The 284,054-nt window shown below is 37.4% G+C and overlaps 9 protein-coding genes across 13 annotated transcripts; 7 read left to right on the top strand and 2 right to left on the bottom strand.

The window, feature by feature from the left end:
- Window positions 1-341: 341 nt before the first annotated feature.
- CTDP1 (CTD phosphatase subunit 1) lies at window positions 342-44,556 on the top strand. The gene is made up of 13 exons (XM_070942441.1): window positions 342-735; window positions 5,062-5,145; window positions 7,013-7,106; window positions 8,012-8,140; window positions 8,650-8,800; window positions 26,959-27,049; window positions 29,071-29,237; window positions 30,900-31,973; window positions 32,362-32,503; window positions 35,062-35,292; window positions 36,552-36,711; window positions 38,018-38,187; window positions 43,715-44,556. The coding sequence occupies exons 1-13, from the start codon at window positions 431-433 to the stop codon at window positions 43,854-43,856; spliced, it is 2,940 nt and encodes a 979-aa protein (XP_070798542.1). The 5' UTR covers window positions 342-430; the 3' UTR covers window positions 43,857-44,556.
- A 73,531-nt stretch (window positions 44,557-118,087) lies between these two features.
- KCNG2 (potassium voltage-gated channel modifier subfamily G member 2) lies at window positions 118,088-134,631 on the top strand. Its single transcript, XM_070942442.1, has 2 exons — window positions 118,088-118,846; window positions 133,819-134,631. Exons 1-2 carry the CDS (start codon window positions 118,088-118,090, stop codon window positions 134,629-134,631), a joined length of 1,572 nt encoding a protein of 523 aa, XP_070798543.1.
- Window positions 134,632-140,520: 5,889 nt separating this feature from the next.
- On the bottom strand, window positions 140,521-205,690 carry SLC66A2 (solute carrier family 66 member 2). The gene is made up of 5 exons (XM_070942443.1): window positions 205,460-205,690; window positions 195,466-195,599; window positions 192,588-192,641; window positions 167,872-168,088; window positions 140,521-144,015 (listed from the first exon to the last, which is right to left on the bottom strand). The coding sequence occupies exons 1-5, from the start codon at window positions 205,687-205,689 to the stop codon at window positions 143,808-143,810; spliced, it is 843 nt and encodes a 280-aa protein (XP_070798544.1). The 5' UTR covers window position 205,690; the 3' UTR covers window positions 140,521-143,807.
- A 7,817-nt stretch (window positions 205,691-213,507) lies between these two features.
- On the top strand, window positions 213,508-220,180 carry HSBP1L1 (heat shock factor binding protein 1 like 1). Of its 2 annotated transcripts, XM_070942445.1 has the most exons (5): window positions 213,508-213,713; window positions 215,121-215,187; window positions 216,177-216,273; window positions 216,946-216,990; window positions 219,189-220,180. In XM_070942445.1, the coding sequence occupies exons 1-4, from the start codon at window positions 213,669-213,671 to the stop codon at window positions 216,980-216,982; spliced, it is 246 nt and encodes an 81-aa protein (XP_070798546.1). In that variant the 5' UTR covers window positions 213,508-213,668; the 3' UTR covers window positions 216,983-216,990; window positions 219,189-220,180. The 2 variants fall into 2 exon arrangements, with proteins under 2 accessions (XP_070798546.1, XP_070798545.1); XM_070942444.1 differs by lacking the exon at window positions 219,189-220,180 and having other exon boundaries at window positions 216,946-217,078.
- Window positions 220,181-221,462: 1,282 nt separating this feature from the next.
- On the bottom strand, window positions 221,463-231,221 carry TXNL4A (thioredoxin like 4A). 2 transcript variants are annotated; one of them, XM_070940657.1, is made up of 4 exons: window positions 231,121-231,221; window positions 228,977-229,150; window positions 223,521-223,624; window positions 221,463-221,819 (listed from the first exon to the last, which is right to left on the bottom strand). In XM_070940657.1, the coding sequence occupies exons 2-4, from the start codon at window positions 229,127-229,129 to the stop codon at window positions 221,648-221,650; spliced, it is 429 nt and encodes a 142-aa protein (XP_070796758.1). In that variant the 5' UTR covers window positions 229,130-229,150; window positions 231,121-231,221; the 3' UTR covers window positions 221,463-221,647. The 2 variants fall into 2 exon arrangements, with proteins under 2 accessions (XP_070796758.1, XP_070796759.1); XM_070940658.1 differs by lacking the exons at window positions 228,977-229,150; window positions 231,121-231,221 and adding exons at window positions 225,468-225,550; window positions 226,912-228,749.
- Window positions 231,222-231,695: 474 nt separating this feature from the next.
- Window positions 231,696-242,974, top strand: LOC139315937 (probable 2-ketogluconate reductase). Of its 3 annotated transcripts, XM_070942447.1 has the most exons (7): window positions 231,696-231,783; window positions 232,737-232,893; window positions 236,904-237,282; window positions 239,387-239,558; window positions 241,032-241,210; window positions 241,372-241,468; window positions 242,588-242,974. In XM_070942447.1, the coding sequence occupies exons 2-7, from the start codon at window positions 232,756-232,758 to the stop codon at window positions 242,742-242,744; spliced, it is 1,122 nt and encodes a 373-aa protein (XP_070798548.1). In that variant the 5' UTR covers window positions 231,696-231,783; window positions 232,737-232,755; the 3' UTR covers window positions 242,745-242,974. The 3 variants fall into 3 exon arrangements, with proteins under 3 accessions (XP_070798548.1, XP_070798549.1, XP_070798550.1); XM_070942448.1 differs by lacking the exon at window positions 232,737-232,893 and having other exon boundaries at window positions 231,698-231,783; XM_070942449.1 differs by lacking the exons at window positions 231,696-231,783; window positions 232,737-232,893 and adding an exon at window positions 234,745-234,923.
- Window positions 242,975-245,657: 2,683 nt separating this feature from the next.
- On the top strand, window positions 245,658-252,429 carry LOC139315938 (glyoxylate/hydroxypyruvate reductase B-like). The gene is made up of 5 exons (XM_070942450.1): window positions 245,658-245,973; window positions 247,403-247,574; window positions 248,312-248,490; window positions 250,373-250,469; window positions 252,065-252,429. The coding sequence occupies exons 1-5, from the start codon at window positions 245,700-245,702 to the stop codon at window positions 252,216-252,218; spliced, it is 876 nt and encodes a 291-aa protein (XP_070798551.1). The 5' UTR covers window positions 245,658-245,699; the 3' UTR covers window positions 252,219-252,429.
- A 2,678-nt stretch (window positions 252,430-255,107) lies between these two features.
- On the top strand, window positions 255,108-265,834 carry RBFA (ribosome binding factor A). Its single transcript, XM_070942452.1, has 7 exons — window positions 255,108-255,330; window positions 256,815-256,857; window positions 258,089-258,265; window positions 260,637-260,749; window positions 261,867-261,951; window positions 264,474-264,550; window positions 265,235-265,834. Exons 1-7 carry the CDS (start codon window positions 255,125-255,127, stop codon window positions 265,590-265,592), a joined length of 1,059 nt encoding a protein of 352 aa, XP_070798553.1. The 5' UTR covers window positions 255,108-255,124; the 3' UTR covers window positions 265,593-265,834.
- A 4,856-nt stretch (window positions 265,835-270,690) lies between these two features.
- LOC139315940 (nuclear transport factor 2-like) lies at window positions 270,691-275,727 on the top strand. Its single transcript, XM_070942453.1, has 5 exons — window positions 270,691-270,738; window positions 273,497-273,604; window positions 274,899-274,970; window positions 275,167-275,265; window positions 275,614-275,727. The coding sequence occupies exons 1-5, from the start codon at window positions 270,691-270,693 to the stop codon at window positions 275,725-275,727; spliced, it is 441 nt and encodes a 146-aa protein (XP_070798554.1).
- The last annotated feature ends 8,327 nt before the right edge of the window (window positions 275,728-284,054 follow it).

Raw genomic sequence — 284,054 nt, forward strand, 5'->3', positions numbered from 1 at the left:
GGGGCGGGCAAGTACAGTAAGCGCGCACATGCGTCACCGCGGAGGCTAGCAAGGCATGAAAGAAGGAAAACGAGGCGTGGCTCAAACGGCTACGTCAGAGTTGGGAACGAAACAAGAGCCTGTTCGGTTGAGCTCGCTCCTCGACTTGCTCGAATTTAGCGCCTGTCCCTTTAAGCTTGTCCGGGCGCGAGAAAAGGCTGTCTCGCGCCTGCGCATCGGAATATTGACCTCGCGCTCGTTTGGCGCTGCTCGTGACTACTTCTTGTTGTTATTTTTTTTTTTCTGAAGGTGGTAGTTGGGTGTGGGGGAGGGTAAAAAATAACGTTTTGCGTTCGATTCTTCCAATTCAACCGATAGAGGCGCCGCCGTTGCCATAGCGACCTGCCCTTCGACAGGCCCGGCCTGGGACGAAGCCCCAGTGGCCGAGGCCATGGAGGAACCCGGGGCAACCGCCTCGGTCTGTGGAGACGCCGCCGACGCCGCGTCTGAAGTGACAGAAATCCTCGTTCCTGGCCCGCAGCCGCTGCGGCTGCTCGAATGGAAAGTAACGACCGGAGCGGCCGTGAAAATCGGCTCGGTCTTGGCCGTCTGCGTGCCTATCCAAATCCCAGCGCGGCCGGGCGCGTCGCTTATCGAGCCTGGCCTGCAACGGGCGGCCGAGCGAAAGGTCAAAGCCGAGCGCCCGGGAATCGTACGAGAGCTGCGCGCCCAGCCGGGACAGGTCATTCCGCCGGGGTAAGGAAAGGGCGACGACGACGACGACGACAATCTGAGCGGGTGGGCCGATCTCTGAGGGCGCCGCCTCTGACCCGTGGGATCCGAATCCCTCAAGTTTCGGCTTTCGGGCTGGGGGGGGGGGGTTTCCTGGAGAGATGGCGGCGGGGCTAGTCGGCTCTCTTGCTCGCTCTGCTTGTCCCTCAAACGCGGTGAAAGACGAGGAGGTTGGGGAAAGCGCGCGAGGGGGCAGGCCGTCCCTTCCCCGCCCTCTAGCGCTGCGGCGCCGGTGACAGCCGAGGCCCCGCTCCTTTTCTTTCTTCCCTCCCCGGTCGCAATCCGACGCCGCCGTCGTGAGGGGAGGCTTTTGCAGGCCTAGGTTGCCGGCGAACTGGCCGAGGCGATGGGTCCCCAAGTCTGCCAACCTGCCTCAGAGCCTATATAAGCACCTGACGCTGCGTGAAGTGGGGGGGGAGGGGCGGGATCCTGCGGGCAGCGCAAGAAAAAGCCGCAGTCTGCATCTTATGAGAGGGCGCTCGATGAATTGGACTTTTCTTTTTATTAAGTCTCTTGGATTTCCCCCTCCCCTTTTAGTGGGGAAGTGGGAGGAGTGACTAATTGAAGCCAAAGCCTAACAATTCGGAAAGATGAAAGTAAAATCGAGGACTCAAACCCTGCCCCTTTATCAATTTTCCTTGTGTTTACATTTTGATTATGTATCGGGGATGACTCTGAGCTTTCATTCAATGCCATTTCTGTAACTCTATTAAGGGAGATGGTATAAGAAGCCCATATAGACAGACACTGGCAAGTCATTTGCAGATAACTTGAATTACTTAGAAAAATGGATGATTGCCATTAATTCTTAATCTTTTTCCGTGACAGTAGTGGGTGATCATTTCTGATGCCCTGGTAGATTTTAATAAGTTAATGTTTTATGCCCATCTGATTAAATCAAAAGACTTAGAAATAATTATACTGGCTAACTAGAGATTACAATATGTTTCAAAGATTTTCAGATTTTAAGATGTGCAAGTTCTATTAAGTTGCACAACTGCTTTCTAGATCCAGTGGTTTCAGAGGAAGAGTACGCTGAACAGTGTGAAATACCAATTTTTATTTATTTATTATACTATATTCATTTGCAATGCCAAATCATCCTATTCTCAGAAAACTTTCAGAATAGCACCCATTACTTAGATACATTCAGAGAGAAAGATGACAGAATGCAGCTAACATATATTGCAAATAAACAGTATTGCAGAAAACTGATTTTTTTAACAATAAATAAAATTATTGACTTTAATTTATAATGACTTTTCAGTGAGAAGTCATTCCTTAATGGAAAAATTTTCTTCAAAAATGCTTCCAGTGCAGAGAATTGATTTAATTAAATATAACTTCATGAGAAATAATATTCATAAACCTCAGTATATGGTTGGAACTCTAAAACTCAAAATCAGTATTTTTATTTACTTTTGAATTATACCTAGAAAGAAGTTTATATTTTTCTTCCTAGTATTTATCCCTCAAGTGCAGGGTTTTGTTGATCTACTGGTTGTGACCGGAATTGACCAACCAGTTTGTCACCTAAGCCTGACATTGTGGGCAGTGACTAGTCCAAAGTCACCCAGCCAGCTTTCATGCCTAAGGTGATACTAAAACACACTCTCTCCTGGTTTCTAGCTTGGTACCTTAACCACCCAGACCAAATCGGCTGTTGTAGTCTAGATTAGAAACTAGTCCACAGGAAGTGTACCTCAATAATCCTAAAGCAAAGATAAATATGTTACATATGCATTTTCCTAAGGAAGGATTAAATTAGTATGCTGTTTTGCATTGCATTCTCATAATCAAAACTGGAATGAAAAGTATTCTTGAGTACAGCCATGTCGTTAATATTGAATATGATTGCATCCAGAAGTTGCCAAATGTCATTTGATTGATTACCGCTCCCTACCTACAAACAACATATTTAGTACAGCAACTAAAGTGGATAATAATAGATAAATTGAGGTTCTGAAATCCAAGTTGTTCCAAACAGTAGAAATTTTATTTTTATTTTTATTTTTTTATTTTTTTTGTACATTTGAAAGAGCAGGCAGATTTCTGCAGAAGGATAGCTTTCCCTGTTACATTTGCCTTCTAGAATTACATATTAAATGCTTGATTCTTGATATTTTATGGACATGTGTGATTTCCCTGGCTATTTTTAATGAAAGATATAGTAATTTTCTTGCTATCTATCTTACTAATAAGCTGTGAAAATTACTAGTGCTTTTTTACCTTTGTTTTAATCGAGGAAGGTATTATTGACTGGAGTTAGGGACAGGTGTTTTTATAAAATAGGAACAGTTACAGCAGGACTCTTGTTCAACCACGAGTTCTCCTTAAATCTTGTCTAACTTCAATTTCATCTTATTAATCTTAGGTGTCATATTACTGAATTATGCCGTAGCATTGGCTTTGACTGTTACACCCAGATTAAATTAAATGCAACTGATAGTTGTATTGAATATGACTGGCATGCCCTTGGATATTTACTTTCTTGCAGTTCCATTTAATGGTTTAAAGAAGCTATTCATTTGTTTGAATATTTCAGGGTTTCAAAGTGGGGAGAGAATGGGCCTGTATTAGCAACTCCATCCTTTCCTCTTTCCTCCCTTTATGCGTTCAGCTGGAGATCTGAAGAAAAATGAAACAAAATGAAAAATGAACTCCTATTGGCTTCATTAGAAATACAACTTTCTATGCAATCCAGATTCTGAAGAAAGCAAAGTTTTTGATCATACTGACACTCTACTCTTATTTCAAACCAAAACAAGTATAATTCCCTTTTACCTGAAACTATGGGAATGAGTTTTTCCCATAGTTTTCAGATTGTAGTTTTTCTATTTGTTCTAGTAAAACAATTGAAAATGTTGTGGGTATTTTGCTTCCAGGGACATTTTTGTCAAGAATCTTTTATATATATAAATATGAAGAGCCATATCATGAAGAAATATAAAACTGAAATAATTTTTCTTTACTTGGATAATTAAGTAAACAGCACATTAGAAGTAGAGGAAATTCAGCTTTATTCTCCCATGATATTAATGGTGTTGGAGCAAGTGTCAGCCACCCTTTCTACATTTGGAATTTTTCCCAGAATTTCTATAACTCATTAAAGATTTCTAAATTCTCGGGATTTTGGTAGTTTTAAAAAAATATTTTTTAATGTTGGAAGTTATAAACAGAGTTTGGGGTGTTTCATATTTGTAATGTAAATGGTGTATTTGCAGACCAGCCATTTTGACATTAAAATACTATCTACAAAGATGTCATAAAAAATAAATTCATTTGCCCTTAGAAGATTGTATGGAATAAAAATGCTGGTAACAATTTATACAAAAAGAAAACAACCCTTGAAACCTTGTACCCTGAGGTGAGACTATGTGATGTTATTGTATAATATATGATCTATTTATTTTCCCTACTATATGGTTTGTGCCACTGTGTGTGGCAGTTTAAATACTTAATCAATTTTATAACACTAGCTTGTAAAAAGAATTGTCACAGGGTTGTGGCAGTGTTGACTCTAGTAATCCTGTGAAATTCTCATATACTACTTTGTTCACAGTTGTACACAAGTAATGTTTGCTTATTATGGAATCGGTAATGAAGTCCAGGCTGATGTGTATCTTATTCTAGTATCTCTTAATCTATGTTCATGGAACATCAGTATTCACCTGATATTTGAAGGAAATCTGTAAGCTGGCCCTAAGAATCTAAGTTTTGTGGATCTTGGATCCATGTAATTTAATTCATCATCAAAAAGCTAGTGAAAGTTTAACCAACAATTTCTTCAAGATATTTTTGTGACAGTGGATTTTTAATACTCACTTCAGCCAAATTCATATACCAAAATAAGCTGAATATTATGAAGACGTGTTTAAAAATCTTCTAAATATTGATAATCAGTAATCACATATTCAACTGCATATGCCCTATTAAAATTTATTCTGATTATAGTCTTTATTTACCCCATATAAAGACTATATTCAAAATCTCCATATAAGGGGAAAATAAAATAATAAGAATATTATTACTGAAGCTGTTCATAGCTGTTCCTCATTCATAATCAGTCATAGAGGTCCCTTGTTTGAAAAATCATATTTTGTTGGTTGAAACATTAAAGAAATATTTCTTGTGTAAAATAAGATAGCATGTAAACATAAATAATATACATTATGTATTTAGTATCTTGTTTACAGAGATTGGATATAATTTACTCAACTTAGTTTTGATGGAAATTGAAATTTGATCAAGTCATTTTTTTCTTAAATCAGATTCTTTATTGCTTTTCAGAGGTGTACTGCTAAGGCTAGAAGCATGTAGCCATCCTGTTGTTATGAAAGGTTTATGTGCAGAATGTGGTCAAGATTTGACACAGTAAGTACTATTATATGGAGCTGGATTTCTCTTAATTATATAGGACTAAAATTGAGGATTACAGAGTCCTTGACTTATGACCAGAATTGAGCCCAAAATTTCTGCTGCTAAGTAAAATATTTGTTAAGTGAGTTTTGCCCTATTTTATGACCTTTCTTGCCACAGTTAAATGAATCACTGCAGTTGTTTGGTTAGTAACACAATTGTTAAGTGAGTCTGGTTTCCTCATTGACTTTGCTTGTTAGAAGGTTACAAAAGGTGATCACATGTCTTCAGAACATTGCAACTATCATAAATCTGAGACATTTGAATTTTGATCACGTGACCATGGGGATGTGGCAATGGTCATAAGTGTCAAAAATATTCATAACTCACTTTTTGGTGCCGTTGTAACTTCAAATGGTTACTAAATGAACTAATAATTTGAAGATAATTTGTAGTAGAAAATTCAGTGTGGATTTAAAAGTTGGTATAGGTAGTCCTCGACTTACAACAATTCATTTAGTGACCGTTCAAAGTTACAACGGCACTAAAAAAAGTGACTTCTGACTGTTTTTCACACTTACAACCATTGCAACATCCCCACGGGCATGTGAGCAAAATTCAGGTACTTAGCAACTGACTCATTTATGTCGATTGCAGTGTCCTGGGGTCATGGGATCACCTTTTGCAACAATCTGACAAGCAGAGTGAATGGGGAAGCCAGATTCCCTTAACAACCTTGTTACTAACTGAATAGCTGCAGTGAATCACTTAACAACTATGGCAAGAAAGGTTGTAAAATGGGGCAAAATTCACTTAACAAATATCTCAGCAACAGAAATTTTGGGCTCAATTGTTGTAACTTGAGGATTACCTATACATAAAACCATAGTATATTGTGTAAAAATGAAAAATAGTCATACTATGGAATATATATTAGTTGCTTATCATATATGAATATAACAGTATAGAACCAGATTGATCACAATTACTTTTTACTGAGAGATTCTTTGCCATGCCCACCCATATAAATGTATTCATTTTTCAGTATTCAGTTAGTAGAAGAATGTTCTTGACCTTCATTTTAGCACTCCCTGCAAAGTAAGCTAATCAGAAAAGCATTTGATCAAAACTCAACCAGGTATTTAGTATCCTAGTCACTTTCTCCTCAAAGGGAGAGAGAAATTGGACAGTCCTTCCTTATTGAGAGCTAGTGAAGAGCAAATCAAAGGAAATGAAGCTGGGGAGGCAGCAGTGAAATTGATGTTATTTCTCCCAGTAGCACCTCAAGTCCCCCCGAAGCACGTGGCATATCCAGTCCAAATCTTGATCTTTAATGAGACTGTCCAAAATAGATTTTAAAGTTGTATAATATACAAAAAGAGCCAGAAATCCCATTTTGGAAAAGACCTTGCGTTTATTGCCTATTCTTTGAATAACCCTTGAGTGCTTGAAGTATGCTGTTTTTCAGGTTTCAAAGTATAATAATTTTTTTACGTTTTTTAAAAAAATCGTGCCTTTATTGTTTTTATAAATAACTCAAGGTGGTGAACATTCCTAATATTCCTTCCTCCTGTTTTCCCCACAACAGCCCTGTGAGGTGAGTTGTGCTGGGAGAGCCTGACTAGCCCAAAGTTACCCAACTGGATTTCATGCCTAAGGCAGGACTAGAACTCACAGTTTCTTGGATGGGGATGTGTGTGTGTTATGATGTTATCTGGCAATTAAGCACAGTGTTTACTTGTGTACACCAACGACTACTTGACACATAAAATGTATGAGATGGTTGTGAAAATTCATAGCACAGTAAGTTGGTTGGCCCTTTACCTTTTGACAGTTTATCAATTCATTTAATATTCTGTGTTCCCTTTCCTTCAATTATTAGGTTACAAAGCAAGAATGGAAAACAAAACATGCCCGTTTCCACAGCAACTGTATCAATGGTTCATAGTGTCCCAGAATTGATGGTTAGCTCCGAGGCAAGTATACTGTTCCTCCTTTGTTTTTAGGAGAAGTCCAGAATTCAGCAAATTTCATTAGAGATATTTCTTCATAATACATATGGTGTCCATCTTAGCCAGTATTGGAACTGAAAGCAATTTAATTTCAGAAACCTTTCATGAGCTATTAAAAAAAAACAGCTTTTGATTATGGAACAGTTGCCTATTTTAAATGTCAGTATTAAATAGAAAGATGGCATATAAATCATGTAAATTCCCAAAACAGGAAAATGGTCTTCTGCTGTACTGTCTGTTACCCATGTTTATTATATGTATGTTCCCTTTTGGGGGGAAAAATACACTAATCATATTCTGATCCTATCTTTTCTCATTGTACTTGGTGGGACATAATTGTGGGACTTATCTCTGAGGTGTTACATCTATACTTTACACATTCAGCTTAATATGCTAAGTTTGGAATATAGTATCCATCCCTAGCATATGTTTTCAAGAATGGTAATAAAAAATGTTTAACTATATTTTGTAAAGTTTTTTTTTTCATTTAAATGAAGCATTATACATAGTATGACTAGTTATTTATGCATCAATGGAATAACAAATAAGCAGAATTTAGTTGTACACTATTCTTTCTCACAGTACAAAACAATTATGTAGGAAAACATTCTGTTCTACTTCTTCACATGCATCTGCTACTTACTGTGAATAAAAATAAAACCATATTGCTAGAAAATTTCATAATTAAAATGTTAGTATAATCTATTTTGAATAAATAGGTAGGTTTTAACAGGCTTGACCCTGAAACACTGCTACTCTCAGAATTCTAAGTTCCTCATTACAATTGAAAAATAAATAGAAATATATTTCTCCTCTTGAGCCTATGGTGTTTGCGTTTGTATTTAATATAATATATATATTTATTTTAGCAAGCTGAACAGTTGGGAAGAGAAGATCAGGAAAGGCTACGCCGAAATCGAAAACTTGTGCTGATGGTAGATTTGGATCAGACATTGATTCATACCACAGAGCAACACTGTCCACAGATGTCTAACAGAGTAAAGCAACTTTATTAATTACTACTTATATAATAAGTATAAAATCATTTTAAATAATACTTTAAAGTGAAACTGTTTTGTATAAAGTAATTTTTTTAAATGGCCATGATGGAGGGATGTATATCGCATATATACATAGATAACAGAGAGTGTACCAAAGTTTGACTCCATAAAAGTTTTATTATATAAATTACATTAAATGTTCAAATAAGTTGCCATTTTCTTCTAAACATTTTCTTACTCATTTGATGCATGACTATTGAACTTAGCAGAATAGTAGAATAGTAGAATACTATAGTTTTCTACAGTAGTGTAGTAGTAGTAGTGTGTTGTAATTTCTATTTGGGAGGGACATCATATTGTGATTTGTCTGGAGCCTGACCTAATTTCTTTGGAATCCAGCCATGGTTTTCTTTTGGAGCATGCAGATTTTTCCTCATTATTCATATGTTATCCATACATATGACATAATGTCTTAAGGTCTTACTGTGGATCTTTCTCTCCCTCAGGGAATATTTCATTATCAGTTAGGTCGAGGTGAACCTATGCTCCATACACGATTGCGACCTCATTGTAAAGAATTCCTAGAAAAAATTGCTAAGTTGTATGAGCTGCATGTTTTCACATTTGGGAGCCGGCTTTATGCACATACTATTGCTGGTAAGTAGTACTCTGCATTGATAGATATTCCATACTTCTAAGGCTATTTTCCAATAAGTTTCAAATCTATGTGCATCGAAACCTTAATTATAATGCTCCTGAAACCTAAAAGTATTTCAGTTATGTACTCATTTCTGACAATCCTATACAGGTAGCCCTTGCTTAATGATCCCAATTGGGACCAAAAATTTCTGTTACTCAGCTATGCAGTTGTTAGGCAAAACATCACATGACTACATCACTTAGCAATAGCAATTCCAGTAGTCCAGGTTCTTGTCATTAGACTTCTCTTGCTCTGCTCACCTCCACTTCAACTCCCCCTACCACTATACCCCCTCATACCTTTGCCTTTTGTGGCCACGCAGCATACTACTGCCATTATTTATTCCTGCAGCCCTCCACCGCCTCCCTCCCCCCCCCATTGACCTTTACCATCTTCTTCTATTATTGACGAGGTGCACCTGGTCAAGACAGCTGCTGGCCCTTTGCGAGGTCAGCAGGAGGAGGAAGAAGACTGGAGGTGACACAGGGGAAACAGGAATAGGCAGTGGAATGCAGGGTGGCCAAACAAGGCAGAGATGGAAGGGAGTTAGGGGTGTGGATGAGTGGGGAGTTCAAGCACACATTGTGGCAGTAAATATGGATGGCTGCCAAGCACCTGAATTTTGATCAGCTGATTATGGGGATGCTGCAATAGCCATAATGTCAAGCATTAGCTATAACTACTGTACTTTTCGGAGTATAAGCCACACTTCTCTCTCCCCCCCCCCCCCCAAAAAAAGAGGGTGGAAATGTTGGTGCATCTTATACACCGAATACAGCCATTTTTGGCCTCCCAAAGCCCCGCCCTTTGTGTCCCGTTTATTGCAAAAACGGGGCACACAGGTTTTGGGAGTCCTGCAGAGTGCTCCTGTGGGCCGGGGAGAGCAAAAACGCCCCTGTTTTTGTGAAAAATGCACCCGTTTTTCACAAAAACAGGGCGCACAGAGGTTTGGGAGGCTGCAGAGTGCTCCTGGGGGCCAGGGAGGGCAAAACCCTTTTTTTTTCTTGGTTACCTCTTCGAAATCTTGGTATGTCTTATACATTGGTGCGTCTTATAGTCTGAAAAATACAGTATTATTCGTTTAGCACTGTTACAACTTCAAGCGATTACTGAACAGATAGTCACTAAGTGAGGGCTACCTGAATTGGAAATAATTAACATTAGAATGTTTGAAGTTAAATATTCATCCCTTATATAAAACATTTAGCTACCTAAAGAGGAATAAGAATTATAAATATTTCAACAAAAAGTAGTGCATTGTTTGAACCAGTTGTAGTACTGTGTCTCGTGATTAAAATTCAGTGTTGGAATTTTAATCCTATTTTGATCCAGCATTTTTAAAATTCTATTGACATTTCTGAATTTTCTGAAAATGTGAAAAAACAGTAATTAAGGATATCTATAGTTAAATGACCAGCTGTGTATTCTACATATCCTTGTTTTTGAATTAATTTCAGCTTTATCTGATGATCACTCATTCTATAAACAATAGCTAAATAGAATCCTGAATTAATAGATGAAGGTGAATGTATGTTTCATTCTTTTATAGTATAAAACAGCTCATTCTCATTCCAAAGTTAGCCTTATTGAGTAAATTATGAATAACCACTAGTAAGGATTGTGAGGAAAATATAGAATGTATGTATATTTAATAATTAATTAATTCTGCTAATTGCTTTAATAATATACTCTACAACTATTCTCTTATACTGTTGTTATTTATCCATATATTCAAGAATTAACAGTGTTTATTTCGCAGTTTGATTGAGTCACCTGATAAATTGCTTAAATAAATAAGGGTATTAAAACAAATTGTTTTAATTTGATATTTTCTAGCTCAGGAATCTACAGAAGTAGAGTTACCTTGGGTTTTTTTCTTTTATTTTTCCTGGTTTTCAAATACTGACAAAATTTATCCAGCTAAAAATGCAAAGATTTTTATTAGTCTGCATGTAAATATTGTTGCATGGGAACATTTGTTGTATACAATAGGTAAACCTGGAATGGGTAATTTGTGATGTTTGGCCCTGTGCTGACATTTCAGCTCTGAGAGCTGTTCTCAGATTAGGTGGAACTAAAATTTTCAGCCTATTTTTGCATATATATGTTTTTAGGTTTGGGCAGGATGGAAAAGGACCAGAACCTTGCAGAGTTTACTTCTTGAAAAGCTTGAAAAGTGTAAAAAAAGAATCAAGCTGATTTTTTGCAATTGGAGATTGAATGGTATGCAATCCCATCCCCATCCATAACATAAATAAATTGGGCTAAAAATGTCAGCAGTCTCCATTCCAGTGTTATCATAGTGTCTTTAACTATGATCCTACTGCTCCCAGGACAGGGCAGAAGGACAGACTGAAAAAGTTTTCTTAGCCATACTATAAACAAATACGATTATAAGAAAAAGAATAGAATAGGCCATTTGTTGTTTTCTTAAACCAATATTCTGAATTAATAAGTAGAAAAAAGTAATCATGTTTCTTTCTTCTCCAGTCAATTCGGTATTATTGGATATGTTTACCCCTACAAATCCCATTTAGATCAGATAAAATCTTGTGCCAAATTTTTTAAATGCTATTATTAGTTTCAGGATAATTATTTTTTGTTTATGTATAAATAGTATTGACAATATTATATTATTGTAAGCTCTGCCAATTGATTTGAAAACCATGTTTCAGAAGAAAATCAGATTGTTTATTTATATACAAATCTGTCTGGCCCATAATGAACCATGGGTTCATTTAACAACCATGCCATTTGCTTAATGACCACATTATTCACTTTATGACTGCCAACATTCGCAAAAATGGATTGTAAAATTGGTTCAGTCACGTGATGATCCACTTTACAACCATCAGAACTTATGAGTATAATTGCCAGGCTCAGGTATGGACTACCTGTATGTTTTATTTGCTTATGAAGCTTTTACCCATTTTCTTACCTTTCATATTAAGCCTGTTAATGTCTGTATGATTCTCTGCTAAATATACTATTTTTTAGAATCCTAATGCTATCAAGTTGAAAGAGGCCATTTGAAGCTTTGATTAGTTCTCAACGCAGAGATCCAAATTCAGCATCAGCAACAAATACTTCACAAACACTTCCACTGAAGAAGGAAGTCTGTCATGTTTGTAAATTGATTCCACTATGGAACTGCTGTTTTTAGTATTTTTTTCTAACATTCATTTGGGATCTGTCTAGTAATGTAAATGCATTGTTCCTAGGCATATTCTAGAATGAAACATGTTTTGATTTTCCTTCTGACATGGTTTCACAAGAATGCTGTTGTACATCTCCCTAATCTTCCTTCTCTTCGGGCTAATTATATCCAGCTCATCCAGTTTTTTCATATGATTTAGTTATAGTTTTTCATCTTCTGTAACAGTTTTCCTACTTGGAATCTGTTTCAGTGAAGCCAGACTGGACCCAGTGCTGAAGGTGATTACTTTCTATGTCTTGTAACCTGTATTTATGTTGATTCATTTGCCTCTTTCCTGACCTTATCACACTAATCAGTTATTATTCTAAGATCTTTTTCATAGGTTCTGTTATCAAGCCAGGTATCTCCTATCCTGTTCCTGTGTATTTAATTTTTAAAACTTTTTAAAAAAGTTTCTACTTCATTAAATTTCATTGTTAGTTTCAGCATATTTCTCTAACCTATCAGGATTCCTTTAAATTTTGTTTGCATATTATAAAAATAACCAATCCAATTTTGTGCTATCTGCAGATTTGATAAACATTCTTTCAGCTTTTTTATCCAAAAAAAGAGGACTAGGATTGAGCCCTGTGGCATCTGTCAGTTTCTTCAGTTTCATGAAAAGCCATTGATGAGCACCCTATGAATCCAATTTTTGAGCCAACCAGATACCTACTTGTCCTATCAGTCAGCCCACACAGAATTGCCAAAGAGAATGTCATGGGGTGTTTCGTCAAATATTTTATACAAATAGTCCTCTGTTATTGATGGTAACTGGGAATTTCCATTGCTAAGTAATGTGGTTGTCAAACTCAATGTCACATAACTGCACCATTTAGGCATAGCAATTACAGAATAAGTGCAATTTCATGTGGTTCTCATTTGCAACCTCCTGCCAGCTTCCCTTCTTCTTTGCTTGTCAGGAGTCGTCAGTGAAGGTCGCAAAGCATGTGACTGTGGAACACTGCAAAGTTGTAATTATGAGGCAACCCCCAACCACCTGAATCATAATCTCCTAACTGGAGAGACATTGACTATAACTTCAGAGTCAGTTGTAAGTACCACTTGTTCAGCACTATTGTAACTTTGAACAGCCGTTGAATGAGTGGTCACTAAGTGAGGACCATCTGGACTGAAATGAAGATACATTATATGTGTATGAGATAAGGGTAATCTGACAAGACCTGTCTGGTAAAGCCTTGCAGACTTTTACTAATTAACTACAGTATTTTTAAGGGGCTTACAGATTGAGCTATTTAGGATTTGCTTATGATCAATTTTAAATCTTTCCAAGTATCTATGCCACTCAGGCTGGCATCTCTCACTCAGCCAACCATCCTCATTCCTTTCTCATTCCTACTTCCAATTCTATCTTTTTTAGCTTAAAGCTTTAATTGAAGTTTTATTCTCATCAAGACAAACAGAAATCTTCCACACTTTTCTCTTATCCCAGATTGTCCAGACTGTCATACCATAGAACTTTTATTTTATCCCAGATTGTCCAGCCTGTCGTACCATGGAACTTCTCAGTATATTAAGGCTGCTGATGGTAATTGGATAAGTGTTTCAGGCCTTCAGATCTGCCGGAGCTTCCAAGAAGGATTCATGGGTATTGCTGGAGCCTAGCCCCACCACTCACATTCTCACTTGGGACCTAGGGCCAGCAATTTGGCCTTCTCCAAGTGACCATTCAGTTTCTTCATTGTTCTCCCAGTAATCAGATACAGTACAAAATATCTGGTTAATAAGATCCAACAGAACAGAATAACAGAGTTGGAAAGTACTAAGTCTGAGTGGTACACAATTATTCACCAGAAGTGTTCTGAAAAAATACAATTTCACTACCTTCTGAAAGTGTTCCAGAATATATCTGCCGTTAGTTTTCAATAATGCTTCCTGGCTTCAGCCCTTCTTAGCTCCTGAAATTTAAGTACTCCAGGCAGCTTCTGAGAAGATTTTGGCTTGACTGCTGGGGATAATTTTGAAGATAGCTATAGTGTAGTGCAACCATTCTTTGAGCATTAGTAGGCCATCCCTAGGTCTAATGAGCCTTCTGTGCATGTCACTTAATCAGGATGTATAATGTCTGTCAAAAAGCAATGTTGATTAAAAACACCTCTCTTCCAAACCATCAGCTCTTACAACATCTTTGTAATCTACGGAGTTCATGGTTTTTGATCAATACTACCACGAACCAAGTACTATCCCTCTATCCCAGGGCTGGGCAATTGATTTTCTAGGGGAACTGTTATGGAAGGCCAAATCAATGTAACCCGATTTGATGTCTTCAAACTCCATCACCTCAACTCCTCAGATTGCTTCAGGCAAAGGGTGAGTACCACACAGACACAGAAAAGTACTTTCTGTCATCAGCCAACTGAAGGAGCGCATAGTGATTGCACAGAGCCAGATCTGACTTGGTGGCTTCTCCTGCCCCCTGCAGCTTGCTTATTTATATTTAATTTCTGATTGACCCACGTGGTCTGGACAGGAACAGCCAGAGGGCTGGATGTGGCCAGGGGGCATAAAATGCCTGGGTCTGCTCTATCCTCCTGGCTCTATATCCCATGGGAACCTTATGCAGCTTGCTTTGAACTCCACCACAAACCCAAATGCAACACAGTGGGATGGCAGAAATATATATATGAATAACATTATTTTGGTAGACAGAAGAAAATATAGATGCCTTCCACTTTTGATGAAGGAATTTGGGGAAAAAATTAAAAGTAATCTGCAAGCTTTCCTTTCCTTACTTCAGATCTTTATTTTGTTTTTTTGTTTTTAGCTACACTGCATTTTTCTACTGACTTCCCTTTCATCCCCCTTCCCCCCCCCCTACCTTTTTTGTTTTGTTTTGTTTTGTTTTTTTATAAAAAGTTTTTTTTTATTTTTTAGACAAACACACATACAAACGTACAATGTATTTTCTTTCAACAGAGTATTTGGCCGGTTCACAAATTTAAACAATGTTTAGTAATTTCAATTAAATTTACAATTTCTATCTTTCCTTTTTGCCATATTTATTCCTCATCTATTTTTTAAAAAAAACAATATTACCCTTCATCCTCATCTCTAATCTTAATCAAATTCAATCTTTCCCTTCTATTCTATATTATACCCCTTCCCATTGTCATCTATTTTTATATCCATCCTCCCATTGGTTAATTGTGTAATATTACAATTGTTTAATACAAATTCAACATTTTAATATAAATCAATTAGTATATAACTATCTTTTTTGTATATTAATCAATATTAACATGAATATTCCAATTATTTCCATGCACTCCAATTTCTTACAAATCAATTAATTATATTAATAATAATAAACCAAATAATTTTCTCAATATTCCTCCAAACCACAACTTAACCATTTCTGCTTTCAACTATTTAATAATAGTATCTCAATTATTACAATTCCCTAACTAAATAGAGCTTTCCCCTTATGTTACTCATTTTCACATCTTAAACTCTCCCAATAACCCAAATAGTTTTGCCCATATAATCCTCCAAATCACAACTTAATCATTTCTATTTTCATCACAATATATAATTAAAAATATTTCAATCGTTACAATTTCCCTAATTAAATTTAAAAATATTCTAGCTGTTATCCAAGCTACAACTTAATCCTTTTTACTTTCACCACCATATACCATTAAAGGTATTTCAATTGTTACAGTTTATACTTATTCATATTTCTAAAATAAATAAATAAATAAATAAATAAAACTTATCATCTAGATTTCAAAAATACAAAGACACATATTCCAATTATTCATTTCATTTTTACAATCATGATTTCCCATTTATTTCTTATTACTATTCATATTTCAATTCTAAATATGTATAACATCTTTCTCTTTCATTTCTTTTTCTCCCTTCCCATTTTTATTTTTGCCTTTTTCTTTCTCCTTTTTTTCTTTTGTGTTTTAAAATCTTGAACTCTTTTGCCCTAAATTTCCCATTGTTTGCACCTACCTTTTTTGGTGAGGAAAAAGAAGAAACAGAAATCTGCCTCTGCCTAATTTTGCCTCCTTGCAGCAAACAGCCTGCTTTACTTTCAGTTTCTTTTTCAGCATAGCTTAATTAGCACAAGGAAAAAAAAATCTGCTCCAGCAGTTTACTTCCTTACAGCAAGCAGCAGAGCCCTCCGCAAAACAGCTGAGAGCAAATCAGCTGTGAGTTGGGAGGCGATCTAATCAACTTGTGCTAATTAACCTGTGCTGAAGCTGAACGGAACTGTTTTTTCTTGCTGTTTGCTTGCAAGGAGGTAACTGCTGCGAGGCACAGGCCAAAAGGTGGGGGGCAGTGAGTGGGCAGTGTACATTCGGTGTATAAAACACACCTAAATTTTCACCCCCCTTTCGCCATGCTGGGCTTTAAAGTTTACTATCATCTTAAAGGGTCTACCACAACTCGCCATGGCCAACTCATAGCCAACTCACCACGAGACAATTCGCCATGACCAACTTGTCACAGGACAACTCGTCTCCGGACAAGAGTTACACTAATATTGAATAAATAGTGCGATAGAATCATTAAATAAAGGATGCCAAGGGAGGGAAAACGAAATGTGAATGAAAAAAATTAAAATATTTTTTAAACTATTTTAAATAATTAAATTAAATTGTGCTGCAGCGAGTTGTCTTGCAACGAATTGGCTGTCGAGAATTGGCTATGGCGAGTTGGCATAGACCCTTTAAGATGCTAGTAAACTTCAAAGCCCAGTATGGCATAGGATTTGGATATTTGTACAACTGCCTTTTTCCAACTGCTTTTGCCCATTCCATAAAATATAAAGGGACTGGTGTGTTTGTGCTCCTGTCTATCACAGAATGTAATCTTATGTGACCTGGTACGGCTGACTTGGTAGTTGAACAGGTGCAAAAACTTCAAGTAAACTTTTACACTACAAATACCTTGGCCCAGAGTCCACTGAAGCTGGGCAATTAATAGATTAAAATAAACAACAACATAATAATGCATATGGTACAGCTACTATGAGCCGTGGTGGCGCAGTGGTTAGAATGCTGTACTGTAGGCTACTTCTGCTGACTGCTGGCTGCCAGCAGTTCGATTCTCACTGGCTCAAGCTTGACTCAGACTTCCATCCTTCCAGATTGTTGGGGGCAATATGCTGACTCTGTAAACCTCTTAGAGAGGGCTGTAAAAAATTGTGAAATGGTATATAAGTCTAACGTTATTGCTATTGATACTAAAAGGGCAAGTGCTATCTTGGCATGTTTTAATGGACATAGAGTCCAGATCAAAGGACTACTATTTAATTCTACTCTGCCTGGTCCAAACCCCTCTTGGAATATAGTTTTCCAAAAGAACAGTAACATACTGGAACAAGTTTAAAGAAAACAGTACAGGGTCTGGAAATCAAGCCCTATGAGAAACATTAAAGGATGTTGGTCATCTTTGGTCTTTAGAAGAGATGATTGAAGGGACATAATAGGCTTTAAATAGGCTTTATTATATAGTAGACAGAGTCAGCTTATTCTCTATTATCCCAGCGAGTGGGATCAAACTAATAGTTGAAAGCTACAGGAATTAGATTCAGAATAGACATCAAGAAGAGCCCCCTGATATATAGCTGTCAGTTTGTATAGCTGCCGCACCAAGTGATGAGTTGTCCTTCCCCAGAGGTCTTCAAACAGGCTAGATGGTCATCTGTTAGATGCACTGCTGGATCCTGCACTGAGAAAGAGGTTGGAACATACTCTTAAGGTTATTTCCAACTCTAGATTTTGTGATAATTTTTGAATTTTTTTCATAGATACATATATAGCAGATCATACATAATTTAAGCTCTAGATGGCAGCATTTTGCAGCTAAATGTTTATTTTTTAAATATTTTTTAAAATGTATTTAACAGATGCTGTTTTAATTTTTAAAAGTACTTTTGTTCTACATTAAAATCAAATAAGACTTTTTTCAGTTTCGATAAAAATATATTTTACATCTGTTCCTGAAGTAATGTTTCTTAAATTTTACATATATACCCAATGCTTAGAATTTGTCAGGAAAGAAACATTTCTGCTTTCAGTTTCATATCTTACAAAATTGTTGTTTTTAAGTAGCTATGGGAAATTATTTAATATGTGAGTACATATATGGAACATATACAATATGTTTATATAAACAGGGACTGCGGTAGTTTATTAGGAATCCCTTCTGAAACATATTGAATGAACTTTAATAAAGGAACATCTAGAAAAGTCGATAAAGTCAATGATAGAAAATTGATGATTAAAGATGGATAACTGAAGTATCTTCATTGTTGTTAGTCACAAAGTTGTGTCCAACCCATCGCGACCCCATGGACAATGTTCCTCCAGGCCTTCCTATTCTCTACCATCTCCCGGAGTCCATTTAGGCTCATGCCAACTGCTTCAGTGACTTCATCCAGCCACCTCATTCTTTGCCGTCCCCTTCTTATTTTGCCCTCAATCGTTTCAAGCACTAGGCTCTTCTCCAGTGAATCCTTCCTTCTCATTAGGTGGCCAAAGTATTTGAGTTTCATCTTCAGGATCATAGTCTTCATAGTAGGATGCCATAATAATCTAGAGCAGTGGTCACCACTGGTGGTCCGCAAGAAAATTTTTTGGCCCGCAGCGCACCCAGGTGAAGGAGCTGCTCCGGGATGAGCAGTGGCCAGTCCTGTGACTAGAGCTCTGGAATATGGGACTGGCCAGGCATGGTGGGGCTGTAAATCTCCGCAACTTTGCAGCGCAGCCCTCGCCGACCAGAATGAGGAAATGGTGCAAGAAGGGTGGTGGTGCAGGCAGGCCAAAGCAACGGGTGGCGAGAACCCCGGGCTGTTTCTTGCCCCTGCTATAGCTTCCTGTTGGCTGAAGCCATTAGTGGCTGTCCCCGCCCCTCACCCTCCCTTCCCAGTCAATCCTCACCTGGCAAGGGAAGGGCGGGGATGGAGATTCACTCCATATTCCAGAGCAGGAGCGAAGCTTCATCTCTTGCTGGATCTCACGGCTGTTTCTTCCAGCCCTTGTTGGTGCTCCGCACACCTCGGCTTCTCGGGGAGGTGCTTGACTTCCTCTCAGCCCCAGGATACTGGCTGGCCCATGAGATGAGAGAGAGAAAGATAATGAGACAGAGGGAGAATCAGAGAGAGAATGAGAGAGAGAGAAAGGGAGAAGAGAGAATGAAAGAATGAGAGAGAATGAGAGACAGAAAGAGAGTTAAAATGAGAGAGAGAGAGAGAGAAAGATACAGAATCAAAGAGAGAATGAAAGAAAGAGACAATGAGAGAGAAAGAGAATGAAAGAGAATGAGAAAGTGGAGAGTGAGAGGAAGGTAGATGAGAGAGAAAGGGGGAAGAGAATGAGAGAAAGAATGAGACAGAAAAAGAGAAAAAGAATCAGAATGAGAGAGAGAAAGAAAGAGACAGAATGAAAAAGAGAGAGAAAGACGGAATATGAGATAATGAGTAGGAGAGGGGGGAAGAGAGAAAGGATGAGAGAGAAAAGAAAGAGAAAGAGTGGGAGAGAAAGAGAGGAGGGAGAGTGCCTGAAGGACCCCATCACGTCACTGGGAGTCCAGGCGCTTCAGCAAGTGGCACACTGGATTCGTATTAGTGGTCTGCGGGATTTAAAATTATGAACTTGATGGTCCCTGAGGTACAAAAGGTTGGGGACCCCTGATCTAGAGAGCAGAGAAGGATATATTAAGGAAATGTCTTTGTTAAAAATATATCTGTAAAAGAATAATGTACTTGTAACCCTCCATATATTACTAAATTAGTCTCCAGGTTCCTCATTATTGACTTTGCTGATTATCTAGAATTATTGAAAGTTGTAATTCACCATAATTAAGAGGACGACAATTTTCCCTACTATACCAAATGCTAACATGCCACCTACACTAAGCAATATCAGTTTTAATTCTAATAAAAATAATTCTGCAAGCAACCACATATCTCAATAATCAGATGTTTCTTTTGGGATATACAATTTTTTTTGTCTTTCAAAGAAATACAAATACAAATACAAAGAAATATCTGCTGTAATATTTTTTAATCCCAGAAAAAGACAGTAGCAAAATATTTCAGTAAAGCTGACAAGGAGACTGTGGATTCAGTCACCAGGAGTTGAATTCTACTTTTTTTAATTAATTTTTTTAAAAATCTAAATATCTATAGGATATTGAGCGGGGTTAGATTGCTTTTTGTTTGCTTATATAATGCCTGTTTTAATATTCCAAGGCTTAGTATTGATTTATTTATATCACAAAGAACTAACAGAACTTTGTTTAAAAATTTACTATTGCACTACATTTTTTTTATTTTATTTTATTTTATTTTAAATTTATATACTGCCCTTCTCCCTGAGGACTCAGGGCGGTGTACAGCCAGAATTAAAAAACATAAAATACAAATATTAAAAACAATTAAAATATGTATAAATTTGGCCCAAAATTAAAAATACAAACCAATTAAAACATTTAAAATTTCTTCTTAAGCCAGCCCGGCTTGCTGGAAAAAGTGGGTTTTAAGGGCACGGCGGAAGGCGCTAAGGTCTTGGATTCTCCTTATCTCTAGGGGCAACTGATTCCAGAGGATAGGTGCCCCCACAGAGAAGGCCCTCCCCCTAGGGGTCACCAGCCTGCATTGATTGGCTGATGGCACCCTGAGGAGGCCCTCTCTGTGGGAGCGCACGGGACGATGGGAGGTCGTTGGTAACAGCAGGCGGTCTCGAAGATAGCTAGGCCCGATGCCATGGAGCACTTTAAAGGTGATAACCAGCACCTTGAAGCGCACCCGGAAGACCACTGGGAGCCAGTGCAGCTCGTGCAGGAGCAGTGTTACATGGGAGCGCCAAGCTGCTCCCATCACTACCCGCGCTGCTGCATTCTGGACCAGTTGGAGCCTCTGGGTGCTCTTCAAGGGGAGCCCCATGTAGAGAGCGTTGCAGTAGTCAAGGCGAGAAGTGATGAGGGCATGAGTGACTGTGCACAGGGAATCCCGATCAAGAAAGGGCCGCAACTGGCGAATCAGGTGAACCTGACAAAAGGTCCCCCTGGTTACAGCTGTCAAATGTTCCTCCAAGGACAGCTGCCTATCCAGGAGGACTCCCAGATTGCGAGCCCCTTCTGTGGGGGCCAAAGACTCTCCCCCAATAGTCAGTGATGGAGTCAACTGTCTATATCGGGATGCCGGGAGCCACAGCCACTCAGTCTTGGAAGGGTTGAGCTTGAGCCTGTTCCTCCCCATCCAGATCCGCACAGCCTCCAGGCACTGGGACATCACTTCAGGGGCATCATTGGGGTGGCCTGGGTGGAGATGTACAGCTGGGTGTCATCAGCGTACTGGTGGTATCTCACCCCAAAGCCACGGATGATCTCGCCCAGCGGCTTTACATAAATGTTGAACAGAAGGGGCGAGAGGACCGATCCTGCGGCACTCCACAGATAAGAGGCCTTGAGGTCGACCTCTGCCCCCCTGCCAACACAAACTGCAACCGGTCGGAGAGAAAGGAGGAGAACCACCGCAACACGGTGCCTCCCACCCCCAACTCTTCCAGCCAGTGCAGCATGATACCATGGTCGATGGTATCAAAAGCCGCTGAGAGATCTAACAGGACCAGAACAGAGGAGCAACCCCTGTCCCGAGCCCTCCAGAGATCATCAACCAATGCGACCAATGCCGTTTCCGTGCTGTGCCCAGACCTGAAACCCGACTGGAACGGATCTAGATAAGATGTTTCCTCCAGGAATTGTGGGAACTGTCGCGCGACCACACTCTCAACAACCTTCGCCATAAAGCGAAGGTTGGAGACAGGACGATAGTTGGCCAATATTGCCGGATCCAGGGACGGCTTCTTGAGGAGAGGCCTCACCACCGCCTCTTTCAAGGCAGCGGGAAAGTGGCCCTCACTCAGCGAAGCGTTGATAACACCCTGGAGCCAGCCTCATGTAACCTCCCGGGAAGCCAGTACCAACCAGGAGGGACACGGGTCCAGTAAACATGTGGCCGCACTAAGTCTCCCCAAAATCCTATCCACATCATCGGGAGTCACAGCGTCAAACTCCTCCCAGATAACATTCTCAAGACTATTCCTCGTCACTCTGCCCTGATCTACCCAGTCAGAGTCCAAATCCCGCCGGATCTGAGTGATTTTGTCATACAGGTATTGTCCAAAATCCTCCGCCCTGCCTTCCAAGGGATTGTATTGTTTCATCTATTTATCCCAAACACAGTTATTTATGGATGCTTTGGATTATCCATATGCATTTCATTTTCATCTTAGACATTGTTGCAAAATGAATAATATATTGTTTTTCTTGATGTATGATCAGGGCAGGGGCTTGATAATTTTCTGGTTTTATTGGTGACTTGAGCATGGAAAGAGACATTTTATAGGGATTTTGATTTTTATGACTAGGCTGTTTCAAGTGTTTGTTCTTCCGTTTATACGTTCAGTATGTTTTCAATATAGTGGATGTTGGTCTGAATTCTTCAAAGTTTCATTTTTCCATGCATAGTATTTACATATAATATACAGTTGCAAGAAAAAGTATATGAACCCCTTGGGATTACTTGGAGTTTTGCATGAATTGGTCATAAAATGTGCTCTGAACTTCATCTAAGTAACAACAGTAGAAAAACACAGTCTGCTTAAAATAATACTACACAAACATTAGATGTTGCCATGGTTTAATTGAACGTAACATGTAAGCATTCACAGTGCAGGGAGGAAAAAGTATGTGAACCTTTGGACTTAATAACTGGTTGACCCTCCTTTAGTAGCAATAATCTCAACCAAACGTTTCCTGTAGTTGCAGATCAGACCTGCACAACGATCTGGAGTAATTTTGGACCACTCCTCTTCACAAAACTGTTTCAGTGTAGCAATATTCTTGGGATGTCTGGTGTGAATCGCTCTCTTAAGGTCATGCCACAGCATTTCAATCGGGTTGAGGTCAGGACTCTGACTGGGCCACTCCAGAAGGCGTATTCGGTGCTGTTGAAGCCATTTTTTTGTTGAATTACTTGTATGCTTTGGGTCATTGTCCTGTTGCATCACCCATCCTCTGCAGAGCTTCAGTTGGCGGACAGATGGTCGTACGTTTTCCTGCAAAATGTCTTGATAAACTCTGGAATTCATTTTCCCATCAATGACAACAATCCGTCCAGGCCCTGAGGCAGCAAAGCAGCCCCAAACCATGATGCTCCCTCCGCCATGTTTTACAGTGGGGATGAGGTTTTGATGTTGGTGTGTTGTGCCTTTTTTTCTCCACACATAGTGTTGTGTGATCTTCCCAAACAACTCAATTTTGGTTTCATCTGTCCACAGTATATTTTGCCAGTAGTGCTGTGGAACATCCAGGTGCTCTTTTGCAAACTTCAAACGTGCTGCAATATTTTTTTTGGACAGCTTTTTGGCTTCCTCCGTGGTGTCCTCCCATGTACTCCATTCTTGTTTAATGTTTTCCTTATTGTAGATGTGTCAACAAAAATGTTAGCATGTGCCAGAGATTTCTGTAGGTCTTTAGCTGACACTCTAGAATTCTTCTTTACCTCATGAAGCATTCTGCGCTGTGCTCTTGCAGTCATTTTTACAGGACAACCACGCTTAGGGAGAGTAGCAACAGTGCTAAACTTTCTCCATTTGTAGACAATCTGTCTTACCGTGGACACATGAACATCAAGGCTTTTGGAGATACTTTTGTAACCCTTTCCAGCTTCATGCAAGTCAACAATTCTTGATCGTAGGTCTTCTGAGAGCTCTTTTCTGCGAGGCATGGTTCACATCAGACAGTGCTTCTTGAAACCAGTAAACCCAAAACAGGTGTGTGTTTCTAAAGGGCAGGACGGCTGTCAGCAACACATCCAATATCATCACACTGATTGGAGTCAAGGTTGGCTCACTCCTGGCTCCAATTAGCTCTTGGAGAAGTCATTAGGCTAGGGGCTCACATACTTTTCCCTCCCTGCACTGTGAATGTTTACATGTTATGTTCAATTAAACCATGGCAACATCTAATGTTTGTGTAGTATTGTTTTAAGCAGACTGTGTTTTTCTATTGTTGTGACTTAGATGAAGTTCAGAGCACATTTTATGACCAATTCATGCAAAACTCCATGTAATCCCAAGGGGATCACATACTTTTTCTTGCAACTGTACATAAAACTATGGGAGAAGTTGTCCAGTTTGGGAGTTGAGTGGCACTATTATACTAATGTACAGCTTTTGCTCTCTTTTCTATCAAAATCCAAGAATTTTCTAAATGAGACCCTATAGTAGTAGATTGGATGAGGATGAACAAGTTAGGGCTTGATCCAAATCATATAGGACTGTTTCAGATAAGTCAAAATGCAGATCAATAATAGGCATTCAACTTGCACTGAGTGGGATTATATTTATTTATTTAATATATATCCTACCTTTTTTCTTTCTTTATAAACAACTCAAGGCAGCTAACATACCTAATATTCCTTCCTCCTCTTTTCTCCACAACAACAACCCTGAGAGGTGGTTTGGGCTCAGAGACAGTGACTGGCCCCAAATCACCCAGGTGGCTTTCATGCCTAAAGTGGGACTAGAACTCATGTTCTTTCGCTTTCTAATCAGATTTCAATCAGATTGCCTCCAAAACAACCATTCACAACCTAAATGCTCTCCAGTTCTCAGCTCTTTTTGAGAAAATGTTGAGAGTTGTAGGTTAAAAGTATAGATAAAATGCAGATTGAGAATGGCTATTGTTAAAGAGCCTGAGTCATAGTTTGGATGTGCTTGTGAATTTACCCACAAACATGAAGATCCAGGGAGACCAACAGAAATGTGTTTATGCCACTGAGTCTGGCTCACCAAATATGTTCATTTTCTGGAGATGCTAAACATGATTGTTATGACATATGCTTAGAATACATATTACATGGATTTGCACTCTACATGAAAAATATTTGGTGGCACTAGCTATTCCACTGAAGTCTATTGACAAGTGCCTGTTAAAAGATATGACTGCTCAAGGTTGAATTAAAATCTAATTATATTCTATAAATTGCAGATTGAGACTAAATATCTGAATATATGCGTGTGCGCACACACATACATATATATACACACAGAAACACACACATTATCCTTTATGAGCTTGCCAGGCTTTAGGTTATTTAGGACTTTAATCCTGCCATCATTTTCTGGCTGTTTCTATATTTATAATTCTTCATAAAGGAAGGCACGACTAAATTATCTGCCCTTTCGAGCATTTGGTTTTATAGCAAATTATATAAGAGTACATTGATTGTCATTATGTTCCTTTGCTTTAAATGTACTTAAGTATGCATACATTAATTCATACAGACTAGGAAATTATAATTAAGTTCCAAAAAAGATGACATTGGGAAATAAATTTTTATTTCTATAAGTCTTGCCTTGTCTGCAGTCAGTTTTGAGAAAGCCTGTATATATATGAGGAAATGTTGGCTAAATATAAGGCTGTTAATCTAGTCAGAATTTGTTTCTTATGTAGGTACAGATATAGAAAAATAATTGACTATGTCCCGGTTTTATTTATTGAAATGTATTTTATTTTAATATATTTATGTCCTTTTGTTTTCCAAGTTAAGTGGCTTGTTTCACTTCAGTAACTATGCATTTTTCTAAAGTTTATCTGGTGATGATTCTCTTTAGCTAATCTTTTCAATTCGTTATGCCTAGGTACTGCAGGGGTCTCACAACAGGGATGATTCTACATGAATTTGCTGAAATTCTTAAGCAAACGCGGGTGAGTTAAGGTTGAATTTCTATCCTTAACTCTCACATTTTCTTGCTTTTGTGGGTTTTAAGTTACTACTTTAAGATGCAGTCCTTTTGGCCTACGTGTATCAGCTTTAATAAATGACAAGTGATATCTGGAAGTGTTTTGCTAAAAGTCTTTTAACATAGAAAATGCTGTGTAGTTGCCAATAGATTGCTCTAAGTGCATTACTTCCTAAATCACCAGTCATGTTTGAACGTGGAATTTAGACAATTATGGTCAAAACTTTAAAGTATTTTTTAAAAATATTTGCTTTAAAAAAGCAAGTTTGTATTGATTATCTCTAGAGTATAAGTATTATATAACCAGCCAAGCTGGGTATTGCCTATCTGATATATAATTTATCAGATGCTAAATATTTTACATTACTAGGCAAACAGCAAAACCAAGAGATGTATAAAATGATTTTTCCCAGATCAGAAATTCTGATAAAGGTTTGATAACTGATTTTTGTATACCACAAACTAGACAACACAATTATGATTAAAAAAAACAATACTATTACAAGGACAGCTATGCGGTATTTATACGCAAGGGTTAGAAGTATAACTTAAACCTGCAACTGCAAGAAATTTCTATTGAAACTTTTTCCTTATCTTGCCCATTTTGCTTAAGCATTACAGCACATCTTTAGTGCTTTGCCTAAAAGCACCAAAACATTTATCAACACTGAGACATGCTGTTGATAAATGAGAGACATTGTTCAATCCTGAGACTTGCAATGAAAATATATGAGTGATCAAGATGGAGTATATTCTTAATATTAACAAAATGATAGAATGTTAAAAACCAGACGTTCTGGTTTAAATTTCAAGTAAGAATGTATAAAATTATAGACCAGCTTCAAAATATTTTGCTTAATACTATTTATTCCAGCATGTTCTAATGTATTATAAATTATATACCAATTCTGGAATTAGAGATGTTGTTTTAATTTGCAGTATTATTAGTAGATAAACATATTTTGGTATTTAATAATGCATTTTATTTATATAGGAAAACCCAGATGAAAATGTATGTGTGTGTAATTTGTAGTAATCTAGAAGACAAACACATAGTATACAACAAATCCCTGCAGAAAATGTATTAATACTGGAAAAATTAATTTCAGTCTTTTTTTCCCTTTAAAAGCATTTTTGGACTCTGAAAAGAAGCTTTTTTCCCATCGAATATTGTCACGGGATGAATGTATTGATCCATATTCAAAAACTGGCAACCTTAGGTATGTATTGTGAGTAAACTGTTGTTTTGGGTATGTATTGTGAGTAAACTTTGTATATTTATTATGGAATAAATACACAAAGTTTGTTTATTTATTTATTTATTTATTTATTTATTTATTTATTTATTATTTAAATTTTATTTATTATTTAAATTTTTATACCGCCCTTCTCCTGAGGGACTCAGGGCGGTGCACAGCCAACAATAAAACACACATATACATAAAATTTAAAAACAATTTAAAATATATTAAATAATTTGGCCCCAATATTTTTTAAAAAAACTAAGACAACCATTAAAATTCATGTTTAGGCCAGCCCAGCTTGTTGGAACAATAACATCTTGAGGGCACGGCGAAAGGCGCATAGGTCAGGGATCATTCGTATCTCTGGGGACAATTCATTCCAGAGGGCAGGTGCCCCCACAGAGAAGGCTCTCCCCCTGGGGGTCGCCAGTCGACGTTGTTTGACCGACGGCACCCTGAGGAGTCCCTCTCTGTGGGAGCCTATTGGTCGGTGGGAGGCTATCAGTAGCAGAAGGCGATCTCGTAAGTACCCAGGTCCTAAGCCATGGAGTGTTTTAAAGATGTAACCAACACCTTGAATCGCACCCGGAAGACCATCAGGAGCCAGTGCAGCTCGCGCAGGAGAGCTGTTACATGGGTGCGCCGTGTCACTCCCATAATCACCCGCGCAGCCGCATTCTGGACCAGTTGAAGCCTCCGAGTGCTCTTCAAGGGGAGCCCCATGTAGAGAGCATTACAGTAGTCCAGACGGGAAATGACGAGGGCATGAGTGACCGTGCGCAAGGAGTCCCGATCCAGAAAGGGATGCAACTGGTGAATCAGGCAAACCTGATAAAAATATTGATGGAAATAGCAGATAAAAATCAATTAAATATTACAAATATTTCCTGTATTCTCAACTTATATTTCAGCTGCATGCACAAGTATTTCTGTCAACTTTGATTGAAAAAAAAGATTTGTATTAGTTAAATTGAATGCTGTGTTTGTGTCAGTATATATTAGGAAAACCATTTGCCCTAAGCTTTATTTTGTGTAGTTCTAAGTCATACTTTGGAAACAAAAATGAGTACTAATTTATATGAATGCTTAAAACATTGCTATTTTGTAGAGTACATTTTGGATTTTTTATTGTATTTTAATAATTTATGATGCTAAATATATTGTTAGGCACAAGAAATAAGGGACTAAGCCTATTCAAATGAGTATAAGTTTATTCTGTGCTAGCTCTCTACAAAAATTGAAACTACTAACAGTCAAGGCAAACTGGAGGTAGATAAGAGTCAGTGGAATTCAAAGAGGGCTGGACTTAGATTTTTTGTGTCCTGAAAGGACTCCATACTGATGATACACCAGACTCCTCCCTTGGGCTCAGCTGGTCATCCACATGTATCATGAGAATAATTCTGGTTTTGTTTGTGGTGTTTTGATTTTTTTAACTCATTTGTTAAAATTTAGCAGTGTATAACAAAATTATAATTGATGTATGTCCCATCTTTTCTCACTAAAATCTGTGCATTTTATTTAGACTGTCAGAATCTTGCCATTGCTTTTTCTTGACTGTATTTCATGAACTTCGTTTTTTGTTAACTCTGATTTTTTTGTCTTGCTGCCCCTTCCTCAGTAATTAAGCTAAAGTATCCACTAAGCAAAATCATATCTGTTTTTATCTTCATCTGAGATGAATTCCTGTACCCAGTTACTGGTTGTATCAGGGTACAATGCATACAATCCCCCCTCCCAGTTTCCCACAGTACTAAATGTGGCAGGCCTGAAGATCCAATGCCAAAGACGGCTTCTAGGCCTGAGAGATTGCTTTAGCCAACAAAGGATCATACTTGACCGGTTGGTAGTAGAACTGAATGTCAGATGAACCTAAAAAAATTAATGTTTGCTTATACATTTCTGTCAACTTGTCACAATCTACCAGTAATTATTTTAGAGTTATCTAAAAGTCAAATAAATAAATCAAATAAATTAATTTTGTTCCCTGGTTGTAGGAACTTATTTCCTTGTGGAGATTCCATGGTTTGCATTATTGATGACAGAGAAGATGTTTGGAAATTTGCACCTAATTTGATCACTGTGAAGAAATATGTATATTTTCAGGGTATAGGTGATATTAATGCACCACCTGGCTCAAGGGAAGCACAAATGAGAAAGAAAGGTAACTGTCTAATATACACGATGGCGGGAAACTATATTCTAATTTTCAATATTTGCATCATACAAAGTCAATTGCCATCATATTTATTTAAGCAGACTATTATCTAATCTAAAACAGTGTTGGAAAACCAACAATCAAATTTTTATATTATACATTACTATAATCACTTTTTAAAATGATTACAAGGTTGCTAGTAATTGATATATAGAGATGGTTTTTATTGCATGGGAAGTCATCAAATGCTGGTAAGGCAACTTACTTAACATTTATCAACTATATTTTAAAAGCTGCCTCCTTTTAAGGAAAAATCTGCATCAATATTTTAATTATACTGGAACTTTTTCAACAATATTAGAATAGATTTTTAACAAAAATAAATTGATATAGTGAGAAAGAGATGAAGTATTTTTCTGTGATATGGCCTCAGCCTGGATTCTTTTGTCATACTACTTGCAACTTTAAGAAGAGAAGTGAGAGAAAGAAAGTTGTTGTAAAAATACATAATAACTTATCTACCTAATCTATAACCAGCCAATTAATCTGGCTCAAGCAGGTGCAAATTAGGCACCTCAACTTAAAAAGGAATTAATAGCCACCGTGTTTCTCTGAGTAACTCACACATTGTGTTGAACTATAATTTATCCATAATTAATTGGCAGTGGTTTTCCTTATAGATAACAGTAAGATAAAAACTGTGATTTATAAACCACAATGGTTGGATTTATTTGTTGTGCTTAGCCACAAGCCCAATGAACACAATGCAGTGTTTGAACCCAGCCAGTGACAGTAGAACTAAATATGCCTTATTAAAAATTGAACTTAATTAAAGCAGACTGGTGAATAACAGCAGATAGAGCCAATTGCATACTTCTTATGTATGCCCCCAACTTGTGCTGTTGTATATTCATAAGCGCTCCTTACATGATGGCTGAAAAATAAGGTTGTAGTATTTTCCCTGCCTCTAATTACATGCCCAGAATGTTCTCTCTGCTGCTTATCTCTTACGAAAAGTAAGGCAAAGGAGAGCTAGTCCAGGCTATAGGTGACATTTATGAAAATGGACATCTAAATATGTAGAAACAGAAGTATACAATTATATATTTTTTTCAATGAACTCTGTCACTATGCTGAAGCACATCCCCATTTTGGTGTTATATTCTAATAGAATTCACACTATCCAGCTGGTATACTTCAGTTAAGAAAATGATATAAATGGAGTAATCTCCTTGATCTCTTTTACTCAGGGAGATAATACATTCTAATTGTATGAATTTTAAATAGAGATATAATCGTGTAGTTGAAGATGAAATAATGTGCTTTTCACTATTTTGTGAATTTAAAGTAAATTATTGTTTTTAACCTTGAATGAATTAAATCTCTGTGCAACATAAAAATATAATTGGCCTAGCTTCCTTCCCTCCCCATGGACAGGGGTAGGGAAGGGGGAATGTCATTAACTAATTTCCATGTGGGGTTGTTGTTGTTGTTGTTGTTGTTGTTGTTTTGTATTCCTTATGTGATTATTACAGAAATCATGCAGGCCCATGTTTTTTCCTTAAATAAAGATGTATTTAATTGGATAATTTATATTTTTTGGTTGACTTATTTTCTATACTTGTGTAAACTGAATTTGAATTTAATTCATATGTTTATTTAATTTAGCAAATCATTCCTCAAAATCAGTGGATGGATCTGATCCAGCAGCAGTAATAAAAGATTCTGAAGAAATAAAGAATACTGGAAATGTGGAAGAACAGAGCAATGGCATTAAGAAATCTGAAAAAGAAGTAAACGGCAATAATTCTGTCAGTAGTGAGACTTCACCATGGGATTTGAATTCTAACGATAAAGGAACAACAGACTCTTTGTGTGATTCTGATCAGATAACAAGTGTTCCTAATACAAATAATCAGATGAGTGACAAGGAATCTTGTGTATCTTCAGATCATGAAAACAGGACAGTTACAGGCAAGCAGCAGATTCAAGACAAAACAGCCAATTACTTGGACTTTGAGTTGTCTAGTGATAGTGAAAGTGATAGTGGCCTGGAAGCTAAAAAATCTTTATCCTCTTCTGCCTCAGATAGTGAAAATGAAGGGAAAAGAAGCTGGAAAAAGTCAAAGCATTCTGTGCAGGAAGAAAAGGGTGTACATCTTCTGGGAAATGATACAAATGTAGAAAAAGATGGACAGTTGAACCATTCGGGAGACTGTGCATCTTCGCTTACCGTCAATACCCATCCCAAAGCTTTGGATTTGGAAACGCATGAGGAAATTGAACAAGATAGCCTTTATAGTCTAGGAAACGGTTGTATAGACAAGAAGGAAGCTGAAACAGAGTCTCAAAATAGTGAACAATCTGGTATAACTGTAGGAGAATCTTTAGATCAGAGTATGGAGGAGGAAGAAGATGATGACACAGATCATGATGACCATTTAATATACCTTGAAGAGATTCTTGTTAGAGTGCATACAGATTATTATTCCAAGTATGATAAATATGTCAGAAAAGAAACTGATGAACTTCCAGATATACGAAAAATAGTGCCAGAACTGAAACAAAAAGTATTGTCAGATGTTACCATATTATTTAGTGGATTGTACCCTACAAATTTTCCTATAGAAAAAACACGGGAGCATTATCATGCTATTGCACTTGGAGCTAAGATTACAAAAACTCTTGTATTGAATGAAGATGACCCCAATAAGCCAACCCACCTTATTGCAGCCAGAGCAGGTAAATAGAAAATAAAATTACTTTGAATTTGAAGAATGAGTCTCCCCTGTCATGCTTTTCCTTTGTTGTACTAATTGGATCCTTCAGTAAAATTATATAGCTATGTACTTCTTTTGCATGGAGTTAAATTAAAATAATAAAGCATAATACATCTGAAAATCAATTCTGTCATCATAGCTGAGGTACAACAAACTTATTGAAGCAGGTTATAGGGATGAAACTCAGAAGGTTAGAAACTTTGAAACTGACTTGAATTCAGTACTTTTTCTATACATTATTTTAATTCTGCTAAGTTTAATGGGACTTGGGTATGTGCAAAGTGTAGCCAGAATTGACTTATCACAGAAAAATTGTTTCCCAAACATTCACATTTGGTTGTTTTAAATAGGCACAGAAAAAGTCCGGCAAGCTCAGAACTGTAAAAACCTTCAAATTGTAAATCCAGATTGGTTATGGTGCTGCTTGGAACGATGGGACAAAGTAGAGGAACAACTGTTTCCTTTGAAGGAGGATTACTTCAAAACACAAAGGTAAAAAATAATAATTGATTATATGGAGATTCTGTGGTTATGTGTGACTTGCTTGTGTTTAAAAATTAATGTCCTGCCTTCAGAAATAAAGGTATTGGAGAAAAATCTCTGAAGTTTGTAAGGGAATGTGAGAATGACCTTGAAGAAAGGAAGTGGAAAGTTTATATTTTCAGATTTGCAAGATTGATGTTAACCCTCCCAGACAGGAAGCATGACTAGATGAACTAAATCTACTTTATTGTAAGGTTACATTAACAGAATCTTGACTTAAATATATGGGGGTTCTTCAAGAAAACAGATTATAGCAATCCATTTCAGTCTGGATTCAAGATAAGTGAAATTATCTTGGTTAGGTGGGTGAGTATGGTAGGGCAGAAAAGGAGTGTAGCCCTTCTTTACATATTTGCTCTCTGTTTTTGATAGCATCCTTCATGGTATCCTTCTGTAATACCTCTGGAAGTTAGGAGCGGGGATATTGTTTTGTAGTAGTGCTCCTTCCAGAACTAGCTTCAATTGGTATTGGTATGGAAAAGAATCTAAAGTCCTCCATTATAGGGTGCTGCAAGACTCTGTTCTTTTATTCCTCTTATGTAACCTGTACATGAGCCAACAAAGAACAAGTTGCTATAAGAAGAGGCAATGTTGGGGATGTGGACATGCTAAAAGTCATTTATTGCAAGATCAGCAGGTCTTAAAGAATAGACCTTACTGAGTTAACATATGTTTCTCAGCCTTAGAAGGAAGCTCCCTTCAAGTGAGAGAATGGCTGGGAAACTAAAACAATGGGAGTCAAAGAACTTATGCAGCTTCTGGGAATGGATTATTTTTAATGGAAACTTACTTTAATGGAATCTCAGGCAAATCTGTCTAGAATGGTTACAAATAGTCCTCAATTTACAACTACAATTGAGCCCAGAATTTTGGTCATAATTTGTTGTGGACATAAGTCAGGTTACCATATGACGGGACTTAATTTTATAGTTATAAAGTTACAGTTACAACTTTATAACTATAAAAATATATTTTATATTTATATTTATAACCTATATAGTATATAATTTATAAAAACTATAATAAAGTTATAGAGTTATAAATAATTTTATATTTCTATGATGGTCATTAAGCAAGTCACCACAGTCATTAAATGAATCCAATTTTTGCTGAAAAATGGCAAAACTATTGTAAAACATGATCACATAACCATGGGATGCTGCAACCTGTTGTAAATACAAGCTGGTTGCCAACTAGCCAAAATACAATCACATAACTGTGGGGTAGAACAACAGTTGTAATTTAGAGGATCTTTTTTTGAATCTATCATGACTTCAAATGCTTATTAAGCAATTGGTTACAAGTTGAGGATACCTGTAGTTAATAAATGAGGGATTTAGAGTGGTTTGAGAATTATTGTGATTAGGCTAGGCCTACAGCCATGCTGGTATGTATATTAATCTAATAAATAGTGGTGTGAAGAATGACTAAGATGAACTTGATGGAAATAAGCAAAAGATACATATTGATCTATGGCAGCGGTGTCAAACTCACAGCCTGTGGGCCAGATGCGTCACATGCTGGCCATGCCCACATCCAGTTTAGCGAAGGAGAAAGTCGCAATATGTCACGTGACGCCATGACAGCGTGAGTTTGACACCCCTGATCTATCCAGAGCATTGGATAATTTAGCAATAGCATTCAGGCTTATATAGTGCCTCCTAGTGTTTTACAGCACTCTCTCGGTGGTTTTACAATGTAAGCATTATTTGCATATTGTCCCCAACAATCTGGATCCTCATTTTACCAATGTCGGAAGGATGGGTCAACCTTGAGCCCCATCAGGATCGAACTCCAGGCTGTGGGCAGAGTTTTGCCTGCAATACTGGACTTTAATCACTGCGCCACCATTAAATTGTTCTAGCAAGCCTCTGCCCATTCACTGATCCCACTTAGCATCTTGGAGAAAGGTTCTGTACTTGGATCTTTGACCAATAAACAAATAATAAATATTGTTTATTTGAGCAATAAACAATAATAGATTTTGTTTGATGCATTCTGATTAAAATCCAATAAATAATATTGAACTCTTATAGAAATGACTGTTATTTTTAGTTATGCTACAAGTACAGAAAACTTTGTACAAAATCAGAACATTTTATGTGCAAATGTGCAAATTTGTTCAAGTTTTCTGTATTGGTTATAGATGTAGTCAGCCTATACAGTTAATAATATGGCAGTTAAAGAAGTAGTAAATACTAGCTGAGTTTCTTTTTGTGTGTACTTTTTGTCTTTCCTTTTTTTGAATAACTTATTTGTTCGATTGAGTATTTTCTGAAATTAACCATACTCACAGTTGGTGTTTTAAAAACCTGAGATGGAAATGAAATAATTATCCATTTTGTTTTTATAGCATTTTCACATTGGTTCTTACACATATTTATACTCTCAAAATCAATTATTCTATTAAAATGCAGATTATTTTCTGTTTTTACTTTATATGTCATTTTCAAGAAGAAACAGGAAAAGCTGATTGCTAACAGTGTTTTAAATATTTAATCTAACAGAGAAAATAGTCCTGCCATGTTTCCAGATATCCCTAGTGCTTTCCAGACTGCTCTTTTTCATCCAACTCCCATTCATCCAAAGTGTCAGCCTGGGCCTGAAGTTCGACTTTATGATCCCAATACTGGAAAACTAATTAGAAAAGGATCTCAGAATTCCAACCAGTCTTCATATATTCAAGCCCCAGCTCCTCCTCTCACTTTACCAGTCCATGGGGAGCATTCTTTATTCAGGTACATAAATATATGTTTTTCCTCTTTTCTATTACATTTAACATGGAAAGATATAATTCATATATTTGTATATTTTATTCGTTCAAGAAGCGCTTTATTAGAAAACTGAAAAACAGTGCAATATCCATTTTTAATACTTAATAAAGTATTTGCAATATCTTTATAAATAATTAAAATTTCTAATTTCTGTACATCTTGTTTTCAGTTTAAAGTATGAAATTACGACTGTGAATCTGTTACATAGGATAATATAATTTCTTACTCTTTCCTGTAATTGTCAGAAAGGAAATTATAAAATTTGTGGAGAAATACAGATAAGCATTGTTATATTTTGCAGAATCTGATGAGTATTTGTGACATAATAGATGTTATTTTAAAGGTATGAGAGCTATGGCAACAGTTAATTAAAAACTTTGATGTACTTTGCTAAACTGACTTGTTTTATATTTTTAATTTTAGTAGCAAAACCTCACACTTCTAAACACAGTTTCTATTTTGATAATATTACCTGATAGAATATGTCCAAATAAAATTATAAGTACGCAAAGCACTTTTAAAATACATACATACTTTGAAGTCCTTTGTTCTGAATTCTCTGTTTGTTTTTATAAGTTCTTTCAGTGGTGGAGAGATTCCTAAACTTTTACCTTGACACTGGCAAGAGAGGAGGTGGGAAGGCATTCTAATTGATGCTTACTTTAGAATTATTTGATAGATAGAATTCTTTATTGGCCAAGTGTGATTGGACACACAAGGAATTTGTCTTTGGTGCATATGCTTTCAGTGTACATAAAGAAAAAATAAAATATATTCGTCAAGAATCATAAGATACAACACTTAGTGATAGTCATAGGATACTAATAAGCAATCAAATCATACTAGGAAACAATAAAAACAATATAAGTTGTAAAGATACAAGCAACATGGATATAGCCGTAAGTGGGAAGAGATAGGTACTAGTAAGGATGAGAAGAAGAATAGTAATGCAGTCTTAGTAGTTAATTTGACAGTGTTGTGGGAATTACCATAGTTGTTTAGCAGAGCCCTATAACGTCATTTTGAGGGTAGAAGTTGAAACAATTTATGTCAGGATGTGAGGGGTCTGTAGAACTATGACAGAGGGAATTCCAAATTGAGCAACGGGATTATTATATTTTTCCATTGTACATATTTTGAAATGGTTGTTTATATCATGCCAAAATTGGCATTTTGTTCAGTTCCAATCATAACACATTTAACAAGGAGGTCTGAATTTTCAGAGCTGTTCAACCACATCAACAGCTTTTTGATGAAGAAGAGATTCCAGCAAGTGAAAATGAGGAGCCTGGCCCATCCAGAAGGAAGCGCCAGCCAAGTATGTCTGAAACTATGCCACTCTATACTCTGTGCAAGGAGGATTTAGAAAGTATGGATAAAGAGGTAAGCTAAAATAATAGTTCATTAAGATTAAAAAATTATTAATAATGTGTAAACAGGTCATAATTTTGGCTGGGTACAATTATCTTGGACTTCCTTTTATTAATATGTCCCATGATGAGGAAATGACAGTTAAGCTCAAATATAACTTCTTTTGTTTCCATTTATTTAATAGTAGTAGTAATAATAATAATATATTTATTATGTTTATCCACTTAAATGAGTTACAACTTTTTTTGGTTGTCTTCTTAGCAAATTATTCCAAACAATGAGTAATTTGAATTTTGAACTTTAGAAAAGTGTCTTTGCCATTGTAAATTAGGGTGGAAAACATGTATAGAAATTGCAGTTTTGGCAAATGAGAGCTCATGAATATCAAAACTATTATTTAAATTAAAAAATACATATTATATGCAGCTTTGCATCAAATATGTGGAACACCAGCTGTAATATCTAAATACAAATTTTAGCCTCAGTAAATCAATCCTACATCCAGATACCTTGTAATATTCTAAAATTTATATTAGTTTTAGGTAAAGTCAAGGCCACAGAATAATGTAAAGTTTATGGATTCTCCAAAACTTTTCAGTAAGGTATAAATAATAAACCGTACAGAAAAAAGTTATAAATTGAAAAGAAAAATGGAAGCGAACTATGACTCTGTGATGAAATGTGAAAATAACACATAGATGATAGTGATGCAAATGCTGAGTTGTTTTATACCTTGTACTAATCCAAATGATTCATTCCCCATTTTTGGAAATATAAAATCCAGCGTTCTGATTCCAGAGCCTTTAGGAGTACAGAAGGTTTTCTTTTAGAATTTTCTTTGTTTCATATCTTAAACTTCATCAAGCGATATAGAAAAAGTGGATATGATTCCTTATTTAGTTTGCAAATACACATTGTTCTTTTCTGTCCCATGCTATTAATCTGTCCCATGTGAGGATTTTGAGATGATTGAAAAACCATGCATAAATAAGACCATGGGTATTTTTGTTTTGCCTACCTCTGTCCTAAAAAGTTTCATATGTTTTATTTAATTAAAGCTTTAAATGAAAAAAAATCATGTACTGCTTTGCATTGAAATTATCAATTTCTAATATTGTTGCATTAATTTCAGCTTTATATTATGGCACCTTATTTAGGGGAGAGTGGAGTTAAAAATAATAAATATGTTTCAAATCAAACGTGCAAATGTCACATTTTGAATATCCAAATTGAAAAGACATTGTTTAAAATGTGTTATTTAAATTAGTATTTTTTTTTCTGATTTTTTTTTTCACTTCCAACTAATATTCCTTCACAGGTTGATGATATTTTAGGAGAAGGTAGTGATGACAGTGACAGTGAAAAAAAGAAAACAGAAGAAAAGCAAGAACCACATAGTACTACAAAAGAGACTCTAAATATAAAAGTAGAAGAAAGGCCAGTATCAACATCATCAAGTGAAAGAAGTATGACAGGCAGTATACCCAGGTATTTATTAACATTCTTAAATAAATCCTTCAATTTACGTTTCTGGGTTTTAAACACAGAAAGCAACCAGTTAAATGGTTGCCAGTAGTTCATTAAAGCCATGGATATTTGTTTGCCTGTCTATATGGAATGTGTATATGGAAAAACATGTAGTCATCGACTTATAACCATTTGTTTAGTGATGGTTCAAAGCTACAGTGGTATCGAAAAAAGTGACTTGCAACTGGTCCTCACACTTACAGGCGTCACAGCATCCCCATGATCAAAAAATCAAAATTCATCTGTGATACATACACTGTCCTGGAGTCACGTGATCACCATTTGCAATTTTCCTAGCAGGCTTCTGACAAGCAAAGTCAACGGGAGAAGCCAGGTTCGCTTAACATCCATTGTGGTGATTTAATTGCAGCAAAAAAAAGTCATAAAATTGGACATGATTCATTTAATAATTGCCTCACTTAGCAAAGCAAATTCTTGTCCCAATTGTGTTCATAAAACTGAGGATTACCTATATATTCTTCTTAATATATTTTTGAAGGGTAAGCTATCTGAAATATGAACAGCTTATTAGGGAATTCCTAAAATATTAGCCTGCTTTCCCATTCTTCTTGAAATCTTGTATCCCTCTAAAAATGTTTATTACAAAATACCCTATAGAACAAAGGGGGTTAAACAACCAAACTTGTTTCATTAAATTAATGTTAAGACTCAACATACTTTCATGATATACTTTGCAATTATAGTTTAATAATTAATGTTTTCTGATTCTTCATGACCTGATGGACATCACTAACCATGCTCTTGATTGCTTAGCATTTTCTCCAAAAACATGTTTCCAAAATATTTTAAGATTTAGCTTCATTATAAGTGTTGTTTTCTTCTCCAGTGAATTGTATTTGGTCCAATCATCAGTGTGTTCTCCATCAGGGGTCTCTTTCTGGGAACGTAAATAGAATCATTAGATTGTATAAGCGTCTTCACCACTGCAAAAGGATTAGAATTCTTAGCATAAGGCTACAAATTGGTGTGCATAATGAGAGATTGAAGTCTGATAAAAACAGAACATTGCCTCATAAAAACATAAAGTAAATTTTCCATACAACACGATTGAGGAACAGTTCCTTAAGTACTATCTCTGCTGGCAGCAAGTAATGCATTAAAAAGATCTTTGTCAAAGAAATAGGTGAAAAAGGAAGACACATAGGGTTACCTTATCTCTTCTGTGTCAATGAGCTTTCCTTGAACCTACTACTGGATGTATCTATTTTTATTTATTTTATTTTACTTGATATCATTTAGAGGCTTCCCAACTCCAGATGATTCAATAATGCATTTTGCAGAGGCTCAACCACCATTCTTCCACCATGCCTGAGAGAACAGCCAGATTTTCACAGACTTTCCTGTGACACAGGACTAAGGTCATTAGGGAAGAAGCTGTATAGAACCTGGGCAGGGATGCTGTCCTGGAGAGCAAATGCTACAACTACATACATGTTTTCCAGAAGAACAAGTTATTAACTTCATCAAATTTGCTATCAGTTCACTTTTCTTCTATTGCTTGAAAGTTTTCATTGATCTAAGAAAGTTATAGAACACTAGCTTGTAAATGATACTGATATAATTTACTGAGCATCAGGCTTCAGAGTCTGAAACACATCACTAATAAAAAGTACTCTTAAATTGCTGTTTTACAACATAATAAATCCTATAATTATATTATATAACAGGTATAATATTGTCAAAAGATTAAATGAACACCTAATTATTACAGACATTTTATAGATATCATAGAATCAGATACTTGTTAATTGGGTGGGGGCTGCTAAAGCTTTTAGTGGTCAAAATGCTGGTGCTATGCTTCTAAATTTATTAAGCAGACTGTGATGATTTTATGAATCCATCAAATTACACATACTACATTTTATATTACTAAAACAACATGAAGCTAGATTGATAAATGTAAAGATAAAAATAGTCATTTATGATGATGACAACTATTTCTCATATTGTGTCTCATCCCAGATCTATAAATATTAAACCAGTACATTTTTTTTCAAAGTATTGCTGATAACTGATGGATAACATTGAATTTTAGTGTGCACTTCTGTTTAATCATGTTTCTCTTACTATTTTTTGATAATTTTATTTTTAAAAAATTAAAGATAAAACTAATACTAATATAAAGTAAGAAAATAAAAAGAAAGAAATCAAAGAGGAAAAATGCTAAAAGAACAATAAAGGAAGAAAAAAAATAGAAAAGAAAGAAAAAATACAAAGTGGCTTCTGATCTGCTTTACAGCAATTATAAGTACAATTATAAATTTAACTCTTATTCTTTGATTACAATATAACTATCTTAAATTATACTTTAATAAATTCATGTTTTCTGTTTTATGCAAAAAGTCCATAAGGGGTTTCCAATCAGCAATAAACATAGTCTTTTCTCTGACAAAGGAGTCAATTTAGCCATCTCAGCAATTTAACATCATCTTCACCAAATATTCCTTCATTGTGATTAGCGCCGAATCTTATTTTGTTAGTACATATGATAATCTCACTGCAGTTACATACAATAACAAAATTTATGATTTTTCCCCCAACTGTATCTATCAATTGCAAAAGAAAAAAAATCTCTGATCTCAATTGTATATTAATCTTTAAAATCCTCTGAATCTCTGTATGTATGTTAATCCCAAATTTTCTTGCTTGCTTACATATCCATGTACAGCATGATAAAATGTCCTTATTCTCCAACATAAATTTGAAGTGCCTTCATGTATTGTAGACAATTACTCTGATGATGCATACCAATAATACATCATTTTACAATGTTTATAAACATCCTTTCCATTATTAGTCTTATTGACAGGAATTCTGTATTGGCTACCTATCCCCTATTAACTGGAGGAAATTGTTTGTTCAGGCATTCATTAGGTTTTGATCCTGCAATCCCAAATCACCTTCAGTTTTGTCTCAATAAAGAAATGAATTTCAGCAGTTCATTATTTCCAGCTGTGTCTGCTTTAGAAAAAGTGGTCACCACCAGCTCTTCCATGATAATTTGGCTAAATTGCCACTATTTCTTGCAAAACCTGACCTTGAAGAGGTATCAAATTCTATTCATCAGAGGAAACATGACATCTTGTTTAGACCAGGGGTGGGTTCTACTTACCTTTACTACTGGTTTGCAACGGGAATGTGCGCACTTCTGCGCATGCACAGATCGTCAATTATGACATTGGGTGGGTGGGCAGAGCCTCCCACCGCTTTTACTACCGGTTCTAAAGAACTGGACAGAGCCGGGAGCATCCCGCCACTGAAGTAGACAGATCAATGAATTATCATGAGATAATACTGGGCAAAGCCTGGTAGCAAGAGTAGATACAAATTTGCCAAATACAAAACTAATTTTATATTCACTTTCAGAGCCTGTTTCAGTAAAAGCAATTCTAGAGTTTCATAAAGATAGATGAAGATTTTTTTTTTTCAGGAGTTGCTTGCATTATATGAAAAGCACAATGCAAATTATCTGAAGTATATTCAAGGAAAAAAATTTCAATCAATTGCCAGCTTGTGTTTCACTCCAATATACTATCTAATTGGCACAGCTGTTATTTGGATTAATTATATTTCCAGAAACTATAAAGTGATAGAAGATGCCAGTAGGCATGTATTAAGATAATCCTGGGATGTTGACAGAAAATGTGCTATTATGCGGAGTTTGCAGAAAACCTTAAATAAAATATTCTCAGAAGTCAGCAATGCGAGAGCTCTTATTGCTATTTAGGAAACCAAATCAGAATCAGTTTTTTAATTTATATTTAGATTAACAGTTAATTCACAGTAATTAAAAATCAAATTTAAATCGGTGGAGATGGCTAAGAGAATTTTGAAAATAATTAATTTCCAAAAGATATATTTCAAAGAGGCTATTCTTTAAAAGTATGGCATTAAAAATCTGGCTATGTTCAAGAATTTTTGAACTGCTGGTTTAAAAGATATTTAAATGTCATTTTATCGACACTTTGGATTGTGACTGTAACAAATATACAGGAGAACTTCCTTTAACTGCCATGTCATGGTATTTTAAAAAAAGATGGAATATAGACTTGTGAAACAGTACACCCTATGCAAAGTTTTTCTTCTTTTTTTTAAACGTGGGAAAATCAATGTTTTCTTTATTCAAACAGTATATTAATATAAAGATGTAATTCAATAAAAATATGATTCATATAAAGATGATGTAATTCAATAAAAAGTAATCATTTACTTAACTAAACTATGCCATTTCCTTCTCTGGAAAATTGAAGTTCACCCTTGTTTCACCTGGTATTGCCCCTTTGGCAGAAACAACCTCATTGTTATGTATAAGGTCCACTTCTGGTTGATCCTCAATCTCATGACCATTTGTTTCATCCTGAAGCACCCTATGATACCAGGAATAATTCATTATAGATTCTATGTTGGCCAAGACCCAGGCCCTGATGTAGCAAAGCAGCCCCAAATCATAACATTTTCACCTCTGCGCTTTACAGATAGTATAGTTTGTCCTAGTGAAATGCTGTCTTTGGTTTACACCAAACAGAACTTCTAATACTGTGGAAAAATTCTTAGTACAGTAAACCTAAGAGTATCATAGTGCCTCTTTCTGATCTTGTGACTGTGGATTTTTAGCAGAAGTATTACAGATGAAATGCATTGTGATAATATGTCAAATTCTAATTGTTCTCTTTGAGGAGAAGATTAATAAGGATTTACCCGAGCACCTTGTGATAAAAAATTGGCTGCATTCAGCTGAACTTTTGTCTTTCTTTCTTTCTTTCTTTCTTTCTTTCTTTCTTTCTTTCTTTCTTTCTTTCTTTCTTTCTTTCTTTCTTTCTTTCTTCTCTTTCTCCCCCCCCCTCTCTCTGTAGATGTAAATGTTCTGTAGAACGTAGTTAGAAAAACTGTAGGATACAATCAGCAAAATGTTGAACACATCAAACAAATACAGATATTTGCTCATACAGTCATTCTATGGAGATGAGCAGTTCCTATATATGATAAATAAAATATACGTTTTGGGGATCTGTTATTTCCCTAATGAATTTTAAAAGTACCATTCAGGTTTCAAGGTACACACACTTTCATAATTAAAAAGAATTGGTTTCTATTGAACATTTTTGAGCATTTTTCAGCTCATCTTACATCAAACTACCCTATTGCTCCTAAAGCATCTCTGAAGTTAAGCTGGGAGTTTCCTTCTGCAAAGGGGGGAAATTGAGAGCATTCCTGAAGGCAACTGAGCTCCAACTTTCTCTTCTAGGCACTTCAGTTTTCCTAAGCACGGCAGACAGAAATCTGTGTTGGACATTATCATTTTACCTACTTGTTTGGGATTTCAAGGGAAGATCTTGTATTCAGCATTCAGAGGCCTATTGCTGAAGTAACACAGAATTTCTAACAGCATTGGACTTGGCTTAGTTGATCAAAATTCTTATAATAATTGGGTTTTAATCACAATTATTGTCTGTGTTCATACCTACAGGGGTCACAAGCGAAAGCTAGCTGATGACGATGTTGCCAGTGAATCAAGTAAAGGATCGAGCAATGAAGATGAGGAGGGTAGCAGCTCAGAGGCAGATGAAATGGCAGCAGCATTGGAAGCCGAACTGAATGATTTTATGTAACTGAATTTATGGGGAAGTGAGCTTGTTATTTGAACTTTTTGCAACCACTCAAGATTTGAATGGGCAGGTATTTCCCATCACCTCCAAAAAAGGTGTATATTTTGCAAATCGCATAGGAGGTGTAATGCATTATTTTGCAAGGTCTGAAATAGATGTTTTTAAGATACTTACTAAAAGAATCTATACTTTTTTTAAAAGGAAAAGTATTAAAGAGGGATTCAGTGTGATATGCCAAAGACATAAGTTCTGTAAAACCTCCTTATACAATGGTGCAAGATTTTGAACTGAAATATTTTTTTTTTTAATTGTCATGACGGCTTTGGGAACCAAGCTTCAAAAGGAAAGATCTGAGGAATGTATTGCATGATTGAGCTAAACAGATAGCTGAGATGATTTCCTTCATTGTGAAATGTTATGGAATAAAAAAGTTTTTTTTTTTAAAAAAAAGAACATTTTATATTTGTATAGGAACTGAGAAGGCTATATGCAAGCTTTATGAATTCTGCACTTCATGTACCCACCGCTTGCGTCTAAGAGAAATGTAATAATTGTTTTGTTACTTTATGGATTAGTTGTTTCTTTAAGATTCCATTTAAATTTTAACCTCTATAATTGCAGTTTAAACACAGGCTATTCTGTGTATTACTGTACTGCCATTTAAAAAATCTTTTATTTTCTGCTGTATTTGAAGGGAATGGCTGCAAGCTAATTCTAGATAGTATTTTATTTCTTTGAAAGAAGAGATGTAAAGTTTTTTGTACATTCTATTTCATATTTGATCTACAAAACAGATTCTTTTCATTTAATAAAAGACATTTTATAAGCTGTGGTTTCAAGTCATGAATTGAAATGTTAATTTCCTAAGATGTATCTTTTCCAAGATTAGATATAATGAATTCTTAACTTTATTTTGAATGAAATCAAAGCATGTATGATAGAATTTTTTTCATGCTTGCTATCTAATCTATTGTGTTAGTTTAGCTATATCAGTTCAGACATAGAGTTCTTAATGTGTTTGAATAGATGCTTTATTTTGAGTCATTACTTTTCAAAAATCACTTGTTGAGAAGAGGGTTTTAATTTTTAATAAAACTAAAATATCAACAACAAATATCTTTGAATGATATGATTAGGAATTAATTTATAATTTAATTGTGCTTTCATACAAGTAATTTACCTAAGCGGAATGTTTGTAATCCACAATCTTGCATCCTCCAGATAAATTTCAGTTGAACCTGTCTGTTATATCTCCTTAAATAATACCATACACTTTGTTGATGTTCTGTCCAAGAGAAAGGAAAGAAAGACCTAACATAATACTATGTATTAGTAAATAGCTTTTTTTAAAGTATCTTTCTGGTTGAATAGATTGATATAAAATGTGCTAATGTCTATAAAGCAAATGCATTTTGTTGGCAAGGCAACTGTGCATGCTGCTTAGTAGTAAAATTGATCTTATTTTTAAATGAGCTAAAATTTCTTCCTTTAGTTGTAGTTAAAAAGTGGGATGTCAGCACCAATATTATAATTACTGCTTACAGTGTCCTAAAATGTTATTTATGAACTGATAAATGACACTATTCACTAGGAGCAAAAGAATAACAGAATAATAGAGTTGGAAGGGACGTTGGATGTCTTCTAGTCCAACCCCCAGTTCTAAATGTTTGTATTTGCTTTGCCATATAACGTGCAATATCTATGGAAACCTTTCTTGCTTGAATTTGCTTAAACTTCTTTTTTGCATATATACTGTTAGCTTTGCGATTGCTGCATATTTTCCATTTGTTGCTAATCAGATATTGCTGGTGCTATATCTTTTACCTTTTCATTATTTTAAATAAGAAGACCAGCTATGGCTTTCAAGTGCAGAAAAAAGCAGTATGTTGTGGAGACAGCCTTGTAGGGCATCTTGTCTAGGGAATTCCCAATCTTATGGATACACTGGTTCAAAAAATATTTAGAGCCACAAGTGTCCTGCTCCTCTCTTACGCACTCATACATATTACCGTCTTTTCTGCACATTTCTATGTGCTATGTAAATTCAGAAAAAGCTTAAGCAATATTTAAAATTATAGAGGGAAGTCAACTTTACTCCAAAGGAAAGAAAAATATGTTCGGCATATGATTAATCAGTGTTCCACACAAATATTTTTATCAATGCCAAGACAAAAGTTTTAATGAAGAAGCTGTGATTTGAAAGTCTTGTGTGTGGATTAATTACATTGCCATAAATGTGTTGTGGCAATGTGCTACAATTTTTGTTGGGGTTAAAACAGGAGCACCTAAAAAAATTACTACAAGTTCTTTCTCTCTTCTTCCCTTCCTATTTTTGCATTTGGATTCATGCCATTTCTTTAAGCACAAACATTCTGCTTGTATGTATATGTATGTATCTGCATTATATGGTCATTCAATTAACTTGAGTTATTGTTCTGGAAAATGTGTTTGACTGTCAGCTGGGGAGAGTAGTATAGCTACCCATGCCCAGTGCTTATGCAACTAAGCTACTTACCTCAGCAAATACATTTTTTAAAAAAACTCCTCTACTTCAAGTATTATTTCAGGCTGAAAATTATGCCATTTAAAGGAACTTGAAACCATCCCTCAAAGGACATGTGATAAAAAGTAGCAAAACTAACAGAGTTGAAATTCTTCTTTCCAAACATGACACAAACTCTTCTCTAAAATACTTTCTGTTGCTTGGGGTATCTTCAGGATTTCAACAAGTCAAAGTGATAGCCACAAGGGTATATATATGAACAATGCACATAAAAAAGGGTGGGGTTTCTATTGCTGGCAATGCCATCTTCTTGCCCTTCCCCCTGAAGAGACAGTTTGTATTAAAAGTATGTGTAAATCCTTAAGCTTAGCTGCATCATCCTTTGAAGATACAGCAAAAATAATTGTCTTGTTTTATGCTGCACAGCCTATGAGCTGATGTTATGTGATTTAGAGCAGGGACTGGTAGCAGTTCACAGCTCATTGGGAACCAGGCCACGTGAGCGGTGAACGAGCATGCGAAACTTTATTTGCACATGTGTGGGATTAGGTTAACACACAAAACCATCCCCAACCGCTGCTGGTCTGAGAAGCCAAAAAGGTTAGGGGCCACTGATTTAGAGAAAGGAAGTATGGCTGTAATACCAGATGAGGACCTTAACACAATTTAATTGTGGCAACGTCATTGTTCAATATACATGTACTATAGCTTGTGTTTACTTGGAAGGTTGCCAGAGATGAAGCTATTCTAGTCTGAAAAGTTTTCTTATACTGAAATGAATGGCTGTGGATGCTTTGGGGTGTCTATGGGATACAATCAGAAAAGTCAAAATGGTGGTTGTGATGGTGCAATTGAAGCCCCATCTGGTTTTTAATATGTGCGAGGGGAACCTTTACCTTTAACTAACCCATTACTTAAAGGAGAAGCTCAATAATTATTTGTGAATAATTAGGTGAAAATAGGTGAATGTTGAAACAACTTGCAGATGGCAACACAGCCCAGCTGGATGCTCCTCTGTGGACATCCTTGGGTTTGTGGCAGGGAAGAACTATTAGGAAAGGGAGCTACACTGTTCCATGGTTCGGGTGGACACTCATATCTCCTTAAATGGTCCCTCAATCTGCCCAAGCACCCGTGGTGATAGAACCAGGAACAGACTGCACCATACATACATTACATATCTGGAAGAGGAATTACTCTTCTGTGAGGAAGTGTGTACACTCTCAGCTACCAATCAAGAGAGCTGTGAAAAATAACTCCTCCCTGCACCATTAATCAGCAACCAGACTTTAGGTAACAGGTACCCCCACTAGTTAAAATTGTGACACGTGGGAAGATAAGTAAAGGGGACATGGTACCTCTTTATATATTAGTTTGCTTGTGTTACTTGAATCTTATTTAATTTTAAAGTATTAGAAAGCTTTATAGAGCCAAAATGCCATGCATGTTTGCTATTTGAAGCAGATCAGCAGTCAGATGTGAGACCAGTGCTAAAGAAGCATCGGCATTTCTGCAAGAAAGATAGGAAAAGGAAAATCGGGCTAATCAGTCTGCCCTCCCCAATGACACATGGAACTTCCCACATTTGAAAGCTGATTGTTCACCTCTTCATTTAAACTTGCTTTTTAGCTGCTGGATGCGTTGGAGAGAAGTGACCAGCTGATTCCCTGTCTCAGTTGCCCCATTAAATGTCAGAAGGTGAGGCTTACTCATCCTAACTAACTTTATCCTGTAGGGATGTGATTACATGGAAAGAAGAAGAAGCCACGAGTTCCCTAGAATGGGATAATATATATATACTATAAATAAAGTTTCAATAACATTTTCTGAATTACAACTTATAAAAAGCATGTTAATTCTAGACTACTGTATGTGAAAGCATTAACTTGGGCCAGGCCAATTAGTCTCAGATATTTGGAACTACATATCCTGTAAGTTCTGAGAGCATGCATATGATTAGGAATTGTGGGGAATTATTTTTGCCCCAATTTAGCAAACTAAGGATACACATTCTCAGATGTGAAGAAACAAAACAATGTATTGTAAATATGTAGATATCACCTGTGTAAGACTGAGCATTATATGTTGTAAAAGAAGAGAAGAGGGATGGAAGAGGGGGGAGGAGAAGGAAGAAGAAAGGAAAAGGAAAGGAAAGAAGTGGAAAGAGAAAATAGAGAAGGAGGAAGAAGAAAGGAGGAGGAGGAGGAAGGAAGAGGAGGAGGAGGAGAAGAAGAAAAGAAGAAGAAGAAGAAGAAGAAGAAGAAGAAGAAGAAGAAGAAGAAGAAGAAGAAGAAGAAGAAGAAGAAGAAGAAGAAGAAGAAGAAGAAGAAGAAGAAGAATATATATTCACTATAGTTCTTAGAAAATGCAAGCAAAATTTTTGTAAGCAATTTCTCCTCATTTTTATATTTTGGCTGCTTCTCATATTTTTACAGCTTTTAGTGCTTGTGTTATCTTGGCAAGCTTTTTTCCCTGAACTGAAATGAAACTGAGTTTGCACTGCGGATAAGGTCATGAAGCACTGCAAAGCCTGGTTTCCTTTAACTCAGAGCAGATGGCTCGCCTTTAGAGGTACCAGTAACAGAATCTGGAACCTAAAGACATTTTCCAACATGCCTTATTTTCTTTAACAGCCCTCCATAATAACAAGAATCACATGCTGTTAGAAAAAGGTGATAATGGCTAATAACAACACAAAGTTTATGCAGCACTGCAAAAGAGAACAATCGCAGTAAGGTTCTCTGAGGCTAAGCCTGTTTAGCATCCTCTGACTGATAAAAGGAAGTTGATAGTCCTGCAGGTCCTAGTAATGTATCACCTTGGAACCTAACAAGACCAGATAGCACTGAGAAGTGATTAGCTTTCTCCATTTTTCTATCAAAGGGTAGACTTGACTTTATAAATCTAGGCTGCATTTTTCATCCATTGAAATTCATAACACATTTTGAAATATACTTTTTCAGCAAGCTATGTGATAAAGAAACACGGGCAGGCCGTTCTTGAACATTATTGTGCAGTGATTTATTTGAGAACGACACTTATTGAAATGTCACTTTGAAGAATACCAATTATATTTTGTTCTTTTCTCCATAGTAGAGCTTAGCGTGGGTTTATATGTAGCAGTTATTTCTCAGCTGAAGGCCACTTATTTGACTGACTTAACTTTCAGAGAACCTCTGTATTTTTGCACTTCGCAAAATTTCATATAGAAAGATGCTTGAAACTCTTCACCATCCTTTATATTCAGCATAGGAGCAAATGGTCCAGGAAAATTATATGACACAGAACTGGATATAGCACCAAGCGTTTCTTTGCAGTTCCCACTATATCGCCAAGCTTTTGTGAAGTTCTAATTTAAACTTTAAGCTAAAATATATCAAATTTCCTCTTCAAAAAGAGACCTGCAGTTTGTAAACCATGGTTTATGTTTTGATGTGTTTACTATAGTATTTAGGGAGAGAAAGTTGGGTGGGGAATGACGCCTCCCTCCGCTGGAAAGCTGGAGCCCCTTCCCGGCCTTGGAGGTAAGGGGCGTCAGCATTCCCGGGGCTCAGCTTGGGGGGGCCAGCAGGCAGGACAGTCAGCGCAGCCATCCCTCTTATCCCTTGGCGGTACCGTCCTGCTTCCTGGCTGGCCTGGCGCACCTCTTACCCCTCAGCGGCGTCTCCATGCTGAGCTCTCCTCTGGCGCTCCTGGAACAGCCTGCCTCCCTTTTTTTTTTTTTTTTTTTTTTTGCTTTAATTTATATGCCGCCCTTATCCGGAGACTCAGGGCGGCTTACAATGCGTTAAGCAATAGCCTTCATACTTTTGTATATTTATACACAGTCAGCTTATTGCCCCCACAATCTGGGTCCTCATTTCACCTACCTTTGAAAGGATGGAAGGCTGAGTCAACCATGAGCCTGGTGAGATTTGAACTTGCAGTAATTGCAAGCAGCAGATGTTAATAACAGTGCTTTAGTCCACTGTACTACAGGCTCTTCCCTGACAGTGGCTCCTCCTTCTTTTCCTCCTGGCTGCTTCAGATCCCAGCTGGAAGTGGCAGCGTGAGAACCGCCTACACCCCATCAGCCCTCGCAGCAGCAGGAGCAGCAAGCAGGGCAGGCAGCCACCCAGCCAGCAAATGCTACCTCGTGCGCCCAAGCCAGCCAGGCGCTCCGGAGGATGCGCGTCGGTGCCATGCACTAGAGTGTTGGGCCGCGCAAGAAGCCTGCTCGGGCAGGGAGGGACAGAAGCCCCCTCCTGCCCATCCTGGCTGGTAGCTCTGCTCCCTTGCTCTTCCGGGTTCCGGCGCACTAGCCACCTGGTCTACATACGCATGGGAACACCAGAAACTGAAAGAGCAGCCGCCTGGTGTGCTTGTGTGCGCCGGAAAGATGATCTTCAGGTTTCCGGCATGCATCTGCACTGGTCAACTGGTCTTCGTGCATGCATGTGCGCCAGAAACCAGAAGACCAGGTGGCCAGCGCACATATGCACACCAGAAACCAGAAGATCATCTTCCTGGCTGCTCTTTCAGTTTCTGGCTCTCCTCCATGCAAGAAGATCAGCTGGCTAGCATGCTGGAACCCGGAAGAGCAATGGGCGACGGCTCGCATGCCTGGAGAGATGGCTCTGTGTGCCACTTCCGGCACACGTGTCATAGGTTTGACATCACAGCACTATAGTCTTCCTAGGGCAGTTGATAATGATTTTTTTTCTGTAACAGTATTCTCCTTTACCAGAAATAATTCATTATACAGTCCTCTATTAGAAGTCACACATCAAATCAGCGATTTGCAGTGTTTTCCCCTCCGGGTTTTGTGGCAACATAGTTATATCATTATCTGATAAATTTAATCAGTCTTTTAAATGGCCTTTTTAATTGTACTTAAAATTCAGGACTCAGTAAAGCATATGAATATAGGTTCAGGAATTGTTTTTCTGAAAAATAAAGATTCCCTTCTAACATTATTCATCTGGTTCTACATGTTCCTCTAGACCAGAGGTATCAAACTCACATCATCACGGCAGCATCACGTGACGTATCGGGACTTTTTCCACCTTCATTAAACTGGGCGCGGCGTGGGTGTGGCCAGCGCATGACGCATCCGGCCCATGGGCCAGGAGTTTGACAGCCCTGCTCTATACTCTCCTTGTAATTAGACCTAACTATGTCAAGGATCCAATCATTTCACAGAATGGTTGCAGCTTATGTAAACATTTGCTTGGAAAAGTTGCTTTACGGTGTTATCAAAAGGCTGTGATTCTGCTGGGCTGCAGATCTCTTTAAATATATATTTTGATTCTCCTTCCTTTTTGTAAGCTTGGTCTATCCCTCCATAGAAGGGGCTAATTTCCTGAACCACGCACTCAATTCTTCTCTTTTCCCTGGCAATGTCATGCAGACTGTAGGAGTATTATCCCACACCAGCTGGGGATAGAGGAAGTTATGCTAAACAAACACCTTCTCTTGGGTGGTGGCAACAGGAATTACACCAAGCCACTGCATCAAAGTAGAAAGTACAGCTAGATGGTGCATAGAATGAGAAGGTTTCTGGGACATGAAGTAGGAAACCTCTCAACTCTTCACTCTGTATATTCAGTCAAGCCACTACAGATATAGAGAAGAAAGCCAGAGCATGTGCCAGCAACTTAAGTGTGTAAATTTGATACTGGTGATCCTGACTTCTCCACTGAACCTATGCAGTGGTGGGTTGCCCCCGGTTCAGACCGGTTCACAAGAACCGGTAGTAAAACCAGTGGGAGCCCCATCCACCACCCTGGATGTTGTCATCAGCGATCTGCGCATGCGCAGAAGCAAGGCGCACATGCGAGCAAAGCAAGCGTGCGTGCAATCCCATTGCAAACTGGTAGTAAAGGTAAGTAGAACCCGCCCCTGAACCTAAGCCTCTATCTCCTCCTCAGAGTCAGGAGTGTAATAACAGGTTTACAAAAATACGACCAACTGACTGGATAATATCCTTGCTCATAGTTACATAAAGGAAGACAATGGGATGTTCCCAACTCCATTTCCACATAGTTGTCTTTGTCTGCTACAGTATATTGATACAAAACATAGCCACAATAACGGTTCTATGGAATATTTAGCATTCCTGATTCCCTATGGCAACAGCAGCAATAACTGTGTCCTTGATTTTTCATTTAGGGTGCTTAATAACAAAGATAGTCATTGCACACAGTCCATCACAGACATAACACCATTTCTAAAAATGTAACAAAGCTGGGTGAATAAAAGCGTTAGATTGGAAAATCAGGAGGGCCAAAAAAAAAAAAAAACCAATTCATAGGCAATCAAAAGAAAGGGATTTTTTATTGCTACAATCTGCATGTGAACACAGAAATGGATTTAGAACAATTAATGACCTGCTAGAGACCATTTTCAAGACAAAGTAAAATATTTGCCAGTGCAGTGAAAGACAAGAATGCCTGTCAAGGATGAGAGTTTTGCTTTGCAGCAGACTTTTTATTTAAAAAAAAAAACTATTGCATCCAGCTGGGCACTTAGCTCTTTAGTTAAATATACTTACAAGGCAGTAATGAACACTGCAAATTTTCTAACAGCAAATATTTTAGGAGCTAATTGGGACCTATTGTATAAAATATTAATTTATATGAAACATTTATAGTATAATGTGTTTACTTTCTTTTTTGAGTTTCTGCCCCCTTCTTAGCAGCAACTATCTGTATGATAATTAAATCACCCTTGCCTTTATTCATGTCTGCTTTAGATGCAAAAACCAATGCTGAAGGATAATGGAGACTTATAAAGCAAACACCTGGTTAGGAAACCTGTATATATGAGCCAGATCTTGGGGCCCTTCTGCCACCTAAAAATTTGCGTGCCAGATGTGTTGAGAAGATGTGTTGAATTAATCTGATCAAATTTAGAAGATTAAGGAGAATGCATAATGAAAAGCCCTCCCCTTGGGTTTTGCTGGGGGAGAAAAAAAAGATGCAATTTTGTTTATTGCTCACATATTCATGGAATACATTTTTTGGTCCAAAGCAAAATGCTGTTCTGAACTAAATGGAAGAATCAAAAAGGACTCAAACAAAAACATAGATTGAATTTATTTATTTATTTATTTATTTATTTATTTTTCATATTTGTATATCACCCTACTCCCGAAGGACTCAGGGCGGCGAACAGCCATAATAAATACAAATACATATAGAAGTTAAAAACTATTAAGAAACAGATTAAGTAATTTAGGCTCAAAGATTAAAAACATCCAAATTTATCTAAAGAGGTTTAAAACCCAATTTAAAAGCCAGTTTAAAAGCCAATTAAAAAGGGAGAGTTAGGCCAGACCAGCTTGTTGGAATTACTGTGTAGTCATTATCAATCTGTTTTGAGTGGCATAGCCAAAGCAGAAATGTTGGGCTTGGTGGCACACAAGATTGTAGGTTTCAGTTTTTAAAAATTCTAACACATGATTAAGATGGGGATTAAGGCTTGATTACATCACGAGTAGAGGTTCTCTCAGGATATCCCAGAATTGTCTTCTCATTTTGTCACATAAAATAAGGACTCCTCAGCTCAGATTCCATCAAGATATTAATGAATAGGCAAAGTTTGGATTTGTAGAGTTTCCTGGGATCTGCTCCTAGAGCCCTGTAGGTTTGGGAGCTATCAGTTTTTATTTTTCTATATGACTTACTTGTTTCTGGCTTTCAGAATCCACCTTTCCATTTAATATAAGAAAAACAAAGTTATTCAGTAAGGAACTGGGATAGAATCCTTCTTCCTGTTGTGCTCCGACACGTAACTGCTCAATACCTGGACACAGTATAGCATCCAGGAAGGCTGCACTCCAACAGTTCCTTTTGCACTTCTTATACCTCTGAATCTTGTTAACTCCAAGTCACTGAGAATGAGATCCAGAAAAGAGTTTTACTACTAATCACTCCAATTCTGGAGATCAATAGAGCTTTTAAACTCCATTGATGGTCCCTAGCCCACACTACACTCAGTACAAAATAGAAGAATTATAGTTGATATTGATATTTATTGAGTATTTTTCCCCATGTGTCCTTTTGGACATAAGCTCCTATCCCAGAATGTTAACACAAGCTCCTCTTCCAAATTAGGAAGAGCCCAGGTAGAAAAGATACAACCTTCTGTATGTTTAACCGTTTCAGTAAGAAACGATAGGACAGATCTCTCCTTATAGCTGCTGCCAATCAGAATATGTAAGATTGAGAACAATAATTTGATGTGATTTAAGATGCTGCCTGTATTCTCATCTTTCCCAGAAACTCACTGTCATTATTATCTTCATCAATAGTTGTAGATAGGGATGGGTTCTACTTACCTTTACTACTGGTTCACAATGAGGCTGCGGGCACACGCGCTCTTCTGCGCATGCACAGAAGCGTTCTGATGACGTTGGGGTCGGTGGGTGGAGCCTCCCGCCGGTTTTACTACCAGTTCTATAGAACCGGTGTGAACCGGGGGCAACCCACCACTGGTTGTAGGCTCAAGAATTTAATTGTTTACCTGTAATGGACTGTACTAAAAAAAAAAAGTTCAATCATTCAAATTTCTAAAGATTGACCTATGATAGCAATGCCTAGGCTGGAACAATGTACCTGAAAGAAACTATCACCTGCTTCTATGTTTTCTGTCCCAAATACCATCTTAGTACATCAATTTCTTTCTTTCAATAAGTGTGACATGCATGTAGGCAACTGTAAATTAATCAAGACACTTCTCTCGCCGCTTGGGAAGAAATAGCAAAATTGCTACTGCTGTTTCTATTCTGGGTGCTTCAATTCTTGAGTGCCAGAAACCATAGAAATGCTCCTGTGGATTGTATTATTACATCCCTTTTTATTTGACAAATAGCCACATTACTAAGCAAAACAGAAGCTTTGCAAGCCAGTAGCCTTATTTGTCCAAAGAATATCCTTCTTCATTAACAGTTGTCAACATCCCTTTCACAAAAAAAGGGGTAAGTAGAACACAAAAGACTAATTAGAAAGGCTAAATATTAGAAGTCAGCTATCTCTAAATATTACAATAGTTTATAGCGATTTTGAATAGAAGTCTGAATTTCCTGTATTAATCTGACCCAAAGTTTTTCTTATGTTTTTCTGATCTATGGACCAAAAATATCAGATTTGATCTGGAAACTTTTGCATTCAGAGCATTACTATGATGTAGCTCTTCAATCCCAAAAATATTTGGATGTCACAAAGTAAGCTGTAATCTTACATGCCCTCCTTTCCTTAGAGAGGGAACGACTAACCTTCTATCCAGCTTCCAGGTTGCCAGAAGTTTTGATCCAGCTGGTTTCTATAAAAAGAACACAGGTGCAGAAAGCATTTGGCAAATTACTTTGTTTATGGGCCATTTAGCTGTGGCAAGGAAATGAGAAAATTTCCCCAAAGTTTTATCAGAGCAGCCTTCTGGCTAGGGAGAACTCTAGTGCAAAATAGACTACTGTAGCCTTTGTAAATGGCTCCAGATTGGCTCCATTCACCCTCTGGATGAAATAAAAAACAGGCAGGAGCCACACAATATCCTCCACATTGAGCTTTTAAAAAACAAACTAACTAATCTTTCTGCACATGGGGACAGGTTTGAAAAAAGCTGCTTCTAAAATATGGCTCTTATTTTTAGAGCCAAAGTTAAATATATGCTTTTGTTAAGATTCAACAGTGCCTTTTGGGGACTTTGTTTTAGAAGCAACTGATGAAACAGCTTGCCCAGAAATATATAGATTCTTTTGCAGAACGTCTTAATCCACAACCGAATTAAGTCAGCCACAGTTTGGTTTGAAGGCAACTTGACTTTATGTGCTAACTTTAATTCTAATGTTTCCATTTAGAATCCTGGATTAAGTGCACATCTAACATAAGGCAATTGCCTTTTCTGAAATAATTTTTGAAAGTTTGTGCTACAGCTGTTTCTGCCCTCTCCCCCCCCCACCTTTTAAAAAGTTGTTAGCACTTCTTAGTCATAACAATTTCTTTAAATATCTGTTATTACCTGGCAAACAGCATTGTTAGGCAGTATATATCAGACCTGGAAGGATTTCCACCTCCACAAATGTTTTGTATTAACTGAATAGCAACATTTAAAAAAATAAATAAATGTGACAAATGCCTTCAAATATGAAACTTTCTGCAGAGAATTTTGTTCATATGAAAAGCATTTTCCCCTATTTGCACTGCCTATGCCATCTGGAAGATAGATTAACAGCTGGAGAATGCAAAAAATATATAATCTGTGATGGTAATTGCCTTACAGTGGATGGCCACTGCATTATTACTATTGCCATTATTCTGGGAAAACAGAATGAGAAGTCTAGTCTAACATTCCTGCATATCTAAGATCTACCGAATCTTTCCACTGTCCTCAAAAGGGGAAATCCAACTCTAAACTCCAACTCTTAGTGGAAATCATTTTTGTAACAGACTAGGAGAGGGGAATCTGCTCTCTCTGACCTGACTCATTTTAAAGAAACTGTTCAAAAGAAAAAGCAGGGAAGGAGAAAATCACATAGCAAGGCAGTTTGGTTCATTTTTACATTATGAAAGGTCAATTAAAGCAAATCAGGAATATATGCTTAATGACTGTTCAAAGTTAAGATGGACCCTTGAAAAGCTACTTATGATCCAGTTTTGAAGTTTCAACATTGCATGCACACACGTACGCACACACTCCACTTAACAACTGCTGTTATTTAATGACCATCACCAAAAAAAATCATAAAATTAGACGATATTCCGCTTTATGACCATCACAACTTACAACCGTTAATTGCCAAGCTCAGTTATGACCATAACTCAAGGACTAACTACATACAGCATGTATTCTTTATATATGTCACTTTCTATTATATGCCATTATTTTTTTGATCCCAACCTTTCACCTAGGGCAGTGATGGCTAACCTTTTTGTTGTCATGTGCCAAAAGCGGGGGGAGCGCGGAGGTGTCGCGCACATGCGTGCCCACACCCATAATTCAATGCCCCCCATGCCTCATTCCCCCACGCATGCACGCATGACCACCCACTATGCATGCACACACAACCCCCCCCCCGCACCCCGTTTTGCGCCTAGCAGGCCTTCCTGAAGCCTCCGGAGGCTGGAAACAGCCCGTTTTCAGACTTCCAGTAGGCCCAGTAGGCCCATTTTTTGCCCTCCCCAGACTCCAGAGGCTTTCTAGGAGCCTGGGGAGGGTGAAAACTGCCTCCCCTGCCCGCCTGGAGGCCCTCCGGAGGCCAAAAACGTCCTGCCAGAGCCTCCATGCGAGCCCTGTACCTACCTGGCGTCCAAAACGGCCTGCGTGGAGACTCCTGGGAGGGGAGGGATGGCGTGGGTGGGGCCAGCCGAAAATCAGCTGGGGAGCTGAGCTAGGGCAGTGGCTCACGTGCCCGCAGATATAGTTCCAGGTGCCACCTGTGGTACGCGTGCCATAGGTTTGCCATCACAGACCTAGGGAGACAATCCAAGGGTCAATAAAGGAAAAGAATTTGGTAGGAAACCTGTACTTCTATTATATTATTTAAAGGTGTCCCGAAAGAGCCAATAGCTTCATATAATAACACATTCTTTTGCATTTTGCACTCCAAAGTATGCAATCAGTGCTTTCCTTCACTGTGTCATTTTTACTTCATTGCTGCTTAGAATTCTTCCTGGAAGCTGCTTTTTGAGCAACAATAGTTCAGTACTCCATGCCACAGGCTTTTTAAAATGGATTCAGGAGCCTAGACTGAATCATTTAAATTGGCCGGCCAGTCGCCCTCTTGTTCTCAACCCACACACAATTTCCTACAGCCATTAAATAGAATATAGTTGTGTTATTAACTCAGTAGTGACAATGAAGTAGAGTTGGCCAGTGTTGTGTTAGTAATAGGCTTAATGAAGAACAAACAGTTTCTAGTGGCATCGCAAGCACTTAAAGAAAAGACATTTACTGGCAGTGGGAGAGAAATTATAAACCCCAGTAACCCTGCTTTATATGCTGTATATTTCTGTAAATAGTCGACTCTAATGTTCTAACCACTTAAATAATGGTGGGTAGGGATCTTGCTTTAATAAAACCAGAAAAAAGGCAAATAGCTGGATAGGCTGGGTATTCTAGCTAGCAACCAACTACTCCTCCATGGTCATTAAAGAGAGGACATTAACGAGTATTGTTGAATTTCAGCAGTACAAACTATTCACCCATGTCCTGACTTAATTGCGTTCTTAGTCCCCAACCAGAGTAGCAATCTCACTTTCTATACAGCAAATGGCAATTTCTGTATAGCGGCTTAATTATTATGCTTTCCCATTCAACATGAAAGCAGTGCTACTATGCACAGTGCATTCAGAAATCTTGCTATGTCTTTGGTCAGCTGGACTTCTAGATAGCCTGCTCTTAAAAACTCTAAAGAGAACGGGACACATTGTGCTACCATAATAAAAAGTTATAGTGGAGAAAAGAAATTCTGTTCAGCACTTGACAGGAAGGGGGTCTAAAAGCATATTTCTCAGTTCCCCATTTCCATTTCATTTGTGCAAGACTAATTTTATGTTCACCTCGCAGCACTGACACTAGAGAATGATTGCTTGGGGAAATTATCTTTTGAGTTGATAGGAAATGAGCGCTGACAATCAGATATCGATAATCTTTGTGCTTCGTTAAGCTTGGATGATGGCTTTCTCAATTAATTAAAAAAAAACAAGGGGCACAATATGGTCTCTCTCTCTTGGCTACACATTTTACACTTTTATTACCGTATATAGATTATTTATGATCCACAATGTCTGGGTTCATACATTAAACGTATGCTTTAGTGCAAAGTACAGACCTAGTTTGGTGTTGATTTTACTTTATAGAGCAAGCCTATGCTCTTGTAACTAACAGTGCACTCCATTAAGCTCCATAAGCACAAGATTGCCAAGAGGGGAAATATTCCAAAGTCAACACTGCTGGTTACAGCAGGGATGGGTAAGCTGATGCAATCCTACACTCATATAGCTGGAAAGGCTATTGACTAGCCTCCAGTTTTGTGCAGAAGACTAATTTAAGGCTTCCCTGAAGAAGGTCTGTTTGGTGCACAGATACATTCATTGGGAGCCTACCATTTCTGCATAAGAAAATTGTGCTGCTGTCAAACTGTTCTTATTTGAAATGGGACTTCAGCTTCCAACAATGGCACCCAGCATAGCCAATGCAAGGAATTATAAACATTTGAGTGTTCAAATTTGTTCTGAACTGGGAGTATTGAATATGATAGCATTTGAGAATGAAGTTGCTTTGACAATTATTTACAATTATTCAATTTATCTCTCTAAAATTATAATCCAAAAGAATCACCAAAAGCAATGCTATTGCATTCTTATTTCAAACTCCCTTAAGATATTATCTTTTTCTGCTTCTCATCCTGATTGTCTTTTTTTTTTTTTATTCTTTCCTATGGTATTTTCAAATTCTGATAAATAGCTCATTTAAAAACATAGGTTTATGCGGAATTATCTTCTAATTATTAGCTTTTCTTGATGAAATATGAGCTTGTTATCTCAAATGATTAACTAGACAGTTATGCCTTTCCTAGGTAAGAATACTATTGATTTAAGCATAAGGTTAAAGATATATTTATTAGAAATATTTGTTGGTCCTTCTGCAATATAGCATTAACAAGAATCCATTTTGTTAGTGCTTAACTTATTCTGTGTTAAAACATTATAAACATCAGATTAAAAACTCATTCAGATTTCTAAAACAATCCAATTAATTTTAGTCAAATATATTATTTCTTTTTAATGTACATTTACTGAGAATTTTACACAAAAGACAAATCTAAAGAGAAAAGAAAGACAATAGAAGAGATGAAAGAAAAGAAAAAATCCATAGTTATCTAATATAATCATTTCTAACCTTTTCTTCAACAGAAAAGGTTGTCTCCCCTCCTTCTTGACTCTTCCCCACATCCCTTCAATCCCTTTACTTAACTCTCATCTATTTCTATCATTAAATCCATAAACCATTTTACTTTTTTCTTGTTTCAGTAAACAATCTGTAAAAAGTTCTAAGTATTGGCAAAATTAGCTGTTGAAATTACTTATATTGTATATTATAAGACCATGTAAACTTCAAACTTCTCTAGGTCACTCAAAATATCAATTCTTTTAAAGTTATGTCAATAACCTACTACTCTTAATTATATTAAAATAATAATAGTATAATTAGTAAAATCTAGAAGAACTCTAAATTATCAAAATGTATAGGGAAGTATAAACATATGGATATTTACCTCCTCTGTTTTTTGGGGGAGGCTATTTATTTATTTATCTGGATACCCACTTCACTGAATTATGCAATCTATCATTTGGTGGAAATTATTCAGATTCACAGTATAGACCATCCACATATCCCACACCTCTAATATCACTGCAAGCATTTCTTATAAATAGTAAAGATTAATAATCAATAAAGCATTGATCAATAAATGTATTAAATGTATCCTTTCCTACTGTTGGTTAGGTATTGAATAATTTCTTAAGCGTTCTTTTATTGTACTCAGCAAGCAACCTTCAATTCCATATATGTGTAGTGCATTTCATAATTCAAATTTACTCATTTTGCTAAATCCTTTCTCTAAATCAAACGATGTGTAATTAATACTGTATCTTAGATCAATACATTCCTCAGACTTGCTGAAAAACACTATTTAATTTGTATGCTTCCTGCCCATCAACTGACAATGCACATGTTCCCAGATCTACTTTTGCCATTAAGAACAAAACGGATTGTCCACATTCAGAAATTTCTCACTCTCCTTCTATTCTTCACTAATTCTCTAAATTTTCCACAATAAACTGTCCAAATTATTTTGCTATGTATAATATGCCTGAGTAGGCCTGTCCTAAGCCAGGTATTCAAAACAGATTTTTTTTCCTAACTAAGATAGTCATCAACTATCTCCAATTTTTTTTTCATTCTGGGGTCTCCAAATTGTCCATTTACTTCTACTGTGCTTATTCTTCTCTCCTTATCTCACCTGATCGAATATACTGTAACCCTAACCCTTTACCTTTTATTCAGAATGTTGTACAATGTTTCCCAGTGCTTATCCTGCTTGTTTTATTTTTGCCTTCCACTGAAACATCATATTAAACTATCACCAAGTTTTGAAGTCCTGTTTTACAGCACCCACAACAGTTCATGCTTTCTGATATATATATATATATATATATATATATATATATATATATATATATATATATATATATATATATGTATCTTTTTTCTTTTTTCATAGGCTTTTATGTGCATATTCTTTCTAGCCAGGTTTTACCTACATAGGTAAAACCTGGCTAGAAAGAATATGCATATATATATATATATATATATATATATATATATATATATATATATATATATATATATATATATCATGCATAGATTTACCAACTCTACAGGAATGGACCATGTTCATCTATGACATTTCCCCTTTTTCCAATCCCTAGAAGATACATGCAGAATACTAACACTTTAAGGATAGCTGTTGGTGTAATTTTTACAAAATTAAATTATTTTTTTTAAGTTACATAAACAAGTGTATAGAATTATACATTTTCATATTCATCATTCTGTTCAATAACGTTTTGGGGGTAGAACAACTACTGCATATAGGAGATTTAATACATACTACCATAAGATATCACTCGAAGCCAAGATCATCAAACAAAGGCTATCATACTTTGGTCAATGCAAGATGGCTCATTTGAAAAGCAAATCATGCTGGGAGTGATCAGTGGAAAAAAGAGAAGGGGCCACCCTAATAGCTTTTGGCTGGACACTATAAAAGATGACACTGAGAATGACCATGGTGGAGCTGAAGGAGGCAATGCAAGACAGAGGGACATGGAGAGTGCTGATCCATAGAATAGCTGACAGTCGGACATGACTAAATAGCTGGTGATGATGCTGCCACTATGAGATTTTTCTTGATGCAGTTATAACATTGCATTTCTTTGCAATAAAATATTAAATAGAGATGAATAGTGTTGATGTTCCACAAGCAATTAAGCATGGGAAAAACAAAGTGAAGGAAGGCTCATAGATGAAGCCTTCCCATCACTACTGTTAATTAAGATTGGCCCTCATAAAATATCACTTCTATCACTTGTATTGTGCCAGCACTCTTTTAGCACTCAGGATGTGGTCCAAACTTTCTCTTCTATTTCTATACAACGTTTCCTTCCATTGGATCCAATCCAAAGCAATATTATCCTGTTATAGTATTTTCTACAACAGCTTTTTTGAAAGGAAAGTAAGAAGACAAAGCAGAAAAACAGACTGATGCTATTTAAGTGCCCTCTCTACCTAGCTTCTGTATGGTATTAGTTTGGACATTTTGGAACCACTCTTTGAACCTTACAATGTTATAAACAAGTAATAACAATTCTTGAATTCAGAATCAAAATCTTACCTTAAAGCACCAAAATGAGCTTCCATTTTGGTTGCTCAAGGAAAGAAGAGAGCAAGAAAGGTGAGTGTGGAAGGCTGAGAAACAGGGAGGTTTTGTGACAGGCCTCCCTATTAGCCTATAAATAGCTAAAATATGGCTGATAGGGCATATCTGAATAATCTGAGTTTGGTGGTTAGTTATTTGATGGAAGTTGACAGTTGACAGTATCTGGAGAAGCTCTCCAATTAAAATGAATAATTAAATAGAAAAAATTATCTTAGAAGTCTTATCTTGTGTAACAATACACAACTAAATTAAATGGGGTTAAGGCACAAAATACAGAGCTAATCAGTAAAATGGGATAAGTACAAAAGAATTTTTAAAAATATCTTTAGTTGAATACATTAGTTACATGTCTACTGGTATACTTTTTTTCCCACATACTGTAGCCATGATGAAATTTAACATAAAAGAAATCTCATTCTTTGGAGAAAAAGGGCTATCTTAATATACCTTATTTTATACATTAACATTCATCATATATTTACTGTGAATTGATGATAATTAAAATGTTGTAAACTGGCATTAACCATATATATTTAAGATTGTACAGCTATCTTATGAATGAATCATTTTCATTTTTCTTTCATTTTTACTTAAAGCAAAAAGCTTTCCAAGTTTTAATGAAAGTTTCAGGACAGGCTTACCTTGATTATAAACCTTCTGCAACTTTCTGATAAGGATGCCTGGAGGCAATTAAAAACAATATCAGCTCCTGAATTTTTGCTGAGATAATATTTTAAATATTTTTTGAAACTTTTGGCTAACCTAAATAGTGAAGAATCCAGAATCAGAGTTGCAGATACAGTGATACAGAAATGAGTTTAAAGGTTTATATACTTCAAAATCTGTTTGAAAAAGATGGTTCAGAGTATGTGGAGGAAAAATATAGCCCCTTTTTAAAGCAACAGAGACTCATGAAGAAACCTAAGTATAGTTATAAATATTTATTCATGGGGATTTGTATTATCAGGCTAAGAAGATAAACAGTGATGATATAAAGCTACAGCCAATGGTCTTGCAGAGAATTGAAGTAAATGGATTTCAAATTTGAATTCTCAGTCCTGCTCAGTAGACCAGAAAGGCTTGTATTAAATAATTGTGAGTTGTGTTTTGAGGTATGAATAGCAGAAGTTGCTTAGACCAACATACACAATGAGTATAATAGATATTGGAACTAACTATAGAATGTTAAAATGTAACATTTTTCTAAATGTTTAAAATCTCAATGTGACTCTGATTTTCTTTACAATAACAAAGTAATTTGCCTTCTTCCAGGATTTTTTAAAAAATCCCCTAAGTAGCCCAGAACCTTGGAATTTCCTGGTATCCCTGGGAAATCCTGACCCCCGCCCCAGGTCTGAATCTGCACTCGAGTTTCTTTTTCAATATCAACCAATTCAGCTAAGTGCTGTCCTGCCACTTTCTGACATTAGAACACAAAAGTGTTCTACAAACTGATCCGAATACATTCTGAGAAGTTTTGCAAACTACTTACCACAAAGTCAACATGGATTTCATGTGGTCTAATTTTAAACCAAAAATACTTTACTGCTGTTAAAATGGCTTTTATGTAAAACTTTAATTTTAAATAGCTCTAATTATACCATACAGAGAGAAGCTTTTAGCCAATGAGTGTTTCTAAACAGAGAAGGGTTTTAAGATGCATCTCTTTCTAAACAGAAATATTGTAAGGAAGCTTCAATTTGTTGCTTTATAAAACCTTAGCATCCAAAGTTTCCTTTTTTCTCTCTGAGATACCGAGTACTTAATCATCCATTATTCTCAATAGTACATTTTAATAGGCACTATAAAGTCTTTTATCTGGATGCATAATGAGAAAATCCCTTCCAAAGCTATTTTGTTAGCATTTAATAAGAATGCCCAGTTCAAGGCTGGCTAAATTTAAGAAGCAGGTTCCGATTGATATTAGCAACTCTTAAATAACCTTAAGATAAACAGAAATAAGCCTTTCACAGAAGCTATTTGGAAGAAGAAACTTATGAAGCACAGATACATGTTCTTGCTTCTTTGTTTCAACTTAAATAGCTAACATGAAAATAATATATACAACACAATCTGAATGGTTTCAAATGAGCCTTTCTAAGAACCATCATAATATAAAAAACCAGAAGTACTTTAAATGTAACTATTCCAAAGATGGCCATGCCTCTCTATACTAGTATTTCTCAACCTTGGCAGCTTGAAGATGTGTACTTCAACTCCCAGAATTCCCTAGCCAAGATGGCAGTTGATGTCCATACATCTTTAAGTTGCCACAGTTGAGACAAGCTGCTGTATATCCTTGTTTCTCATCCCTGCTATTCCATATGCAAATTCTGCCTCCCCACACACATACCCCAAAACACACCAAAGACAGGACTGGAAACTGATGGTTTTTAACAGCATAATCTGTATTATTGCAAATGGAAGTTGGCAGCCAAGTGTGACGATCTGACAAGAATCCAATAATGATCAAAGATAAGGTTGTTGTTTTTAATTTTTGTTCCTCACAATTATCATCAGGATACACATCAAAACCCTGATGTGGATTCTTTCCCCTCCCCCACCTCCCATCTCCTGATACAATAAAAATTCTAATGTATGCTGTGTAAGAACTGGAATGGTAAGACAGGAATCAACAGATTCCGTAAGCAGAACTGTTGTGTAAGCACAACTCAGTTGCCTCCAAAAGTCATCAGAAGACTAGCTAAGTGTACATTAACTCAGAAAAAACAAGAGGAAAAACACTATAATTTAAACCCTAGAGCATATTTAGACAGAGATTCTCTGATTTATTTCCACTGAAGGAGCAATCAACTGTTGAGTGTAAAGCTCATACTCATCTGCAATGAAGTTTCTAAGCTAGATAATTCATATCTGAGAGTTTCCTTTAAGTCTAGTCAAAGGCTGAATTATGAATTAAATGCATGGAGAATTCTAATTTACTGTTAAATTTAGGATTATATTGTGGCTGCAGATTTTTAACTGTTGGACAAGTCAACAATGCCTTACTCCGGGATCAAAATAAAGTGATAGTAATGCAGCTAACCCCTAGCAGTTGGGATGCAACTCACCACAACTAGTAGTTCCCACACTATGGCTGCCCAAAGAAACTTCAAACATATTGGAGGAGCTGTCATAATTCTCAAGTGCTAAATATCTACCTCTGTCAAATATCTTGAGAGTCCAATCAAACATTCTGCCTTCCTCACTCAGCATGAACTTGTAAGTCCCTGAGACAATCATCTGAACCTCTGTTCAATTTCTAATTAGGAGTATAAATAGAAGTTTGTACAATAAGTGGTGTGAAGAATGTCAGAAGCCACTTCTTTATATTTTTCCTTTCTTTTCTATTTTTCTTCAACTTTTTCTTTTCTTGCATTTTATTTTTTCTTTCTTTCTTTTTCTTCCTTATATTAGTTTGTGTTAGTGTTCTCGTTTAAGTAAAATTATATACAAAAAAGAAGAATAAATAGAAGCGAATAAAAAATTGACAGGAAATACAAATCTTTCATTTGTATGACTTGTAAAAACATGTTCCAGTGAAGAGTCCTTATGTTCACAATTCTGATGGAACAACTATGGCCTTTTTAAAAAAAAACATTCTACATTATCTTACAAGTCCTTTTCCATTTATCCTCTTAAAAGATCAGCATTCAGTGACAATCATGCCTCCTCATCAGAATGCTTTGGAAACCACTAATGGATTCTTTTCATAAAGTTTCTTTATACCTTCATAAACATCAATGTTTCCTTGAGGCATTTAATAATTTCCCCTTAGCTATAAACAAGGGCATTTTTGTTATATAAAATATAAATATCAGGAAGAAGGGGAATATTATACTCCATTAATATTGTGTTAACAAATGCCAGATCTATCCATTAATGTATCTAATATTTTTCTGCTGCCATGTGACCTAATGACTATTTATGTGTCATAATAAGAAGCTCTCCATTTATCATCCTGAACTTGTTAATAAGCAATTTCAGCAGATGGCCATGAGTTCCAGTAGAAAACAGAAGAAACTTCTTTCATGTTCTCGCTGTCTCCATAGTGTTCTTTTGTAACCTTCTGCTTTGTCTTTTATTTTTCTTCTAAAATAACACTCTGTCCTAATTAGAAAAATGGGCCAAGATCTGGATCATTTCAACTAACCTTTTCTGTTTTTCTCAGTGCTCTGACATTTTTTTTTGTTCCCTTTCCAAATATGGCCTTGTTTCAATCTATTTTCCTCACAAATGCTGGTACACAGCCAAAAAAGTGCCAAAAAGTGAATTATGGGCTCTTCCTCATATCTGTATTAAGGTCTGTCCTCCACTCTTGGTGTATGCAGAAAAGTCAGTGAACTCTAGCAACATTTTTAGCAGAAAGGATGATGAGTCTATCTCACCTAGGCTAGAAGAAGAACATCTCCATTTGTATAGCTTTGATGGCTCAGAGATCTTCATGATGTACCTAACTGACAGGTAGAAACTTCTTGATTTGAAGAGACGCTTTTCAAGTTATGTTAGTGGGTATCCAAGCACTTAGGTTGCACAGAACATTCAGAAAAGACATTTAATTTGATTTCAGGAACATTTTCAATAGCATTCCTCTTTAGTTGGGCAGACTTGGAAACAACAAAAAGAGAACTGTAAGGCTATTAATTCTTCCTTCCCAGGCTGTAGCTTTTTAAGGTTCCCCTATGCAATTCAGTGGGGATAGTAATATTGCCATTGGATTGCCTGGAACAGGCAATGATGCTTTGGAGATTTAAACTCTAATCAGGGTATTTGTGAAAACCAGCAATCATTAACAGATTCCTGTAAAGTTAGAGTCCTCTGAATCTATTTAACATCCCTTAAAGTTGAAACAAATACTGTAGGAAAGTGACTATTCCTAAATTAAAAATAAGTAATGATTGATTAATTATCCATTATTTTATTATTCAATAAATATGAACCATAAAGTCCCACCAAAGTCTTGCACAACATTTTAGAAAGATTTGTAAAACAAAGTCTGGAGAAAACAGAAAGGAAAATAATTAGAGGAAAAGTGTTGTTCTTAATTCATGTAACTGCTTTGTTTCTACAGTATTCTCTATGGTCATTATAGATATGAATATACAGTAAGCTATTTCAAGGCATTGGCAAGATTAATTTCCATTTTGGATGCACACAGTTGGTTTCTAAATTAGCTACTCCACTCAGCAGAAGATCTTGACAGTAACTGTAAACTATTCAGTAAAGATCTCTGCTCCTTGTTACAATAGGAGACAAAAATAAAATCCTGCAAAGATGCATCTTTCAGAAGGAGAAATTATATAAAACTGCCTACATAAGATTGCTTAGGTTAATGAAGCGTTTGCATCCAATATAGTAAAACTAAACAGAGTAATGGCCTTGTATCTTGAAATTAATATGACTATATCAAATAATGCAGGCTAATATTAACAGTACCTTCAGTTTACAGCTATTCTTTCTGGGCTGCATAAATCTCAACAACTACTTGTTAAGAGCAGAATACAAAAAAACATGGCATACTACACTAATCCAGATTTTTACAGCCAGATCTGTGGTGGGTTTCAAAAATTTTTACTACCGGTTCTGTGGGTGTGGCTTGGTGGGCGTGGCAGGGGAAAAATACTGTAAAATCTCCATTCCCTCCTCACTCCAGGGGAAGGTTACTGCAAAATCCCCATTTCCTCCCGATCAGCTAGGACTCAGGAGGCAGAGAATAGATGGGGGCAGGGCCAGTCAGAGGTGGTATTTACCGGTTCTCAGAAGTACTCAAAATTTCTGCTACCGGTTCTCCAGAATTGGTCAGAACCTGCTGAAACCCACCTCTGAGCCAGATATAATATGCCTATTCTAACCAAGGAGGAAAAAAAATAAGTTCTAAGACTTCTTTTATCCCCAAATTGAAAATCAAAAGGAGAAGGCTATAGTAATTCATGCTTACTCAGTGAGTAATTACTTTCCTTGTATTTTCTGCTATAGGAAGGCCTTTCAACACCACCACCCCTGGGGTATATTCTATGAAGTGGGCAATACCACAAAGGACTGTTTCTGAATAGCTGCTTGGTGGCAGTGCACAGGCAAAAGTATAGCCAGAATAATCTCTAATATTTTAATGATCAGGCAAATATATTGCATATGTAAATTTTCACTTGATAAGCCAAAAATAACATTAGATGATATTTATTTAATGTATCATATCTGATCTTTCCATATTGTAGTATTCTTATTATTCATATCAGTTTTCAGTTTTACTGCTATCCATGAGCAAAGATTGGTGCAACAACTATTATACAATATAGTATTACATGACACCCTGAGCTATAGCAAAGTCATAGAAGACCATGGACTGTAATCTAATATGTTTGTCCAGTGCTGGTTGGTAGATTTAAGATTTCCAGCTTCCCAGGGAATTGAGAATGATTGGTTCAAAGTCCCCTATCCAGCTTCTATCTCTAACAGAAGACTAAAACCTTGGTCTCCCTGCTCTTTAGTCCATCACTTTAACTTCTTTAACTACTGCAGCTCACACACTTTCAATGATTAGTGTAGTAATCATAAATAGCAGCTCCCCCCTCCCCAGGAATTTAGTTGGAGAAGCCCCATTACATCTTTATTCATATAAATGGAATCTCTTTTTGATGTCTATAAAGTCATCCACATTTTAACACAGTGGTAGTAATTTCTTTCTTGATGGTGTCAGTTTATTTATTTCACTTGAATGTGCCCATCTCGTCCAGTTCCTCGTTCCAGCTGTATTCTACACAGAGCTGTCTTGTGGCTTGAACATGTTGTGTTGTCTGAAATTGCCATTTCAGACAATACAACATGTTCAAACTATATAGCAAAGGCTATACAAGACCAATGTTATTAGGAAATTCCATAGAATTCCTAGAGTACTTTGTTTCCTTTGAAACACAAAGCTAGTCAGATGATGGTCAAAGGAGAAACAAAGGGATCTTAAAAGTATCAGAATTATGAACAGCATGCTCTGTGTCAGACTTAGATGTAAAGAACAAATGAAAAGAAAAGAAAGGCAATAATTTACATCATGGCAAGCCTGTAATTTGTCTGAGTCTAATGCCCTTACAATTCATTACAAATCCAGTGTGCAATCTAATTAGTGATTTGGAGATTTTTGCAATTCTTCTGAACATTGCAAAGTATATCTGTATAACATGGGTTGCATACCACAACCCTTTAGATATTCTCCCACGTCATTTACACTTATTCATTTATTTTAAATCTAGCTATTATTGAAGTACCTAGATCAGTATTTCTTGACTTTCACAACTTTAAGAAGTTAAACTTTGAGACCTCATTTCCAAGAATTTCCCAGCCTGCATGAGGAATTCTGGGAGCTGAAGTCCACACATCTTAATGTTGCTAAGGTTGAGAAACACTGGCCTCTAACATTTCAAACTTTGGGTTTACGGTCAACTGACCGAATGTTTTCCCTGTACCTACTTATTTCCTCAAATCTTACAGAGAAAAAGCATTGTGGGGAAGAACATTTGGTGACATGTAATTTGTAATGTTACAATTCTGATATTGATTTATTATCCCTTTGATAGTAAAGAGGCAGTTGTACATTCACTTCTGCCAATTCCTGGCCCAAGATATAAGCAAGAACAGCTTCCAGCATGATGTGAGCTATTACAACCAATGTTATATACTGTATGAACCTGTCAAATGAATCAAACAAAATGTTAAAAAGTTATGATATTTATGTAGTTACTTACCAAGCACATCTAAATTATATTAAAGTAACCAGAATATTTTTACAATCCCCAAGACTTGTCACAACTTTTGAGCACCCCTAATGTTTGGAAATTGAAAGTTGGAAAATTTGACACACCCTCTAAAATGTCCAATGGGAACTAGTCAACAGGGTTGATACAATCACTGTCCTAATGAGTATGGTGAGATTTAAGAATTTTATAGCTAATTTACCTGCCTCAATTTTTCCTGACTTTGTCTGATTTAAACTAAAACAGAAATGGGAATAGAAGGCTTCAGGCTGATGAAAGGGCATGGTTTATCTGGACTGATCAGAACAATACATAGGATTTTTCCCAAATCAGTTCCTGGAGTGAACTGGGTGAAGGGGATTTAAAAAAAAAACAGATGAGAGTTAGAATCTAAGCACAGCTTGTCCCAACACAATACTATATCATAACAGTCTAGGGTAAGAATTTAGTCTTTCAAGGCAAGGGTTGAAATAAATGGCCTAAATAGCCTCTTCCAACTCTATAATCCTATGAAATTAAATTTCAAAAACTGCTCTCCTGGCCCACTGCATTTTCTGTTATAAAGATGGGAAAACATTATTTGAACCTTTTTGCCTCTCTTTGATTAAACAGAACAATGTATAACATTTCAACCTGCTAGATATTTTTATCTGGCTAAATAGTCACATGCATAATGATTTGAAAAATTGCTGACATATTCTATCATTCTAGTTTAAGAATTGTTGACATGATTCCTAAAACTTGTTATGAAGTGTTGTTGCTTTCTGCTACATGCCTTTATATTATTTTTCAACGTTGAAATCCTTTTTAAAGGAAAAGAAAGAAGATGCGGCACTTCCATAGATGCTGAATTTATGCATTAGTTGTTCTCAAATAACAGCAATACTTAAAATTCCAGAAGCTGGATCTCATTTTTGGATTCTACTCATTCAGTAATGTATGATCACTCTTTCATTTTTGAGAAAATAGTATTCAGCAATAAATATATAATATAGGCATGCTTAAGAAAGTTGGATGCTTCTATGATTTTGAAAGGTTAAACATAATTCTTAATACAACTATCTCCAATGTTCTTTTTTTTTCTTCTTCCTCTCTATTTACCTGCTAATTTTATTCTGGTTATTTTATTGTGAAGTTCCTGTTTGCAATATAAACAGTTCTGTATTAAAAAATGTACTGTATTCTATTGGCTAGAACTGAATTCAAGAAACATAAATAGAATTATCATAACTGAATCATACAACCTTGGTGTAATTACTTAGGTACATTAATAGATAAAATGGAGATTTGAAAAAAAACCAAAGCTTTCCTAAATCCCAAGCAGATTAATTTTGCTAGTCCATATAAAAAAATTGATAATGAATACACATGATTTCTTAATGTGTATCTTTTTATCATTTTGAATTTACATAAAAAGAGTCTCTTTTTTTTTGTTTCTACTTAGCCACAATATGTTATATTGAAGCACTACTTTAATGTTAAAGTGTACAGAGGGTAGGATTTGCTAAACTGTATTTTATTTTTACTTGAGCTTTTTCTTGGTGTTTTATAAATGAGATCAAGTTTAATTGGAAGTTATTCTATGCTGTTTGATGTTATGGTGTACTTTAGAACAACAGGATATAAAAAATGATACCAAGCAATGCCTCTCAGCAAGGTAGCTACATGACCAGGTATTTGCCAGGCATATCCTGAAATATATTAATTTCTAAGAAACTTGAAGTGAGACTGTTTCATAAGAATTACTTGAAATAATTTACATTAATACAAAAGCAATCCATCAACTCTAGCAATTTACTCTCTTTATGTTATTGCAAAATTGTCTTTCTCTAGTCCTGAAGCTAAATACAAGCAAGAGTCTAAGCTATGCTTGAAGAGTTTAGACTATAAATTGAAAACCTTTTAGTTATATTATGCATTACTGAGGGCTGCAGACTTGTTTCTTGGTTCCATTTATTATATTAGACTATAAGGTAAGAAACGTTGTACGTGCCTTTGCTTCCTGACTATTTAGTATAACTTATATATTTAAAAGAAGAGCAATGAGATTTCCTACAGTATATATCAATTATGCTAGCAAATTGAAATGTTATACATAATTTTTTTCAATTTCTGAAATGTTTAGCAATTTAAATATTTTTCTTTCTTGCCCACTGAAGGCAGCTGTATGATAAAAACAATCTGCTATTCTTTTCATGCAGAGTTGAGAGAAACAATTATTAATAAAAATAGCCATTTTGGAATTGCACAGTTGTGTACAATACTTACATTAGATAAAATATAGAAATATTCTTCCAAAGTTAACCCGAGATGTGCTAATACACTCTAAAGTCAGCCATTATCCTCCATTTTCATGAAACAATAATCTAGCCAATAGTTTATTCCCTGACTCTGTCGATTTGGTATCATGAGTTCAGTCCAATGCTGAGACAGAGATTATATAGAGAAAAAGTATGGGTAAAATAGTGGAAGCAGATTAGTAAATCAAATGACTAGGTAACTTTGATTCTACTGGAGTTTAAAGCAAAGATCCCCAAATATTTTGGCCAACAGGCAAAGATATATAATTGCTATAACTGCTACAGAAATAGGTGGGACTTACCAATTTCGCAAAATGTCTTCTACAGCGGATGGCCAGCCATAAAATAAAAAGATAGGAGGAATATTAACATAAAACCAAAGGTACCATCCACCAGTTCATTAATGACCATGGACTCAAAGCCCTTAGACATCTTTAGGAAAATTAGGATAATGATACATTAGACTGGTCTTGAACTTTAGATTAAAAATGGATAAAGCTATTGGGAATATGAGTGTGGATTAAATCTTTCAATAAGCATGTTCACAAAAATTCTTAATCTAGTTCTACAAATGGATGGAAGTAATCTTGCCTTTATAGGTTTTGAAAAATATTTTCCCCTCTTCTGTTCTTAATTAAGATAAGTTTAACAGTAGTTTAAACATCATAGGAAAGAAAATTCATGGAAAAATAACAGATGTTATTCTGTCCTTCGTGATGGGCTGCTAAATATAATTTCTTTTCTATCAAGAGGGGGAAAAATATGCTCATGGAGGATCTCCCTGAATGGTAATTTATAGATACTAGTGACATCATCTCTATACGTGATGCTAAAGAAAAGGGGGGAAAGAGAGAGAGAGGATAATATGTTAACATATGTTGCATAAAATGTAATGGTAATATTCATTTCAGGAGAATTGGAGGCTGCTTGAGTCTCATGTAAAAGTACTACATCTCTGAAAATAATATAAATAATGTATTCTCCATTTGAACTAAAGGAAAGTAAGAGGGAAGGAAGGGAGGGAGGGAGAGAAGGAGGGAGTAATTTGTGTTCCTTTTCAACTTAGAGTACTTCACTCAACTCAACATTGTTAAAATCAGTGCAGATCTGCTTTAATCATTGTGTACAAACTTCACAAAGCAAATAATTGAGAGGAAAAATATTACTAGAACCAAAATAGCTGTTCTCTATATCATGCTTATTTTTAGCGGTAAAATGTCAGACCATAGGCCAATCAGTTTTTACTTTGCATTTTACATAACAACCAAGACACCATACCTACTCTGCTCATTATTGATGAATTTGAGCTAAGATTTCCATCCGTATACCAGGAAAATAAGCCTCTGTTCAATCTTGTGCTTGAAACAGCACTTTTGATTTTCAGCCACAGGGATTTTTTTTTTTGGCTGGTAGACTTTAAACACTGAATTATCTACAATATAAATTGAAATATTTTCTAAAACTAACATAATAGTAATTAGTCAATGTGCAATAAAGGGTACTGCCAGGTGATCATCCCAAAGTCTTCTGATTTCATAACAAATGAAATCCGCCTCGGGTAACTCATCCTGACTATTTAGATTAATAGGACATTCTGGAGGAAGCATGGTTGATTCAATTTGAATATGGAGCCCATCAAAACTCACCCTTCCTACCCTATAGATGTGCATAATGATCTCTCAGTCAATAAATACTAAGCTACCTGACATGACTGTTTTCTCTACCACTCAGTTTTGTGCTGAAAATCAAATCTTTTTCCAAAAACAAGCAAGCAAACAAGAATTGCTAGGCAGTGCAGACTACAGTGTGCAGCTGAATAGAACAAGATGCATTACAGCTGCTATTGGCACTATCTGCTGTTTGCAAAATCTCATGACTGCATTCCAATTGAAACATGGAATCTAGAACTAGAGTTCAGCAACAGCACAGACAGATTAGTGGAGGATGAGGTTAGTCTGCATCACAAGCAGCTTTAAATCCAAAACATGAGATATAATAATGTCCATAACATGAGAAATAGGTTCTATCCATGCTGGCAGGGGAATTATGGAAGTTAAAGTCTACACATCTTAAATTTCTTGAGGTTGACTGCTCTAGTCTAGTATGTAATTGTGACTGATACCTTAGTACAATGCCTTAAATCTAAAATTTAACATTTAGGCAAGACCTACTGAAATCAATTGGAGTTTATTTATTAATCATTTCTGGAAAAAAATCCTTCAATCAGGACAATCCAAAAGTTTGACTCAATGGGCCCCAGTAATGGAAGCTTGTAGACATCTTATTCACCAGTACAAATTTCAGTTGGTTTCTGCTCTTATCAGCAGACTTTTAAAAAATCCCTCCCTTAAATCACTATAAGGGAAATAATTTAGACCAGCTCAATGGGTTTTCTAAATTTTGTCTTAAATTAGTGTCTTGGCAGATGGCTGGGCAGGCTTTTCATTCTTTGAATGTACAATCATTCCTGACATAATTTTGCTCAGCATCTCTCTCACTCTCTTTGCAATATTACATTTTCTGATATCAACACAATTAATCTCAGAGGCTGGTAAGAATGGGATTAAGGAGATTTTTAAAATAAATTTTCCCTTTCAAGCATGGAGCTTTCTCACAAGGATATAGGATTCGAGCCTATAGAACTTCACATATTTTAATAACATGAAGCGTGGGCTATAGCAAGTTTAATTTGATTTTCATATATTATTAAAACTATGGAATAGTCTTCATATCTTTAAATATTTTTGTAAGTCCCAAAAGTCATAGGTTCTTGTGTGTATCAGGTAAGTATGGGTGTCAACTGCTTTGTGTCAACCTATTTTTTAGTGATTCCTGTAAGCCTGTGGTTACTGTGCAAAACAGTAAGAAATAGAATAAAAATAGTCTGGATTTTCTACATATTTTACAGGTTCAAGGAATTGGAAGATTCAAGGCACATCTTGTCTCTGTCTCTTTTTCTCTTTCATCTCTTTCCTTTTTCCTTTTTCTGTGCTGCATTTATAACTGGAAAAGTGACAATAAAGATGCGAATATTTGGGAGAGCTACAATAACCAGTAAAGTTCATAATAATCATGGCCAAGTCAGGCAGTTGGAAAATAGATAATTTATAATTGCCATATTATTGTGTTTTTTAGACAATTTATCTCCTTTTTTTCATTTTCTTATGGTAAAATAAAATAATTGAATGCTATCCTGCCGAACTTTTTAAAATAAGAGTAGAAACTATAGAATGACATTGCTCGCAATTAGCAGGATGTCATTTGCATTGAGCTTACTATGTATATAGTGTCACTAATCATTTTCAGTGTATGACCCATATAGATAGATTGCATTATAGAATGAAGTATTTATGTTATGAAGTGTTTTAATGTTTTTATTTAAACAGTACTTTTAAAATACATTAATAAAGTTACAGTAAAGAACCATAAACATATTATAATGAGATTCCCTCATTAAATGTTTTTATTGATCCCAATTGGATTAAAATGCTGAAAACCAATGATTGATCAGTTCAGTTATAGTTGGGAGATGCATTAGGAAAATATAGTAATCGGCTGAATGTTTTAACATCAGAAATATATATTTAAGCTACTTGGACAAATGATACAGGGAGAAAGACCATAGAGATTAAGCAATATATCTGATAATTATAGCATTTTATTGTATTTTTTTAAAAAGAGTGAAATCATATAAATAAGTAAAGGAATTAACTGTGTAGTGTAGTCCAATCTTCGTTATCATTTGCCTCCCATGTTTTGTGGGTGAGTGGGTTTGTTAACATGTTTAGTTTTATAGTTTTATTATGGTTTTTATATTGTTTATATTTTTTATGGGAAACCAACCAAAATTGGGCAGACATATTAATATATTAAATAAGTAAATAAGTTGGTGGGCAGATGGGCAGATCTATTAATGTTTTAAATAAGCAAGTAAATAAATTCTACACTTCTTACTACTTTAAAAACTGAAGAATACGGTAGCTTTTAAATAGAATAATAGAATAACAGAATTGGAAGGGACCTTGGAGGTTAGTCCAACCCTCTGCTCAGGCAGGAAACCCTACACCATTTCAGATAAACAATTGTCCATTCTCCTGTTAAAAAACCTCCAATGTTGGAGCACCCACAACTTCTGGAGGCAAGTTTTTTCTTTAACAATAGGCACTGCTGTGGTAGATACATTAAATATAGTTCCAACTCAGCATGCAGTTTTTCCTGTCACATTTAAGATCAAATGCAAATAGAAGGGGCAACACAAGATGATATTAAAACTATATAAAACTTGTGTCAAAGAATCACCCATTTTTTGAAAATATTATTATTTTTAACTGGCATTTTATTGCTAGCTTGCTTCCTTTTTTTCTAAAAAGAATTAATTGCATTAGAAAATAAAATGGTTAAAATATATTTTTCAAAATTCCAAAAAGAAAACAGCTATAATATAATTATTGCATGGTTGGTGGTCAGTATATACCTTTTAAATTATTCATGCTTCGTCCTGTACTACAGAAGAAGTCAAACTAAGATGCCTGCAAAGATCAGTACATACTGATGTTATTACTTGTGGCAACATGCTTGCTGGTTGGGAAATACATCAGCTAGGAAACAAGATTGAGATTAGTTGGAAGAGACAGAGTGTAGATTTAAATTCCTCCAGTGTATTTAAGTGGCCAAAAATACTCATAAAGACTGAGCAAATTCTACATTTGGATGTAGAATTTCATATGAACATCCATCCCATAAACAGAGATGGGTTATGAATTAAACATTAAACTGTGCAATTGTATGTATCGCTATTGAAATATAAGTCTGATGTTATTCAACTAGCTTTTGCCCCTGTTACATAAATATAATATATTGGCCTAGGGGGGAAATGAACCTCAGATAAAATAATAGTTCTTGAAGACTGTGCTGCCTACAAGCTAACTTGAATGAATTTTAAGTGGATAATGTCTTTTTAATTTATTGGTAGTATTAAAGGAGGAATAGATCAATCCTCCAAAATTACAAAGCAGCTATGTAACACTGATTAATATTTGAGTTCATTACATCATCATAAAATAAAAAAAATAAAATTTGGGCTCCAATTGCATAGAATTATCTGAAATAAGTTCCACTGAATTCAGTAGTGTGTGTGTGTGTTATGTGAGTACATGTGCACACACACACACACACACACACACACACACACACACACACATATATATATATATATATTGTTTAGCCAGGTTTTAGCCAGAATTGAAGCCCAGAATCGAGTGGATGTGACTCCACTGAGCTAGGGCTGTAGAAAGAAAAATCTTGGTTACGTAGGAGAAACCTGGCTAAAAGAAAAACACACATAAAACCTACGAAAAGGAAGAAAAAAGTAAGAAAATAGATATTGTACCTTTACAGGGAGGATACATGAGATATGGGTGTGGCTTACTGATGATGGCTAACGAGCCAGAAATAGATCTATATAAGTCTCTCACTAGGCAGCATAGGGCAGCATAGGGCCTGCTGGCTGCCAGGAGAAAAAAAAAAAAAGCCCAGAATCGAGTCGGATGTCTTCTGCTTGTGTTCCCTTTATTTTTTTGAGCAGTATGTGTGTGTATATATATGTGTGTGTGTGTGTGTGTGTGTGTGTGTGTGTGTGTGTGTGTGTGTGTGTGTATGTATATATATGTATGTCTTTGGTTATTCGGGTTTTCTCCCGTGTAAAATTGGAATTGTTTGGCAACGTTTCGACAAAGTCTTCAGGTTGGTGTTTTCGGCTTCGTGCTTCTAGGAGCAATGTGTGATCGCAGCTGTTTCATCCTTTTAACTGCCAATGGGGGTGTGAACTGATTGGGTGGGAGCTTGGCTGTGTTCTGATTGGGTGGAGGTGTGTTCTGATTGGTTGTGGGTTTGGCTGTGCTCTGATTGGATGGGGGGGTTGGCTGTGCTTGGATTGGATGGGGGTGTGTTCTGTTTGGTTGGGGGCTTGGTTGCACTTGGGTTAGTCTGAGTTGCAGGGGGATTTGAGCTGGTGAGCTGCGTTACTGTTGTTTGGCTTCGCGTTCATGGTCATGCCACATCTTCATGGTGGGTGTCAGTTTGTTTCATGTATGGATTGGAGGGGTTTAAAGTGGCTAATGATGCAGCTGTGGTCTGGCTTCTGGTTTGTGGTCATGCCTCATCATTGGTGTGGGTTTGAGTTTGCTTTTTGCATGGATGTGTGGTGGTGGCATCCTGTGTGGTTTTCGTGAGTGTGGGTCTGGTGTCATTCTTTGTGTTAGGGACTCGTTTGTCAATAAGGGCGGGTTTCCAAATGGCTGGTAGGCGGGAGGTATCATCTCGTTTATTCATGCTGTGTGGGCGTTTTTCTATCTCGATGGCTTCTCTGATTATTCTGTTGTTAAAGTGTTCAGTTTTGGCGATAGTTCTGGTCTTTTTAAAGTCAATTTCATGTTCTGTGGCTTTAAGGTGTTGGAGCAGGGAAGAAGTTGGTTCCTCTTTTCTGACTGAGTTCTTGTGTTCTTTAATGCGTGCATACAAATACATACACTAATTCAGAAGATCTTAAAGGATGAAGAATCTTTCAATTGAAACTGGATGCTTTTCTTCTGAGATTGATAGAAATAAATAGCTGGAAAAAGTAATGGAACTTTGTTTTTATATATGATAACTGCAGCAAGACATATGCACAAAAGTAGAAAGTTTTAGCACTACCACAATGATTGATGAAGATGATGGAACTGGCAGAGATGGTTAAATTGACTAATTAGAAAACAGACAGTATCTACATTTATTGCTGACTGGAAACTCATTTTATACTTTTGCATTAAACAGAGAAAATGATCTTAACTTAGCGAACCACAAAAATCTTGGTTCCTGCAGTCTTCTATGGAGGAGCTGCTGTCCAAAGTACTATATATATGGATAATCTCATAACCTCTCCTTTCTCTGGAAAGCTTTTGCTGGATCCATTCTTTGGTCACCATCTACATTCAAATATCATTCCTGATCCTTCAGGGATGTCTACCTTACCATGTCCTCACTGGAAGTTTTCACTTGGGTCACCTTTATGAATATGTATTTTAATACAAATTCATGATTTCAAGGAGCTTAAATTACTATTATTTCTCTATCTCATCCACCTCCACATCCTAGATGTTGTACAAAAATTTAAGAAGCTTTTCTAAAAAATTAATTAAGCAGGAAAAAAGTGAATCAGAAAAAAAGAAACCAAGGTGAACAGATGTGACCTAGAGTACTCAAATGTTTGAAAGGAGAATTGGTTTTTAGATGCAAAAGCATTCTAGTGCTGAAAAGTTTTAAGGAAAAAGAGAAGTACGTAGGTATACAATAGACTTAATTAAGGTATTGGTACATGTTGATAAAAGAGTTACAGAACCTATAAAGAAAGAGGCAAAAAGGCTATTCATAAGGAAGGAGACCAAGGAAACAATTCATTCAGGAAACTTGAATACAAAATGGAGGGCAATATCTATAATAGGAAAATTAAATACTATATTGCTAACTAAATGTTTAAAGAGTGAAAATTTGTCACCCCTCTTGGGTAGACAAGACAGAAAACATAATCAGATGAACTAAATGTACTTTATTGTAAGGCTAGATGAACATTTTGATTAGAAAATACAAACTTTCTACCTTCCACTTTTAATTACTTGATCCATTAGGGTGGGTTTTATTTTTTTTCCTGATCATTCAGTGACTGCCGGCCCCTGCCCCTTTTGTCTGATCATTTCCTAGGCACTATCTCTTCTCCCCATTCCTCAAGGTCACCCATGCATTCCATTACAAAACTGGAAGATTAAAGCTAAATGTGAATAATAATGAATATCCATAGACAGTTCAAATCAAAGCTCTACAATAGGAGAACAAAATAAAATGTATTAACTATTTCTAATTAAAGAGTTGATTTTGAAATATTACTCAGCTTCTGGCAGAACAGATGACCCTGTAAGAGTAGACGACCAGAGGTCTTCAACCTTCTCTCCTCCAAGTCCTCTGAAATTTTATACTCTGCCTTCAACTTCTAATTTCTAATTGAGATAATGGCTTGGTAGTTCCTTATGCTCCTACCATTCTTTTAAGGAGCATTACACCTGCAATTGATCCCAATGCTTGTCTGTGACAGACAAGACTCTCACATCCTAAGTTTCTGGCAATTAAAATGCTAAAATACAAAAAGAAAAATAATAGTGTAAGTTGATGGCTATGCGGTCTAGAGACATGACAAGTTGACCCATTCATTCCTTTTTTCCCTAACCTCACCAGAAATAAACAAATTTTTTATTTATGTGTGTGTGTGTAATCTCCAGTCAATTGCTTTGATATATCAAATATCTATATAGAGTTGAAAGATACGAAAATATAGTGAAATTGGATTTTGAAGAATATGGTACAGATAAACACCTTCTAGAAAGCATAGTTAAAATATTTTAAAGTATTATTATTAAGGTTAATTTCTAAGACAGAAACCATGTTGTACAATTTAAATAATCAAACAGCCAAGCCTGTTAAACATGCAGTTTCCATTCTTTGAATGGGAAAGCTCTTGTTCCTTTTTTGTCCGCCGCTAGTGTTAAAATCTAACATCCAAGTTTTTGTTCACTACAGAAGTAATTGATTGGTGTAATATCCTTGGTTGTGATTATAGCATGGGCACATAGAGTCAGAGAGATAACTGTCAACCATTGATGGAGAATCTTGGTCCTAACTCATTTAGTGGGAAAGTACAAGAAAGTACAAGTACAAGTGGATATAATTGATTGGTGCACAAAACTCACTGGCTGGCATAAAAAGAAAAAGAGCCAGTTGCACTGCACTTTTATAATGCCATTATTTCACAGTAAGGACCCTTCCTTCCTTCCTTCCTTCCTTCCTTCCTTCCTTCCTTCCTTCCTTCCGTCCATCACTGTCTCTCAATCTGGGAAGAAGATAAGGCCAAGCCACTTCCAAAAATCTTGCCAAGAAACCCACAGGGACCTTTGCATGCAGTCGCTAGAACTCAACGCCAACGCCCAAATGCATGCACGCTTAACATCCCCCCTCCCTTAAGCTCCAAGTTATTAAGATGGTTAATGTTAATTGTGGAAGGGTTTGAAGTAACAACTTGCAGTTCACTTGTCTGTTACCTATAGATTCCCCCCAGGATGGACTCTTTTATCTTGAGATTCCTTTGATGGCAGGATGCAAAAATCTAAGGAGCCAGGCCCGCTGAATTGTGTGCATGGGTTGTGAAATGAACAGAAAAGCTATTCACCCTTATGAAGTGAACGTGGGGAAAAAAGAAGAAGAATCCGGTCCGAATTAAATGTCGTGAGGGAAGAAAAGTGTTAGGTAGCTATTATCTACCTCATGCCCCAAAAGTTCAAGGTGGGCCCAAGCCATCTCCACAATACCCCGCTCTTTCGCCTCCGAGCTAGCCAAGATTTGGCGGTCCCTGAGGCGGCCCTCGACCCCTTCGCACCCAAAGGTGGGGCTCAGGTACTTCTCTGAGGCCAAAGAAAGGCGCAACCTGAGGGGGAGGGGGGAGCCAGACCGGCTGCGTTCTTCTTCTTCTTCTGGGGGTTTGGCGGCGTGAGGGGCCGCGGAAGGCGGTGCCGGAGGCGAGGCTGAGCGGGGCGGGATTCTTCCCACCCGCCTCATTTCGCGGCTGCCTGGCTGCCGGCTCTGCTGCTCGTAGCGCTCGGGAGCTTCTTTTTTGGGCGAAGCGAGCGGGGAGGAAGCGCCGCCCAGACTCCGGAGCTGAAGCATCGGGGAAGAGGGAAAGGCGCCGGAGTCTTCCCCGCGACCCCTTGCTTTCCATCCGCGGCGCCAAAGACAAACTCCGAGGTGGGTGTTGAGGCTCCCCGAGCTCTCGAGGGCGGCGGAAGGCAAGGATGAGTAGAAAACTGGAGGTGAAACAAGGGGAAAGTTTGGGTGGGGACCGCAAGTGGATCCACCTGAGCAGAAGAATCGGGGCCGTAAGAGCTGAACGGGATCGGACGAGGGTGATTACTTAGCGACTCCAACTTTTATGCACGCGTAAGCCTATTGAGCAAATTACGAGCCAGGGGAAAGTACGTTAGGAACAGGATAAGATTGCAGCGTGAAGCGTGAATTCCCTTAGCAAAACGCTCTTCCATTTGCGCTCCCGTTATGCACCTGCTTGTATGGCTGCTGTCTGTGGTGGCTGCAGAAGAGTTTGTTACCGCCTCGAGGTGGTTTTAACTTGTGGAGACTCGAACCTATGGCTTCTTCCTATAGCAACAGTTAGAAATGTGCCCGTTTCCTTGGTAAATAGGGTTGCGGGCACTTCATCCGCTTTTCTTCCATCCCTCTTCTCATGAATTCCTTCATTAAGTAAATGGCTTGCATCATTTGAACTCTCACGTCGTATTTTGGGCAAGTGTCTCTTCCCACTAATTTCCATATTCCATTAAGCAGGAGCAAAGCAAACTTCAGAAGAGCATGTCTCCTCTTAACTGTTAATTGCTGTATTTGTACTCCCACTTCGTAAAGCAGGCTATAAAAATACATCAGGGGAAAAAAGTGAAATAATTTAGTTTTCCATTTTGTTTCAAAACACCACTTCCTGTTTTATTAAACTATCTTTTAAATTGCCAGAGCAAAATATGTGCAATTATAATTGTAATATGTGGCATAGTAAGTCTATGGCACTATAATTTGGATATGGGAGTATCAATTACAGTAATATTTTGAGGCACAGAGTAAAATACCAATTAGATCCTGCTGCTGAAGTAACCAGCACTAGTCGATAACATAAAAAAATGATCCACCTTGACAGTTCTGGAAGATTATCCATATGCAAATATATTTTCCTAAACCTGTGATAGGGAAATAAATCTATATATATAGTGTAATTTAATTTATTTAATTGTGATATTAATGCTCAGTTCTAAAAATGTTTTGTCAATGGCTCTGAAATTGGTGTATTTCACTTTTTTGGAAGGATCCATAGTAGAACTGATCGTTCATATACATTTGGTTACAGCATTCCAATACTATTTTTTCTTTTTTAAATGAACCTCTTTGTATTTAATGCAATTTTATCTTAAACATATGCTAAGTAAAATGTATGAACTTTAGAACAAATCAGTAAGCAAGTTTTACTTCCTTAAATAAATAATAAGATACACAGATACTTTATATATTATATATAGTGTTTATAGATGATATTTTCAGGAAGCATAAGTTATGTTCGTTGTACTATGTACAGTGATGTAATTTAAGCTTTCATTTCTGTAGGAGATCTATTGCATACTGTGAAGTTCTTGATGCCTAATAATAAACTTTTCTTTACAATTTAAGTGATAAATAATGTCTGATCTCTTTTTAACAATAAGACCTGATGTTTATAGATGTGGAAGCATGAAAGTCAGTTTCTTATTCAGGTTCAGAATGTGTAGTATTTCATGTTTGCTATTCATAGCTGTATGGTCTTTACCAAGTCCTAATCAAGTTAAGGGAGTTTTTAACTTAAAACAGCTTCTCATGAAATAATTTATCTTATGAAACTCCTATGTAAAAAGAATTTCTGCCAGTGTCATTATAAGAACTGTCCTTAAATTTTTGTCTTTGTTTATAATATTCCTTTATCTGATACAAAATGATTGAAATTAGATTTAGTTTCAGTTCCAGAAATGAGATTAAAATTACCTGTCCAAAAAGTTGACTTCAATCAAAAAGCAGGCACTTTACTGTAATAAGACTCTTTCCTTGGATTTAAAAAAAAAAAATTATGTTGTTTTCGATTTCAGTCACACAATAATATAAAAGTATCCCAAATTTAACAAATCAATATAATTTCATTTTTAATATAGGAAAAAATATTTGCTGTAGCATGAAATAACTTTCCACTTTGAATGTCTTATTGGACTATTAAAGTAGAAAGGGTATTTAAATAATTTGTATGAAAAGCATTTGAATCTCTATGATGAAGTTGGATGCATATAAACTGGTTCCAACTCTTCCAAAGAATTTTATGGCTTAGCAGACATTTGAACCCAAATCTATTCTATATTATTCAATACTTTATCCATTATCATGCTTACCCAGTGACACAGCAATGGTATTTTGTTACAGTTATGGTTTCTAGTTCATTGCTATAGTATGCATTAAAAATATACATGCATCTATTCGGAAGAGACATCTACAAATAAAAATGCCATGAAAAGAATATCAGCATAATTCTTAGTGTAAATAAATATCAAATCATCTGGAAGTCCTAAATAATGTATCATTGATGGAAGTTGAGTTATGGGGTAAATTAATATTAGTTCATTATTTGATTTCCTACAGCCCTCTTAAACCACCAAAAACTTGTCTCAAAGATTGGGAATTATTTGGATAATGCTGTGGGCTGTTTAGGGTAGAAAAAATAGTGAAAATCGTGTCATCTTTTCATTACCTTATTCATGAATCACAATCTCTGCGGCATGTGGAACTATTCTTTCACAATATTTCATAGTCAAGCCACCAAATTCAGTGCTGTGCTGTATAACTTATAAGTACGTGTGTGTGTGTGTGTGTGTGTGTGTGTGTGTAAGATTGCACCCTTTGTATGTTACAGAGTCATATTTGATACTTAGTTGGAATAAAAAAAGCAAGCAAACACAAAGGTCACTGATCCTTGAGGTAGAATATTAATATTTTAAATGAATACATTTTATTTCTTAAAAGGGAATGTGGTTTGCAAAACAGTTCTAAAAGGATTTCACCTATGGAGCACCTCTAATAAAAATCGTAGCGACAATGAAATAGTTTCCCAGCCACAAAAGACCTTCTGAAAGAAAAGCCTTGTTCTTTCTTTAAAAAAGCTAATAATAATAATAATTATACACAACCTAAGTGAATTTATATACTGTAAATAATTACTTCTATGCCAAACAGGTCACAGACTAGCAGGAGGCATACACATTTAAAGATAGATATTTGTAGATAGTACTCAAATCAGAATCAAATTTTAATTCCACCATATGGCATAATTTTTCCAATTTGGGAACAAAACCTGCTTGCAAAATTGTTGGATATTTATCTTCCCAAAGTAGCTTAAAATTCAAATGTAAAAACACCACATTACAAACTATGGAAATAAAACTATACCATGAAGACATTCCCAGTATATGTACAAAATTTAAGTTTCTAAAAAGCTTCACTTGTTCTCTTTAAATTCAGAATTATCAACTTTGCATGGAATGAAGAGTCAGGTCCTTAACTATGAATGAGGTTGGTATGGGTACATACAATTCCTTAATTCTTACTTAGCTTTTCTCATTACTATTATTGTGTTATCAATATCTTCTTTTTGCATGTTATTCAGGTTGGGGATCCTGACTGATTATTCCAAAAAGCTCTAGCATTCATCATCATAAATGTCTCAATTTAGGGGACATTGGCTTGGAAAGGGAGCAATAAATTAAACATTCTTTGAGTGACATGCTAAAAAGTCATTCCTATTTTTTTGGCTGATCATGATAGCACGTGCAGAGGTAATTTAGGCCAAGTGCAACTGATGAAGTCAGTATTCATTGAAAATGAGCATTATTATGCCATTCACCATTGTCTCAGCACCTTGCCCACTTGTGCCTAACTATGGCATCTACATGCCTCAGCAATTTGCATATTTTTTGATATGTCTCCATGTTGTTGTCCTCCGTTTGTCTCAACCCATCAAGAAGGAGGCTGTTCAATGTTAAAAACAGTGCTTTCTTCATAAGGCAACCAACAGTTTTACCATAGACACAATCTAACATGCTTCACCAACCCTTTTTTGAGTGGCACTGTGAGATAATTTTGGGATGGGGGGATTAGACTGAGATCAAGTTAGCTCCTGTTGATCACTTTAGACTGATGCAGGTGTATCCCTTACTCTGGTCCTTGGACACTCTCTTCCAATGTTGTTCTGCTTGGAAGAGTTTGTTTTATCATACTGTACACAACAGTTGAGTTGATCCCTAATTTGAATATTCGGGTCTGCCCAATTGTTCAGTTTGCCTTTTGAACAACCATGTAGTGCTTTTTTGGGTGGGGAAAGATTTGATATGTGAGGGAGTGACATGGTAGAAAATGTTTGTACAGTCTTCCTGTTGGACCTGCCAACTATTATTTGAACTGACAATTATTTCATGATACACTTAACTATCTGATCTGGTTTACCTATCTCTGAGCAGGGGGCCTAACCCAAAGATTTGGCAGCTCAGGAATCTCCTCTTCCACTTTTCCAACCACCTCCCCAAACTTGGAACTAATTATTAGGGTGATGAGATGTACCCAGGCAGCCTCAGAAGATGGCTAAACTTATGTGTCTAGAAAACTACTAAAAGAATTGCCAGTCACTGAAATGCTGGCTGGTAAAGTTGAGGAGATAGAAAAAGGGTGCCGTAATGGAGGAATTCCCAATACAGGAAAAGAACAACTCTTCTCTGGCTATAAGGCAGAAGAGAGTCACTCTGTTCCAGGGGTGAAATCTACTTACCTTCCCTACTGGTTCGGAAGTGCACACGCCGCACGCAGGGACCCTCTGCGCATGCGCAAACCCTTCTGTGCATGTGCAGAGGGTAAAAAACAGGTTACTTCCTGGTTAAAACCAGGAAGTAACAATGGCCGGGTGGGTGGGCAGAGCCTCACGCTGCCATCGCTACCGGTTCTCTGAACCACCCGCCGCCATCGCTACCAGTTTAGCTGAACCAGTCCGAACCAGTAGCATTTCACTCCTGCTCTGTTCCTCCTGCTCACAGATGGGAGGAAAACACTCAGAATGGGGAAAACTTTCAATGTGAGGAGAATGAAGTAGAAGTTTCAGGAACACTAATTTCTAAATGTTAATTTTAGGATTTCCCAGGTAACGATAAGAGAATTGTAGTTGAGCACAAACGTTGGAGAGCGCTTGGCTTTCATATTTACTTATTTAGCATTGAATGAATTTTAAAAGGCTGATATTTTACTTTTTTTTTCCTGAAGCAGAGTTTAATTGTTTTACATCACTGTGTGTAACAGCAGGGAACTTTCTATCTCCTTGACTATTTGGACCTCCTGAAGATTGCACTGTGATATACAATGCCCTTCTTTACTTATGTTCCCTCTCCCAATCCAATAAAGCCAAACCTGTATAAAGCTCTTCAGTTCCTAATTGAGAAAACAGCATATTAGTGTTGTGGCCCGCCGGCGACCAGCAGAGCTTGCAGCAGAGTTGGACAGTGGGGAGGTTGGGGAGGAACTTGGGCCAGTCCTGGGGGCTGGGGAAAGCTCAGACGAGGGCTCTGCATCGGAGGCAGAGAGGGAGCTAGACAGCAGCAAGGCAGAGGAACAGCTGGACCCTGTTCCCAGTGTGTGCATGCGTAGAGCTGCCACACTGCAAGCTGCTTGCAAGAAGCTGTAAGAACAACTCAGAAAGCAGGGTCGACTTGGGAGTAAAGCCACACCTTGGAGGTGATTGGACCCTCCCATAGGAAATAAAAGAGGAGCGAACAGGGAGTGGGCTTTTGCAGGAAACAATTTGTTCCGTGACTCTGACAGACTCTATGCCAAGTTTTGCCTTGTACTGCGGTTGGAAACAAGTTACGTGGTAGCTTGCCAAATGACATAAGATGTGTTGAGAAATATTCCTTTGAAAAACTGTTTGGACAAACCTTGCTGACTGTGAATGAATGTAATTCACAGTCGTGTAAATAAAAGAGGTTTTGCTGGGATTAATTCCTGCCTCCTGCTTGTTAAGGGAGCCTAAGTCAGAACAATTAGAATATTCTAGGGAAGCTGAATAAGACAAAAAATGCCTGCCACAACATAACCTGGGAACTTGCTTTCTGCTAACAGTCCTGTATAACTGGTGGATGATCTCAGGTCTTAAAAGCGTTTTGGGATAGATAAACGAGATGCTCATGACAAGATGAACTGAGAAGATCTATTGGGTTTGCTTTTGATCCCAGCAGGATAAATGACCAGCCATTAAATATGAATCTCATAATTTAAGGCTTATTTTTTATTGCAGGATAATTCTCTCTAATGCACAGTTGTCTTTGTTAAGCAATTAAAGCCGCTTGCCTTAGAAGTCTGGAGTCTAGTACTTAATGACAAACAGCAATTTCTAAAGCTAAGAAGTCACTTGTGTATACTTTTAATGTGGCATAGAAGGTGGAAGAATGCTATTTTTAAACTTGCAATGTATTTTTAGCCAACGTACACTCTATTATAGTTATGGAAATAACCAATTTAATCCACTCATGTGAAGACAGAGAAAAGCTTTCAGTAGCCTCTGGCCCAGTCATGATCAGTTGTATCTTACAAGATATTTGGCTTGGTAAAGCTTTCCTAGAGCATGCTTGTCAAGGAAGAAAAAGATTGTGTAGGCAAAAAAAGCACATGGAAGAGATAGACCATAGGAAAACATATATTGGATGTACAAGGAAAGAGGGATTTTTGATGTGGGGGTTAAAATGAAATTTTAATTGGATGATTGAATGTGTTTTATGTCATTTGAATTCTAATATTCAGAATTTTTCAGCAATGGAGTTGTCAGGTATGCATAGGTTATATGGAAATTAAATGTTATATTGCAGTTTAGATAAAATATTAACAATATGAAAAATAATGAATTCAGTGTATTGTCTCCATAGTACTATAATTGTGAAGTTTGCAATTGAAAAAAATCACAACAAAAGTTTGTAATCAAAAATTCACAAATGTTTTATGGTAATGTAATTAATCAATGCACATGATTTCTACTGTAAGACTTTTCCCACAGAGGATTCCTGCCCCCCCCCCTCAATTACAGCAAAAAAAAAAAAGAGGAAATAATTGAGGACTGGAACTCAGAATCCTGATGTTTTTGGTGTTTTTGGAGCCTGGAAACAACCCATTTCAACTCAACCCTGGTAAGACTGAGTGGCTTTGGGTTTTGGAGCCTTCTGTATCTGAGGTTTTATCAACTTTGAACTGGTAACTCTGAATGGAGTCACAGTACCCTACAAACCCAGTATCCATTTTGGGGTTTTTGTTGACTTGTAACCCTTGCTCAAAGAGCATGTGACAATCATGGCCAGAAGGCCATGATTGGCCTTTCCACAGCTTCATGTTGTGTGCCCATTGTGCCCATTCCTAAATAGGGAGGCTCTATTCACAGTCGCGTATGTCCCAGTCACCTCCTGGATAGACTACTGTAAAAACTCTACATGAGGCTCCCCTTGAAAGGTATCTGCAAGGTTCAGCTGGTGCAAAATTTGGTGGTGTGGGCAGTTATGTGTGCTTGAAGTCTGCACACGTTACATCTTTGCTTCACAAACTGCATTAATGGTTACCAGAATGGTTTGCAGATGCATTCTAGATGCCGGTTTTGACCTTTAAAGGCCTGCATGGCATGGGAGCAGGTTATTTGAGAGAACACCTCTTCTCAGCCACGCGTGAGCGCCTCAGCCAACTCCAAGACTTACCGGCATATGTAAACCCGCCACAACCCTGGACACATTCCACTTGCTTCCAACCCAGCCACACTCAGGAACCTTGGCTCCAGATGCCTACAGCTTGCAACTTATCTTTCATTTTTCTTCAGCTTCTTACAGATGCGCCTAGCTGATGTGAGGCATGGGTTCTACAGACACTGTTTTGTACCATTCTGCAAGTGATTGCTATTCTATCAACCCTTTAGGAAGCTCCCTTTTCAGGAGGCATTAAAGATTGTGTAGAGTAGTTGATTTTCACTGTTATGATGTTAACCCACAGCATGTAACTAGTCATCACTGGAGTCAAGATTCAGAACTAGATGGTTCCTTAGCATCATCAACAAAGACACTTGTTACATTCTTTAGGTCTTGTATAACGTTGGTTGTAATTGTTTTTGTCTGACAGCTTGTCCTATTTTTTTAAAAAAATAATCTTTTTAATTAAAATAAGTATAACCTCTAACATCATTTATATTTACAAAAATGCTTCACAAACATTCTTAGAATAATATTTGCATGCAGCTCTATACATGATTTGGAACAATAGTTGATTTGGAACAAAAATTTGGATTTTTGCCAAGAAAAAGGCAAAGGTAATCTGGGGTGATTAAGAGCATTCTGGGGAGCTAGAGTGTGTTGTAGATAGCAATTAGTCCTCGAATTATGACCACAAGTGGGACTGTAATTTTGGTCATAAGTCATGATGGTCATAAGTTGAGGCATCCACATGACCAGACCTGATTTTTACAGCTTTTTTTACAGCAGTCATTAAGTGAATCATGTGGTTGCAAATCTGAATCCAGGTGCCCTTTTTTATTAGAAACTGGCAAAACCCTCCAGAAACCAAATTATGGTACATGACCACTGGATGTTGTAACCTGTTATAAGTGTGAGCTGGTTACCAAGGGCATGAAATGCAGTGGTCGTGCTACATTTTATAGTAGCCAGAAGTGTTTTGCAGGCTGCAAAGCACCTGTTTCAGAGGCTATTGCAACCTCGAAGGGTGATTAAATAAGCAGTTCTAATTTGGGGGCTATCTGTAATTTGTTTTCCTTCAAGTGTGTAGTTTTGCGATATGTCATATCCATTATGGAAGTCATTTTGTACGCGAATCCAAAACATGCTTTCAGAATTTCATATTTGCACATGAATCAATGTTTTGCTTTCAGCTACTCTGAAATCTTTTTGAAGTTGAAGTGAAAGTTGATCAGATTTTTTTGTTGCCTTTTGGGGAGGGGTGAATTCAATTATTTGTCATCAAGACCAACTGTCAATGAAGAAAACAAAAACTGAAGAAGAGACATTGCTTTGCATTAAACAGATTAAGTTTATAGGGTCGTAAATTTGGAGTGATGTTATATGGACATTTCTCAGTTGAGATTTTTTTTGTTTACAGTACAGTAATCAAGATGATTGCTTCTGCTGATGATTTCAAATGTTTGTTTTAGGCAGACTTTTGGCCAAATTATTGTGTCTAATAATCTAAGCAAAGTACATTAAATAATAGACATACATAATATATATCATTTTGTTGTAGAAATAGTATTGTTTTCTATCTTCTGAGCAGAGAGCCAATTTGATACCAGGCTAGAAACTGGGAGACTATGAGTTTTAGTCCTGCCTTAGATGCAAGACAGGTGGGTAACCTCAGTGTAGTCACTTTCTCTTAGTCCTAGGAAGGAGGCAGGGATAAAACCATTTCTGAAAAACATTGCCAGGAAAACTGGGGGGACCTTTAAAAAATTATTTGGACCAGATTAAAAAACATTTGAGCAAGAATTGCAGATATTCAAGCTATGTTTTGTTACAATTTTAGATAGTCTGTAGGAGTAATGCAAGTTCAATCCTAAAATAGTATTTTATTACATTAAAACTCTTCTAAGGACTGCTGAAAAGAAAGCAAAAAACAAAGCAACTACAGTATAGAAAAGTAATGAGTAGAGGGTGAGATTATTTGATCAGTCAGAGTCATGGGACAACCATCAATATATATTGCTTTTAATTGATAAACAGAATTCTCTGAAGGTGACAAGCTGGAAGGATGTATGAGACTGGCATTCAAGATTTGCATGAGTGTTAATCATATTTAATATAGTCATATTTAATAAAATATAACATATTTTCCTTCCTTGCTTTTCCTTAGCAGAATAAAGGTAAAAGATAAGAGAGGAAAGAAGAAAATGCTGAATGCCTATGAAATTATTATATTATTCAAAAGCTCAATGAGTTTTGTCAAGATTGTCAAGGGCAACATATCCAACATATCCTGTTTTATCATATAATATAAAGCACAATTTGCAATTGATAGTGTATTGTAAAATTTATAACATAAACTAGAGCCAAGTGTTTTATAAAATTTGCCAAATTCCAATTTTATGGGTCCCAGATTTTGGGGATATTTGTAATTAAGCTATTTGAAGTAAATCAGTTCAAAATGGTTGCCATATGATGTAGTGTTTTGCCTAGTTAAATATTATGGGAACAAAAGTCTTAATAGCATGTAGATAGGTAGGATTCATAATTTGCTTGTGATCATCATATTCCAGGATCTTGTCCTCCAACTCGTAAGAGAGATAGACCTTTGGGACAGCCCTTGACCTAACCTAGGGGCAATCTTCCCCCAAAATTACAAGGCCATAAATATGTTCTTGTTGGGTTCTATTGGTGTGTGATAGCAATAGCACTTAGACTTATATACTGCTTCACAGTGCTTTACAGCCCTCTCTAAACGGTTTACAGAGTCAGCATATTACCCCAACAATCTGGGTCCTCATTTTACCCACCTTGGAAGGATGGAAGGCTGAGTCAACCTTGAGCCTGGTGAGATTCCATCTGCCAAACTGCTGGCAGCCGGTGATCAGCAGAAGTAGCTTGCAGTACTGCACTCTAACCACTGCACCACCGCAGCTCTTGATGCTGCCTTTTGGAATCTGCTTTTTAAAAATTGTCTGATTTTGCTTAAGTGTTTTATACTGTGGATTAATGGGTTGTGTTGGCTCTAGATTGTGTCATTTGTATTGTGTTATGTAAACTGTTTGGAGTCCCATGACTGACTGCATTACACAAATTATATAATAAATAATGCCATTCATAAGAGTTTTATTTAGTTTACTTGGAAAATTTTCAGTATCTTTTTAATCAAAGGAGAGTGTCCTATGGGAGGAGACAGAGGTAGAGAAAGGTTCAGAAATATAGATGTATCTTCTGATAAAAGCTATTTTTTTCATTCTCTGAATTAAGAAAGAAGAATTCAGTGCCACCTAATCTTAAATTGTCAAGTTTGCTGGTTTTGCTAAAAAAAAGTCTGATCCTTACTTTTTTCTTTTTAACAACAGGCAGTTAATCATTTAAAAATTGTTTCAATCTCATCAAAAGCATTGTCAGGAGCTCTAAAATTTGTGGATGAAATCACTCTACCATAACTCAAAAAGTTTTCCTAATCTATTTAGAAATATCAGTTTTCCTTTAAAACATGATTGCTGCCATTTTATTTGTTCTCAGGAAAAAAACCAAAATAAATCTTTCAACAATAAGTAGATGAGATGGGCGGTACATAAATCTAATAAATAAAATAAAATAATAAAATAAAATAGCATGCAATTTGAAATGTGGATATTTAGAGTGATAAAGTTTATTTGTAACAATAGAAAAAATACAGGAGGTTCTCAATTTACGACCACAATTGAGCTCAGAATTTTGGTTGTAAATTATTATAGCCATTGGCTGAGAGAATCACATTTTTACGATGGGTCATTAAGTAAGTCACCATAGTTCTTGAGCAAATCATATGGTTATAAATCCAAATCCATCTTATCCAATGAGCATTTTTACCTATTTTTTCCAGGGGAAAAAAATGACAAAGTGTGATCACATGACCACAGGATGTTGCAACTGGTCGTAAATGCAAGGCAGTTGGCAAACAACCAAAATTCTATCATATGACTGCAAAAGTGGTATGGTAGTCCTAACCTTGAAGATATTTTTTGAGTCCAGTTATAAGCGAGGGATTATTTATAAATTCAGATGATCCTTGTGTATAAGTTTGCTTCATTATAGTTGCACAGACTGGAAGGAGAAAAAGTTCAGTTATTTAGAAAGATGCTAGGTTTTTTTCCCCTTAAAATACAGATTAATTTTTTCTATGAATCTTTGAAATCTCTGCTGCCTTAATCTTCATCTTCTTGGGAGTCTCCTCCTTAATTTATACTCCTAAATTAAGTAAATATTAAATCCACACTGACTAATGGTAAGGTAATTTTTTCCTTTACAGAAGCAATAGTGCAGATCATAATTGTCACATCAGACCCTCTGAATTCTCTTGACGGGCGCTAAATACAACACTCCCTGATGGAACTTCATCTTTGTCTCCAGAAACAGATTATGTTTTTAGATCCTGTTTCCTCACAACTTGTTCCTCCAAATTCTGCTCTTCTTTCTTCTGAGTCATCTGCAACAATTTCTGGTGGGTCTGCTAGTTCAGTCAGTTGCTGGCCTTCATATATGCTTTGCCTTCCAAACCAGCTCTCACTTGATTCATAGCAAACCTGGAATTCAGCTATTTAATTGGCTGCTAACATAGACTTCTTGTTATTCTTTAAGGTCATTGAAAGACCAGTGCCAGATCATCTTTGATTTCTAGGATATTTTTCCTGTGACTAAAAACCGAATGTATTCAGTCTCTGAATCTGCATACGAGCATGAGTGCAAATCTTCAGCACTGTTCATTCATATGATTAATATTTAAACTTATATTGTGTAATTCAGTTGACATCGTTCTCACAAATTTTAGAGTTTTTTTAATACTATGGTACAAAGATTAATTTTAAAGATGATAATACTGAAATTGTAGCCATTATCATGTCTTCTACCATATCAGAACAAGGATGAAATGGACTTCAGATTTTAAGAATCTGACTGATGTTTTAAGTGATGTTTTTTGCTGTCCCCAGCCTCCAGAGCCTCTAGGAGTCTCTGGAGGCTGGGGACAGCAAAAAATGTCACTTCCTGTCCAACCGGAAGTTGGGAAACCGTCCATTTCGGGCCTCGGAGGGCCTCTGAGGGAGTGGGGAAGGCTGTTTTCACTCTCCCAAATGCATAGAGAGGATCTGGAGCCAGATGAGAAAGAAAAACGGGCCTATTGGGCCATTGCGTGCCAGGAGTGGGGCGGGAGGGGGGTTGCAGGTGTGGGGCGGGGCGCATAGAATTATAAGTGTGGACGTGCGCATGCGAACCTCCCCTATCCCCCCCCTTCCTGGCACGCGATGGCAAAAAGGTTAGCCATCACTGTTCTATACAAATGTTAGCATATAGAGTATGGAGTAATATATGGAGCTTTAAACTGACCTAAGTATTTCAGAAGGCATAAATAATTTATGTAATCTTATCACTGTAAATCATTTAAGATCCTCAAATTTTATTATGTCAATAAGTAGACTGAATACTTTTAATAAGCACCGTATGTGTTTAATAAAAGATGCTTACTTAAATCTCATGGGCCACATAAAATAGTTTAAAATATAAATGCCTATTATATTACAGAACATGACTCACATTATTTTTGATTTATTGTTTATCTATTCTCTGATCTAAACTTCAGTGTATGTTTTGTAGTGTTGTGGTTTAAAAGACTGGCCATTATTAAAATTATTTTTTGAAAGTTTAATGAAAATGTATGGTACATTCATCTGAATGTTATCTGGATGCAAGGTGTGTTTTGCCATATCATTATGAGCTACAAGGAGTCTAAGTTATCTCGTAAACTCTTGTGACACAGGGTTTGGAAATTAAGAAAGTTAACTCTTTCCTTTTTTTGCCTACCAGTCAGACTTGACTCCTGAAAACGACACGGACAATTCCATGCAGCTTTCTTTGAAGCAATTTGCCTTATTCAAGGGCTGAGAGAGAGTGACTAGCCCAAAGACACTCAGCTGATTTCCATCCCTAAGGCAGAATTGGAACTTCATTCCTAATTCAGCCCCTTCACTAGTAGACTAGATTAGTTCTGCAATGTAGTTAATCCTCAGAATTATGTCATAAGTCATGCTGGTTGTTTAGTGGGTCGTCATGTGACTGATCCAATTTTACAATATTATTTTATGGCAGTTGTTAAACAAATCCATTGGTCGCAAAGGCATTTTTTGACAAAAATTTGACAAAAATTGCAGTTTCTGGCAAAAAATGTAGATCATGGACACATGACTGTGGGATGCTGCAACTAGCAATAAATGTAGACCGGTTGCCCAGTGTCCAAAATAGGAGCACCCAAATACGACCACCTGGGGAGAAGCCATCAGAACTTCAAATCTGGGTCATAAGTATCTTTTTGAGGTTCATTGTAATTTTGAATGGTCTCTAAGTTGAGGACTATCTGTAGTAATAATGGCAAAGGAAAAATGGTTTTATTTCTTCAATATTAAACACACTTCATGAAGAAAAATAGGAAAGAAAAAATAGCATATAATTTAAAGTGAGCAATAAGGATCCCATGGAAACAAAATACATAACAGTATATAGTAGGGGCAGGGCCGGATTTAGATGAAAAGAGGCCCTAGGCTATTCCACTTATGAGGCCCTTTCACCTATAGTGAAAGTGTAATTTTAATTTTGCTAACAATTTGAATGTAGGCCCCTCTTGATCTTGAGGCCCTAGGCTGAAGCCTAGTTAGCCTATAGGAAAATCCGGCCCTGAGTAGGGGTGTCAAACTCAAGGCCTGAGAGCCAGATCCAGCCCACAGGGTGCATAGATTTGGTCCGCAAGGCCACCCTGGAAACAGCGAAGGACTACCTGGGGATGGCTCTGCCAGTGAAAATGGATCTCCATTTTCATTGGCAGAGGGTTGTAGGAGGCTGTCGCAGCCGAAAACTGAGCTCGGGAGCCTGTTTTCACTGGCAGAGCACTTGGGTCACTACAAGTGCCCCCGACATGGGTGACGTCAAGCTGGCCATGCCCACCACAGCCACGCCCACCATTGCTCCCTGAGATAAAACACAACTCTGATGCGGCCCTCAGTGAAATCGAGTTTGACACCCCTGGTATATAGCAACTTCTTTTTTAATGGCAATTTTATTAAAGATTATAGCTATAATAATAACAACTAATCTAAACTGCAAAAATAAAAAGACAGTGCAGAAAAGAAAACAAGAAAGGGAAATAGAAAAGAATGAAAAAAAATTAGAACATAGTAAAGGAGAAAGAAAGAAACATAAAGAAGTGACTTCCAAACTTCATCCCAACAAATATAAACCATTTTGGTAATACCACTTTCTCATAAAATACAACAAATGATTTCTTCTACCTATATCCTAGGAGTCCCCCACTCCCAGTCTCCGGCCCAGTGCCAGGCTACAACCCTTTTGGACCCAGGTTGCAGAAGTGGTAGGTGAGCGTGTGCGTGCATGCAAAAGCATCCCTTCTCCTCCACCACGGCCACCTCTTGCCAGCCCGACGGGCCTTTTTGCTGTTTATTACCCCCCACCCAAAATTGTATTTAAAAGTTCTTAAAATTGTATTTAAAAGTTCTTTAGATAAGGTTTTAATGAAAAATTCCTAATAGCTGAAAAGCAGTCGACACGCAATTTCTGAAAGTGATTAAAAAAGAAAGTAAGAGAGTGGCATTTCAAAGGTTCCAATGTGGTTGTAGCAAGGTAGTTATTCTCTCGTCTCCCAGAGCTCTAGCTCTGCAAGAGACCACTAATTTGCAGTTACTTTGTGAGGAGCAACTGTCTGGAGCATTTGTGGGCAATCTCAAGTCCTTGTCCCATGAGGAATTATGGAACAGCATGACTACACACTGGTTTTTCATTCTATGAGGTTGTCGGTTCTGCTTTGTGCAGAGCTATCTTCACCCTGTCATTTCTTTCCTGTAAGTCTCATTAGCACCTTTTTCAATTAAGTAGAAGTAACGGTAGTAGACATGGTATATATCAACATATCAAAATAGGATTCTAAACATTTTCTGTTTTAAATGCTTGGAGTGTGTGAGAAAGTGGAAATTATAAACAGAAATGACAAAAAGAAAGGAAATCTCTTAATTTACCAAATCTTATCTAAGATACCCATTTCCAAATATAGTCTCAATGCAACTAATTTAGCTGAAGCTTTGCTCTGATTTAGTTTTAGTCTTTAATAAATAAAAATAAACTAGAAAGGCTTTTTGCTGTAACTTGCATGCTGAAGGCTTGTGTCCTTTCTATCCCATCACCCATAATTAATCTACAGCGTTGAGACCTTAAAGATTCCTCTGTTTTAGTTAATCATGCAAGATGTCCAGGAACAATAGTCATGAATAGTGTAGAACATTTATTTAATTCATGTAGTCCTTCTGAACACAGATGGTATTACTTGGAATACAGCCTGATGCAAATTTATATGACAGTCATATTATCTTCTAACCATTTACAAGAAAGAAATTAGAATTATGCTAAAACTGGTCCATTCAAAGGTTTTAATGTTGTCTTATTGTTCTGTACCATTTTTAATACATATAATTTATATAAGATCTTCTATAAGAAGGTAAGTTTTCATGAACCTTGTGAAGTCATTCTTGAAGATAGCACTGCAATTTATCCCAAGCTGATTTGCGTCTGACCCTTGTTAAACTGCAGCCACTTGTAGTTTATGAATTAAAAATAAAAGCTTTATGTGATTTTTCTTTCTCCAGTAAAAATTACATTTTAAAATCTTAAATGGTTTTTTTCTGACAAAATATCATTTCAGGGAATATAGAGGAAAGTTTTTAACATGGCTCAACAAAGACAGTTGGGACTGAACTGCTAGTAATCCCATTATCCCCAACATGGTCAAGAAGAGATGTAGAAGATGTGTGAAGACTTTTCTGACTTTCTGAAGGGCCACAGGATGCCATTTGGAAGTGCTATGATGTCATCATAGATGTCATGGCTGAATTTGATTGACCCATTTTGGGGCCTTTGGGCATGTTGACATCAGCAATGATTCTTGGGCTGCTGGAGGACCCTCACCACCAAAGAGATGATAGAGGGCTTCATTGTCAATAACTTACTTATTGTCCATCTGCTTTCCTTGCTCACGGCTCATATCTAACTTATTTTGTAGTTTGTTTTTTCATGCACAAAGAAAAAACCCTTAGAAAAACATGGATGACTGATAGTTGTTCTTAAATATGCTTTGGAAACTGTTTCCACTGCAGTCCTGGCTCCATTACAGTAAAGAATAGCTTTTCTGTCTAGAAGAGAGGGCCTGAACATATTTCTAAAACAGTATAGCAGAATTACTACATTTAAACTTAAAACAGCTGTTGTTTTCTAGAAATTGGGGAAATAAAAGAACTGTACAAGTTGCACAATTATCTGAGAGGACTTTTTAGAAAGAGAGATGGAGGTTGATTTGTGAATGTAATTTAGGTTTTGTAAGAAGACAACGAAGAAAACAGTAGGAATAGAAGAAATTTGAAAAGACAAAAACTGTTGATTTTTTAAAATTTGGTTTGGAAATCAAAAGAGAAGGGAGGAAATTTAGGAATGCAAGATAAATTCCAGCCATGATTTAAGAAATGCAAAGGAAGGAAGAATGAAAGAAAGGGGAAAAATAATAAGGATTTCTACTGAATAATTTGATGTAGTTGAAAAAAAACCCTCTGTTTTGCTACTCAATTTAATGATATTAGTAAAAAAAAAAAGTGTTACAAAATATTGATTTGGGTCCCAAATCCTTCAATTTTTTTTATTAATGGCAAGGTGAAGGGAATGTGTAATAATTTCAAGATTTTGATAGGACACCCAAAAACACTGAGAAACAAGATACTCTCTTCTTTCACCTATAGCTAGAAATTTATTATGCCTTTCTTACTTCCAGAGTAGTATCATCAGCATATTTGAGGTTCTTTTTTCTTTTAATCCATCCTTACTCATGATACATTTATGTTGAAATATCTATCAACTAATTTTGTTTACAGTTACAAGGGAGTTTATGTAATTTAGTTAACTATCTTGAGTATTATTTTCCTTCAACCATGTTTCAACTTAATAGTGGATATAGAAAGAAACTACCAGTACCAAAATTCCTGGCACAATTTTCTCTAGTGAAATCAAAGGGGATTGGAATATTCCCTTTGATATATATACATGCAGCATATAAACTTTTACTAAAGAAATAACATTAATCTCTTAATTTCCTAGAAATGACTCATCTGTGTCAGAAGAGAACACTAGTTAGAAAGGCAAAATATTTGCAGAGTAAAACTTCTTGTTTTGTAATAAATGATCAACTTTATTTGTAGGCATGGGTTCAGTCTTAGACACACTTAGAATGGGTTCAGTCTTAGACACACACTTAGACACAATTAACCCATTAAAATTAATGGGTTAATCATGATCAACTTTTTCTGTTGACTTCTGTGGGTCTAGTTCAGATATAAGTAAATTAGGATCAAAGCCATTATGTTTATTTCATTATGTAAGATTTTGCATTGCGAACATTATATTAAAGACACATTTGTCAGGTTGTCAAAAGAGAGCTAAAAATGAGCATAGGTTTCCATACTGAACAAAAAAATGCTGAGGCAATGCTACCCCATTGCATTTATGTGGAGGAACTGTAATAAGCTTGCAAAGGTGGGAGCATTAAATCTTGTTCTTCCTCTTGTGAAGTGTTCTCTAGGGAACTACACTTCATTAAGAGAAAAGGAAATTCATTCCAACTTGTTGCCTCCAAGTAAAAAAGGATGAGATAAGCACTGGACCACATTTATTACAAATAAATAATTGGACGCCGTTCTACACGAGAGAGAGCCAAGAACTATCTAGGAAGTAGATTCAAAATAATTTTGAAGAAAATAGAAAGCAGTCAGAATCAGGGAAGCTTTTTCATAGTAAGATCTGCATTCTTAATATGTATTTCCATGATTTCTGTTCCGTTTGATATTCATGGCACAATTCAATTTCTTATTTGTAAATCTATTCTCTTACTTGATTATTTTCTTCAAGTCCATTGAATTTGATGTAGCTGATGGACTGCCTACTTTTCTTTGGAAACTAAGAACCATTGGCATCTGAGAGACAGGCTGTTCTGACCCAGCTCCCCAAACACAACAAGCCCTCTGTAGTTAAATCAATGATTCCTTAATTAGGAGCGCCAGCAGCCTTGGCAAAAAGTCTCTCTCTCACAGATGTCTGCCACATCTATTCATCTCCACCCCCTGCCTTTTATTCCCAGAGCTAGGGTGGAGCTTCGCTAGCAGCGGTGGCTTTTCCATCCCAAGGATCGGCCCACAGATTTCCACTGCTCTCCTTTCCTCTGCCTTCTGTGCATCCATGCGTCAGGCACTGGACCCAGCTGTTTCTCCTCTTCCTCATCAGCCACCTCCAGACCTGAGGGCTGTTAATTCTCCATCTGAGTGCTGATGGATGCCCAGGCTCTGCCTCTGTCTTTCTCTCTGCCAGCTCCATTCTCTCTTCCCACTCATTAAAAAATATTTAGATAACACTAAAAAAAATAACATGTATTTATTTCCTAGCTAAAAAGCATGATATTTCAGAGTTTTATGAAATTGGGACTATGTAGTATTTATAAGGTTATCATTTTTAAAATCTAAATGTAAAAGGGAGATAAAAGATCTCATTTATAATATCAAAAGAATGTTACATCACAGAGTTATATATTAAGCAAATAATCAGAAACTCTTTTTATTTAGGATTCTGTTTCTAAAGTTTTTCTTGATTTTGGTTTTCTTCCATTGTATTATATTATTAAAGCTGGTGCTAAAAAAATCAAGATCGTATGTTTTCTGATAATTTTCCAAGCTTAGCACATGTGGTGGTAATTTGAAGGGGTAAGAATGAAAAACTAGAGAATAAACTTTGATAATCTGCCTTTTAGTATATCATATTAAGACTATACTAAAACTATTTTTCTGTATGAAGATATTGACTAAGTATATGACCTACTTTTTCTAAATATTTTGTTTACAATATAAGAAAAATAATGTGCCAGTTGACAGCATGCTCCAGTAAAGGATAATAATTCACACATAATTACAACATTACTTAGAAATGCTTGATTATAGTGTGCACTTTTATAATTAGTATCTGACACTTCAAAAAGCAGTGAAAATCATTTTAAAAAACCCATGCATTTCAGCATTGAAACATAAAGCTTTGAAAATATTAATGATAATAAAGGAAATGGGGAACAATGTGTTGGAGCTTAAATTTATTTTTGCCATCAAACATAAGGTTTGTAAACTTTAGGAGGTAGTAAGAATATAATGTTCCTCACATACAAAGGGTTTTTATGAGCAATGTTCTTAAATATATTGCATGCCTTTACAATCCACATAACAGTTTCATTTTTTAAGGAATTGATAGAATGATATTTGTGGGTGTCTTGGCATGTGCAATATCCCAGATGGTATCTGTGGAATGTCAAAATTATTATTTTTAATAATGACCAAAATTTCAAACATGTCTTTCAAAATATTATTTTAGTGCCCATGATAGTTTGGGCACCTATAAAGGTTGCTAATCCTTATTCTATTTATTAAATCTCAATATCATATACAGTAATTCCATAGTTAATAAGAAAACAGCCATTTTAAAGTAAAATAAAAGGCATTAAGTATATAATGAGGAACGTTTGAATTTGATTGAGGAGATGTAAAAAACATTTTTAAATTCCATGTGTGAATTTACCTAATTTTTTCAGAGGCCTTGGGTCTCATTGAAGACTTTACTTTCATAAACTTACAGTAGTATCTTGGTACTCAATTGCTTTGAAACTTATTGAATTTGGTACTCAATGCATTTTGACACAAAAATTTTGTCCCGGTACTCATTGTTTGTTTGGTACTCAATACACAAACTAGAATTTTTCAATGTCATCTGCCTTGTATCTTATCACATTGTTCCTTATTCCTTATGGGAAAAAATGTGTTTGGTACTCATTGGTACTCATCTCAATTAACAATGAGAACTGAGGTACTACTGTGTGTACAGTAAGTGAGCAACCTCTGTATTGCAGTTCTGTGCAATATTTGTTCTCTAGAACTCTCTGCTCAAGGGTGTGTGTGGGTCTTAGTACAAATAATGCTGTTTCTCTCTCAGGAAGAGAGCCTCAGTTTTAAGAAGTGTAAAGGTTCATGAGCCTTGCAGTTAGCATTCAGATAATTTTGATTTAATAAATATATATTTAAATTTATAGAAAAAAAGTGAGTTTGAGGTATTTTCAGTTTGCAGGGTTGGGAGAATAACGTACCTCTGTACCTTAAATGTGTTAAATGCATATGTCAGTAAGTTTGAAATCAACTTTCAATAATGCAGATAGTTATACCTTATGGCACAATAATTCTTAAAAATCAAACAGATTGATTACAGGTAGTCCTCGACTTACAACCATTCATTTAGTGACCATTTGAAGTTACAAAGGCACTGGGAAAAGGGACTTATGATTGTTTTTCACACTAATAACTGTTACAGCATACCTGTGGCCATGTGATCAAAATTTGGAGGCTTGACAACTGGCATGAATTTATGACTGTTGCAATGTCACAGGGTCATGTGATCCCTTTTTGTGACCTTCTGACAAACGAAGTCAAGGGGGAAGCTATATTCATTTAACAACCATGTTACTAATTTAACAACTGCAGTGATTCACTTAAGAAATGACAAGTAGGGTTAAAAATGGAGCAAAACTCAACATCTGTCAGAAATTTTAAGCTCAGTTGTGGTTGTAAGTTGAGGGCTTCCTATATGTGTCATTAAACTAGCATTGACCCTTACCACCCACATAAACAGACCTCCTCCAGGATAATCTGATCCCAACTTGACCAGCTCTGCACTCACAGCCACTTAATTAAGTCAGTCTACCTTGGTGCTAATCATCCTTTTTTTCTTTCCATCTTTCCCAGCATTGTTGTCCTTCTCAAGAGAACAGGGTTTTCACATAAAGTATCCAAAATGTAATAATTTGAGCCTGCTCGAGGATGCCTTGAAGAACTTGGATTGATTAATTCTGTGATCAGTTACTTTGCTTCTTTCGATATCCATGTTATTCACAGGAATTTTATCTATCACCAAAGTTCATTCAGTACTCTTCCAATCCTGCTTCTTGAGCTCCAGCTTGATCTGATCTTTATAGGTGTAGATGTCACACCATCTGAATATATTTTCATTGCTGCTCTACCAGTTGCTAGTCTATGACATATTTCTTGACTCTTGGTTCCCTTATTGTTGATAGTTGATTCTAAAACAAAGAAGCAGACTACTAATTCAATATATTCATTTTCAGTTTTAACACTGGTTGTTATACTTGTCATTAATATGGGGTTATCTCTATTATAAAGATTCCTTTTATCTTTCAGTATATTAATGCTTCTTACGTTCCATGATTTCCACTGTAATTCTCTCTTTGCAGCTTTACATTTTCTTATCAGTATCAATAACTAGATGTACTGAAGGTTTAATCTAGCTACTTCAGAAACATCATTAATACTCTAAAAGATCCTCAGCAGTTCCTCAGTAGTATATTGAGTGCCATCTTTCCTGAGAGGCCATCTTCAGATATTGTCAATTACTTTATTTTGCCTAACCATATGGCTTTCTTAGTAAAATACAAGAGTGGTTTATCATTGCCTTCTCCATTCAGGATGAAGTTATTTCTTTGCCAATGTCATTACAGTGATCATCTACCTTCATCATCTTCCTGCATTATAGCTAACCAATGAAAATTCCCGCTTCAGTTGGACAGCTGCGATGACCTTTATCCTTTGGGTGACCGTTTTGGGAGCATATACTCTTGAGGTACATTCCCAGCATTTTTTGTTCAGCTCCCCAGGAATATTCATCTGATGTCAGTCCTTCAAGCTAGGCCAGGTCAAGAAACAGACCCTGCGTGAACTTCTGTAATTCTATCTATTTTATTGTTATAAGGCCGTGATGGCGAACTTATGGTATGCGTGCCACAGCTGGCATGCAGAGTCCTCTCTGCAGGCACATGAGCTGTCACCCAGCTCAGCTCAACCGTGCATGCGCATGTGCGCCTCCCACTAACCAGCTGATTTTCGGGATGCGAGGGGGCAGGATGCATGTGGGAGATGTGTGTACATGCACGGGGGTCATGCATGCATGGGCGGTGCAGAGCATGGGGGTGCGGTGTGCCCCCCCAGCCCATTTTTGGGCCCAGGAGGCTGCAGGGAATCTTTCTTTCCAGATTAATTTCAGGTTTCAATAATAGCTGCTGCACATCTTCTTTAATGCTATTTCCATATTCTATCTTCACCTTGATGAGACAACATAGCAGGAAGGAGGGCCTCAGCTAAAAATAAAATATTAAAGCCTTGATGTTTTCCTAGGATAATTTTATTTATGCACTGTATTTGTGAGGATAGTATCTTAACCTCTAAACAATTCTAGAAATAGATCTGATTGAGCAATTGTGTGTTGCTCAAGGCTCCTATTTTTAGAACTCTATAAGAGCTTTCATGTTCATTCAAAACTCCTGTAACCAGTATCAGATACTGATTGGTAGATCTCCAATTTGACAGCTTAACAGTGTAAGTCCATGATGGCGAACCTATGGCACGCGTGCCACAGGTGGCACGCAGAGCCCTTTCTGCCGGCACGCCAGCCATCGCCCCAGCCCAGGTCCACCGCACATGCACGCACCTCTCATCGGCCAGCTGGTCTTCCAGTCTCTGCCACGCATGCACGGAGGCAGGCCCTTCCCCGATCTCTGCAGGTTCTACCCTCTGCAAATGCCTCTCCGTGGCAGGAAAGCAGGAGAAAGCTAGCACGCGATGGGGGGAGAAACTGCAAAGATCTGAGGAGGCACGGAAGGCAGGAGGCACTCAATCGGGGGAGAAACTTTGGAGATCGTGGAAGGCAGGAGAAAGGTAGGATTCAATGGGGGAGGAACTTTGGAGATCATGGAAGGCAGTAGAAAGCTAGGATTCGATGGGGGAGGAACTTTGGAGATTGTGGAAGGCAGTAGAAAGGTAGGATTCAATGAAGGAGGAACTTTGGAGATTGGAGAAGGCAGGAGAAAACTAGGATTCGATGGGAGAGGAACTTTGGAGATCGTGGAAGGCAGGAGGCAGCTCTTTAGCATAGCTAAAGCACAGCTCTTTAGTCAGATCTCTCCCCCCCTACAAGCATGGCTTTTTTAAACAGGGAAAGAAGACAGGCAAGAGAACGAACACCAGGAAACTTTGGAGTTGCCCGATCATCAGCCAAGCGAATTCCGGCTCTAGAGCCACCCCAAATCCCACAGCCCACAAGCAAGGCGGAAGAAGGGAAAAGCTCCTCTCTTTTCAGTTCCCCATTGGGATGGTTCCGCCAAAGGCTGCCTCCTGGTCTCGGAGCCAGTTCCCTCCTACAGTTTCAAGGCCCACCACATGATTTCCATGAACTTGAGCTGAGCAGAATTGCAGGGCCGAGCTGGGCGAATGTGGTGGCTCCTGTTTTTTCCAGCTGCTGAGTGCTCAGTGTCGGTGGCGGCAGGCGTCGGAGAAGCGCTGAGGGCAGTATACGCATCTGGGATGCCCCTTTGGGCTTTCCACTTAGGTGGTGATAGGTGCAGCCAGTCCCCGTCCACCACCTGCTCAGCCTGCAGGTCCCAGTGGGAAGGAGCCCAGGCAAGCTGTGCATTCAGATCTTCCTCGGGGGCACTTCCAGCCCCGCCATCTTGGCAGCACCATGCGCCGGGCGGGGAACAGCTGTCTCATCAGGGAACGGGCCGGTACCTAGTTGTCCTCTGGTAAGAGGTATGCCGGCCCACTTGGAAAAAGTGGGGGGGCGCATTGGGGGGGCATGCATGCGCAGTGTGGGCACATGTGTAGAAGGAGCGTGGGGGGTGTTGTACACACATGCATAAAAGGGGGCGCGCATTACATTATGGGTTCCGGTACGCGGGAGCGCTCACGCACTCAGACTTTTGGCACACAATGCCAAAAAGGTTCGCCATCACTGGTGGAAGTGTTTCATCACTTTGGTAACCTGTCATTTGATTTGTTCATTGTTTTTCAACTACTGTACTCTGTTTTATTGTACAAAACTCAAAGTCAAAAATACCTATCCGATATGTATGATTCACTACAGGATAGTACATGGTTGGTTTCTTTGCAATATAGAATAAATTGTCTGCCATATATCAAGTAAACCTTTATCATAAAACATTAGGAATTGAATTTATATAGAACACTCTTTGGGAAGAGGGAATGAAGAGGGATTTTTCCTCCTATCCAGCATCAAATATTAGGTAAAAGACAACACTTAAGACTGCATTAAAACTATGAGATATGATTTGGAAAACATATTAATGGAGTTACATTTCAGTCTTCAGAGTTTTATATTTGATTCCATCCGACAATATTTTATAGAAAATACATTCAATAATTTAATGTCTTATACGAATTTGTTCATCCCAAAAATATAAAAACACAACCATGCAGCTCAGAACGGTCCAATTGGGTGAACTATTGACTGACTTTTGGAGGACAAAGCAGAAAATTAATTGCTGGGAGAGGTAATTAAAGAGGAGCACTGTATTTTGATTTTTTTTTTTTTGTTGCACTACATTTGTTTGCTTTTTGTATCACTAAATATCACCATTATGCATGTACAGAAGCAAATTTAGTGAAATTTCATTATCATATTTAAAACAATGTAAGGCCCCGGTTAGCACAGCGTATAATTTAAAGTATGTGTTACAATAGCTGAATAATTGTAAGCTGGTGTAGGGTAGTGGTTAAAGTCAGGCGTGTCCAACTTGTGGCCCATAGGCCAGATGTGGCCCTGAATGGCTAGTAATGTTGCCCCACAAGATTGTAAACTTCTAATATTATTATGTAATTTTATATACATTATCTATATTATACATTTTATATATGGGCTAAGGCAATTCTTCTTCAATCAAAGTGGCTCAGGCAAGCCAAAAGGTTGGCCACGCATGTCTTAGACTTACGTCAATCTTTCCTTAGATATGTAAGTCAGTGGGTGGTTTTTTTATTATGTACTACCGGTATGTAGCTGGCTTCATAAAAAGCAAAGCTGAAGTTTCGAGTCTTTTCTACTCCCACTGACTTAGTTCCTATTCAGCATTAACTATTACAAATAAAACCATAATAATCACCATATCTTAGATGTATCCATCATTTTGCAGCTGACATAATGGAAATAAGGATTTTAAAAATCTGTTATATTTTATTGGGAAAAAAAGGTGAGTTTTATCTCTTTTTCTTTTGGTTAAAGTATTTGTTCCCAATGCTATGCTTGGGATTTTAATTCCTGATAGATAGATAGATAGATAGATAGATAGATAGATAGATAGATAGATAGATAGATAGATAGATAGATAGATAGATATATCAGAATTTCTTTTGTAGATGAAACTATTTGTATGAAAACTATAGCCAAAATTTATTGCATTTCACTTAAATGACTGCTCAGAATATCTAATAGGTCTATGCATATTTTGAGAATAATTTTGAAGTATTTTGAATCATGTGAGAGCACAGCTCCTCTCTACTGTACAATAAAACAGCCTATTTTTTTTCCCAATCTTCTATTCAAGCTTTAAATGCTGCTACTTAAAGATGTCCAGTAGTTAGTAATCTTATTCTTAATATAGCAGCATTTTTTAATAGAAACACATGGAAGTCTGAAAAAGCCAGGCTGTTAACGAATAGCAGAAATTTGCTGCATTTGTGCACAGCACACTATCATTTTTAATATTTACATAGTCTAATATTAAGTACATAGTTTTATTCTAAAGAAAAATTAAATCTCTGGAACCTCATTCACATGCTGTTAAATTGTAGTGCGCTTGAAAGAGGAAATTATTAAAATATGGAGAAAAATGTTAAGTATATATAAAATATAATTATCTAGATTAAGTCAAATAATTTTCACCTTGACTCCAATCTCTGGTTTTGCCTACTCTTTTGAATGGGCTCCCAGGATGCCATATGATCCTCTTATCTTCCACTACATCAGGGATTCCCAAATTGGTCAAATTTCAACGCGTCTATCTATTATTGTTATTGTTGGTTACACAGTCAGCCAAATGTTTAAACTGGATCTGGCGTTTTTATCCACCTATTGAGTCTTTCCCAGCAACCTAGATTGGGCAGACACTGATGTTTGAAGGTGTTAAAGATACCATCGTCATTGGACATAAGCTGCTCTGAGTAAAGCTGCCTTTTGGAATTGACTGATGGTGACTTCGTCAATGCCGATGGTATTCAAGTGGCACTCCAGTTATTTTGGGATTACACCTAAGGTGCCTATCACTATTGGTACTACCCTCTGTAAACACTAGTCTTTCTTCTGTTTGCAAGTTTTGGTATTTTGTGATTTTCACCAGTTCTTTCTATTCTATTCTGTTGTTCTCAGATGTCCACTATTCAGTCTTTTTTGCCTTTCTTATCAACAGTTGTGAAGTCTGGGGTACGAAGTGGCATGTGTGATCTGTATGATCTTCTTGCAGTAGCTAACTAGGTGGTCCATTGTTTCTTCGTTTGGTCTTCCTTGTAGGCCAGTTTGATATAGCTGGTATTTAGTTATTGTTGTTATTATTTGTTATACTGTTAAAATAATATTTATTAAATTATATTCATATAATAAATGTTTCGGGGTCGATGAACAATTTGCAACTTCATGAAGGAGTCAATGAACTGAAAAGTTTGGAGGAAAACACCCCCCCCTTGCTCAAGAAAGAGAATTTACAAATATGATCCCACTATAAAAAAGCACCTTTATTTAGCTCTGCTTGCTTTGACTCCTTTGTCAGTGTACAGGCAGAATACAGGTAGTCTCAACTTACAACAGTTCATTTAATGACCATTCGAAGTTACAACAGCACTGAAAAAAGTGAATTATGACAGTTTTTCACACTTATGACCCAGGGGTGGGTTCTAAAATTTTTTACTACTGGTTCTGTGAGTGTGGCTTATTTTGTGGGTGTGACTTGATGGTCATGTGACAATTATTTAGGATTTAGCCGAGGTACTGGTCTACCAGGCTTTTAACTGCTTGTAGAGCTGTACCGATTTACCCATTTATTTCTTCCAGGCACTAGTCTACTCATGTATTTTTGCAGGCACTGGTCTACTCATTTGTTTTCTTTTAACACTGATCAGCTGTAGGGCGGCCCTTTGAAGCCCCGCAGCAAGAATTTAAACAGTTTTTTTCCCTCTAGCCAGCAGCTGGGACTCAGGAGGCAGCAATAGATTGGGAGTGGGGCCAAATAAAAGGTAAGAATAACACGGGGGATCGGGGGGCGGGGGGGCAGAACTGGTTCGATGACGTCACATCATCACCGCTACCGGCTCGAGAGAACCGGGCCGAACCGGGAGGAACCCCCCACTGTTATGACCTTTGCGGCATCCCTATGGTCACATGATTTACATTGGGATGCTTGACAACTGGTTCATATTTATGACAGTTGCAGTGTCCCAGGTGTCAGTAATCCTGTTTTGAGATTTTTTGATAAGCAAAGTCAATGGGGAAGCCAGATTCATTTAACAACCATCTTACTAATTTAACTACTGTGGTGATTCACTTAACAACTGTGACAAGAATGGTTGTAAAATGGGGCAAAACTCACTTAACAAATTTCTCACTTAGCAATATAAATTCTAGGCTCAATTGTGATCATAAGTCGAGGACTATCTGTAGTTTTGGCAAAAAAAAACCCAAACAGGTTTCTTAGAGTTTAAAAAGCTAAAAACAGCTTTCAAATTCATCCTCGAAATAGGCTAGTATCCAATACTAATGATAAATCACTTCTGTGATATGACTTATACATTTGTTTTTGTTTGAAATATATCATTAATCACTGTACTGCTATGCAAATTTCTGATGCAGATGTTATGTAGATGTTCATTGGAGTCATGCACAAATCTGTGCAGAAATAAGCTCCATGGAATTCATTGTGACATTTTTTCTGGAATAAAATTGTCTTATCTTTTCATGAACTCAAATTCCCTACTGGCTTTTTATGCTCTCCTAGCCTCCATTTCATTTGCTGATCCTGCATGTGTAATTTAGTTTCAGGTTCGTGTGAATGAATATTCTGATAGAGTCAACTGGACACACTTTAAATATGGATAATTAAGTTTGCCAGGCATATTTATTTTGAGATATCTGGTTCAGGAACCGGGTACAATTCAGATTGGAGAAAGAGATATACATACTTAACAGACATATTGCAAGGAGGAAAATTCATTATTTGAAGAACAGATGAGGCTTTGGGAACAGTTTGAGACTTGCCAGTCTGTGATAACCAAATGGATAGAAGCTGTGGATAAATTATTCTAAAACCATTTCTATTTTTGAATATGATACAGGTATGAGACAACACTCTCAGATATCTGTTGAAAGGAAAATGCATGTTTGATTTTTTTGTTGTTTGAAAGAATCAAAACTTCAGATTATTTCTCCGTTGTAATAGGATTTGAAAACATAGCACCCTTTGACAGGGTGAGGAAAATAAAATCCTGACAAGTGTAAAATGTGTATGTGGTGTTTGAAACTGACACACAGTGCCTTTAATATGTCTAGATAGAAGAACAATATCTGTTGTATCTGAATTATAGTAGCCTGTGCGTTGCTTAGAAACAAAACATGTCAGTTGGTTCTCCATATTTCTGGACTTTAAAAAACCCCAAGAACTCCATTGCCATCCTTGAATATTTTTTCTTCTAATTTTCATTTATATATGATGACACTTCATAGTAGGAGGCAGGAAATTCGCATTAAATTACATTTTCAAACAGGAATGCTCACCCAATGCAGAACATGGACCATTAATAATACAAAGTTGAAAATTATCCATGCATTCTGCAAAATCATTTTGCGTTTCATAGAACTCCTGGTTCTTTTTTGAACCAAATATTTCCTTCCAAGCTCACCAGTTGATTCCCATTTCAGGGATCCTAGAGACTACTATATATAATATGCCAGTAACTAACATTTGAGGTGGATGTTAGAATGATGAACTTTTTTGCACTTGCCCAGAAATGGATACCTGAAGGGTATTCTATTATCTTTTGCTTATTAACAAGATTAAGATCATTTAAGAATGAAGTTGTGATTCTGACCCCTAGCAATTATTCTGCTGCTGTTTGAACCATGCTTTTTGGAAAGGATTCAAATGTAATTAAGACATAGCATGCTGAATTTCAGTATATGGGGAAACTAAATTAGCAATTCAAATTATGGACCCTTTAATATTATTTTACATTTTTCTTTCTAATTTTGGAATCTTGTTCCAAACTGATCATATCTCTAGGGCTTTTCTGAGCACCAATTTAGCAAGTGACCACGCAGAAACATTGGCTCAGATTGCTAACTTGTTTATGGTCTTAACATTAACATTCTCATCATCAGGCAAATGAAACATTTACTTCGACTTACGTTGATAAAAGCACATTTTTCTTATTTTGGATATTGCTAGGCCTAATGGCTATACACATGCCTGGACATGCGCGTACACAGACATTCAATGTCTTTCATTTTTTTTCCCAAGGTGACATGCATGCTTTTGCTATGTGTATGAAGAAATGGAACATTTGGGAAAGTTAGAAAAGTAAGATTGTTGTTGGATGACAATAAAAAAGAGGGATTGTAGTGACAGGAGGTAAGTCTAGGATGTTATGATTTAGAAGGAGTAGAAATGTTGGATGAGATTAAATGAAAGGTGAAGGACTAGGGGGAAATTGTTGGAAGGACTGATTAGCAAGAGGTTCACTGCAAAAAAAATATTTAGCTTATAAAATATACCAAAAGCTGAGTCAAGACTGCCTAATACTAAATGTAGTGAAAATAGATTAGTCTAGTTTTTAATCAATTGATTCTGGGTATTTTTTGTACTTATTTAATCTGTAACTGTTTATGACTCAGACATTCAATTGTCATATTCTTTTTTGAATATTTAAAGGCTTTACTGCAATCCATAGAAGTCCACAAACAAATCTGAGTAGCCTACTTTAATCTGATCTTTTTTTCCCTTGAGAAATAGTTGTCAGAAATCTCAAATCTCTTCTCTTTCTTTTTTTTTTTTTTTTAATTTGATTTATATGCCGCCCTTCTCCGAAGACTCAGGGCGGCTTACAATGTGCTCAGCAATAGCCTTCATCCTTTTGTATATTTATACAAAGTCAGCTTATTGCCCCCACAACTGGGTCCTCAATTTACCTACCTTAGAAAGGATGGAAGGCTGAGTCAACCTTGAGCCTTGGCGAGATTCGAACCCTGCAGTAATTGCAGGCAGCTGGTCTTAATAACCAGCTTAATAACAGGGTGCCTTAAACCCCTGTACTACCAAGGCTCTTAATATACCCTGTGGGACATCTAATAAAACTTCATTTATTGTGCCTCCAAATTTTAAAGTTTTATGCTCCTTTATTCCAATACTGCATTTTTTTCTCTTAAAGTACATAATATGATTCTTCTTTCTGCTGTCTGTGTTTTTTAGTCAGTACATTTATTGAATTTCCAATAGTTCATTTTGATCTAGATTAATGTTTTTTCAAACTTGGCAACTTTTAAGATGTGTGGACTCTCACAATTCCTCAGCCAGCTTGAAGTTTACACATCTTAAAGATGCCAAGTTTGAAAAATGATGATCTAAAATCAAAACACTCTTTGAGTAAATTTTCCATTTAAGTCTTCTCTACCAAACTCCAAACCACCAGTATTTTTATGCAGTTCTGTTTTTTTGCTATTTGTAAACCAGTTTCTATCTTTAACTTTGACTTCTGAATTCTCTGATATGAGATCAATTCTTGTTATTTTACTTGCATTTATTGTGCTCTTCTATTAGAAGTTATTAATTTATCACATTTATCATGTGAATGATATATGAATGTTAGGAGCTCCTTCAATAGAAGTAATCTATACTCTTCCAAGCTTTTTTTTTAATATGGTGCACAACACAACTTTTTGGATTTTTCTGAAATCTAAAAGCCTCACTCAATTTTGAAAAGTATTTTTAAATATTATATTCATTTAAAGATTTGATAGCAGTCTTTTGATCAAAATATTTTTAAGGAAGATTAAATAGATTGTTGTAACTAAACAAAATCTAGCATACGCAGTAAACCTCACAATCATTCAACCTGTGCTTGGTATTAAAGGTTAGAATGTGCTTCTTTCAGTTTTGCAGTTCTAAAACAACTTTGCTAAATTAAATATATACTATCGTTTGATTACAATATAATCCCGTACCCATGCATTTAGAGGTTAACCTGTCCAACTGAGCTATAAATCAGGAGAGAACATAACAGTTGGTAATGGTATACAATTTATTTAGGAAAATATTTTATTGATTTTAATTCAGAATATAGATTGGTTATGATCAAATGAAGTACTGTAGATCTGAAGTGGTATATTATACAATAATGGTATGTAAAAATATAGTAAACCCAATTAGAATACACAGGGGCACAAAATTTTGATTTTACTTCCTATTTATAAGCTGTTCAGAGCTTAATGGAGTCCTGAGTTGAATATAATTTTTAGGTAACTTTTTTTTATTTTAGGTCACCAATGGAACTTCAGTATTCAATTAGATCTACTAGTATTTTACCACTTTAATGTAAATTAATAAGAAGCATGACAAGGTTATAATAGAAATTACCATTACTGATTGTTGTAGTTAACAAGATATTTTGTGTGAATTCACTTGAAGTTCTAAAGAGAGTTCTTCATATTCTGCTTTATAATAAGGTTTTTAAATTTCATAATTACCTTCCAGGCTATAGTTGTTAATGATCCTAATAGCCTTATATCTGGTATTAGAAAACAGCTTCCATTGTGCTGTAGGTATTTTTAACTTTCAGTTTCAGTATCTGCTTTTTAAGCTCATGATTGGTGGCAAAGGAGACAAAATGGCATTAACACAGAGATATTTGTTCAGATGCAACAAGGAGATTGGCATGTGGAAGTCAATTTAGATGCATCCATATTGCAAGTCACAGTGAAAAGTGTTTGTGTTTGTGTGTGTATGTGAGAGAGAGTGAGAGAGAATGAGGGAATGTTGGGAAGGTGGAAAAATTACAATTGAAAGGAAAATAATACAAGAGTACGTGTAAATTAACTTTTTCTTGTTTTCCTTTTTGGCTTCATAATATTGATAGTTATTACTATTATCAAAATTTATTTAATGTATTCTTATTTTCCACTTTAGTTTGGACAAATTCAGCAGCCATACAAGGTCATCTTTCAACCAAAGATGTGCAGCTTTTGAGCTAAGAAATACATTTTTATCCTTTAGATTATGTGTGCCAGAAATTGAACCAAACTCTAAATACTAAAAATGGCCAGAAAGAAAAATGGATAGAGTCAGGACAAAGCTAAAATTGATTTAAATTCAATTAAAATGTGGTGAAATCATCTCAGTACTAATAATATGATGATTTCCATGTATTTAATCATTTTCTCTTTCTGTCAAAATTACAATTTGGTTGTATGGACACTGTAAGCTTAACATTGGCAGCCTGGAGGCTGAATTGGGTCCCCTGATTTAAATGCTTTGAAGGCCGAGGTACCTTTCTGTTCTTGAAGAAAAATAACGGAAGGGCAATTCCTGAGGTGGTAGCATCAGGTTGCTAATAGCAATAGAGCTCCCAGCAGTGGTGCAACAATTTACAGTGCCATCAAAATGATAATGTGTAAATCTGAATGGCATGTTTGTGTAATATCGTGATATCTGATAGAAATATGCAGGTTGTGTCATTTGAACGAGGACACCCTGGGCATCATTTGCCTTGCCTATGGCCATTCTTCTCATGCCCGTTGGATGAAGTAACATAGCATATTCCCGTCCAAGAATAGTAGCTAGGCATGACTGCAGCTAGTGCTTAATAAAGCTCTATATTATATGTCACTACATAAGAAAAATACACCACTGTCCTTTGGGACATCTTCCCTCCCTCAATCTTCTCTGTCAAAACCCTCAATATTTTATATGTTCATCTATATATCTGCCTGGTTAAAATACCAGTTATCCATTGTTTGGCATTCTGATAGCTGAAGTCATTAAATTGATACGATATTTACATACAGAAGTGAACTTTAGCATCACCAAGCAGAGAATGAAAAATTGTATGTACGCTAAAATAAATAAATAAAGGAATTGGTAGAATGCTGTCTTCGTTTATTCTTATTTGTACATTTTCATTCTAGGACCATAAAGAACAAATGTATACAGTTATATAAGAATATTATGATCACAAATGTAAATCCTGATATCAGACTCAGATTCTTATTTTACTTAAAATACAATAAAGACAATAATAATAATAAAAAATATATAAATAATTTTATATTTGTAAAAGTTCCAAAAAAATATATCTTTCAACTCTTCATGAGAAACTGATTTTTGGAGGTACTGAATTCATGAGAATGAAACTTTCTTGTTTTTTGCTGGAAATAATACCATTATCAGATAAATTTGGAGAATATTTTTATATATTTTGAAATAGTAGTCCAGCCATATTCTAATGGAGTACAATTCAAACTGGACCAATACTTTACTCAGAATATCTGCTACTGAAATTTAATCAAGCAATGAGCTGATTATACCCCTGGGTTTATTGATATGAATATCTTCTACACTATCAATAGTTTGGCTTGAATTTTTTAAAATTTAGCTTTAAAAATTCTAGTGAATACTACAAATTTATCATGATACATTCAAGGAATTATTGTATGATACTAAAGATAATTACAATTGAAAATTAAATGGGTTAAAAGGCTATAACAAAAAAACAGTACTTTCTTATTTTGTCCTAATAAGATTTCTTTGTTTCTATTCAATCATGTCCAGTTTTTGGAAATTGCCGGACAAGTCAGTGTAACTTTCTTGGCAATGTTTTTTAGAAGTGGTTTGCCATTTCGTCCTTCCTAGGGCTGAGAGAAAGTTACCAGCCCAATGACACCCAGCTGGCTTTGTGCCTAAAACAGGATTGGAAGTCGTGGTCATAAATAAAGGAATGCTTAAAAATGTGATCAAATTTCAGAAATAAAATTCTACATTCTATCTTCCCAGACTTAATGAATGTATGTTCCATTTTGAAAAGAAATAAGTTATTTGGTAATTTGCAATAAAAGACAAAGACATTTTACCCTGATTTATTAGGTACCTGTGGACAACCTGTTTCTCATGAAAAGTTACAGGGTTTTTTTCCCCCTTCATGGCAATTACAGAATGAAATTGAAGATGTTTATGGAAATTTATAATATATAAAATATGTGGGAATTTATTCAGGCCCATGGAGGTGTTCACATGTGATCCATCCATCCATCCAATTCCCTTCTTCCTTAGGTTGTCTGTGTAGAGAACTGTAGGGCATGTGATTGATGATACAAGGAGTCGAAGCAAAGTTTATGAGGACAAATTAACAACTCTCCACATCTTGAATGCCCTTCCCCTCATTTTAAAGTTGCTTTTCCTGTTTTGAATTTTTAACTTGTGTGACATATGTTGAAGATTCTCACTTTCAAATTTATTTAAGATTTATAGGTAAAGATGTGTTTTACATATACTTAATTATATTTGTTGGATTCCGAAATGTGAAAACTATTTTTCTAGTTGTTTTCTGTACACTGTAGGAATATCGAGGGAAACCACAAGGTTTCTTGAGAAAAATGCAATCCTAATGTAGATGATAGCATCAGAAGGGGTTTGTTTTGCCTTTATTAAAAATGCAATTTTTGACACTAATATATTCACCTTTTCTATCCTCACTAGTCAATACTCTCATTTCTTCAACTGCTCCGCCCCCTTCATGAATGTAACAAATGTATCAGGAAATGGCATTGCTGCCTGGGAATGCAGAGCCCGAATTTACTGCATACTCTTACAACAACTTGGAGACACTTTGTGATGTGCAGACAAAGAAAGGCGTCTTCTACAAAAAAGCAAAACTTCTCAGTCCTGGGGAAGACTTGTATTGTTTTGCCTGTAGGGAGGACCGAACCAGGAATGTGATAATCAATGTAGGTGGCATAAAATACAAAATTCCATGGACCACATTAGAGAATTGTCCCTTGACCAGGCTTGGAAAGTTAAAATCATGCAACAACTATGACGAAATAATGGATATATGTGATGATTATGATGTCAACTGCAATGAATTCTTTTTTGACCGCAATCCTTGTGCCTTCAGGACCATTATGACTTTTTTGACTGCTGGGAAGCTAAGGCTCCTCAGGGAAATGTGCGCTCTCTCTTTCCAAGATGAACTGGTTTACTGGGGGATAGAAGAGGAACATCTGGAGTGGTGCTGTAGAAGAAGACTACGACAGAAAGAAGAAGAGATAGCGGAGGCGGCATTGTTTGAAGAAGAAGTAGAATCTAACGAAGCACCCCTTGAAAGTGCCTTCAAGGACAGCAGCCGCTTGCATTTGTGCATGAGAAAGCTCAGGGACATGGTAGAAAATCCTCATTCAGGGATCCCAGGAAAAATATTTGCTTGCATATCGGTTTCTTTTGTTGTCATCACTGCAGTTACCCTCTGCATTAGCACCATGCCAGATCTCAGAGAAGAAGAAGTTCGGGTAAGTGCACGCTATAAAAATAATGTTTACCCAATTATAAACATTGCCAGAGACGTCTCTGTCAATATTTGCTTATTGGCTTGTCTCTGTATGTATAGATGCATATGGCAATAACATAAATTTTATCCCAAGCAGACGTTCTGATTGTGATTAGCATAATTATAATTGCTTTTCTGCGTTTAAGATGGTATTATATATTAACTCACAAATGAGGGCGTATATATGTGTCTCAGGATAATGCTGCAGGATCCAATCTGGGTCAGTCACCGGGACCAGAGGTTTTGTCTTCTGAGCTTTTGGACTCATGCTGGAGCCCATCTTCAGGGAACTTCTCTCTAGCAGAATGTGTCAAATTCCCTGAAGATGGGCTCCAGCATGAGTTTGAAAGCTCAGAAGGCAAAACCTTTGGCTCCGATAACCAATCCAGACTGGATCCTGTATATTAACTTTCTGAATTAGTTTGGACAGATATCTCAATAATTGGATTTGGGACATTGTCCAGATTCTTTTTGTCTTCTTGTATCAAAAACTTTAGCTAAATGAAGGCTGGATTTTCTTTCCAACAGAAGAAATTACAATAGGCAGAAAGAGGATTTCTTGGCCTCTGCTGTGAAGAGAGATAAAGATAAATTATCTAGGATGATGAGGGCCCTAAACCATAGCAAATTCAAAGGAAGTATTTGTGAAACTCTAATAGAATTGCAAACTGAGCAAGATTAATTTTGACTGTCTATAGTTTCATCTGATCAGCATAAAATAGTAATTAGTGTGCCATAATCCTTTTTATTATCAAGAATTTATCTCTGATCTAGTTTGAAGCTCATAGTTCATATGTAAACAGAAATCTACAACTTTGCTTTATAGTTCCATACAAATCTCTCCCTTGGGTAGAAAACTTTGTAATCATTTTTTCTTTTGTTTTGTTTTTATGAAAATTAATGATTATTTAATTATTAAATTTGTATCATGCCTTTTGCTCAAGGAATACTAGTGTTGTTATTGATGACAAACCTAGGGTTACAGTAAAGGGGTTTGAGGACATAAATGGAAAGAGCAAAATCAACTTAAAAGATTAGAAAACCTCGCCAAATTCTATAAGAGGTTTCAATATTTTTACAAAATTCTTACTTTAAATTCGGTTTAAATATTTTAGATTTTATAATGCTGTGCATAATGAAATATTGATTCTTATTAGTTATCCTGCAACATTAGGGCCTTTTTCAAAAAGTTTTAAGATTCAAGGATATTGTGAGTGCATGTTTCTTACGGAAATTCTTGAGGCTTAAATGTATACCTCTATCTTGTCTAATGGGTTTTTTCAAGGGCAATGCATTTTCTGTATATAGCATTTACTTCAGACTGTTAATATTATATCACCATATGTTGTTTATAGTTCGTAACACACCAATTCCATCCATTCTTGATAACTAGAGGCGAAAGATTTGTCACACTCTCAAAATTTAGTTTTAATAACTGTAAAACATTTAACAATGTATTTTTGTTTCTAGATAAATAAACAGAAATACAAAACCGTAGAATACGGGTAATCCTTGATTTACGACCATGCTTGAGCCCCAAATTTATATTGCTAAGTGAGTTTTACCCCATTTCACGACTTTTGTTGCCACAATTGATAAACCAGTTGTCAAGCATCCAGTTATAAATCACATTACCTTGGGGATGCTGCAGTGATCATAAAAGTGAAAAATGGTCATGTCACTTTTTTCAGTGCTGTTGTAACTGAATGGTCACTAAACGAACTATTGTAAATCAAGGACTACTTGTAGTTACCAGTTTTCTAACTAGGCCACAACAGAGAAAGATGTCTGTAACTTGAAAATAGTTCTTCATCACTGCTTTGATTATAGATAATGGACTAGGCAGCTTTATTACAGACTGGAAACTGTTTGTGGACTTTCTACGTGCTAAATATAATAAAAGATGGTTAACAGAGGAATTTGAAGATTAGTGTAATGTTTAGTTCAACCTGTTGACTGCTTTTTCATACATACATACATATATGTATTTTGTTGAGCAATATTAAATTTAATTGATTATTTTTTCATCTTTTTTTGCACACTATTTTTTGTTGCTGATATTAGGGTTGAATCAGTGGTGAAATCTGAACCAGTTTGCTACCGGTTTGCTGGCCGCGCATATGTGCTGCCCGCCAAGTACACACTGTGCGTGCATGCGCATTAGCCACCAAGCGTGCATTGCGCATGCATGCACAGTACCCACCAAATGTGCGCTGTGCGCGCATGCGCACTACACAACAAACACGCGCTGCGGGCGCGCACATGCACAGTACACACCAAAAGGAGGCTTGGGAAGGTAAGTACAATAGCGAGGTAGAGGATCAGCTGTGCCGCGCGATTTAGCTTTGCTAGAAAGCAGGATTTCCTGCTTTCTAGCAAAGCTAAACTGTGCAGCACAGCTGATTGTCAGAAATATCGGTTCGGAAGACTACTGGTTAAAAGTTAAACTACTGGTTAAAAAAAGTTAGCTTTTTTTTTTTACTACCGGTTGACATGAACCGGTAGTTTATATCAGTACCGGTTCGCCCAAACCGGAGTAAACCGGTAGCATTTCACCCCTAGGTTGAATTTATACTTTTGCTTTGTTTCATTTTGTTTGTTTTACTGTTTTGTATTTTATTTTTTATGATAAAAGAATATTTTTTTAAAAGTAAAGAAAATAGTTCTTCATCGAACAGAGTCTGTTCCGAGAAAGATGAGAACTGTTCCAAGAAGGAAAAAAAGGGTGTTTAGCAGGATGTAGCACAGAGCTAGGTAGGAGTCAAAATTTAATGAAAAATACTAATTAAATATGTTGTCTTCAAACAAGCCAAATTAATGAATAACTGTACAAACACTTGCTTAACTCAAGTAGTCTAATGGAGCAGATTTTTTTATAAAAACATTGCATGGTTATAAATTATTATATGTCTTAACATAAACTCTAATAAAATCAGTGGCTAAGATCTTTGTAAGCGTTTACTGATTCTACATAAACAGATGTGTTTTAATTCTTACTGTTGTGGCATAATGATAGATGATAGATGGATAGATAGACAGAGCTTTGATTAAACTCATAGAATTGGTCACAATATATTTTTTGTCAAAATATAGAAAAAGTACGCAAAAAAATTAATGTTAATCTCAGACACCATGGATCCAAAGGCATTCAATTATTGCTTAAAAGCATTGTAAGCCGCCCTGAGTCTCCGGAGAAGGGCAGCATGTAAATCAAACTAATAAATAATAATAAATAATAAATACAACAAAGTTTTCCTGAAAAGGCTGGGTCTGTGAGCTAAAGAGTCTTCCTGGATTGCCCCAAAAAATCCAGGACTACCTGGATTGCACCACAGCTGTATACAAGAAACACTTTACAATACTGGTGAATATACAGAGCTCAGGTGTAGGATGAGGATGGAGATTTGTTCTCCAAGCTTGTGGGTTGATTTCCAAACATTTCATTACCAGGCTAGGAAACATCTTCAGTGAAATTTAGGAAATTCCTAAACTCCGTTGAAGATGTTAGCTAGCCTGGTAACGAAACGTTCGGAAACCACCCCACAAGCTCAGAGAATGAACCTTCACCCTTAAGAAACACTTTATTCTTAGGTAATTTAGAAAAAAGGAATTACCTGAGGATGATCCATTTGTTGTGGGCAAGGCTGAAGAGTATTAACTTGATACCAGTATCTTGATCAGTTTGAAGAATTTGGGGGGGAGAAGGTTTTGTCAGAGTGATTAAATTACACAACCTGTACCTGATGATTAACAAATATTTTCCTGCTTCTTGGCCAACTTCGCTTCCTCAACTCTACAGGATTTCTTATTATTTTTCAGTTCAGAGAGCTCAGCAAAATGTGATACTAAATTCCCCTTCCTATTCCAACAACAGTTTTATAGCATGGGCATGTTCTGAATAAGTTAAATTCCATTTAATGCAGGTTGTGTAGAAGATTTTGATGCGCCTATGATGTTTTTCTCTTTCTGCTTCTTGCAATGATTAGTTTGATTTTTATTTTTATACCGTGTGAGATGGTGAGATAGACTAGAAGTAAAATAAACAACACAAAGTCTTTAAAACAGAGCACAAGAATTATGTTTTCATTCCAAGATATGGCTTGAGGATAGCTAAAAAGAAATGCACTTATAATCAAAGCATCAGAGAATGTGGTATAATAATTTTTAGACAGTCAGTGCTGTCAAGAAAACTACAAAAATATAGTTTCAGGATAAAACTGTTAGTCTTACATGGCTGATAATAAGCCATTGTCAAAATGCAATCTCCCTAAAATAACACATTAATATAATTAGTGGTAGCAACCAAATGGTGGAGATAGTTAAAATTCAACAAAGAAATGATAGGACGCTTATTAATATGCCAATGGAAAAGTAAAGCAAAATGTCATAAAGAGCCTTGAATTGTAGTGTCTATTTCTAGTCTAGTATAACTATGAAAGAGGAGCAAATCTATTTTGGCTTTGCAGATCAGTGGGAGCAATCCAATATTAAGATGATAGTAGGTGTCAAATAAAAAGAACCATTAAAAAGCTTGCAAGCAGCTTATAATCACCTGCCTGCTTCCCAAACATAGATTATTATAATAATTACAGCTAGTTTTTTGGACTCTTCCAAAGACTGCTTTACATAGTGAATATTCAATTAAATATAGTTATTACTGGTTTATGCAGATGACCTGTAGTGTAGGAAAGAAAACTAAAAAGAAATCTTTTTTAAAACATTTGAAAAGTGAGTTTTTCTGTTATATAACTTTGGCATCCTCACTCAGAATTGGCAAGATAACAAGTTAACAGCCTTGAAATCTTGTCAAATATGTAGCTCTTGAAATATTATGGCAGTTTTATTTTCGTTTGTTTTAATTCACTTTATTTTTGCATTAAACAGTTAGCTTTTAGAGAAAAAGTAGTTGTGAAGTTCTGCTGTTGTTTATTTGGTTTTAGATAGTCTTTTGTTATCAATCAATTACCAAATGTTTGTTGTTTATTTGCCACTTTTGTATGATTTCGTGCTTGGAAAGAAGTTTGATTGCTGTTCCCTCTTTTGGACAATGTCACTTTCTGTCCTTACTGATTGTTCAGACTGTCTGGAGCAATTTATTGTTACTTGCCACCTTGTCATGTTTTACTGCTGTCTTTCTCTCACAATATTCTGAGACAGTTCTTTCTTTATATTCCCCCATTTATCTTATAATAGTTTACCAATTCATTAGTCTGTATTCAGGAGATCATGCAGTTCTTTTTGTCTCTGATTAGATTCCTTTGCATGTCCTAAATTGATCCATATTTTTCCAGAACCTATTTTTTGTGTCTGGTGGCCTTAGATTATCTGATAGTATTGCAACTCACTACTACTTGTTTTCATCTGCTTTCAGTTTTTCAATCTGGTCTTGATTTACTCTTCTTTTTCCCCAGTTTTTCCATTCCTTCACCAAAATGGCCTCCCATAGTATATTAACATAGTTAGTACGTATAAGTTACCATAGTATTCTCAGATGGTTATATTTTAACACTTTCCATCACAAGCAAACTAATCCTTAGAGTATTACATTTTCAATACCATGTTTCCCCGAAAATAAGACCCTGTCTTATATTTTTTTGAACCCCAAAATAAGCGCTTGGCCTTATTTTTGGGCAGGTCTATAATTTTGGGGTGTGTGGAATAAGACGGGGCTCCTCTTGCAGTCTTACATGATTTCCAGCTCTGTCTTCCTAACCCTAAGCAGAGGAAATGGCGGAGACTGGCTGTGCATGTGTTTAAATATTTTCAGGGAGGGCTTATTTTCAGGGAGGGCTTACTTTAGTGCATGCGCTCAAAAGCCCGATTGGGCTTATTATCAGGGGATGTCTTATTTTTGGGGAAATAGGGTATTTGCTGCTAGACTGACTGCTATATTGATGCAGTCTGGGACAATTTAAGCTAGTAGTTGAAACTAGTAATTTGATAATAAAAATTTAGAAAGTTGGCTTGCCCCATCAAATTGTAGAGAGTTGTTCTACTTTCATCATAATCAACATTATCCAGTGATGACACTGAAAACAAGAAATTGGGTAAGGCAGACTGCAGATTTTAAGACTGAAAGCAAACAACAGGGCTCTCTTCTCCCATCTCATCCAGATTCTTCTTCTCCCATTATCAAACCTACTTTGCTAAAGGTGTTAGTTCCTCTCACCAATGAATGATGATGTATAAATATATTTGCCATTTATATTTATTTCTATGCTTGTTTCTTCACACGGAGCAAGTAAAGAATTATCTATTTATCTGTTTATTTATTTATTTATTTTATTTATTTTCGTCAAGCATGTATTAGATAACAGATATAAGTATAAGCCTAATTATGAATACGTGAAATGGATACGAATAAAAGGGAACATTAGGACAGGGACGGTAGGCATGCTGGTGGTCTTATGCACGCCCCTTACAGACCTCTTAGGAATGGGGTGAGGTCAACAGTAGACAGTCTAAGGGTAAAATTTTGGGGGTTTGGGGAAGAAACTAGAGTCAGGTAGTGCATTCCAGGCATTGACCACTCTGAAGTCGTATTTTCTGCAATCAAGTTTGGTGTAGTTTACCATAGGTTTGTATCTATTATGTGCTCGTGTATTGTTGTGGTTGAAGCTGAAGTATTCATTGACAGGTAGGACATGGTAGCAGATAATTTTATGTACTATGCTTAGGTGAGACCAGAGATGGGGTCAAGCACGCCATCAGTTTGGATCCCTTCACGTCCACAAGAAATCTAAGTCCAGTCCTCCTTGAATTCCATTGACTCTTATCTATCGGCTGTTTGCCTTGACTGTTAGTAGTTCATATTCTTATTTAGACATAAACTGAAATAAACTTGTACTCATTTTGACCTAACTCTGGCTCCAGATTTCCTGCGCCTGACAGTAGGACCAAAAAGAAGAAGCATGAATTTAAAATGTAGTACTTAACAAGAAAAGGTAAAAGTACTAGCTTGAGAACTTTTACTTTCTAAAATACCAACTGCCTATTTTCAATCTATTTTAGAGTATTATTTGCTCATTGGTGCTTTATAAATACATGCACTTTGGTCAGGCCATGAGAATGATGCTAGATAACCATTCGAGACTGGAAATTTGCCTTCATTTCTTAAACTAGGCATGGGCAGGAAGGAGAGATGCTGCTTTTAGAAATATTTGATCATTTATGCTAAATATGCTATGTATCATTTTATGAGCATGCATAAAATAATTGTCCTGAAGATTAAAGTATTGCTATTCAGTATGAGAGTACAAGAGTGCTTTTAATTGTGACTTTTACTGTAAGTTCTCACACTCAAAGTAATAAACTCTGAGCCAAATCATGTGAGAAAGCTCTTAACAGACCTCAGGAATACAGAACTAATGTAAACTAAAACTATTCAAAGAGATATTTACCTAATATTTTAGGCAGGTGACTATTTCCTAAGGAGTTTTGAGAAAGCTGTTACGAATTTCTGTCCTTTAAATGTGGGACTTGGACTAAAACAGCGGGTATGGGGTGGGAAATGTCTTGGCACAGAGATACAATCCAAAGCCAACACTAGGTTTAATTGCATATTTTCAATCAAAATGATTGGTTGCTGCTTAGTGAGTTGCTTGGAGCGGGTTTTTCATGAGCCAGATGACTCATTTGAAACAGACTGTATCCAAGAGAAATGTCAAACTCCTTGTTCAATGGCAGGAAACATGACCAGACATCCATCAGGAAACCCCCATTCCTCCTGCTTCAGGAGAGCAAACCCAAAGTCTTTGGTTAGCAAATGAGTAGCGTGAAATGTCCTGGACACTTTATCATTCTAAGAAAGGGGATTACAATCTATGGATGTGATTATGAATACTACAGCTATAAAAAATTGTGCAGAAGTGGTTTACAAGAGTGCATTTGTGAACCGGGTTTTTAAAATTATAATAATTTCTTCATCTTATTTTCATTTGTCCTTTAGCCTCTCAGAACAGAAATGTCATCAGAACAGAAATGTCATCAGGCATTTAATAATACGACCATACAAGCCATTTTTCACTATTGGGTCAGATATATTCTTTGCACGTTCACTATAATATGGAATCCCACCTCAGAATTGCTTTAGAAAAGCATCTATCAGTAAATGTAACGAGAAAAAAATTGAAGTTGAAGAATTGATTACAGTGTCTGAAGAATGGAATATAAAATTGATTTTAAAATCATGGCACTGACAGGGTCTGATATTTTAGCATTTGTTGACAAGGAATGGTTTATGGTGCTGGCTGGCTGGCGAGTCTAGATACCACATAGTTTTAGAAAACCACTGGCCTCTTCCAGAGATAAGAGTTAGAAGTTGCCTTTCTGGCAGCAATCCTCAGAATAACAAGGAATGAGAGCAGATGTCTTGGCTGGCCTTGTGACTCAGCCAGGCCTTCTGCCCAAAAACCCTGGAAGAACTGGAACCAGTGGGATAAAGCTGCCAGGGAAAGTATAGGCAGAAACATCAGGAATGTTTTATTTCTTTGCAGTGCTGTTTTGCTCAGCTGTGTATTAATGGTCTTTGTTCCTCTATGTCAGTGGTTCTTAACCTTCCTAATGCCGCAACCCTTTAATACAGTTCTTCATGTTGTGGTGACCCCCAACCATAAAATTATTCCTAAAACCATTGAAAATATGTGTTTTCCGATGGTCTTAGGCGACCCCTGTGAAAGGGTTGTTCGACACCCAAAGGAGTTGCGACCCACAGTTGAGAACCACTGCTCTATGTCTTTGTATGTCTGTTTGCTGTTGAATAGTTGTTAGATGCAGATAAATCTAGGAAGCAAGAACCCAGTTCCCCTTATTTTCCAAGAACCCTCTTAATTGTATTTTTGAAAAATAAAAGTCCTTAATAAAAGTTATTATACCATACCATACCATACCCCACATTATAGATACTATATTATAACATTACTAGTTACGTTATGTTATAAGTATTACAATACTTATTATTGAATATTACTATTGAATAATAACAATAATGTTGGAAGGGACCTTGGAGGTCTTCTAGTCTAACCCCTTGCCCCGGCAGGGAACCCTATATTGTTTCAGACAAATGGTTATCCAATCTCTTCTTAAAAACCTCCAGTGTTGGAGCAACTTCTGGAGGCAAGTTGTTCCATTGATTAATTGTTCTAACTCAGGAAATTTCTTCTTAGTTCAAGGTTGTTTTTCTCTTTGATTAGTTTCCATCCATTGCTCCTTGTTCTACTTTCAGATGCTTTGAAGAATAGGTTGATCTCCTTCTTCTTTCTGGCAGCCCCTTAAATATTGGAACACTGCTATCATGTCACCCCTAGTCCTCAGCCCTAGTGAGTTTGTGTGGGTTCTACTATCACACATTCCAAAGCCATATGGACATAATCCCCTATTAAAGGGAGAGACTGAACCATTTTAATAAAAGCCTAATTATGTTCTGGACTATCCAGAGTCTAAGAAAAGAGGGGGGCATTTTCCCACAAGTAGTAGCAGCATAACTACTTCCTTGGGTAAACATCTTCAGTCATTTGGGGGAACAGATGCACACAGGCAACCTGGAGTTCAGGTAAAGGGGTTAAAAGGAGTGCATCCCAGGAAGAGATGAGATAGACTTTTGCTTCTGTGTTCAGGACGATTACCTGGCTAAAGAACTGTTAATCTGTGTAGTGTATTTTAATTTTTGACTTTGAAGTGGGGGAGGGACAAAAGATAATCTTCTGGACAACCTGGATCCCCAACTCATCCACTAGATGACATTCATCATCATCATCACCAACACCATCATCATCAGTCATCTAAGGAAGTTCTATTTTCAATTGTTCCTGGAAGAGTAAAACTAGGAGGGCACCTCAGCTAAAGCATGGCCTATTCAGAAGTATAAGTACCACCACAGGAAAGCAGTACCTACAAGCCTCCAAAGCTTGTGGAATTGGAAGACTGCCAACAGTTTTTCTCTTTCAAGATAAATGAGCTGGTGAGTTTGATTCTGATTGAAGACAGTAGTGAGGGTTTCGGTAGGGAGCTATTTTCAACTTTAGAGATAATCACCAGCATCTTAAATTGCACTCAGAAGTTAATTGGAAGCCAGTGCAGGGTATAATGATATATTAATAACAGCAACTGCCAAGCAATGAGCCAGCAGCTGCATTGTGAACTAATTGACTCTGTTGGGTGGTCTTCAAGAAAAGCCTCATGTCAAGCACATTGCAGTAATCCAGACTCAGAATGATGTGTGCAGGAATTACTCTCCTGTGCCAGGTGTCGTGCCTTGGAACTGGCTTAAATAATCTGCTTTTAAAGTGCTTGAATCACAGTGTTGTAGCAGGTATGGAGGAAGCCTACAGAGTTTTGTCAACTCTTAACCTTCTTCCTACACCATTCTTACTTACACTGCATTCTGTCATAACCCAGAATGAATAGTTAATTTCTTTAAGACAAAGCTAAAAACAAGCACAACTAGCTGCCCAAAGCATTTGCAAGAGTCTTCTCCAACATCAAAGTTCAAAAGCATCAACAGACTCCTGCTTCTTTAGAGTCCAGCTTTCACTTCCTTAAAGTGTCACAGGAAAGTCATTCCCTGCATGAGTCTGATCTTTCTAGGTTCAGACACATTGCAACATCTGAATGTCTTTTCTAGTACCTTTATTTCTATTTTAGCAAATTCTAATCCAGGGGTGTCAAACTCGCAGCCAGCAGGCCAGATGTGTCACATGCTGGCCACACCCAACCCCAGTTTAGCGAAGGGGAAAAAAGTGTGATATGTTACGTGACGACAATATGTCATTGCGAGTTGGACACCCCTGTTCTAACCTATAGCATCCTTCTTTAGTGTTGGTTCCTTTAATTGTTGATATTCAATAATAATACTGATGCAGCTAAGGAAAATATAACTTGTTTCACTCATGGCCTGGTGTACTGTGAACACAACTTCATGGAGATATGTCAGGAAAAAAGATGTTGCTAGAGCATGTTTATACCAAAATCTTTGCAGTAGCAACAAGCCAAAAGACAGGGGAAATTCACTCTTTTGCCTTTCACCTTTCGTTAAGGTGCCCTCACCCCCAAAAAGAAGTTCAGGTTTGCTTCAGGAAAACCATACAGCATTGTCCTGTAAATCCTGGTAAGAGATTTTGGATTTCTTACTCTGGGTCTAACTCCCAGGATTCCCTGTTTATTATATTTTGATAATTTTGTTAGTTATTTGTTTTAATTCCAGAATAAAAGCCTTTATAGGAGAAAAGAATGATGGCTAGGAAGATATTTTACTATAGAAGTTATATAATTATGCATGGCATTGGATATTTTAATCCTTTTCTAAAATTTTAGGACTTAGAGCAAGCAATAAAATGTACTAGCTGGAGATAAAGTACTTTGCACAATGTATAATTAATGTAATTCACTACCACTGGAATCATAATTATTAGTCACACAGAGTTGTTAGTTTTGTCATTTGAAGCAATTTATGAAGAATGAGTCCCATTGGTGGCGATAACCTGTAAGAACTAAATGTGAAAGGGAAGAGGTGAAGGAAGACTACTAGCTTCTTGCTTATATAGCTAATCATATTCGAAAACCAAATGCAAGGCTAAATGGATCTTTGTTCCAATCCAAAATCTAGTTGTGCCAGCTATAAAATTATAAAATATATGAACAATGAAATGTAGAAATAATTCTGTTCTCCTTCCAAAAGAAATTGAATGTAGGTGAATTTTAAAAAGAGATGTCAGCTGCGTGTTTTCTCTCTGAATTACATGTGCTTTTCCCATGTTGCAGTTTTCTACTTGAGGCTTCTTTGTTTTTATGAATATTTTATTCATAAAATGAATGAATATTTTATTCATTCCACACCTAGAACTAGTTCTTTATGATCAGCCTATTTTATATATAATATGCATGAATGGGCCACTTAGTTCTCTGCCAAATTAACTTTGCAAATAATTTAAATCATTTAAAATAATTCCTTTCTGTAACAACTCTAACAATATTCCAATATGATCCAAAATAATGGAATGGAAATAATAAATAAATAAATAAATAAATAAATAAATAAATAAATAAATAAATAAATAAATAAATAAATAAATAAATAACTTTATTGTCATTGTACGTGTATATACAGTATACCCATACAATGAAATTCACTTAACACCTAAAGACCAGGTCCAACACACATAATAATCCCCAAACACACTCCCACCCACCACAATTCCCCACCCCTAAACCACCCAAACATCCACACAACAGACCAACTAATACTGTCCAACAGCTCATGAAATATGGTGAACTAGGTTTCACTTTTTCCATATAAGATATGTGTGGTTATCTACCAAGATAACATTCTGGCTGTTTGTGTTGTTTTTTGTTGATCTGTGACCTGACTAAAGACTTGGGCCACTGTTACTTTCCCAGATAAAAACTTAAAAACTTTTTTTTGGACTGTGAAATCTTACTCCTAGGTTTGAAAGTGAGGCTGTAAAATTCTCATCGAAAGTAACACTGTGCCTAACTGTTGCTGGCTTTTGTTAATGGGAGTGAGAAGCTAGTGGTTATTTTCCTACCTTTTTCTTCTTTGTTGTCTAATTGGGCAAAATTACCACTTCAGCTCTTGGTCTGGTTTTTAGACTGTTTTTGACCAGAATAATGAGGGGGCCTAGAATCCTGCAGAAACTTGACTATGTTTAACTGCCTCCTCCTTGCAATTCTCTCCCAGCAAATTATGTCAGTTGAGAGAACAATAACTTAGAAATGTCATATCTGCCTCCTTTCCTTTTCATTAAAATATTCCAGGTGAATCCTTCTTCTCCTTAATGTATAGAGTGATCTAAATCAGGGGTCTCCAACCTTGGCAACTTTAAGCCTGCTGGCTGGGGAATTCTGGGAGTTGAAGTCCGCCAGGCTTAAAGTTGCCACGGTTGGAGACCCCTGATCTAAATCACTGTTAGATCTTCGAGGTATTCCAGACAAGAAGATACTATCTCTATCTTTATTGTAAGGTTGCATTAATTGAATCATGCAAGTCTGAAAGACATACACACCCTTCACTTTTATGCTCCCCAAAAGCGTAATCTCCCTTCTGAGATACTTTTGCCCTCTCTCCTACTTAGGTCTCAAATTTTATCAGACCATTTTATTCTTCCTCCTGTCTCCCAAGGTCCTTCCGTATACCATTACAGCCATTCCGCAGTTCCTTGAGCAGACTTGTAGGAAATGTCTAAATCATCTGCCCCCCCCCACACACACACAAATAAAGGTGGATTTTAGGAATTCAACAAGGCAACACTCTTTTATCTTCAGAGAAAAGGAAAATGCATTGTTGGAAAATAGGGCATCAACTGTATATAATTCAGTTTAGTAGTGCGAGTTCCACTACTCATATGTCTATGGAGATTCTCAATCATGCAGGTTGTGGGAGGGGGGTGTCTCCAAACTTAATTCTGGAATAATTCTGGAAGTTGAAGTCCACAAGTCTTAAAAGTTGCCAAGTTTGGAGATTCTTTATCTAGGTCATGGTTGTCTCAAAGGTGCTTTTTTCCAAAAGGCAATTCTGAACTGAAGAAATTTCTTCTGAACTGAAGAAATGTCTTGGATGAGAAGCGAAACGTTTTCAAAGAGGAAAAGAAAATCCAGTTGCCTTTTGGGAAAAAGCACCTTTGCTACCCCATATGATAACCTATTCCCCTGCACCCAGAAATCACGTCGTCAAAATTCAGCAGCAAAAAAGCTGGTTTCCATTGGTACAATTTATGTGGTTCTTTTTGCAAAAGTAAAAATAGAAATGGAAATGTGGAAGGCAAACCTTGTTCCACCTTTAAACCCTGCGCTCTCCTCATCAAGTACATAGAATTTTAAAGAAAAAATAATTCATGTTTATTCCAATAACCTTTATTTGTTCTGTCTTCTTGCTGGGGGGGATTAACATTCAGCATAAAGAAAAGGGTAAGGGTGAACTGTAGTTATATTTGGAAGTGGAGATGAAACAACCAAATAAAAATCATTATTCGTTGTTGCTTAAGTTTTGGGCTCGTGAGTTTATTTGCAGCCTTTAAACAACAACTTTATTCAAACAGTTCTCTTATCTTTTGGAATTTTTTTAATGGCAGTTATTAATTTTAATTTAGGGGGAAATTGTTTTATAGAATAAGCTTTTTAGAAGCTTTTCCAGTATAATTGATTAATGTAGCATAGCTACTACATTAGTATTATCACTTTTATTCATTAAACATGAAATTCAGTCAACTGAACATTTAAAAATGTATCACAAATACCATTGACTGGCGCTAATGGTTGATATGGGTTGCTGCCAGCATCCTAGGTGTCAACCAAGTATCTTCTTAAAATATACAATGTTCCAAGTAGCACAATTTTTTGCAGTTCCGCTGGTGTTATTTGCAGAAAGCTGCAGTTTCTTGATGTATTTTATTATTATTATTATTATTATTATTATTATTATTATTATTATTATTATTATTATTATTATTTTGCCAGGATCAAGTCCCAGATTTAATGTGAATTTGAGATCTGGCTCTTTGGGGGAAAGAGCTAGTTTTAAACCCATTATTCATGCTGGCTGGAGGGAGTTTAAGCTCCAAAGTTGCAGCTTTAAAAAAACTGTTCTAAATGAGTTAGGCATTTATAAAAATGAAGTCAAAATAATCATTATTTTTAGAGAAATTTACTAAAAATTTTGCAAATTTGTTTGGAAAATGAGTAATTTGAACAGTTCATGTGATAAGGAGGCTATTGTCTGGGCAGGTCCATCCCATAATAAACCTGTTGCTCTCAAAGATGCCAATACATAGAAATGTGTTTAGTTTAGCTTTATATTGCAGCTTTAAATCTGTAACAGAATATAGAAGCACACAATAAAAGAGCATTTTTGGCATCTCAAAGTACTTTTTCTTTTTTTGACTGGCTTGTTAAATAACTCTTAATTTTCCACCTTCCTTGCAGGGAGAATGTTCCCAAAAGTGCCATGACATCTTTGTACTGGAAACAGTCTGTGTGGCTTGGTTTTCTTTCGAGTTCCTCTTGCGCTGTATCCAGGCGGAGAGCAAGTGTGCCTTTCTGAAGACGCCGCTCAACATTATAGACATTTTGGCCATCTTGCCTTTCTACATCTCTTTGATTGTAGATATGGCTTCTCCCAAAACCAGCAACAAGCCTGGGGGTGGGGGAGTTGGAAACAAGTACCTGGAGAGAGTGGGGCTAGTACTGCGCACCTTGCGAGCTCTTCGCATCCTCTATGTCATGCGCCTGGCAAGGCACTCCCTGGGGCTGCAGACCCTGGGACTCACTGTGCGCCGCTGTACCCGGGAATTTGGATTGCTCCTTCTTTTTCTTTGTGTCGCTATGGCACTCTTTTCGCCCCTTGTCTACTTGGCGGAAAACGAAATGGGCGCCAAGCATGAATTCACCAGTGTTCCCAGCAGTTATTGGTGGGCTGTGATATCTATGACAACCGTCGGCTATGGTGACATGGTGCCTCGCAGTATTCCAGGGCAGGTTGTGGCCCTAAGCAGTATCTTGAGCGGCATCCTACTGATGGCTTTTCCAGTCACTTCCATTTTCCACACTTTCTCGCGCTCGTACATCGAGCTTAAGGAAGAACAGCAGCGTGCTTCTAATAGGCAACCTCATGACCTGGAAGAAAGCAACAACCTTCCGCAAGACAGCAGCTCTCAGGAAGAAGACTCCTCCTCTTTGCAGGGCAGTAACGGAGCAGCAATTCCCGCTGAAATGGAACAAGGTGCTAAGAATTGCTGACACAAAGGAAATTGGAATCTTGGGGAACAGGAGATAAAAAGCGGATGGAGGGCTATTTATGTCTTAAAGTAGAGGTCTCCAAACTTGGCAACCTTAAGTCTTGTGGACTTCAACTCCCAGAATTTCCCAGCCAGCATAGGAGCAGAAGTCCACAAGTCTTAAGATTGCCAAGTTAGGAGACTCCCCTCTTAAAATAACCAAACTGCTTAAATCTCCTTTTGCAACCAGAAAGGCTGCCTTTTGAGCAACGGCTTATGTGATCCATCATAGCGCTGAAGACTGGTTGACTTTAATGTAACATCCTTTAGAATTTCAGAGACTCTCCAGCACTAGCGATGCCGCCAATTGCGCTTTTAAAGGCAATTTTCAAACTTGTTTCTGTTGTATGTATGTGGGAAGAAATAACACAGCTCACATATTTTAAAAGTATCCAGATTCAGGTAGTTCTTGTTCCATTCATTCTGCACAGAGCTAGAGAAACTAACAGATTGCCCAGCAGTAGTTTCTCCCTAGCTGTATTCATCCCTAGTGGATTCATATTGCGTGTACATCATGAAGTATGCATAGAGGTTAAAAAGGGAAATTGCTGTATGGGTATGAAGACATTTTTGAATTAATTGCGAAGCCAATCCCTGTGTTGCCCATGGTTTAAAAAGGCCTGCTTTAGTTCTTTATGCATTATTGCTACTGGCCACAGGAAGCTTTGCACTTTAGCTTAAATCAGGGGTGGGCAACTATGGCTCCTATACGACTTGTGGACTTTAACTCCCAGAATTCCTGAGCTAGCATGGTTGGCTGAGGAATTCTGGGATTTGAAGTCCGCAGCTCATAAAGGGGCCATAGTTGTCCATCCCTGGCTTAGATGGTGTTTCCTTTGCTGAGATTTAAATGTGTGTTGCTTTAAAATGATTCTAGTTGGATTTTTTTTCCCCGTATGTCTGATCCATTGGTACCAAAGCCATGATATTTTTAAAATGGAAGAAGACACTTCTGAGGCATTTATAGCTGGCTTTAAACTAAACAGCAAAAATGGGCTTTCATTTTATTCCAATAACTATCACCTGCCGTGTTAGGTTAAAAAACTGGGAAGCTTTTGCTCGTCTTTCTAAAATAATAATAATAAAGAAATTAAAGCCATCAATAATAAAAAGAATTGTATTGGCCTAGAGTTGAATATGTGACGAACTGCAGAACATCCAGTTAAGTTAGCCCTGGCCATTGCAAAGATGCACAATAAAGGAGGAAGCACAAAGCATTTGCACTTCTTAATTTCCTCTGCATTTGCAACAAAAGTTTTGTTCCATGCAGCATGTGGGATTTACAAAACGTGAGATAAAAGCTTTGGGTTTGGGTGGATTTTGACCATGCAAATCTTTTCCTCATAATTAAAAATGATTTCTCCACTATGTCGGAAACAACCGCACAAGAGTCACAATGAGCAGTATTTTTGAAGTATATTTTGCTACCAGAAGGCAGGAGCCTTTTACAGTAATTAGGAATTGTGGTGAATTCCAACTCCTGGATCTAAGTGAAAATTAAGAGCCTTACCACTTTTGAAAATAGAAGGTCTTTGTGCCGGAGGTACTAGTGGTAAGGTTGAAGTCTACTTACTCTTCCATTTGTATTGATTCTTGGTCCGCAAGATTGTGATGACGCTGGGAGTTTTATGCAGTCTTGTTTTGTGTGGCTGAGCTATATTAAACATGTCATCTGTTAGCAAGGAACATTGTAAATAAAAGCTTCTTAATTTCTATTTCCTGATTCTCATTTGTTCCAGTTTATTTTGAAAATAAGATAGGAAAATAAAATTACCTTGTGGTACGTAATCTAAAACTAGTTTTCTTTTACCTATGGAAGCCATTTCTATCACACATAATCTATTCGTCTTTCATGTGCAGCCCAAGTTCTTGTAATGTTCATTTAATATGTAGAACTGTACATAACTCACCATTTTTCACACAGAAAAGTGTTTCTGAGCTCATGCTGGAATCACAAGAACCCAGGAAAGACTGGAAAAGCTAAGCTCACACTACAATAGGAAAGCCTCATTCCTACTTTGGAAGTGCAACAAATTAACAGTATAACTTGTTCCATTTTCCTGAGGTGTACTAAAATAATGCAATTAATTTGGAACCAATATTGCTTCTACCTTCAACATAAGTTTAGCAAATAATAGGTACTTCTACAAACCATTTCAGCTCCCTATAAGTAATGTGAAACGGACCAAAGTAACCATCTTTGCTTCTGTTAATTTCAGAATTCTGAGAAGAAATGCTTTCCCTTTAGTGCCAATCAATGCTCAATCAACTACTATTTGTCCTGGAGCAAAAACAGCCCACCTATCTCTATTCTAGACAAAAAGGAAGTTATATACCTAACTTAACACTCTTCCTACATGCATTTGGCTAGTGCAACCCCCCTCCCCCCGTGTATTAAAGCCTCATTAAAAATTGTAAAGGTAGCATGATGCTCTGTACTTCTTGCAATCAAATGTATTTATCAAATTTATATAGCTGCCAATCTCACAGAAAGTGACTCTGGATGGCATAAAACAGGAGTGTCAAAACTCAAGGTCTGCAGGCTGGCTCTGACCCATGGGGTGCTTAGATCTGCCTCGTGGAACCACCCTGGAAACAGCAAAGGACTGGCCCGTGGTGCCTCTGCCAATGAAAATAGAGTTTGGGAGGGCTGTGCGTGGCCCTCCCAAGTTTTCACTGGCAGAGAATTGCAGGAAGGCATCACAACCAAAAACAGAACTCAGGAACCCATTTTCACTGGCAGAAAACACTCGGGCCACCACAGGTGCCCCCGACATGAGTGATGTCAAGCTGACCCACGCCCACCCCGCGGCCACAACCCTGACCACAACCCTGATGAAATCGAGTTTGACACCCTTGGCATAAAACAATTCAATAAAATAATATATATAAAACAATCATGACCTAAAAGCATTCTAAGTAATTGTTACAAAAACACTGAATATTATAAAAACAGAACTAAAGAAGAAAAACAATACTGGAGCCATTTCAGAAGTTCACCTGTCCCCTGGTGTCTTCAGGCCTGCTGGCACAACCAGATCTTGCGCTGCCTGCAACAGCTCCAGAGTAATGGCGCTGACCTCGGGGGAGTGGAAGTGGGAGAAGATTCCATAATACAAGTGCCACAGCAGACAGGCTCATTGCCTAGGGCTCACCAAATGTAGCTCCCTAGATGATGCAATCTACAATAGGTCTGCTCTATTAGATCTATTAGAAATCGGGAAGAGACCGTCCTTCAAATATCCCAGTCCCATGTCATGTAGGTCAATACCAGCGCCTTGGATTGGATCTGAAAACAAACGTAACAAATGCAACTTGCACAGCAGAGGTATAATGAGACTACCAGGAACATACATAACTGCTCACACTGCTGTATTTTCCACCAGCTAAAGTTTCTGGATAGTTTTCAATGGCTGCCCCATGTAGAATATATAGCAATAGTCCAACTGGGAGATCACTAGGGCATGAATGACTATGAGTAAGTCCCCTTGATCCAAGAACGGACTTAACTGGATCGTTGTATAAGACGATATACAAAGGCCCTCCTAGCTATGAGTGCTCTTTGAGCAGAAGTTGTGCATCCAGGAAGACCACAGACTGTGCACAGGGTCTGTTTGGGGCAGTGCAATCCCATCTAGCATTAGAGATGCTTCATTGTATGTTACACCAGTGGAAGGGAAAGGAGGCAATATGTAATTTTTAAGCTACAAGATGTGGAAGTCATTGTAAGGGCAATTCGTGCCATTTATTCCTCTTTGGACTGACCAGAATCTCTCCTTCCCCCCAATACACACACGGGAGTGAGGGGGAGGGGAGAGGAACCAAGCAACTTGTTCTTTGCTCCACATTAGAATGGAAAGGGGCAATAGAGCTTCTCACGTTCAATCCAATAAGTCAGATTAGCATTGCCTTTAAAGTTGCCACTAGAATGGTGGACAATCAGGAGCTCAGAGGAACACAGAGACAACAGGTACATCCAACGGAGAAGCAGATGGTTCAATGGTTACACCATTTAGTAGGAAATCAGATGGCTTAGCTTTTGAACTGTGTGCAATCTGTTAATCTGTTAATTACAGCAGGGCTGTGTATACTCCTGGCCTATGGACTAGATCCGTCACATGCTAGCCATGCCCATGCCTAGTTTAGTGAAGGGGAAAAAAGTCCTGATACATCATGTGATGCTGCCATCACATGACTTTGACACCCATACAGGGTGTTAACACTGGTTCTGAGCTGGCAGAGTCCTGATGCGTATTGCCTAATGTTATTTGGGGGTTCTGAACTGGAGCATCAGTTATCAGCAATTTGCCCAAGGACTCTTTCAATTTTGGTATCAAACTAGGAGGAGCATACCCACTGCTGGAATATGTGGAGCATTCTGCCAAAAGAATCCATAGTGCAACTGCCAGAAGCAGCACTTTTTCTGTGGTATCCAGTCTTCAAGATGGACACAATATCATTTTCATATTTTTATGTCCAAAAACAAAATACAGATAGTCCTTGACTTATGAACACAATTGAGCCCAGAATTTATGTTGTTAAGTGAAACATTTGTTAAGTGAGTTTTGTCCCATTTTGCGACCTTTCTGGCCACAGTTGCTAAGTGAATCACTGCAGGTGTTAAATTAGTAACCCAGTTGTTAAGTGAGTCTGGCTTCCCCATTGACTTTGCTTGTCAGAAGGTTGCAAAAGGTGATCACATGACCTCAAGACACTGGAACCTTCATAAATACGAGTCAGTTGCCAAGAGTCTGTATTTTAATCACATGACGATGGAATGCTGCAATGGTCGTATGAAAAACGGTCATAAGTCACTTTTTCCAGTACTGTTGTGACTTCAAACAGTCACTAAATGAATTGTTGTAAATCGAGGACTACCTGTAGATTAAAGCAGCACAATTTGACAAAAATAAGGGTAGAAAGTGTAAGGCAGCGTGCTTTAGTAGGGAGCAACTGGAACCTTCAGATTATCATACCATCATATATAGGATTGTAGAGGTGATTCACATATCACATTCTAAGGCTTGTGAAGAGATTCTGGTGCTGCAAAGAAAGACTAGATAAAAAAAATATCTTTTGAATAAATAAAACTTTTCTTGCAATTTTTTAATTAGAATTTAAAATAGTTGTTTCTATCCTACAATCCTAACAAAATTCACCATTCATTGAGTTCAGCCAATCATAAATACTTATACTGTATTCTGGGCAATAAAGTATATGAAATGTTTTAACTTACATATCAAAACCTATAAAATAGCAGTGTTTGGCTGTAATTGATGGATCAAAAGAGGTCGTCTATTGGAATAGGTCAAACATCTATTCAGAAAGTTGTTATCTAGAGGTCTGGTTCTGTGTGAATAGTGTGTAATAAGTGCATATATTAACATCTCATTTATTATTAGGTAATTGGTATCATGGAGAAATAAGCTATCTTTGTTATCAAAATGCAATATTTTAAAGTATTAAATTATTAAAACCATCAGTTTTAGAAGACTGGTTATTGAGTATAAATGAGATGCTGTGCTGGAAATGAGTATGTTACTTTTTTTCACAGTGGTGCACAATCAGTCCTGAACACAATAAATAGCCTTGTTTCAATATCAGAAACTCAATGAACTTTGTAAAGTATATGCAAGTTAACAAATGTTTTGTATGTATATGCAAGTTAACAAATATTTTCTTTTTCAAGTTCAGTATACTTTGGAGGAGAAAGTCAGGCTAACTGAACCCACATAACAGCAATATTTCTTCTGTTACATTTGAAAAGAACAAAACAAATATAGGCTTAGGCTCACAAATGAATTTGTGTATAACTTTATTTTTTTTAAAAAATCAAATTGATAGTTAATGAGTGCAATTGGATTTTTCCATACATTCAACATATAGCTAAAATATACAAAAGTTCTTTACAGGGTTTTTTTTTAGGAAATAGTTTCCTAATTACTGAGATGCTCTTTGGATACTCTTACAGATGTATCAGAGCTGCTGCTTGATGAAGAGTTTACCTGTGAGTAGGAGAAGGCTTAAGCAAGCAATGGACAACCTGTGTCCTACGGTGAAATGTGGCCTCTTAGCATCTTGAGAACTTTTGAAATTTGATGGCAAAATAGTCAGTTTCCAGGGACATGGGTTATCCATCCTCCCCGTCCCCCCCAAAAAAACTATGAGAAAATTGATTCTCCCGTCATCACTAGAAGGCATGCTGCACTTGATCAGGAGAGCGAGATTCACCATTGTCTAATTAAAGATTGGCCACTCATGGTTTAAATGAGGGGTGTCCAACCTTGGCAACTTTTGAGACTTGTGGAATTTAACTCCCAGAATTCATGATGGCAGGGGAATTCTGGGTGTTGAAGTCCACAAGTCTTAAAGTTGCCAGGGTTGGACACCCCTAGTTTAAATGTTCAAGCCATGGCAACAGAAGTTTCATGGGAAAAAAACAGGCACTTGGCTCTCTTCTATGTGACGGATAGTTATGATTCCCTGGGAATCAATTGATGTCGAGCCCAAAACTGTATGTGAGTCATGTTAAAATGGCCCTTTTCTTAAATACGTGGCTATCTGGAGTTCAGGAGTGAGTGATCCACACGGTTAAATACTGCACAAGTGCGTAAACTTCTCTGGTGACATTTGTAGTTCTGTTGTGATGTTCTAAGCCTATATTTTAATATTGACAGCAGAAGTTAAGAATCTGTGGACAGTAACTCATCTAAAAAAAAAGCAGGAGTGTGTGTGGAATACTATTAATTTTATCTTCAATAACACTTGTTTAAAAAAAGGAGGTATTTGTATATATTCAGGCTACACTAACATAATAGTTTAATCCCGTATCTCTTCTCAAAGGACACTGGGAAAGCAAAGAATATTACCCCATACAAAAATAAAACCTAGCATTGCGATTTTAATAAGTTCTGTTGTACGAGTAGAAATACAATCCTCGCTACAGCAGCACACCAGGAAAAACTAGGGTGAAAATGTATAATTTAAAAGACGACTGCCACCCTGTTCTAACCTAGTTAGAACGCTTGTGAAAAAGAGAGCAATGCAACATTCACATTCAGCCATGCCACATAAAATCAGCTTGGTAAGGTCACTTCAGGCACCAAGGAATAAGCAGCGAAGCCAATCAACAGCACAAGTCTATTCAACTACATTTCACACCAAGCCCTCATTAAAGCAGCTTTCCTGAGGTTTTATTTATTTGCCAGCCAGGCAGAGAGACCTCCACTAAAGCGATAGCCAATCAATATATTGCCTCATCCTTGTCTTGTCTCGATTATTTTTTGCTGTTTAAGGGAGGGACTGAGTTCCTGGGCATTCAGAATTGCCCTAGTGAAACACTTCTCCCTCAGATCCAAAATACAGGAGAGGACGCATAGCCAGATCAGATGTGCTAGTGGAAGGGATTAAAACAAAGCTGCTGATAGATCCCCACTCTTGCAAAGATGGGATTTTGATGTCTTCAAGTCACTCCAGATTTGAGAGAGACAGCCAGATGAAGCAAAGAGGAGATCCAGCTGAAGAGTTCTGGTCAGACTTGAATATCTTTTTTTGGATAGTTGAGGGGAATCAAGGTAACAGTTGAATCAGCATTTCATAAAATGCCCCTCCAAGTAGGATATATCTAACAACAAAAGCACATACAGTTTTATGTATTTTATGGCTAAGAGAAGAGAGTGGTTCCTGAATCACTGTAGAATGCATATATATATATATCTCATAGCTATGGAAGCAAATTTGCCTTGACAAGTTAGTCAAGGAATTTTTAAAACAATACAAGCAATGCTTTTCTTGCAGCCCAATCAAATCTCAGAATAGGCTTACATAAGTCTGGTGAACTCATTTTATAGATCCTCCAGTTTCTCTACTTTTATAAATGTGCCTCCCTAAGTGCTTTTTCATTCTCCCCTTTCAGTTACTGGCTATGGCATTGCTAAAATGAAGCAACTTTCAAAACTTTAATGGACTATGAATCGCTACCATACTTCCCCTCATTTTCAGTAGCCCCACTTCTTCCCAAACATAAAATGACATTTGGTATTAAATATTTAGAAAAATATCACACACAAAATGTTTCTTTAAAAAAAAAAGGTTGCCCTATTATCCAACGCTAAAATATTGCTCTCTCTTCTCTATCCTAGTCTAGTAAACCATCTCTTTCACAGAGAGGTTACTCAGATAATGTCTTTAGTGTAAGAAGCAGTGCTATTGTAGTTTACCTGTGCAACTTAAGAGTATAACTTTAAGAATGTCATTGTGCTCGCACTGTGAAGACAAGATTTACCATACATAACTGAAAGTGGCTTTCCCACCAAACAAAAATACAGGAACAGAATGCAAATAATGCCTAAACTAAACACTGATTTTCTTTCAAGCTTGACCTCTTTAACTATAAATCCTTTATAGATTCTGTTAGTAATTTCTCCAAGGTGTCAAAATTACTCATCCTTCTGAGCTCTCTGAAGACTTAACTGTGCATTAGTCTGTTCTGTTTGGCTGTAGTAGCATTTGTATCAAAATCACTAATCACTCTGAAGTATTTATACATCACACTGGCCCAGCAGTGTGCACATATATATATATTTAACACAGTTGCACAAAATCTATTCCTTGACATTATTCAGTAAACCATCTCTTCCTAGTATCAACTCTTACAATCTTACCAAGTTTGGCCTACCACATTTAAAAAACAACAACAGGTTCTGCACTTTCATCTAAGGAATGTAAAATATTCCAAATACATAGCCCATATGCATATAAATAGGTAAATGCTTCAGACAAAATACTCCAACTTTTATGACTGACCTTTGAAAAAATAGCATTGAGAATATTAACAACCAGCCCTTGTGATACACACATTTGTCCGTGCACAGATATTTTAAAGAACTGAGTAGAACAGAAGAACATAAAAGAAAACCTCTCACTGCAACCCCAAAGAAAACAAACCCATTTCAATAGATATCCAACCCAATGAAAGAAGAGGAAAAGTGCCAGAAGAAGTGTCCATGTAGGTATGCATCTTTGATCCTTCTATTTTTAGTTCCTCAGAAACACAGTAGGTACAAGCAGAGCGGAAGCTAAGGCTGGCTCCCAGCCTCTTCTACAAATCTCAATGAATAATCACTTGCATCCTGTGTCTTAAAGTGCCTTTGTGCTGGCTGGATGTGATGAGTGTGGAACAGGTTTCTGTGGGTAATAGCTGAAGAAGTAAACCTGCAAAAGGATGGCCATGTCTACAAAAACCTGGAGAAGTCCACACACCGAGAACTGGAATGGAGCTTGATTCAGAAGGAAATACACCGTCTTGAAGGTGTCACCGCTGGTCCACATTAGCACCATCTTTACACTTAAAAGGGAGAGAAAAACAAATCAAAAAGAGAAAAAAGCTATAATAAAAGTATCCCTGACAGATTTTTGCAATTCTGCTAATGGCAAAGCAAAGATGTCTTTTTCATGAAGAATGAAAGTATTACAATGTTTATCCAAATAACTATCAAGGCCAATAAGGGAAATGAAACAAACTACAAATCACTGTCATCAATGTTCAAATATAAAGAATAATAAAAGTTTGATCAAATGCCATTGTAATGCGGATAACATACAGGGTATAGTCTGTTCTTTTGCCAAGTAGTAAGTCACAAACCTCTGAAGTTCATCTAGATCAGGCCACCAAACTTCATATGACACACAGCCAAATATGTCTTTCAAGGCTACATTCATTTACACACACACATAATTCAGATACATCGCTTAGACTTTTTTTAAAGGTACCCACATATACAGATGTACTTAACTTTGAACCAGCTTAAAATGTGCAGTGCTGCTGGCTACAGACATGCTCACAAGTGTTCCTGAAGTCATGCAGTACTTCATATTTTATAAATGGGTGAAGGAAGTCTGACAACTTGCTGAAGGCTAAAAAGGGGATGACCTAGTTCAGACTATAATACCTTGTCTTCACGAGCGAGTTCTGGACAAGCCTTCCCCCCGCCCCATGAATAAAATCTCCTCGCTCTACTTTTGTAAACTATGTTTTAATTGGTCATGATAATAGTTCAGGATATAAAATGAGGAACACAATTTACCAGTGCTCCTCACTTTACATGAACCAAGAGGTAGGGTTCCAGCTTCAAAATAAACCAGGATATTAAACTACATTTAAAATCCTGGGATAGTTTTAGAGTGTGCATGAAAACCTGTTTGTTCTGACCAGGCAACAAATGTTGTGTTTAAGAAATCAACTGAACCATTCTAGATGAATTGTGGAACATCTTGAAATGAAAGGGGGAACGTCTTGATTGATTTGCTTAGAGATGTTTCAGGTGGGTCCTGCAGGATGAAAAGAGCAAACGTGCTCCTCTGTACCCTCTACTTTTGCATTGTTTGGGCAGCAAAGCTTCCCTGGCCTTAGCTACCACACTTGAATTCAAAAGTGGCATAACCAAAATAGACTCTCCTTTGATCCTCCCACCCAACACGTTTCTTCTCTGGTATCTTTGCTTAGCTGCTGCTGCCACCAATGACCTTGCCATCAATCTGGGGGAGGGCCTTCTCTGTGGGGGCTCCAACCCTTTGGAATGAACTGCCCCCGGAGATACGGAATATCCCTGATCTCCGTGCTTTCCGCCGTGCCCTCAAGACCCTGATGTTCCAACAGGCAGGGCTAAACATACAAACATGCAAATGATTTTTTAAATGTTATCTAATTCTGGGTTTTATTTAATTGACCAAACTAAGTAACAATTTTAATTAGCAATTTTATGATGTTTGTGTGTCTATATTTTTCTTGACTGTACACCGCCTTGAGTCCTACGGGAGAAAGGCGGTATAGAAATATAATAAATAAATAAATAATAAAATAAATAAATCTGCTGTCTTCCACCATACAACATCTATGCCAAGATCTAGCCTACTTGTTCTGGATTTATGACTAAAATGAACACTTTGGTCAGGATGTGGACCACCTGAATCTCCTTGTTCCATGCAAATCCCTTTTGAACATTTTCTGTGATTTCAAAGCTAGACACACCTTCCCGAAATGGAAAATTAAGTTAATTACCGTGTTTTCCCAAAAATAAGACCCTGTCTTATATTTTTTGAATCTAAAAATAAGCGCTTGGCCTTATTTTCAGAGAGGTCTTATTATTTTGGGGTGCATGGAGCAAGAGGGGGCTCCTCTTGCGGTCTTACCTGATTTCCAGCTCTGTCTCCCTAACGCTAACCAGAGGAAATGACAGGGACCAGCTGCGCGTGCGGTTAATTATTTTTAGGGAGGGCTTATTTTCAGGGAGGGCTTATTTTCAATCGGGGGCTTATTTTAGTGCATGTGCTCGAAAGCCAGATTGGGCTTATTACCTGGGGAGGTCTTATTTTCAGGGAAACAGGGTAGAGGTTTCCAGATTTAATGATAGCATTTAAACAAGGATGGTGCACATGGGAATCACCTTGACACAAAATCTGTCCTATGCTGCCAAATAATCAGATTTTGTGGAAACAAAGAAATAAAGCAAATATCCCAAACTATAGAATTAACTACTAAAAAAAGGAAAGAATATATAACATTATTTTCCAAGCTGTTGTTTTCTAGCTTAAAGTATAGTAATGTTTTTTTCCTGTCACATAATACTAAAATGAAAGCAATGTTAAATGGCTCTTATGATTTAAACGCTAAATGTTTTCATTAATGCATTATATATAGCAACTCAAAGGCATTGCCAGCTTTTAAGTGATTTTGTCTTACTACATTATAAATGCATAATCTTTTAAATGGAAATTATAAGGAATGCCCACTAAAAGCTTCAGAGGTGTTAGAATAACTTTAAAATACATTGTGAGTCATGTACAAAATATAACTGAAAACCATGAGCACTTCAAGTCTTATTTACAATTTATGATGTGCAGCCATGAGCATAACTGAATTCAGAAATGGTCCAGCTCTTATCCAACCACTGAAATAAGAATGAGAACCAGAGATACGGGTTAGAAAGGATAAACTTTATACTAAGACCCAAAAATGTCTTTAAAATTGACGAAAGAGAGGTGTACAATCTTCAATATTATCATTTAAGAATAAGCTTCATTATGCGATGTGGTTAGGACTTACTGAAACTTGAAGGTAGCAAAAATATGTATTGTATTTGTGAATTACCAAATTCTGCTAATTGAGACTAAAAATCTATCTTTTACAAGAGAGATGAGCTATTTACTAAGATGCTACATCCCAAGAACAATGTTCAAGTAGTTTATATAAAATATATTTTAGAGCAGGCTAAATTAATTAAACACAGATTTCCCCTAAATGAAATAAGTTCTTTTGCAATGCAACTTGATTTCAATGGGACTTGAATTCAACTAACCTCATCACATGATTCAATCCACTAGCTGTTGAAAGTTACTTATGGATAGATGCACTTCATTTGGTTCTCCTGGTAATTGATGTGGATTGGAAATAAGTATTCCAAGAATCAGCCTGCCTCTCTGGGTAAACTATCGCCAGTAATTTAGAGCCATGTTGAAATTTTCAGAAGAAAGTTTGTATCTAGCTATATCATCAGTTCACGTCAGAGATTTTCACATCAGAGGTTGTGAGGTTATCCACTATGCAAATGGATATGTCAAACTCAGCTTTGCCAATGGACATCGCAAAAAATAGAAAATATCTTGCATGGGAACCATGGTTTACACAAATGACAACAACTTTAAGGTTCCATGAAGAGATCCATTATCTAGGAAGCAATAAGTTTCAAGATGACGGTGTATGTCTATGAATTTCCCAAAGAGAGAAATGGTTGAAATTTTGGAATGTCTTCTGAGTGACTGGGAACTAAGGCAGCAATTTGTATGTGAGATCTTATTTGATTTCTGCCTAAAGAAAGATTGTTGTTCTGTCTGCCTAGAACATTTTCTCAGTGTATGTGAAACTGCAACAAGGAACACTATAGATACTAATGAAGCTTTTATACATCCATAAACATCAGGAATGTAACAGCAGGATTAAAGATAACTGTTAATGAACTGTAGTCATCTTTTAAAGAAACACAAAACTAAATAACTTAGTGCATAGTTTGGGTACCATTTCCTATGGATCCAATCCTATTATTTCACTTGAAACAGTTACAAAACTGAAAGTTGTTGTTTTTGGTTAATGACAACCCCTCTAAATAAACAAAGGAAACTGCTAACAGTTCTCTTTCTTATAACCACAAAGTTATATGTGGTTATAACTTTGTACTTACAAAGTTCTTTTATTTAAATAGAAATAAATATGTATGTATGTACGGTGTATATGTATGCATGTATGTTTGTTTTCCCCCTCCTATATTTATTTATTTATTTATTTATTTATTTTTCATATTTGTATACCGCCCTACTCCCGAAGGACTCAGGGCGGTGAACAGCCATAATAAATACAAATACATATAGAAGTTAAAAACTATTAAAAACAGATTAAGTAATTTGGCTCAAAGATTAAAACATCCAAATTTATCTAAAAGAGGTCTAAAACCCGATTTAAAAGCCAATTTAAAAGTCAATTTAAAAAGGGAGAGTTAGGCCAGACCAGCTTGTTGGAATAGAAACGTTTTCAGGGCACGACGGAAAATGCGTAAGTCTTGGATGTTTCGTAACTCCGGGGGAAGCCCGTTCCAGATGGTAGGTGCCCCCACAGAAAAGGCTCTCCCCCTGGGGGCTGTCAGTCGACATTGTTTGGCCGATGGCACCCTGAGGAGTCCCTCTCTATGGGAGCGAACTGGTCGGTGAGAGGCTATTGGTGGCAGGAGGCGGTCTCGTAAGTACCCTGGTCCTGAGCCATGGAGCGCTCTAAAGATAGTAACCAAAACCTTGAAGCGCACCCGGAAGACCACCGGGAGCCAATGCAGCTCGCGCAGGAGGGGGGTTACATGAGAGCGCCACATTGCTCCCATCACCACCCGCGCGGCCGCATTCTGGACCAGTTGGAGCCTCCGGGTGCTTCTCAAGGGGAGCCCCATGTAGAGAGCATTACAGTAATCCAGGCGTGAGGTGACAAGGGCGTGAGTGACCGTGCGTAACGAGTCCCGATCCAGAAAGGGACGCAACTGGCGAATCAGGCGAACCTGATAAAAAGTCCTCCTGGCCACGGCCGTCATATGCTCTTCTAAAGACAGCCGTGAGTCCAGGAGGATGCCCAAGTTGCGAACCCCATCTGTGGGGGCCAACGACTCGCCCCCAATAGTCAGAGATGGCGCCAACTGACTATATCGGGACGACGGAAACCACAGCCACTCGGTCTTGGATGGGTTGAGTCTGAGTTTGTTCCTCCCCATCCAGATCCGTACGGCCTCCAGGCACCGGGACATCACCTCGAGGGCATCATTGGGGTGGTCTGGGGTGGAGATGTACAGCTGGGTGTCATCAGCGTACTGATGGTACTTCACCCCAAAACCACGGATGATCTCACCCAGCGGCTTCACATAAATGTTGAATTTATGCACAAAATTTATGCACAAAAGCTTAGGACCAATATCCAAAAAGCATAAATTGTTAAGCAATGCTTTAATCTGCATCTATAGTTCTACAATATGAAGTTATTCTGACAATCCATGACGTGAACATTTCTGCTTGGTGTACGCTCCCATTTTAAGATATTATTGCCTTGTCACTGCACATCCTCCAAGCCCTCCTGCTTCAAAATAAAGGAACTTTTACATATGCCTAAGGAAATTAAGGTAACTTTCTACAATCAGAAAGAACTGGAAAAAAATATGTGGCTTTCTGCAAAGGCTGAACAGCTGCTCGGGCTCACTCTTACTTCTGAGGGACAGAAGAGGGAAATAAACAGACAGAAAGCCCCAACTTGCAGGAAGCGAGAAGCAACACACAATCTGTCTGGAAGCAAGAAAGAAAGCCAAATGCGCGGACAGATAGGAATTTTATTACACAAAGATTATTTTCCCTATTTTGAGCAGCTGCTCTGCAAAAGTCTCTTCCTCTCCATTAATTTTTTTTTAAAAAGGAGATATATAGCAGGGTTGTAATTCTGTGAAAAAAAATCCAAAAGTGTTTTGAGGATTAAAAATATGCTAAGAAGGGTCTGTGTTCTGGGCTAGCCAAGTTCATGTCACATTTTCTTCCCCCCGCCCCAAAAGACATGACACTAATGTAACTTGGAAATCCATGGACCAACCTGAAATAGGATTATGTCCAAAAAGCTACCAAGTGAATTTTATTAATCATTCATGAAACACAGAGTATATAAATAGTGAAATGAAAGATAAAAATAAAGGCTAAATTGTACATGTGTGCAACACTACCATTTAGTGGCCAAACAATTCCAAAGTGTAGAAGCAAAAATAATGCTTGAACAACATTGAAGACAAATGGAAAACAGATTCACAAACCACAGGCGGCGCCTGTGCCAGGGGTCATAGTGTCAAAAAAAGTCAATATGGCAGCTGTATCGCAATCAAAGCACTGCCCTTTATTCACAGGCATTGTGTCGCACATAACAAAAAGGCACGGCTTTCTTTGTGCGTTTGCAAAAACCATCTTGCTTTCTTGACCCTGCCCTGCAGAGACACAAACAGAAGTTTCTAACAGCGCTGTTAAACAAAAACCTAAGTAAAGTACGCAAATATTATATGAACACTCAGAACTACATTTTCAAAGCAGTCTAACTTGTACAGGTAGTCCTTAATGTACAACCACAATTTTGAGCCCAAAATTTCTGTTGTTAAGTAAGACATTTACGCATGGTCACTCACGCCCTTGTCACCTCCCGGCTGGACTACTGTAATGCTCTCTACACGGGGCTCCCCTTGAAGAGCACTCGGGGGCTCCAACTGGTCCAGAATGCGGCTGCGCGGGTGGTTATGGGCGCAACTCGTTGCGCCCATGTAACACCCCTCCTGCGCAAGCTGCACTGGCTCCCAGTGGTCTTCTGGGTGCAATTCAAGGTGTTGGTTACCACCTTTAAAGCGCTCCATGGCATAGGACCAGGGTATTTACAGGACCGCCTTCTGCCACCAATAACCTCTCACTGACCAGTTCGCTCCCACAGAGAGGGACTCCTCAGGGTGCCGTCGGCCAAATTATGCCAGCTGGCGACACCCAGGAGAAGAGCCTTCTCAGTGGGAGCTCCTGCCCTTTGGAACGAACTGCCTCCAGAAATACGTACAATCTCTGACCTGTGGGTTTTTCGCTGTGCCCTCAAGACCTTACTGTTCCGACAGGCGGGGCTGTCTATTTAAGTAGTTTTTAAATTGGAGTTTTAACTTGGGGTTTTAAATTTTGGCCGAAACTGTTTAATTGATTTTAATTACTTTTTAATGATGATGTCTGTATATTTATGTTTTTAAATTGGCTGTACCCCCTCCCCCCGAGTCCTTCAGGAGAAGGGCGGTATATAAATAAAATTAACATTAACATTAACATTTGTCAGTTGAATTTTGTCCCATTTTACAACCTTTCTTGCCTCACTTGTTAAGTGAATCACTGCAGTTGTTCAATTAATAGCCTGGTTGTTAAGTGAATGTGGCTTCCCCATTGACTTTGCTTGTCAAAAGGTCACAAAAGGTGATCACATGACCTTGGGACACAGCAACCTTCATAAACTTGAACCAGCTGCCAAGCATCTGAATTTTGATCACATGATCATGGGGATGCTGGAAAGATTGTAACTGAAAACGGTCATAAGTCACTTTTTTCCATTGTAACTTTGTAACCGTTGTAACTTTGAACAGTCACTAAAAGAATTGCTGTAAGTCAAGGACTACCTGTAGCATATGTACTAATGCAATGCACACTTTGGAGATGGTTTGAAAGAATGGCTGATTTTAATCACCCTGTCATTTTTCTTTGCTGCTGTTTTAAGGAGTCAGCCCTTTAAATGTGAAAGCAGGCTTGTATAGTTTAGAAGCCAGAAAACGACAGCTTTCTTCAGCAAAGAACTTGATAAGTTCAAAATCAGTTTTTCTATTCTTTTTTAAGAATGCAAGCCCTAATATACCCCAATCACAACACTGTGATCTTCCCATGATAGCTAATGTTTCTATTACGAGCACATTTTCTGCAAATCTTCTAAGAACCATCACCTAAATGACCCAGATTTAGGAGGGTGGGGGGGTGGGAGGGGCAGAGTGTCATCCAAAACCAGGGGTGCCAATTAGGAAATGCTGCTGGCTCCAGGATGATCAGGAAAACAAATCCGTATTAGGCAGAAATCAGATCTATAAAATACTAAACATACTGCAATATGGCTAGTTAAAATAGCAAGAGGCTCAAGGGGAGCATCCAATTTTGTGACAATACACAAGCCAGAGCAAACAAAAGAAGCAGTAGCTAGATTGGAAGAAATGCTATTGCCAGAGGCTCAAGCAACAAAAATAGCATTTCCATGCGATGTAACTCACTCCCGTGATATCCAATGTCAAACCTGCCCCTCTAATATAAGTGCCTTATAGCGGAGCATTTAAAAGTTTCAACACGGAAGGCATAAAGAGCAATCCAGTTATGCAATGCAGAGGATTTTAACAACAGTAATTATATGCAAAACAGGAAAGAATATTACAGGTAGTCCTTGACTTACAATCAGTCAGTTATGACGGACCCAAAAAAGGGGACTAATGACCCGAATCTGAAGTTCTGACATTCCCCTCCCTAATAGTCACATGACCACACAATGGACACTCAACAACATTACCACCTTCATGGTCATTTGCAGCACCTCAAGTTCACTTGAATGTGTTTTACAAGTTTTGCCTAAAATTGGCACTTCCTTCCAATTTATGGCAAAATTGAACCATAGTGAACAATGGATTTACATAATGACTGCGCCATTTGTCTTAACAACTGCAGCATTCGCTTTATGACTGCTCCAAAAAAGCTTGTAAAATCAGGTTGCTCACATGACCGACCTGTTTTTAACAATCATTATAACTTGTGATCATAATGGGCAGGTTTCATTACGGTCATAAGTCAAGGATTACTTGTATTTTGTACTACAAAAGATGGTTTGTAGCCTGCGACTCTGCTCTGATGGTTTTTCTAGATTTTCAGGTGCTGGCAATGACAAGAAGCTTCTGCATACAACATCAGCCACAAGGCTGAATGTCCATGATTAAGTCAACCTGATTTGGCAATAATTAACCCTTCCAGAGCAGATTAGTAATTAATTGAGCTTACTATAGTAAAACGTAGCCTGAGGCCCCAAGAGGCGAAGCAAAATTGGGTGATTTGGGACCAGTCACCACCTCACAGCCCACTTCACCTCACAGGGTTATTGTGGGGAAAATAGGAGGAGGAAGGTGTGTTGGATATGTTAGCCACCTTGAGTTATTTTTAAAAATAATAAAGGCAGGAAATGAATGGATGGATGGGTGAATGAATGAATGAATATGCATGTATGTATGTATGTATGTATGTATGTATGTATGTACATACGTCTCTCAGGACACCAGAAAAATGAAAATTATTTGCCATCTATTTTAAAAAGTAATACAATATTAAAACCCATCAAACAACTGAGAGAAATAGTACTGACAGGGAACATATCGATTTTAATTTTTAGTGCAGTAAATATGGATAAATTTAAGACATGCAAACAAAAGCTCTTTTGGGGTCCTCCATAATTTTTTTAAAGTGGTAAGGGATCCTTACAGGAAAATAAGTTTTAAAAACATTGCTACACCACTATAGTGCTATATTGGTTGACTCTGTATCTAAAAAGGTTAAATCATGGCAACTGGGCCAAAGCTTGTTAATCTGAGTCGTTTCATTACTCTCCAAGTAACTTCATCAGTCAAAAATAAAAAAAATTAAAAATTAGAGAGGGAGTCAGAGAATGATTGGAATGTACTAACTCTTGCCACACCTAATATTTCTCCCCAAAATGTATTTCAATATGTTAATGAAGACTCAATCCATCCAGGCCAAAAGTTTGAAAGGTTAAGATAGAAGATGGGTATATTCCCCAACACCGTTGGCCAACCCGATTCTCTCTTCAGGTTTTACTTCAAAGTCCTCTTCAAGCCAAGATACCTTTCTGAGGCCCAACATATGTGAAGGATACCTATTTAGATCTCTGCTCCGTCTACTTGCAGAAAGGTTATTTTATTTATCATGTAACAGAGCTACAAACTCTTGACTGTTTCAGAAAAGTGTCTGCCCTGGAGGCCATCTTTAACTTTGGATCTTCAGGGCTGACAATAAGATTACCCATTGCACCACCCACACAGCCCATTCTGTAAACTTCATGACAAATTCAGAACACATTTTACAGGGAAAACTTTTTTAAAAAATCAAGAAGTTAAGATGTAAAGTTAAGCAAAAATAAATGTTTCTAACTCAGATTTCTAAGACTAGGATAATGGTAACTACTTTTTCAATATAAACTGTGAAATTAACCATTTCAAAACATACATGATTCTTTCATCATTATCTCCTTTTCTCTCACGCACAATCTCTTTCTCCCTCAGGTGGGTCATTAAAAACAGCGTGGGTAATATCTAACTGTGGAAAGTAATCTTTTATTAGTCTCCCTCCTGAACATTTTAGTCCGTTATAAGATTCCCAGCAGAAATGTCTCCATTATTAGACTTATCTGTCTATGATCTGAAACTGCTTAGGCCACGTTCCGCTCCAGAACAAGGATTTTTGTTGTTAATTCCTCAACTTTTTGCTTAGCTATTTCTTGATGTTTCCTAGGGGTCCTTTCTGAAAAATAGAGAAACACACAAGGCAGAGAATAGATCCCAGAGGTATACAGTAATTTCTCTTTAAAAGTCCAGTAAGTATACCACATGCCTGTTCATACTTTTTTTTATTAGGAAAAAAAGAAGTTGTTTCTGTGGTGCAGTTTAACAAGAACGTAATCAAATCACAGAAACGCCCGTTTTCTGGCAACAAGCTATCAGCCTTGTTAACCACAAAATTACATTTTGCAGGATCTTAGATTACTTCAAACATGTGCTCTAAAAATAGGTCAATGCCTCCACTACCTAAACTACAGTAAAATTTCAGAAAAGGAAAATGGGAGGGTGATAGTGGGATGGCTGCCTCCAAAAAAACAGATATCTGAAAACTGGAGTTAATACTGTTAATTTCATCCTTCTGGAAAAATACAGATAATCCTGGCTTACCGTCCACTCATTTAGCGACCGTTTGAAGTAGCAACCGCACTAAACTAGTGGTACTTACAACTGGTCCTTGGAGTTCTGGTTATCACAACATCCTTACAGGAATGTGGTCACAACTAAGCACTTGGAAACTGGTTCACAAGAGAGTTGCAACATCCCAAGGTCAACTGATCACCAGTCCTCTGCTGGCTTCTCACAAAAAAAGTCACTGGGGAAGCCAGCAGGGAAGATTACCTTGGTAAGTCCCCCCACTGGCCTTCCTGAACATACACCCTACCACACCACATCCACACCTGGCCTTCCATCTGTGCATCTTGTCATGCTAACCAACCCCCCCCCCCAGCCTTCCTGCACATGTGCTGCATCCCCTTCCTTGGCCTCTCTCCACCTCCCCCAATTTATGCAGGGCCTGCACTGGCCCTCCCAGGTCCTCTCATGTTATCCCTAAACTCTTTGTTAGGACTCCTGCTGCTTACCACTTAAGAACAAGTTAGGATTAAAACAGCAACCAGACTGCTGGGATTTGTCATTACTAAACAATGCTGTCACATGACATCATGCTTTATGACTGCATTGCTTAGGGATGACAATACTGGTCCCAATTGCCATTCCCACCTGGGGACTACCTATAACACTTTAAAATATTCAGAGTAGAGTTGTGTAATCATCTAACTCAGTGGCTCCCAAACTTTTGGGCACCATGGACTGGTTTTGTAGAGAAAGGTTTTTCTGTGGGCCGGCAGGGGCGTGGTTTCACGTGCTGCTTGCATACTGTGGATGGGGCTTTGCTTGTTTGCATGGACCGGTTTCTGGGATGCTGTGGACCAGTACTGGTACACAGACTGGGGCTTGGGGACCCCTGATCTAACTCAGCAACTGTTGTGGTCCACCAGCAGCCTGCGGACCTGGCAGCGGAGTCGGACAGTGAGGAGGCTGGGGAGGACAATGGGCCAGTCCTGGAGTCAGGGGAAGGCCTGGACGAGGGATCTACGTCGGAGGCAGAGATGGGGCCAGGGCGATGTGTGGACTCCGGAGCCTCCAGAGGCGGACAGCAGAGAGGCAGAGGAACAAGAGGAACCTGTTCCTAATGCACACATACGAAGAGCTGCCAGAAGGCAAGAGCAGCTGAAGAAAAAAGGACAACTAGGGAATAAGGCCAGAAGATGATTGGCCGCTCCCATAAGGCTTAAAAGAGCAGCAACGAGCCGTTGGATTCTTTGTAGAAAAGCAACATTGATTCCCGTGCTTCTTGTCAGGGTCTCTTGAACTTTGTGGGGGTTTTGCCAAGAAAAGCTTTTGGCAGGCTGCCAAAGACATCAAAGGTTGATGATAAGGCCGACGGACTGGTTATTAAAAATTTTGTTTTGGACTAAGCTGAGAACGAATTAATTCTCAGCTGTTTTAATAAAATAAGTTTGTTGAGGACTGAATTGTATTTGGTAATCACTACTTGGGCCTTGGTCACAACAGCAACTCCTAATCCTTTGGACACCGGGGACCATTTCCATAGAGGGCAGTTTTTCTGTGGACTTGGGGGGGACGTGTTTTGCACACTGCCTGGACCCTATGCGCATGCAGATGGGGCTTTGCTCTCTTGCAGGGCCGGGTTCCAGGTGGGATGTGGACCAGTGCTAGTCCACAGCCCAGGGGTTGGGAACCCGATCTAACTGAAGGGGGCACTTTAGACTCTCATTGAAGGTTGCAGATCCAATAATTACATAAATGGGGAAAAGCATTTATTACACCTCGTTTATTTACCAGGAATAAGCTGCCTCACTGTGAGGTGAAATCTCCTTCCTTGGAAGAATTAAAAGTGATTTAGACAATAGAAATCTGACCAAATGTCAAGGGGACAGATGTGATGCCCCCTCTCCTAGATTAGCATCCCAACTCTAGTCTGTGTGTGCAAAGAGGGCATTAGGAAGCAGTGCTGCTCCATTCCTTGCAATATTGAAAAAAAATAACTGAGATCTTTGCACTGTTGACAATGATGTATTGAGGTATAGCAGAAAACTGTTCCTCTGAATTCTGTGCGCATTGAACAATTTCACCAGGAAGCTGCTTTGGCACAAGCACCAATTTGTCTATCAACTTATCTTATTCTGCCGCATTCAAAATCAATTTTACATTCAATCCACACAATTTATGCAGCAGAGAATAAAGTCCCTGTTACAGACATAATTCTTACACTGTAAACACTGCAGTCAAAAAAACCTTGCTCCAAATAGTAATGGTGAATTTTTTTAAAATGCAATTCTGATTATTTAATAATGCAGCTTTCACATTTCATAAATCTGCCCTAATTTTCCCAACATTTGGCTTCCCAACAATTGGGAGCCCTGCTGAATAGAATGGATGTCCTTCAGAGAACACATTTCAGGGGATTGAAAATTTACTTGTATAGCAAACAGAACGAAGAGTCATTTATCTCTCTATCAAATTTATATAGTTGCCCATCTCACCATAGGCATTGGGCAACACACAACAAACTAATAAAACCACATCTAAAAATTAACAAATATAGAAATATATATAAAGATCAATATTGTGTGTGTGTTTGTGTGTGCGTGTATGTATATGTGTATATATATATCAAGGTCTAATAACACAACCAGATTTTTCAGGTGAATTAAACCAAGTTCGATTCCAGATGAGGTTATATGCAATTGCCAAAGTGTTTTGGCCTTACCTATTGCTGAGAATTTTTCCAACTTTCCAGTCTAATACACAGGCCTGGTATTTGCCTGGTGGCTTCCCATCCTCCACAAAACTGTGATTCAACCCAGTTTAGTTTTTTAGTTTAATCAAGATCAGTTAGATGCTTCTAAAAAGAAACTCCATCATACAGAAGTAGGGATAGATAACATTGCAACATAAAACGCCCCCACCAAAGATCAGGTTATTTATGCCAGGGGTCCCTAACCCTCGGCTACAGCCAACTACCGGGCCACAGGCTGTTCAAAACCAAGCCACCAAAGTGGCCACCTGCATGCAAGCATGTGCGCATAGCTCCATTTATGCAAGCAGCAGGTGCATGTATCTACCACTTGTGCAAAGGGAGCTACACGTACACTTACCCACCGCTTGTGTAGAACCATCTTCCTCTCCCCACACCAGTCCGCAAAGCCGGAAAGGTTGGAGACTGCTGATTTATGCAATTCTCCTGTTGGTATAGATGAGAATGCACACTAAATCCACATTTCTGTCACTTCAACCAGGATACAGGATAACAGAAACAGCAGACATTGCAGAAGAACAACTGATGAAGTATATAAAGAAACCAAGTAATCAAAAATAAATAAATAAATAAACCAGATAGGAAAATTTATGTCCTAAGAGTTGATGAGTACAGCGATATCCAGAATGGGTTTGTGTATTAACAAAGGAACCTATTTTTTTCCCTGAAAGAAGTGATATGTCAAGAAAATACATACGCTACTAAATTAAGCAGAAATGAAAATTGAACAACAGTTGAAAGAATTTCAAGTGCCTCGTGTGCCGCTTGTTCACAAACAATGCTGTAAATTATGGAATCTGAGAAGAAATATAAAACAAAGTGAAGAAGTCCCCAAACTGGGGGTGAACAGTTGAATGTTCCCTTAATGTCCTTCTTAGCAAAAGATTCAGTGCTCCAGAAGTAAAGGCTAATGAACCAGCTTTGCCAAGTATTTTTGTAATAACCACTTTATTCTCTCCACAAGTTCTCCAATGGAATATGATAATGGAATATTTGGAGTGCTGGCCAATTCTGATAGCCGAGCCTGAACTTAGCAATGAAGAAATAACTGGATCTGTTAGGGCCAAAGTTCTTAATGTGGTTTTCAAAAGAAATATTCAATCTTTAATCACTATTCCCAAGTCTTTTTCAGTTGTCTTGAACAACATGCAGAGATAACTTTTATTTATTATGCTGCCGAAACCTGAGAAAAAACAAAAGTGTCCTTCAAAAGAAAGATGGCCAAGGACATGTAGACCATAGACACTAAGAAAGAATGAAACCAGTTACCATCTGTTGCTCATTTTCTTAGCAATATTTTCAATACTTTCTATTCAGTCGATCTTTATCTGCTGATGAAACAGGAACCGATTACAAAACGGGCACCCATTCTTCCAAGTGCTGGCTATAACAAGATACCAATAGTAACTCATGTCAAAGCAAAAGGTTCAGAAAATACAGATATATGCTGGTGATTTATTTTACCTATTTTTGCAGAGAAAAAAGCCAAATAAAGATATAGCATAGGAAAAAAAATAACCAATGACAAAAACAAAAACGTGGCATTGTTTGTATCACGCATAGAGACACAAATATATGTGAAATCTTAAGCAGAAATAACAAGTCAAGGTCAACTTTTCTTGGAAAAATGCTGGTGTGGTTAGCCACTGCCTTGCTCCAAGACTTTGCATCTTCCCAATCTAGTCTATAGACTGGATGGATGGATAGATGGATGGATGGATGGATGGATGGATGGTGGACTGACATAGATAATGCATGGATACTTGGATGGATATCCAACTCTCAACAATTCTGGGTGGCATACCCCAATCAATTATTAGTTACTTACTCTGAGATCAGCTCAGAAATCACCAAGATCAGTGTTCAATATTCAACACTGAATATTTAAGAAATATTAGGAAAAGTATACAAATGAACAAGACACTTCACCCAAAAAAAACCATTGAAGATGTTATTTAGTCTGGTAATGAAACATCCGGGAGCTAAGCAGCAAGCTCGGAGGACAAATCTCTTGCCTAAATCTAATCCAAGCTACAAATATTCTCTACAATTAGGAAAAGTCTTACTAATATAACCAATGAATGATGACCAGATTTATGTAAATTCTCTGCCTAATCAAGTGGTAGCACTTGGTCAGCCTAGTAGGACTGAAACCTAAGGAGGGTATGGTCTGGTTAGCATTTGGACAGAAAATGACCACAAGATATCATAGCTGCAGGTTAGACTGGGGAGTCAGAAAACATCCCAGAAGAAATCAACAGCAAGCTAACTCTGTGGCACTGCATGAAAATGGCACAGGGGTAACTTGCTTTTACCTTTCATGTGGAATTCAACTAAGTTCTTTGCTGTGTCAATTTTTGCAGCCAAAGTAATTAGTTGCACTTTTAAATCATACCGCTCCAATGAAAGATGCACTGCTTCAAATCCTCATTATGAATTGGATTACTGTATTACCCTAATAACTTTAGAAGAATCTGAGTAATAAAAAATATACATTCAGATACTCTCATTCAACAAACAAGAATAGAATTGTATTGCCCAATGTGTAAATCATGATTTAAATAGTTTAACTATTAAATAATTTTTCACTAAAATGAATTTAATTGATATCAAATTGAACCTGTTTTATTATGAAATTATGCTGTTTTTCTTATTTAGCTATGCGTAGGACTATTTTTATATGACTTTATTCAGGAATATGTCTTTACCATATATGACAGTTTAGATGATCATAAAGAGCAGATTTGTATCTACTCTAAAATTAAGGACAGGAGGGAAAATGTATGAAAATTAAAGAATTTGGTGTGAATGCAACCAAAAATTCAGGAAGGTATTGATGCAACCCATTCCCAAACTTCTAATTATCAGTTTTATGAAAAGAGTTACTTTAAAAAAAAAAGAATTACCTTTTTACTCTTTTAAAATCTGAGTCTGTCCAACTTGCACCTAAAAATATGGAATTCCTGAATGAGCAGGTAATAAGAGTCTCTTTTGAGACCAATCCTGGGATCACTGGACAACACTTAGGAGTTCTAAATTCAAAGCTCATTCCGGCATGCCGATGTGCAACCCCTCGGAATAGGAATTTCTTATGTCACTTTGCAGCAATCTGTCTGGCGTTTCAGCAGCACTGATAATCTCAAGAGCCAGCAAGATGTCCAGTCCCATCTATCAGAAAAATCAGTTAACTGGGACTGAGAAAGAAAGAAAGAAGAGCTCCAATGTTATTTTGGGAACTCTGGTATGAAGCAGAAATTGTATCCCCGAGTAAATGGATGACCTAATACAAGAGGTTTGTTTCAGCTAACTTTGGGACAGGAGCAGAGATGTCATGCCTGACTCTTTAGCAACCTACCATAGAGAAAGACGATCCTGGGTCACATCCACTAAGCAAATACAGCATCATCTTGGAATGTGTTCATGGCTGATAGAATTAGCTTTTTAATAAAATTAAGGACAGATTTGTGTAACTGAAAACTACCAAGAATCTCACAGACATCTGCCACAGCAGTTAAATACTTAAATCAAATTTAACAATGGGCATATGGGCTTTCCTTTTCAGGAGGTTCCTGAGGCAGTCATAAAATTAGCAGCTCTTCATATAGGATGAAACCCACATGCTAGGGACTCCTCAGAAGAAATCTTGTTTCAAGCATCATAAAGGGTGCTACAAGAATTCTGACCCTCAGTTGTGTTACTTATATATGTTATTTATATTTCAGACAATGCAGCTTTCCTACCCACACTGCGTTGAGCGCATGTGGTTCTGCTGTTAGAAATGGAAGCTATAGATCGGGGGTCCCCAACCCTGGGCCGTGAGCCACTTCTGAGCCTTGAGCCGTTCGAAAATGGGCTGTGGAAGTGGTGGGCGAGTGCGCATGCTCCAAGTGAGCAGCGCACCTGACTGCCACGTGCGCAAATGAAGCTGCACACACGCACACTTGCCTGCCATTTGCACAGAACCATCCCCTCGCCCCCCACCACCGGTCCGCAACCGCAAAAAGGTTGGGGAACTCTTCTATAGATAGGCGGATCTCTACTTCCGTATGGGCAAGGAATGATAAACACAGAAATGCTATTTTTCCTAAGGCACTGCTACCATGAAAATATTGCAAGCTATTCATTACTCAGCGCAGAGGTATTAGTTCAAACAGTTAATTTTTTACATAATGCAAAGGCAATGCCACTTCTGAATTAAGCCCATGAGTAGGTGGAAATCAAACACTGTACACTTAATTTGAGGCCATGCTGCACATTAAGAAAAATCCATGAGTTGTGCATTTCAAAATTCAGAGACAATTTAGAATGCCAAAGAGGCAATAATCTACCATTTAATTAGAGATTAATCTTGTCTGGGGAAGCATTTTAGGAAATGGAAGACCACACCAAAACTCATAATTATCAACAAAGATTAATTTAATACTGTTGTCTTGCAAATCCCTTAAGAAAATGCAGTATATTAAGTTCTTCATTTATTTAAACTGGGACATCATGTCAGTAGTTCACATTGTTGTTTTACTTTAATGATTTTAAGACCAGTCTAGGCAATTAAATATTAGTTTTTAATCTACAGCAGAGGTTCAGAGTCTGTCTTTCAAACTATCTCCTATATATATATATATATATATCAAAGAATATACAACATGCATACATCCAATCTTAAGAATTATATATATAAGAATATGTTTTTAAAAATTGTTCAGAGTTTTTTTTTTGCAGAAGATAGAAGAAGTTCAATGGCATGTAAATTTCTACTGGACAGTAAAAGAAAATTCATACTGGTAAGAGTGATATGAATGAAGGAAAACAGTCTGTCTCAGGAGAGGGTGGACTCTCCTTCCTCCAAGGATGTCATCTATCACAATTGGTTTAATAGTAGATATCTTCATTGAGCAGAGGGTTCAATTAGATTATCTCTAAGGTTCCTTCTGGGATTCCCATCATCTCCAAGTATAACTTAACTATTTGCAAGAATCTGAATCAAGTATTTTAAAATGCAGTAGGATCCTTCCTTAATCTAACTATCCTAACTTGGCATATTAAGCATAAGGGGCATCTAAAACTCAATAAATGTAGTTCTTTCCCATTTCTTTCTGGGACATTGACAACAAACTGCTTCCACTGGATTCTTTGTAATACTAAATCCCATATAATGGTTACCAACATAGTGATAAACTGCAAGCAGCACCTTCTTTGGTGGAAGTGCAAACCATATATTCACTATGGCAAATGATCAGCAAAGCAAAGATCTTTTTAAGAGTGCATTTATGATGGCAGGAAGGACCTCCAAAGAGGGAGGGAGGGAGGGAGGAAGGTTCAAAACTGTTTTTTTCTTCCTATAGTACCAAAATCTTTCTTATGCATGGCTCATCTGCTTCTGTATGGCATCTGTTGAACGGTTGAAGTCCATTCAACAGCACCAGCATAATATTTATTGGGGGGGGAGGGATTTGCACACTTTTCCAGTTCTTTTAAATAATATAGTTGAAGTGGTTAAAAAATCCTTCATCTTGCATTAACCATTGTACTCTACAAATTATATAGTTCAGCTATTATTTGTAATTACATGTGTGTATTTTCAAGATGAAGAATCTCCTAATATAAACCAAATGCATTTTAAGAGCATTTGAACAGTATTTACTAAGCAGCAAATAAATTATCTCTACTCAAAACAACCCCAATGATATGAAAAATAAAGGCTTGCCTTAAGCAGTGTCTAAAACAGAGGCTCATTGCACTTTTAAATGGCTAATTTTCTTTCTGTGCTTGTTCAATCATTATTTTAAAAAAATATTTTAAAAAGTAATTCAGTTTACTGATAGTATGTGAAATTTTAACATGCTGTCTCATCTTGCAAGGATCAAGCTTATTCTGTATGCCTACATCAAAAGCTTAGTTTTATTTACTGAATTAAATCCCGTATCAGAATTCCTTATACAGAGAGAGTTGCTGGATTCCACACCGACAGCAATTATCCATAGTCTCAACAAATAATTGCTTGAGGTGCTGCATTTTAATGCCCAAAAAAGAATTCTTATTCCAAATGCTTTCCTATGTGCTATATAGTCAATGCTCTTGGGCTGGCAATGATTTGGCTCACCAGGTTCTCATTCGAGGCAACCTGGTGTTATCCTAATTAAAAAGTCAGAAGAAAGAAATATTTGCAGCAATACTGACCAAAAGCATTCAGGTCAAGGTGGTAGACAGGGGAGCCATAGAAAGGCTATTAAATAAGGCCATGTGGATGACAGAGACCAATATCAAAAGCATGGGGTTTACTGAATAAGCATGAGGGTGATGAAAGCATTGATGGCAGAAAAAGCAAAGCACTGCTTCAAAGCACACAGTCATAACCGTGGAAGCTGAGGAGAATATATTGATTACAGAAAATGCAGGAAGGGAGAAATAAAGTTAGAGGAGACGTCAGCCTTGGGAGAAATGGAATTTAAATGCTGATTGTCACAATATGAGAACTACAGCAGCTACACAATCCTGGAAAAGAGAGCGATGTTTATTTACTGTCTTCTCCCAAGGTAGTCCAAGTAAAACTTTATGCCTTTGAATTCAAAGGGTTGAACCGCTCTAATGTTAACATCAAAGAAGTCTGAAATGACATACTTATTTCCAGATTCTACAAATCAGATGCTACAGGCCTCATTAAGTCTAAATTTAACTCTCATTTAAATTAAATGCTTTTTTACAGTTAGGAAATGATAGCTGACATATTGGAATCTCGACCGGAAAGAACTTCAGTAATTATTTCTTTGATGTGGCTAATGTGTAATTTTGAGAGATTGAGCATTTGGTAGCCAGAGAGTTGAATGGTCGGAGTTTATTATCAGTGTATAGCAAAACAGGTTTTTGCTTAACGTATCTTCAGGAAAAAAAAGTGTGAATTATTTTAAAGATGTTCTATTTGAGTTGACCTACCCAGCTTCTTTGATCTATATACCATAGAAAACAACAGCCATGCCATTACTATTTGTAATACATTTCACAAATGCATATTCCTATCATAAATTTCATACATTCTCTGGCAGCTGTGAAAAAGGGAATTAACATAGGATGGAAAATTCTCAGCAAAATACTAAGCTCCTGTGGTTTAATTCCTTGCTGTGGTCAATCACTAATTGGAATTTTTTTTAAAAAGAAAATCCTTATATTATCCTTTTATCAAATTCCTAGCATTCAGGAATATTCTTTCCTAAACTCTTTAAGAATGCTATTAACAGAACAATCCTGTAAGGTAGTGAAGTGGGAGAGAAAGCCCCAACAATTTAACCCAGGGCTCTTCCTCAAAATAACTTTCTCTGGTGTTTTTCTTCCCTTAAAGGCTCATCCATCCCTTCATCAAGGTCAATTCCACATTCCTTTGAAACAGATGAGGGTTCAACTTAATGGGGAAAAAGGAAGATAAAATAGACTCCAGAAAATTTTGAAGTAAACAGTGAAACCTATTTAATGAGGTTTCTAAAGAAATCTCTTTCCACCCCACTACGGTTAATGACACGTATTTTAAATAAATGGATTTGAAATAGAACTCCCCACTACAAAAAAAAAAAAAGACTGAAGCTACAATGCTGTATAACTGACATACCGTGTTCATATTACCATTCTTAATTCTAGAAGACATGCCATTTAAAATATAAATTTTGTACCCCTGTTTTGCAGTGCTCTAAAAAAAACAACGCTGGTTCAGGCAGACCTCTATCTTTCTTTTAAATAACAGCAGATCTGGAGGAAAAAAATGCATTAATTCAGTTCCCAATATATCATTAAAAAAGAGAAAGCATAAGGTAACAAAGAAGGGAATTCATGAAAGGTGCAATTAAGATAGTATTGCAGAGGGCAAGCAGGTTTGGCATCAAAACAGTAAAACAGAGGGCTGACAGTAAAAGACTTTACTGCTCCCAGAGCTAAGTAGATTGAAAAAAAGAATTTAGAAAGAAATTGTGCAGCTTGCTCAGAGCTAAGAGCGCTGCCAAATTCAAAGAATGCCTCAGGCATCCATCCATGAGAGAGGAAAGAGAGCTGAGCCCCAAATTATCACTTCAAAAGTTTTTCTCTGATTGGAAAAAATCGAAATGGCAAAAAAGAGACCCTCCAAATGAGACCCTGAAAAAAAGAGAGCATTTTCAATGAAGTTCTTCTTAGAAGTAAATACAGTTCTATTTGCAGCATACAATTATACGGCACTTCTGGGCAGACATGAGTAACACACCTTTCAGCCTCAAAAAAAGAAAAGTTTGCAAATTGAAATAGAGGCAAAGGTCAATTTGGCTTTTTAGAACAAGGGTTTCTTTGCTGGCTGAGGAACTCTGGGAGTTGAAGTCCACAAGTCTTAAAGTTGCCAAGATTGGAGACCCCTGTTTAAAAAGACACCAGTTTTAAGAAAGCAACACATAGCCAGCATATGCCTTAAGAAGCAGGGCACACATCCAGTAGGACATTGTACTAAATTGCAATTTGATTTTGAAAATGGAATTTATCAACATTTTATGACACCAAGAGCAGAAGTATCTCTGTGGAAAGACGGATCACTATCTATGGTAACCTCCATTATGGGCATAGGTCGGGGAGTTTCTGTATATATATATATATATATTTTTTTTTAATTTGATTTATATGCCGCCCTTCTCCGGAGACTCAGGGCGGCTTACAATGCTTTAAGCAATAGCCTTCATTCTTTTGTATATTTTATACAAAGTCAGCTTATTGCCCCCACAAACTGGGTCCTCATTTCACCTACCTTAGAAAGGATGGAAGGCTGAGTCAACCTTGAGCCTTGGAGAGATTCGAACCAGCAGAAATTGCAGGCAGCTGTGTTAATAACAGGGTGCACTAAACCCTTGTACTATCAAGGCTCTTATATGATAAACCTAGGACAAAAAAAGTAGAAGGGAACCTGGAATACTATGTGGTCCATGGGGTCGCAAAGAGCCGGACATGACTTAGAGACTGAACAGCAACAGGGGTAAAATTAATTCAAGCAACCTAATGATAATACCTGCCAGTATATTAAGGCTACGTATATTTTGAAAGTTATTCAGAGGTGCTTTGGAACTTGGATAAATACAGGCCTCTCTGCAAAACCTGAAACCACTTGGCATAATTAAATGAATAACAGAGAATTAGCGCATTTGCAAGAAAACATTCCTATTTTTTTTTTCAAAATGTGCAGCGCAAATTATAATTTTTGTAATGTGTCAATCAGTCTATATATGAATTTCCCAGCCTAGAGTATAATCAAACAATGCTTATTTAAAGATGAACGGGGTGGGGAGTTCAGGAGATCGTGCTGCATCATTACATTCAAGTTTGTAGAAATTTCAGCTGCTGTATATAAAGCTCTGCTTATAACACAGAAGACAGTATATTTCTTAGTTTGGGAAATTCTTTTGATGTTGTATATGCTACATATAATTACACCAAATCTTACACACACACACACACACACACACACACACAGTCACATATACTCTGCTCTAATATTATTTTTTTTATTTTTTTCTGAATCTTCCTTGCCTCTCAATTTCACTCTCACAATTCTTGCTTTGCAAAAGGAGCTTCTTCTAATTTTCTGCCACCAATATTCCCACATTATTAGAGCTAAAACAGAATTATGGTCATACTATATATACTTGTGGATAAGGCAAGAATTTTAGGTTCCAAAATACACCGCCAAAATTGGAATTGCTTTATCCACGGATGGGGTTTATCCACAAGTATATGTGATAATGTTTTTTAATGTAGCCATATATATTTGCAAATAAACCAATCCAGAGTTAAGCTGACCATTGAATTTTTAACAAAAGACCATGAAAAGTGAACCACCTGTGGATAATTCAGTTATGAAAAAATAAAACATGAAAATTTTGAAGGCGCTAGCTTATCTGCACATGGCAGAGTTTTCATGGTGTCAAGCAGAGGTTGGTTTCAGCAGGTTCTGACCAGTTCTGGAGAACCGGTAGTGGAAATTTTGAGTAGTTCAGAGAACAGGTAGTAAAAATTCTGACAACCCCGCCCCCATCTATTCTCTGCCTCCCAAGTCCCAGCTGATTGGGAGGAAATGGGGATTTTGCAGTATCCTTCCCCTGCCACGCCCACCATGCCACGCCCACCAAGCCATACCCACAGAACCAGTAGTAAAAAAATTTGAAACCCACCACTGGTGTCAAGGCTACAAATCTGAAAGTTGGCTTAACAGCGGAGGGGCTTATCCACAAGCATATATGGTGTTTTTGTGGTGGTAGTGGTGTTTTTTGTTGAAGAAATTCTGGGGCTGTCACTTAGGCAAAGAAAACAACCACATGTCAAGAAAGGCAGAAATTATGGTACATGCATACAATCTTACCTCATTCCTTCAGTAGACCTATTCTGATAATTACGGTAGAGCTGCGGGATACCCACCATGGCTTCAATGAAAACAGCAAGGAAACCCAGGGTTTCAACAAAGATACTGGAGTCAAGGGAAAGGTAAGTGACGCATCCTGTTACCCCAGTGAAAGCCAGAACGCACTGCACATAATCTGCAAACTTGTTCCAGTGCCAGAAAGAGTTCAAGTCAAAATCTGAAAAACAATGTTTATAAATAAATAAAAAACAAAATGGACTGCTTTGCCACTTGTGCTTCCAAAAAAAAGAGAGGAATACAAGATTATTTGGAAAGTTTAAGGAAACCGTCATTAAAAAACACAAGCTGGCAAATAAACAGAGACTGTAACTTATACAATTAGATCACTGATAAATCATAACTATAGGGAGAGAAGGTGACATGGAAAAATAAATGCAAAATGCAACTCAAATTAAAAACTGCCTTCGTGAAATATTGTAGCACAAGCGATTATATCAACCACGATCAGGAATATCATTTGTGGCAAAGTCTGAAGTTGTGGAGGGAGGGAAATAGACAACATTTGTCCTCCCAACAATGATTGTATCACAAAAGCCGAGTTCTCTAAGAATCCAAAGCCATCCATTCAGAGAACAACAAAGAACAAGAAAATAGAATCAGGAGACACATTAAATACGCACAAGGATCCAATAGCTATGGTCATGCCACAAAGCACAAAACTTCCTTCAAAAGATTTTCACAGGATTCTGAGAATCTCAGGGTGGATTCAAATGAAGAACCTGCTACCTTCTTTATTGATTATTCTGTCTAGGTGAGAAAGAAAAGTATATTCTCCCTGTCTTGAGAATATTCATCGCATTTCTGGGACAGGGACTTAGGGCAAGGTACAAATCAATATCTATCAATTAAATGGGAAATCTTTGGTCCCAGGGATGGGAGGCCTCACACTTTTCTTTAGCCATTAAATGATCAGTCGAGAATGATGGGAGCTATAGCCATAGGCATTAAAGGTTTGGTATAATTTACTGCAACAAGGGTTGATTTTCTAGGTAAAGGAAAAGCAAAAACATGTTGAAAACATTGCTTTCTAGGACCTTGGAATGGTGATAGATAGATAGATAGATAGATAGATAGATAGATAGATAGATAGATAGATAGTGTTGAATAGTGGGCGCAAACAAGACACAGGACACATATACCAGCTACATGAGTTTATTCAGCTCCGGTACAGCAATAGCAATGCAAGCCGCAGCAGCCTCTTTTAAAGGGAGCTGTCCGTAGCTTCAGCCATTGATGTGCCTCTAAATTTCCCTCTCCAGTTACTCGCTTCTGATTGGTCCTTTTGAATGGTCATTCAATACTCAACAGATAGATAGATAGATAGATAGATAGATAGATAGATAGATAGATAGATAGATAGATAGACAGACAGACAGACAGACAGACAGACAGACAGACAGACAGACAGAGATTGCTACTTCTTTCTTCTAATCACCTGGAATTAGAGCAAGTGGATACACCTAACAATCCTTCCCCCTTCCTACAAAAACTAAATAGAGGTGGACCTGGTTGGAAGTTGAATGGGAGACCCCAAGTAAAGCCCAGGTTTGTTTTTTAAAAAATCACAGAGAAAGCAAAGATAAATCGCTTCCATATTGTGGTCAAGGAAAAACATGGACGTATCTATGCAGTCAGAGTTAACTTTTAGGCATTTGGGATGATGACAACCTATCTAGATAAGCCTGACTTCTTTGAGCCCCAAGGTAGACAGAGATTCACCACCTTCTGATGGTGCAAATGAAATTAAGTGGCTGAAAGGGAAAGGCAAGGTCAGGAAGCTCCCCTGCCTCCTGCCTTTGTCTTAACCAGAACAAACAGGGAAAAAGGAAAGAATCGGAGGCAGAATCAGCTTTATTGGAAGGCAGCAAAATTGAGTAAGACTTTTCTCTTTTTTTTTAACACAATCCTGACATTCTTTTGCTTGCATCTGCTGCAGCAGTAAAAAGCATTCTTCACCATTGCAAGCCATCTTATTTGCCAACAGATAGGAAAGCTTTATTTTATTGCCAATCCCTAGGACATAAACTAGGACATAAAACAATTCTCTGAGAACATTAAAAATAGAAGTCATTTATTATCCCTTCTCTATAAGCACTGCCTAGCCAAGATTAATTATATTTCAGGTATAATGAAAGCCTCACCCCATAATAGACTGGTCCACAATAGTTAGCCGAGAGCAATAAGCCAAACCCCAGTGTGTTTGCAAGATAAAACCGAGCCTGATAGATCTGGGGGAGGATCAGCTCAATTCTGTCAATAATGTATGAGAGCAGTGCTCAACTCGCACAAGGTAGCCCTGTACTTGGGCTTCCCAAAAATGAAATTATTCTAATGAAGAGAAAGACCAAGCATTACATATTTTTAAAGAGAACAAGAGACATTGAAATCCTATCCCCCAAACAGTACATTTAATCAATGATTAACGTTGCTCTTTGTCTCTTTATTCAGAGAGAAGAGAGGACGAATCCAGTCTCCAGAGATAAATGGCAGGAGGATGCTTTATACAGAGAGAATCGTTTTTCAATTTATAGAATTGTTTTTCAATTTATTACACCTAAACAATGTAGTATGTTATCAAAGCTTTATGCTGAGGGATGCTTTCATTAAAAGGATTTGCTTATTCAAATAAGACTCCCTTAGAAAATAAAGGGAAATTTAATTTAAATTATCTCCATGGTATGAAGTTCAGAATAAGGGAACAATCTTCTCCAATTAGTAATCTAGTTCATTCAACTGGGAATAACAATCAGTTTCTTCAGATAACTGCAGAAATTCTCTTATCTTATCTATCTATCTATCTAATCTATTTATCATCATCTACATTTTATCTAGAAAATCCATCTACCAATCTTAAATGTACCAGAAAATAAGTCTCTCAATCTCTCTCTCACACACACATATTCTCTCTCTCTCTCTCTCTCTCTCTCTCTCTCTCTCACACACACACACACACACACACACCATAACAAAGTTGATATTTCAAGATAGGATTAAGAATGACTTCTTCTGAGATTTTTAAATGGCAATGCAAAAGTAAAGGTCAATTACTTTATCAGGGTCCAACTTTTCCATCTACATTTAAGCCATAAAATGTGATTAAATTAAGCTAGATAAGGTTAGATTAGGATAAAACTGAAGTTTCGTCCTGTCTACCCCACTGAAGATTTAGAGCTTTAAAAGATTAGTAGAAAAATCAAGGACATCTAACACAAGTACGGGATCTCATTTTTTTAGATTATCCCCCTCCCCCCCCCAAATTCTTGAGGAATGTTTAAATTCTCACAGCTCAGAATTAATACATTATTCACATATAAATAAGATAGCTGCAGGGGTCTTTATTTTTTGTTTGGAACATTACAGGTTGAAGAAAGCCATAAAACAGACTCTTATCCTTTTTTTTTTCTTTTTTTTTTCTTTTTTTTTTGTCTTTTAGGAGACATAGGATCACTCAATTGGGAATAGATAATATCCATCTGAAGGATTATCAAATGTGATTTCTTTCTGAAAAAAATATCTCCCACATTCCATTAGCAAGTGGGACTGCCATTTGAAAATGAAATCTGAAGGAGTAAACATCTGAAGAAAGAAATGAAGTTGGAAATTATGCTATCTTTCCTAACAATAAATTGAAATTGTTTTTGTCAGGTAAGAAATTTTCAGTGACCATTTCCCTCTTGGAAAACTAAAGCCTGGCATGATGTCTTACGTTAAACAAAACTTTAAGCTTTTTCATAAATTAGCTTCTTACATCAAATACTGATATGAGATTTTAAGGTAGAAATTAGGAAAAGATATAAAGTTACCTAAAAGCTTAACTGTGAACAATCTGCACTATTTATCTGCCGCCACTAATGATCCAAGTCTTGCTCTGGTTTTCATCTTTTTCAGCTCTTATATAAAAAGAAGAATTTAATGTTAAGCTAGGTACACCCGTGGAATGATCAATTGGTTGAGTAAAGAAAACTGATTATGTATGTGTTCCCATTTCTACAGTAGAAAAGGTAATTTCATCAGCCTTAATTATCTGTCCAAATAGCAGTGTTCAGTCCTGTGTGTGGAGGGAATTCATTATCAAATTGGAGAAGGGATCAAAACATAATTAAATGTAGTAGTGCGACAGCAAAGACCTATTCAATTTTTTCTGACAGATTTACATGATTAACATTTTATTTCTATATAGCTCATCCTCATGGAGGGACATGTTTCTGTTAGGAAAGGAATAAAGGAATAAAATTGTAGCTAAGGAATAAAATTGTAGCTAGAAATACCAATAAAATCAACGCTCTTTAAAAGCAATCGTAAAAAGATTTCATTAAAAACAATATAAATCTGAAGATCTAATTTTGGAGTATTTGTTATCCTATTAATGCTGGGGTTAACTGGCATGTTTTCCACTGCTTTCTAAAAAAAGATGGGGGGCAGCTGGGAATGGAGAAGATTGGGGTGGGGGGTTCTTCAGGATCAACTCCATAATAAGTGTGATACTATTGAGAAGTTCCAACAACCACTCTGTGAGTTAAACCAGGGGTCTCCAAACGTGGCAATTGTTAAGACTTGTGGACTTCAACTCCCAGAATTCCTTAGCCAGTGGAAGTTCACAAGTCTTAAAATTGCCAAGTTTGGAGACCCTTGAGCTAAACCAACTTGCAGGAAATAGCAGGGGCTCCCCAGCCAATCATAACACTAGGAGCTGAATGGACATAATCTAGCTACGATTGTCAGGAGTCAAATCAATCAATATTGTCATTTCTACAAATTCCTCTGGGTTTCATACAGATGTCCTCAGAAAGTAGGCCTCTGGAGTTAACTGAAATTAATAACTAAAAATAAAGATATTTTAAGACACCACTGTTTTATAAGATGTCAGACTTCCTTTTAAAAAAGCAAAGGAAGATTTTACAAACTTAAGATAAATGGAGTATGATGTTTAGTTGGCATCTGCAGGCATCAGCTTGCCTCATCTAAGAGCCACAGTGGTCTACATAATTCTCAGCTTTATTTAATCCTCATAATAACCATTTGAGGATAATTATTGATCCAATCTCAGTTAGAAAACCACATGATTGAGTGTGAGTTTAAATCACCAGCCCTAGGCCAGGTGATAAAAGGTAATTATCTTAACATTACAGTGTGGTTCAATATGAAAACAGAAAAATAAATGTTCACAGTTTAACTTGGAAAAAAAAAAAAGACCTCTCCATGCAGAATCCTTCCCATTTTATCAGATAATTAAAAAAAAAACCTAACTCCTGTAGCTTATTCTGTGAATTATGTTCTGCCTTGTGTGAGCATATTGATGTCAACAAGTTCAGCACTCTTCACAGCAGGACTGCTTGTCCTGTTTCTATAAAAGCTGGAGAATTAAGAAAAAGAAAAAAGCCGATGCCACCAAATAATTTTTAATCTGATGACAGTGCTAGGGGTCAGGTACCATCCATTGCCGATGGAAAAATAACTGGGTATCTAGGAAAACTGTATTTAAAAGGGCAGGAGATGGGAAAAAGCCTAACTGATAACACAAACTAATGCCAAAAATGCAACATCTCCCACCCCTATGTGATGTTAAACGTTTAACCAAAGCCAAATGTTTAAAAATCAAATACACTAATTCTAAAAAATTACAGTATCATATTACAAAGCACTAAAATTAATTTAGGTTTATACATTTGCAACTATTTTCTTCTAATGATCCAGAAGATTCTGCAGACGTAGGCTTTATTGATTTGATAGCAAACAACAGAAAACAGTAAAAAAAAAAAAAGGTAAGCTTAATGAGAAAATTAGTTTTCTTCATTTTACTGCTGCTTCAGCAATTCTTAGTCTGACATGTATTTATTTTAAATACTAAAACTATCTATCTTCCACACACACAAAAACCTACAATTTCCTAGAAAACAGATCATAGTCTTTTTAATTGTCACCTTTGTTTCTAATGTTCTTGAACATGACGGTAAGACCCAATAACCAATGACTCTAATGTTCAGATGCAAATAAGATTATAGAAATATTTACAATATTGTCATTGAACATAACCACGCCCATGTAAGTGTGCAAGTAAGCATTACTGCGGGTTTTCATGATTTTCAGTAGTCATTTGCACATTGTGTTCTTGCTTCTAAATAGATCAGGGCTTAAATATTTCATGGGACTCTTGTAATATTTTGGAAAATACAAGCTGCTATAGGTCTAAATTCTCTGCAATGAAGCAGTCCTTGGAGATCAGAAAAAAGGAAGATACATTTGGAAGTACTTTGGCATTAGTGACTATTGCATTCTGCATAAAAGCTGCACAAATATATCTGTTGTTAGATGTACTGATAAATATAATGCTGATAAAACTCACGTCCTAGGTCCTGAACAAGTACCCTGTTCTTTGGGGGGTGGGGTTAAGTTTGAAATCATGACCATTCTATCTCCCCTGCCAGATACCTAATTTACAAAGACTCAACTTAAAAGCTGGAAATATCTTAAAACATTACCCATCTCTCCCCCCCAATTAATAATTACTGAGGAAAAAGAAAAGGGTAAGAAAGTAGAATAATATCACTTAGGGGTGAAATCCAGCAGGTTCTGGAGAACCGGTAGTGGAAATTTTGAGCAGTTCGGAGAACCGGAAAATACCACCTCTGGCTGGCCCCAGAGTGGGGTGGGAATGGAGATTTTGCAATCTCCTTCCCCCAGGAGTTGGGAGGGAATGGGGATTTTGCAGTATCCTTCCCTTGCCACACCCACCAAGCCGTGCCCACCAAGCCACACTATGCCCACCAAACCACGCCCACAGAACTGGTAGTAAAAAAATTTGGATTTCACCACTGATATCACTGCTTTAAGAGCCACGGTGGTGCAGTGGTTAAAAGGCAGAATGCGGTATTGCAGGCTAACTGCCCATTGCCAGGAGTTCGAGCCTGACTTGCTAAAGGTTGACTCAGCCTTCTATCCTTCCATGGTTGGTAAAACGAGGTCCCAGATTGTTGGTGGCAATATGCTGGCTCTGTAAAACGCTTAGAGAGGGCTGTAAAAGCACTATGAAGCGATTTATAAGATTAAATGCTATTGCTATTGTTATTACTATTTATTTTTATAAACACAAAGTTCAGTTTTTGAGTTCAATAACCATTCAGATACTACCAGAATCTATTGAGACAAGCCTTTCGGAAATAACTGGCATTCACCCCATCCCTCAACATTTTGAGAAGCAAAGTAAAACAGCCGCAAATGCAAACACAGTATTTTTTTAAAAAAGAGGGGGAGAGGGAGAGGGGGGGCTGCTTTTTTTGTGAATTATGTACCAATTTCTTGTGCTTCTTAAACATGCAGCATCTGTTTCTGGGGGTGGGTGGGGAGGAGAAATCCGGGAGAAGAAAGCTTTATGACTTTCTTTCTTGTAGACAAAACTGGAATTGGATGCTGGAATAAAGAATAGTTTCTGTTCCATGCGCTGCATGAAGTAACGTAATTGCAGCTGTCTTCAAAAGCATATGCAAGGAGTAATTTCTTCAAGGATAACTACATGCAAAGCAAAACTGAAAACCTTCTTCGTTGTTAGTCTCTCCTTTGGCTTCATTTGTTATGCTGAAGTTTGCTTTGGTCCAGGCTGCCTGTGAAGTTGTATGTATTTACTGTTTTGTATTTGGAAGCCATCCAAATCTATGGGAATGGGTGGCTATAATAATAATAAAATTGCACCCTATGCAATTTATTTCCAGACTTTTTCTACAGGATATTTCAAATACCTGAAGAGCGAAGAAAAGCTAAAGGGAGCCACTGAGGCTTTTCATTCATTGTTCGTGCAAAAGCTTTTGTAGCTCTGCTGGGAAGAGAACATATGGCCCAAACCACAGAAAATGATAATGCATGCCTAAATATAATGCAACAGAGGGAATCAAAGACAGACTCTTATGAATGTCTATGAATGAATAGAAAACCTCTACAACTTGGAAGGAACTTTTAGTCTTCTATTTAAAAAACAAATCATTTTCACAGCTGGAGAGATAGTTTGGCGTAGGTCAGGGGTCCCCAAACTTGGCAGCTTTAAGACTTATGGACTTCAACTCCCAGAATTCCCCAGCCAGCTATGAGTTGAAGTCCTCCAGGCTTAAAGTTATCAAGGCTGAAGAACTCTGGTCTAGACAACATGTTCGATAGCCATATTTATGACGCTTGCAGTGTCCTGGGGTCATGTGATCACCTTTTGTGAACTTCCGACAAGCAAAGTCAGTGGGGAATCCAGATTCACTTAACAACCATGTGACTACCTTAACAAATGCAATGATTCACTTAACAACTGTGGCAAGAAAAGTCATAAAATGGAGCAAAACTCACTTAACAAATGTTTCACTTAGCAGCATAAATTTTGCTCTCAATTATGGTCGTAACTCAAGGACTACCTGTACATTTTGCTAGCAACAAACAAAAACGTAAAAAATCCGGAAAAATGTTTAAACCCCATTCCTATTTTGGCCCTTAGATTATATCTATAGTGTGGTACCTTAAAGTGATAGTAAGATCCATTTCAGGACATTTCACACATATTTTCCAATATATAACATTATCTAACTAATTTTGCATTCATTTACCACAGTGGTTCTTAACCTTTTTGGCACCAGTGACCAGTTTTGTGGAAGATTTTTTTCCATGGACCAGGCGGGGAGAGGAGTAGCGCACAACATAGATCCCTTGCATGTGCAGTTTTGCTCACGCCCACTCACACCTCGATCTCTGCGGCCCAGTTCCTAACAGGCCATGGACTGGTACGAGTCTGTGGCCCGAGGGTTGGAGACCCCCAATTTACAATATTTAGGAGTTTAATCAATTGCCACCATCCAGCTCTTTCCCTTATGAATTTGAATTTTGGGTTATTTAATATTCTTTTCACACTAAATACCAGGTGTAATGCTTGGATGACAGCCAGATGTATAAATAATTGTCTAATAATTTTCACCATGCTCTACGTGCATCCAAAATCTGCTCTGGAAGGTTGGGAGTTCCTTCAGAACAGGTCTGGGGAGGCAAGAAAGATAAATCCCATTGGGCAAGCAAAAATCCACTTGCATGATACTAATGAATGCTTCATTTCCTAAGCGAGTGCTGTTTGCTTTCTGGTCAATTATGACCTAATTGTGCTGAACCACCTAGAGATAAGAAGCAGCAATTCCACTTGATTAAACTTGACTCTTCTCCAAGTCCCACATAAAGCAATGGCAAAAACAGTTTTTAGAATAAAATATGGTACTGTATTTTTCGGAGTATAAGACGCACCTACCTTTTTTGGTGAGGAAAAGAAAAAAAGAAATCTCCCTCTGCCTCTGAACAATTTTGCCTTGTTGCAGCAAACAGCAAACAGAAAATGCTTTACTTTCATTTTTGTTTTCAACATAGCTTGATTAGCACAAGGAAAAAAAATCTACTCCATCAATTTACCTCTTTGCAGCAAGCAGCAGAGCCCTGCACAAAACAGCTGAGAGCAAATCAGCTGAGAGTCGGGAGGCCGATCCAATCAACTTGTGCTAATTAGGCTGTGCTGAAGCTGTTTTTTCTTGCTGTTTGCTTGCAAGGAGGTAACTGCTGCGAGGCAGAGGCCAAAGGGTGGGGGCCAGTGGATGGGCGGGGCTACATTCAGTGTATAAGATGCACCTAAATTTTCACTCCCTTTTAGGGGGGGAAAAGGTGCATCTTAGACTCCAAAAAATATGGTAGTTGAATGAACTGCCTAGTATCCTATTGTAGAAGAGTCCTCCAAAAAACTCCCAGATTTTCCTCAACACAACCCATTTTTATTTAATTTATTAAATTTATACCAATCAGGGCAAATGTTGGGGACACCTCTTAAATACAAGTGAGTGTTAAAGCAAAATAGATCCTAGAGAGGGGCCAAATTCAGGGAAGTACACTGCTGGCCGATAGAAACTTTAGATCCCTACCCATCCATCCATGATCCTGCTTGAGAAACCCACATATCTCATTTGTATCCAGTTCTACTTGGACTGCATAGCTGTACCTAGGAGAGTGTCAATCAGCTTTTGCAACAGGAAGTCCTCTTATCCCAACCCAATCCAATAGCTGACAGACAACAGCAGATTACAACATCCCATCTGAAAAAGAACTTTACCTTTCAAAAAAGAGGATTTTTTCTACAAATATCAGTTACTAATCAGAGACAACCTGGGTATAAAAATCACACTATAAAATCATTTTTGTAGTTCTCCTTCTACAACCACTATAAGTATACATAATAATTAAAGCTTAGTCAGGTTGATAATGCCCTCATGGCTATGTTGGGATTTAGAGGGGGCATTTGTGCAAAGTGTCTGAATGGCACCAAATTCTATAAAGTTGCATACTCTGAATAAATCGTACAACATTCCCGTTCTGGAGGAAAGGGGAGTTCAAAGAAAATCAAGCAGAGATCTATTCTGCCTTTCTCACCAAAGCAGCTAACTTTTTTGCAAGGATCCCTCAACCCTCAGGCCTTTTTTTTAATGAATGGATGGATATTTATAGTCAAAGCCATGGACTTTCATTTATCATATCACGCAATATACCTGCATCACAAATTTTTATTCTATGGTGAGTTTTTCCCATTTAAGTCCTCTACAGTGTTCTTAAATCGAATTAGAAAACCAAGTCATATTTTGTCCCAGAATGGTGGAAGAATGGGAACATCTACAATCCGTGCAAAGGCAGCCATTGCACACCAAATCCTTTCCAACCCTTGAAACTGGAGGACCTGGAATTTCTTAGCACCATGGGAGTTGACTGAAGCTTTAGGACAATGCAGTCTGACTATCTTTGAAGGAAGTCAGGTAGAAAAAAAGATACAGCCTGTTCTCCCCACTATACACTGTATTTATTTCAAATCAATGGGTAGGACATGATCAGGCAGAGCCCGAGGGCAGGATCAAACATGTCATTAGTTTGGAGTCATTACATTCCAACAAGAAATCTAAGTCCAGTGCTGCCCTCACCCTTGTGAATTCTGTTGACCCTTATCTAGAGCCAATTGGGATAGACCATTAATACATCAGTTTCTTATGTATAGGTAGCATAGAATAAACTTCTAGTGCTTTGAATTCTACTCCTGCTGTTCATGGTTTCTTGCGCCTGACAAATGTTATCACCAGACGTTAGATCAAGGCTCTCTGTATATATTTTTTTTAATTTTCAAGTGTGTGTTATGGACATTCTAAAACAAATGGACTTCCAAGGACATTCTAAAACAAATGGACTTCCAAGGAATTTTTGTTGTTGTTGTTGTTAGTTGCGAAATCGTGTCCGACCCATCGCGACCCCATGGACAACGTTCCTCCAGGCCTTCCTGTCCTCTACCATCCTCTGGAGTCCATTTAAGCTCAGGCCTACTGCTTCAGTGACACCATCCAGCCACCTCGTTCTCTGTCGTCCCATTCTTCTTTTGCCCTCAATCTTACCCAGCATTAGGCTCTTCTCCAGTGAGTCCTTCCTTCTCATTGGGTGGCCAAAGTATTTGAGTTTCATCTTCAGGATATGGCTTTCTAAAGAGCACATTTACCAGAAGGCAAACTAGGTGAAATTATAACACTTCCTCTCAGGGCACCTGGTTTTTCCTGGGTAAACAGCACACTCCAAAGTAAACCCTGGTTTGTAGTCAGTCAGTCAGTCAGTCAGTCAGTCTCTCTCTCTCTCTCTCTCTCTCTCTCACTGATGGAAAATATAAAATCTGCAAATCATTTTCCATGAACAACTTTGAGTTCAATGTGGGGCTAGAGGCACTGTAAGAAATATAAATTATTCATGCAAGCTTCAGATTTTTGTTGACAGTGTTGTCAAACCATAGTTTTAAAATAATTCCAATATCCAGAACCACTTACTTCAAACATATTTTATAAAGCACATGGATGTTCATTTAAGATATTTTCATAAAAGTTTTCAGTACATATTGAATATCTTTTTCTTTCAAAAGTTCCAAATATAGGGGGTGGAAATCCATTTCTCTTCTCATGCCTCTGCCTGCTGGTAAGTATATTTAACACGACTGTCTAAATGTTTGCCAGATAGTGATTCAATCATATCTCAGATGTCAGAACATGCTTCTTAGTATTTTTGCTGCACCCTTAAGACTTGAGAATACACGTTTTTCTATTTAACTCGAACAGTCCGATGTTAATATTTTGAAAATCTAGGGGCACCCTCAAGTGTTCAAATATAGCAATTGCAGTTTTTGTAGCATTTTCAGATACCATATGTCACCTCCAAGTTTTCATCTTGGCATAAAAGTTCTTTTGTCCAGACTAACTTTTTATCTAAATTGCCCATTTCCAAAAGTATGAATCTTTATCATTGGCATCTATCATAATCCATGCATAATTGTATCTACAATTACCATGCTGTAGCTACCCATACACTTATGGTATCTACATTATCTTGTGGCTAAGGAGATCCAGCAGTTAAGACAACCGGGTGCCCTGCAAATATTTTAGATTGATATCAGACCCAGTTTATATGACCAATGATGAGAGAGACTGTAGAAGTTACAGCATTACTTGGTTATTTGTTAGACATTCCCACTACTTCCACTTTATTAAACAAACTACTTTGTTAGGAATAAATAAAGAATAATCCATCTCCTTCTGTTTGCCTAAACTGGCTGAAGGAGAAAGTTCTCAACAACACCGGTCAGGAATTTTCTAAAAGGACCATACTTGGCAGAAATGCTGATGACTGGGCTAACTAAATTCACCATTATTATCTCTTCAGGCTTCTTTTGCTTTTGGAAACTATCCAACTTTTCCTGCCTTGAGAGTTGGAAACGGATACTAACAACACTGCTATTTGTAGTCCATCTTCCATATATTTTAACTGTGATGCTCTCAACAATGCCATCCAATCCATTCCAGTGGATTTTTGGACAAATGTCAGTATTTTTAACATGCAGTGCAATTCTTTCTCTTTTTCTGTTGCTACTTCTTCTTGAGCAAATCGTGTACTCTATTCAAAACATTTGTCATCCTACCAGGTCTCACCTACCCCTTTAAATTATTTATTGCCCTATAATAAAAATTCAAGCTCATTCCATTTAATTCCCATAATCCAAACTTGAGTATGTAGATAATAAAGGCAGTGAAATTCATGAATTAATGCTTTTTCCTGATTATTCACTGAACCATTTAATAAGTTCTAGTATAGTTATTTCCATTCGCTTCTATAGTACATAAATTCTTATTTATAGATTTCCTTCCCCAATCCCAAGATTCAATGTAAGGTCCTTCTGACCAAGTTTCACATGATTTGGCCAAGCACAGCAGAGACCCAATCTCTCCTAAGGAACCATTGCTCTAACACAGTGTTTTTCAAACTTGGCAACTTTAAAACGTGTGGACTTCCAACTCCCAGAATTCTGGAAATTGAAGTCTACCCATCTTAAAGTTGCCAAGTTTGAAAAATACTACTGTAACAAATCATTTGCAAAATTCTTCTTTCCTTCTTCATCATCTTTCATGAATTGAAGAATGTATGAAAATACCTACCAAGCTCCCAAATATTCCAGTTTCCTTCACAGATCTTCACAGCCCAAGATGTGGTTATAACTGATTTTGATAATTATCACTTGTTCTGATGTAAAAGAACAGGAAGGGATACATGTCAATGGGCTTAATGAGTCATAGCAACTTTCTCTCATTTATACTTCATGAGCCAGTGAATCCAGATTGCACATATTTGTTCCTCATAGTAAGGAGTCATCAGCCACGCAACTGTCTTCTTTGCCTTCTTGTAGATAGGAATTACATTGCGCTGCTACTCAACTGTCCAGCCTCTCATCTTCTGTCTAGCCTAGTCTCGTTTCTACCTTGCAAACTCAGAAATTTGAGGCCCTTCTCTGAGAGCTTATTACTGAATTCCAACAGTGTAGTCGATTATCTTCTATACCTCTTGTTTTTCTCACTTTTGTTTCTTGGGCTTGCTGCTTTGATTCTTATTCTTATGGATCATTATGTTCTCTTTCAGTTCCTGTTGTTGCGTTTCTTTTGTTTAAATCTAATAAATCTTCATCCTTCTTTATAATCTGAAGTATGGTTTTGCACGATTTTATTTTCCAGCACAAGCCTGCACTTGCTTCATGGAGAGCTTGTTTTGAGACAAAAACACAAACCTGCCACAAGTATTTGGGGTCATGACCACATAATCAGATCTGGTTTTTTTCACTTCTATTTCTTAAGATAGACAAATGTTTTGGGACCTTCTTGTTACTTACCTAGATTCTTAGATTAAGTTATGTACACAACATCGACTCAGAGGGAAAACATTTAGGGACTTCATACTTGAACTTCCCTGTTATAGCCAATGGCCATGACTTTACCACAACTAATAAAAACTATAATAGTTGTGATAACAACACTTGTACCTGTGGTACCTTACTTTATCACTGTTAGTTTCAAGACTAATATAAATTAATCCTACAATGTTTCATCCTCTTTACTCTAAATGGGCAAAGATAATCCTTGCTGAATATTATCATTGATCCAATGTAACATTTTACTTATTCAGTTGAAATTTCAGTAGAAAGAAACAATAAGGAGCAAAATTTAAGGTAGGGTACACAATTACAGCGCACTCTAAAAGTAAAATTTCCAATAATCGATAAACAATTCCATTGGTGGTTCGGGGAGATGCAGTTCTAACTTGGGGAACATTCAAACAGAATATGTCTTCATTCCACTTCCTTTTTAAATCGTCTCTCTCGTTTTCCAGTTTCAAGATGCAAGCTTCATAAAATTAAAAGCTAGAATGAAACCTCAAAGAACCGCATACTCATCAAAACCACAGCATTGGATACCAACGACAAAAAATTTATCCTATAATTGAAAGAGTCCTAGCTCAACTTAACGGTACTCTGTTAGAAAAATCACAGTTCTGACTCTCACATACTGTTTAAACTGGCCTCCTTAAGAGCAATAAGGAATGGAAAATACAATAGTTACAGAGACACACTATCATAATTAGCGAAAGTAGGACCCTGTAAAATAGGGCAACAGTACTGAAATATTCATATACCAAGCAATTAAGATACTTATATTTAATCTCGCATTTTTAAATGAGATTTCCTTTAGGCAGGCAAAATCTTATTAATCTATGCAAAATGATAATTAGATTAACATTCATAATTGGAAACTGGCTGGTAATTTCAATAGATGGGAAGGAAGAATGAAAGGACATTGTTATAGGAAGTGCGGGGCAGTAAAATTTCAAATACAGGAAAAGCTAGAAAAAAACCCACCTGGCTGGTTTTAAATAAAAACGCTTTTTTCCCCTCCAAAATAGCAAGTTATTTTTTAAAAGATCTTTATCAATTCAAGCTATATCTATGTACCTGGCCTGAGTTGATAAGAGCAACAGCAATTTTCTCCCCAGATGAATATGCTGCAATCTTTTATACTAATCCCACTATAGGAATTATTAGAAAAACAATTTCCTAACAATTTTCCTAATAATGATTAGGAAAAAAATATAAAATAAGAAAAAGAAATATCATACCACTATAGCTATAATAATAAATGTTAGTATCCCAGAGCAACATAACAAATACTTATGGTCAAAAATATTGCACAATAAATAAGTTGGCAATAGCCAAAATGACAAACCGTGTCAACCAGCTCCAAAAACAACACGATCAACAGGAAAGTTTATCATTTATATTAAAGTTGAGTATGAAAAGAGAATATGCATTTTCTCTCAACCTCATCCCTCCCCCCCCCCACACACACACAATTGTATTTCAGAGTTTCTTCCAAAACTGTAGGTGGGCTGCAGTTCAACAAAACAATACTCTGATATATTTTGTTTCTTCTGTTTCAGCCAAAATCTTCAGGCAAAGATAACCCAGCCAGTACATCTCACCCCTCTCGTCTCTTCATGGTTTGGGCTACATCTCATCTGCTGATTTTTCTTAACACCTCCTTTTCCCTTTCTCCCTTTAGCTCTTCTTTAGCTACCAACGACCTTGGGTTCAAGTATAGCATACTGAACCAGTCATCTGCCTCCCACCTTCCCAGCACATTTTTCCTTATCTCCACTAAGCCATGTTGTGCACCTTTTGAATTAGTTAATGTCCCTGGCCTGTTCCAGTGGTGAAATTCAGCAGGTTCTGACAGGTTCTGGAGAACCGGTAGCGGAAATTTTGAGTAGTTCGGAGAACCGGCAATTACCACTTCTGGCTGGTCCCAGAGTGGAGTGGGAGTAAAGATTTTGCAGTATCAAAATAGAGAATATTCAAGATGCACAGGACTTTTGTGAAAACTTTTTTGGACCTAGCGAATATGAAAGAGACAAAGAAACACTAAAAGAGGATCAGAGAGATCAGAAGGATGATTGGAGAAATGAGAGAGGAAAACAAGGATATCATGGAAAAGGGAAACGAGATGGGAGGAAGGGGGAAGAAGGAGGAGTAGAAGAATACGGAGTAGAGACTCACCTGGCAGCAACATCTAAAGGGATTAATAGATAAAAATGGATCAAGGAGTGAGACTATTAACGGTGAATGTTAATGGCCTTAATACTCCGACAAAGAGAAGATGTATCTTATCAAAAATTGTTAAAGCCAAAGTGGATATAACATGTTTGCAAGAGACTCATATTAAACTATCACAATCTAATTTACTGAAATGCCCAAAAGCAGGGAAATTGTTTGTAGCGGCTTCGGAGGAGAGAAAGAGAGGAGTGGCAATGTATGTAAAGGAACATCTCTCACCGAAACAACTATTTTCAGATGAAGAGGGAAGATTACTAATCCTAGAGGTGGAATTGTTCAGAGCAAGGTACTATTGATAGGAATTTATGCTCCCAACACCAAACAGAGATCATTCTTTTGAAGAATACAAAGAGAAATTCGAGATTTGGAATATGAGCAAGTATGTCTCTTGGGCGACTTCAATGCAGTAATCAATAGGACACAGGATTACAAAAGAGGGGAAAACTCAAAAAAGGGAAACAGAGGACAAGATAAGAGGATCTTACCAGCTATTTGTAATGAAATGAGAGATGAACTAGGATTGAAAGATATTTGGCGTGAGCACAATTCGACAGTTGAACAATTCACTTATTATTCTCCCAGGCACAAATCGTGGTCCAGATTGGACATGATTTGGATGTCACAAGAACTTAACTCTCAAGTGACAGAGGTTAGGATTATGCCGAATGACTGGGTGGACTATAGCCCAGTATTAGCTGTATTAAACAAAGAAGGGAAAAATAGGAAGAGGTGGATGATGAGATCAGAGATTTTGAAAGAATTTGAATTTACACAAAAGCTTAAGACAGAAGTGACCTTCTTCTTTCAAGAAAATAGGACACCAGGAATGCCTCTTCAAATAGTCTGGGATGCTGCCAAAGCCTTTATAAGAGGTCTTATTATCAAACACATGGCTATTAAACGTAAAAAAGAAGAACAAGAGAGGGGTGAGATACTAAGCAAATTAACAAAGGCCGAGGAACAATTGCAATATAACCCATTGTCTATTGAAGCAAAAGAACAGATAACATTGTTAAAACACCAACTTAATCTCTTGGATCTGGACAGGTTGAAAGATAAGATAAAGGTCAGCAAGGCAAAAACACTTTGAGTCAGCTAACAAACTAGGAAGATGGCTTACATTTAGGTTAAAAAAGGAGAAACAGAATAGACGAATTGAACAATTAGAAGATAAGGATGGAAATCTAATAAAAGATAAGGGAGGGAAAGAAAGAATTGCAGTGGATTTTTACAAGGAACTATATAAAAGAGAGGAGATTTTAGCAGGTGTGACGAAAAATTATATAGAGAATTCGGATCTACCTAAGATATCCAATTTAACGAAATAAATTTTGGACGAGGAAATTACCCTAATGGAGATTGAAAAAGCAGTAAAGAAACAGGAAAATTTAAAAACACGGGCACAGATGGACTCCCGGCAGAGTTATATAAAACATTGTTTGAGGTAATGGGAGAACATATGAAAGATTTATTTAACGAAGTTCTTGGAAAAGCAGAAATTCCCCACTCATGGAGGGAGGCTAATATCAGTTTAATACCTAAAGAAGATCCTCCTCCGGTAGACATTAAAAACTATAGACCAATATCTCTTCTGAATTCAGATTATAAAATTTTTAAGCAATCTTAGCAAATAGATTAAAGGGTTTTCTAAATGAATTTATACAAAACGATCAAAATGGGTTTTTGCTGTCATGACAAATACGAGATAATTTGAGAGTCATATTAAATGTACTTGAATATTATGAAGATCACCCAGGTAAACAGGTTTCATTAATTTTTATAGACGCTCAGAAGGCATTTGATAGGGTCAATTGGGAGTTTATATTATTACAGTTAGAATACATGGGCTTTGGACAAAGATTTATAAACGCAGTTAAAGCCATTTATTCCAAACAAACGGCTAGATTACTGATAAATGGGGACTTGATGGAAGAATTTTCTATTGGCAAAGGCACAAGACAGGGTTGTCCTCTATCCCCCTTACTTTTTATATTATCGTTAGAAACACTACTGCGTAAAATAAGAAACGAGGAAAAAATAAAAGGTCTTGAAATTGGACACCAGGTATATAAAACTCAGGCCTTTGCAGATGACATGGCTTTTATTTTGGAAGATCCTATAAAATCTGGTTTATCCCTGTTAGAGACAATTGAAGAATTTGGGGCGGTAGGCCTATTAATTAACAAAAAGAAAACAAATATATTCACCAAGAACGTTTCAGAGGAAGATAAGAAGGGTTTACAGGAAGCAATTGGATTAAGAGTAGTCAATAAAATTAAATATTTGGGAATTTGGTTAACCGGCAGATGCTCGAGCATACAAGAGGATAATTATAATAAATTATTAACCCAAATAAGAAAAGACCTTGACAAGTGGGGTAAAATTCAACTATCACTTTTGGGATGGGTAACAACAATAAAATCTTACATTTTACCGAAGTTTAATTTTTTGTTTCAAACTGCCCCAGCGAATCTATCAAAAAAATTCTTTATGGATCTAAATCAAGCAATAACCAAATTTATTTGGCAGGGGAAAAAACCCCGGATTAAAAAAAAAAATGATGCAGGAGATAAAAGAAAGGGGAGGCCTGGGTTTACCATGCTGGGAGAACTACTATTCAGCCGCTCTGTTAGTCTGGGTAAAAGAATAGATCACCTTAGGCAATAGCCATCTTCTCAAGATAGAAGGCCATGATTTACAACAGGGCTGGCATATGGCACTCTGGCGGGATAACACTCCATAAAGCAAATGGTTTACCCGGCATTATATAAGGAATATCTTAATTCGAAATTGGGAGAAGATCAGTAAAAAATACTATATTAAAACACCATGCTGGATATCACCTCTAGAAGCGTTGATATATCCAAAATTATATAACCCTGTGAAAAAATTAATGTACAAAGATTTGCTGAATGCACGAGGAGAGCTAAAGCCAAAACAGGAGTTGAATTCCCAGGGACTACAATTGGATTGGTGGACCTATCTACAGATTCAATCAAAATATAAAAAAGACAGAGATAGGAAAGGTATAAATGTTGACTTGCAGGAGTTAGACAAAATCTTGATGGGCCAAGAAAAAGGCATGATTTCTAAAAGCTATAAACTGTTGATGAGGTTAGAGATTGGCAACCAGATAGTAAAGGATACAATGATTGCCTGGGGGAAAAATTTTGGCTACTCAATTCATCTGGAAAAATGGCAAGAGATTTGGTGGGGGAATATGAAGCTAGTAGTTTCTACGGCATATAAAGAAAATATTTACAAGATGCTATATAGATGGCATCTCTCCCCCGATAGATTGGCCAAAATGTTTACTGGACAGTCCGCTGAATGCTGGAAGTGTGGGTTTGAGCGTGGCACTTATTATCACCAATGGTGGACGTGCCCAGAAGCAGTAAAATTTTGGGGAAAAATAAAAAAGTGGCTCAACGAGATCTTAAACCAAGAGATTGAATGGCGACCAGAGACATGCTTGCTCGGCTCCAAACCGGAAAATATTAAAAAAGATTCATGGTACCAATATATTATCACAGCAGCGAGATTAACATATGCTCAATTCTGGAAAGAGAAAAATACCCCATCAGAGGAAGCAATTATAAAGAAGATTTTGGATTGTGCGGAAGCAGATAAATTGACTAAAAAACTGAAAGATAGAGACCAAACACAAACATGTTTATCTTGGGAAAAACTATATATTTGGCTATCAAAGAGAAAACTATAATCCCAAACTAGATTAGGAGTCATATTTATTGAAGAATTTATATTATACAAGTAAAGTGAGGTCGGATAGACCTAATTGATTTATAAATGTAAATTAAGTTGTTCTGCCTCCCCCGGAATGTAACATATATTGTACCGAATATTAAGTTATTAAGGTACTACTTATAGACATGTATGTTATTTGTTTTGTTGTTTTGTTTGTCATTTATTTGGTGTGTTGTCTTCTTTTTTAATGACAAATGTAAATAAAGATTATTTAAAAAAAAAGATTTTGCAGTATCCTTCCCCTGGAGTGGGGTGGAAATGGAGATTTTGCAATATCCTTCCCCTGGAGTGGGGTGGGAATGGAGATTTTGTGGTATCCTTCCCCTGGAGTGGGGTGGGAATGGAGATTTTATGGTATCTTTCCCCTGCCACTCACCAAGCCACGCCCACAGAACCAGTAGTAAAAAAATTTGAATTCCACCACTGACCTGTTCCATTTCTCTCCCAACCCCCCAAAACACAAGTTTGTGAGTCTCAGTCTAATGCAGACCATCTAAAATAAGTGTTCTGCATATGATATGCTCATGCAACTAATTTTATATATTCCTAATTTAAGAGGGGTGCTTTGAAATGTGCAAGAGTGCAAATGAAGCTCTTCTCTTTCAGTCTAAATTAAAGCAGCTATGTTCCTTACGTGGCTCATACGTGAGGTGCTCTGGAAGCTGTTCCTGACTGTTTCTGCATGAACGAAAAAGAACGTGCTATGCATGCACATGCAGACAGAAACAGCTGAAGCAGATTTCAAGGCAACTATGCCTGAAAAGTATGCAGTTTTAACAATAAGATGAGAGAGGAGCTTCGTTTGCACTCCCACATATTGTGAAGTTTCTCTTTACACACTTCTAGTATTGCTTCCCAACTGAAGCAAGAGGCATCTTTCAATGACAATCATTACCAGATTTGAAACTCCCCAAGAGTGTTTACTACTGGAAAAAATGTTATTTATCATTATTATCACCATGTAGCATTAACAATCCTAAAGCAGGATGCTAAACAGTAAACAGAAAAACTAAGTAGGAGAAAAAAATCAAACTAGTCAAATCATAAAAAGATAGTAACTTCAAAGTGTGATGACAACAAAACAAGAGACGTAGCACAAGTACTTGTTCTCCATTCAGATAAAAAAGAAATTACTGGTAGCTTTAAAAGCTAAAGACCTGACACAGCAACTATCTAAATTAACAGTTCCCAAACCTTGGTTCTATAATCTCAACCACTGGCACTGCTGAGTGAGGATTACAATGCACACTAGTCAGCATTTGGGTTAAGTTTAAAGTTGGAAGCCATTTAAAAAGCTAAATGGCTTTTACAAAGCTAAAACAAAAGCTTTGTTCTCTTTGAGAACAAAGAACAGCTTTATTAGATGAATCATGTTTAGCCATCAAACAAAAATGCAACTAAACCACAATACCAACTTTCTCAGGTGCTAGCAACTCTACAGTAAAAAGTTTGTGCACTGTCTCTTGACTTAGAGAAAGATTCCTTTAAGATAACACATTGAACGTTATTTAATTAAATCTTCTTTCTTACAGAGATTCAGTGATTAACCCAACCAACTGGTTTTCTTTTAATTAGCTCCAAATAAGCCAAAGGCTTAATGAGAGCAGAAATCTGCACAGGAATCCATTTTTATCTATTACATTTGCATAGATAAGCCTGACCAATATTTTGTTTCTATTTGAAAAATGGATATTGTAGCTGCTGCTTGGCATTAGAACAATTAGATTTCTGGATAAAGCATGTGGATAAAAGCTTTGTACTGCTTTTCCTGGTAGTGGTGATGGGGACAATTAAGGACACTAAGTAGTTTTCTGGACTGCTGAAAGGGAAGAGGTTCAGTTTGTACTCTGAAGTTAATGCCAAAAGACTATTTCAAATAATCTAGTATGTTTCCCTGAAAATAAGACCCTGTTTTATATTTTTTTGAACCTTGAAATAAGCGCTTGGTCTTATTGCCATGTGCTCAAAAGCCCGATTGGGCTTATTATCAGGGGATGTCTTATTTTGGGGGAAATAGGGTACCATTTTTACTGTCATTTGATTTATAAAACCAAATAACTCTATAGTTCTGAGCACTCTGATGTGCAGGACTACAACTCCCAAAACTCTGAGCCCACGTGGCCACTAGAAGTTACTATCTAGCACATCTGGAAAGAATGACATATTATACACATTGTCCAAAACCCCTTCCAGAAGAGCTACATTTCAAACAGTCATTTCTTGTGGCATCTTGTTCAGCAATAATTCAACAAGTATTGTTGTGGCCCGCCAGCGGTCTACGCGGATTGTGGCTGATCCCAACAACGAGGAGGCTGGTGTGGTGTCATGCCAGCAGCCTCTGCAGCCGGCACTTGAGTCGGACAGCGAGGAGGCTGCAGAAGATGTGGTGCCACAGGCAGGGATTCAGCCAGGGCCTTCAGAACCTCCAGAAGCTCCCATAAGTGAAGAGGAAGAAGAGGAGGAGCCTCTTCTCAATGCTCGAGCATGCAGGGCTGCCAAAAGGCAGGAGTGGCTACTCAGGAGGAGGTCTCCTCAAGAGTAAGGCTTGGGGTTAATTGGCCACTCCCTTAGCCTATTTAAATTCGCACACAGATAGCAAACGTTGCTGGAAACAACGTTTGGTCCTACGCAGAGCATTTTGAGAGTGAGTTTTTTGTTACAACTTGGTTTCTAGGCTGATTGCCAACCCTTGTTAGACTTTGTTTAATCTCTGTAATTCATAGCAGGCTGATAAGGACATTTGTGGTTAAAGGCTGCATTTTGAAAGGGGTCTGTTTGTATTAAACTGAGTTTTTGGAGCTGTGTGTGTGTGCTACACTTCTTGGGACCCGTAGCTGGGGCAGAACAAGTATTGACCCAAAACCCCTCTGGAAGAGCTCTGTATTCCGTTTCTTCCACGTGGCACACAATGTTGAGTAAAGATCAATCTCCAACAGTGTCACTTTTCCATCTCTGGGAGGCAGTGCTTTTGGCTATGGTCTCCTAAATGTCAACATTCCAAGTAATAACCTCAGATTCCTCAAACAACAATTTTATTGGAGATATCATATTGGCACAACTTGTGAAAACCAACTCTGAAAGTTCCCGTGGTTTTCACCTAATTAAAAAGTGAAACTCCCCCCTTTCCCCAAACAATCAGTCACATTGTCCAAGCAAGCTGCTTGCCAGTTGCCTGGTAACTTCATTCCTCCTTTCTCTAGCCACCTGTTGGAATATCCTTTGCTTCCCACAAGAAACTATTTTGTTTTGACTACAAAACCCCATCTAACTATGTCCCCCCTCCCTATCCCTTCTTTGCGTTGTGGCAACCCTGAAGCCTCCAAAAATGGCTCCAGCCAGGTTCGCTTCAGAGTTGACACTAACCTTTCCAAAATGGAGGATAACCAGTTGATCTTTCTAGCATGAATAGAGTAGTCTGGAAAATTGTAGTGGGGAGAGGTGGTCCTGCAGCCACCAGGCCTTACAACACTTGATATTAGACTTTTAATCAGCCCTTAGAAGCTGAGAGGTAATCAGTGCAAGTAATCATGTTCTGATATTTGAAAACAGCCATATGTGTGTTTTAATATGATTATCTCAAGATGATAATTATTATTTACTATTCAGTTTCCACACAATAGTTTCTAAAATGCTCAACTGACTCCAACCTAGGGAAAGCAGAGATTAGGTATCATTATTTAAGTAAAGAAATTTTTTAAAAAAATCCAAATCAGTGGAAACTTTGACAGGGGGTAGGGAAACCAGGGCTCTGGTCCTTTCTTAGGTACAGAAGCCAGATGGATGGCTTTAGGCCAGTTCTTATCTCTAGAATGGGAAGTCAAAAATATCTATCCATCACACACAATGCACCATTGTGATAGATTAGCCCATAACCTTCAAATGAGACTTTCACTCATTTTCAGTGCATTGATTCATATAATACATACATGTGCACACTCATGCATGCAAATGCTTTTAAATGTGTCTGCATATTGTTCACACACACACATACACAAAATCCCATCCAATTGTCACAAATTGTTGAGTGAAACACAAATTATTGAGTGAAATACGATGAATAAAGTAAACTTAACAGGATAAATCCTATAATGTCAAATCTGGTAATGGAACTAACGGGGGGGGGGGGAGAGAATATATGGGAAACACATAAGGAGCAAAATTGAATGTGCCTTCTCCCTTAGTAATAAAACCCAAATGAACATGTCACTGTTAAAAAGATGTAGCACAGATAGTTTCTTCTTAGAAATGATAAGCATGCAGTCATTTCTAAAATGGCAAAAAAACCAAAAACAAACCCACCCCAACACGCTAAACTAAATCCCAAGCAAAAACAAAAAAGCAGTGGAGAACAGTTGCACCCTCATGCAACAAGGATTTCTAAAGTACATACCTAGAAAGGTTCTCTTGGGAGCTGTTTTGATTTCTTCATCCTTACTATCTGCAGCTATATTAAAATATTGAAGAGAAAGCAAAGACAAAACAAAGTAGTTTGACTCCTCATAATAGCAAGGTCTGAAAGTGCTCTAAATTAGCTTAAAGTTAAGGTAGCTTGATGGCAGTCATCATGCTAGAATGCTTTTTTATATTAAAAAAAAACAATTTAATTTGCTGGATTCTGATATTAGTCATTCATACCATGCTCCCCAAAATTTAGAAAAACAAAAGAAACATTTAGAAAACATCAATGTACAAGAACCATAGCTTAAGCAAATATTGAATGCATAGATCAGTATCAAGGAGTTACATTAGTTACCTATTTTACACTGCATTACATTTTTGTTCGCTAAGAGGATTGTGGAAAAAAGTAATGTAAGCAAAGATTTAGCTTAGCTAAATCAAAACAGCATGAAAGGGCTCATCTGAGACACTTGATAAATGATGCTTTACAATCCAGCCAATAATTCAAGAGGTAAATATGTACAACAAGCTTATCTCAATAACTGAATTACAATATGAATAACAAATAAAATCTTAAGCTAGATTCACTTATCCAAAATGGAACAAAGCTACAAAACCAGCATTTATTTTCGTTCTCTGTAGCCAACAAAATCTATTGTTTGATAAAAGCAGCTAAATTCTGTTCAACACAATTCTAAATTTTGCAAATCTAGGAAATAGTTATAAGATGGATGTTGAAACAAAGTCAGTAATTGCCTTCAATCACCACATATAAGTATCTCTTACACACACACACACACACACACACACACACACACACACACACCAACCCAAACATTCACATTTCCAAATTCATTTATAAAAATAAAAAGTATGAATTCAAAACAAAAAGCCAACAATGCAAACTATCAAAACAGGTTTTTGGATATTTCACATCATTAATTCATAGAATTCAATGTTTTAAATCATACAAGAACATGACAAAAAAATATTGCATTAAAATTAGAAAAAGGCATTTCAGAAAAACCTCTAATGTATACTGCTCACTAAAGTAATCATAAGGAGGATATATTTAAGCGAATTACTCTTCTTATGCAGGACAGGTTTCATATAAAAACAGGCCACAAATGTAGGCTATATAAATTAAGAGGCTCTGAGCTAGAGATTGGGTTTACTGTCATAAAGCAGGTAATTCAAAAAAAAGTCCAAGGGTGAAGGCTCAATATTGACTAAAAGCAAAGAGGAGACTACATCTTAGTCTCTGATTAAAAGCTTCTGGAAATTCAATCATTTGCAACAAGTTAACAAATATTCTAACCAGCACAGAGCAGACAGATCCTCTGAGATATGCCCATTAAAGATTTATTTCATGTAACACATTTTTCTGTGCAACTGCCCATTCTGTCAGTGTTAGGCAATGTGAAAATCATTAATTCCCACCCAGAATCAGCTGCATGCGTGAAGGAACTTGGTTGTATAGACCAGGGGTATCAAATTCGATTTGAGGGCCACATCAGGGTTGTGTTTGACCTCGGGGGTGGGGGGCGTGGCCAGGTGGGTATCACTCGTGTCAGGGTGGCCTGGGCAGGGCTGGAGGGGGATCCACTTTTGCTAGTAGTTTGTTTTGCTAGCGCCCTGCCAGCAAAAATGGAGCTTGGGAGAGCTGCACGTCACCCTCCCAAGCTCCATTTTCACTGGCAGAGGCACTGCGAGCCAGACCTTCGCTGTTTTCAGGCAGCCCCGCAGGCCGGATCTAAGCACTCCGCAGGCTGGATCCGGCCCATGGGCCTTGAGTTTGACACCCCTGGTATAGACACTGAAGCTAAGCATTCAAACAGAAAGGGGGAAAATATGAACTTAGAAAGAAAATAGGATGAATGCACACACGGATAGATGGACAGATGTAAGGAAGGAAATCTTAGCAAGTCTGCTTTCTTTGCATTGCCATATCTCACTATCTAACATTAAGACGTGTGGACTTTCAGAATTCCCCAGTGGGAATTCTGGGAGTTGAAGTAGTCACATCTTAATGGTTTCCAAGTTTGAGAAACACTGCCGTATCTGAAAAGGAGGGAAAAATAAGCATGCACAAGTCTGTAAATTATACATATCTTTCATGGGATCATGACATCAGGTTTTTCTCTCATTTTTTTTATCAACCAACTTTCTTATTATCACAAAATGAAGAATGAACACATCCAAAAGCTGAAGTATGAGAAAACTGTAGAACGTTTTTGTACTGCAATGGAAATATATATGCATGTGACCGTCATACCCTATTCTCACATTTTGTATTTGAAGATCACACATAACTTGATGGAAGCCATCTGAACCTCTAAGAGATTAAAATGCTGACTAGCGTGTCCTGCGATTCATCATTTAATATATCACAATGTTTGTTATCACAACCAGACATTCATGATAGATGGAAGGACTGATCCATAAAACGATGGAATGTTACACTTCTGAGCAGAACAATGAGTACAAAAGGTTATTTCAGGTGGATGCCACAAGAGTTTAGAGCAATGAATGTGACACCAAGAAACATATGAGTATATAGTAGCAATTGGGAATAAATGGTGGGAAGCTCTTTCTTCTATAATTTTGCAAAGGAGAACAGAACCAACTTCTATAGTTTACTACTCCAATAAATAGGGTCACTGGGTAAGAATTGCTTTGATTATGATTTGGCATATTCATATACACACAAATAAAAACAAATATTTTCAAAATAAATCACATTTCCTCAATTGGAACGCTCTTTAAATGTTGAAACATCAAAACAGAGTTTTGCCAAAATATAATGGAGCCAAAGAAAAGAGAGGAGAAATAATGTTACACAGAATCAATATGCAATGATTTCAACCAACCTGAAAAGGAACGTCGTTTTATATTCAACTCATTAGCCACACGTACTTCAGTGCACAGTTTCAGCATCAATAACATTGTGGCTATCATTATAATGCTTTGCAATAATAAAGGTGACTCAAAATGTCTCCCAAACCTAAAAGAAGAAAAAGAGATATCAAGTGGTTGAACACTAAAAGAAAAAAAGACTTTCATAAAACAAAATTCCAGAATGGATATAAATTAATTTACTGATATTCAAATTCTTCCAAGAGCTGGTCACCATTTTAATTCTAGGTAGGAAACTAGAATATAAATCTATTAACTAGTTAATCTTTTGACAAAATTACATCAGATGCCAAATAAACTGCTCTGGATAATTATAGAAAAATATAACAAATAATGGATAACAAAATTAACAAATTAAGAGTAATTTTTTTCTGAGTTTCCTAACCTTACATAGTGAAGAGAAGATTGTAAAATAGTGGAACTGGACATTCTTAATTTTAAATACATTTTTTTTTGCCAAAGAACCTAAATCTATATACCATATTCAAAATCAGTTTCTCCCAATAAAACCACTAGAGGGAGATCCATGCTCCTCGTAAGCCTTTACTGATCATTAATAAAATCCTAAACCTGTAACAGCTTCACAAAACATTTTCAAATATATTAATACTTAATATTCATGTTTGCTATCATTTTTTAAAAAAACTTGGCCTTGTAATATTCATTTGCACTATGGCAGGTGTGACCAATTGGGCTTCCTTCAGCATCAATTCCAATGGTCTAATATCTGCAGTTGATTAACAAGGCATGTGTTCAGACAATCCAAAAATGAAACTATAATCAGTAATTAAGAAATACAATTTAAAAAACATTGGAGGCTAACAGCACACAGCAATAAAAGACTCACTTGGTATTTAAGAACTATGCTTGCAAGTTTGTTGATAAACATAAAAGAACTTAACTGTCTCTGGGTCACTCAAGTTTGGGGAAACAAAGTGAGTTCCAAGAAGGACGGTGGTGAATTTAGCAACCTGGCTTATTCCCATAGCAAAAAGAGAAAGTTTAGCAAATGGAGTATTTTCACATATATAGATGCAAATGTCCTAAAGGCCATTTTACACAGAGAGAACAGGCAGAGAAAACAAGGTTTCTGGACAAAACAGGGAGAAAGAATTCGCTTGCATTTGCATGACTGAGCTGTTTGTACTATCCAATGTTTGGAATAAAAAGACAAAGGAGAGTTGCTGCTCTCCACTAGATAAAAACAAAAGGGAAACAGAAAAAGCAAGAAAAAGGGGAGAAACTTGTTCTCTTCTAAAATGCTGGATGATTGACAGCCCTGGAAAGAAGGGATTTTAGTAAATCATCAAGAAGATATCCTCCAAAAAGATTTGTTGCCTGGACTGATGAGAAAGGGGGAAAGGAAGAATATCATAATTTATGATGAGCAGGCTATTTCCCATTACTATTCTAACAAAAGCCTTCACTGAAATGTTTTGGTTTCACAACAGCAACAAACCATTACTAACTTCACTATAGGAATCACAGTTTGTTCCATAGCTCGAGATTTACTGCTTAAGATTATGTTTGGGTATATACATTTCTATAGCCTATTCTTCCTTTTAAGAAAGTTAGAAGCCGCCAAATCATACCTCGTCCCTCACAGTGTCTCTCGCTTTTGGACATCTGTAATTTCATATATATTAACAATCGGAAACATGGAGAGAATTCAAGGGGCGTGCTTACAGACGTTCAAGTATGTACATTGGGACTCCCTTGCCTGGAGTTTTAAGGGAATCTCCAAGAATCCATGATGGAATCTTTCAACAACAAGATATCTGAACCACCTTTATTCAACATATGTAAAAGCTTCCTTATAATTCCTTTTGTTGGATATCCTAATATCCTAGACTTGAATATTAGGCGATAATATCCAGCTGTCAAAAGCTGTCCCAACTCCTTCTGTATTTGGGCTAAGTATTACCTTCAAAGGTATATAAAATCCAACTGATAAAAGCTAGCTGTAATCACGGAATGGTTTGTTGTTATTCAGTCACTAGATTGCGTCCGGCTCTTTGCAACTCCATGGACCATAGCACACCAGCCCCCATCCTCCATTGTCTCCCAGAGTTTGCAAAAATACATGTTCATTTTGTCAATGATGCTATCTAACCATCTCATCCTTTGCTGTCCCCTTCTCTTTTTGCCTTCAATCTTTCCCAACATCATTGTCTCTTCCAAAGAGTCCTCCCTTCTCATTAGATGGCCAAAGTATTTGAGCCAAAAAGAACCAGAAATTATTTTTATATGAGCTATACTATGGTATGATTAGTATCATTAATTTTTAATACTGCTTCAATTTTTAACTCTTGAGTATGTCTTTTGTAAGGTGAGAAAGAGAAGACTTTAAGAGCAGACTGAACACCATATATAAACGGTGTTCTCGGTGTCAAACTATGGAAGCAAATGTTGGTCTTGAAAGACAGAAAGACGATGATTTTGAAGTTCGGCTTTGGAAAAGAGAATACCATCAATAAAAATGGATCATCAAAGTTTTCTCACCCAAGGCACAAATGACCAGGCTCAAATTATCATACTTTGGACATATTGTGTAAAGGCCTAGCGCTCTGAAGAGGGCTCTTATGCTGGGAAAGGTAAGACAAAAGAGAAGAAGAGGATGACTGGCAGCAAATTGGATGGACTCATTTACTCTGGTGATAGGTGCACCATTGGAAAACCTGAAGAACAAGATTAGGGGCAGTTCATCAGAGAAGATGAATGTGGTTGCTAAAAGTTGATACCGAGTTGACAGCACAAATCAAGGGGTATATAAGATATTGAAAAGACAGGAAGAAAGATTTTCCTACTGCCTATGAAATTATTAATGAAGAAAGATATCGGGTAAACAGTTAAATTATAGAAGATACAAGGATAAGCATAATACAATTTAATGCTAGTTTGGATAATAGTTTTTCCTCTGGGAATGATCAAAATACATTCCCAAAGAAAATGAATATTTGCTTGCTTATCTAAGTGTTAAAAGGACTTGCCAGGTATATTTGATGCAAATATGCTTCTGTTATATATATATATATATATATATCCCATTATATCTTGCTAAAATTCAATCAACCATACAGATGGAGAGACTGAAAAAAATTAGCTTTTCTAAAAGAAGAGAATATCTGCAGCTCGGAGTTAAACTGTGGCGTCCTTGGTGATGTCTGAGCTTGCTTGCTTGCGGTTGTTTTATTACCTAAGCCGTTAACATCATAAGTTACTAAAGTGCATTGTTGATGTTGCCGAATCAAGTAATGAAGTATATGAAACCAAACAACCAAGTTCAAAGAACATCCAGGACTCCATTGTTTGCTGGACGTACAATAGCTCGTTCTTACAGTAGTCCTTTTTAATATAATTTTCTTCAGGGCTTGGTCAAACAGTAAGCCAAACTGAGAATGCAATTAAGGGAGGGGCAAACAATACACCATACAATTCTCCTCCCCTAAATATCAAAGCTAAGTTTAAGCTATTATGTATCCATCAAAAAATAATGTTAATTTTGTCTACATTTAAAGATGAATGCATGGATCTACAGTGTTCCTCAATCTATAAAATGAGTACTGTGCAGCCAACCTAAAAGAACAGCACCCACAGGATGCTTTTTACCTAATTAAGGGTATCAGAGAAATAATCAAGAACAAATCACGTTCCATCTTTTGAATATTGCATGACCCGTTCCAAGAAGATTTTTGCCTTATGAGGCTTGAAAACATAAAGTTGAGTGCTGTAAAATAAATTGTAAAATCTTGTTTGCACCCCATCTTATACTGGTCTTTTTCAACTTACTGTAATACCTTCCAATTGTATTTGGAACTTTAAGCAATTCCCAAAATTGCAATAGCATTGTTCTTCAAAGTATCTGCAGAGCACCTATTTTAGAAAACTTTCTTACATCGTGCATGAAATGGCAATTTCTCTTGCTATGCCATATGTATACGAATGACCCTACACACACAGAACGAATAATTATTTTCATGTCCTATGGCTGTTTTAATTCAAAATCCACAGGAAAAAAACTACCCTGGTCAAAGCGTCAAAATTGATTTTAAAAATGATACTGTACAGCTTTCTTCTCTAAACTCCCATCAACTTCCTGTAATTTTATATCATAGAATCATACGACTGGAAGGTACCTTGGAGGTCTTTCATTGTCAGGAAATTCCTTTTTTCCAGATCTCCCTCTGACAAGCTTCCACCCATTGCTTCTTTTCTTACCCTGAGGTGCTATGGAGAATAAATTGACTCTTTTCCCTGTGACAGTCCTTCAAGCGTTGGAAGACTTCTCTGAGTCTTCTATTAGGTTAAACATACCTAGTTCCCTTTAGTCATTCATCATATGATTCAGCCTCCTGATCCCTAATCATCTTTGAATGATTTATGTGGGGTGGGGATGGGGGGGGAGTGTGGTGTGTGTGTGTGTGTGTGTGTGTGTGTGTGTGTGTGTATACATATCTGTGTATATGAATGACAATTAGTGTTCTTTTCTTTAAGAAAAATTGGATTTGTCAACAAAGTAACATCTCTGAGCAACTTGAAAAATCAATCCGATATTCAAAATACTGATTCCATTGAGTGAGAAAAGGATGAATGCTAAGAAATGTGATGAAACAAAAATGACAGTAGATTGAAAAGTCAAATCCTGAACAAGGAAGAAAAAGAAAGGTGCAGAATAAAGAGGTCTATGGAAACTAAATATCACGTGTGTCTGGCACGAAGAACATGGAAGGAAAAGAGTTTTGAAGACCATGGAGTATAAGAGAATATAAAGAGAATCCATTTTTCATTATTTAAGCAAAATACACAGCTCTTTGGGATCACTAATCATGCTACATCACCTGAGAACTAGTAAATAACCCCAATAAACAAGGTTTATTAAACCAAAGTCAAATAATGTGATATGTTTTTAACAATATAGTTCTAGCAAATATTATTGTGAGCCAAGCAAAGGATACATTTAAGATGAAGTCTACTCAACAATTAGAATTAACCTCAAAATCAGGTTAAAAGTTACCCTCTAAGAAATTTGCTTGTGTCAATTTAGTGAAGTTGACAGAATAACTGGTCTTGAACACCGATAGAGTGTAGCAACAGATTTCTGATCATAAACCCAGAGTATGATTTGCAATAAATATTGGTTCTCTTAACAGAAAGACCAGTATAGAAATGAAATAAAGACAAAATGTTTGCTATTCAAGTTCTTCCAGAAATCTCTATAAGCAGTAACAATTCTTGCTGATAAACAATATACATTTGAAAATAAAGTTGTGAAACATAGTAAACATACACTGATTTTTATTGCAGCATGTTGGATTTATGATAATCATAATTCTACTCTTATTGCAGCTGGGGAGTATTAATGCACTATAATCTATATATAGTTATGACTTACGATTCTAGGCAAACAAATATGAACAGATGTATGCTTAATGCCTTTTAAACAGGATATCCTACTTTCAAGGGCAAACTGTTAATTTTTAATAACTATTTAATAACTAAAAATAGTTAATTTTTAATAACTATTTAATTATTTTAAAATATTTTCATTCACAGTGTTTTTTAACTACAAGCCACAATTACATTGCCCATTGAAAAGAGAAAGAAGTAGCTTAATACTGATAGTCCCCGGCTTACAACAGTTTGTTTAGTGACCAACTGAGGTTACAGCAACACTGAAAAACGTGACTTATGACCAGTGGTAGGTTTCAATTTTTTTTACTACCGGTTCTGTGGGCGTGGCTTGGTGGGCGTGGCTTGGCTTGGTGGGCGTGGCTTGGTGGGCATGGCTTGGTGGGCGTGGCAGGGGAAGGTTACTGCAAAATCCCCATTTCCTCCCAATCAGCTGGGACTTGGGAGGCAGAGAATAGATGAGGGTGGGGCCAGCCAGAATTTTTACTACTGGTTCTCCGAACTACTCAGAATTTCTGCTACCGGTTCTCCAGAACTGGTCAGAACCTGCTGAAACCTACCTCTGCTTATGACCCTTTTTCACACTTATGACCATTACAGCATTCCCTTGGTCACATGATCAAAAGTCAGATCCTTGGCAACTGACTCATGACAGTTGTAGTGCCCGGAGTTATGTGATTTGCGACCTTCTGACAAGCAAAGTCAATGGGGAAGCCAGATTCACAACAACCGTAATTTAATAATTTAACAACTGCAATGATTCGCTTAACAAATGTGGCAAAGAAGGTCATAAAATGGGGCAAAATTCACTTTACAAATGTCTCACTTAGCAAAGAAATTTTGGGCTCAATTGTGGTTGTAAGTCAAGGACTACAACCACAAGTAAACCAGGGGTGGGTTCTAAAATTTTTTGCTACCGCTTCTGTGGCCGTGGCTTATTTTGTGGACATGGCTTGATGATCATGTGACAATTCTTTAGGATTTAGCAGAGGTACTGGTCTACCAGGCTTTTAACTGCTTGCAGAGCTGTACCGGTCTACCCATTTATTTTTGCAGGCACTGATCTACTCATTTGCTTTCTTTTAACACTGATCAGCTGTAGGGCAGCCCTTTGAAGCCCCACAGCAAGAGTTTAAACAGTTTTTTCCCCTCTAGCCGATAGCTGCGACTCAGGAGGCAGCAATAGATTGGGGGTGGGGCCAAATAAAAGGTAAGAATAATGCAGGAGGAGTGCGGGGGGTAGGGGGGCAGAACCGGTTCGGTGACGTCGTATCGTCACCGCTACCAGCTCGGCCAAACCGGGCCAAACCGGGAGGAACCCACCACTGCTGTAAACCAAAGTAAATTGAGAAATCTGAGCATCCTTTCTCTAAAAGCAACCCATTAACAATTCAACAGGATTCAATAACAATGAACACCAATACAATTCTTCATTTCCTGAACTTTCTCTCAGCATGTATTAATACAAACAATAGGAGCTCCATTAAATATCACAGTAAATTGTTTTGATCCAATTATCTATTAGAGGCTAATGTACAATTGCCTTGTTCTGTGTGTGTGAGAGAGGCAAAAGATATCTAGAGAAAATGCAAAAGTGAGTTTCAAAACATTATCTGCCTTTTCTTGAACTTTGCTATAACAGGGCAGCTTGGAAGTGAAAAGCTTACATGAGTCAATCTTTTAAAAATCTTTTAAAATGCAGTATTTCCCCCATAATTAATTATAAAATCTAAAAAGGTATGAGGAGAGAAAGCAGCACTGATCCCACTCACCACTAGCAAAAATACAACCATTATCAGAAAGAAGGTTCTGCAACTAGCATAAAATAAATGCACCATTAAAGTCACCAGTCCATCTTTTTAAACATCTGTCAATGATAAATCAATCTGAAAAGCCCATCTTATAACAGTCTTGTGCTGTTATATGATTTAGGTCTAGTTTTAAGGGAGGGGTTTCTGGGCTCAGTGCTTCCCTTGTCTTAACACTCAAACTGAAAGCATTTAGGTAGGCTATATAACCTAACTAGCCTGTTCTGCCTTCCTTGTTCCTTATTCTTTCCCAGAGCTGGGGCAAGGTTGGAGCTGTGTTTTCTACTGGCCACAAAAAACAATTAATTCTGTCCCGACCTCTTCTAATTACATAGAAACAGGAAAGCACTCAACTGATTTCATTGCAAACAAAACACTAATAGAAGAAACCCGATAATTCCTTTGGATTATCTGAAGCAATATATAACTCAGCAGCTGTACAGATACTGTAGTCCATAAAACACTTCAGCAACTAATGTTATGAATACTTCAGGTGCATTATTTTTTCCAAGAAAAAATAATCCTTAGCGAAAAGAGGGCCTAATATTTCATAATCTTATCAAATCCTGGTTTAAAAACAGATGGTTATGTCCAAGCTTACATTATCTGTTTGGTCTGATTTAAAAACAGAAATTATAAAATATAGATTTTATGCTAAGGAACATCACATAAACTGCATAAAGAGTGATATTCCTGAACTGCACAAATTTATTTAATTATACAATTTGTACCCTAATTCTTCTTCAGGCAGCAAAGAAAGAAAAAGGTAAGTAGCAGCCAATCTTTTTTGAAGGTCAGATCCTGATGGTAGATAAGATAAATTTAAGGCAATCACAAGAAAAAACAATACTTCTATTTGTCTCCAAGTGCTTTATTCGGCATTACATTCTTAAGTTATAGCAATACTTCCTAAAAGGTCATCTATAACCAAATTAAAATCTGAGGAAAGCCCTTCCCCCAAAGATTTATGATCAAACTAAATACATAGGGCTAATGGTTTCCTTTATGTTTAGTCATAAACATTGATCAGTTATATTGTGATGAAAGATGCTTTGCTTCAAGACCAGGATGAAAGTCTTCTGAAGTTGAAGAAAAGGCTGACAGATGACTGTGCTATTCATCCACCCACTAAACCAGTGTTTCCCAAACTTGACCCTTTGAAGATGTATGGACTTCAACTCCCAGAATTCCTCAACCAGGCATACTGGTTGGGGAATTCTGGGAATTGAAGTCCATGCACCTTAAAATAGCCAAGTTTGGGAAACACTGCACTAAACCATAGAGCTATTTGATACTAAGACCCATGTTGTTACATTTCAAATGTTATATGACAGACATAGTACATACAGTAATAAATTCCTACACATAAATTAGGTCTGCCATAACCTGATAATTTGTTTATATATATATGCTTATTCAGCAAAAACCTGAAAGTCGTCGTTGTCATTCTAATATTATATAAACCTTTGCTGATCACTATGGTCTACAAAACCTTGTGCTGTAAGCAGTGAGGCTTTAAAGCTCCAAACTTTCTCAATTAGCCACAACAATCTACAGATTGAAGAAATGGACTAGTGGAATACTGTGAACACAGTATTCACATAATACTGTATCATTTCATTTCAGATAATTAATTGGGGGGGGCAATTAATTATTATGCTGGCTTTGTTGACCGGAAGATTGGCCATTCGAGACCCAAGCACTATGTGACCGGGTGAATTCCAATTTCTGCCCCAGCTCCTGCCAACCTAGCAGTTCAAAAGCATAAAATGCCCATAAATAGGTACCACTTTGGTGGGAAGGTAATAGTATTCTGTGCATATAGTCATGCTGTCCACATGACCACAGAAGCGTCTTCGGACAATGCTGGCTAGGCTAGGAAACAGAAATGAGCATTGACCCTTAGAGTCAGAGACAAATGGACAGAAGAAACTTTTACCTTTTTAAAAAAAATGTTATTTAATTGAGGCTATTCTTTGGTAGGGCTGAGCAGACTTCAAAGTCAATGGTAAAAAGTGCTTTGGCATATATGGGGATAAATACACAGCACTTGACTGCAATCCCTTAAAACAACTTTGTCATTTCCCAAGAGTCACAAGACTGCCATCTGATCTGAAGTAAAGACACTTTTGATTTAAGGAGTTGCAGTCAGGTCCGATTGGTGTTTGCCTGCTCTTAAAGGATCTTTTTCCCTTCAGTTCTAAAATGCCACATAGCCTTATTCTTCATAATACATTTAATTGTTCATTAAGCTTATACTATGCCTGCTAGATGAATATTGCTAAAGCCTCCGCAGCTAATTTCAAAAGAGCTTTTGTTTAGGTTTACACGTTTTCAAATCCTGACAACTTCAGGCTGACAAAAATATGCAAGCTTTCCAATACAGCATATACAGTATATTTCAAAATATTAGATATCACAAATTTAGGACTTTCATTAGGTATCACAGGTTTAGGGCAACCACAAAAATGCCATCTGGGTTTCAGCCAAGTTATCCTTTTGAATATACTCATGGAATATTGACAAAGGACCCAGAGGGAGGCCAAATACAGCTGATATATTACTTATACTTCAAAGGAGTTTCGTGGAATTTGGCAGCACAGTAAATCAATCTCTCTCTCTCTCTCTCTCTCTCTCTCTCTCACACACACACACACTTTTCTTTTTTCAGGTATCCATATCATCCGGAAGTACAGAGAGAAATTTAGTTTTTAAAAAAGAAACAACTTACCAAAAGAGTATCCTTAAAATGTTTGCAATTAATAATACTAAGCACACGTAGGTTGAAAAGCCCTCTGCGTTCTGTGTCCTTTTAATATCTCGGTATTGAGGGATGTATGGCACCACACCTCCAAACATCATGGCTGCCGAAGCTCCCCAGGATATCAGCTGTTGAACTGCAGTTACCAGCCATTCCCAGCCATCTGCTTCCATCATGGGCAGGATGATGTCCCTTAGCATGAGGACAGTTGGTAACAAAAGGGAAGCCCCTTTTTTACTTTCTCAGGATTTACTGATTTGTATTCATATCTGATTAATCTTCCAATAGGTTGTATGCCATTCTTTAAGCAACACTAGAAAAACAAAGTGAGATGAGACAATTGAAAACTTGCCTGGAAATATTCAGTTGCATAATTAGAAAGTAATTAGTTAAATCATAATGATCTAGAGGAAAAAAAGTAATTAGTTAAATCATAATGATCTAGAGGAAAAGGCAATCTATTTGTCTAAACTAGAGCTTGCTCCACCATGCTGACATTCAAACAAAATATCTGAATTGTCAAGAATGGGAAAGTTTAATAAGCCTAAAAAATACGTTTTCTAACAAAATATACTTACTAAAACTTATCGGTTAATATACTCATGATATAAAATGCTCATTTGTTCCAGCCTAGCAAGCTTTTTCAAATTAATTGCATTAAAGGTCTGCATAGTTTTATAATATAGTAAAAAAATCCACAGGTTGGATAGCACACTTATAATTACCGGTAATGGCATAAATATGTAACACTTTTAGGATTGATACTTGTAAGACAACTACTGTCCATAATAAAAATACACATATTTCAATGACAGACAAATCAGAAGCAATTTAGTAGCTTTTAATTAGATGTGTTAATTGAGAAAGGCGCTACCAGATTCCTTTAGATTTTTAGTCATCGTAAACTAACATGACTCACCTCTTAGAAAATAATTTTCCATGGTTGAGAATTCCTATAATCATGAGTTTTAATGAATAAAAATTCTAGAGACTGATAAACTGCTATTGATGTATTTGGTCAACAGCAATACAAACAAGATTTTTACTCAAATTAGCATAGTTATATTTTAAAAATATCCCTTTTCAGAAAATAAGCAAGAAGCATTCCTCCTTCTACATGAGAGAAAATCTCTTTCAAAATATCTCACTTGCCAATTGAACTCCTAATAACTTTCTTATTTAACCAATTACATTGTCATTGTTTTCCTTTCATTAGGAGTTATTTCCAACAATCAAAATTGTTTTTAATCAACAAACTCACCTTCTCCCCACACACACACACCCTACAAATACAACAGCTGCAACTCCTAGAATGCCCAGTCAGATCACAGGAAATTCTGGGACCTATAGACCCAATTCCCCTGCAGGGCACGCAACTTTAAAAATCTCATTTAATTATTCTAAGTAATTCTCAAAACATGCCCTACTAACTTCTTGTCAACTACCTGCTTGTCGAGGAAAATTAATACAGGTATTGCTCGACTTACAACTACAACTAAGCCCAAAATTTCCTTTGCTATACGAGACAGTTGTTAAGTGAGTCACACAGTTATAAAGTGAATCCAGATTCCCCATTCACTTTGTCAGAAGATTGCAAAATGATCCCCTGACACTTCAACTGTCATAAATACATGCCAGTTGTCAAACATCCAAATTTTCATCATATTACCATGGGGATATTGCAACGGTTATAGTGTGAAAAATAGTCACGAGTCACTCTTTTCAGTGTCCCTGTAACTTTGAACGGTCGGTCACTAAACGAATGGTTGCAAAAACTACATGTACAGTTAAGCAAGAAGAATAGGAAGACATTGATCTATGAAATCATGAAAAGGAGTGAAATGAAGAGACGAAAGAAACAAGTCTGCACTCTCGGCTCCTAGAGGAGAGGTCCCAGGAACTGGAGAAGGTAAGACTCCCCTTCAGACTTTCTGCCTCTTCAGCTGAACAGACCAGATTGTCAATAACTGGCACCCCAAATTATGGAGTCCCAGCTGAGACTTTTAGCCAGAAGATCATTTTAGCCACAGTCCCCGCCTTACGAGGGAAGAGAGAGAGAGAGAGAAAGAAAGCGAGAGGAAGTAAAAAAAGCCACTTTCCCAAACTAAGTGGTTTTTTTTTCTCCACTCCTCTCTGAATGGCCAACCGCGGCTCTGACACCAACCGCGACTTCTGCTTCCTTTCCACGCTCCCTTAGCAACTCCGCCAAACTGCCCGGCTTCCAAAAGGCAGAGGGGCGGCCAAACCTTTCCCCGAAAGAGGAAGAAATGGGGGCTCTTGCAGGGCAGGGGGGCTCGCCCTCTCCTTACCTGGGCTCTCTCCAAGGCCCCTCGCCCCAAGAACCGCGCATCTCCCCCTCTTGCTCGAGGGAGCCCCAGCCCGGGGCGCCGTTCGCGCTCTAGACTGCGCTGAAGCCACAGCTGCGCTGCGCCCTTTTCCTTTGCCCGGGGCTCCCAAAGCCACAGGCGCCGGTGCTGCTGCTGCTGCCGCCGCCTCCCTGGGCGACTGGAAACAAGGAGCTGGCAGCGGCAGCCCCCAAGCAGCGAGAAAATGAGCCCCGCCTCTATGACATCACTAGAAGCTGAAGCGCCTCCGTCTATGAAGTAACCCGCCCTTCCTGGCCTTTCGCCGTTTGGGTCCTAGCGTCCGACCTGTTCCTGAGAGAAGGAGACTCGCTAAAATCCTGGGAAACGCGTGGGGGAAATCTCATATGTCCAAAAGAGAAGCCCGGGATCGTTCTCTCTCTGCTAAGCAAGGATTTAGATGGGGACCCCCCCCCACCTAAAATAATGAGATTTTTCCCCCTTCCCCGTCAGATACGAGAAAAGAAAGTTGTTGGAAAAATAGTAGATATAATAATAATGTCATATTATCATATAATAATGTCATATCATATAATATAATAATGTCATATTATCACGAAGTCTTCCTGAAACAAAGTGAGCATGTTTCGTGTAGAATATAAATAGATCGGAGCTGCTTCCAACGCTTCTTTAAAATGTCATAATCACCAACAGGGGTAATATACTATTTTTAACTGAAGAAGTGTGTTGAAGAAAGAAAATGTGTGTGTGGGGGGGTTGGGGAGACAGGTTTGTGCTTGCATTAAATGCCTTAGAGTTGTTTCCTATTATTAGTATTCAAATTTGTTACAGCAAACCAATTCCAACAGTGGTGGTGTACAAAACTATAAATTTTAACTACTGTTATGTAAATTCTTGCCTACTGATACTAGTTGGTAATTATGTCTCAGCTTCCTATGAAATATTCAAGGCATCCTTCATTGGAAGTGATGTAACTTTAAACCTTTCTGGTTTTTAAAAAAACCCTCCATAAACCCTCCATAAAACCAGCAATATCTGCAGCTCGGAGTTACAGTGTTCTGTAAAACTATTTACCTCTATCCAGCAATAAATCCAAAATATGTAGTTCAAAGGACTTGCTTCTAAGAAACTATATAGAACTGGCACCAGGAGCAAGGAAGCAGCCCCAATCAACAATGTCTTGCAGAAACCACACCCGCTGAGACAGGAAGGAAATGTAAAAACAGGAGGCCCAGCTCTCATGCTGTTCCATAAAGTGGAAACCATGTACCCTGGAACTTGATAATATAGAGAGAGACGTTATTATTCAAAAGTGTTACAAGGTCAAAAGAGCTTTTCCTTTATCAAATGTTTTATCACATAAAATAAAATGAAATAAATTAGCCATCTTTCAGCAGCAGAAATTACAAGAGTAAATGTGTCTGTAGGAAAAAAAACCCATACAAGCTGACTTGGAGTCTTCGTATATGAGCTGAAGTTAGGATATGTATCTTTTCATTAAACTCAATGTCCCGAGTTCATAGAGGGGAGTTTGGGAGGGCGGTAGAATTAGTACCAGTCCTTGCAACTTTCTTGGGAAAATTTTTCAGCTGTGGTTTGCTGTTGCCACCCTCCTAGGAGTGAGAATGACTGACTGGCTCAAGGACACCCAACTGGCTTTGGGCCTAATGTGGAACTGGAACTCACCGTCTCCTAGTTTTTAATCTAATGCCTTAACCTCTATACCAGTGTTTTTCAATCTTGGCAAGTTGAAAGTGTTGAAGTCCACATATCTTAAGTTTCTCAAAGTTGAGAAGTACTGCTCTGCACCAAACTGGCTCATAAAGTGTGTTGTTATATAAATTAAGTAAAAATAACACAATCAATGGAACTCTTGTTTACTTTCTAAACTGGCAATTAAAATACCAGCTTAGCTTCTGGTGTGTATTGGATCCACAAAGCTCAAGAAATTCCCCTCCAATTTTCATGGAATTAAACATGCCAAATTTCAAACATTAGAGAACTAGATGCAAAAGAATATCTGGGAGAAAATCCAGAAGATATAAGTCTTATTTCTGCTTCGTATTCCTTCAAGATCCTCTCTCCCTCCCCCCCTATCAAATCCAGACTCCTGTGAAGATGCTACAATTCAGCAAGCACTCCAGATCTTCCAAGCAGTAGCTAATCTTCAGAGGCACTCACCTTTTCATTAGCTAGCTCTGCAGTCAATTGCACACTCCTCCATGTGTTGGTTTTCAATAGCATCTCCCAGTATCCTTAGACAAAATAAGATTTCTTCAATTCACATGTAATTTGGAGAAAAATTGCTTTCCCTGGTGTGTAAATAAAAAAAAACCTGAATCCACTATTTAAAAAAAAAAAATGCAATTCCTTACTTAATCTAATTGGATTCTCTCTCTTTTTTTTTTTAAAGTTAAGCCATTTAATATCAAAGATTGGAAAGAAAACCTTTTTATTTCAAATAAAATGAAAACCATGTGAAGTTCTTAAAAATCTTCACAGAACCAGCTTGCTTTGTGATTCTCTTTTTTATCCTTTCCAACTCAACAGAAAATTGAAAAAGAAATATGTATATGAGCTCACCATCCTATCTGTCAGCAGGATAAGTCTCTGAATACTGACAGAACTAGCCAAATTTGCCATGAAAGGACTGGGGAAGAAGCAGCAAAAGGGAGATCAATTTGAAATTGGCTGATCTGGTTGGGGAATATACAGATGACAAAAAATTCCCTGGGCAGCTTCTCAGAATGCTTCTGAGTGCACCATGATATTGCTCTTTCCCAACTTCCTAGTTAGGTGACCCAGAACAGAGTTGCTATTACAAACAAAAATGCCCTTGTTCTAGTAAAACCTGTCCTGCTAGTCTCATATGTTTCTTCAGTGCATGCAAGCCATCTATATACTTAAGGGTGACTAGGAGGGTGTGTCACTTCTGTTCCTTAGCTCTTACGTAAAAAAAAATCCACCATCTAATGGCAGATCCATTGAAATATCACCACTTTCATTTGAGTAAATGATTAAACTTGATTCCTGGTGACTTCACAGACAAATGCATCTAGTTTTCTTGGCAACAATATGGAAGTGGTTTGCTTTTAGATTTTTAAAAAAACTTTGAAATCTAGCCCATAGTTCTGATACAAGTAGTCCTCGACTTATGACTACAATTGAGCCCAAAATTTCCATTGCTAAGCAAGGCACTTGTTAAGTGAGTTTTGGCCCATTTTACAACTTTTCTTGCCATAGTTGTTAAGTGAATCACTGCAGTTATTTAGTTAGTAACAAGGTTGTAAAGTGAATCTGGCTTCCCCATTGACTTTGATTGTAAGAAGGTCACAAAAGGTAATTGCATGACTCCAGGATAATGTAACTATCATTACATGCCAGTTACCAAGTGGCTGGATTTTGATCACATGACCATGGGGAAGCAGCCACAGTTGTAAGTGTGAAAAATGGCCATAAGTCACTTTTTTCAGTGCCGTTGTAACTTTGAATGGTCACTAAACAAATGGTTGCAGGTCAAGGACTATCTGTATTCCTTGGAGAAAACTCATATTAAGACTAACCAATCTCAGCCCTGCTTAAGGCTTGAAGCCAAACAAGGTCAGGCAGGTTGTCACCTTCTTTTCTTGCAACAAACTTTAAAGACCTGTTACCGGTTTTGTGAGTTTAAGATGGTAGGGTGTTAGTCTTGCCTTTTCTTATGATCCCTCTTTTCTCACCAGATTAAGGAAAATGTATTTTAAACTAATATTTTTGAAAATACTTGTGATATAAAGTTAATATTTTAATGTTATAGTTTGCAAGGCTTAAAACACTATTAGCAAAAATATACTTTTTGGTCTTTGATCTTCATCTGTATACTATGTCTGTAATATTATCCTAGTTCCAGGCTTGCTTTTTATTTTTTAATTCTTCATCTTGATTTGAATTATATTACGCATCATAATTTCAGCATAAGCAGTACAGCTTCCGAGAATACCCTTCTTTTTCCAAATAAATAGCTCCTGGTATTAAAATTATGATTTATTTGGACCTAGCTGATCTTCAAGGTAATTTCACTATAATATTTCTAACAAGGATTTTGGCACAGTCTCCTTGTGTTGAGATGATGGCAAACAAACAAAATAGATACATTTTATACTAGGATAGACTACTTATGTTTGGCCTAAGGCTTTCTAGATGTACACAGTAAACACACTAAGCAATAATTTCTTTTTCCGGCAAGACAGGTTTGTTCCATTCACGTGCTATGCACTTACAGAAACCTTTAGGTTGGACAATATGCAACCTTTCTACATCCAGAACTATATACACAGTTGCTATGGGGAAAAACAAGAATGGGAGCATTATATAGACTATGTTGAGCTCGTGAATGAAAGATGGAATATCATTTGACCGAAGTGCTCTTCTCTTGAAAGAAGCATTTGCAGCATATATGCATAAGTGGCTTATTATGGGTCACTATGTTGCTATAAACTCTTAGCAATCAATCACATATTGTAGATAGATTCCCGCTGCCCCCATAAAAATTGGTCCCTAACCTGGTCTTTCAGGTCTTCCAACCATCACACTGTAACAATCTACTTTGCTGTTGGTTGTCTTCTTCTTCTTCTTCTTCTTCTTCTTCTTCTTCTTCTTCTTCTTCTTCTTCTTCTTCTTCTTCTTCTTCTTCTTCTTCTTCTTCTTCTTCTTCTTCTTCTTCTTCTTCTTCTTCTTCTTCTTCTTCTTCTTTTGCTTTAATTTATATGCTGCCCTTCTCCAGAGACTCAGGGCGGCTTACAATGCGTTAAGCAATAGCCTTCTTGTCTTTCCTTCTATCTTTCTCAGCATTAGAGCCTTTGCCAGAGAGAAAGGTCTCTGCACAATGTGTGCAAAGTAAGGCAATTTTGAGCCTGGTCACTTGTGCCTCTAGTGAGAATTTGGTCGATTTGTTCAATGATCCACTTGTTCATTTTCTTGGCTGTACTCTCAGGAGTCTTTTCCAACACCAAAAGCATCAAACTCCCAGGCAGTTTTTTTAGGACTGCTACCACAGTGGGGGAAGAAAACTCCAACTGTATCACTGGAATATTTTTTTCATTCATTCATTCATTCATTCATTCATTCATTCATTCATTCATTCATTCATTCATTCATTCTCTATAGCCACTCATCTCAGTCGAGGACTCTGGGTGGCTTACAATTTAAATATATATTACAAGCAAAATACTAAAAAAAAAAACAATAAAAACAATTAAATACTACTTTAATACTTCTATGAATAACAATAGTACCTTATCTTCGGTACTATTCTTCGAAGAGGGGCGGCATATAAATTGAATTAATTAAATTAAATTAATTAAATTAAATCAACAACCAGACAACTCAACACCTCTCTAGCTGGCAGTTTATCATCCAACCTTGGGTAACTCCTCTACTAATTTAGACTGACCATCGAGCATAGCCCAAGGCTCAGTTTAGCAACCAATGACATGTTTCAAAGTTTAAAAACTGGGAGGGAAAAAATTGCTATTTTCTCTGCTTAGAGGTCAGCTGGGAATAAAAATTCCATGAGGGAAACTTAATACCTTTTGTAATCTCCCGAATCTCAGGCAACCAAAATAATGACGCGTCGGGCACGTGGCATGGAGGAGTGGAAAAGTCCCCGTCGCTTTTCGCATTGGTTCCTCCCCAGCGCCGGAGATCGTAGTCGTGTAACAGCGCCGACGAAGAGAAAGCCCACCTGGTCAGCTCGGAGGGCAGCAGGGAGGCGGTTTTATCTCCGGAGCCGCTTCCCTACCGTCCGGGGCGATAATTGGAGTAGAAAAGACCGGGCGAGTAAAGCGGCGGCGGTGTCGCAGGTGGAGAAAGAGGGTATGGCGGACAACGACCCGCCAAGCGCCAAGGAGCTCTCTCACTTTGTGAGTACCCCCGACACTTGTCCCAGGCTTTGCCGATCGCGCTGGTATCGTGCACAAGTCGGATGGGTGGCGACTTTTTCAGGCAGCCCACAGATGTAAATACAGGCAGTCCTCAAACTTATGATCACAAGGGAGCCCAACGTTTCTGTTAAGTGAGGCGTTTGTTAAGTGAGTTTTGCCCCGTTTTACGACCTTTCTTGCAGCGGTTGTTAAAGTGAATCGTGGCAGCTGTTAACTCAATAGCCTGGTTGTGAAGTGAACCTGGCTTCTCCATTGACTTTGCTGGTCAGAAGGTCACCAAAAGTGATATTATCACCTTGGGACACAGCAACGGTCATAAATGTGAACCAGTTGTCAAACACCTGAATTTTGATCACAGGATCGTGAGGAGGCTGCAAAGGTCATAACTGTGAAAAACGGTCATATGTTGGGTTTTTTTTAGTGCTGTTGTAACTTTGAATGGTCACTAAACAAACTGTTGTAAATCGAGAACTAGCTGTTCTTACCTACACTAGGTAACATCATCAGTGCTAGTCAGTTGTAACATCTTTACTAGATGATATTGCCTAGTTTGGATAATGGAACCTCTGCAACAACCAAGCACAGAGCGCACTAAGAATCCCTCATTTCAACCATGAGCTACAAATATTCTCCTTTATGGATAAGGAAGATGGCATTTATAGCCGCCTCCCTGCACCCCCTGCATCCTTTGACCTACCTGTTTTTACCTATTGCATCCTACCTATCATAATGCATAAATCTACCAGGCATGGTATCTCCTCAGCTGGCAGATAGTGATGGTCATTGCATAAAAAATATCCTCCACAACCCATCTCTGATCCTCATAACCTAAGATTGTGGCATTGGGATCCAGTATCAGTAGAGAGAGCCACATTTGGGAAAAGTTGTAAGATTTTCAGAAAGTTTCTACATCTCTTCACTCTCATGCCTTGGAGTGGGGATGAGGCCAATTTGTTCTTAACCCAAGGGATTTCTTTCAAGAATGTGTAAATAAAAAAATACCTTACTCTGTAATACTGTATGAAATTAATAAAATAAAATAATAAAACACTATATAATAATTACAATATATTATCGACTTATAAGAATACTTCCATAGAAAAGTTAGGTGTAATCTCTGCATTTCATATTCTGTTTTATGTGACACTTGCTTTTTATAACTCCTTTTATAGATCTTAGTATTTTCACAAATATATTAGCTATTTTAGGGGAACTCCATCCTTTATCATACTTAGCAGATGAAATAAAGCTCAGTTCCTCAAATAATAAACTGCCATTTATTTTTGTGCACTGTAAACAATAACACTGCTAAGGCTGGATGAGCCCAGGAAGTAGCTTAAAGTGATAACTTGTCTAACATCATAGGTATATTTTTTTCACCTATAGGCAGAAAATCTCCTACAACAGCTGCAAGAAAACTTTGAAGACTTGACTGATAAATTATCTCTACAAAATATCCTTTTCGGATCCTTTTCTAAAATGTGAAATTGTTTGTAATCAGCTTGGCTAATCCCTAAATGTTTCCAAAATATGTTTATGATTTTGAGTTCACCTGTCAAGTACAAAACAGGGCAAAGGTAAACTTGAAGATGATAGGGAATGATTTTGTGAACTAGAAGTGAGTATATCCATCAGGTTATTTTCTGTTAAGAATTTTATACACGATGGCATTTTTCTAAAACAAAACACTAGATTTTAGCCACTCATCATTTTTATTTCCTAAAAATACTTATGGAGCTTATGTGGGGATCCACATAAATAGAATTTCAGAAGCTGGTACTTTATGGTATAGCATGTCAACTTCCCATTTGTAGTATAGCATGTCAACTCATCATTTGAATTTTTCACTTAAGAATCTAAAAATGGAATGTCACATATGGCAGTAAGCCAAGGAAATTTATATCAATTTTAGAAAATTAATTGTCAGTTTATAATACAATAGTTATACATCATTCTTAAATACTATTAATGGTTAAGTTACCAATTTAAATATATTAGATCCTCCTACATAGGAGATTATGGTTATAGATTCCTGTTCAACTTTATGAATTGAGACAGGATTGACAGTATACTATTAAACTATTAAATAATAGTAATATTCTTTTAAAGTAAACTAATAATCTTGCCTCAACAATTATATTTGAAGATCTCAGATAATGTTCAGTCTTGAAACACTTTAACTACAATATTATACACATTATAAGCTTTTAATATTTGTAGCATACATTCAGACCAGATAAGGCAAAAAGTATGAAAACAATTGTTTTATACCCAATAAGATAAAAAAAACAAACAAAAAGCACTTTGGATTTTTTTTTACAATAGTAAGAAACCAAATGTGAATCCTGTTATATATACGCACCATGTATTTGTTTCTCAGATAGATTAATATAAACTCCTAATAAAAATGAATTAAAAATGCAGTGCTCTTTAACCTTTTACTGGATGAGATGGGTGAACGAATAAATGATTTGGAAAAGCATGTTGCTGAACTAATGGCTGAAGCTGGAATAGAAAATACTAGTGAAGATTCTGAACGGTGAGATTCTGGTTTTATATAAACTTGTCACAAAAGCTAAAAATCTGGTATAATTTACCATAACCAATTCAAAAGGGGAAGGAAACTCCTCCTTTAAAACAAATTTTTGTTTGCATTAATAGAAGCACAAGAACACAACTACGGTATTTTATAGTAGGGTAAGAACTTCCACAACTGAAACTCAATATGAATCCATAGAACCATACATTGTTTGCACTATCTTCTTTCAACTTCCCAGTCTAATCTATTAATTTTGAGATCTCCTGTCTAAAAATTTAGCAGATCCATCTTTGCTTAGCTTTTAAAAACTCGGGCACAGCATATTCATTTGCTTACTAGAGTTCTGAGAATGAAAGTTATAGCTAAGCGCAAAATTTTGGAGTGATTGCAAGAATGCTAGAACTCACCTGTTTGTAAAGAAAGCATCAATATGCATACTTGTACAAAAATAATTCAGGTAATTAAAAGGTTTAGCAGACACCGCATGTTGAACTAATATCACCTCTCATTAAGAGTATGTTTCTGTGTTTTAAAAATTTTGGAAAATAAATGTTTTGCCTTATATTCATTCACACAGTTGGAAGAAAGTATAAAGATTGAGAGACAGTTGATGAATTCACATTTGGCTTTCCTAATATTAACTTAGTTTCTATGCTAATTATTTTTATGCAGAACTGAAGGCATCAAAGAAACCCTGCATGCAACATGAAGACTTAAGTATGGTCTACGTTTGTACAACTTTAAGATATTTTGTTAAGACTATATATAACTAATGGATACACAAGCAATGTTTTTCTATACTACATCATTGGCTACAAAGAAAAATCAAGTTGTAAATATTTCTGGCCTGTATTACTGCTATAATATAGAATCACGCAAGTGTGATGGGCACTAATTTGATAAATACATAAATAAGGAAAATTCTCCTTATGAATTTTTTTGTTTAAAACTGACATTAAAGGTTGAAAATTGGCTTCATATTAACATTGAATTCATGACAATTCATACACTTTTTTGTATATTTATAAGCTTTTATACCAAGTGTAGTTTCCATTTTTTCCTTGAAGTTCGTTTTCTTGGTACATCATACAGTCAGGTCCAGAAATATTGGGACATCGACACAATTCTAACATCTTTGGCTCTATAAACCACCACAATGGAGTTGGAATGAAACAAACACAATGTGCTTTAACTGCAGACTGTCAGCTTTAATTTAAGGGTATGTACATCCAACTCAGGTGAACAGTGTAGGACTTACAGCAGTTTGCATATGTGCCTCCCACTTGTTAAGGGACCAAAAGTAATGGGGCAGAATAATAATCATAAATCAAACTTTCCCTTCTTAATATTTGGTTGCAAATCCTTTGCAGTCAATCACAGCCTGAAGTCTGGAATGCATAGACATCACCAGACGCTGGGTTTCATCCCTGGTGATGCTCTGCCAGGCCTCTACTGCAACTGTCTTCAGTTCCTGCTTGTTCTTGGGGCATTTTCCCTTCAGTTTTGTCTTCAGCAAGTGAAATGCATGCTCAATGGGATTCAGGTCAGGTAATTGACTTGGCCATTGCATAACATTCCACTTCTGTCCGTTCAAAAACTCTTTGGTTGCTTTTGCAGTATGCTTTGGGTCATTGTCCATCTGCACTGTGAAGCGCCGTCCAATGAGTTCTGCAGCATTTGTCTGAATGTGAGCAGATAATATTGCCCGAAACACTTCAGAATTCATCCTGCTGCTTTTGTCAGCAGTCACATCATCAATAAATACAAGAGAACCAGTTCCATTGGCAGCCATACATGCCCACGCCATGACACTACCACCACCATGCTTCACTGATAAGGTGGTATGCTTAGGATCATGAGCAGTTCCTTTCCTTCTCCATACTCTTCTCTTCCCATCACTCTGGTGCAAGTTGATCTTGGTCTCATCTGTCCATAGGATCTTGTTCCAGAACTGTGAAGGCTTTGTTAGATGTTGTTTGGCAAACTCTAATCTGGCCTTCCTGTTTTTGAGGCTCACCAATGGTTTACATCTTGTGGTGAATCCTCTGTATTCACTCTGGTGAAGTCTTCTCTTGATTGTTGACTTTGACACACATACACCTACCTCCTGGAGAGTGTTCTTGATCTGGCCAACTGTTGTGAAGGGTGTTTTCTTCACCAGGGAAAGAATTCTTCGGTCATCCACCACACTTGTTTTCCGTGGTCTCTCGGGTCTTTTGGTGTTGCTGAGCTCACCGGTGCATTCCTTCTTTTTGAGAATGTTTCAAACAGTTGTTTTGGCCACGCCTAATGTTCTTGCTATCTCTCTGATGGGTTTGTTTTGTTTCTTCAGCCTAATGATGGCTTGCTTCACTGATAGTGACAGCTCTTTGGATCTCATCTTGAGAGTTGACAGCAACAGATTCCAAATGCAAATAGCACACTTGAAATGAACTCTGGGCCTTTTATCTGCACATTGTAATTGGGGTAATGAGGGAATATCACACACCTGGCCATGGAACAGCTGAGAAGCCAATTGTCCCATTACTTTTGGTCCCTTAAAAAGTGGGAGGCACATATACAAACTGCTGTAAGTCCTACATCGTTCACCCGAGTTGGATGTACATACCCTCAAATTAAAGCTGACAGTCTGCAGTTAAAGCACATTGTGTTTGTTTCATTCCAACTCCATTGTGGTGGTGTATAGAGCCAAAGATGTTAGAATTGTGTCGATGTCCCAATATTTATGGACCTGACTGTATATAGATGTTAAAACTATCAAGTACAAAGAAAGCGGATTAAGAGTCCATGCTAATAGGTAAAATTCGTGTCATCTCTACTTCGATTAGCTTTCGTCTATTGAGATCAGATGTTTTGAACTCATATTGCTGTATGTCACTTACGGAGTTCTGAACAATTTCTACTATGATTTTTAGAATAGGAGGCCCTTCGTGGTTTAACTACTGCAACACATCCTACATGGAACTGTCCTTGAAGACTACGCAGAAGCTTCAATTGATCCAGAATGCAGAGGCATGGGCAGCAACAGATATGCTTTGATATGCCTGTGTAATATCCCTGCTTTGTGAACTGCCCTAGTTGCGTTTGTTTCTGGGTAAGATGCAAGGTGATGGTAATCACCTATGAAATCTTACATAGCACAGGGTCTGATTACTTGAGGCACTGCCTACCTCTCTAGTAACTAGCAGATTTGATTCAGGTTATGCATATTCCAGTTCTTTTGATTAAGCAATGCCATCTCTCAGCACTCAAAAGTGCATATTCTCTGCTGGAGTGCCTGCCCTCTGGAATGAGGTTCTCCACAAGCACTAGGTGTTTTATGTTGTTGTTTTAGAGCAGAGGTCTTCAAACTTGGTAGCTTTAAGACTTGTGGACTTCAACTCCCAGAATTGCATACCTGGCTGGAGAATTCTGGGAGTTGAAGTCCACAAGTCTTAAAGATGCCAAGTTTGAAGACCTGTTTTAAAGGGTCTTGAACACCTGGCTCTTTGCCCTGACCTTTGACTACAATGGATGTAATATCTTCCAAGGAGTGGGTACTTTTGCTTCTGTCCTCTCCTTTCTTTTTTACCTTTTGTAAGGACTTTTGTTCCTTGTTTTTATTCCATTATATTGTTTCTTTTGTGTTTTTGCTTGTGAACTGCCCAAATTGTTGGGAGTTGGACAGCGTATGTATTTACTAAGAACACAATTATGATTTTCAGCAAATGAATTTAGGAAATTAGATACTGAATGATGTCAGAAATATAACCTGAACCTGGATGACGTTTTTCATATATCATGCTAAGTCATATTTTGGTTTGCCATGATTTAATAAGTAAGCAAAAACTGGATATATTTGTGCTCTAAGTTATAAAATATTATTTATAAATTGCAATTTGTCAATCACACTAAGCAAAAAATAAAAAGATCACACAGTGGTTTACAGTATGTGAACTGATCTGTTTTATGCTGATATATAAGCCCATATATTTTGTATCCACTTTTGGTATGTTTAATAGCATTGCCTAAGGAGCACATAGTTGAATTCATTACACAAACATGTTCAAATGGGATCATGTTTTTGAAGTATAACTAAGTATTTAGGGATCACATTTTTGGGGGGTCAGGATTTTTGGTGTAATATTCAACATGTTGTTTAAAGTGTTAATTTTCTGATTCACCTTTCCCTGTAAGAACTCAAGGCTTCTTACACTGTGATCTCCAGCAGTTAAAAAATTTTAAATACTGAAAACCACCCAGATTAAAAACACCTTACTCAACATTCAGAGAATAGCATGGGTGCTGAGAGAAATTCAGGGATTGGCAATCTATGGCCTGTAAACCAGATGTAGCCTCCCATCCACAGTCATTCAGCCTGTCATCTGAAAAAGAACTGTCTCTGCAGGCAGTCATTTTGGCGACAATTCATTAACTGCCCCATTGGGAATTAAGTAGCAGGTCCTCTGAAATCCTGGCAAAAAGCTTATCTGTGGTTCCTACATTCTGATACTGCTTGAACAGGCACCCAAAATATTTTAATCAGCAGATCCTAAATACTAGAGGATATCAAGGCACAAGAACCAGGTACCATCTATAGGTCATAAAACCACGTTTCTCTGAAAATAAGACCCTGTCCTATATTTTTTTGAATTCTGAAATAAGCGCTTGGCCTTATTTTCTGGGAGGCCTTATTATTTTGGGGCACATAGAGCAAGACGGGGCTCCTCTTGCTGTCTTACCTGATTTCCAGCTCTGTTTCCCTAACCCTAACCAGAAGAAATGGCGGGGACCAGCTGCGCATGTGTTTAAATATTTTTGGGAGGGCTTATTTTCAAGGGCGGCTTATTTTTTTGGAGGGGCTTATTTTAGCGCATGCACTCAAAAGCCCGATTGGGTTTATTATCCAGGGAGGTCTTATTTTCAGGGAAACAGGGTATCACCAGCAAGGTTTCTTCTCTGGCTTTCATGACAATTTATAGCAGAAAATGTGAAATGCAAGATAAATTAATTTTTCAGAACTATCTGTGCCAAAGGTAAACTAGGCTCATTTGATTAGGCATCTACAGCAGCTTTTTAAACACTGGCATGAGAGATGACTGGTCTATTCTGGAAGTTTGTATGCATTCCTAGAGTAAAAACATTTTTAAAAAGAAACAATGTTATCAAAAAAATAGAATTGTTTTTAGAAAGCACTTGACACATTTAAGTTCTTTATTCAGAAGAAAATTTAACTTTATTTCCAAAATCAATGACATTTTCCAATGAAAATCTGGTAACATATTTACTCAGTTCAATATATTCACATGAAATGTTACCACGGAAGATTTTCCTATATTAAGTCTGGTTTTAAGAAGTTTCCAAGAAACGTGACTTGAAATAAACAGCCAAAAAGTCAATATCTGTATTTGGTTGAGTAGTCTTTGGGTGACACGACGAGACCTCTACCTTTACGAGCTCCTCGATAAACTGTTTCTATGATGTCGATCATCTCTTGTTTGTCTTCCATTGCCCAGTTAATTTTGTTGTTGTTACCTGTGCCTAAATCAATCATTATGTGCTTGTTTCTTTAAGAAAGGAGAAAAAAATAATTATACAAATATTTATTTTATTGTTTAACATTTTATATGCATACCTCCTAAAGTATTTCTGTATATATTTGAATAGCCAGTGAGATATTCATACGTATACAAACTTTCCTTTTTCCCCAGATGGAGTCAGGCTGGAATGTTATCCCAACCCAGTAGTTGACTTTAATAAGATCAGAAAGTAGTCATGTCCCATTATTAACATTGTAAATTTTCTTTTTCTTAAGTTATTACCAATATATACTTATTGGAAATAATGCTATATTAACTGGCATGGGATATACCTCAGCATGGCATACTGTGTTGTTTTGGAGGTTACATTAAAAATATAACAAATTCAAATGACCAATTTAAAGAATTTCCCATATTCATATCCAAACAGAAAATAATTCCACAAATTTATTTATTCCTAGGACTACAAAAGACTCCCTCTCTCCTAGGAATATGGCCCACTACATTCCATCACACTTACAGAATGTACTGGGCTGAAGTATTTCTCTTTTCAGAAAATAATAAGTTCTTCTCTCTGACTGCTACAGAAGGCCAATAGTTATGCTGGCCTTTTCCTCTTAGTAACTACATACAGAATAGTTCTGTAAACTATATGCAAAAACCAATACATAATTCTAACTGGGAGTGCCACTTTCATTGCAAACTCTATCAAGCTGTTTTGCATGACCTGTTTTGATTAAAGCAGTGTCTAATAGGAATGAAATATGGGACAAGTGGAGGTACACTAACTATGGGTAGTCTGAATTTAACGACCACAATTGCAACCAGCAATTTTGTAACCAAGCGCCACAACTGCAAAACAGAAAAACGGTGCGACTGTGATAAGCTTATGATCTCAGTTCCCCTTCGGGCATTACATGAAACATCATATGGCCGTGATTTATGATTTCACGTCTGCCTTCTCCATTAACTCTGCTTATTGCAAGCCAGTTGCAAAGCACACCAACAGCAGCCACATTGGCTGCGGGATACTGCAACAATGATAAATTCAAGGATTGACTGCAAAGCTATGTGTTGTTTTCCGCTCCATTGTAACTTTGAATGATTGCTAAACCAGATAGCTGGCAAGCAAAGACTATGATAAGGGAATGCCATTTGCAGTGGTGAAATTCAAATTTTTTTACTACTGGTTCTGTGGGCGTGGCTTGGTGGACGTGGCTTAGCTTGGTGGGCTTAGCATGGCAGGTGCGGTAGGGGAAGGATACTGAAAAATTCCATTCCCACCCCATTACAGGGGAAGGATATTGCAAAATCCCCATTCCCTCCCCAGTCCTGGGGGAAAGATATTGCAAAATCTCCATTCCCACCCCACTCTCGAACCAGCCAGAGGGGTATTTGTCAGTTCTTTGAACTACTCAAAATTTCTGCTACCAGTTCTCCGAACTAATCAAGATTTCCGCCACCGGTTCTGCAGTACCTGTCAGAACCTGTTGGATTTCACCCCTGCTTTATGATGCTTACTAATGCCGGTTTGTTGCCAGCTAGTAAGCTATAATATCAGTTGCATAACAACATCAATCCCAATGAAGTTACTTTCAGGTTTAGATTGTAGCTTAATGATATTACACAACATACACAATTAGGCAGGAACTGTAACCCCCACTACCACTGAAAAAAACCCTACTGAGAACATGCAGGTTAAAAAGCAATGAAAGAATGAAAATATACCTGAAGAAGAACATGACTGTACAGGGATCATACAGTTCGTACATTTTATTGAAGTCTGGTACTTCTGTGATATCTACGAGGTAAACTACAGCAAAATTTTTCACCTAAGGGAAAGAAGAATATGTAATATATTTATAAATTATTTTCATAATATATTGTAAGCCTATACAGAAAGATATGCATAGATTTTGACTTCTTAGAGAACACAAGAACATAAAGATGTACAAAACATGATGCTTGAAACAGGTAGCCACTACAGCTATATTTAAGTACATTCATCAGTCTATTTTTAAACATCCATTTCCTAACAATAAACAGAGTATATTTATAAATTATTTTCATAATATATTGTAAGCCTGCACAGAAAGACATGCATAGGTTTTGACTTCTTAGAGAACATAAGAACATAAAGATGTACAAAACATGCTTGAAACAGGTAGCCACTACAGCTATATTTAAGTACATTCATCACCAGTCTATTTTTAAACATCCATTTCCTAACAATAAACAGAGTTCAGATCACTGCTTTTCTATAAGTTTTGATATTAAATAATACTTTTTACAGAAGTATCAGATTATTTTATACTCCCTTTTCATATCACACATTTGTGTCTTTCAGAATAAAATTCCTTCAGTGATAAAAAAATCACAGAGATTTCAGCAGTAAGCATATTTGCTGATACAAGATGCGAGCTTTTAAAGGAAGCAAGTGCATCTTATTGGGTGTTACTCACCAAACACCTCACCCTATTTCTGGAAAATCCTTTTTAGCACTGACAGCTATTTTTGCTTTGTTTTAGCTATTTTTATAATTTTAGGAAAACATTTAAAAAGGCAATAAATAAAAAGGCAATGAATGAAATTAGAGTATAGATATTTGAAAGTGCAAACAGAATAAAGAAATGAATATTTGTATACATTATTATTTAACTTACCACTTAAACCTCATATTTTGCTCATGCAATTATTTTGCAGTTTTATTCATTTTGCTAATACTGAACGTGCATTATATAAAATACATCTAAAGATAGTAATCCATAAGTTTATTTTAAATAGGGAGCAATATATACTTGACAACATAGAGAATCAAATTTAAATATATTCTTCCTTTTGTGGGGGATGCCATTTCCTTTAAAGTTCTCCACCACCTCTCAATCTGCATTAATTGATTTTTAAAGAATTCAGGAGAAAGTAGCAATACTGTAAGCCTCACAAATTCCTGTAGAGCTCCACTGAACTGAAATCTGAATAAAACACATAATCTAAAGGTTCAAAGATCACATTTTTCTTTTATTCAAACTTTACAACTTGAGAAAAAGTTCTTGTGGAAGCAACATGAGAAAGTGTTTAAAACATTTTAAGAACAATGTATTGTACAATTCACAAATATTTGTCATGTTTACATGCAATAAGCCTGCCAATGAAAACTAATCTTATCTTCCACTATATATCACAGACATAACCCATTTAGGCATCTTTAAAAATGTAAAAATAATTCATTAGAGTATACATCCTTTGTGTTGATATTGAAACAATTAAGTATAGTCTCAAATTTTAATGAGTAAAAACAAAATCCATAGGGAGATAAATAAACTCTTTAAGAATAGATAGGGTAGAGTAGCTGAGCTTGATAAAATGTACATTTTTTTTTGCCTCAATCACAAGAAACCATTTTTGGTCTAGAATCTGTCTCTCACTACCTGTCTTACCTTCAAGATAGAAGTGTCAAGCCTGAAAGTATTCATACTTCAAAAAAAGAAGGAAAACAAACCAGCAGAAGAAAATGCTTTACTGACTAAACTGTCTATGAAAAGAAGTTACCAGAATTGAAACAGGCCATGTTGATGGGGGTTAACTGCTTTTTCCTAAATGTAAAATGCAACTGCACTATGTCAACAGTCTGGTATAATATAGAAATAAGTAGTACAACTGGAACTGTTTACTCACTTTGTACAGCAGCGATATCCAAACAGGGCTCATAAGCCCGACCATGAGGATGAGGAAGGGTCACCCTCTCTAATCTGCTATTTCTGCAGAGGGAGATTTTTAAATACAAAAGTTATATTGTTCTCTTTCTTCCCTCTGTTAAAGTGCCAAATCATCTGCCAAGTTACTAGAATTCCTATTATTTTATGACCCGTTTCAACCCAGTATCTCAAGTGATATTTTCTCTTAACTCAGCCTTGAAGCAGTTACATAGGCAATGTTTAATTTTTTTTCTTTGACAAATATGAAAATATTTAGATTTTTTAAAAAAAGATCAACATAAACCAAAAGTTATATTTCAATTCTAGCACATTATTGTATGGTAGTATATTGAAGACCGTTTATATCTAATTTAGAAATTTTAGCTTACATAGAATTTGATGAATAAACTAATGTCTGCATAACTCAGCAAGACCATATTCTCTCTACTGAAATGACTGCTGGTTGCTGCTTTATTTCTAGATGAAGTACAAAGAGATGGTGACTGTCTAAACATTATCTCTTTTGAATTTTAAAAGTCCTAAATAGCTTAAGTTCAGTTTGCTTACTCTAACAAAAGTGTTGAGATTTTCTTTGGTTGCCACTAGTTCATCTAGCAATGATGAAAAGTCAGACATTCTCAATGGCCATAATGAGCCCCAAAATTCCCATTAAAAAAACAGAGATTAACAAAGTTGCTGGACAAAGCTCTGAAAACATATTTTAAATTGAAATTTTAATAGGGCTTTTTTATAATTTTCAAGTTTATTATTATTTGATTCTCTACAAACTAGGAACTCAGCTGGCAATATACAAGTGCTTAAGTAATTTGCATTCCCGTTTAATAAAACTAAATTGTCCTTTTCTGCTGAAACAATACAAATTAGAAGTCATTGTTGCTATTTGCATGGTTTTCTTAATTTATGCAGAAGTTTAAATATTTTCCTCAATGCATTATTTTTTTAAAATTGCATATTTATAATGTAGAACCATACATAAAATAAAATTACAACTTTTCCTTAAGTTTTTCAGTTCATGGAAAATTTCTGGAAACAATGTCTTTCACAAAAGAAAGCAAGAAGAATATAGTTTGTTTATTTATTCATTCAATTCTTTTGCCTTACAAAGCCAAATTGTTTCCTACATTTCAAGGCAGCTCTTTAACTCTCAGGAGCATATTTTCAAAGAGATCCTTACAAGCTGGTATTTGAGCTTGTCTTGCTCATAAGCAGAATTCTGTCCACAGCAACCTATTTCTTAGCTTATAGTTACAAATATACCAAATTGTGGACTAGTAGAATTGTATAAAAATTTAACCACAATGTGCAATTTTATGGTTATAGCCTGTAGGCAATACAATACAGGTAGTCCTCCTTTAGCGCCCACAATTGGGACTGGCAACTAAGATGCTAAAGTGGAAACTCACCGTGACTGTGTTTATAATTTTACTTCAACTTTCCTTTCGTTTACAAAGTCAGAAGGATAAACCCCCAAACAGCCAGGGGAAAGTTTCTGGAATTCGATACATGAGGAAGCCAGGTAATAGGACAAAACTTATACCATATCCCCTTTCCCCAACTTTCTCACTCAAGAGAACATTCATCCCTCTGCTGGGATAATAAACAAGAAGAGAATTAATGTTTGTCCTTGGAAAGGAAGGGATTACAAGAGAGTAAGCAGGCACACAATGGAGAGTACATATCAAAAAGAACATGCTAGCACTGTTTGCCTAGTGTATACCCAGCAACACAGGAGCAAGCAAAAACCAAAGGTGTGGAACTGATTAAAGTCTTATCAGGTAAAGGAAGCAGTTGTGAATCTGCAACCAGGCAAAAGGTTCTAATCAACTAATTAAGGTCCCAGAGTGGGTCTTGTTGACTTGTGGTTAGCACTTTTTAGGGATGCATTGTGCTGTGAAGAAAAGCAGCTCAGGAATAGGTAGCTTGTTTAGGCAATCTCTCCACTCTGAGAAAGGGGGGGTGGGGAGGAGAAAAAAAAAAAAACAGGTCAGATACAGAGCAATCTGTAATGATTATAATGGAAAATATATGGCTAAGAGATGCTGCAAATTTTATTTCATTTATTTATTAAATTTATATGCTATCCATCTTGCTGTCCAAAGCAAGTTTTATCGGCATTGCTCACAAAGTTACTTTTTCATCACTGTCATAACTCTGTACAGTGGCTGCCTGAGGCAGTTGCTAAGTGAGGTCTACCTGTATCAAGTAAATATCAAATCACTGCAATGATTTGTGATTAAGTGATTAAGTATCAAATCACAGCAATCTTCCCTACATTGTTCACACAATAAAAAAATACATTTTACAAAATATTTGAGGCCCACAATAGGATGCTTTACTCTCACCAGAAATATTTCAAGCTTGAAACATGGCCAAGGTTAAAATACAGCTAGTAAGACTGGAAGATGGACAGAGCACTCATGGTACAAACTTAAAACAGTCCAAACTAAAAACATTTTGCACTTTTCTGGTTATAATTTCAGGTGAAATGAAGATCGTCCTTTCAAGTTAAATTTCTTTACTTCTGTCTTTTTTTATACATTTGCTTTCTGTGGCCACAAAACAGATGGTACATTCACAAGCATTAATAAATCAAGAGAATCCTAGTTTATTGTTACATAAAGTACTTTAAAACTATTTCAGAGAAAACAATTAAAATAAATAGAAAAAATAATAATAAACTGTACTACCTAAGCCAGGTTTGGGGTTTTTGCAAGGAAATTATTCACTTTCCATTCCAAACCTTTTTGAGAGCAAAAACCATGATTTCTAATTAAGAAAACATACCACTCTTGTCAACAGTTCATATACTATTTTCACTGCTCATCTATATCATCCCTAAATTTTTGCCTTTCTAATAAGATACATCCCATATGCATGAACCCTCCATCAAATTAAAATACCACCTTCCAACACACATAATGTCCTCTGGGGTATTTCTGTAGAAGCAATGCTGGGCAAGAATTGCAGCAGAGCTGGATGAAGTGGCTGTGGCTTGAAAAAAAACCTGTGGCTTGAAAAAAAAACTGTAAATGCACTGCATCTTTTTATAGTGTGAAGTTATATATGGATATGAAAACATCGTCCCTAAGCAAATAGGATTACACACACACCTACAACATGACTGATAGCCAAAAACAAATCAACACTCTCAATTTATCTAAATTCACTTTTTTGTTATTGCATTTCTTATATTTCAGAATAAAGACATCATAGCTAAAAATAAAATAGTGAAATTCAGTGAGTTAACAAGTCACTGGAGTGCAAAGGTGTATTTAATGTTTTCCAATCTTTAAGGGAATTTTTCAGGAAAAAAATTCACACTTCTCGATTGCAGTTTTTTAGCTATTTTTTAAAAAATATGTCTAGTAGAAATACACCATTTTTCTTAAGCACATATTCTACGTTCAGCACATTATTGATTAAAACACATTAACATTTTATTTTTCCAAATCAGTTAAAACATTATACCTTTTCAGCAATACTATATAAAACTTCATCCATTTTCATACATGTTGGATCCCAATCATGTCCAAACCGATTAACTACTACGCGATCTTCTTCTGAAAGAATGGCCTGGTCTACTTGCCAGCCATTGTGTAAATGTGGAAGCATGTACGACATCTTGAAACACTTGTATCAGATCTGTAAAAGAAATACAGAAAGCTGTTTATAATTTTGATGTTTACACTAAGGGTTAGCTTAGTCAGCCAAATAACATCATTTTATGTGATAAAGAAATAAAGAGGTCAAGATACTGTTGTTTTATAGGTATCCCATTTTTAATTTAAGATTAGCTTCCCAAACTATTTATAATTAGAATTAGTATTGGTGAAATAAAATAGATCCTTTAAACTCGGAGAATATTTTTTTGCCCAGAGAAGGAATATTAGGGGATTTGCAAATACTCAGTAATTGACTGATCATAATCACATCTCAAAAAAGTTGCATTTTTAGTAAATGGAAAAATATGAAGTAAATTTTGACAAACAAATATTACAGCTTTATTTGTATTTTTATAAGGCATATGTGAAAATACAATGAATATTTGTGGGGGGGGGGGGAATCAAAGAGCAATAGTGAAAATTGTCTAGAAATTTCTGAAGACCAGAAAACCATAAATGTAACCCCTCTGGAAACTTAGTTATTGAGAAACATATTGTTAAAATAAGTTTTATTACTTGTTATATGGAACACAATAATTGTTCCATTAATAATTATTTACTTATGTAGACAAACACTAAAAATGTAAAATATTATTGGAATCATAACTACTGTACAAGTTTCTTTTGCATTATTATCTTATGACAATTTCAGAAACTTCACTTTCTCTTCCCCTAAAGTTCTGTCTTGTCCCTCTTTGAAGTACATGAGGTCTGAGAACTAGTCACGTTTCATATTACCTAAAACAGAAAAAAAGGCAGCCACTGTTGTTATATTTGCAGTTGTCAATAATGTATTCCCTTCAGTTCCACGCATACACTTATAGGGCAACTCATACAGGATGTTTGGATTAATCCAAATAAATATGCTTAGTTTTTGTCCCTCAAAAAGAATAAGAAACCAAGGGTAAAATATTATTACCTTTTTTGTATATTTCTCTACAGAGTGAGAAGACTTGGTTTAAACTTTATACTATCTAGAAGCTAAGGGCACTAGAGCTCAGGATTACTAGTATAATACTGCCAAATCAGTGTCTCTTTCCTCAATATTGACGTAAGGTAGCATGTGAATTCTGCAGTATCTCTGGCCCTCCATCAGCAATGTCCTCCCAAGCCCACAGCTAAGTGCTATCCTAAATGAGGAATTTGACGGTCCATTCTTTTAATATGCAGAAAACGACGGACAGAAAGGGACAGAATTTCTGTGTTAATACAATATGGATTTTCCTGCAGGTTTCTCAGGCAAGATGTCAAGTCATTAATTTTGGTGGCTTGGAGCTGACCAGGTCCATGCAATCGCTCAAAACCTGCCATGTTGATATTTAGATATCTTGGTGTTTCCAGCATATTGATACATGGTTCAGTTTCGAAAACTTTGCACTTTGCTTTTTTTTATTTATTTAGTTAAGCGATGGCTATTATCATTTTTTGAACACCAATTATACAGCCGATTTTATCGAGCAATGATACAACTTGGAGAACAAGACACAGCAAAATTAAAGACCTTTTAGTTAGAAACTCTCTAAAAGCGGGCGATTTCAGGTTTTTTTTTTTTTTTAAAGTGTTGTGAGCAACACACGTTTTACGGATTTTTTGTGAGTTCAAAGATCAGCCTCAGAAAACGTAGATCTTAATCTCCAACCTCTTTGGAACGCAGCATGCCATCTTCTAGAGTTTGGCCCTTTTTAAGAAGCGTGGACTTCAACTCCCAGAATTCCCCAGCCAGCATGCAGGATGGAGAACGCTGGGAATTGAAGTCCACACATTTTAAAATGGCTAAGATTGAATAAAACGCAACTCTAGAACATCTATACCCTTTTCTTCCTCGCCTAACTCCCCCTCCTTTCTCTTTTCCTCCACCCGCACCATTCCCGCTCGCCCTGGAGCTCAACCGCCTTCTAACCGCCGCGTTCAACAACTCCTTTTTCTCATCATCCACCACTGACCACTCACCGAAAAAAAACAAAGAAGCAAACAACCCGCCACGGCCACGGCCGAAGGCCCACCAACGTTCGTGCCAAAGAACAATCCTAGAGTGTCGCAAGGCTAGCAAGGAGAGGAAGCGACGTCACATTCATTCCGTTGTCTCCGTCACTTCCGGAGAGGGACAACGGGAGAAAAAAAAGAGGGTGGGGGGGAGAAGAAGTTAAGAGGAAAAGTGATCAGTCAGCGGGAGAAGCCTGCCAAGTAGAAAGCTTAGACTTAGACTAACTTTATTGTCACTTTGAATGTACACTAATCGGCATACATTAAAATGAAGTTTCATTGCGTACAGCTCCCAAAGGGCCTCCACCTCTAATATACACTACATAAACATGATAAAATAAATAAATACATTCCTATAAAATTATGCATATACCCACATATATTATATGACCCGGAAAAGTTTAGCCCGGGGATGCCCTTGCGGACAGATACGTGTCAGCGCCAGAAGGAATCCTATCTATTGAGGGCACAATATGTGACAAAAAAAACCCGCCCCAAATATCAGGCAGCCTCTGTCCCCGCCCTTCTTCCTCCCTCGCTGTCAGTTGTTGGAAAAGGCGGTTCGCTGAGTTTAGCGCAATTCTAGGTTTCTTCCTTTCCCACGTTATGGCGGATTCTCCGGGTCCATCCGTAAGCAAACAGCATTAGGAGAGCGGGAACACATTTCCCGGCCTGACTGTGTGCCTTTGCCTTCTTGTATACGCTTATGAGTAGCAATAATTAGTAACATGCGTAGTTTCGCTGTGCCTCTTTTTTGTCTCTGTATTAGTAGATTTTTTTATAAAAACTCAAGGCGAATCTACTTAATATTCTTGCCTCCTATGTTCCTCACATAGCAACAATCCTCTGAGGTGAATTGGGCTGAGAGAAAAAGGTAACTGGCCCGAAGTCCCTCACCCAGTTAGCTGTCTTGCCTTAGCTAAGGGAGGCCTAGAACTCATAGTTTCTAAACCAGGACTTTTTAACTACTACACCAAACTATTTCTATTAATATCTAGAGATTAATATCTAGATCTACTAAACAGAGATTTTAAAACAAAGCTGTTGTTTGTTTTCTCTATGTAGACAAATCAAAGAGAAGGTTCCCCATCTTCCCTTGGAAAAAAAAATTAATTTCTGATGACTCACTTTGATTGGCTCATCTCATAGGCTGACCTAAAATGTTGACTAATTTATCATTCAGTGACTGTTTGGATAGTATGTTAGTAGTATCCTCTGGTCACGGGACTGCAATTTATGATAGATTTTTGCTGGAAACTGGGATTGAACGGATTCGTTTAACAACCATAGTATCTGCTTAACAATTGTCAGATTTGCTTAATGATCACTGCAAAATAGGTTGTAAAATCAGGCATAGTTATCTGGTGACCTGCTTAATGACTGGTATAACTTATGACCATAATTCTGGGCTTAATTACAATCGTAAGTCAAGGACTACCTGTATGAAAAATTTCCAGGGTTTACAGAGTGTGGCAGAATATATTTTTTTAAATGTCCGTTGCTTTGTCTGTATGTTGAATGTCCACATTAGACCAGATTCAGATTATTATGTCTTAAACTAATGTTAACACATTTTTTTTCAGCATTTAAAACTTGGGAATTATGTTCAGATGTAAAGCTTTTCACTTGGCAGAGATATATTGGCTTAAATGGGCAAAGAAAAACATTACCTGTATTCAACACTACAAGACTGCCCAAAAGAGCGCTGGGAGAAGACTATTAAGTGCATATCAGCCTACGGTTTGTACCAGAAAAAAAGTCTTGCAAAAGTCTATGTTAAAGATTTCATTAAAGACACACACATCTTTGAATCATCATTAGATTTTTGAAAACGTGTTATGGGACAGTTTCCCAGGCCGTCATGAAGGGGGTCTTGTCTCAGGGATGAAATTTATTTATTTTATTTTATTTATTGCGATTTATATGCCGCCTTTCTCCCTAGGGACTCAAGGCGGCTTACAAAATGACAGCTTCAATACAAATCACAATACAATACCAAATTAAAATCAGTAACCCAATTAAAAACGATTTAAAATTATACCAGTGTACCCCCAAACGGATCAGTTTAATTGGCGGAAGAGCCACGTCTTCAGCTCGCGACGGAAGGAAAGAAGGTCGGGGGCTGTCCTGAGCTCAGTGGGCAATCCATTCCAGAGGGTCGGGGCTCCCACAGAGAACGCCCTCCCCCTGGGGGTCGTCAGCCGACATTGTTTGGCCGACGGCACCCTGAGGAGGCCGACTCTGTAAGAGCGCACAGGACGATGGGAGAACGGCTGGAGATGGTTCTGCAAGTACCCCGGGCCTAAGCCATGAAGGGCTTTATAGGTGAGCACCAGCACCTTGAAACATATCCGGAGTGCCACCGGTAGCCAGTGCAGCTCACGCAGGAGAGGTGTTACACGGGAGTATCTAGACGCCCCCGTAACTACCCGCGCGGCTGCATTTTGGACTAGCTGAAGCCACCGGACACATCCCAAGGGCAGCCCCATGTAGAGGGTGTTACAGTAGTCCAACCTAGAGGTAACAAGGGCGTGAGTGACCGTGGCGAGGGCATCCCGGTCTAGGAACGGGCGCAACTGGCGCACAAGACGGACCTGTGCGAAGGCCCCCCTGGTTACGGCCGTCAGATGGTCATCTAAAGTCAGCCGAGAATCCAGGAGGACACCCAAGTTGCGGACCCTGTCGGAGGGAGCAAGGATTTCACCTCCGATCATTAAGGATGGAACCTCCAGATCCCGGGATGCCGGCATCCACAGCCACTCAGTCTTGGAAGGGTTGAGTCTAAGCCTGTTCCTCCCCATCCAAACCCGCACCGCTTCCAGGCAGTGGGACATCACGGAAAGGGCATCCCTAGGGTGGTCAGGGGTGGAGATGTAAAGCTGGGTATCATCAGCATATTGATGATACCTCACCCCAAAACCACGGATGATCTCACCCAGCGGTTTCATATAGATATTAAAGAGCAGAGGGGAGAGAACCGATCCCTGAGGCACCCCACAAGTGAGAGGCCTCTGGGAGGATCCCTGACCCCCCGCCCAAACAGACTGCAGACGGCCCGAGAGATAGGAGGAGAACCACTGTAAAACAGTGCCTCCTAACCCTATCCCCCTGAGCCGCTGCAGCAGGATACCATGGTCGATGGTATCGAATGCCGCTGAGAGGTCAAGAAGGACCAGGATGGAGGAGCAACCCCCATCCCTGGCCCGCCAGAGATCATTTACTAGGGCGACCAATGCCGTTTCCGTGCTGTGGCCACGCCTGAAACCAGATTGGTAAGGATCCAGGTAGTCAATTTCCTCCAGAAATGCTCCTGGTTCGGACCAGCTCGGGCGAGTAGGTAGTGATGGCGGCGGGCAGTTCGGAGAACCGGTAGCAAAAATCCCTGCCCCCGCCCCCCATGCCCAGCTGAGCCCCGCGATCATCAAAGCCTTTTTTTCCTTTTAAATGGCTCTGACCAGCCAAGCTTTGACATCCCAGCTGAGTTGCCTGCTAATCAGGCAACTCAGCTTGGATCACCAAAGCCATGTAAAAGAAAAAAAGTTTATTTTGCTTACCTTAGCTGCTGATCGCATGCCGATCGGAATCCATGCATCAGCAAGCAACTGAATATCCCTGGCTGCAATCAAGCTCATCGGTGAGAAAGCTCTTTCTGCCTGCCTGCCTGCCTTGACTTGTGGACTTCAACTCCCAGCAAAGCTGGCTGAGGAATTCTGGGAGTTGAAGTCCACAAGTCTTAAAGTTGCCAAGGTTGGAGACCCCTGTTCTATTGGGTAAGTTTTTTTCCCCTTTGGGAGCTTTAAAAAAAATAGTTAATTGGGGTTTTTTTTAGTTGTTCTTTTTTTAGACTTAGCCATTTAAAGTTTAGGAAATTTTAAATTTAGCTGCTTTTATATAAAAATAAATAAAAATAAAATAATATTTGTGCAGCTTTCTGAGATTTAGTGTGTTTCTGTAGTGTTTCACTCTAACTACACAAACACACAAAATCTCACAAAGCTGTATGTGGAATTTTGTGTGTGTAAAGTGTGAAAGTTGGTTTTTTGGGCTTTTTGTGCCTGTGTGAGGCTCCTGCTTGTTGCAGGGGCCATTTTGGGTCTAGCACAGCTGCTTTTACATTGTGGGTGAGCCAGTTGTGTTGTGTTGTGTTTTGTAGGTTAAAAAAGGGCAAAGAAGTGACATTGACTTGGCCACGCCCACCCAGTCACCTTACCACCAAGCCCCGCCCACTAATTAAGCCCCACCCATAGAACCGGTAGCAAAAAAATTTAGATTTCACCCCTGCCTTGTCTGTTCACAATTTACAAAATGTATCAGAATGTTAACTGCTGATGCTCCCTGCCACCCCTTCTTACTCTCAAGATGCTACATACCACCCCAATTTACCTTGTCTTTTTCTGGGAAAACGGACACACTTCCTAGCAAAGTATTGAGATGAGCCAATCATATTTTTTTTTCCTGAAAACTCCTGAAAATACATAGGGCTGAGAGACCTTACTGATGAACCTGTTGGCTAGTGTTTTGGCAGCTAGCTGTTTTAAAATGAAAGGAATTGGTTGGTTTGTTTTTATTGAGGGAGGGGGAAAGTTATACACACTGAGGAGTTCATTGATGTGCACTGGCACCACACTGAAGATCCCAGTGTATCCTAGATATACTGAATTAGATCAAGATTGCTACAGACCTAATTTCAATCTATAAAAGAAAATGTATTTCATATTATTTATTGAAAAGGGGCATTTTGGTTAGGCTCCAAAAACATTACTTAATTATCTGCTTGGATTTATTTCATGGATTAAAAATAGCTAAAGTTGCTTTTTATCCATTGGGGCAAGAAAGACTTGACTGAGGGCATTATTATCTTAGGGGACAGTAGCTAATAGGCTTGAAGCCAAGTATAACCATCTGAGAAGTGCAGCTTGTTCCAGGTTCTCAAAATCTTAAGTGCTGTGGAGGACAACATCTCAAGTAATGCGATTAGATCATTTTAAGAAACTTTGGGATTTTTGGCCAGCTCTAAAAGCAAAATATCTGGCAGAACCATTTTTCAGCTACTGCATAATAAGGGAGCAGATAAAAATAGATGAGTGACACCTAGTAATTATCTTTTCAAACTGCCTTTGATGTGAATGGGAATGTATTGACCACTAGCAGTAGATTATCCATATTATACGGAAAGATCCAGCTTCTGTGCTACATTTGTGATTTGGCATAATCTAAAGTGTCTTCCAGGGATTGAATCTGAAGTGCTGTGCAGTCCTGGTTTATGAGATGAAATACTTGACTCCAAGCTATTTAAGATGTATAGGCTAATACGAACAATTTGACCTGGGCCCAGAAATGTAATAAAAATTACTACACATGATAATGCAGTACAATACATAATGGTTATCTACTTAAAACCCTTCATATTTTAGGATTTGGGGATCTAATCACCTATTCCCAGTAATTGCTATATGTCCATTAAGATCAGTAACAGAAGATGTCACCATTCTTTAGGGAATATTATCTACAGAGTCCACAGAATAGTGGTTTAAAAGAATAGTATTTTAAAAGCCAATATGTTCTTCCCACTCAGAGTTTTATTTTTATAGGTATACAAATGTGAAAAGCCAAGTAATTCTTTCCTGATCTCGAATTTCCAGGATCAGGAAGCTTCAGTCCTTGGTTATTTAAAAGTTTTTTTTAAAAAAAATACCTCTTAACACTTGCTTTCTCAATCAAATGTTTCTGATTGTTATCTTCTCTTTCAGATTATGGAAAAAGAACTGCCCAGTGTGCTGATCTCTGGAATAGGCGGTACATCTGGTGTATTAGAAAGCCATGTAGAGTTTCTCAAGAAGCATTTTAATCTCATCACCATGAAGGAATTTCAGAAAAGCAAAGAACTCCATGAAAAGATCAAATCTGTTTTTGTATTTGAGCGTCTTCCAGTCATTGACCAGGAGCTTCTTGAAAGCCTGCCCAATTTAAAGGTGATTGGAAACTCAGGAGTAGGAGTGAATCATTTGAATCTGAAATTAATTGGTAGCTTTGGCGTTAAAGTGACCAATACTCCGCATGCTGTTTCTGATTCTACTGCGGACATTGGGATGGCATTAATGCTAGCATCTGCCAGAAGATTAGTTGAAGGTAAATAATTTTCTTCTGCAGTTCGGCCAGTATTGGATTTTCCCTTTAGTTATTTCAAGCCTACCATCTGCTTCTTCACATACTTACTTTCAACTAGTTATAATTGTAACACCAAATTATATTGTTGATTTGGACCTATTCAATGGTGTGAACAAGTATAAGCAGAATATACTTTGGATGTTTTAAATGTGCGTACTAAGCAATACTCTCCCTGCACTATCCTTGGGTCAGCTATAGTCAGCAGACCTGATTTGGGTCCCAAAACCATCTTGAAGTTAGAATGTCAAGTTGTTCCCTGTAGAAAAACTTTTGTTAGAAAACATCAGGAAATAGCTTCAAATTCCTTTTTTGAAGCTATAGCAAACTGTGGTATAGCAAACTGTGACTGTTTTATTAGTAGACTCCCAAAATCGAGAAACAGAACAACATGTTTCTGAATAAGCATATTTAGAAAGTCTTTAAGCATCTTTAGAAAGTCACCCAATTATTTGACAACTATTTGTTCAGCTCAATTCCTTACAAAGAAAAGTTTAAGAAATATTAAACAATAACATATATATTGAAAATGTTGTTATCTCTGTTAGTAATCTTTGGTAAGTAAGAAAGAATTAGAGCTGTAAAAAAGCAACAAATACCTTTGTAAAATTGATAACATAATACCCATGATCCCTTCACATGACTTTTAGAGATACTTAACTCCTGCCACTTAGAATACTTTAATCTGATGTGATTCAACCTGAAGCCCTCCAGGCTATACCTATATTCCCCCCTGTGTGAGAATTCCTTCCCCAGAAAGTCAATGGAGAAACTGGCAGGGAAGATTGCAAACGGTGGTCACTTGCTGAGAGGACTCCCTTTTGTCTCTGGGGGCTGACTGAAAGAGCTGCCTGCTGAGCGGAACTAAACTCCTTTGCAAGGGTGGAGGAATGGAGCTCAGCTCCTGAAAGTCTGAGCTCCATTCATGCACCCTGCTAAAGGTGTTCCCTTCCAGGTGCGAAGGAGAGCTGAAGTCCTGCAGTGGGGTGGAGAAACAGAGTTCAGATCTTGAAGATATGGACTTTTTTTCCTGCATTCCATCAAAGGTTCCCCACTTCCATGGACAGTGGGGAACTTTCAGCTCCTGAGTGGAGAGGCAGTGTGATAAGGAAAGAACATGGGGAGCCTTGGGGTTGGCAGAGGCCCATTGCTGGCCATCCACAAGTATTTCTCCCTCAGGGGCTGAAAGTCCTACTTGGATTTCCACAGACAGGATTTTTAAAACCTAAACAGAGCCTCCCAGAGTCTCCTTCAACCCACAAGTGGCATCCCGCACTCCTTACCTGGGACTCAATCCACTTTAAAGACCCACACAATTGCTTAATCACCTCAACCATGAATGCAGGGATTGCAGTTGTTGAGCGAAGCAGTCATGTGGGAAGTCACCTGACATCTCACTTAACAAACACTCTGTTCGTTGACCAAGATTCTGGTCCCAATTGTGGTTGTTAAACAAGGGCTACCTGTAGTGGAAGAAAATAATAGGAAAGAAATATTCACTCTGGAAAGTATTATGTGAATCTTATACTAAAGGATAACATGATGGTTTCAATCCTCTATGTACTTTTTTTTTCTTAACGCTATTAAGATTGGGAGATTATAAAAATTGTTAAATAAATTTAAAAACAAGTTGAGATTAAGCAATTGCATTGTTGTATTTTTGTCTAACATGCATGATTTATTCTCTGATTTATTTTTTTTTCTGTAACAATGTTCTGCAGTAGTTAATTAGGTAAATATCAACATGTAATATAAATCAAAATATTTCTGAACATTCATCAAGGACTTGCCCCTTAACACCACAAGACAAATTACATCTATTTGTCAGTTTTTTTTCTGCAGAAATTGTATACTTGAAAATCAGAAAGAGGAGGGATTTCCTCTTTGGCCAAAATCCAGGGAGATGGATAAATCCCAAATAAGCAGACAATAAATCTAACCACTGCTGCTTATGGCCATAGGAAAGAACTAGGAAGCTAGAAGAGAGAAAGAGAAGAATAATGTTATCCCACTAGAATAGATATCCCGCTTAATATTGTTTTACTCAATTTCTATTTTTGTGCTGTAGGTTGTTATCTGGCAACATCTCCAGATACTACGCATTTTGCTGTTAATTGGCTAGGAGTAGAAGTCAGCAGGGCCACTCTTGGTATCATTGGAATGGGCAACATTGGTTATAAAGTAGCCAAGAGGGCAAAGGCTTTTGACATGAAGATTCTCTATCACAATAGGAACCGGAGGTACATGTATTTTGAGACGTATACTGTAGATGTGATGTGATATGATATGGTATGATTGATATGAGATAGGGCAGGGCAGGGCAGGATAGGCAAGCTAGGATATATTATATATTTTGGGATTTAAGTTTGAAACTCATTTAGTAGCCTTTAAAAATATTTTCCAACTGCCCTTTAGCAGTGATCTTTGGCCAAAGCACCAGACTAGAACTGAAAGTATGAATGCTATATACCAGGGGTCTCAAACTCCATTTCATTGAGGACCGCATAGGGGTTGTGTTTGACCTTGGGGGACCAGGGTGGGCATCGCCAGCGTGATGACACTTCTGTTGGGGGGCACCTGTGGTGGCCCAAGTGCTCTGCCAGCGAAAACAGGCTCCCAAGCTCCGTTTTCAGCTGTGATGACCTCCTGCAACCCTCTGCCAATGAAAACCGAGCTCAGGATGGCTGCATGCAGCCCTTGCGAGCTCCGTTTTTGGCTGCAACGGCCTCCTGCAAACCTCTGCCAGCGAAAACAGAGCTCAAGAGGGCCACATGCGGCCCTTGCGAATTCTGCCCTCGCTGGCAGAGGCACTGCGATCCAGTTCTTTGCTGTTTCCAGGGAGGCCCTGCATGCCAGATCTAAGCACCCCGTGGGCTGGATCTGGCCCCCGGGCCTTGAGTTTGACATCCTTGCTATATACAGTATGTTTGCAGGAACTTGGCCCAATGAAGCATATATTTCCTTAGTGTTGTTACAATGGCAATAGAAACGCATAAACATTCAGGCAAATTAAATCCACAGGTTATTAAGCTATTGGTTTGTGACTAATTGTGGACATTCCATTCCTCTAAATACAAATTAATAAAGAAGTGAACTCTGTTGCCAAGTTCACTTTAGATCTGGTCTGAAGAAATTTGGAGCATGGCTTCTGAGATATCAGCACATATTCCTCATTTCACATGGCTTTACCCAGATGTCATTTCACCAATGAATAGCAATCATGAAATTCTAAACTCAATAATCCCAAACTATTTTAATTTTATATCTGTTTCTGGCAAGAATGTTCTCTAGGATCAAATTTAAGATCTAATTCATCATCAGGTTGATAATAAAAAAGAGGTTAGATATATAAATAATGCTGTATGCAAAAACATGCTTTCTTCAAATCTATATTTCATAAAAATCATGGAGAGTAAGCTACATGTGTGAACTTTGAGTTGTTACTAACAACAAGCAGATTTAACAAATACTCTGCAGCAATTATTTTTGGAACAACAAAAAGTTTGTTATGCAAGTCAAGAAGAACCACAGATACTGCCATAGGTTGCACTGAATAGGAAGAAAAGTGTGGGGTTCTGCCTTTAGACCTAATATAGCAAGCTCCCCATGACTCTAAAATATTTCTTATTTATGCTGTTCAGTGATTACACTCCAAAACAACTCCACTATGAAAAACCCTTTTAAAAGTTTGTTTTCACATTTATTTCTTCCAGAAAAGAGGAAGAAGAACAAGAGGTTGGTGCCACGTATTGTAAAAACATTGATGACTTGCTTCGACAGTCTGATTTTGTGATGCTGGTTGTAAGTTTGACATCAGAGACCCACAATCTCATAGGAAAAAGAGAGCTAGAATTGATGAAACCCACAGCCACACTCATCAATATCTGCAGAGGTAGGATGCAACACTATCCAAATGTACATTTCTGTTGTTTAAGCCATTGATGGTTTCAAAAAACCTTCTTGGTGGGTCTGTATTCTGTATTTTGCTTGATTATTTCTTGATAAAATGTCAGTCATGCAAAATATATTTGTGTCATTCCAAAATCCCCTTAGGTGCAGTTGTTGACCAGGATGCATTGGTAGAAGCACTCCAGAATAAGATTATTAAGGCTGCAGCTCTGGATGTGACCTACCCTGAGCCATTGCCAAGGTAAAATAATACAATACTCCTAGATCAGAATAAAAGGACAATAAATCCAGCATGAAATAAATAATGATGATATTGTATAGATTCAGAAGAACATTCTTAATATAGGAACTCCTACGTTGGCCCAATTTACTGTCTGTTTATAGTCAGACTAGTACAGCCAATTTATCCTTTATCCTTATCATACAGATAAAAAAAATACTTCCAACTTTTACTCTAAAATTAACAGTAGTGTGCATTGTTTCTATAATCCCATATAATTCTAATCATCAAATCCCAACATCAAAATTATATTTCTCTTAGTTTCTCACAAAAATTCCATAAGTGGCTTTGTTAACAATTTATCACTGTCTCCTAAAATAAACCAGATACCTCTTCATTCCATACTCGACCCACTTTCTATAAAGTCGCCTCTAAATCTGCAGCTCTTCGCATTAATCAACAAAGATCCACTAAAAAAATAGCAAAAACACCAATAGTTTAAATTTATGCCACCCTTTTCCTTTTAGTTTAGGTAGTGTGGTGCTTGAAATATTAGAAATGAACTGAAGAAGTCTGAGTATAGGTTCCCATTTAATGACTGACCCCAGTAGATGACTTTTGACCTGTTACTTTCCCAACTCAACTAATTTCATAGGGTTTTTGTCATGTGGATAATATCATGTGAGATGATACACCCAGGTTTGCCTTGAGCTGTCAAAGAAAAAGTGGGATAAAAGTGTAATAAATAATCTAAGTTTTGAGAAGGTGTCTATTTGGCATACACAAAATGTAATTTAAAGGTTTGGTCTTTAAAAAAAGATCACAGTTGCTTCTAACATTTCATTCTTCAATCATCCCAATGCAGACATTTGTGAGATTGATTCCTTTTCTCTTTGAAATAGCAGGAGTAATTCTAGAGGAAGAGCGATTGAAATAGCAAAGCAGCAAGTAATGGCTGTTTGCAGGTTGTGCCTCTTGGATAGTATGGATACTACTCCACAGAAAGCTTTCCATAGCAGAAACTGGGCAGCAGGAGCTAGTACCCTTTTTTGTTGGTTTCCATCTTGAAGCAGTTGCTTTCCAATTCCAATTTGCCCTGGCTAGGTGACTCTAAATTATCCTGCCCTGCTTTCTCTGCAGAGATCACTTGCTATTGCAGATGAAGAACGTCATCATAACACCCCACATTGGCACTGCTACAGACCAAGCCCTGCACATGATGACAGAAGAAGCAGTGGAAAACATCCTGGCAGTTCTCAATGATCTTCCCATTCCTAGTGAAGTGATCTCCAAATGACTTGATGGAGAACATACAAAAAAAAATCATGAATTATCAAGAACAGGACATTAACCTCTGAGAATCATGACAGATAGCCAGACAACATACTCCTATCAGTTTCAAAATGTGTGATTGTGATTATTTTTTGTAGTTGAATTAATTCTCTAAGCTACCCAGAGTCACTTTGAAACAAAACAGATGGCAAATAAATTTTATAAAATAAATGAATAAAATCTCATTGGAAAAAAGTTTGTTCTGAGATTTTTTATCATGGTGGTTGGGTTTCTGATTCCTTCATCCTTTTATCTCTAACAAACAGATACACCTCTTTGGAAAATGAGAACAACAAATTCAGAAGAGTTAAGGTGTAGGGCTCTGTTGAACATCCCATCAAGGTTCACACGTAAAAAAAATTGAATAGTTCCAGCATAGAAATATTATTTGAGATTGTTGTTTTCATGTTTGAAAAGATCTTTCTCCTGCATTCTTAATCTACAGATAATTGTTGCCATCTTTTGACAATTACACGAAGAAGAGAGCACAACCCAAATATAACAAATGGTGCTGCCTTGCCCATTTGGTTTGCTAGACTAGATGAGAGATTACTTAGAAATGTCAAATGTTATTCACCCACATTTATTGAATAAAACCCAGTTGACTGAGTTCACACAACCCATTAATCCATATATATATGATTAACTAATTGCTATGGTTGAATTGACACAAAAACAAGCAAACATATTGCCAAACATAATTGTGAATCAAGACATAGCTTTCTGATCTTGACTAGAAAGTGGTGACTGCTGAACTTTCAAATTTTTCATGACATTCAAAAGTTGAATCCATTAATGATATATAATTGATTATATAATGGTATTTAAGAACAAATTGTTCTGAACCAGCTTGGTTTTTATGTGTTTTTAATGGAACAAACAAATTTCAAAACATAATTTAGAAATCAGGAAGAGGAACCAAAATATATGCTTGTATTGCTAACAGGAAGAGAAAGAAATACAATGCACTTTAAACCTTACAAATGCAACATTTGTAAAAATAAGAGCAATCTGTTTACAAAATAAGATAGGTGATTAGACTTGGATAAACACTTCACAGTAAGTATATAAACCTTTAAAGCCCATTGTGACTTATTTTGCAACCAAAGCAAAAGTCCATACCTTTACATTCCAATTATTCAAAGAAAAATGTACTTTTAGTATTAAAAGATATGTTTAATTATTGATGATTTTTCTTCTATTTTTAATTTGATTTGTGTAATTTTCCAAAATCAGCAATATAAAACTAATAAAAATGTAGTATTTTCAAATAGGATCAATATTTTCAAACTATTCTGATCTATAAAGAGACTTGAATGATAACTTAGAATACTCATGCAATATTTAGGAAGTAAAAAAAAGCAGTATTTTTGCTCTCTGTTTGTACCTGTATAATTTCTTTAACATAATGAAATTAATATCCAGTAAAGAAATGCATTGTGGTTCTAGCATTTGGTTGTTGTTTTTTAAATGGCATAAGCCCACCAAAGTCAACTACACTTGTACTTTATGAGTAGAAAATTAAGTAGACGAATTCAACCGAAATACAAAGACTGAAATGTGATCAATACCATAATCCAACTGTATTTGGTTAAGAGAGGAAAGTTTAACAAATAACTTATTAAGTTACAGCTTGATTCAAAATTCCCCATTAAACTTTGCCCTTTTCTTATGAAAGATCTCTTTGTTAATAGAAGTGAGACTACTGTAGCTTTAATTATGTAGAATCTGGATAATTCAGAATGCACATTAAAGTTTGAATTTCAAGAGACTTACAGATTCAGGGAAAAAAAAGGCTTTTCTTTTCTTGATATGCTGGTGCTCTACCATTTTTAAATATTTGTTTAAAATACCAGTTGTCTGATTTTTCTATTATTGTATAAGTAATTTCAACTGAAAGGAGTAGCGTACTCTTGAAGATTAGGATAAATATTTTTTTTCTCTTACATTCTAGTTTAAAATAGCTATTTCCTGGTTAAGACAATGCTCCCAAAATAGAAATAACCAATAGAAACATTATGAGAGGCGGTAGCCTTCAATTAAGAATTTCACTAAAGAGCGAAACTCCGTTTACATAAATAGGACAATAAAATCTCAAACTAGGATCTCTCTCTTCAAATCCTCATTCACCAGTACAAGCTTCCTAGATAAACTGAGCCAGTCTCCACCTTGAAAGTTAAATTGGTTGTGAACATAAAATAGAGGTCGAAAACTTTGTATACTCTCTAAATTCCAAAGTCCTTTACTGTTGGCTTCTTTGGAACTCTGGCTGGGAGTTATTTAAAGATTGTCTTCTCAAATTGTACTTTGAGTCTTTGAAACAAGTAACAATTCAGAAGCAAGCACAGCTGCCTTGTTTTGTGCAATGGCTGATACTTTTAGCAAGGTAATTTATATTTGTCGAGATGGGAAAAGAGGAACAAAAACTGCCATTGATCATCTTTGGCAAACTTGTGCTTTGAATCAAGTGAAATGGAGAGAGAATTGGGGAGCTTTGAGGGGGGCAAAGGGGGCAATTTTAAGTGCTATATCAGAAGCAGTATAGCAGCATTTTTTTTTAAACCTGGTATCTTGCATGTGTATTTTTGTATAATGTGATAATTTCAATGAATGAGAACAAGTAAATGTCTCAGTTTTCACATCAGTAAAAAAAGAACATTATTTTTAATGGTGATATCTCTCAAAAACTGTTAAAGATTAAAATGTTATTATCAATACACTTTTCTAAGATCAGTACATTAATAATTGCATATTGTTGTTATAGAAGTATGTGTCGTAAAAGTAATATCTGTTGGTTTTGTTTAAGTAGATTGCGGAAAAACAGGAGTTACCATATACATTAATAAACGTAATTGGCGGTCCAGATGGAGTTTATGAAGACCATGTAGAGTTTCTGGAAAAACATCTTAAACTTGTCACCATGCAGGAATATCTGAAAAACAAGCAAGTGCTTAATGAAAAAATCCAAGCAATATTTATGTGGGTCTATAAACCTGAAGCTACCAGGGATCTTCTGGAAGAGCTATGTAATTTAAAAGTGATTGCAGTCTCGGGTGTAGGAATTGACCACCTTGATTTAAAACTGATCTTTAGCTTTGGTATAAGAGTAACCAATACACCTTTTGCAGTGTCCAATTCAACAGCTGATATAGGAATGGCTTTGATGCTGGCTTCCGCTAGAAGGATTGTGGAAGGTACAACCCAATGACAGTACGATGGGGAAAGGGAGAGATTGAGGGGTCCTTGGTGCTCTCTGAGCGTAGTTGATTTCTTGCAGACATTTCATTACCCCAAGTAGGTAACATCATCAGTGCAACAAATATTCTCCTTTATTACTCCTCTGTGTAACACCTCTCCTGCGCGAGCTGCACTGGCTGCCGGTGGCTCTTCGGATCTGCTTCAAGGTGCTGGTACTCACCTATAAAGCCCTTCATGGCATGGGCCCGGGGTACTTGCAGGACTACCTCCTACCGGCCTCCCACTGACCTGTGCGCTCACATAGGGCTGCCCTCCTCCGGGTGCCGTCAACCAGACAATGTCAGCTGGCGACCCCCAGGATGAGGGCGTTCTCTGTGGCCGCACCGACCCTCTGGAATGGGTTACCCACTGGGCTCTGGACGGCCCCTGACCTCCGCACTTTCCGCGCCGAGCTGAAGACATGGCTTTTTCAGCAAATTCCCTGATCTGTTGCGAGACTTTTTAATCGTTTGGGGATTTTAAAATTGATTAATTTTAGTATTGCATTGTTGTATTGTTTTTATCTTGTGAGCCGCCCCGAGTCCTATGGGAGAAGGATGGCATATAAATTTTGAAAAATAAATAAATAGATTGGTGGGGGCAGGGGAGGGGGGAGAGACTGTTTAAATCTTTTATGTTCCAACGTAATTGGATTCATATTGTTTTTAAAAGACTCCCTTGTAGGTACAATGCAACGAAGTATTTTGCCATTGTCTTTAACGCAGAACATTTAAAATATTCCACTTTAGTCTACATCTCTGAAATGTTCTCATGATTCCCATCCAAGAACTAGCAAGGTTTGCCTCTGCTTAAGGATTTTGTTGTGGTCTTTCAAGATATAGCAACCTGCTGAACTTCTGAACTATCAGATCAGTGGCTCTCAACCTTTTAGATACATTCTGTAGAGAGAGGTTTTTCCGCAGACCAGAGCGATCCTGGTTTTGAGTACTGCCCGCATCCCGTTTTTTTTTTCTACTTCCAATCCAGTGTACAGATTTACCCAGACATTTGTCATCATAGCTTTCAAACCCAGCAGAGTTAAATTTGACTCTAGTGACGCCATAGGCTGATTTTAATGCCATAGTGCAATTCTGGAATATAGAAACATAGAGCGTGTTCTGAACAACCACTTACTAATGCATTCAGCAGAGAATCTCTATGCATCGTAGCTAGGATTGTGAAGAAAGATTTCTAGGTTTCCTCCAAGACAGTTGAGCCCTTGCTACAAATACCAGTAGCAGGAAGTGGTGTGGCACCCGCCCCTGTTAAGAATCAGTAAGGTCAACATACTTTGCCACAAAAGAGTGAGACCTGCGCTATTGAGTATTGACTGATTTCGTACTACCATAATCCATTTCTTTTTGGTTTGTTTTTAAACATCTCTAGGTTATCAGATTGCAGTTTCCCCTGACACTAAACATTTTAATATGGACTGGTTGGGACAAGAAATAACTGGTACAACTCTAGGAATCATTGGAATGGGCCGGATTGGTTACAAGGTGGCCCAAAGAGCTAAAGCTTTTGAGATGAAAATTCTTTATCATAACAGAAACCAAAGGTAACCAGCTCTCAGATTAGATCATAGACGCACTAATTTTTTTTACCTTTTTTTATCTTTCTCTTATGTTCACCATGAATAACTCCATTTGACTCCCATTGCAGGGATACCTGTATAAAACAGTACTTTTTTCCTAATCTTTCACAAATTTTAAATCCATAAATGAATGTTGCTGTGGAAGGCATGCCTGTATCAGCCAAGGAGACCAGTAGAAGCTAGACCAGGGAATCTCCAAACTTTGCAACTTTATGACTTGTGGACTTCAACTCTCAGAATGAACTTGGCATCTTAAAGACTTGTGGACTTTCGCATGGCTGGCTGAGGAATTCTGGGAGCTGAAGTCCACAAGTCTTAAAGTTGCCAAGTTTGGAGACCCTCTGTGCTAGACAAACCTGCTTCATTTTCACTATACTTGCCAGTGAAACAATATATATTGTACATATATCAAGATTTGTGTTGGGAGAAGATAGAAAAAAAGCATTTCAACACTGAATCAGCTTAATACAGTATGAACATAAGTAGTATTGGCGCTGGTATGAGAATGGGAAGAAGACTGTATGATGAGGCAATATTCTTCAAGAATGGTTAGAATAAGGCATCTTTGTAACAGGTTAGAGGCCTTGCGGATGTACCTATATGTTCAGATTGCCTTTGTCACTAGTTCTGTGAAGGTATGAAACATCAGTGGAAATATTGCTAGCATTAATAATTGGAACTAAATGACTTATGTCCTGCAGAAATGAGGCAGATGAACAGGCTGTTGGTGCAGTTTATTGCCAGAAGATGGAAGATTTACTTCCACAAGCTGACTTTGTGATGCTGACTGTGAATCTGACTCCTCAGACATGCAAGTTGATCGGGAGAAAGGAACTAGAACTCATGAAGCCCACTGCCACTCTTATCAACATCTGTAGAGGTAGTATAATGATTTCAAACTCATTATAGCCACATTTTCCTTGAATGTGATGAAATGAAAATCATTTATGACATGAGGGAAAGTAAGGAATTACAAATAAAATTTCTGTCAGGAAAATTTAACACAGAATATAATTCAACTGCCTCATCTCTCAATTAAAGAGCTTGAGATATTGTAATATTTTCAAATACCTGTACTGGATTAAAATTGTTCTTCCCAGTTCATGCCCCATCTCATTTTTAGAATTCCTGGCCAACATTTCCCTAAATCAGTGGTGGCTTGCTCCCGGTTCTGTCCGGTTCTTGCAAACCGGTAGTAAAAGTGGCGGGAGGCTCCACCCACCCAGACATCATAATGGATGATCTGTGCATGCCCAGAAGCTTCTGCGCATGTGCAGAAGCGCGCACACATGCTCCCATTGCAAACTGGTAGTAAAAGTAAGTAGAACCCACCCCTACCCTAAATGCATATCTCCTTACTGCTCTAAGGAAAGTTCTGTTGAAATACTTTGATGGCTATTATAGGTAGTCATGGACTTATGATCACAATTGAGCCCAGAATGTATGCTGCTAAGTGAGAAATTTGTTAAGTGAGTTTTGACCCATTTTACGCTTTTCTTACCACATTTGTTAAGTGAATCACTGAAGTTATTAAATGAGTAACATAGTTATTAAGTGAATCTGGCTTCCCTATTGACTTTGTTGGTCAGAAGGTCGCAAAAGATTATCATGTGACCCTGGGACATTGCAACCGCCATAAATATAAACCAGTTGTCAAGCATCCAAATGTAAACCACATGACCATGGGAATGCTGCAACGGTCATAAGTGTGAAAAATGGTCATAAGTCACTTTTTCAGTGCTGTTGCAACTTCAAACAGTCACTAAACGAACTGTTTTAAGTTGAGGACTACCTGTATCCATTTTACATTAGGATTATTTTTATTGCTACTTATTGCTCTTGGGCTTCTGATCTCCAGAGGTATACCATACGTGGGACATGGTGAATAAAGGACTATTTTCAGTTAACAAATCAGCAGAGATACTGAAATGTTTGCTTTAATTTGTAAATGTTAGTCATTATCTAAAACACCTCCTTGAAATAATAGTCAATCTGAGAACTACAAATATTAATCAAAGACTCAAATGTACACATACAGTACAGCAGTAAAGCATTTCCTTTATCATTTTTCTAAAATAAGCACTCTTGTATTCCTTTCCCTTAGGTGAAATTATGCTTGCTTTCATCTTCTTTCCATTCCAAATTTCCTGAAATATCAAATATTTTTTAAATTTACGCTTCTTAACCATTCTTCTCCTGCCAAGAAAATTAATGTTTTGACAGTAAGAAGCTGAGGGCAGCAGCACATTATTCATATTCTTCCCTATAGTATGGAGTTGCTAATCATTTTGGTTGCCCCTTTTCACATTTACAATATTTGTGTGCTATAGTGTGTTAAGCAAAACAGAATTCAATATTTTGATTATGGTTGCTTCGTAGAGTTGTAGGACGTCATAAAAGGGTTTCTTCACTAACCCTCAAATCAAGAACTTTTCTTTTTCTCAACAATTTCAAACTGAGTTATTGTTATGTATTAACTGATTAATTCTCGTAACCCCAAATTCCTTTTGTGATAATATTGTGTTAGCTTAGAACCCCATTCATTCAAAATGCTCCTCATTAAAATATAAGGAATTTCTTTCTTTGTTTCCAAAATGGCTGTCACCAGAAATGTCAATCTTTTAGTGTGAAAGTGGTATGTCACATCTAACAATGATTTACTGCTCTCATTCAGAGAAATGAGTTTCCCTTTTTAGCTTGGTAAGCAGTATGTCTTGATAGAGCTAGTAAAACCATTGTTCCCTTGTTTGCTTTAAATTCAGGTCAAGTGGTTGATCAAGATGCACTTCTGAAGGCCCTCCAAACAAAAAAAATTAAGGCTGCAGCTTTGGATGTAACGTATCCAGAGCCACTGCCAAGGTAAAAATTTATGCATTTAGAATTAATATGTCAGTGTGAACTTTGGGGCTCTGTTTATTCTTTCATTTTAGGTATTCTACTCTGACTCATCTCTGATTCATCTAGACTGCCAGATTATTTAAGATAAGATAGTTGGCCATTGATGCCAAAGAAAACAAATGTTCTCTATTAATCGATAGGGTTATATTTGACTAAATAGTATACTACTTTATTGATTGATGTGTGTTGTCAATTCCTAGAGACAACATGGATAGATTTTCTCCGTGAATATTATGTGAAACAGTGAGTTGATTTAAGTTCTCCAAATGTGAAATTAATCTGCAGCATAAATTTTTTAGCCAAGATAAATAGGTAACCATTATGGAGTTAACTCGGCAGAAGCTGTTCACTAAGCTTTGAATTCAAACTCAAAGAATCATAGTGTTGAAAGGAAACATATACACATATAGGTAATCACGTTCAACCTCCTGCTTAGTGTAAAAATTAATTAATCCAATCCAATTAATATTGTAGGGAAAACAAATATACACACAAAGAATTATATTTAGATTTATAAGCATTTAAACATTAGAGTTATAGGTATTTATAGGTTTTAATTTCATTAAGTGAATGCGTTTCCCTAGTTACACTGAGAAGTTAGTTTTAAATGTTCCAACACAAATGAGATATGCCCCCAGAAGAAGGTCTTACAAGTGCTTAGAACACTAGCTTCCCCTTCTGTGGAGCAACTCAAAACAACCTAAGGACCTTAGAAGGACTGATCGGTCTTGCTGGCCACAGGAAAGCACAGGGAACTGAAATGGAAGTATTAGAGAGTAAAAATTAAATGCTAAAGATCAACTATCTATTTTTATATGATTATGTCTGCCTTGCATTCAGAAGTTCAAGGCAGTGTAGCTTCCTTCCTATTTTTCCCACAGCCATCATTCTATGAGAAGACTGGGCTAAGAATGACCCATGGCTCAACCCTTTTCAAGACACACCCAGTTAGTTGGCTAAGCTTGGTCTTAGTAGTTAAGCTTGATAGTACATATAGTATACACAGCATTGTACCCACCTAAGTGGGTGAACATGTTGTGAGGATACTAAAAAAGGGTCAACTGATCTAGTCAACTAGCCATGAAAGGATTAGATTTATCCCTGTCCAAATCTATGTCCCAGTTCTTCACAATCAGTTGTATTGTGGGAACATCTAAACTGAGTCCACTGATAAATGCTACAATCCTCAACACTCCTCTTCAGAACTCCCAATGCTTGCAGTGCAGAACACACTTTTGCAAGATGGATTGGCTGCATGTTATGTTGCCTGCCAGTACTCTCCTACGAAATGGCTTATGGGATAATAAACCCTTCCAAGAAAAAATGGACAGGGTCTGTGTATTCCCCATTACTGTGCTTGTGTGCTACTAGAAGCAGAAGTGAGGAGATGCTTGAATTAAGAACTGCAGAATATTAATGATCTGATTCTATTTTCTGAAAACTTTGAAAGACCAAAGTACTGTACATAAATGCCCATATTCAGTTCAGTTTCCATAAGTGTGACACATCAAGTTTTAAAAAAACAACAGACAACTTTTCTCTTTCCTTTCCTTCAGGGATCATGCTTTATTGGATTTAAAGAATGTCATCATAACACCCCACATTGGATCTGCAACTTCACAAGCCCGCCGCCATATGATGGAAAGGATGGTTGAAAGTATTCTGGCAGCTATAAATGGCCTCCCAGTCACTCATGAAGTCCATGAGTAACATGTGCTTTGTTAGGATAAAGTATTTCTATATTTGTCTTTAAATGTTTATAGCAGGGGTCTCCAAACTTGGCAACTTTAAGATTTATGGTCTTCAACTCTGGGCAATTCTGGGAGTTGAAATCCACGAGGCATAAAGTTACCAAATTTGGAAATTCCTAGTTTATACCAAAGTAATGAATTTGATTTTGACAACAGATCTCTATTTAGCTTTCTTGGAAAAAAAATAAGCATAGTATGTTTTGTTCATTTATGTTGTTCCGTTTGTTCCACAGAGCTTTGTTAAATGGAATAAAAACCAAACCTGAAAAATAAAAATATCTGTCATCCCTTTGCACCGGATGCATCGGATGAGTGTCCCAGTGGTATGATTCAGTATTTGAAGGGTTTGTTGTCAAATAAGGATTACTGTTAAAGGTATCTGAGATATTTCTCCAAATATCATCTGTGGGATAGGGTATTATGCTGAAAATAGCAGCTGACTTAATGAAGATTAAATTCAAGCATTAAAATTAACAGGATATTCCCAAATATTGTAAATATGTCAAGACTAATGTATTCATAAATATATAATCTAAAGGAAAGACTGAGATAATTGATGTGATTAGGAGTGCATATAGCATACGTGTGAGATCTGGGAGCATATAATTTAAGCTATCCTACATGTTCAATTTTTGTAGTGCCTACTATTGCAAATACTCTATAAGGCTACTGAAGAACTTCTGGACTTCTGATCTTGTAAAATATTATTGAAGTGAAATTTGCAACTTTATAGCAGAGCAGTAACTCTCAGATGTGACTGGAGTTATAGATTACTGGAGCTGCCCTTTTTCAGTTTGGGTGACAGGAAAACATGTCCCATAATGTATTAAGAAAAAGAACAAATACATACATCAGCATAATGTAATATCAGACTAGATCTGGAGAGACCCACCTTTGAGCCATGGAATCTCCCTGAATGATTCTGGCCCAGTCACTCTCAGCCAATCCTACTTCACAAGGTTGTTTTTTGTGGAGAAATAATAATAATGATACTGTCTATCCTTGGTCCTTGGGAGGGACTCAATGGGTGGACTAAAATGCCAAATCCAGTCTGAACATCTGGCTGACTGTGCAATGGACCACAGTAATAGGTGCCTTGAGTGCGATCCCAAAACAACTGGAGCACCTCTTGAACACCATCAACACTATCAATTGCAAAAGGCAGCTTTATTCAGAACAGCAGACATCTTTCAATGATCCCTCGAATACTATCAAATATCCACATCTGCCTATCTCACATCCTTGGGAAGGTCTCGATAGTTGGATGTAAATGCCAAATGCAGTCTGAACGTCTGGCTGACTGCACACAATCCAAAATAAAGCAAGCCAAGCCTTAACTCCTTGAGTAAAAGCAGACAGTAAATCTACCAAATCGGTCACCCAAAGGTGCTTTTTCAGGAGGCAACTGGACTTTCTTGTTTTTTCTTTGAAGACGTTTAGCTTCTCCTTGTAAGGTCCCAAAATACACTTGAGTCACCAGAATGCCAAAGAGAGAGACTCAAGACGAGGCTTGCAAAAAAAAAGCAGATTTTATTTATGGCCAAAAACAAAATACTGGGTGGGACTATATCCAGAACATACAGATACAATGCATGTGAGGAGATAACCACACCTTGGGGAAGGTATGGCGTCCTTTTAGGACGCCATACCTTCCCTACCTCAGAGGGAACCTCAGAGACATCAGCTTAGTACCCAATTTTGGCCTCCTAGTTTAGGTTTGTGTATTCCTTGTTGCCCTGCAAAGGAATAGAAGCCTCCCAATTAGCGTTATCTTTTCCTTGAGCATTCCTTTGTTCTCCCAATTGCTCATTTGGCTCCTGGTTCTGCAAGGAACGAGCTTATACAGATCAAAGGTGTAAGTTAGAGCTGAAATGTAAATTATCCCTTGGATGATGTCTGCAGTTCCAACTGAGATACCTACCATGCTCTTAGATGGCACAAGAAAAACAGGAAGAAGATTGATATGGGTTCAGATCAAATGGCAGGAACATATGTTTGACAAATACCAGATACATTACAGAGGCCTAATAACAGAATATGTTTGTTACAGGAGATACAAATATAAAGACATAATATATGTGATACAAATACAAAGGCATATATGTATTACAGGAACCTAATGGTTACAGAATCTAGTATACCAGTATATCATATTCTAGTATTATTTATTATATCCTTATTATTGTTTCCCTTCATCCTCAAAGAAGCTTCTTCAGCTCTGACAGGATAGTGGGGAACGGAAGGATTGATATTCCTTGCAGACAACTGGTCATTTGCATCCTTTTAGAGGGTCCTTGAAGCTCTTGGAAGTTTATCTATGTCCTCAGGGTCATCTGAGTGGTGCTCCTGGTTCCTGTAGTCTTTCAATTTTACTAGCTGTCTGCAAGGAATATCAATCCTTCCATTCTCCACTATCCTGTCAGAACTGAAGAAGCTTATTGGATAAGAAGCGAAACGTCTTCAAAAGAAAAAAAACAAGAAAGTCCAGTTGCTTCCTGAAAAAGCAGCTTTGGGACAACCATGACCATGATGAGGGGTCTCCAACCTTGGCAATTTTAAGCCTGGAGGACTTCAACTCCCAGAATTCCCCAGCCAGCAAGCTGGCTGGGGAATTCTGGGAGTTGAAGTCCGCCAAGCTTAAAATTGCCAAGGTTGGAGACCTCAGCCCTGGATGACGGAGAATCTCTACAGACCATAAACGTGGTGACTTTGTCGAAACTCATGTCTCCAAGACGTCCTTCCTAGTCGCTAGGAGGCGCTGTAGAAAGTGCTCTGTTACAGGCGTCGTCGTGAGGGCGCATCCGGAGGAAGCGCGGCTCGCGGTTCGGCTCCGCCTTCCCAGGCGTTCTAGAACTCTGGCTTACAATGTGGAACGTTCCGAATGGCTTGAGGGCGGCCGCCACTTTCGCTCTCACCTCGGCAAGAAAGCAGGCGAATTTGCCTTGGTTGCTTCCCGCTTTGGGAAGCCCCTCCGGGATAACCTGCCCCGGCTGTTCTCGGGCTCTGCACTGTTCCAGACGACTCTGCCGGTCCCCTAGCGAGTTGCTCAAAAAGTTCCTCGTTAAAAAAAAGTGAGTGGATCCCCTCCGTTTGCACCCGAACACGAACGGGTGCTGAACTGCGGAGCGATAAATGGCTTCGTGGAAAAATGTTTGCCTCCTATGTTAATCCTCCTATGCGGCGTGATAGGCAGGATCGTCCTCCTAACTCAGATCCCTTACAAGCCCGGTCGCAATTCTTCCTTCTGAATTACAGCTCTCCTGATTTTTTTATTGTTAACAGAAGTTTGATCCAGTTTCTCTGGATCATCCGATCCCCCATCGTTCTCTGAAATAATAGACGTTGCACTTGCAATTCTACGCCTTATAATATACTCAGAAGCAAGCTGTACAGGCGGTCCTCATTTTACGACCACAATTGAAGCCAACATTTATGTTGCCAAGTGAGAAATTTGTTCAGTGAGTTTTGCCCCATCTTACAACTTTTCTTGCCGCATTTGTTAAGCGAATCACTGCAGTTGTTAAATTAGTAACGTCGTTGTTAAGTGAATCTGGCTTCCCCATTGACTTTGCTTGTCAGAGGGTCGCAAAAAGGAATCACAGGACCTGGGACGCTACAACTGTCATAAATGCGAGTCAGTTGTCAAGCGTCTGAATATAAATCACATGACAGTGGGGATGCTGCAACAGTCATAAGTGTGAAAAATCATCATAACTCACTTTTTTCAGTGACATAACCTTGAACGGTCACTAAGTGAACTGTTGTGTAAGTTGAGGACTACCTGTACTTAGTTACACGAAATTGGTTCCAAGTTAAAGATATTTAAGTGTCAGCCTTACAGTGCCATCCTTTGCGTGGTTTTGGAAGGCAGCCTCAGTGATTCACTTGACATTTCAAATAAGTAAGTTACACTGATTAGGACAATATCTGCTTGTGTACAGTTCCTATTGGCCAATGCTTTGAATACTACTCAATCATCTGACAATAATAAATGCTTTGTTGCCTGTTTAGCTGTTATGAATAAGTCTGTATTTAAGTTAGTCTGCTGTGACATAGGTCAAATTTACAGTTGTAAAATACTGAGTCTAAACTCATAAATTTTGGAGCTCTGAATTTTGGATTGGAACTCCATCTTCTTTTGCTGAATTGACTTTTATTTGTGTGTGATAGGAACCTTTAATGATTCACTATTACTATGTTCCTGTAAGGCAGTGTTTCTCAACTTGGCAAGTGTAAGATGTGTGGACTTGAATTCCTAGAATTTCCCAGATAGTGTGCATGCAAGCTGGGAATTTTGGGAGTTCAAGTCCACACATCTGAAAGTTGTCCAAGTTGAAAAACTGCTATAAGGGGTAATAGTAAATTATGATTTAATGGTGAAACATGTCATGTTTGTTCATGAACGATGTATAACTAATGAGTGAGTTGTGATCGCTTTTTAAACTATTTAGTGCCCTTGTTAAAATTATTTTTGAGGTAGATTTTACAAAATAACACACGAAAATATATTTTTACAGTTATTAGAGCATAAACGTTATTTTTCTAATCTTTAAAGGAAGAAGTTTTGGTATTCTAGTCCTACACTTGGATCTGAAGTGGTAAGAACAAAAAATCCCTTAATCTAAAGGCAATGTCTTAATCAGCACATTTCATAAATTTTGTTTAATTCCTCTATTATGATCATTGTACTAAATCATGTGGCTTTCTTGGGGTTCAAATAAACCCTAAAATGGAACTTTCGTTTCCATAATTGCATAAAGCAGTGGCAGCTACTTGTGTTTTCATTGAAGTTGTATTGTATTTCAGACTGAATTAAAAATAAGTAAATAATTGTTACACTATTGTATTTTGTCATTCATCGTTTTCATCAGGGAATAGTATAGGAATTGAACAAAGCCACATTAACACCTAAATAGCAGCATTAGGTTGTTATTTACAGATATTACAGATATTGTAAAACGGACTCAAAATATTTATAGTGTAATTACAAACGCCTGTGGAGATTCTCAGTATCCAGGTCATGGTTGTCCCAAAAGTGCTTTTTTCAAGAGGCAATTAAACTTTCTGGTTTTTCTTTGAAGATGTTTCACTTCTCATCCAAGAAGCTTCTTCAGCTCTATTTTTGATCATTTGACTATTTTTTAGATTTCACTTATTTTTAACTATTTTTTTAGATTCCTCAGATATTTAGTAGATACCCAATTATTTGTGATTATTTATGATTGATTTACTTTACGTTTTTGCTATTGTACTATATTTCCAGCTATGCAGCTCTTCTTCAAAAGGATATCTATAAAAATATCAAAATTTAAGAATATAGGTATTTGAAATAACTATGCTCATAATCAGATTACATAGAAGAATTATGTCACCTCCATAAACTAATACACATCTTTTAAAAATATGATACTGTATATAAAGAGACATAAGATAAACAAATATAGTTGGAACTGTTGTTTAATATTGAGTTATGATTGACCTCCATATAGAGGAGGCAGTTCTTTTTAAAAGTTAAAATATAATGAAATGTGATTGATTATTATAGATATGTAATCCTTGAAATCTAAATTCAGCTGTATACTTATGAGATGTAATTGAAATTCAGCTCTTTGTTTCCAGTTTTCATTTCAGTTTTTATAGAATGGTAGGAATTGCTGTTTCCACTTAATTATTATGGGGCATGGTTGGTATTAAAAGTACGGGAAAATAAGGGTAATGAAAAGCAGAGAAACAATGGCAGTTCTACTGGATCCTTAAAGAAATGCACTCCTGTCTAAAAAGTTATACCTAATGCCAAAACTGTTTTCTGCAATCGCTTGTTTTTTAAAGTTGTACAAATCATCCAGCCTGACAGATGTTTTAAAGCTACGACCTCCAAAGATTAGGAAACAAGATAGCATTCGTAAGAAAACTTTGGACGTTCTGTTTTTTCAAGCTGTGCGGGACCTACTGAGTACCCCTCTAGCTGGCCAAGAACTTTATGATCTCAATGTGGAAGTGTTTAAGGCAAGTACAAATCATATCAGTCCGCAAAATCCCTTAATTATGTGTTGAAGCAGAAACATCTGATTTTGTGATTGCGTCCAGGAAACTGTGCAGATGTTGCTGTGATTTACTTTATTGCATTGAATTGCATTGAGAACTGTTCCACATGTATTACTTATAGTTTATTGCCTTTATTTATTGCATTGTATTGCGAAGGTGTCGAGAACAGTTGTACTATATTATCAGTCAGAGGTGGGGAACAATGGTCCCTTTACCACTTTGTGGACTTCAACTCCCAGAATTCTTGAGCCAGCATGGCTGGTTCAGGAATTCTCTAAATTGAAGTCCACAATTCATAAAAGGTCCATTGTTCCCCATCTTTGTTATAAGTTGATAATGCCATTTTATACCAGGCTTGCTTATGTTTTTACATTTAATTTGCAGTCCTATTCCGCTGGAAGTTATGGAAGAGATGCTCTGCAGACACAGATATACCATTACTCGTGATCTACTAGCAGGAGGGCTTAAAATAGAGCATTCCTTTAATATATTATTAATAGTCATAGATAAAGGCTTCAAAAAATCCTTATTACAAGAATGGTATCCCCTTGAGCAGGGGTCAGCAACCCGTGGCTCTGGAGCCGCATGTGGCTCTTTCATCCCTCTGCTGCGGCTCCCTGTTGCTGGTCGGCTCCATAATTGATAGGGCTTTTGGTTAAGACAGGTAGAGGAAAAAGGATGCCGTGCTAGGAGGAGACTCTATGGTGGGGGAACCGACTTCCAGTTGGCAGAGGAAAAAGGACGCCGTGCTAGGAGGAGACTATGATGGGGAACCAGACTTCCAGTCAGCTCCAGAATCGAATGGGGGCTTCCGGTTAGGACTTTTGTGGCTCTTTGAGTGTTTAAGGTTGCTGAGAGGCTATTACAGGTAGTCCTCAACTTACCACAATTCATTTACTGATCATTTCAAAGTTACAAACAGCTCTGAAAAAAAGTGTCTAATGACTGTTTTTCAGACTTATGACCATTGCAGCATCCTCATGAGCAAAATTCAGATGCTTGGCAATTGGTTCATATTTATGATGGTTGCAGTATCCTGAGTTCATGTGATCTCCTTTTGCGACCTTCTGACAAGCAAAGTCAATGGGGAAGCCAGGTTCAGTTAACAACCATATTACTAACTTAACAACTGCAATGATTCATTTAACCATTGTGGCAAAAAAAGATAGTAAAATGGGGCAAAATTCACTTAACAAATGTCTTGCTTAGCCACAGAAATTTTGGGCTCAATTGTGGCCATAAGTCGAGGACTACTGTACGTTTCTTTACATTGGTGTTTAACCCTAAATTCTTTCTCCAGGATTTTATTTCTTTGGAAGAATCACTTCCCAAACATCCTTTTCCAGCAGAGAAAAGGAAAGATTTTTTGCTCTTTTACAGAGAACTCCCAGCAACACTGCTGTCTTCATTGTTTTTGTTAGTTTTTAATTACTGACATTTGATGCTTCCAGTAATGGGACATTTTGCTTTCCTGTTAATGTGTTATATTCAGTGTAGATTGACTTTCCCTGAATTAAAATCCAATTGTATGGATAACTTGCTTTTGTCATTTGAGAGTTGGGTGTGATACTTTCAGATGGCTAAAATGCTGAGCTTGTTGATCGAAAGGTCGGCAGTTCAGCGGTTCGAATCCCTAGTGCCGTGTAACGGGGTGAGCTCCCGTTACTTGTCCCAGCTTCTGCCAATCTAGCAGTTTGAAAGCACGTAAAATATGCAAGTAGAAAAATAGGAACCACCTTTGGTGGGAAGGTATAGTCATGGCGGCCACATGACTACGGAGATGTCTTTGGACAGCGCTGGCTCTTCGGCTTTGAAGTGGAGATGAGCACCGCCCCCTAGAGTCGGGAACGACTAGCACATATGTGTGAGGGGAACCTTTACCTTTACCTTTATAACTATTTCATTTCTATATATCCCATGAAATATGTAGAAATGTATTGACATCGATTTCTTCAACACATTAATAGTGTAATTTCCATTGATCAGAATTAAGATTAAACTCAATTGTATCTGCAATATTGGAACCTCCCTACTTTAAAATGGAACTTGTACTTCTTGCTAAAACTGTGTTAATATATAACCGATACCTTCTTCCATTTTCTTGCGGAATGATTATTCTTCAATTTATATTATTTTTCTCTCTTGGTAATAATTCCTTCTTGAATGTCTGTGAAGTAAAAAAAATATCTTCTTTCCACTGCCAATGGTTGATATGGTAGCACTGTTTTTAATAGCAATCTCTTTCACTTGTGCAGTTTGGTAATAGAATTGTTTGTGGTGCTCCTTCCAAATTTGAAATCTGCATTTAAAATTAGTATTTTAAATTTCTTAGGCTTCCCTCACGTCAGATTTTGCAATATGTCGCATATATTGGAAGAGTTCCGGCAATGCGGAAAAGGATGAATGTATTCAGCAAGCCCTACAGAGAAAAGCATCCTATATTAGGTACTGGTATGGTGTATCTATGGTCAAGCAAACATCCCTTAAAGAATTGGTTGGTTTTGGTCTGTAGATGGGAGGATAACTTATAAATAAATACAGTGGGCCTCCTTCACATTTTGACACCCAGAATTAACAGAATAATGGCCATTCTCACTTTACAATTATTCACTTAGTGACTGTTGGAAGTTACAATGGCACTGAAAAAATAACTTATGACTGGTTTTCACACTTATGGCCATTTCAGCATGTCAATGGGGAAAGCCAGAATCGCTTAATGACTGCATGATTCATTTAACAACTGAAGCGATTCACTATACAGCTCTGGCAAAAAAAGGTAATAAAAAGGGGAAAACTCATTTGCCCACTGCCTAGCTCGGGTCACCAACCTTTCGGACCTCAGGGACCACTTTTTAAAAATCCTATGGACCACTAATATGATTTGCCTAATGACCAGCTGGGTGGACGTGGCAAGATTTTCATGTGACTGTGTGGGCATGGCTAACTCGATGTCACTCACGTCGAGGGGCACCTTGCCAGCCTCTACTTGCTACTCCTCGCCTGCCTGCCCGGGCTCCTTAGGGCTCCAACAGGAAGCAGTTGCTGGAGCTAAGCAGCCACCATGAGAAAGTTCCACTGGAACAAGGCCCTCCGGCTCTTCGCCACCAGTGGCACTTCCCTCCAGCCTTCGCCCAAAGCCCCACACCAGGAGACCAAAGCAGAGCCCAAGTCAGAATTTCTGCCCCCCTCTGACCCACACAAAAAGACCCCGAAGAGGGAGACTCTCTGCAGCAACACAAATGTTCATTGCATGTGTTTGTCCCAGGGGCTATAATTTGAGGACCCCTGATTTAGTGCAAGATAAAAAATGCAAATAATTTTTCTATGGACCACCAAAATTTGCTCGCGGACCACCGGTGGTCCACCAACCACCAGTTGGTGACCGCTGGCCTATCTTAGTTACAGAAACTTTAGGCTGAATTGTGGGTGTAAGTGGAGGGTTATGTGTATTTATAACTTAAACCTGTTTCCTCCATCTTTAAAAGAGAAGTTTGCAGATAATGCTTTTAAGTTGTCTTCATATGTAATCATGTGGATGTTAAAATTATTTTTTTCTTTCTAGACATCTTCTGGTATCGTATCGTATCCGGGTAAATGTTCCTTCAATAACATTTGTTAGGGACAGAGAAGAGGAGGCTATAAGAGAGGTAAGAGAAATTTCCTATATGTCTGTGTTTTTATGGTAATTTCATTGAAGTTCTTTTCTTTAAAATTGTAGTTTGCTATACAACAGGCTCTAACTTTAAGATAAAAACCTACTATTTACATGTACAATTTACATTTATATTAAATGTTTACAGTATATGTATAATATGTATGCAAAGTACATAGCTATCTTATGCTTTGTAAAGGTAGAGTAACATAATTAGGAGGAAAAAAGTTGTCTGCACCAGAGACAACCAATATTGTTGAAGAACCACATGGCTCATTCTGATTACTATCTGGTGCCAAGTTACAAACAGTTGCAGCACGACCAGCTGCTGCAAGAGAGTCATACATTGCTTCATAGTCACACAATGAGACTTGCTGTGACCTATGTTAAGGAACCTGTTGGAGAATAGCAATAGCATTTAGACTTATATAATAGCGCTTTATAGCACAATGTAGAAGCATTATTTGCATATTGCCCCCAACAATCTGGGTCCTCATTTTATCAACTTTGGAAGGATGGAAGGCTGAGTCAAGCTTGAGCCCCATCAGCATCGAACTCCAGGCTGTGGGCAGAGTTTGTCTGCAACACTGCACTTTAAGCAGTTTTATGTGTGGAGCAAAGTAGAGGAAGCACTTGCACGAGAAATATGACCATAATTTCCAAAACCTAACTTCCACCTCCCAAGACTCAAGATCTCATTATCTGGAGTTTTGTAATCCTTTGAGTTTACGCTGGAACAGAACTCATGTGAATCAGAGCTACTTATACATTTAGCTACAGAAAAATCTTAAGTAACTCCCTCAAAGATTCCTTTTTTAATAGTAATTTTATCAAATATTATAATTACAAAAGATTATAATACATTTTTTAAATGTAGAAGAGTGAAAGATGCAGAAAAGAAAGGAAAAAGGAAAAGGAGAAAAGTAAGCATGTAGTTAAGAAAAAGAAAACAAATATATAAAGAAATGACTTTCCCCTTTATCAAAAGTATATATTTTTTTAGTAATTTATTACCTTCTCTTAAAATACAACAAAGGATCTCTCCTTTCCATAAAGCCATCCATAACATGTTGGCATTTTAGTCCTGGTGTCAATAAAAGTCCATTAAGGATTATCAGAGATAACAACACACCTATTTTAATCTTCTATTCCAAATATTTTTCCAATCATTGTCATTTATTTCTCCTAAATCTGATGCCAAATTAATTTTAAACTTTTTGCCAGCTCTTCTAATTCAGTTAATAGTCTATATATATTCCCAATTCTTCCTTTACCTATATATTCTTCATTCACCTCACATTCTTTTATAATCATTTCAAATTTTGTTAACTGTCTATCTTTCTCCTTGAATCTTTCTTCTACTTTTATCCATTTCTCTAATTGTATTAAATTCAACCAATTTAATTTAATATCTGCTAAAACGTTCTTTAGTTGTGTTATATTCTTTATCTTGTTCTTCCTATTTGTATATCTGATTTTCTTTTACTAATCCATTCTTTCAATTCAATCTTAGGGAATCTTATGTTTTTTTAAAAAAAATAAAACAAAAGAATTTTCCCACAAGGAGGATTCTTTATAATTAATTCCAAAAAGAATCCTTAGTCTGAACTTTTTAAAATCAAGGTTTTAATCACCTTTTTGCTGTTTATCCCTTTTTTTTAAATTCTTCAACTTGTAGTTAAAAATTCTTTCATTAAGGATTGAAACTCATCTCTTGTTATCAAACTTGTCAACCCCAAATATTTCTAGTACTGAAAAGCAGCAATTTCTGAAAGTGTGTCAGATGCACGAAATCGGAATAAGGTCCAAAATGAATGCAAATTTATCTCATGTTACCTCTAAACAAGAATCAAGGCAAATTGATAATAGATAAGAGACAATAGATTTCAAAGAAAGCTGGACTTAGATCTCTTGTGAGCATGAACGGATTCTAAATTGATGATGCACTTAACCCTTCCCTTGGGCCCTGTCTGGTCATCTCCTACAAAATGATTACAAAGGAAAGTATGCAAATGCAGCATCTTTAAACTACCAATGGCAGTTGATCTCTCATTTCCCAAAACTCTAAGCGTGCTGAAGACTGCTATTTTTTGTGTTCTTCTTGAGAAGAGCAGCTGTCTGGAGCATTTGTAGGTGATCTCAAGCCTTCCCCGTGTCCAGAAAGGAAGTATCGAAGAGTCATTCTACTCCCTGACTCTTCATTCTGCCACAATCATCTTCCATCTACCATTTCTTCCTCTGGAGGTCCCACAACTTTCCCAAAGACTCTTAATATGTTTAATTATTTTCAAAAAATGATAGAGATTTCATTTCTTTGTGATCCTTGAAAAAATTCTATTGACCACAAAAAAATATTTTCAAAATAAGTGGAAGTCTTCCTTTTAACATTGTGTTATGCTTGAAGCCAACACACAAAATGTATGGGATTTAGAATTTATTATTTATATTCTGATTGTTGACAGAACAGTCTTATTTCTGAACAATTTTAGTGTTTTCTTTGTTTTTACATTGTTACAGGTTGAGAAATTATTGGCAATTGCTGACATGGGGCCTGAAGAAGAAGAAGAAAATGAATTAATTCAGAATGATTTCAGGTAAATTAGTACTGGCAAGTGCAATCCTGAGCTAGTGAAAAAATATCCTTAATACAGGTAGTCCTCAACTTACAAACACAATTGAGCCAAAAATTTATGTTGTTAAGCGAGAAATTTGTTAAGTGAGGTTTGTCCCACTTTATGGCTTTTCTTGCTACATTTGTTAAGTGAATCACTGCAGTGGTTAAATTAATGAACATGGTTGTTAAGTGAATCTGGATTCCCCATTGACTTTGCTTGTCAGAAGGTCGCAAAAGGTGATCACATGACCCTGGGATACTGCAACCATCATAAATATGAGACAGTTGTCAAGCATCCAAATGTAAATCACGTGACCGTGGGGAGGCTGCAATGGTCATAAGTGTGAAAAATGTTCACTTTTTCCAGTGCCGCTGTAACTTTGAATGGTCACTAAATGAACTGTTGTAAGTCGAGGAGTACCTTTATCTATTAAAATGCCTTTTACTAGAAGACTAGAAATTTCCAGTTGTGCAGTTGAAAGGCAGCATGGTTTTTCTATTGTTATCCCCTCTTTTAACTACAGGGATGACTTAAAAACTCTGGGAGGGTAAGAGACACTTCCCCAAGCGGTACAAATTGCAGGGAATAAGGAAAAGCAAGAATATATGCAAACATCAGATATCTTAGGCCTTTCTGTGTCATTATTTACTCAATTTCTTGCAGTGAGGAAAAATCCATCGTGGCTGATACCCATGGGGAGCCCTCCATCCACACAAATCTATTTGGAATTGATCATAAAGCATTAAATAAGCAAATAATGGATTACAAAAAAATGAAAAAGAAGGCGGTACTGGAAGGGACTTCGGTACTAGAGACACAGTTGGCTGAGATACGGCAACATCAAAAGAAAATGAGGAGCAAGAAAGCTAGGAAAATTTACGATGACGACCTTAATCCTGAGGCGTATTTGATGGAGAAATACAGTAAAGATTATTGGGACAGTGAAGTTTCATATTCAGAGAATGAGGAACTAGAGTACCAGCCAAAGGAAGATGGCAATGAATTAGAAAAAGAAAAGTAGAACTCTCAACTTTAAATGAATTTTATAAAACTATGGATCAGTTTGAACAACCCCATTATAAAACATTCAATCGTCGTCTTGTTGAATGGAGCATATATTTCAGCTGAAGTTTCCCTCATTTCTCCCCTCCTTTATGATTCATTTCCCCTTTTCCTTATTTATATAACTATAGTTTGCTGTTAGATCCCACTCTGCCAGCCTTTGATTAGTTTTATTAAAATTGACTTGTTAACCTGCTGTAACCCTGGTGGAATCTTTTGACTTAGAAGAGCTCTAAAAAAAAATACAGATAGGACTTGACTTACAGCCACAATGTAGCCTAAAATTTCCATTGCCAAGCAAGACACTTAAGTGAGTTGTGCTCCATTTTATTACATTTTTTGCCACAGTTGTTAAGCGAATCACTGCAGTTGTTAAGCGAATCATGTAGTTCAGGGCTGTCAAACTCAATTTCATTGAGGGCCGCATTAGAGCTGTGGTTGACCTCGGGGGGGGGGCAGGCGGGCATGGCTGACTGGGTGGGTGTGGCCATCTTGACGCCACTCACTGGGTGTGGCTGACAGTGGGTGTGGCCAACTGGGTGGGCATGGCCAGCTTGATGCCACTCCCCAAACTGCTGGCATGTTAACTCTTTGCATTGGGTAGACTGGGCCGAAGCCACGCTGGCCCAATGTTTCCTCTTCGCATTGGGTAGACTGGGCCGAAGCGACACAGGCCGGCCCCTTTTCCAGGCCAGCTTTGTGGGCTGGATCTGAGCCACAGGCCTTGTGTTTGACATCCCTGATGTAGTTGATAAGCAGATCTGGTTTCTCCATTGACTTTGTTATCGGAAGCCAGTTGGGAAGGTTACAAATGGTGATCAAGTGATTCCAGGAAACTACAGCTATCATAAATATATGCCAGTGACCAAGCCCCCGAATTTTGATCATGTGACTATGGTGATGTAAATGTGAAAAACGGTCATAAGTCCCTTTTTTGGTGCTACTTTAACTTTGAATGGTCACTAAACAAATGGTTGCAAGTCGAGAACTACCTGTAAATAAATAGTTAAACTTGTTTTAATGTATAGTCTGACTTGCTAGTTTAGTTTAGTTTACTTCATTGTCATTGCACATGGTACAATGACATTTAATGCCGTCTTCAGTGTACATTGTAAAAATAAAAACACAAACATACATCCTTTACATTCTATTTACCCTGTTTCCCCGAAAATAAGGTATCCCCTGATAATAAACCCAATCGGGCTTTTGAGCGCATGCGCTAAAATAAGCCTCCCCCCAAAAATAAGCCCTCCCAGAAAATATTAAAATGCAGAGCTGGAAATCAGGTAAGACAGCAAGAGGAGCCCCATCTTGTTTCATGCGCCACAAAATAATAAGACCTCCCCGAAAATAAGGCCAAGCGCTTATTTTGGGGTCCAAAAAATATAAGACAGGGTCTTATTTTCGGGGAAACATCGTTATTTAAATTGAAAACCCGATGTTGCACTATACCGTAGAATTCAATATGGTTACTGCTCTGGGATAGAAGCTGTTTTTCAGCCTATTTGTCCTTGTTTTTATTATCCTGTACCGTCTGCCAGATGGTAATAGTTTGAAAAAAAGGGTGCCCAGGATGAGATGGATCTTTAAGAATGTTTTGAACTTTCTTAAGGCAGCGGGAGCTATAAAGCTCTTCCAAAGGGAGAGGGCAACCAATGATCCTCGGGGCCAGGGGTGGGCAATTGTGGCTCTTTTACAACCTGTGGACTTCAACTCCCAGAATTCCTGAGACAGCTGTCTCAGGAATTCTGGGAGTTGAAGTCCACAGGTTGTAAAAGAGCCACAATTGCCCACCCCTGATCTGGGCAATGATGTTGACCCTTTGTAGTGCTGTCCTATCTGCCACTGTGCAATTTGCAAGCCATACACAGTAGGGATGGGTTCTACTTACCTTTACTACCGGTTCGCAACGGGAGTATGCACGCTTGCTTCTGCGCATAGATTGTCATTTATGATGTCCAGGCGGCTGGGCAGAGCCTCCCGCTGCTTTTACTACCGGTTCTAAAGAACCGGACAGAACCGGGAGCAACCCACCGATACACAGACCAGGTAAAGACCAAGTAGACAAGGCTGATCATAATTTGTAATTTCATTGTCAATGTTGCTGCCTCTTGAAGGCCTTATTTTCTTAAAGAGTTTTTATATGTTAGAATTAGTCTTGTGCTCAAAAGCTAATGGTTAGGTTCTTGCCTACTGCCTTCTGACTAAATATTTCACAGTATCGGGAAATGCTCAAGGATTTGCATCTACCAGCATACACAGTAATGCTGGATATTATTTAAACATCAAATGGATATTTCATTTTTTTTTTTGGAATTTTTATTTTATTTTATACACAGACAAACATTTAATACATCAGTCATTCCTTCCATGTGACATCTCGGTGTTTTCTCCATGACTTCATCTTTTTGTTGTTTCTTCTGTCTTCATTTTCACTTAACCTATTACAACATTTCTCAAAAAGTACAATATTCTAATTATACCATTTTCTTACATAACTATTAATTTGCTTATCTATATCTGTTTTCTAACCAATGGTAAAATTGATCCCATAAATGGATATTTCATTTCTGTGGCAGCATCTGACAGATCTTGTGAGGCTTGCATGTGTCCATATGTAGCCGATTTTAGGCTAAGCAGTGTCAGGCTATTGTTGGGTAAAAGATCACCAAGGAATGCTTGGACTTCAGGCTAGACAATTTTGCATAGTGGTTAAAGACTCCAGCCTAGAAACGGAGAGACCGTGAGTACCAGTCCTACCTTAGCTGGCTAACCTTGGATTAGTCAATCTCTCTCAGACCTAGGAAGAAGACAAGAGCAAGCCACTTTTAGAAAATGGTGCCAAAAAACCCACAATGGCTGTTCCATACAGTTATCATATCACAACCCATACAGGAGCCCTGGTGGTGCAGTGGTTAGAAGGCAGTATGGCAGGCTAATTCACCCGGCTTCATTCTGATCTGTAAATGCTTCTAGATTGGCTAAATGTAGATTCCAGCAGTTTACTATACGCTGCATATATGGAAAACAGGTTACAAGACTGCATACAAATCAGAATTGAACACCAGTATCTTTTATTATTATGACAAATGTTTAATGGTGGTGCAGTGCTGAGAAGGCAGTACTGCAAGCTAACTCACTGCTCACTCCAGGAATTAGATCCTCACCGGCTGAAGGTTGACTCAGCCTTCTATCCTTCCAAGGTCGGTAAAATGAGGACCCAGAGAGTTGGGGGCAATATGCTGACTCTGTAAACCGCTTAGAGCAAGGGTGTCAAACTCACAACATGTCATGTGATGTATTGCAATTTTCCCCTAAATTTTTCCACTAAATCGGGGGTGGGCGTGGCCAGCACGTCATACATTCGGCCCGCAGGCTGTGAGTTTGACACCTCTGGTTTAGAGAGTGCTGTAAAGCACTATGAAATGGTATATAAGTCTTAACTACTATTGCTATCAGGAATCCATATTTATTTGAAGGTACCCACAAAACAACTTTTTAAAAAAATGACAAGGGCAAACAATCTCCATCATAATGTCCAGAATGTTGTAGAGCTTCATTCATACCAATACTAGTTGGAGTTGAACTCAACTTGAAGATATCTTTGGCTTTTTACAATACATGTTGAGCGGTTTTCTAACGGGCAAATTGTGTAAGACAGCAAATTATCCATCTTTCACGGAGGCACTGCAAGATTCCTTTACCCAGTGAGATTCCAGAAGGAAAGTTTTAGCAAATGACGTCAACCATTCTCCCAGATGTAGATCAGATGGTATGTAAGAAGTAGCAAACCTTATTTATTCTTGTATTATTTCTAAAAGAGTGATGAAAAAACAATTTGATCTCAGGGGTGCTGCAATAGTCATAAATGTGAACAATGGTCGTAAGTCACTTTGTTCATTGCTGTTGTAACTTCAAAAGGTTACTAAATCAATGGTTGCAAATCGAGGACTACCTGTACAGTACTCAAATTACTATCTAGAGAAAACAAGGTGCAATATATATAATTGTAAAAACGATACATTCACTAGGTAGCATTTCTGCAGCTTGCAAGAATTATGTTGGAAGCAATGATCAAGCATTATTCCAAATCTCGGTTTTTCTGACCAACTAGCATTTAGTATAACTGCATCCAAAAATGCTGCCTTCTACTCCAATTTACTCCAAAAATGACACTAACTCTTAACTACATTTTTTTAATCTGCAAACCAAGAGATTCTATTTCACATGCTCGACTGAATTCAACGGATCTTCGAGACTATACAACTGATACTTCATTTACTACTGCAGCAGCCATTCCGGCTGAAACCGAAATCGGCACAGAAATCAAACGGAAACGTCCCGCCTGCGAAGTACTTTTATTTAAGAGCTGGCGCTCAAGGCCACCATTGGATGAACTAGGCATGACGTATCCGATTTCTGCCGCTCGCCCGCGACGCCACCTGCTGGCGGTCGACCGTTAAGGCTACTGACCCAGACTTTTAATAGACAGATGGGCTGACAAACTTGGAAGAAAGTTGTCTGCGCGATTTTGCGGCTCTGGATTTTCAGAGTTAACCTTCCCTGTGAGTTGCATCTCCTAACGTGACTTCGTTCCGTATCTTACTCATCCCAGCCACAAATAGCGGGGATGGGGGCAGCGGCACCGTTCCGATCTCGTGTGCGTTTCATGCCCAGCTTGCGTGCTCCCATTTCTGAAAGATCTCTTTGCGCTTCCCAGCCGATCCGGTGCACTCGGTGGCTGAATCCTTCCCCCGAATCCAAGGGAAGTGCCCCATTTCCCCTTCTTCCGCAGGGTGCTGGCGATAGGCGAGGATAAAAGCAGATCGCAACTCCGGAGGCTTCAGGCGCAGGTCTACAACGTGTTCGAGCGAGTTTGAATGATTGGCGTGTAAACGGCGGCGTGGGTGCAGGATTCGGGGAGGTCTGCATAGCTTGTTGTGGCTTTCCACAAAACAGCAACCAAGAAAAGGACAATTGCCTGCCGTGACATTGAAAGGTTTAAAGCAGGGTTGTTGTTGTTGTTGTTGTTTTAAAAAAAAAACTTGGCCACCAAGATGGATAAACTTCAACTTCCAGAATTCACACATCTTAAAAGCGTCCAGGTTTGAGAAACGCTGCTTCCAACTGTCTATGGAGATTCTCAATCATGCGAGTCATGCTTAATCCCAAAAGGTGCTTTTTCCAAAAAAAGCAACTGGATTTTCTTGGTTTTCTTTTCCTTTGGAAAAAAAAAAATCTGCTTCTCATCCAGGATGAGAAGCGAAATTTTTTAAAGGAGAAAAACAATCGTCTTACTTAGTTGCCTTTTGGGGAAAAGCACCTTTGAGACTCTGCTTTTAACGTTCCCCGCACCCTGCAATATTTTTCTAGGCGCCAAGGAGTTTGGTTGCCTCCACCAGTTGCAAACCATTCTCCCGTCCCCAGGGAGCTTGAGCCTCATCCGGGGAAACGATTCCGCCGAAGAACGGGTGGGCTGGAGGGGGGTGCAGTCCGTTGCTTCCAGAAGAGGCATCCCCACCCCCGGCGTTCAGAGAATGGTTCTAGGAAATAGGATCGCTAACACGCAAATTCAGGGATCGTGTGTATTTTCAGGATTAACGGAAAAGTGCTTGTTCTTTGGAAGAAGCGTGTGGCACAGAGACTCAAGTTAATAGACTCCACTCCCATTCCCCCCCTCCCCAAAATGTGTAAATTTTGCGGTTTCCTTTCCCCCACTTATTTACTCCGATCTGACCCTATTGTGTTCACTGGGAATTATTTGTCAGGTTTATAGCGGGGTTCGCATGGTGCAGCTAAGGGTTTGCTGAACAAACCCGTTATTTCTGTTCCTTCAACATGCTAAGCCAAAGTCTTGTGGGAAGTGTGAATCCAGTGGATCTACAGCTTCTTCACAGTGGGGTGCACGTTTTAGTATGAAATCCTACTGGGTTTAATGGTATTTACTCCTATGTAGGAATTCTACCAGCGCTGTAATAGTAAACTTGCTTGCAGGGTATTGGAATTTACTTTCAACTAAATAATTATAACAGCGTGAGAATGAGCTTCATAAGACAGGGATAGGCTTACTTATGGTTAAATTGGTCCAGTTGCAGACAGGATTTTGAGCAACCCTTTCCTTTCACATTTAGGTGTTATAATGGAAGAGTTTATATATTAATTGTTGTAATTCTAGGCTGTGATCTGGTTGCCAGTATTTTAATACAAGAGACTTGATTTATTGTTTATCTATTAAAAATGGATTATATATATTGAGCAAATATTGAGGGCCCGTAGTACAATTCTTCAAATTAAATTTTATCAATACAGTCAAAGATCAGCAATAACAAAGAGAATGAAACAAGAAAGGAAAGATTAATAAAGCATCCCAGCCTGAAAACCTTATCACTTATTTACTAATTGTAGCTGCATTTTCACTGCAGTTACAGCCTAGCCTCCTTCAGGTAGATAAAAAGCAGGCAGCTCTTGTGCAGAAGTAAATCCAGTAGACTAATTATAGAAAATTTGCTTTTGATTGAAACTTGGAGAAATGTCTTTATCATTAAGGATATTTTGACAGTAGAACCAGTTAGTTGGGAGATGGCAGGCTTGACCTAACTGAAGTCTTCTGGAAAAGTCTCAACAATTACCTGTGAAGATGTTTGATTTCCAAACTCTCCATGTGAAGCATAGGATTTAGCCTACAAGGATCAGCAATAGAGCAGAGCCAGGGAATCCAATATGTCATAAAATACCACCTGTTGTACTCTCCCCAAATTAAAACTAAACTTGATTGAAATCTGAGAACATTGACACATTTTACAAGGTTCTGGAAATCTTGCCCACAATTTCTGGAGAAAATTTCAGCTACATTGAAAAAAATGAGAGTAAAGGAACCTGGGAATTGAAAATATTGCTCACGTTTCCCAGTAGCCATAAATTATCCTTTACAGATTGCAATATTCTGCTAGTGTATTAAGCAAAAGCAAACTCGACATACTGACTAGACAATTTATACGCTGCCATTTTAACATTTCTGGGTGGTTAAATCATGACATAACAAATGCCATTTAAAAAAGTAAGGAAAGTAAGCATGAATCAAAAATCAAAACAAATACTGAAGATTAAAATACTCAAAGCCCTGGATGAAAATATATTCATGTTTAGGCTCTTAGAACAGAGAATGCACAAACCAAGACTCTGATTTTATGACTATGGGCTTCTTACTAATCCAGAATTAAAACAAGCAATGTTCAGTGTCTATGGAGATTCTCAGTCATCCAGGTTATGGTTGTCCCAAATATTTTTTTTTTCAAGAGGCCACTGGACTTTCTGGTTTTTCTTTGAAGACATTTCGCTTCTCATCCAAGAAGCTTCTTCAACTCTGACTGGATGGTGGGGAATGGAAGGATTCATACTTCTTGCAGACAGCTGGACATTTGCATTCTTTTAGCAAGTAGTTAAGGTCACCTGGAGGCTTATCTGTGTCCTCAGGGTCACCTGATTTGTGCAAATGGGTGTGGCGCCTTCTTGGAACTGTTGAAAGGATTGTGTTGTAGATTGGAGATAGATGATGTCCTACCCCTCCCCTTCTGTTGAGAGGACTGTTCAGTTTTGACATTGATGGCCTCTTTCAAACCAACAATCCTCTCTCCAAAATATGGACTTGTTGTCTTCAAAAGAGTGGCCTGTATCTTTTAAATGCAGATGGACAGCTGAATCTAGTTCATTTAAATTCTGTATGATTGAGACATTTTAGTACATTTATACCAGCAGACTTGGTTCTACATAAGGTAAAGTTGCAATTACCTTGCTTAGTTTTCAACCGGTATTTCCATTTTAGTAATAAAGAATGTCCTCTTTTTTTTCTCTCTCTTTTTGCAGGTCTGCAAAATGGCAGAAAGACCTATGTGGGAGCAAATTGGAACAAGTTTTGTACAGCTGTATTATCAACAGTTTGATACCAATAGGGAACAATTAGGTGCCCTTTATGTATGTATCAACATCTCTCTGCTCGAACAGTGATTATCCTGTTGATGCAATGAATGGATTATTGTCTTGAGGGCTTGTTGTTTCTACTAAAGCAGCAAAAGTTGTAGTTCAAAGGCCTAATTCCCAACCAAGGCATTAATTGAGCAATTTCAAGCAAAGTTGATGGAAAACAACTACAGGTAGTCCTTGATTTATGATTGATTCTCAGCAAGTGTTTGAAATTACAGAAGATACCCTCCCCCAAAGGTATTGCATCCAGTTTAGAAATCTGAAGCCCAGCCTCTCCCCCTGCAGTCATATGAACATGTTTTGGGCATTGGGCAAGGCGCCCACATTTATAGCCAGTTGCAGCATCCTGTAGTCAAATGACCATGATTTACAGTGTTTTTGCTGAAAACTTCTTTTTTTTTTTTTGCCAAAAATACCCCATAATTTAACAATTAGCCACAAAAGAGATTATATAATTGATTGGTCACATGAATAACTTACTTTATGACCATCAAGAGTTATGAGCATAATAGGTAGGCTCTATTAGGGTCATAAATTGAGGGCTATCTGTAGCTGCTTCACTTTTAAGTTCTTTTGCTTCATGCTGGCCAGAGTAGAAGTTTGGAAGCTTGTTCTCAATAGGCAGTTTGGCCTTTGTGTTTATAACTCACGTTTTTGGGGTTGGCATGACTAGGTGCTCTGGGAGATTGGGTTAGTTTGGATTGAAATCCAACTCCTTTTTATGGCTTTCCGTTCACGTCCATTATATTAGCATTCCTTTTGCTGCTACACAATCTTTGCTCCCATTAACGCTGTGAATGTGCAAAATGGAGATTAAATCTAGAAACCAGAATGGACATTTTTTTTATTTTATGGACAGGGACGTATAGGCTAAACTTTTAAGAAATTTCTGTCAAGTGATGAATGGAGGAGTTGAAGATGTCAGTGGCAAAAAAAATGGATATTGGTACATATGTTTCTGTTTTCTTTTTTGGTATCTCCTCTTTCTCCAGGTCCTTCTTTTCTTTCCTTCTCTTGACAGGTTCAGATAAGAATCATGTTTATCTATCATTCCGAGGTCCATTATGTAGAAAATATTGCAAAAGTTCTTGGGAGGGTAGGTGGATAGTTCATTGAGAATTTCTTGCCTGAGACTAGATCTGTGCCTAGATCTGAGATTATTGAAAGCCCATGTGGAGTTTGCAAAAATATTTATCAGTCTAAATCTGTGATAATTTATTTGTATATTTTTTTTCCTTTGATAATTTCATTATGCGTGTTACTGAAATATATCCCTGTTTCACAGACAGATGCTTCCTGTTTGTCTTGGGAAGGCCAGCAGTTCCAAGGAAAAGCTTCAATTATGGAAAAATTGATGGTATGTTATTTATCAGCTAAAATACATAATTGATTAATGTTATCTGTAACATTTCATGCAGTGACTTTAAATAATTATTTGAAAAATGCTTCTTATTGGGAAGGCCAGATAAGTGTCCTTGTGCACTCCCTTGTTTTCTATGAATATGTGGTATTTTAGGGCTTAATGGTTTTTTTGTTTTTGTTTTTGATAACAGACGCTTCCTTTCCAAAAAATTCAGCATAATATAACATCCCAGGATCATCAACCAGCTCCTGACAATTGTATCCTTAGTATGGTTGTTGGCCAATTGAAGGTGAAATTTATTATTGTTTTATCTTTGGTTAAGATCTATTCAAAGCTTCTAAGACTTAACAGAAAAGCGTGAATATTAAGGCATCCAGAGTGTATTTAACTGTTGTACAGTATTTTTCTCGAAGTATGTTAGTTGCAATATAATGCATACACTAGCTTTATCAAAATATGACATCAAATCCAGAACAATCTTATCAATAGCATTAAATCCTTTTTATGTATTTGTTGAAATCGGTGAGCTTCAAAACGAATGCATTTTCTTGCTATTTTTCTATCATATTTAAATTACTGTGTGGAATTTATTTATGTATTAAATCACTAACATTAAGCTTGTATTCTCTCACTGTAGGTGGACAATGATCCAGTAATGGGATTCCACCAGATGTTTGTTCTCAAAAACATGAATGACAAATGGGTTTGTTCTAATGACATATTTAGGTTGGCTCTGTATAATTTTGCCTGAAATATCTGCTCTTGGTTTACACACTACAAATATCATATTAACGTTGGCTTTAAGTGTGTCTGAGTTGTTTTCTTTCTGTAACTGCAACTGAAAAGCATTTATCTCCTATTAATTGAAATACTTTAAAATAGTTGCAGTATTACACGTCCTTTAATGTAAAACATTTAATACTTTATAAGAAAATAGTTTGTCCATTTTAACTGTATGAATCTTGTGGAGATAATAGTGTATTGGCATACACATACACAAACAACAGTTTGGCAATAAAATAACCTGCATGCAGTTTTAGGGAACCAAAAAGAATTGTTATGTCTAAATAGCTTTTTTTAATCACATGATTCAAATTTAATAATGTTTTCATGTTATTTCTTAATAATGTGATGTTTACTCAGAAAAAGTAATCTTCATTTGTTGCAAATGTTCTGTGGCCATGTACTGTTAATTCATGTGAGGGTGTCAGTGATGTAACACAACACATAACTGAAAACTGAAGCTGACTAAACTGATATTGTAAATAACCATAAGAAAAAGAAATACGATCAGTGGGTCTCCCTTTTATAATACAACCCAAGTGCCAAGATGAAAACTTCCTATCCACAATATTAATTTAGTTTAAAGACCATGGGGTCATGTAGTTATTCTTTCAAAATGATAGCAAAGAAGTCACATAACGTCTGCTGCATCCATCCTCTTTCAATTGTATCTTTGTAGTACTTCGTTTTTGAACAAAAATCCCTTCCATATATAATGTAGCAAAAAAAAAAACTTAAATTTACACCATTCTGTTTTCACCTTATTAAAAAAACAATGTTGAATGCATTTCTAAAGTAAGATGCCTTCTCTTAGGAAATAAAATAACTTAGATCATAAGAATTTAAACATACTGTTTTCAATTTGTACTGATTCTGTTGCATATTGTACCTTGTTTTCTGAGCAGTGAGATGTTTGAAGTAGTTTCTTACTCAGGTTTAGTTTCCTTTGAAAAGAGATTGCTGAAGACTAACTGGAATTTTATTATTTAGATTTATTAAGAGAGGTGCAATGTTTACCACCAAAATATTATGATTGAATGCCAATTCATATCTCTGAAATCGGATTTAGAAGGAATAATCTAGCATTCCAAAATGCTTGCAATGGTTAAAACACAGCCGTCTGCTCCATTACAATCTCTAACTCAGACACTGCATTATTTACACTTTGCTTGGAAAAAGCAGAAAAGTGGCTTTTTAAATGTTTTTTTTTCAGGACTGTTGACTTGAAGGCATCAAAGTAAATAATTTTTCTTCATTTACCATGGCATTTTTTTTTCCAGAAATGATATGAATCCTGATGCTAGGCCTCTTATTTTTTTGCTAATCCATGATTTCAAGGAAAGATACGGATTCCAAGAAAAAGGCATACAGTTTATCTTGATTTCTATTATATAATTAGGCAATGAAATAAGACAATTCCAGAATTATTCTGCAAAATGAAAGCTAGAGACCTTTTGATAGGGAAAATTGCATCTAATAAGTATAGGGACATACCTAAAACACTTCATGGGTTGAGAATGGAACATTGTTAAATTTCAGTAGATGTTCCTTTTGACCAGGGGTCAGCAACCTGTGGCTCCAGAGCCGCATGCAGCTCTTTGGGCCCTCTGCTGTGGCTCCCTGTCAGGTGATCCCACCATTGGCTGGCCCCGCCCTTCGCCCTCCCCTCCCAGTCACTCCTCGCCTGGCCTGAGAAGGTAAGGGCGATGGCGGGGGATGGAGAAGCGACCAGGGCAGATACAGAGAGAGGGGGGGGAGGGGAGAGAGAGATATGTCAAAAGGATATTGTGGTTCCCAGTGTTTTTTAACAACTGGTTCTCTGCCCTAATGATTGGCAGGGTAGGCATGGCTGGGGGGGTGTCATGTGACTGGTGGAAGTGAGTGACATTGAGTTGGCCACGCCCACCCAGGTTTTGTGGCTCCCAGTGTTTTCTGTGGGAAACAGGTCCAAATGGCTCTTTGAATATTTAAGGTTGCAGACCCCTGCTCTTGACCCTTACATATATGCTGGCCACCTCCCCATTTAGAAACCATATGAAGTGCCAGCATCAATATATTTCTATATCTGCTATAGAAAAAGTATATACAAGTGGGATGCTGATTGGCCCATATCCTCCATCTTACAATATTGCTCCAAATTTAGACTGGCCAAATGCATGGACTGGAAGAAAGGGTGAGGACCCCCTCCCCAATTGTGAATGATTCATTGTGTTAGAAGATTACAGCTTGAATATTTGACTGTCCAGTGGACTGTTCTCCCAAGAGAACTTTCTCACCTGTGCTATTTGTAGATCCTCCAAATAGATAGATATATTAGTTACATATACCGTATATCTCAAAAACAAGTTAAATTGAAGCTTTAGGTTGTTCTTCTTTGAATGCTCATTATCCCTGATTAGTGGGGATTCAGTACAGAGATGTCCCCAAAGGAAAAATAATTGAATCTTTTGGTTTAATAATGAAAAGTGTTGGTAGAGGTTAGCAAACCAAAGGAACTCTAATACAACATACTTTAAAAAAAATCCATATACATTACTTGTATAACAACTGTAACTTGTCAAGCATTTTTCAGAAGCCAAACTATTCTAAGTACTGTAACTCATCACATCACTCAACTCTTCCTATTTTTGTCATTACTTAACTGTAACTGAAGGAGATATTAATTATGTGCTTTGACTCTTTTCCTTCATTGAACTCTCTCCCGTAAGGCTGGCCTCTCTGATCATATAACAATTATGTAACTTTGGAAAAGTTAGAAAGTAGTTATTAGAAAGGAGGTCTTTCTATATCATACTCAAACCAGCTGTGATCGACCACAGCCCAGCAGAAGTACAGCTGTTGACTTTAAAGCATGCTTGGACAGATGAATGGACAACTGCCAGCCTCTTTGAGTGATACCAGCAGTTCATTCAGTGATGATCCCTTCTTTATAAACTTCATTGCTTTCTGCAGTGGCCAGTTTTGGCTATGTTCAATACTGTATTTGATTTATTTCTTAGTGGTTCTCACTATCTATTATTTGTCCTGTTGTGAATAGCCTAAAGGGAGATGGTGGGGCAGAGAATGTGTGTGGTGGCAGCAAACAACCTCTACTATGTCATGTGTTACATATCTTTCTCAAGATGGGTTGAAGGGGTAACATCGGAATAGGGTCCGTAGGTTCAAATAAGTGCCAACTGTTTATTGAAAAGCTGATCAATTTTCACATTTGCTCACTGGCTGATCCTTGGGATAAGAGTTTGAAAAGGCACTGGTAAACAGCTCAGTATCTTTGCAAATGCCACGACCAATGCTGTATTGAAGTTACAAGATGAAATAAGTTTCATATATCACTCTTCAGAACCACATGCCTCTGGAAGATGAGGCATCTACTTTGATAATTGATATCTGTTGTTCGTATATGGAAATGATTCTTTCCTAGGGATACTCCTACAATTTTCAAGTAGGTATGTTAGAAAGTAGTTCTCAAAAAGCTAAACTAATGCCATGTTAGAAGGGGAGTTATTTCTTTGCCATTGCACAATAGCAAGAAAGCAGTGTAGTTAAATTAGAATGGAATGTAAGGACAAATGTTATGTTCTTGGCAACAGAGATAAGGTATGTCAGTTAGAAAGTAACAACTTAGGCCAGTGATGGCTAACCTTTTTGCTGTCGCGTGCCAAAAGTGGGGATCGTGCGGTGGGGTCACATGCGTGCATGCCCACACATAATTCAATGCCCTCCCTCGCTTTTGGCACACGACGGCAAAAAGGTTACCGGTGGGCCTGGTAGGCCTGTTTTTTGCCCTCCCCAGGCTCCAGAGGCTTTCTTGGAGCCTGGGGAGGGCGAAAACGGCCTTCCCCACCCCCACAGAGGCTCTCCGAAGGCCGAAAATGGCCCGTTTCCTGACTTCTGGTGGGTCTGGAAGGCCCAAAAATCAGCTGGCCGGCGCGCGCATGCACGCTGGAGCTGAGCTAGGGCAATGCTCGCTTTTCCACAGATATGGCTCCACATGCCACCTGTGGCACGTGTGCCATAGGTTCGCCATCATGGACTTAGGCTCTTCCTTATTAGGAAAATAAAACCTGAAAATTTTACAACTAGATGTGCACCGATAACTTTTACACCTGATTATAAAAAATGTTCTATCCCTCCCTGAGGTTGACTGCCCTCAGTGCTCAGTGATTTTGCCTTTTGTGCTAAATAAAAATTTGGAATTCTGAATTCTGGTGTGTGGAGTTTTGACCTGAGCAAGGAACAAACTATAAGGAAGGAATTCTTTCAACAGTATTTTTCCAGCAAGTAAATAGAGAAATAAAGATATATGGATATATGGATATTTATATTTATGCATTAATAATACTGAAATAAGGGTACAAAAGTATAATTTTGTTAAATTTTGAGATCTACGCTGCACTGGTAGCAACTTATTTACTTCAGGAACCTTCCTATCTGGAAAATTCTACCCCAATTAAGAAAATAGGCAAAAGTGACAATTCAACAGAACTATTAAACTGACTAGATAATTTTCAGATGTTATTTTTCTATTTTCAGATTTCATTTTCAACAATCATGTTTCCCTGGTGCTATTCTGATAAAATGAAACAGATCTTTGACTAAACCTAACTATTTTTTAAAAAAAATAAATAAAGATGCTTTAAAGATTTTATTGTGTGGTTCACCTTATTTACATAATTTAATGAGGGTCTCAATGGCATTCCATATAAGCTTTCTTCTCTGATCAAGTCTGGTATCTTACATTCTAGAAAAAAAAAGTCAATCTGCGAAATTCATTTTAAGTTTTAGTAAATTTGTAGTCATCTGTGTGGAATGCTCTAAAAATCATACTACAGATAATCTAGTGAATTTGTAACTGAAGTTGTAAAAGAAGGCTTCTTATCCTGGTTTTGATTTTGGCAACTTCCTTTATGATTCATGAAGATTTTCCCCTTTCCTCTCTTATTTTACCCTGTTGAAGGGTGTATTCTTAAAAACAAAACACAACAGGCTGAAAGAATTACTTAGGGGTAAACAGGGAAAGCTATTCTTGCAAGTCTTATTTAAGGCACTAAAGGAAATTAACTGTCTGTAGAGTCTCCGTCATCCAGGTCATTGTTGTCCAAAAGGTGCTTTTTCAAAAGATTTTCTTTAGAAAGTCCAGTTGCCTTTTGAAACAGCACTTTTGGAAGGAAATTAACATATCTTAGGTGCCATTCATGAACCCTGTTTCTCTCAAAATAAGACATCCCCTGATAATAAGCACAATCAGGCTTTTGAGCGCATGGCAATAAGGCTCAGGGTTCAAAAAAATATAAGACAGGGTCTTATTTTCGGGGAAACATGGTATTCTGGAATACAATATTATAAAATAGATATAAGTGGTATTGTAAACAATAACCTTGGATTGTAGATTTTTCCTGTGGATAAAATATCTCTACTAATGCACTCATGGAAATGATTTAGATAACTTAGTAGAATAACTAAGTTTAAATAACTTGGTAGAATATTTTAAGATATTCCTTGCTGAGTAAGGCATCACAGAAAATATGTTTCTTGTACCAAGTTTAGACATCAAAGGAAGATGTATCTAGTATCTTAACATCAAGGACGAATTTGTGAAATTGTTTAGTTTTGGGAAAGCAAGTATCCATCACAAAGCACAAGAAAGGATATATGCTTTTTTTCTAAATTGTTTGCACACAGTATCAGTTGGAATTTCTTCATTTTGGTTAGTTTAAATGATTTTTTAAAAGAGATCGGACAAGAAGCACTTTCAGACATAACAAAGTTTCTATCCACTCATATTTACAGTCCAGAAAACTAGAGTCAGTCCTTCCTGAGACATTTACCACGTCTCCATTGCTTCTGCAGGCTAAGCTGCCATTTATCTGATTATTGCCTAGTCTGTAGTTCTTCCTCCTTTCTCCCAGAATATCATTCCCACATACCATTAGTCACATATATTCTTTTATATTGAAACCATTTCTCAGTTCTTGGCATCCTCTTTGTCCCATTACTTTGCTTATCTAAAGCAGTGGTCACCAAACAGTGGTCCCCGAGAAAATTTTGGTGGTCCACAGCGCATCCAGGTGGAGGAGCTGCTCCGGGATGAGCAATGGCCAGTCCTGTGACTAGAGCTCTGGAATATGGGACCGGCCAGACAACTCACGGTGGGCTGTAAATCTCCGCCGTAGAGGGAGGTTCATGCAACTTGCAACTTTGCAGCGCAGCCCTCGCCATCCAGAATGAGGTAATGGTGCAAGGGGGTGGTGGCAGTGCAGGTGGGCTGAAGCAATGGGTAGCGGCAACCCCGGGCTGTTTCTTCCCACTGCTGTAGCTTCCAGTGGCTGTCCCCACCCTTCGCCCTCCCTTCCCAGTCACTCCTCGCCTGGCCTGAGAAGGGTAGGGCAGGGGATGGAGATTTGCTCCATATTCCAGAGCGGGAGCGAAGCTTCGTCTCTTGCTGGATCAGGCCGGCATTTCTTCCTACCCTTGTTGGTGCTCTGCGCACCTCGATCTCGCGGGGAGATGATTGACTTCCTCTCAGCCCCAAGACACTGGCTGGCCCATGAGATGAGAGAGAGAAAGAGAATGAGAGGGAGAGAGAGAGAGAAAAACAGAGAGAGAATGAAAGCAACAGAATCAGAGACAGAGAGAGAATGAGAGAGAGAGAACGAGAAAGTGGGAGAGAGAGAGAAAGGGGGAGAGATGAGAAAGATGAGAGAGAGAAAGGGGGAGAGAGATGAGAGAATCAGAATGAGACAGAGAGAAAGAGACAGAATGAAAGAAAGAGAAAAAGAGAATGAGAGACAGAGGGACAGAGAATGAGAGAATGAGAAAGAGAGAATGAAAGAGAGAATTAGAGAGAATCAGAGAATCAGAGAGATAGAATGAAAGAGAGAATTAGAGAGAATCAGAATGAGAGAAAGAGAATCAGAGAGAGAGGGGGGAGAAAGAGAAAGAGGGGAGAGAGAGAAAGAGAGAAGGAGGAGGGAGAGTGCCTGAAGGACCCCATCCTGTCACTAGGAGTCCAGGCACTTCAGCAAGTGGCGTGCTGGATTCGTATTAGTAGTCCATGGGATTTAAAATTATGAACTTGGTGGTCCCTTAGGTCCAAAAGGTAGGGGACCCCTGATCTAAAGTATATTGAGAACTTTCTATGTTCAGGACCCAGCACAACACTGAAGGAAATAAAAATTAAGTAATCTTAAGGCTAAATTGAGGAGAGATCACCTTGGATAAGGACTATGTGTAATTAAGATTTGACACTGACTTGTTAAAACATAAATCAATCAAAATGTTAGTACAGATCTTGGGACAATTCAATTTCATGCACAGAACGAAATAAGGCGGGTGCTGTGATAAAAGCATTCCAGTACAATGAGATTCTGGTCAATAATTTGTGTTTAACAATGATATGTGTACAGTTCATAAATTCTTCCTCATTCTCTGCTCTGGAGAATTGGGAACCCTCTATATTTGGGGATTTGGGTAAGGGAAAAAAGAAAGGGAACTGTTGAGGAATTCACAGAGCAACCCTTGAGTAGCAAGGGTGTGCACATGAAAGTGTTTGAGAGTAGTTAGGAAAATAACACAGCCAACACACAGATACACTGAGTTGTGTTTACTTTCAGGGAATAGTAATAAGGCACAGTCCAATAAACAGTCCAGGTCATACACAGATAAAGTAGTAGATAGCAAAACAATAGTCCAGGGATATTCCAATAACAATGTCTTCTTACCAGTCATTGTAGTCATACACATAAACAGTTGCAAACAGTAGCAAACAGCAAATAGCTTCAAAGAGCATTCAAAAGAGTATCAAAGAGTCAGAGAGTCAAAGAGCAGCAAAGAGAAAACAAACCATGTTTCTAGCTCCCTCTTAAGGACATTGGTTACAGAGCTAACCAATCAGAATACAGGATGACACAGCAATACAGCAGTCTTAAAGCTATATTGATGGTTTATATATTGCCAACCCAACAAGTTAGGTAAAATCATTTCCTAACAGGTACGTTCAGTTGTACAAAGAGAATTTGAGTTGTTTTGACAATTATTTTTATATTGTTATTTATAATAAAACTTACAACCTGTCTTTTCCAGTAAGCTTCACAAAATATTAAAAACACATTTTTCATTAAAAACACAGCTAAACTGGTCATTAATAGTAAAATATCAGCAAAATTATTAACTAAAACACTCCATTGCAATATGAGAAGTAATCTTAAAGTAGCAATATATTGACATATTGAGAGACAGAGAAAATAAAAATGTCTTTCATGCCAGAAAAATAGTAAATTTGGCACGAAGGTTACA

This window comes from Pituophis catenifer, unplaced genomic scaffold (genome assembly GCF_029215685.1).
Source record: "Pituophis catenifer annectens isolate HBS135680 unplaced genomic scaffold, rPitCat1.0.hap2 SCAF_3, whole genome shotgun sequence".
Lineage (NCBI taxonomy): Eukaryota > Metazoa > Chordata > Lepidosauria > Squamata > Colubridae > Pituophis > Pituophis catenifer.

What these genes read in the sequence shown, in the direction of transcription:
- CTDP1 (XM_070942441.1), top strand. Translation starts at nt 431, where the DNA reads ATGGAGGAACCCGGGGCAACCGCCTCGGTCTGTGGAGACGCCGCCGAC. An exon ending in TTATGCACATACTATTGCTG is followed by an intron (nt 8,801 to 26,958) that starts GTAAGTAGTACT and finishes TCCCTTTAAAAG; the next exon opens with CATTTTTGGACTCTGAAAAG. An exon ending in TCAAAAACTGGCAACCTTAG is followed by an intron (nt 27,050 to 29,070) that starts GTATGTATTGTG and finishes CCCTGGTTGTAG; the next exon opens with GAACTTATTTCCTTGTGGAG.
- KCNG2 (XM_070942442.1), top strand. Translation starts at nt 118,088, where the DNA reads ATGTATCAGGAAATGGCATTGCTGCCTGGGAATGCAGAGCCCGAATTT. An exon ending in TCAGAGAAGAAGAAGTTCGG is followed by an intron (nt 118,847 to 133,818) that starts GTAAGTGCACGC and finishes CCTTCCTTGCAG; the next exon opens with GGAGAATGTTCCCAAAAGTG.
- SLC66A2 (XM_070942443.1), bottom strand. Translation starts at nt 205,689, where the DNA reads ATGCTAAGGGACATCATCCTGCCCATGATGGAAGCAGATGGCTGGGAA. An exon ending in ATTTTAAGGATACTCTTTTG is followed by an intron (nt 195,600 to 205,459) that starts GTAAGTTGTTTC and finishes TTCTTCTTTTAG; the next exon opens with GTTTGGGAGACATTTTGAGT. An exon ending in AAAACGACGTTCCTTTTCAG is followed by an intron (nt 192,642 to 195,465) that starts GTTGGTTGAAAT and finishes ATTTTAATATAG; the next exon opens with CTGCAGATAGTAAGGATGAA.
- HSBP1L1 (XM_070942445.1), top strand. Translation starts at nt 213,669, where the DNA reads ATGGCGGACAACGACCCGCCAAGCGCCAAGGAGCTCTCTCACTTT. An exon ending in CCAAGGAGCTCTCTCACTTT is followed by an intron (nt 213,714 to 215,120) that starts GTGAGTACCCCC and finishes TTTCACCTATAG; the next exon opens with GCAGAAAATCTCCTACAACA. An exon ending in ACTAGTGAAGATTCTGAACG is followed by an intron (nt 216,274 to 216,945) that starts GTGAGATTCTGG and finishes ATTTTTATGCAG; the next exon opens with AACTGAAGGCATCAAAGAAA.
- TXNL4A (XM_070940657.1), bottom strand. Translation starts at nt 229,129, where the DNA reads ATGTCGTACATGCTTCCACATTTACACAATGGCTGGCAAGTAGACCAG. An exon ending in TATATAGTATTGCTGAAAAG is followed by an intron (nt 223,625 to 228,976) that starts GTATAATGTTTT and finishes TCTTTCCCTTAG; the next exon opens with GTGAAAAATTTTGCTGTAGT. An exon ending in ACAGTCATGTTCTTCTTCAG is followed by an intron (nt 221,820 to 223,520) that starts GTATATTTTCAT and finishes CCTTTCTTAAAG; the next exon opens with AAACAAGCACATAATGATTG.
- LOC139315937 (XM_070942447.1), top strand. Translation starts at nt 232,756, where the DNA reads ATGTTCAGATGTAAAGCTTTTCACTTGGCAGAGATATATTGGCTTAAA. An exon ending in TAAGTGCATATCAGCCTACG is followed by an intron (nt 232,894 to 236,903) that starts GTTTGTACCAGA and finishes CTTCTCTTTCAG; the next exon opens with ATTATGGAAAAAGAACTGCC. An exon ending in TATCACAATAGGAACCGGAG is followed by an intron (nt 239,559 to 241,031) that starts GTACATGTATTT and finishes TATTTCTTCCAG; the next exon opens with AAAAGAGGAAGAAGAACAAG.
- LOC139315938 (XM_070942450.1), top strand. Translation starts at nt 245,700, where the DNA reads ATGCAGGAATATCTGAAAAACAAGCAAGTGCTTAATGAAAAAATCCAA. An exon ending in TATCATAACAGAAACCAAAG is followed by an intron (nt 247,575 to 248,311) that starts GTAACCAGCTCT and finishes TATGTCCTGCAG; the next exon opens with AAATGAGGCAGATGAACAGG. An exon ending in TATCCAGAGCCACTGCCAAG is followed by an intron (nt 250,470 to 252,064) that starts GTAAAAATTTAT and finishes CCTTTCCTTCAG; the next exon opens with GGATCATGCTTTATTGGATT.
- RBFA (XM_070942452.1), top strand. Translation starts at nt 255,125, where the DNA reads ATGTGGAACGTTCCGAATGGCTTGAGGGCGGCCGCCACTTTCGCTCTC. An exon ending in AGAAAAGCATCCTATATTAG is followed by an intron (nt 260,750 to 261,866) that starts GTACTGGTATGG and finishes TTTTCTTTCTAG; the next exon opens with ACATCTTCTGGTATCGTATC. An exon ending in TTAATTCAGAATGATTTCAG is followed by an intron (nt 264,551 to 265,234) that starts GTAAATTAGTAC and finishes AATTTCTTGCAG; the next exon opens with TGAGGAAAAATCCATCGTGG.
- LOC139315940 (XM_070942453.1), top strand. Translation starts at nt 270,691, where the DNA reads ATGGATAAACTTCAACTTCCAGAATTCACACATCTTAAAAGCGTCCAG. An exon ending in CACATCTTAAAAGCGTCCAG is followed by an intron (nt 270,739 to 273,496) that starts GTTTGAGAAACG and finishes CTCTTTTTGCAG; the next exon opens with GTCTGCAAAATGGCAGAAAG. An exon ending in CAATTATGGAAAAATTGATG is followed by an intron (nt 274,971 to 275,166) that starts GTATGTTATTTA and finishes TTTTGATAACAG; the next exon opens with ACGCTTCCTTTCCAAAAAAT.